This window comes from Numenius arquata, chromosome 9 (genome assembly GCF_964106895.1).
Source record: "Numenius arquata chromosome 9, bNumArq3.hap1.1, whole genome shotgun sequence".
In the NCBI taxonomy this organism is placed as follows: Eukaryota; Metazoa; Chordata; class Aves; order Charadriiformes; family Scolopacidae; genus Numenius; species Numenius arquata.
In genome coordinates, this window is record NC_133584.1 from 9172115 (window position 1) to 9453494 (window position 281380).

The 281380-nt window shown below is 43.5% G+C and overlaps 7 protein-coding genes across 15 annotated transcripts; 5 read left to right on the plus strand and 2 right to left on the minus strand.

Annotated features, from left to right (window-relative positions):
- The first annotated feature begins 795 nt into the window (after positions 1 to 795).
- Positions 796 to 5055, plus strand: SSR3 (signal sequence receptor subunit 3). 2 transcript variants are annotated; one of them, XM_074153511.1, is made up of 5 exons: positions 796 to 990; positions 1664 to 1790; positions 2212 to 2310; positions 2724 to 2855; positions 3539 to 5055. In XM_074153511.1, exons 1-5 carry the CDS (start codon positions 852 to 854, stop codon positions 3603 to 3605), a joined length of 564 nt encoding a protein of 187 aa, XP_074009612.1. In that variant the 5' UTR covers positions 796 to 851; the 3' UTR covers positions 3606 to 5055. The 2 variants fall into 2 exon arrangements, with proteins under 2 accessions (XP_074009612.1, XP_074009611.1); XM_074153510.1 differs by having other exon boundaries at positions 809 to 990; positions 2197 to 2310; positions 3539 to 4083.
- A 3038-nt stretch (positions 5056 to 8093) lies between these two features.
- On the minus strand, positions 8094 to 79206 carry KCNAB1 (potassium voltage-gated channel subfamily A regulatory beta subunit 1). 5 transcript variants are annotated; one of them, XM_074153009.1, is made up of 14 exons: positions 78935 to 79206; positions 32094 to 32137; positions 25917 to 25954; positions 24436 to 24515; positions 23618 to 23662; positions 22353 to 22397; positions 20978 to 21021; positions 17408 to 17494; positions 12542 to 12627; positions 11382 to 11502; positions 10773 to 10867; positions 9342 to 9462; positions 8868 to 8956; positions 8094 to 8183 (listed from the first exon to the last, which is right to left on the minus strand). In XM_074153009.1, the coding sequence occupies exons 1-14, from the start codon at positions 79204 to 79206 to the stop codon at positions 8094 to 8096; spliced, it is 1257 nt and encodes a 418-aa protein (XP_074009110.1). The 5 variants fall into 5 exon arrangements, with proteins under 5 accessions (XP_074009110.1, XP_074009111.1, XP_074009112.1 ...); XM_074153010.1 differs by lacking the exon at positions 78935 to 79206 and adding an exon at positions 75461 to 75702; XM_074153011.1 differs by lacking the exon at positions 78935 to 79206 and adding an exon at positions 57230 to 57450.
- Positions 79207 to 90796: 11590 nt separating this feature from the next.
- GMPS (guanine monophosphate synthase) lies at positions 90797 to 120910 on the minus strand. The gene is made up of 16 exons (XM_074153420.1): positions 120761 to 120910; positions 115322 to 115503; positions 111651 to 111765; positions 109956 to 110053; positions 108838 to 108941; positions 107216 to 107409; positions 106765 to 106930; positions 105099 to 105250; positions 104452 to 104625; positions 102804 to 102909; positions 101638 to 101753; positions 100588 to 100713; positions 99356 to 99471; positions 97519 to 97649; positions 95732 to 95904; positions 90797 to 94138 (listed from the first exon to the last, which is right to left on the minus strand). The coding sequence occupies exons 1-16, from the start codon at positions 120785 to 120787 to the stop codon at positions 94037 to 94039; spliced, it is 2082 nt and encodes a 693-aa protein (XP_074009521.1). The 5' UTR covers positions 120788 to 120910; the 3' UTR covers positions 90797 to 94036.
- A 130-nt stretch (positions 120911 to 121040) lies between these two features.
- SLC33A1 (solute carrier family 33 member 1) lies at positions 121041 to 134561 on the plus strand. Of its 2 annotated transcripts, XM_074153507.1 has the most exons (6): positions 121041 to 121923; positions 125606 to 125796; positions 126835 to 127019; positions 127939 to 128056; positions 128886 to 129101; positions 130681 to 134561. In XM_074153507.1, the coding sequence occupies exons 1-6, from the start codon at positions 121155 to 121157 to the stop codon at positions 130846 to 130848; spliced, it is 1647 nt and encodes a 548-aa protein (XP_074009608.1). In that variant the 5' UTR covers positions 121041 to 121154; the 3' UTR covers positions 130849 to 134561. The 2 variants fall into 2 exon arrangements, with proteins under 2 accessions (XP_074009608.1, XP_074009609.1); XM_074153508.1 differs by lacking the exons at positions 125606 to 125796; positions 127939 to 128056 and having other exon boundaries at positions 121155 to 121923; positions 130681 to 132085.
- Positions 134562 to 135772: 1211 nt separating this feature from the next.
- Positions 135773 to 141028, plus strand: C9H3orf33 (chromosome 9 C3orf33 homolog). Its single transcript, XM_074153839.1, has 5 exons — positions 135773 to 135866; positions 135965 to 136024; positions 138310 to 138463; positions 139213 to 139373; positions 139830 to 141028. The coding sequence occupies exons 1-5, from the start codon at positions 135786 to 135788 to the stop codon at positions 140094 to 140096; spliced, it is 723 nt and encodes a 240-aa protein (XP_074009940.1). The 5' UTR covers positions 135773 to 135785; the 3' UTR covers positions 140097 to 141028.
- A 17051-nt stretch (positions 141029 to 158079) lies between these two features.
- On the plus strand, positions 158080 to 226513 carry PLCH1 (phospholipase C eta 1). Of its 3 annotated transcripts, none has more exons than XM_074153059.1 (23): positions 158080 to 158194; positions 183195 to 183341; positions 184427 to 184670; positions 187039 to 187168; positions 189910 to 190080; positions 197305 to 197398; positions 200081 to 200284; positions 201874 to 201994; positions 203539 to 203710; positions 206568 to 206675; positions 207678 to 207839; positions 210479 to 210550; positions 212792 to 212886; positions 213577 to 213677; positions 215018 to 215197; positions 215283 to 215390; positions 216425 to 216549; positions 216985 to 217069; positions 217822 to 217968; positions 218378 to 218457; positions 220491 to 220550; positions 221031 to 221391; positions 224397 to 226513. In XM_074153059.1, the coding sequence occupies exons 1-23, from the start codon at positions 158116 to 158118 to the stop codon at positions 226511 to 226513; spliced, it is 5163 nt and encodes a 1720-aa protein (XP_074009160.1). In that variant the 5' UTR covers positions 158080 to 158115. The 3 variants fall into 3 exon arrangements, with proteins under 3 accessions (XP_074009160.1, XP_074009161.1, XP_074009162.1); XM_074153060.1 differs by having other exon boundaries at positions 213580 to 213677; XM_074153061.1 differs by lacking the exon at positions 220491 to 220550 and having other exon boundaries at positions 213580 to 213677.
- A 35704-nt stretch (positions 226514 to 262217) lies between these two features.
- Positions 262218 to 266798, plus strand: STRIT1 (small transmembrane regulator of ion transport 1). The gene is made up of 2 exons (XM_074154026.1): positions 262218 to 262230; positions 266704 to 266798. Exons 1-2 carry the CDS (start codon positions 262218 to 262220, stop codon positions 266796 to 266798), a joined length of 108 nt encoding a protein of 35 aa, XP_074010127.1.
- Positions 266799 to 281380: the final 14582 nt, after the last annotated feature.

Consider the following 281380-nt stretch of genomic DNA (forward strand, 5'->3'; position numbering starts at 1 on the left):
TACACACTTTGTTAAATGAAGTTTCCTCAAAAACATTAGAAATACTAAGGAAAAAGCGCTGTCCCAAGAGACAAGGAGTGCTACAGTCACCCCAGGACACTGGGGCAACCTCCCTAAACTGTACCACACCAGCAAGCCCTCAACACTCTCAAGCAAGACACTACTGTCAATCCCCAAAATTTCTGTGGGCTCCCACATGCTATTATCACTAACTGTGGGGGGACCTTCACAAAATCTCTGTTGACCACTGCCTGTGGCTCCCCAAACTGGTGTGCGTGGGGGAAAGACCAGAGAACACTTCCAAAAGTTAAAACAATAAATAAATGCTTTTTAGATGTACAGCTAGACTTGAACCTGTTAAAAAAAAAGAACATGCCAGCAATTGTACCACCCCTACGGGGGCTGCAGTTTAGGGTGGGTTTGGTTTTTTTTCCAGATAAGAAAAATACAGGGGGAAACGCGCCGGTTCCCTGCGGCGTTTCACTGCTTCCCCAAGTCAAGGCGTTACCGGCAGCCCCGGCAGGAGCGCGGCCTCCGCAGCCCCCCCGAGTACTCACTTGCCTCAGCCACCGGGGCCCGCAGGCCGCGGCCTCCCGGGCGCTGGGCCGCGCCGCCGCCCGGCCTCCCGCGGCAGCCCGGGGCGGGGAGCAGGCTGGCCGCGTACCGGGGCGGCCGCGGGGCCGGCGGAGGAGCAACGGCCATAACGGTTGCAACGGCCATAACGGCCGGGACAGGCGGCATCTTCCCGCCACCCGGAAGTGCTGTGGGACGGGCCCGCCCCCGCGCCGCTGGCGGGGCCCGACCCGGAAGCAGTCGTGGAGCGCTGACGGTGCCACGGTCCGCGTCCCGCCATGGCTCCCAAGGGCGGCCCCGGCGGGCGGCAGCAGTCGGAGGAGGATCTGCTCCTGCAGGACTTCAGCCGCAACCTCTCTGCCAAGTCCTCCGCGCTCTTCTTCGGCAACGCCTTCATCGTCTCCGCCATTCCCATCTGTGAGCGGCGGGGGAGTCCCGGGGGGGGGGGTGTTGGTGGTGTGATGAGGGTCCCTGAGGTGGGGGGGCGGCGGCGGCGGCGGCAGGCTCTGAGGGGAAGCTCAGGGCGGACAGCAGGCCCTGAGGGAGGCCAGGGGCTCCCTGCAGCCCGCCTCGGGCTCCTGGCCCGCTGTCGGGTGCGGGTGGGGGGTCCCCGGACTGCCGCCGCTCGCCTTGCCCCTCCACCCCCGGCCAGCTTTGAGGGGACCCCAGGCGGGATTATCTCGACTGTGTCCGTGCTGGGTGAGATCTGGCCTCGAAGCCGGTCCCGTTTGGAGCAGCGGGGAGGGTGGTCGGTCTGTGGTTTGTAAAGATGGTCGAGGGTGGAGCACTGACGTGTCAGCATCAGCGCCGGGTGAAGCTGGCGGGCTGTCTGCTCAGCAGGGTTTGACGTGGTCTCGTAAGGCCCGTTTCAGCCAAAAGGGAGGTTTCTCTGTTCGAAAGTATTTTTTAATGCAGTTCAGAAACCCCCAAGTGATTTTGCAGGAACTAGGATTGGTCTGGCAGAGCCTGTGCTGAATTACAGAGCTCGTAAGCTACGTAGGATTCCTGTGGGGGCATTTCTCTTGGGAAAAAAAAAAAAAAAACACCACTCAAAATGTCTTTTTTTTTTTTCTTTTTTTTCCCTTTTAAGGGCTTTACTGGAGGATATGGCATATGGATCTTGTTCAGTCCGCGGTCCTGTATAGCGTAATGACCCTCATCAGTACCTATCTAGTAGCTTTCGCATATAAGAATGTCAAGTTTGTTCTCAAACACAAGTAAGTTTGGTGGCTATTTGAAGTAGGACTTAGTATTAAATAATTTAATAAAACCAACATTTACAACTTCTTTTTAATGAGTAAGACTGTCTGAAATGTTTCTCCAAAAACTATTTTAGAAGTATAGATACAGAAGTATCTCCTAATTGTTTTCTGTCATCTTGCTTGTAATTATGGAATAGACTAGTCTTGTCAGCTAAAAGTACCATGAAATAGCAAAACTGCCTTCGTTCTCAGTGCGTGCTGCCACAAACTATATTTGACTAATGCTTTTAGTAATTTGATTACTACTTGTTGTCCCTTCAGTTTGGCAAAACTCTTCAGTGTCTAGGCTAAGTTTTATTCCTCACTGTAAATACAACTTCCTATAACCCTGGGGTTTTTTATTTTCGTTTTCCAACTTCAGTGGTGTTTCTTACAGAGTAGCCCAGAAAAGAGAAGACGCTGTTTCCAAAGAGGTTACTCGCAAGCTGTCCGAGGCAGACAACAGGAAGATGTCTCGTAAGGAAAAGGATGAAAGGTAATCCTCTTTATTCTCTTCTTTGTCTCTGTTGTAATACTGCCTGGTATCTTTACGGCTTTAGGCAGGATATTAGGGACTGTTGCTTGAATGTTGTTTTGTTTTCTGTACATGCATCTAACGGATACAAACTCACAAAAAGTGTGACTTATAAAGCACTAGGTTTGATGTGCCTGGTAGGAAAACAAGTGTAAGTCACTCAAGGGTACAAGTGCATAGTATATGCAGGGTTTTCTCTTTAACTAGTGAATTGACTGGTAGTTCTTGCTGCGCTCCTTTAGAAGCTGGCTATGACATGAGCAGCAGTATGTGATTTACTACACCGCTGGGTGTCAGTCACTTCATAATGGTGGGTGTGCCAGGATGTGCATTAATTTAAATATGTTTGAAATAATGTCTCTACTTGTTCCTAGAATTCTGTGGAAGAAAAATGAAGTGGCAGACTATGAAGCAACAACTTTCTCCATCTTCTACAACAATACTCTCTTTCTTGTCTTGGTCATTATTGCTTCATTTTTCGTGCTGAAGAACTTCAACCCCACTGTGTATCCTTTATTACCATGCTTGAAACAAACACAGTCCTTTTCCTACTTGTTGTCATTAGTAGCTGTATTTGTCATGTCGGTTGTGAGATTACTCTGTTGATACCTGCAGTTCGTTGTAGTACCTCAGCTTAGAAACATTTCAACAAAAAAATTGAGAATACAAAAAAAAATCTCCCAATCACACAAAAGCTTTACATCTGACACGAGATGTTTTAAGGATATTGCTTGGACAATATACAGAAATTCTTGTGGCTTTACCATTTCCATTCTAATTGTGAAATGAGGAGGCAGCTCATGTTCTTACAGAAACACTGTCAGTTTGAGTTGCCAGGTGCTTTTACCTTACAGGATTGTTTAATTTCAGTAACTTCAGAAGTAAAAAAGTACTGCCAATCAGGACCACATATGCTAATGGAAGTTCTGCAGTATTTAACAGTATTTATAACTACTTTTAAGAACAGGCTAAACTTTATGAATGTCATAATTTTGAAGATAAGTACATTTCAATAGCCTACTAAGAGTCTTGATTGTCAGCTGTATTTCAGGTTACGATGTTGCAATTTTAAAACTTTTACAGAGAAAGACCATTTCAGTTCCCTGTTTTTCATAAAATTTCTGCTAAATGTTCTGTACAAAAGTAGTGGTTTCTTTACAAGTATATGTCCTTAACCTTTTCTTTACAGCAATTATATTCTTTCTATAAGTGCTTCATCTGGACTGATTGCCCTGCTCTCTACAGGATCTAAGTAGACAAAAAACCCCCACCAACTTATTTCTGTGAGAGGGTTCAACTGCCATACAAAAGTTTAAAGGTGGAATTGGAATCCTTTTTTTTATAGTGTGACTGCTTGAGGGTATGTGGGGGGAGGGTTTGAATCCAAAACGACTGAATTATATTTACTTTTGGTATCTTTACAGGGTGTTATTCAATAACTGATCATTTATTTTTTTTTACTTAGCAATGAAAGGAAATGGTGTGCGAGCAGTTACCAAGCCACCTTTGGGAAGCACTGCTGGGTGTGATGGTACTGCAGGCTATTAGCCAAGCACACTGCAGTGGGCTGATACACAGCAGCACAAACGGTTGTACTTAAAACCTGTAACAGAATTCCCCTGTGAGTTTGGTGACTGGTATAAGAGCCGAACTCATTGATCATAAAAAGTGACAATCCACCATTTACCATTGTAACTTGAAAAGTTTTAATAAAAAGGAGGCTTTTTGTCATTTAATTAATTGTATTTCCTTTCTTAATTTAAAAAAAAAAAAAAGGAGGATATTTTCATGGGCAAGCAGCGTGTGTAGGTTTGTGGACTCTTTCTGCTTCCAGAAGAGAAGAGTCTTCTGGAAGTCACAACATATATATTGTTTTCATTGGAAATACTCCTCACTTTTCAGTAACTTGGGAGTTAGGACAAAACCTAAGCCTCTTAGAAAAATGCTTTTGAAGTGGTTTGAACGTAGTAGGTTGTTGGTTGTTTTTTGTTTTTTCATTCATCTCTAAAGTTGTAAATAAATATTAAAAAAACCCCACCTGCCAGTTTTCCTGGCACAGCTTAACAAAAATGCTGTAGCTGGCTTTTTATAATGGGTTTATCAGACAATCCTTTTCCTTTTTTTCATGCTATCAGTAAAGCAGCTGTTAAGTTAAATGCTAAACTCTACTACTGGTGATGGAATTGCATTGTGGAAGTTAGAGCTATTGCCATTACAGACTCGGAATCCTAAGCAGGGAAGAAAGAGAAAGCTTAGTCAGATTTAATGTAGCAATTACTTTGGTAATCTTTACTTCAATAAGATTTGTATTTATGTGAAATGAAGATTCTGAAGTGCAGGAAACTGTATCTGGCTTGCCATACAGTATGCTGAGTGTGTAATGACTCTGTTTCTGACAAACACAGTCAGGACAGTCTCACAAAACTGCTACCTAATTACCCAGTGCCTGCTGACTACTACAGTACTTCTCTCTCCAGCATCCTTTGGGATTGGGGCTTGGATGAGGGTCCTAAATCTCTACATGCCGCTGCGTAATTTACTTTTACTTCCCAGTAAAGGTAATAGCGTTCATGTGCTTGCATCATGAAAATTCCAGTGGGTTTGGTGTACTTTAGAGCTGCCATTGAAATTACTTTTCTGGTCGGTCATTTAACACTCTTCAAATTAACTTGATTGTTTTCCCTCAAAATACATGGAGTTTTCTTTATTGCTTCTGCCTGCTTATTGACTACTGAAGGGAGGCTTGCTCCTTTCAATATATTGCTGGTTCCTGCCTTTCATAATTTTACTTTCCTTGGCCTGTCACTTATTATAAAGGGTATAATTTGTATGCATTTAGTCTAAGTATTTAGCACATGTAAAACAAATTTCTAACAAACTTCTATAAATGGTCAGAATCAAACATGAGGCTAAGTTGACTGCTCTGTAAGCAATAGGACTTGAACGTTGCTGTTTTGCTGGTCACTGGAGATTTGCTCAGCTCCTACCAAAAACACACAGTACTTAAATTCAGGCCCATGAACAGACAACACTAATGTACTCATTTCACTTGTCAGCCTTGGTAGGGATAAGAGAGTGCCCTATCGGGTGTTTTAGAAGGTGGCAGGCGTATTTTCCAGGAACTCTGCCGTCTAGAGAAAAGTGATTTGAAGCAGCGCTTTCTTCTGCTATTACTGTCAGTTCGCTGAGTCTTTTATTAACAGCTTTTCGTCTTACCTTAGTTTTCTGCTGTTGACAGTTGCTGAGGCCTGGAGCATAGTGTGTGTCAGAATTTTCTGGGGAGAGAATGTTGCAGCATTGACAACCTGAAAGAAAAGCGGGTGGGTGGGGTGGGCTGTTTTCTACAGAAAGCCTAGTCTTTTCTGTGGACTTTTTCACAGAAAAGCACTGGGCTTTTTGTGTTTGTTTTTGCCTTTTTTTTTTTTAAATTATTATTATTTTTGTTTGCTATGAGGCTGGTTATTTTTTCTCTTGCACTCCCCACAGCCCCACCCAGTTTCTTCAGTATAATGCTGAAGCCTAAGGTAGGCTGCTGCTTGGCATCCCATTGCCCTCAGAGCATTAGCCAAGCTGACTTTTAAGCTTTTGCTCTACGTGAGGGACAATGCCATCTCATTTTCAAATTAAAAAAAAAAAAATTGGAATTAGTATATTTTTAATATGTTGCTGGATTCCCAGGTATCTGATAAAGGGAAGAGAAAACATTAAATTGTACACCCAGAGGTAAGAAAAGGAACTAGTCAACTACTGGGAAAAGAACTATACTGTTAAAATAATAAAGCTGTTAACTGTATATTGGTCAAAGCCTTTGTGCTACCCATGAAGCAGATTTTAAAATGCATAAATAGTTAATTTTTCACAGCTAATACTGCGGAGTTAGGGGATGTGGCCCAGGGCAGCGAAAGCAACACCAGGGAGGCGAGAGTACTTTGGTGGTGGTCTCCACCTCCACCAGCTGTGACTGACCAGGGTCATTTTGCAGAGGCTGGTGGCTGAACTGCAGTGGGATCTCAGTGAACTGTCCGGAGGATGTTCATGTTGGTTTATTTTGGGCCACAATGTCGCATACAACTGATGTCTGCCTTAGCAGACCAATTTCTAGAAGTACCTCCTCGGAGATGCGCAGCCAGACCAGCCCTTTGCTTCCCGGCTGTACCCACTCCTCTGCCCGAGGTCATTGTCCCTTGCCCAACCTGGGTACAGCTGAAGAGATTAGCGTTCCCCTGTGGAACGATACACATCCATTTTCAACATAAATCACTGCTGTTTCAAAAATCAGTCTCGCTATTAGTAACTGGTCTCTAAGTATAAAATTAGATGCACAAAATGCCTTTATTGTGTCCAAGCAGAAGTCAAAGTCAGACTGCATTTCTGGATATACAGCGGCTAAGTTCATTTACACGTACCATAGCTCATTGGATTAAATACAGGAGAAGACAACCCAAGTGCTGGTATCTGTCCACGTGGCCCACGGGAACGCTGCCCACGCTCTGCAGATACACTGGAGTTAAGGGGACTAGAATACAAGGGTCCTACAAATACTGTACATAGCCGTACCCCTAGGAAGTATGTGCCCAAAGTACACTGATTCAGTACGAGAGAGAACTATTTACTGAAATCATAAGGTGCCTTTTACAAAGCAAATTCCTGGTAAAATATGACGTGGTTCTTAAGATGGGCAAATTAACATAGAAGTGCTTACTTTCCACTCCTGTAGAGAGATGAAATACTCACAAAAAAAACCCTACCTGTTAAAATGTGTCTTAAAAATACTATGCATTTACTTATGCCCGATTCCAGAACAAGTTAAAGCAAATGTAGCCCTCCAAAGTACATACCTGATTTTTTTCTGGTATTTTTCAGCAGCTATATATTATATATATATAATATATATTTATAAGTATCTATATCCTTAAAAGCTCATAAATATTGAAATTTGCCATAGCTATGTCTACAAGCAGGCAAAAGTAGAGTCAGGTTTCTACAGATGCAAAACCCAATATTTTGTCATGGATTTCTTGGTTTAAGGTTGATGTAGAATTAGAATTTTGCAAACAGCTGTCGTTTTTATTCACCTGACATGCGTGTTTGGGTTTTCTAACTGTGCTCTTCTGGCTTGTACTCAGAAATACTTCCCAGGAGCACTCTGCAGCTGAAATAATTGTATAGTTAGGAGTTGAGCTATCTAATTTCTAACCAATTCTCTGTCTTACATTTTTTTTATTCAACTACAAACAAAATCTAAAGCATATATTCAGCATAAAAAAGAAAATGGAAAATTTGAGCTTGCCCCTTCTGTCTGTTAACCTGAAGAAACTTCGTAGTTGAGATTTCCCAAATGTGGTTTTATTAAAACCTTAAATTGTATCTGCCTTTTCTTCATTGAAAAAATAGATCTGTACATCCTTCTTTAATTACCAAGTACCTGAAGGTTATAAATTATTTTTTGCTTTACATGTGTTTTTTCACAGCACAAGCATGAGGTGCTAAGAGTAAAGTAAAAATTGATGAATTCAGTCGAAGGTAAGAAAATACAAGATTATTCTTGGTTAGAAGAGAGATCAACTGTGCTTTTAAATTTCACTGCAGATTAGTAGCAACAGCACACATCTCGAAGGATCCAGTGACAGTAGACACCGAGCAGCAAGCTGCTGAATGATTCTCATGACCGGATATTAATTCGGGGCTGTGCTTCTGTACAGAGCACTTTTAAACCATGCAGTCCAGGTAATTCATGCATTGCATTATGATCTGTAGTCCTTCTTGCTGTAGGGCTTATTTCCCAGAATATTATCTATTTCATTTACAATATGGGATGTCATCTTTGGAAGGACCTAGGGGTAAAAGAAAACCGATGTTTAATCAAGCTTCTATTAAAGGTTTTTCCAATTTTAAATCTAGATTTTATCAAATAACATTTCCTCTGGCTTTTTGTGTGACAGGTACTTAAACATTCACCTAATACTTTTTTCCTTTAAAGGAAAAACTACTGTAGTGTCTTTGCCCAGTGAGAGAATCACAGAAGTGCTCCTAAACTTCTTCTGCACAATATTGCTCAGCTGCAGTGGAAAGCAAGCTGGTGGCAAGAACAGAAGCAGCTCTTGTTGTGAAAAGCAACAGAGAATAATTAAGGTGGGTGCAGGTGACATGTGCCCTGCGGGAGACGTGGTGCAGAATTTATCACAACATGTCCTGGAATCAGGTCGCTTGCTTTTTCAAGTAGGCTTTTAGATAAATGGTAGAACAATACGTTGAGCCTGCTGATGCCACCCTCTTATTGCTGGATATGGCTATAGCTACCACAAATGGCAGTAAGTCATGGTGATGGACCATAGGTTTGCCTAATTAACATGCATAACTAGAGCTGGAAGATGTCAAAAACAAAATACAAAGTATTAAAAATATATTAAGAGAAGGAGGGCACTAGCATCAAGGTGTGCTGGTGTTACCCCCAAAGGGAACTGGTCAGTGGTGAACCCCCCCACCTCTGTTGAGGTGCCACCACCACTTGCACTTGCCTGTATGGCTCCGAGGTTCTCTATCAGCTGCTCTGGGTTGGAAGATCCTAGAAGAACAGAGCTCACTCCCTCATTTCTCAGGCACCATGCTGGGAATAAAGGCACAAGACAGTCAGGAACATGGGCTTCACGACACGGCATTACTCCAGATACTGAAGTTTGTCAGAGCTTCTATTTCTATTTGAAAAATAATGACAACATTATTTGTCAACCTTCACTTTACTCCTCCAGCACTACCAAGAAGATGCACAGGTCAGTTAACAATACTGATACTTAAACAAATGATGGGAGCACTAACAGAGTACCTGTAGCTTTAGGGGTTTGTACAAGGCTTCGCAAGGCACAAACTTTGGGTCTGCATTTCAGAGCGTTGCCCTTCGCACTACGAGGACGTGAGCCAGGTGATGCACATGTGGCACCAGCAACAGGCAAAGACACGGGGACAGCAGTCCCGTCCCCCACCCCGTCACCTACCGACGGCCAGCTGAGGCAGCGTGCACCCCAGGCGCTCAGCGATGGGCGACAGGTCTTTCAGCTTCACCTGCTGCTTTCTGCCTTCCTCGCTTATGATTTTCTCTTTCAGCCACTGGTAGCACTGCAGATGAATTACATTGCAATCGCCCGTTAGCTGTAATCTCCCGAAGTGGAACATTTAAGGCAATTATAAACAGCTCTTAAAGTCACAGCCAACCCAGGAGGTAATGGGGGCTGAATAACACAATGCTTTGCTATCCAAAGCAATTATAACAGGACCAGGATGTCTCCTGCGAGAGCCTACGTCTGTATCTCTCTGGCTTTACGCAACTGATGGGCTCCGTCCGGAACCTGGAAACTCCTCAGTTTTATTTTTGGACCACTGGATCCCATCACAGAGCGGAAAAAAGTGAAATATTAGTTAACTTGACAAGATTTTGACACACAGACTCCAAAAAACATTTTGAGAGAACATCTGATCTTGTTCAAGATTTACTGTTACCATTCAAGTTTAGAAAATTAATTTAACGAAGCTAAGATTTTAGTTCTCCCAGCTCCAGACTTGAAACTTGATGCTGCTTCACTCTCATCAATTTAATTTGGACACCTCTCTACAATGCTACCCACCTAGCTAGCTTTTACCAAATATTAATAATATATTTTATTTTGGAAAAAAAAAAACTCAAATGCAATGAAATACCACATTTGAAAATGCTGCCCTTTGTAAGCAAGTCAGTGTAGACTCCACCTGTCCTTCAAAAAGCAGCAAGATGAGCAAAAACCAGCAAGGGGACTTGTATCCGTCTGCTGGCAACTGTCAGCTGGCATTAGCTTTTGCCCATCAGCTGATATAGAGCCTCAAAAACTGTTTTGGTTGGGTTTTTCTCCAAATCCATGATGTTTTAATGCTCTGCTGTTTTTCAAACCATTAAATAATATGCCTGCCACAGGCACAACATGGGAAGAGACCCCGTAACACCCAGTAAGAGTAAAATCAGAATAATTGTGGGAGAAACCAAGCCCTGTGGTCACCACAATGCTGCGTATGGTGAAGAGGTTTTGAAGTTGCAGCAGCTGTATTGACCGGCCGGGAGCAAATGCAACTGAAACCCCAGGCTCGTGCCTTCTCATTGACAATGTCCAGGTGATGTAAGGTGGTGACAGCATCCTTCGTCAGAGCCTGGCTCTGGTGGCGTGCTCCCCCACTGCCAGCTCACAGCTGTCAGCTCCCTGCAGTGGGGAACCCAAACTATATCTATAACTCAGATGCTCCCGCTCTTTGGAGCATGGTTGCCAGAGAAACCGAGCTGATCCATCAATACAGCAGCACTCAGGCCAGCCTTCTGATGAGGGAACTGTTTTCCCTTTGTCATTTTCCTGCCGTCACAAAAGCAACACTACTTTTCTCAAACATGCAACAAAAAAATATACCTTTAGTGCAGCCCTTGAGCTTTCAGGGACCCCGTTGCCATATTTCCCTGAGATGATCCCACAGGCTAGTGGAGACCACGTCATTGCTCCAACCCCTGCAGAGAAAGAAGTGAAGGGGATTTTAGTGGACTGGGAGAAATCAGAGTTGTATCAGAAATAGGACTTTCAGTTAAAAAAATAAAAGCAAAACAATTGCTGCTCGTTTCTATTGCCACTGGCAGTGATGTTCACTTAATGATGCAGCAGCAGCATCTTCCTGGAAGACACTGACTACTTTATTCATCCAAAACCTTCTTGTGAGAGCCTCCAGCCCCCATCTGGCTCCTGCTGCATCAAAGTACCTGAACTCCTGCTTCTCAGCTCAGGCATCTCCTACACCCATGCTGCCTTGAGTCTCACAGAGTAAGAAGCAGCCATGGCAATTAGCACCTATTTCCATTAGGGGCACGGTAAGCTGGTTTTTCTTTTAGCTCATTAAATAGATACTTGTCTGTCCCCTTCCAATCCAGGGGAGGAGAGTGTTGTTCCCATCTAGAGCCCTGGGTCAGCCTGCTCTGTATTTCTTTCTGTAAATTAAATAGCCGAAAGGCACAGCAATCTCAGTCTCACCTATTTTATGATACAATTCTGGCAGCTGAACCTCCACTTTCTCTCTTTGAAAAAGATGGTATTCAGCTTGTTCGCACACAGGTGGTATCATGTTGAACTGCCTGGCTACAGAGTAGGCTTCCTGGAGAAAAGAAATTAGTAGATAAAATACTTCATGGAGTAAAACATAACCTACCAACCAACACTCCTTGAGTGTACAGGAGCCAACAAACTCAAGTTTCACTGTCCCTTAGCAAGGCCACACACATCCCCAGGAATGCCACCATGATGAGGCAGAAACACAGCCCCATCCCCGGCTGTGCTGCCCCTGCTGCAGCAGGGCACGTGCCCACCTTCTGCCTCCTCCAGCCCAAAGCTGCTTCAGCACCAGCGCAGCAACAAACAGCTTCCCAACTGGGATGGTTGGTGCTGAGCTTGTTAGTTGTGTTTTGACCCCACTGCAAGAAGCAGGGACCAGCAGGATGCTCCTGGCATCTCTTAGAATCATAGAATGGTTTGGGTGGGAAGGGACCTTTAAAGGCCATCTAGCCCAACTTCGCCTGCCGTGAGCAGGGACATCTTCCACTAGATCAGGTTGCTCAAAGCCCCATCCAACCTGGCCTTGAACACCTCCAGGAATGGGGCATTCACAGCTTCTCCGGGCAGCAGCAAGCACTTCTGACAAAGCATTAAGGATGAGCCATCAGGATGCTAGTTCCCCCGTCTGGGGTGTTTCAGGTAAAGCCAGTTAGGAGGTCCCTGCAACCAAGCAGGGGTATTTCCCATCTGCACCTCTAGACAGGACACACGCAGAGCAGCAGGGACTGTTCCTATGGGTCATGAAGCTGCTGCCAGGAGCCACGTCTTAAATGGGGGCATTAGTGGCCACAGGTAAGGACATCAAACAGGCACTTTGCTAGAAGTCTTAAAGTCAGCCAAATAAAGCCAAATTGAAAAAGACCCTCAAATAAATGAGCCAAGACACCCAAACCAACTAGATCAGCCCATCTTCTCCTACTTCACACTGGACATATGTGAAAATATGTTGGATGGAGTAAAACGCAAACATCCCCAGCCCAGACCCATGCTTGTGGTTCATCTCCCAGCGTGGCTTTCAGCAGACTCTGCAGCCTGGAAGCAGAATTACCAAGTGTAAATGCTTTCCTAAAAATTGACTTTACCATGATCTCCATAGCACTCCAGCGGGACGTTCCCCAATACATCGCCATGCCTTGATTTATGACGTGTGTCATTGCTCGGACAATTTCTAAAGGAGAAAAAAAACCCCAAATGTATGAGAACTGCAGAGAGGCCAACTTTTCAGCACCAAATCCTCCCAAAGACACTTATAAACATCAAGTACACTGACAAGCCTGAGCAGTTTTGCATTAAGCACTATTTCTGCTGTGTTCTCGTGCTCAAGCGTGGATGAAAAAGCGTTGGCAGTGTCAATGTAAAGACTTCTAACCTGCAGTTGTTTAAAAACTTCTTCTACTAGCTGGCTATTGCCTACCTCCGCCTTATAACATTTCTTTTAAAATTTAACACAAGAGGGCAGCACAGTCGAAAAATAAACTGAAAACAAATTTAAAAATACATTTAATTACTGAAAACACGTGTCTGCTTACTGTTTGCACCTCATTTTTAAGCCTGATTTCTCCCTGAGAGAAGCCTGCTGGGTACGCGGCATGCCAGGGGGGGCTGAGCAGCACCCACCACATCCCTGCTGCAGAGGAGCCAGGAACTGACTGGGGTCCCCAGAGCTGAGCAGGGTATGGGGACTGGCAGAGTCTGCAGCCCTGGGGTCACAGTCCCAATGAGATGATAAACAACTGCCCCGGTGGCGGTAGTAAATCGGAGGAACCAACAGTCTACATCTATATAACGAATTTCTGACCCATCAAACTATGGTGGAACAAAGCTCCAGTTGGAAGTAGGGCTGTGCAGAGAAAACCTGGGTATTTATTACGTCCCTTGGGGTGTCTGTCTGGACAATGACTCCAGGCATCACTGTCTCAAGACCAAGAGCCTTTTATATCATAAGGATTCTCAAATTGGGGGGGAAGAGCTTGGCAGAGAGGAGATTACACTGCCAATCTTGACGTTATTGTGAGATTCTTCTGCAGGCAGTGACAAGCAGCTAAAGATGATGAACCTCAGAGGGCTGTAGAAGAGAGACCCTGCCTCTTGCACTGGGCTTCTGCCCTACCACTGAAAAGAGATATTTCCCCACCAGGGAAATTTTGGCTTGAGGAGTTTTTTCCCCTGACAAAGGGTAGAGGTTTTGGCTTTGGTTTTGTTTTTTTCCTGCTTCGTTTTGGCCAAAGTCATGCTCTTCTCTGTTTCTAAGCACTTTATTCTCGGACATGTACTAGTCCGACAAACTGCCCCGTTACCAAGCAGCCATCCTGCTCCCCACGGGTGTGCGGTGTGTGGCGGGCAGCTGTACGGCAATCCCTCTCTCCCTCCTCGGCAGCACCGCCTTCTCACTGGGTCTAGTTTTCTATTTTTGCCACACTACCATTTAGGAATTTTGATAAGCGTTTCATCATACGCCTCTTACACATTTCGGTCCATGGTTGTTTTCATTTCTCCCACCTCTACTCCTTTGAAGAAAAACTGAAGTCAACTCAGGAAAAAAATAATATATATATATCTTCTTGTTTACCCAAGCCTGTTCCCATGGGTATGGTGATGGGATGGTTTGCAAAGAGCACATGCCTGGACCACTTGATCTGCCAGCTGGGTGGCACAAATGACATCACTGAAGAAGAAGATTTTTTTTTTTAAACATAAACAAGTGGTTCAAAACCCAGAAAAAAGCCTCCAGAAGCATAACAATAATTTTGAAGTAGCTTAAAGTTCCCTGATAGGAACCATGTCACCTTCCCTCCCTGCTTGCAAAGGCTGTGGATCAGGGCTGACCATGCAGCGGGCGCCTGGTCCCCTGGCACAGTGACAACAGGGAGTCTCACCAGGGGACCCTGGGGACCCTCCTTCCCCATAGACAGAGCTGCTCTGCTCGTCTGCTGGAAAAGCTGATCGAGATGAAAAAAAGCATTTGCTAGCACAGTTGGGGGATCACATCTCCAGCCTGACTAATGAGGCACAGAACTTGCAGAAATTCAGGAGAGAAGCACAGATCCCTCCCCATCACCTGTCTCCCAAGGTCCCCGTGCCAGTGCGGGGGGCGGGGGGGGAAGCACATGATGGCAGAGCCTCCCAGATGCCAGGGGCAGGATTGCCCCATGGATGGGTGACCCCAGCAAGGATGGCCGACCCTAGTGAGGACAACCCCTTGTCCTGCCTGCCCTGGCAGGGCCAGGACTGGGTCAGGGGCAAGGATGGACACAGCTGTCCTGGCCAGGGACCTGCCACACCTGACTGAAGACTTGTGCAAAGACCCTTCTGTGGGGTACCCATCTTCAGGCTTTTCTTGAAGCTAATATTGCACCGCATTATGATGACAGACTTTTAAAATTTGTTCTGAGGCTTTTAAGGAAGGTAAATACTTTTCTGATTTTCAGATCAAGCAAGCTTTTCCTGCCACTTTGGGGACCAGAGTCACCTACAATAAAGAAATCTGTATTAAATGCTCATCTCCTCCTATTAGATCTCCTCTATCCATGCCTCCAAAGGCAGCCTGAGCTGGGCCATGACCACCCGGGGGAGGGGGAAATGATTCTGCTCTGGCTGGGCTGGACCAGATGAGTATTTCTGGCTGATCTGTCACCTACTGATGCCCGGAGACACACACAGCACAGCAGGCAGAGGACCCCAAGCGAAAGCAGAGAAACCTCACCTGCCTGCATGCAGCGAGCGATGAAAAAAATGAACATTCAAAGTTTATCCTTTGATTTATTTGGTGGTGTCACACTCTTTGCTCATGCAGAGCCCCTCACATAGAATCACAGAATAGTTTGGGTTGGAAGGAAGATTTAAAGACCATAAAGTCCAAGCCCCCTGCCACGAGCAGGGACACGTTCAACTAGATCCGGTTTCTCAGAGCCTCATCCAACCTGGCCTGGAATTTTTCCAGGGATGGGGCATCCACTACCTCTCTGGGCAACCTGGGCCAGTGTCTCACCACCTTAATGCCACCCTCACGTTGGCATGAGTGGCACAAGCAGGGAATATTTAAGGTTACCTACAAATCTCTCTCATCAGGACAAAAGCTGCACCCTCCCAAGGTCACCCACACACAATTACAACAACTGTGGAGCAGCTCGTGGCATTCTGCCCTTCCCGAAAACACCTTGAGGCTTTCCAGCCATCTCCTTCCATCCACCCAAGTCCCCTGCAACTGCAACACGGGCAAGACACTACCTGCGCAGAGTTAAGAAGCAGCTATTTTCTCATGGGAAAAGCATAGGCACATAAAGGAGATAGAGCAGGGATTGTATGTCTTGTGGAGGTAGCTCAGCACTTACTGTGCATGCCAGATAGTGCAGAACCGACAGATGGTTCAACAGATGCTCTGGGATAGAAGTGGCTTAGTAGGTGAACCATAAAAAAAGCATGAAGTACATAGAAAGAATCAACACCACACCATTCATAATAAAAATGTCCCTTTTTTCACCCTGCTCAAAGTCTCACCAAGCACCACAGTTTATACCTTATTGCCAAGCTCCAGCGCTGCCAGCAGGATCTGTAGCATCTTAAAAGCTGCAAACGCCTGAGATCAGCTGCACGGGGCGGGCATGGGAAATATATTCTGCACTGCCTCATTAGATGACAACTGACTGAGCAGAGAGGTCATTTCTCCCTTCAAGATACAACATGTCATGTTCCTCAACCTCTTCAGCTACTACAAAACCTGCACTGGTCCTAAAATCCCGGGCCAGTTCCCTGAACCCACAGCTGCCAGCACTGGTTGGCTGGGGCAGCAATACTGCCACCCACCCACGGTTTGTGCCAGGTCACACAGCCCCACCACGTTCAGTAAGAAAATAGGCATCACAACCGCTGAAAGTCAAACCAGGAGCCTCAGAGGGGCCTGTCAAGCTCCAGGTTTGTTTGATTTACATGTGCTCATCCATGACAGCTTCTGCAGCCTGCGAGTCTTTCTTCTTGCTATTTTTTATTTAGCTGTGAAAGCTAATCTTCTGCCACAGTGTGAATGGTTGTGTTAACTCCGATGGGAAAAGAGAAAGGAATGGGAACTGGTGCCCATTAAATAGGGCACTGACACCAAAACACATTGATGAAGGTTCCTGGATAACTGGGCTATTTGGCCATGTGCCAAGCATGAATATATAGTTATCAGCAATGAAACATAATTAAAATGCACAGATAGTCACAGATCTCACAAGTTCCTACATTCGTTCCCCCCGGCTGCGTGTAACAAGGACTGTTCTCTCCAGGAGCGAGGGGCTAGGCTGTGACGCCAAGGCTGAGCCAGCCCTGGGCAGAGCATCGCTGCTTTCCGTGCCCAGGGGGGACAGGCTGTGACCCAGGGGGCCACATTCTTGCCCAGCCCCTCGGCCAAGGCCAACGGTGACTCAGCTTGTGCTGCTCGGGGCAGGGAACCCTAAAGCTTGCCAGTTGTTTCTTGTGTCTGACCACGCACTGGATGGCACCCCTGGTTTTAGCACCATGAGAAGCTCGTTCTATCCAGGCAGCCCAGGGGACAGGGACAAGGACAAGGATAGAGATGGCAGTGCTGGCACTCTCCTCTCTCTAGAGCTTGCCGCAGCAGAGGTAGGGATGTACAGGTTTCATTTGACAGAGACCTGCTTTAAACAAAAACACAAATTCACTTTATCTGAAGGAATCGGGAAAAGGAAATAAAGAAACAAACAATGTTAAAGCCACCACTGGGACATAAAGGAAACTTCAATTTCCTTTCAAGAGATACAAATTAATTTCATTGAAGTGTAACTATATAGGGCTCTGGGACATCACAAATGAGGTATTTCATATTTAAGCTGCCCCACCTGAATATTTAGGAAAAAAAATGCTTTTCATTTCCTACCATCATTGGTCTAAGCCTGTAAGCCAGGATCAGATCAATCACATTAAAACCTTTAATTCAAGATTCCACTAACCTTCCATGGGGGTATTATTGTCTGGACGGTTGGCGAAGACGACGTCCACGTACTCCAGCTGCAGCCTCTGGAGAGAAGCCTTTAGCCCTGGGAACAGCAAAGAAGAGAGAAGAACTTGCATGGTCAGGGCAAGGCAGGCCAGAGCTGACAGGTATAAGCCATATTAGGAAAAACAGAGCTCGTTATATTTATATAGATACCTACTATATATACACACAACCATATAGCATATGGGAAGGATATTGCATAAAGTTGTCCCACATCTGTGCAGCCGTATTAAGAAAACGCCAGTTTGCCACATGCAGAGTTCCCCCTCTCCTTCCACGAGAATTTTTTTTATTTTTGAATTAGGCTGAGATTTGGATTGGAACAGACACCGGTTACCAAGCGTGTCCGTGGCCAGCCCGTCAGGAGACAGCTGCCAGGGACCGGCTTCAGCCCTCCACTTCTGTTCAGAATTAATTTAATCAAAGCCACATCATGGAGCCTTTCTGTGCAAGCCTAGGGCTCCTGTCTCACCTGGGAGGAGACCTTCCAGCAATGCCAGCCCAGAGGGGAGGATGGTGGTACTTGGCTAGGTAAGTTACGATGAGCAGATAAAGCACCATGAAGGGCTTTACCCTCTCTGCAGAGTAAGGAAGCTGTGCCCACCAATGCATCGCAGAGGGCAGAAAGAGTTCTGCAGAGCAAGACAAGGCACCGTTTCGCAGCTACAGTCCAGGACTGCCCAGGCTTCAACAGCTTTCCCATGAAGGTCTGGTGGGAAATGGCATCAAAAGCCTACATACATATATATATATATATGTGCGTGAGAGAGAGAAGAGTATTTCTAACACTTATTTTCTACGAGTCTTCCCAGGAACAAAATGTTTTTATGAATGTTCATGAAGAATGAGCCAAAATAGAGCAGTCTGAAAATGTTCGCTGGATTTTGGGATGAAAAAAACGGCCACTTTTGCCAAATGTATTTATAGAAAATAGCTAACATTGACCTTAACATTATTCGCTATGTTTTCTTTGAGGATATTTCAACTGCTGCCGGTATTTTTCTATCATTTCATGAAGCAGTTCCACAAGAAATGGAAAATGGATGAGTTTGGACCTCCCGTGACATGGCTGCAACTTCCCCGAGCATCTCTGGGTCTAGTGCCACCAGCAGCCAGGACACCACCTGATGGGTTCAATGAATGAAAGTTCAAAAACATAGCTTAAAAAACAAAAAAAAACCTAATCAGACCCACATTTTCTCCAGCATTACCTTAACATGAAAGCCATATCCCAATGTAGCTGAACTCTGCAAGTACTAAATAATGAAAATTTTCCAGGACATACAAGCTGATTATTATGAGGCAACACCGACTGTGCTCCAGTGATGCTCGTTATCTCTCCTTCGAGATGTAGGATGATGGAGTCTGCGCCCCAAGGAAGAAGCTGCTGCTCACCGAGTCTCACCTCACCTCACCCGCTTGGGACAGTATTTGCCAGTGTATGGTGTGGGTGGCAATGACATCCCAGGCGAGGGGTGGATAATATAAATACAGTAATAATATTTTCCATATAATCTATGTTTTAATGTATACAGAACAAATCCTGGTTGTTGAAGGTTGTGACGAATGGGCCGTTGCAGATTCTGGTGATAAAACATGCAAATGGCGAAATGGAAGTTAAAGCTGCCGTTTCTGGCGGGCAAACGCGATTCGTTGCAGAGGGATGCTACCTTCTGATAAGCAAAGATCAAAGCATACCTCCGCCTGTTCTGCAGTGAGAACTGCGAACAGGCTGTTCCCCCCCCCACCCCCGGTGCCATCAAACTACTGACACCAGGGCACACTAGTAATATAGACGAGCCTGAATTTTTCTCCTCTAATTTGTCTTGGCAGCAAACGTTAGCTTAACCAACCACCACTGTAAACAATTAAGGTTTATCTCATAAATCAAAGAGGAGGCTAATTACCCCAGCATACACAGTGCAATAAGGAGAATCACTTTTCATTGCTGCAGCCGTTTTTGTGTGCTGGGTTATGAAAGGTGCTGCTCCCCAGGATCATCCAGGCTGGCATCAGCATTGCCCAGCGAGGAACAGCCGCTCCCCGGGGATCAGCACAAACTCCTGCCCTGGGTTCCTCTGAGGACTTTGTCACAGAGAGTATCATTCCCTAGGAACCCAAAGAACACGTTATGCACATCCCTCGGTGGCAGCAGACACAAGTGGGTCAAACAGCAACAAGATGCAGGCGGTGCAAAGCCCTCTGCAGAGATCTGAAGCACAGGTATCAAGCCTGATGCTCCTCCTCTGCCCTGAAGACTTCCCGCCACCCTGAGGGGCCAGGACACCCCCAGTAACTCTCTTCCACGGCTTTACACAGCTTTTCTCCAAACCTATGCTATTTTTATTCGGGATTTATGTAGAAGACAGACCCAAGCCCCCATGCTGCTGGCTGTTTTTCTGGGTCTGAAACCTGCTCAGGATCTGCTGTTGGCCCCAGGGTCCTCCTGGGGGGTTTCAGGGTCTGCTCCAGCCCCTGTCAGGAGCCAGCCCAGGCTGGCACCTCTCACTGGGACAAGGTTGTGGCTGACACTGCTGATCCTTAATATGACAGAAATGTATCTTTTTATGGGTGCTGCTCTATTTGTGTCCTGCATGTAAAATCCTGTGCAAATTATAATTATGCCCATGGTCACTAAGCCTGGGTGCCTGACCCGACACCCAACAGCCCTCTGGACAGAGATGGATCATATGAAACACAGCTGTCTGTATAGAAAGATGTACGCGCTCTCACTCCCTCTCCAACAGTAATGTATCCCAGAGAACAAAAAAAGCAACCAGAAGGAAGATAAGAGCATGTGTTAGACGCAGCAAAGACCTGGGTGAATAAATCCTGATGAATGAGTAAGGTAGTGCACGGCATCACTCAGCGGGATGCAGGAATGGATGCAAGGAGCCAGGCAAGGGAATATACACAAAAACAGAGCACCTGAGAAGAAGCAGCACCAAGAGCAAACAACAGCCCTTCCTAGCCAGTGGCTGGGACCTGGCATCCCTCCAGGGATTATTTCTGCCAGCTGACATCATCCCCCACATCCTCATCCCTTCCTGCTCCACCAAGGAGCTCACGCAGCCACAGCCACATCTGCCCACCACGTGCTGCTGCCCAGAAAGAGCCAGCGGGTGTATATGTATCCCCTCTGTATCATCAGAGCATCTCGAGACCAGCCAAGCCTTCCTGCCACAGGGACTGCAGCTGATCCCGCCGTGGCAGTTGGGATCGGAGCCATTCTTGAGGACAATGGTGCAAAGCTGCTGGGAACCCATGCGAGGCAACAGGAGATGAAACCCCAGCGTGGGAAACCCTGACTGCTGCGGAAAAGTGAGAAACCTGCAAGCAACGCACACACAGCTGGGCAAGGACAACAATCTTGCTTATTATAGCAAAAAAACCCCAAAAGGTTATTGCTGCATAGGGGTCTAGAGAAGTCTTTTTGTGTGCTGTGTGTTTTTTTGAGAAAAGACAGACTAACCCTTCAGTGCATTTTCAGCACAGCCAGACCACCCTGCCCTGCAACACGTACCTTCAATGATGTGCTTTCTTGAAAGCCCTCTTTCTGTTTCAGCTCTGCAAAGGAAAAACAGGTACACGGCTGTTAGAGGTCTGAAGTGCTAATGATTGGGGAACATTAATTCTGTATTCTGGTTTAAACATCTCAAAAATGAAGTTATACAACAGGGAGACCCTGCAGCTCTCTCAGGTGCCCAGCCTCAAAGACAACTAGCATCTGGGACGAGTACAATGAGTAAGTTAATGTGTTGCTGGGGCAAGTAAGACAAGTAAGTTAATGTGGTAACAGCCTTGCTATGGATATTGCCTTGCCCTAAAGCTACCAGCTGACATTTCTAAGCAGAAGGGTAAGGATGCTGGCAGGGCAGCCGGGGCCAGGCAGCGTGGTGATGTGGCTGTGCCCCAGCCGACTGCACACCACTGAGGCTCCACTGGCATCATCTGCCATTTCAGAGGAAGGCAGCATCCAACCTGTCCTCTCAGTGCAAAGCTGGCAGATAGCAAAGCCAACAAAGTGCTCCTCCCAGCACAGGCACAAAGGTACAGCCAAGGTTTCCCCCAAAATCATTAAACACCTTGTCTGCTGAGACCGGACCTCCTCCAGGCAGGTCACCTTGCCAAGACAAGGCAACAAGAAACACAACCCATGCAACCGTGGCCCATCATTCACATATAAACTAGATTCAGAGGCAACACATGGCTTTGTAATTTTTCTGACTGTTTAATTTTGCCCATATCTCTAACACACCAGGCAGATCCTGAGCCTGCTGCAAAGCAACGGCACAACGAAGTGGGACAGCCACTACACACCTGCCTTACCAACACAGTGACAGTGTCTTAATTATACCCCAGCTTTCCCAGAGAAGCAGAGGATAGTGTTGCACCTCAGCTTCAATACACCATGACTTAAGTGACTTCAGTGAAAGGGAAGAAAAAAAATAATTACAATCATTTCCACAACAGCTCCGATGAAAGTCTCCCAGAGACTATTTTGCAGCCACATTCATGGTTTGTTTGGGTTTCTCCTCAGACATTCCAGTAGATTCAAAAAATCCACATTGATATTTTGTTCTGGGGACAAAAACCAACCCATGATGGAAACAACCTAACGAAAGTTGCAGGGCTTGAAAAGCAGGACTGGTTACACCTCCGAGGGCCACAGCCCTGCTCAGGGCAGCAGCACAGCCGGCACAGCAACCCGGCCACTGCTGGGGGCTGCCACCTCTGCCAGGCTCCAGCTCCTTAAAAGAGTTGGCAAAATGAGGAGAAAGGAAACAACAGCAAGAAATTCCCCCCCTGCAATGCTTTAAATCTCCACCTGGTTGTACGGCTGTAAAAGGGAAAAGCACACAGCAGCAAACACCATGACAAGCAACTGTGAGACTTACTTTCCCCCCCAGTACAGTTTTGTTGTTATGACCAGGCTGGACCTCCTGCAAACAGAACAGAAAAATCACTATTGTTAAAAAAAAAAAAATTAAAAAAAATTGATAATATGAGTAACCAAGCAGGATGTTGCCCATCGAAAAGCAGCCATACTCTGGCTTCCCGCAGCAGCGGCCGTGCCTGGTTTCACTGGGCTCAGAGTAAGCATTTGCACATCATTATAATCCTTTTTACAACAGGTCTAGAGGCCGCTTCTCCTCCCACGCTCAGGTCTGCTGTGGGAAGGGAATGATCGTAGGCTGGTGTCTGGAAACAGAAGCTAATTCAAGTGAAGCCACCAAAAAAGAGACACATTTTTCATGATGGAGTAAGTAAGAAGTCTCCAGAGCCCTTAACCCAGGCTCTGGTGTTATTCCCTCCTGGTATCCAAGTCCAGTGCTTTTCATTACCACACAGTATTCCCAGAGTTATTAAAGCCCCAAGAGTGATACAGTCACTGAATTAATCTATAAATTCCAATGTGATATTAAATTAAAGATTTATCATTCACAAACTACCTTGCTGCATAACTGTATGTGTACAACGCGCAATTTCTCCAGCTTTTGCTACACTCAATTTTTTTCTTCTACAGTACCCAGAATATTTCTTATGGAATTATCATCCCCTTAACTCAAGCGATACTGATTTTGGTGAGAGTGCTGCTAGGACCTACTCTTCACTTGAAAGCTGGATATTACACACACAGGAGGTCTTTAAAGATTATGTAAATGCTCTTAAAACTACACAACATATGCTAATGTGCATCATTTAAATTAGGTATCATCTCCTACCAGGCTACCCAAGATGAAGGCCCATCACAGCTTTGCATTCTTAATACACAGTCTTATGTACACGGATAAGGATGCCAACACAGAAGTCATCTGTCTTGATACACCGTGCACGGAAAAGATGATGGATATGCTCAGAAGTTGTGCTAACTGTGCTGCACACAGAGACGACAGTCACATGCAAGGGTAGGGGCAGCACCGCAGGCTGATGATCGCAGCTGGTGTGCACTTTCAAAAGCCAGGAGAGCATTTTTATTTGGCATTTGAAAGGTCCGGCTGCTGCAGGAGCCCTGGCTGGCTGCTCCAGGCACAGCCCTCACACCTGCCAGCTCCCACTCCTGGGCCAGCATCACTTAACAAGCATCATTGTTAAAAACCAGAAGGTTTCTCATATGGCCAGGGTTCTTGCTCAGCTGGGGTGGCAGGGAGTGGTACAGTACCTCCAGCCCTTCTTCTTCAGGATGTTTCCCAGGATGACCTCAGCCCTGCATGAGAGAGAGAGAGCCCCACGTGAGGGGAGGCAGGAGGATGCTCTGCTCCAGGGGCACCGCCACAGCTGCCACCTCCCCCACCTTCTGTGGACGGGGCCACCCCGACACCAGCCTGCAGCCCCACTCTTGGCTGTGCAGCTCTCCCTTCCCCTCCCGGGGTGACAGTGACCCAGCACTGGCTGGAACAGGTCCCCTCCATCGCACCCTTGTGCCCTGCATCTGCTTAAACCCTCTCTGGGAAGGCAGAGCCGCTTTATCCTCACACCAGGGACGTGATGTCCCAGGCCACCTTTTACACTACATACAAAGCCGTATAAATCAGCCAAAGTCAAATATATTATGGATGGATCTTTTTTTTTCCCCCCAGTCCCGCAGCAACACTAAGAGCATTAGCTCTGCTGCAGCCAGAGCGGTTCCCCGCGCCGGGAGCTGTCACTGGCACAGGCCATTCATCACCATTAAGATGCGCACTGACTTTTCATTTATTCAGGACATTTTCCTCCTTATGCCAACAGCAAGTAGCATGAGTGATACATTTCAGGCTTCAGCTGGGTGCAAGGGAGTTTGGGTTAGATTTTTTAATTTTTTTTTTTAATTTTTTTTTGAAGACTCCTACAAAAATAAAGGTTTTTCTGTGCTCCCTCAGGGAGAAGGGGGATTCCCAGGCACCAGCAGAGCCCTAGCCATCATGAGGCAATCTGACCCAGGGAGGAACAGAGCCAAGTGGAGGGGCCCCAGGGAAGTGGAGTGGGACGCTGGGCACTCACTTGCCGGCCGCATACACCTCCGCCGTGTCGAACAGGTTGACGCCGCTCTCGTAGGCGATGGTCATCAGCTGCTCAGCCACCTCGAGGAAACAGAAATGGAGAGGTGAGGGGTGGCGGATCCAGCCCAAGCAGCCAGTGGATCCTCCCACACAGGAAAAAGCCCCTGAAGGGGCTTCAGTGGGGCTGAGAGGGGTGTCCACATCTCCTGCCCGGGGGTGAGACCCTTCAGCAAGGCATCCAGGGGGCCGTGCGCTGGCCCAAGCAGCACCAAAACACAGATTTACATCAACTTCCCTTTGACTCATCCTGGGAGGAATTAATCTCTTCTCATAGGAATGTCCTAGGCTTTCTAACAGGAAAGCAGCCAAGAATTTAATAGAGTTATAGAAGATACTCTGCAAATCTGTGGAGTTTAATACAGAAGGGATATTTCCATGGCAGGAGTTTAAATATTTTTGGCTACCGGACAGGCTGTCCTGCAGCTCTCCAGCAGAATTCATGGGGTATTTAAAGAGCTGAAGGTCATTTCTTGTGAATTCTGCATCCAGAGGAGGCTGGCAGTGCCAGGGGGTCAGGTGCCTGGCCACCATCCTTAGGGTGGGCAACCCCAAGGATGGAGCTGCGTTTCATGAACACTTGGCACTCACTTATTCTAAGCAAGGAGGGCGGAAGAACCAGGGAGAAAAATTATGACCAAAACAAGTGGTCTCACTTCAACCTGCAACGCCAAGAAACAGGAGCGAACTCAGTGCTCTGCCGTCAGCAGAAGCAACACCACCGAAGATCAAAAGAATTTAAAAAAGAAAAAAAAAAAATACAAACACCTTTTGAGTTCAGACTCCTGTGCCGTTTTCCTTCCGCAAAAGTTATTTTGGGGTTTGTCATGTACTAGAGGGATGGCTGCTGGGAGGTCGCTCTCCTTTTGACGGCTAGCATCCGCGGCGTACCTGAGACGGAGGGAAACCCATGTGCTGCCCAGCACTCGGGAGGATTATTAAAACCGAGATTAAGAGCCATCTGGTACGGGCAAAAGCGTGTAGGAAACGCAAGCTCATTTTCATTTGTTTCATCTTATTATGTAAAAAATAAATCATCTGGCAGCTCCTTATAAGCCCAGCCCCTGCCTGTATTTATGCCTGTTGCTGATTAGATACATGATGCAAAAATAGTTTCCAATTTCTGCTCCAGGAACAGTACCAGTGCCAACGGTAAGGAGGAAACATTGCTCCAAACAGCATGGAAAAGAAGATCACTTTAAGGGGTAAATGGGGTTTTTATTAAAGTTGATCTCTGGAAATGTCAGATTCATTAAGGTTTTTCTGTAGCATAAGCGCAAGCCTTGCGTTGCTTTGCATAGTGACTCTCTGCCATTTCCTCATACAGAAACAGGCTCCTCTGATTTTGGTAGCCATGGTTTCGTTTAAAAATATCTCATATTGGTTTTTACTTCACGCATTACACTTACACCGAGCATTACTTACCTCGTCTGAGATTTGACCTCCAAAAGTGACCCACGTCCCTAGAAAGAACAAAATCTGTAAACATGGGAGGTTTTTGCCAACAAAAATTCACTCTACCAAAATTCAGGCTCCTTGGGATTAAATGGGTTTAAAACGGGGTTAACTTTCTCAGAGGCTGCTGCGTCCCCAAGTGAGCAGGACCAGGACTGAGGCAGGCACTGGAGCCCCCTCTCCCTGGGCAGGGGGAGAGTGGGACTGGGCACGTGGACCCAAGGCTGGCCCTTGAACTCACTCAGAGAAGCCCCAGCAAGATCCTGTGCTGCCAAAATACAGAGTTTTATTGAAATCTGAAGCTCTTTGCAAAATGCAGTTCATTTTCCAAAGCTTCAATTTGACAAATTGGAAAAAAATTATGATGATGCTGAAACATGTCATTTGGGGAATGAAGCTCTTTCTAAGTTTATGCTTCAGCATTCAGGATCATACTAGTCAAAATTAGAAAAAAAAAAAAAAAACCCAACATATTTCTATCGAAACAAAGTATTTAAAACCCATCCAAAGTGCCTTTTCCCCAGGAACTTCTCCATCAAGCCCATGTCCGACACCAGCGCAGCCGATGAGCAGCACTTTTGCCAGCCGGCCCAAAGAGTAGCTGCAGTTTAGACTCAGCAGCAGACTCTGGTCTATTATTAGGAAAAACTTAGGCCACTATTTCTTTATGACTGCTGTTTCAAAAAAAAAAATTAAAAAAGTAAGAATATCCTGTAGTGGAAACAGTGTGTGGATTTCACTGGATATTCCTAAGCTATAGGAATATTACATCCTATATATATTTTCTATATGCCTACCTATAAGGAATACATATTTCCTAAGCTACTGAAAGAAAGACACAGCAGCGAGCTGGGAAAGCGCCAGGTCACATATGGGACACCGGTCAGACAGCATGTCCTCACCCTGGCAGACACCGCTCCTGCCCTACTTATCCGACCTTACAAAGCACCCCATGGAAAGCGATGCTGAGACGCGGAAGAAGAGGATGTGACATTACCCGTGCCTTTTGCCAGCTTGTCACGGCAGCACTTTGATTTACAGCACAACTTTTGCCCGTGCTTTTCAAGACCTACATACCAGCTACATGTAAAATTACGTGTTACTCAATGGATGGGTCAAAGCTCACGTGGCTCAAGGAAAACCCTCCAGAATTTAAAATTCTGCCTTATATTGTCCCTCCATAAGGAGGACAGAGGAGTTCAGCCCCTGAGCTGGAAAATTGAGTGTGTTTTGGGTAAGACAGAGGAGAGATCACCGTGCCAGGGAGGGGTTGGGCTCTGATGCTGTTAAGGGGTAAAAAATTAAGTGCTCCCTGCCTGCCTGCTTACACTTACAAAGGGCCTGGTGCAATAGATACATAAACGCTCCCACGTCTTCATTAAAAATGTATGGTTAGCTCATTTGCTCAGAGCGAGCGTGGAAGATGAACCTTGAGCAGGAGTCAGAAAGCGAGGAGCGTGCCTGCTGCTAACGCTCCAGCTGCTTTGATCAGTCCCTGGTTAAAAACAAAGCAAGAAGAGTCGGCTCCGTTAGGAGAATCTTGCTCTCTTTCCCTCAAAAAAAAAAAAAAGGTCAATTTGAATTATTTTTTTTTTTTTATACATCAGGTGCCTTTGAGTACAAATAAAGTTATTTTAAAAAATGCATATTTGCCCTGCGTTTAAACTGAAACGCTTGATTTCCTGTAGAATATCCCGAGCCCTGCAAAAGCCAAGTTCTCACAGATCAGAGGTGTGTAACACAGCTAATGCTACTGAAATAAAAAATGAGCGAAGAGCAACACACATTTTTAACTAACTGTGCATTTACTTCTGCTCTCTATAAGGGCAATAACTGGGTGACAGCAGCACCCTCTGAACCCAGAGTCACCCCACTGAGCAGCCACCCCTTACTGCCCCTGCTACACCTTGCTACCTCGAGACCTCAGGAATGGGACTTTCTCCTATCATTAAAATGCTCTAGTCCCGCACAATAGGGATAAAAATGAAAATAAGTTTCAGTTTATCATTAAGCTTCTTTATGCAGACGAAAAAAATCCAAATGAAACCCAATTTCCATGCTAAAGCTTCAGAAGTGTTATTTTTATAGGAGTACATTAAAATGCATTTCTACTGAAAAATGTGTTGAGACTGTTTATCCCAAAGTGATTTTTTGGCTTAAATGTGCATACAGGTCACCAGCGCAGGTGAGAAGAAAAGGTATTATTTCTGCACCCTGTTGATTACACATCCTCCCTCAAATTTGGGTGACTCCGACCCCGCACAACAGTTCATGTAAGAGCAAAAAGCACTTTATCTCTTTAAAAATAAGTAGTAAATATGTGCAATACCGTGTGTATCTGCCTGTCTCCCCCCTGTGCTCCCACATCCCAGCAGTGGTGGACCTGAGGGGCCTGGGACCCCTGAACAGCAAGCATCATTGGGACCACACAGGTGGGGAATCCTTGGGGTATTGTTTTTCCTTGATAATTGCAAAAACCAGTCAGGGAGGAGAGTTTTTTTTGCTCGGCAAGGTGATCTCTAACATGTCAGATGGGGTCAGGATGGTGAGATGCAGTGTAGAGTCCCAGGTGGCACCGAGCACAAAGAAGGCAGCAAGCAAGTCCACAGGCAGTGGGTGTGGGTGGTGGTGGGGGCACCCGCACCCAAAGCAGCAGGGCAGCTGCCAGGGCTGCAGCACAGCACAGCACCCGCTGCCCAGCCCCAATCACAAAATAAAAATAAAGAAAAAGAAAAATCACTCCAGAAAGCACAAGGCACACTTGGCATTTCAAAAAACAACTGAGGATGATTCACAACTTCAGCCAAGGAGAGTATTTTGGAAGAAAAATAAACTAGAGAAAGTTGGCTGTTTTTTTTAATCATTACTTTTCCCCTTACCAAGTCATCATCTTTCTGTTGCCTACCCCAATTCGCTGTTTATAAATGTGCCCTCCCACCCCCAACTCAACCTGGTAGTGGCAGGTAGACCTCCCACTCCTGCCCTTCGCCCATCACGTCTCGCAATGGAAAGCGATTTCCCAGCTGGATATCCTCACCTTCAACAGAGGCATTTCTGTATTAAAACTAGTTTTGGCTCCATTTCCATTGCATCGCAGAGCCTAGCAAGGTGTGATTACTGCTGGGTTATTTGCTGATGCAAAATTCACCACTTGATAATGTCATTGCCAGCAGATGTGTCACCTCTGCAGGAAAAAAAAAAAAAGGGTTCCTGGATGAAAGCCAAAGCTTTGCCTCCTGCCAGTACAATTTTATCCTGGCTTGCTGCTGGCGAGGATGATGCCACATGGAGATTTGGCACGTGGGTCTGGTCTGGCGCTCAAGCAACCAGCAAATGCTCAGCTCTGCGTGCTGCAAGTACCTGGGTGCAAATGGGACCCTTTCACCACCGTTCTGGGCCAGCCGACCTTTGGGTTGGGTTAATCTTACATGCCAGGTTTGCAAAAGCTTTTCCCCAGAGCACAGCACCAGGGGGTAATGGCAGAAGCTGAGCCCTTTCTCCTCAGAAAACATCTATTTTTGTACCCAATTGCGAGAGTGGGGTATCCCACCGGTGGCTGGAGGAACCGCTCATTTTGGAAGGTTTCTCCTGTGCTTTCGTACACTGAATTGTATTTGGGGGATTTGGGATGGCTGCTTTCACTCTGCTGCTCGTTTCCTTGGAATCGGGGCTAATGACCTTGTTGGAGGCTGTCTCAACATTTTCTAAAAATCAACAGGCAGCCTCTACAGGCAGAATCTGCTCTGAATTAACTACAAGAAAAATGTGACCTTATTTTTCTCCTACATCGCAATCGCATTTCGGAGCCAGCATCACAGAAAGGCTGTGTGTCTGCCCAGGGTTAGGCTATTAAGATGCCTCATCCAAAGCCTCGCCTGGCTTTAGCTCACCCAAAAGTGGAGGTGAAAGCCAAGCCTGGAGCTGGGCTCAGCACCTGGATGCTGCAGGATCTGGGTCGGGGGGGAGCTCAGCCCTGAGGAGCTGTTCCAGCTCCGGTGGGAGAAGAGGGAGGTTCTGCAACCCAGGAGTGATACCCAGCCCCTTCCCGAATCTCTCTGCTTGTGAAACACGCTGCTAACACAGCTGACCTCATCCGCTCACTCAACACTTCTCACACTGCAAGCAGCACCCAGCAAATTAATTTAATTAAAGTGTGAGCTGGGAGAAGCAGGACATAATTAAAGAGCACGCATTGCCTTACACTGCCTACCTTTGATTTCTGTCCCGCTTCACATTTTTCTCCACTTTTTCATACTAGAGGATGAAGCACACTCCCACCTTGCTGAGATTTCGGAAGGCTTTTAAGGAAGATCGCTGAGTCTTCAGAAACTTTAGTAAAGCTTAAATTAGATTTTCATGCTGCAGAGAGTTTAGGGAAACACATTTATCTTTTAGGGAACTGCAAAAGAGAAGCTATTTAGAAAAGTCACACAAGCCAGCGCTCGAAGCAGACACCTGATGGATCTGTGGTGGGAGGGGAGGATGAGCTGCGCCGTGGAAAAAAATACCTGTACCTTCAAGAGAAGGTGGCAACTGAATTTCAGGCTTTCAAGTTCTCCTCTCCCTAACTCCTGCACGCAGCCCAAGGGCTGTAGGGCTTGCTGCTTCTGGAACAGGCTGAGATGCCTGGCTCCGAATTGATGCCCGGCAGCTTTCCCTTGCCCGGAGCCGCCACTTGCTCCCTCCTTCAGCCCCCACTCATCCCGTGCAGCTGCAGTCACAAAGGCTCAATATATTTAGATGCTGCTGCAGTTCCACATGCTTGAAATTAAAGAAAAGCTCTGCAAAATGTTTTTTTCCTGCTGCTACTTCCTTCCCGTAGCTTTTCTCCACCACAACAACATTTGCTCTTGGTGATCTCTAAGGATGATAAATAAAAATCTCTGAACCAGATAAGAATACAACTCCTTTCAATGCCTGGATCTATTTTAACCAGAAGAGCTCTTCTTGGCGGAATAGGCCTTATTTATATGACTTGTGATACAGGGTGACTTTCACATTTCACTCTATTTTAAAACCAAATCTCAAAGCGTGTCAGAAAAAATGAGCTAACCGCTGGGGCACCTGCCCTATGAGCACAATCAGCACCAGCGGGGATGCCCATCACCACAGCAGGCACCAAATGCAGGCAGAGTCCAGGTCCTTGCCCACTCCTGCCTTTACCCACTTGTCCCCGAGGCAGCAGCACAGAAGGGAGCCCAGACCACCCAACCGCTGATGCCTCCACCTCTGACCCCAGGGGGACTCGGACCCCCCCTTTAACAGGAGGCTGGAGGGGCCCTGGCAGAGCAGAGCATCCATCCCGGGGGGGGTCTCTGCGCATCCCTGGGGCCTTTGCCCTCCCAATGCTCCAGCCTTGTACCACAGGAAGGGGCTTGCAGTGAGAAAAACAGTTTCTTCCTTTTTACAGTGTTTGGGTTTTTTTAATATACACATATGTACTTTTAAGCATTCTTCATGCAAGTGGTTCAACTGCCATCAAAGAAATTACTCGCATGAGTAAAGCCATCAGGAGCTGCCCAGTCCATCGCACACACTCCTCGCCGGCAGCTGACGGCCAGCAGCACCATACCGAAGCCAGCAGGAACCGCAGCATCCCTACAGGACCAGCACGTATGTGCTGCAGTGCTTATGGATGCTCTTTGTGATGAAACATTGATAAGATAAAATATTGATAAGATATTCTTTAGTTTTCAAACCAATATGGAACAGAAATAACAAGGGATACACACTGGATAAAATAAAATAAAAATCTGCCCTCGGCCCAAGCAGATTGCTGTCCCCCAAGACTGGAGCTGACACTTAAAGCTCTTGGGGACACTCACAGACATCTCAGATGCGGTCTCTGCGGGCTGTCCCTCATGGGGATCTGGCTGTATTAGAAGGACTCTACCCTCATACAGTTCCACTCGGGTGCTATGGGTGGAAAACATCTCCTCACGCTGCGGGCAAGCGCCTCGGCTGATGCACGGAGCTTGTTATTAACACACGTAAGGGCCTCTGCCGTGAGCCATCCTCAAGACTGAGCACAGGCTGGGGCTCTGAGGGAGCACAGGGTTTTTTTTATAGTGAAATACAAGAGCAGACACCACCACTTCAGGGCAGTGTGTAGCTGCAGTGAGTGCGGTGGCTGCAGAGGTTACTCACCCAGGCCCAGGCACGAGACTCTCAGTCCAGATTTTCCAAGGTTTCTAGAAAGAAAATAAAATAGTTAGAAAGTATTGTTAAACTTCAAGGGACACACAACTTAAATAAACCAGTGCAAAACCAGTAGCTGGAGAAAATGAGACTCTGCTTTTGTTCAAATCATCCATTCGTCTCCAAAAGGGGCATACTCTCCCGCACTGGGGATGCTGGCTGCCTGGTTCATAGAAGAGTGGATGCTCCGCCATCATCCTTTGCCTCACTAGGCTGTGAGAGAAGCTCTAAGCACTCACGGGGCTGGGAATAAACCCAAATACATTCAGATATATGTCACACCTGATGTCGTTTGGATTCCTTTCACTTTCGTCATCATTCAGTATTCATTGTAGTAACACCAATTAAGATATTCACCTTCATACTCGCCTTCACCCTTATTCACCTTCACACTTGCCAAAACATTCCCGTCCATCGCAGCAGACCCCTGGTCCAGTTACTGCCAGGGCTCCCAAGCTCGTGGATTCCCCTCAAACAAAACACCCCACGATTTCCCGGCCCGAGGGGAGGCAGTGGCTTGATCCCTAACACTCTCTGCTTTTCTACATCAGCGAGATAAAGTTATCACCCTTCTCCCCACCTCCCAGAGCCAGGCTGGAGACAAGATAATTAGCCCTGAGGCCATGAAATGTGCCATACATTAAACCTTTACCCTAACTTAAACCTATCGCTGCAGTACAAAATACCCTTTTAATTATACCCTCCTGCTTTAACCTTTATGTTACAGCTGGATCTGTGTAATTTTTTTGCCAGATCAAGGTATAATTTCAGGACCTTCTATCTACCTTCCACCGCAGAGCACCATGAACAACCACTACCCTTTTTGCTATGCCTAATGAATTATTTAAAGCCAAATAATAATTAAAAAAAAAAAAGCCCTGCTCACCTACAGTGAAAAGAGTCGGACAAAATACCCAACATCAGCACAGGTCCTGCCTTGCTCTTTCAGCTACTTCTTTTTTTACAGGCTTGATTTTTGTGTCCGTGTCAGGTATTTGCTCATACGGCACAATTTCCCACATGGGAGAGCAACCAAAGGCATTCCCAGGGGAGCGAGGGAAGATAGCCCCACTGGTGCAGGCTGCCCATGGGGCAGGGGTATCCACCCTCCTGCCCCTCCCCACGGCCCCCTAACAACACTGTTGCACCCAAAATTTAACACTGCTGATGGGAATTTAAAATTTTGGGAGACAGGAACCTGTCCTCCAGTAGCTGTTTGAAATGCTGCAGCTACATTTCCAGCACTGCGAGCCCCCGGGCTCACAGCACAGTCGGGGCAAGCACTGACCTGATATTTTTTTTTTCCCCCCTTTTTTTTTTTTTTCTCCTTTTTTGGGGTGGAAGCACAGCTGGACCCCTGCATAACAAAACCCATCCATGCACAGAATAGCACAAACGATGCCAATTGTCTCCTGCTCACCAGCACAAAGCACAACCCTCAGAAAGTTAAAAGGCAAACACCCAGCAGCTGCCTGCATGCTCCAGACAGAGCTGCAACCCTTCTGGCAGGGAAGAAGAGCCCAGGCTCATGGGATTGGGATTTCTTCCTTACTTCTGGAGACAGCCCACCCGCTGTATAACGCTCTTTGGAGAAGTGAAGTGCTCCTGGCTTGGGAGTCCTTAGCACAAGAAGGTCATGGACCTGTTGGAACAAGTCCAGAGGAGGCCATGAAGATGCTCAGAAGGTGTTGGAGCACCTCTGCTATGGGGACAGGCTGAGAGAGTTGGGGTTGTTCAGCCTGGAGAAGAGAAGGCTCCAGGGAGACCTTCTAGAGCCCCTTCCAGTCCCTAAAGGGGCTACAGGAAAAATGGGGAGGGACTCCTTATCAGGGAGTGGAGCGATAGGACAAGGGGTAATGGTTTCAAACTGGAAGAGGGGAGATTTAGATTAGATATTAGGAAGAAACTCTTTACTGTGAGAGTGGGGAGGCACAGGTTGTATCTCACCACCAGTTGCCCAGAGAAGCTGTGGATGCCCCATCCCTGGAGGTGTTCAAGGCCAGGTTGGATGGGGCTTTGAGCAACCTGGTTTAGTGGGAGGTGTCCCTGCCCATGGCAGGTGGTTGTAACTAGATGGTCTTTAAGGTCTCTTCCAACCTAAACCATTCTGTGATTCTACAATTTCCAAACAGTTTATGCTTATTTTGTAGAAGAGGTTTTTTAAGTCTTATTTCTCGCCAAGCTATTCTTTGCCTTTCAAAGTCTGGCTCTGTCTCTGTGCAGGCACACAGCTGTGAGGGCACAGCTTGGCCATGGAGCTGTACTCCTCCCCCTACATAGACATAAATATATATATATACACACATATATACCCTTTTTATATGTATATGCATATACATACCCTTTATATATACTCCTGTGTATATGCATATATAAATGCATACATATATACACGTGGTGCGAGTGAAACCCTCTGGTGTTTGCACGCATTTATTGGGCACATCGCTCCCCTCAGCAGTGGGGTCTGTCTCAGGGTCTTAGCCCATATAGCAAAAGCCACATCAGGGCTTGTCCCTCCACACGCTGGGGATTTCGAGGGGGTAAAACACACACACACGGGAGCCAGGCTTTGCTCCGGAGAGCGATAACCAGCTCTTTGCAGAGTCTGGTCCGCTAACAAACCCGGGCGGAAATATTGTGTTTGAATTTCCAAAGCTGCCTTTGCCATTTACTTAGCACATGTGACCTGGATACTTGGAAAGTTTTATGTCCATAGTAAAGAGCCGACACTGAAAATGCCAAGTCTTTGCAGTACAAGATCCTTCTTGTAAAATGAGCTCAGAAGCTGCTTGGCAGCTTGGGAGGAGGTTCCCAGCCTGGAGAGCATCGCAGCCCCCAGCTACTCCCATCGTTTCCAGACCTCCTTCGCCTGCGAGCAACACTCAACTGCACGCTCTAATTAACCGGCAGGCAACGTGAAAGCAAAGCGGCCACACCAACACATGGAGCCACAAAACAGCTAAAAAACTCAGTCCGCTTGGGATGGTTTGCCTCCCAGCACAGACCTCGTGCTGCTTATAAGGATGCAGCCACTGATTTGATTCCTGGTCCTAGGGCAGAGCAGTAATTTATCTGAAATAGCAACAGTTTGAGACCTAGTTCTCCTCCAGCTCCCTAAAAAAAACCAACAACAACAAAAAAAACACACAACAAAGCCCACCAAGCAAAACACATATATGTATACATTTACATCTATTTTGCAGCTTCCAGGTGTATGTATATTTGTAGATATGCTACACGCACACACACACACACACACATATATATATATATATATAGACAGACATGCCCAGAAGCTGCAAAATTGCCATGTAAAAATCAATGATTGGTTTCTAAGTAACCAGACAGTAAAAGCCCTTTGTGCTTCCATTGCACTAATTCCCAAATCTGAGACAATTAAATAGTTCAGTCCCCAGAGCTGAACCAGCAGCAGCCCAGGCAAACTCCCAAGAATGGCTGTGCTGGGACAGCGATGCGGACGGCAGGATGAGCAAACCCTGGCAAGGCCCAGGGTGCCCAGTGGGCACTGGCTGCCCTGGTCGCCCATCTCTATTTGGCACTTGCTAACACCAGGTGGGGAGAACACGGGTTTCCCCCACAAGCATCCACAAGCAGTGGTACCCACCATCCCGCTTGCGCAGCGGCACTATTCACTGCCATTAAAGTCCTGAGTGTTTCATTCCATTTCTGAGCCCCAACCAGGCAGCCCAGTCCACCACCAGATACTCGGTGGTGCTGCCGCTCCTGGGGGGCTATTTAAATCACTCTTTCAGGAGGAAAAAAAGCTCTTTTCAAATAGGAAGTCAGCGCTGCCAAGGACATTGCAGGAGCCTCCAGTCTCTCAGGATTGTTTTGCCTAACCTAGAAGCAGCTGATTTAAAAAAAATCAGCTCTCATACATGGTTTGGTTTTGGAGTGGGGTTTTTTTTTTTTGGTGGTGGTGGTGGTGGTTTGGGTTTGTTTTGTTTTGGTTTTTTTCCCCCTCATTAGCACAGCTGTCTTGCTTCTCCTCTTGCTGATATTCAGCTTCCCTTGCACTTTGCAGAACTGGAGCCATTGCACCGCTCCCCACAAATCACTGCCTGACCTCACCACACACAGAGAAGCACCAAGAGTTTTATCTGCTGCTGTACCCGGCTGCCTGGGAAACTTGCAGCTGCACATCCCAATCCAGGGCCCTGTCCCTGCAGCTCCAGCAGCACCTTCCAAACCGCTTCTAGATGCCAGTCTGAAGTTGTCTTCATTTTCTTTATCCCACATTTGCCCCACAGGCAAGACTCAAAGGTATTTAATGCCTCACTCCTGAATTATTTTAAAACCAAAGTCTGAAGCCAAGCACTACCATGCCAGCGTGCTGCCCAAACCCAGGATGTGGCAGAGCAGAGCTGAAGGCACTGGAGAAACCTCCCAAGGGGATGGGATGGGGAAAGGTGCACGGGAGTGGAGGCAGCCCCTGATGGATATGAGTTTTTTGTGGGGAACCCCGCTCACTGTGCCCACAGCAGGAGCCACCCAAACCTCACTGAAAGCACACGGGTCACCGCAACATTTAATAAAGGACACTCAATATATTGAAGAACATAGGGCCCTAACATTTTGTGAATGGAAGAGACTCACCACACTGTTTCCGCTCTTTGTTGGTTGGTCTAGGATAGATGTATTTAAAATTTAGTTTTAAATCTTTCCAGTTCCCTTCTCCAGGGAGCAGGTACTGCCCTGTTCCAGTGCCAGGTGCCAAACAGGGCAGGGGACAGCAAAAGGCATGGAGACAGAAAGCGCCTGAGAGCCCAGCCTTACACACTGGTTTAACAGAGCTCTTCTTTCCTGGCGTAAACCAAGGGTGACATTTTCCCTGCCTGCACAGCCGGGAGTTTGAGCTAACACAACCGTCCCCACAGCACCGGCAGCTTCGCCAGATTGCGCTGGGTTAACGAGTGCGGGAGATGAATGCCTGATTCATTCAAAACACAGCTTGCAACTCAGAGATGTTGTTAAAAATACACCGAGGTACCAAAACAGCGCAGGGGAGGGACGACATTTCCCTTGACTAGGCTTTTCCAAGCAGAGGGCACATCCATCTCCCAAGGAAGCGCGGGTGCTTGGCCATGCTTGATGGGCAGCGGTGTGGGAATGTCACTCTGAGATGCCAGCATCCATGGCAGCACCCATGTACCAGCAGCCTCCAGGACCAGCTGCTGCTGCTAAACACCAGCCAACACCACACAAATCACCGGGCAGCACGTGCTAACAGCCCTGGCAGGGAAAATGCTGGAAGGAGGCGTTAGCCAGGGAATGGCACCTTCACACTGGAAAGGAGTGACTCAAGCAATGCAACCCAAAGGGGCAGCACAGTCACAGGGCTGGTTACCAATCCAATCCCTCAGCCCCTTGGCAGGACTTCACCAAGAAAAGTCAAGTTCTCATTTTCTCTTGCTAATGGAGAGCATTGCACACACACCACACCTGCTCCTTCATCATCATCCTCAGGCTCAGAGCTGCAGTCCCCAGTGCTGTAAGGATTCTGGCCAGGATGAGCTTGGGTGTTTTGCCCAGTAGCCTGGCAGGCAGTGCCCTGGCTGATGAGGCATCAGGTCCACAGGTGAAGGGTTATTTCAGCTGCACAGAGACCTGGAAAAATTCTGTGCTCAACTGCTCACGCCTTTTCCCAGCCTGCAGCAAAGAGCAGAGCTTCTGCCTGGGCAGCAATTACCGGGTCCCTTCCCTCTGACTCGAGGGCACGAAGCGCTCTCAGATTCCCTTCGCTGAGTAATTCCCATTTCCCTTGTTTCCAGCAGACACACCGCTCCTTATCTGTGGCTCCAGCCTTGGCTGGATGCTGGGGAGCAAGTGGAGCTCCCTGTGTCCCACCACAGCTGCTCATTTATAAATGGATAGAAAAAACCACAACCATAACCCACCACACAGCTTGGCTTTTAAGCATGGGAGAAACTATACTCAGAAAAGATCCTTTGGTTGTGGGCTCAACTGCAATATTGAAGAAGCCTGAGTTAATTATGTTGCTAGAAACAAGTGGTTAAACAAGTCGGATGCTCACAGAGTGACACCAGTCCGTGCAGGAATGTGGAGATCAACCACCACAAGCACAGCCTGGATCCAGCCCCAGGTACACACTCAGGGCTGCAAAAGCCCTCAGTTCCCCAAGGATGGAGTGGGGGGAGGAAGGGGGAGGAAAAAAAAAAAGGCATTTTGCTTGTTAGCCACTTTGCTGTGAGCAAAGATACGGGCAACACCAAGGAAAATGCTAGATAGAGAGATGTATCAGATTTGAACGATGGGTAAGAAAAGCTTGTTGCCTGTCTGAGGAGGCAGGGTTTGACACGCATGAGAAAAGCCAAGGTGGCAACTTTTGACTTCAAGAGCTCTTTAGTTCAGCATCAGGAAGTCAAAAAGTGACACAAAGGAAAAAGAGGGGACTAAGGTGTTCTGCAGAAATACAGAGGGGTGATAAGAGCAGCGAGACACATCTGGGATAAAGCCTGACAGTAAAAATGCAGGGAAGAATTCACAGTTTGCCAAGTTTCAGGAACAAAGCAGGGTGAAACCAATTCCCAGGGGATTTTTCTTTGTAATGTGGCTGTGTAGGAAGATTAGATTGCGTCCAAAACATTAATTTTGGTTAAAAAGACAAGAATCCACAGTTCAAAACTGAGATTAATATTTGGCAGTGAAAGGTGAGAATTTGACTGTGCAGCAATTCTAAACCCATTTAACTCCTTCTCAGGAAAGGTATTTGATGGGTATAACATCCTACAGCTCTGTTGGCTACCTGCAATTCTGAAACAATTCTTCTAATGACGAAGAATGAAGACTTACAAGTCTGTTGAAAAGTTTTCACCTTGTTGCTAGTTTTGTTTTTAAAAGCCTTATTCAGGCTACCTTGCAACCTTCCAAACCATCCCATGCTGCAGCAGCGCCCCAGGGCATGCATGGGTATCACTTCATCAAAATAAATCTGCATATAATAGCATAATACAAGTAAGTGCTAATTGTACAGAATATCTCTATAAAAATAAACTTGGAACTTGCTGCAGATGGGGTTTCCCGGGCTCTCCCCGAGCTTCCAGAGACAGGCACTGGGTGGTTCAGGGTGAGCGTGAAAAGGGGCAGAATGGACAAAGCCACAACGGCCTAATGGCAGGGTTTATTCCAGTTTTCTAGCTCATAAGAGCTAGGCTCCTCTTGCGAAACCCAACCCAGCAGAGATTTGGGTGCCACCCAGGGTGCACGGTGCCATTCCTCTGCTGCAGGGACAGCCCTCTCTGGCCACCTGCAGCGATTGCCCTGCTCACCAGAGCCACCAGCTCCTCCTTTCAGACACACTCTGCTGTTTCCTCCTATTAGGAACTTTCTGCAGTATTTAACCAAAGCTTTTTATTTCCTCAATTCCACTCCATTACACCGTTAGCAAAGCCTTTTCACTGGAACTGAAAAAAAAAAAAGAAAACAGCTATTTGCAAGCCTCTTCCAGATCTCCTCTGGTTAAGCCAGCTTTTTAAGTATCACTGAACCATTTCTTGCTGAAAAACCAGTCTTTCCCTGTGATGCTGCTGTCCCAATTAGCTCACAGGGTATGTGGGGGGTGGCCAATTATAATCCCATGGTCCTTAAGTGCTCACCTCACCCAAGATGAGAAAAACCTTTTCAAGTGGAATTGCACATAGGTAAGAAGCGCACAGCCCTTGCCTTAAACCAGTGGTGCCCAGTCCAGACCCACCTAAACCTCATTTAACAGAGGTATAGCAGCGAGGACTGCAAAAGACCTGAAAAATTCCCAGGTCCTCATTTTGCCTTTTGCGCTCACCCAATGCCCCCTTCATGGCTTTTACGGTAACTTCTAGTTTAATTATTTCCTCAGAAGGGTAAGTGCTGACAGCGCAGCCAGAGCTGAACAAGACCAAAAGGAATATATAATTTTTATATGTATCTTGAGGGCAATGAGACCCGAGGGAACCTGCGAGAGTCCAAGCGGCCCTGCCCTGTGCCCTCCTGCAGCTCTTCCGAGCCGAGTTCCCACAGCATGGCAAGGCTGGAGGGCTGTCCCTGCAGCAAAGCCTCCCTATCCAGTCCGGGGAAAGGGGAGAGTTTTACAAGGGACTTGAACAGGGGGTGGGTGCGATGAGCCTGGAGCAGAGAGTTCCACAGGGATCCTGGGGAGCCGTGAGAAACAAGAGGGAATCCAGAGAGAAGCGTGCCATGAGGGCCCTGGGGAGGACGAGGCTTGGCTCTGGCAGAAGGTATCCTGAAAGGGGATTTGGGAGAAAAAAACCCACCAGGGTGAGATTTTTCTCAGGCTGAGAGAGTTGAGGTTGTTCAGCCTGGAGAAGAGAAGGCTCCGGGGAGACCTTAGAGCCCCCTCCAGTACCTAAAGGGCCTACAGGAGAGGTGGGGAGGGACTCTTTATCAGGGAGTGGAGCGATAGGACAAGCGGGAATGCTTTTAAACTGAAAGAGGGGAGATTTAGATTAGGCATTGGGAAGAAATTCTTTCCTGTGAGGGTGGTGAGACACTGGAACAGGTTGCCCAGAGAAGCTGTGGCTGCCCCATCCCTGGAGTTGTTCAAGGCCAGGCAAGATGGGGCTTTCAGCAGCCTGGTCTGGTGGGAGGTGTCCCTGCAGGGCGTTGTAACTAGATGGTCTTTAAGGTCCCTTCCAACCCAAACCATTCTATGATTCTATGATTTTTATGACTAGCCACTGATGAGGCAACATGCAACAACACAGCCCTTCACCCCTCATGACTTCCCCAGACCTCACACTCCTCCATTGAGGCACCGGGGTGTCAGTAGACGGGAAGGTCCCTGTTTCATGGCCCAGCACCTCGGTCTCTCCCAGGATGGGCAGTGGCTGAACCCATTCTGAGCCAGGCTCCATGCACCCAGGCAGCTGCAGGACAGGGCTTTAATTAGTGCCTAATGCAGCTCCTGCGTTTGAAGCCCCACATTTGTATGGGTGCCAGGTAGCTCCCACAGACATTGGGCTAGAGGGGCCCCCCAAAACCATGCACAGAGACACCCACATCCTTCCACACTCCTGACAGGGCTCCCATCCCCAGCAGCAAAGCATCACTGTGGACCACAGCCAGGCCTGCCCCAGGCACTGTGTGGGCAGCAGCATGGCACACTGGTGCCCAGTTGGGTCGGGGGGATTTTCAGAGCTGACATTCTCCTTAATTAAAAGAAAAGGGGGAGAAGGCGGGGGAGAAAACGTGCCTACAGAGCAGCCCATGCCATATGGCAGGGATGGTATTTGTCTCCTGTGGCACAGGACAGAAAGCAATTGTAATTATTCACTTTTAATTTATTCTAGTGTAGGAATCGGTAAGGGAGCCCATGAATGGCAGCAAATTCTGCAGCGCTGAAGGCAGCTGTAGCACCAGGCTGTAGGGAATCACATGCAGCCACCAAGCTTGGTCCCTGCACCCTGCCAGCACTGAACACTTCTCAGTCATCACTGGTAGGTTCTTTCCCCATCCCCCCAGAGCCACATCCATCAAGTGAAGCCCCCAAAACCACACAGACCCAGCTTCCCAGGTATTCTAACAGGAGACAGCACCTACCCCAGCACCCAGCCCAAGTGCAGAGCAAGGTCATTTCCCCTTGCACTTCAACAAGCAGTAAGGAAGAATAATTCCCTTCTTTAAAACAACCTTCATCATTAACCTTCCAGCCCTACCACAGGACACCATGCACAGCATCACCTGGGTACCAGAAGCTTCCCATCACACACAGCTGGAAGAGCAGCAGCTTGAGTCCCATCAAAGGCCTCATGCACAAGGGCTGAGCCAGCACCCTCCCGGTAGGGCTTTATGGTCTGAGCCACCTGTGCTGCTTAAGCAACTCGTTAACCTACAAGTGGTTCCTCCCATTGTCAAGGGACAAGCAATTATAAGAAAATCCATCCTGGTTATCCAGGTGGGAGATGTGCTTCATTGCTGCTTTTCATTGTTCAGAGTGGGGAGATTTTGGGTTTGGTCACTTCCATTAACACTTGCCCAAATCAGCCCAAACCTTCCCTTCCAGGGCAGGGCTGTCACATCAGGTGTCTGAACCTGCATTGGTCTCTGCCCCCGTAACTCCACCAGGTTCCCACTGGTTTGCAGAAGGGAGGAGGCTCCTGTTCAGTCCAAAACCATCTGCCTCCACGTATGGTGTAAACTTCACATGATGTCCAACACCAGGCTGAGCTTACCTGCTGCACCGTGTTTTAATGAAGCTAAAGCTGATCCCAGCTGGGACCAGCTCTGGGTGCTGCCAATTCCCCCCACCCTGCATCAGGCCAGACTGGAAATATCTCAAAAACAGCCTCCTGTTTGGTGGAGGCTAAAAACAAAGAGCTTAAGATTTTAAAGCAATAAGTGACGGTTGGGTTGCTTGCAAGATGAAGCTGCCGAGCAGCTTTGCTTTAGTCTGAGGTGTGCTGAGCAAACCCTGCTTTAAGCTTATCTACTTCCAGTATTCCCATCTGTACAATGGGATCAAGGTAATCATCCTATCTGCCCATCTATCCATCTATCTATCTATCTATCTATTCACCTGTCTATCCAGCCATCTATCTGTCAGTCTATCCGTATATCTATCTATCTGTCTGTCTATCTATCTATTAGGAATGAGAGAGAAAGAGTGAGAGTTTTTTCTAAGGAAAAACATAAGTTTTAAATAAAATCTCTGCAATAACACATACAATGACTAAAACATTTTCAACTCCACACCCACAGAGGAATCATCAGGCTTAGGAGAGCTCGACAGAAATCAGATAATGCTGTTTTTCGCTTGTTCCAACCCCAGTTTCATTGCTCTGTGTTGGTGTTTTTGCCCACAGAAGCCAACCTCTACCAGAAATACAAAACCCAGGGGATGGATCCCACGTGGGTCGATTGTACCAAAGCGGTCCCAGTGGCAGGTGACCCCCAGGGCCCCACTTCACAAACCCCCAAGAGCTGCCAGGGAGGGACAGTGGGTGAGGGTCCTGCGTCCATGGGGGCACTGCCAGCTCCCGTTGCCCACACCGTGGTACCCACGGCCATGCCAACAGCGTCAGCATGAAGGAGGTGTGTGGAGGAGGCAAAAACCCAGCACTCCTCAGGCATTTCTAAGTATCCCAGCATTCAAAAAACCATGCAGAGAGTAAAAGATGGGGGAAAGGAGGTGGGAGGGGAGAGAGGGGCTTTGAGCCGAGCAGGAGGAATTGGGAAGGGCACAAAGCCAGCTCCTGGGAGAGGCATCAGCATCTTCAAGTGCAAGACCCACCCGCGGGTGTCTTCATGGACATCCTCCACTTCCACCACCAGAAAGGAGGGGCTGGGGCACCCGGAGCATGGTGCAGCCCTGCTCGCACGCCTGGACGCACCCTCGTGGGTGTGGGGTGAACCCCAAGGCAGTGATACAGCCCCCCACCCATTCAATTAAGCAAAACTGGGGAAAACATGGCACGTTTTTTCCTGCATATAAACTGCAGACGGTGTGGCTTATTGCTACAAAAATGTGAAAGAAAAGTCACTGTTCTCAAAGCTGGTGGTGGGAAAACAACGTTGCTTAGAAACATCCCCATTAGTGCTCCAGAACCGTTCCTTTCTGCACAGAAAATGAATAAAATATGTAATTTGTTCCCTGAAAAAAAAAGAGTCTGTTTCGAATAACAACAAAAACCTGATGAAAGTAGAGACCCTTTCCAATTGCCCTCTCCTGCTGTAGCACATCTGACATCCTTTGCCTGCGACCTGCAGAGTGGGGAACAACAAAGTGTAATCCCAGGCTTTGGAGCTGTGATTGGCCTTAGCGCTTCTGCTTGCTTCATCCCATACAAAACCCTCACTGTTTCAGCTGCTTCCTATGATGAAGAACCCTCTTATCACACCCCACTTCTCTCCCCTATCAAATGCCAGTGAGAGATACTCTGCAACCCCTAAGCAAAGGGAGCTGGTGGCGATTGCAGACCCCCATCCAATCCCCTGCACCAAAATGGGTGATGAGGGGCAGCTATGACTCCCCAAATTTCCCTGGCTGTACCCTGGAAGGCGGGGTACATCCCCCCCATCCCTGTCCTGTGGGGAAATGCCTGATCCTCACCCCAGCAGAACATCTGTGGGGTCACCAGGGCATGGGGTGCCCTGTGGAAACCAGCACAGCATGGCAGGGAGGGGAAGGGAAGGGCCAGGCAGGAGAGGGTTCTTCCCCTCCTGCCCAGCTGAGCTCTCCTCTCCACTGTCACCCCGCCTTTCCTGAGCCTTCCAGGTGCAAAACCATTAGAAGTTTTGGGTGACATGTCTGTCAGGCGCTATGATGTTGGAAAGACCTACCCTTCCAGCACCGACCCCGTCTGCAGGGCTTTTGCTCCCCCGAATGCCTCCCAAGACACACAGACATCTCCTTAGCCTGGCAATGCCAAACCAGAGAGCAGCGAAGATACGGAGCAAAAACACTCTGTATTTCTGAGTGCTCCGGGAAAACACACCATCTCCACGTCTCCTCACAAGTTTCTAAGGTGACCTGTCAGCATCTGCTCAGGCTCTGGAGCTTCCCACCTCCACAGGGGAAGATGCAACCTCCTTCACTGAAGGGTGCTCAGCTCTTCCTTACATTTTGGAGCCCCGTAAATGTTATTTGTCACGATTCATCAGGCTGCAACAGCCCCCAGCATGGCTTAGTCTTGCTGTGAACCAAGGGTGAGGCAACATGGAGGTGTTAATTCTCTTCTTTAATTAACTTGGGTGGTTTCCTGCTTTGAAGGCTGGATTTCGTTTTGCTTCATCAGCTCAAAAAGACCTGCGGATTTTAGACAAGCAGTAGCTGCCCCTCAGCAAGCTCCGATGGCAGGAGGTTGTCTCTAAGTGGTGTGGGTGGGAAGAGAGAAAAATAATGGTTTCTATCTCCCATTTTGCGAACAAAACACTTCACAACATGCACAGCAGTTTCCACTAAATTACCGCCCGTATTAGCAGTAATTGCAGTGATGCAGAATCGCAGCTTTCCACTGTTTTATGTATTTTAAACCCGTTTACTTGTGCAGAGATAGCGAAGTGAGGGAGGTCTGTGTGCCGCTGGAACACCTGCACACCCTTGGCAAGCTTTGGTTATGGGCAGGTGCAAACCACTGTACCCCGCTTCGTTTTGGGTAACGCTACAAAAATCAATGCAATACCTCACCAGTCGTGTTCACTGCTTTCTGTTAATGCTTTCGACCGCCTGTCAAGTCAGCATCGCATTCTGCCTAGAAAATGGTTTATTACAGGATGGGGCATCTAATCTCAGATCTAAATTTTTAACTCTGTTTTCAAATGACAAGAAGCACAGATGAATATGCAAAGCTGTAGCAGAAGCTGGACCACCATAGATCATAGAATCATAGAATGGTTACAGTTGGAAGGGACCTTAAAGATCATCGAGTTCCAACCCCCCTGCCATGGGCAGGGACATCTCCCACTAGAGCAGGTTGCTCAAAGCCCCATCCAGCCTGGCCTTAAGCACTTCCCAACAGATACTTGAGTGAGCTGAAAACACGGATTTATTTCCTTGGTTAAGCACGTGCATTCTTAAATTTGCTTCAACGTTCAGTCTTGCAGTGTTTGACTGTGCTTTTGTTTGCTGCTTTGCAAACTGCTTTGTAATCTCTTCTACCTAAGATGTTACAGGAATAAAATAGAATTTGATTTTAATCATGCGTGTCTGCAGTAGCATGGTGAAGGTGCACCTGGAGCAAGGCTGCTTTTCTAAGCTATTTCAAAGTGGAAGTGGATGGACAACACGGTCCCAGGCGCTCCCCTGAGCATCTTCCTTCCCATCCACGTCTCTGCAGCAACGTGGCAGGCGGTGGCTGCCCTCTGGTCCCCGTCGCACTAAAACAAGCTTTGGGGGATTTGGTGACTCTCCTCACTGCTGTAGCAATGACGTTAAGTATTAGGTCAATGACACAAAATAGGGAAAAAAACCCCCGTTACTAGTGGAATAGCTGCAGAGGCAAAACGGAACAGTATTGATCGGCTGAAAAACAACAGCAGCAAAGCCAGGAGGTGGGTCCTGGGCAATGAAAGCCCTGTCTCGGCTGCAGGAGGGGCAGCCAGCCCAGGCACGGACAGCTTGAGGGGACAAGCAGGTGCCTAAATGGCATCCGGCCCCTGTTTCTTGGCTCTCCTCACACTTTCCAACTCATCTCCCATACTCTTAGGGCCACCGGGTGCGTAGGTGGTCGCTTCAGCTGAAATTCCCCAGGATATTTTTTTGGCTGCATCCTCAGAAAAGTTGCGGATGACGCATTAAAATGTAGATAAGGTAAAATAGATGGGCCGCAGCCAAGCGCAGGGGCTGCCGCGCGTGGCTCTGGCAGACGTGCCGGCGTGCTCAGCCTCCCCGCACGGGATCCGTGCCATCAGTGAGGCTCCCGCATGCGAGGCTCTTTCCTACCCTTTCCCGCCCGCCCCAGCTCCCGGCGAGCCCGGACGAGAGGCAGTTTGCCGGGCGGCTGGGTGCCGGCACCCCAGCAGAAATGGTTGTGCAAGATTGCTGCGATGGCAGCAGCTGCCATCTCTATTTCCAGCGTTGTCCCGGAGGGGAGTGCGGGGTGGGGATGCCGGAGCGGGGGCAGCACTGGCACTGGTGTTCCCAGGGGAATAGCTCTGCCAGGGACGGAGGGGAGGGGGGCTGATTCCAGCAACCACATCCTGGAACGGTTCACAGCCCACGGCTCTCCTGCCCCCACCGCGTTTCGTCAGCCGTGGGACCCAAGGATGAGAGGAAAAGGAAAAATATTTGTCATTCTGCAGTGATACTTTTAAAGTGCAGAATTTCAAATGTCTGAGGGAAGTATGTTATCCTTGTAAAAAAAAAAATACCTCACAGTTCCTAAAGGATTTGAATGAATCTAGTTATTTTCAGAAATAAGGGAGGATCAGGGAGCTCTCCATCCCACCTCTGCATGGATTAATCCCCAGCTTCCCCATCACCCTTCAGTGGTACCCGACCCCACGGTGCTACAGATCTCAGACATGGCAAGGACCTGGCAAACCTGGAACATGTGCCCAATCCTGTTACAATGCCCAGGTCGATTCCACTTTTTTCATGTAGGAAATTAGTAAGCAAATCATACCTGTGCGTAGGGTGCTGACTATGCTGTCACTATTCAACCCATCCCATAGGGCTGTAAATAATAGATGCCATTTTCTCTCATTTCAGTACTACTTCAGACTGAAAGAGGCAAAATAAAAAATTTAAAACCCCGTCACTGGTTTTTCCTTCCCCATCCGTTGACCCACCTTGGAAAGTATTAGTCACTAAGCTGAAGCGATTGAATAAGCTGAAACTGGAAAACACATATTTTCTCTACAGGCAGGAGAGGCTAACTCTGACAAAATCATAAGACTAATGAGCAGGAAGGAATCTGAGCAGCCCCGGCCAAACGCTGGGCACTCAGCATAGCCGTAAGCAGATCTGTCCCAGCTGCAGCCGGGAGCATCCACAGCAGGGTCAGCCCGAGAAGGGGAGCCTTTCGCTTTGGAGGGGCAATTTATTCTTACAAAAATATTTAGGTAGAAACTATTTGCATGAACTATTCTAAAAATAAGCAGGCTGAGGAAGGGAGACCACTGTGATAAATAACTGAATTTTTGTTTTAATTACTGTGCGGGACTTTGACCCTTTCAGAGAGAAAGGGCAGTTTTGACAGATTTTAAGTACTTCCGAGATCAGTTGCACCAGTTTCATAGTCGGTGCAGCTGAAGCTGTGACCAGGCAGTGCTTGGTTTTTCTGGCAAACATAAAGCCAACAGGAAAATATAGGTATGCCATGAAAGTTTTATAACTTCCTACCCCAAATATTTCTACAGCAGCTTGTTTGCCTACAGAGCACATGCTGTCTGATGACTTCCACAACCCCTTTGTGAGCAGCGTGCAAGCTGGGTGTACGTGCAGGCAGTCCTAAGAGCCTCAGCCCAGCCATCCCCTTTCTCATGCCCTTTCTGTGCAAGGAAGCCATCTCATTTATCAAACCTGAGGTTCTCCGGATGCTTTGCATCCAGCTGAATTTACACTGCCGGCAGGCCCTGCGATAGACTCTCACACTGCTGTTGCATGCTGTAAGCAAAAACTAGGCATCACACACCAGCTTTCCTCTTTGGGAGCTGTGAGAAACAAGACACCAGGACCTCGTTGGGGTGCCACGTACAAAGGGCTTCCAGGAGCTTCAGGACTTTATTTTTCTGTGTGCTGCTTCTGCTTCTCAAGCCCTGTGTCCCGTCAATTATTTCTATTTGTTCTCCAAGCAGAGCTTTGCCAGAAAATAGCTCCTGAAACTTTTTAGCATGGTGGCTGCAGAGCCCTGACGGAGCGCCCAACCACCCCAAGCAAGGTATCTTGGACACCAGGCACTGCTCTCCACTCCCACCCACCTGCCAGGAGGTTTTCTACTGCTACAAAAACAGTTTGAGAAACATTTCTAATATATTTGGATACCATGAGTAGCAAGTCTCAGTTTGCTGAAGGAACAGTGTTCCGTCTCCCACAGGGGATACTGCTGTGGGGAACAGAGGGGGCATTGTGGTGGCACAGCGGGGCTGTGTGTCCCAGCAGCCACCCATAGTGAGTCTAGCACAAAGCAGACAGGGCACAGCCTGCCCCAAAAGGCTCTGCCATCTCTCCTACCTGCCCAGGGCCACCACGCTGTCACAGGGGCTCCTTCATCCTCTCTGCCTCCTCCAGTGGGGTGTACAGCGAGCGCAACACTGGAGGACATGGAGAGAGAGCATCATCTGAGCAACTTCTAAAATGGGTTTGTTCAGAAGCAAACACCTTGAAACCCCTCCAGACGCTCCCACCAAACACTGCTCTCGCTCCTGCAGAGTGATGGGAAACATTGCCTGGAAACATTGCTAACGCACGAGCCAGCGCCGCTCCAACCAGCTGCGTATTTCTCCCTGAGCTAGACCTCACTGGAGGATATATAACTAAGCTGGTGGACAGATATTTCCACAGTCCAAAGTCCAAAACCCTGAAGAACAGGGCTGGGATAAGGGACACTGTAGCCAAATTCCACTTTGCATTAGCAAGATCTATCCTAATCATCCACTGACTTCACATCAGGTATCTACCCACCACTAAGTGCCACCAGACTTCAGATTGTTGGATATGTCCCAAATATTGAAAAGCATGGAAGCTTTGCTGTAGAAATAGCTTCATGGAGTCGTCTCTCTCCTGCCACAGTGCTCAGCACAGGCCAAACCCCGGGCAAAGGGGAGATGTCCCACTGACTTGTAGCAGGGAATATGTCACCCCAACTTTAACCTCTGGGCTCACACCAAGTCTCAGGCAAAGTGTTTTCTTTTCCTTACTGAGAATAAATTTCTTAACAAACGTGTTCTACAGATGGTGGTTTATAATGTTAGTCTAAAATAAAAATAAGCGTGCTCAAAATTCAAATTTGATTTTGCCAAAGCAGCCATGCTAAAATAATACATTTTAAATACCTTAAACTGTGCGCTTCACAAGTAATTAAATTAGCAGTGTTTCTGCATTACATCTTTTCTTCCATCCATTTAAACATTAGATTAATGTTGTCATGCAGATTTTAGATGGAAAATATCACGCTGCGGGGAAGGGTTTGGGATGAGCAGAGCAGAGCAGGATGGGGTTTGGCAGCTGGTCCATCAGGAACCTGCTTCAGCCACCGCCGTCAGTCAGGAGCTTCCCCCTGCTGCCATCCTACCAGGGGGACAGCCACCAGCCACCACTGCCCCAGGAGAGGGGACCCCCATGACAGGTGGCACAGGGAGCAGGAGTTCTGGGACAGCCACCCACTGGCGACGGGGACAGCTGCCCGGGCTGCTCCCATGCCCTTGCACTCCTGCCCTGTGCCCTGCACAGCTTCGAGAGGCTGCAAGAGCTCATCACCAGAATATGATTGCATTATCTGAAAGCTTCCTTAAAATACCATCATTTTGTTTCTGCTTAACAAACCCGACATGAAAAGAGTGCTCTTTAAAATACCGTTTGTCCTTGAATTCGATCTTGTTCTCCTTAGCTCATCACTCTCTCTTGGGATTAAAATGGGGGAGCTGGAATCAATGGCAGAACAAATCCTGGCTTGTTGCTGTGCCCCCCCAGTGCCACCAGCACCTCCGGACAGAATTCCTATCCCTGGTGGGACAAAGACCCCAGGACAGCAATCCAGCATCCCCAAACCTTGCTCCGTGGGGTCCAGGACACCACACTGGGGGATGAGAAACAGCTTGCATGCCACACTGGCTGAGGAATTGGGGACTATCAGGGCGTAGCTGGGCAGAGACGGTGTCAAACGCTGACACCTGTCCTCCGTACCACAGTCCCCACTCTGTGCTAACGCACGAGCCAGCACCTCTCCGACCGGCTGCGTATTCCTCCCTGAGCTAGACCTCACTGGAGGATATATAACTAAGCTGGTGGACAGATATTTCCAAAGTCCCTAATAAATTAGAAACATTTTTATGAAGAATATTACAATATGGGAGATAACACTAAAAATACATTTGTCAATTAACTAAAGTTGAGGTAGGAGGTTCTTGGCCTGGTTGGGTCTCCAGGGGAGAGAGGAGAAGGAGAAACCCTGAGCGAAAGAAATCCCTTTGCTGCATCCAGGGGAATGGGGCAGAGCCTGCAGAGCCCGGCAAGGCATCACTCCCCCGGCAGCAAAGCCACTCGTGGAGAGCTGGCAGCAGCCATGCTCAGCTGGGCAGGCACCACCAGGGCAGCCTGCTTTAAAAAAAAAAAGATGACTTTGTTTTATCTGAAACCTGGAAGAGGAGGTACGTTTTCGGTGCTTACACTCAGCCCAACCATCTGCAAAGCCTTCATTTACTGAAGACGCGAAAGCCAGGGAGCGAGTACACCTTTGATGAACTCCATGCACTATCATACCTTTAGAGTTTACACGGTAAGTAAATGTGTATTCAAATCTAAAGCTCAGCTTGTCTACGCTGGTTTTAACACTGCCATGTTAAACACGGCTTTTGCATCAATGTAATGAGATGAGAAAAATCCAGACCACACCGAACCCACAGCCTTACCTAGCAGCTACAGACTCCCGGAGAGCCAGTAGGAATTTAAGAGCAGCACAAATCCACACGGATTTTGTTTACCCAACTGGTTCCTTTTTCTCCTTCTTTGACTTATTCCTCCCTTCTTTGTAGCCATTATAAGCTACAGTCCTGGGGGAAAACGCATTGTGAATTCAGTCTAAATCCACTCTATTCTCTGGATTGGTCTTAATTTACGGCAATAAAATGAAGATCAGATGATGAGCCATAAAAATCAACCTGATGTGGAGAGCTACTGAAATAATATGTAATTTTATATCAAAATAATTGTGCCATTTCCATGTGAGCGCTTAAAACTACTCATAATTGCAGCAAGACTTAAATAAACCACGGATTCCTAAATATATACAGTAGTTATTATGGTTATGGTTAATGGTTGTAGTACGATGCAAGGAAAAAGAAGACACAAGTCCTGAAATACCGCTAAGAAATACCTGCTTTCACTTACACCGTTCGAAAAGCCTTTATCTTCTGTTTCCAAACTAGTTTTGCAGCCCAAACTGACCCGTGTGCGATTCCAAACCTGGCAGGTTAGAAGTTTGCTTTCGACTCCTGTAAACCCACGCTCACCCCTGCTGCACAGCCAGGCGCGGTGCGCGGCATCTGCATACAAAGCGTGCTCCACGGTGCAACTCTAGCGTTAATAATACCGCGCTTCTACAGAAGGAATTTGCACTTTAATAAAAGCATTGCAATTTTTGCTTCTAGCCCACGAGTCACCCAGGGTATGTTCAAAGGAGTGGAAGAAACTGCCAGCGGTCACGGAGGCGAAAGTCATTTTCCTGATGGTAATCACAGGTCTCAGACACGGCTCTGGGGCTTCGCAGGGCTCTGTCCCCCCACTGGCACCGGTTCCTCCTCCTCTCCAAGCGCTCAGCAGCTGCGCTGGGAACCTCTCAGGGGAGGGGGAATGGCTGTGGGATGTTTCCAGGAGAAGGTTTGATCTTCTCCTTGCTCCGATGACCCTGGGACGGAAAATGCTCTAGAGCATCACTCCCCTCCAGGCTGGGAGCTGCCAGCCCACAACACTGGAAAGGTTTGAGTTAACCATAGGATTGAGAGTTTTATACTTGTTATATACCTTAATTATGTTTGCCAGCGGATATTTATTTAGGCAGAAAAGCGGGATGAGGAATTCTTTGTGCTGTAGTATTTTTATTGTGCCTTTTAATGTGTGTAATTGGTGTGCAGAGCCAATGGAGCGCTGCTCTGACCCTGGCTAAGTCGAGCCCACAGCCGCCTTTCCAGGAGGGGGAAGAAAGACATCCCACCAGAGCAACACACCCACCGCTGCGATGCAGTGCATTTGCAGCTCTTTAGTAACGGCTTCGAGAGGAACCCACAATTTCAGGCACACAGTGAAGAAAAATGCCTTCAAACTGCTGAGGAATTTTCAGCCATCAGGATGTAATGACCTCTGTCGGAATGTGGCCGGGGCACTGCCTCGGTTCCACTGGGGACACTGGAAGGTCCCACAGCCTGCAGCCTGGCAAACAGCAGCACCCAGGCAATGGGCCAGAAAAAATCCCAAGTAAGAAGAGAATTGACCAGGCCACTCTGCACCAGGCTTGCTGTAAGCACAGACTGCCACGAGTCCGAGATGTACCCATTGCTCTGGGAGAAGGGAGCAGACAGGCAGCAGCAACTCCTGCCAGCTTGGTCTCCTCCAGACCCCTCATGCGTACCCGAGTTCATGCTGGAGTTTTGCCCTCCAGAGCCAGCGATGAGCGGGTGGCTGAGCACTGCGGCGCTGGTACTGGGGAGAGCTCGGCACCTCCTGGGTGGCCGGGAAAGGTCTTTGGTTGCTAAAGCTGCTCCAGACCTTGCAAAATGTGACACGCAATCCTTGCACATCCACTGCTCGGTGACTGCAAGAAGCACTATCACCCCTCCCGTGCCCGCAGCAGCAGGACAGGTTCCCTTGCAGACCTGACCAAGCAGGGACGAGGTTCCCAGGCTGGCATCCCCACACTTTAATTACCACTGCCCGTCCTCAGAGACCCCCGGAGTGCAGGTAGGAGCCCCAGCATGGTGGTGATATGGGCATGGTGGCCTAGAGTGGCTCATGAGACAGAGCTGGGCATCCCGCATCAGGCAGGAGGGATGAGTTTCCCCTCTGGAGGATGGTGCCCGACCTCTCTGCACCTTGCCCCAGGCTCTGCAGGATGAGCATGGACTATTAACTCCACCAGCTTGCCTTTGCAGTTAAAATTTTTTTGTTTAGGCTCACACTGGAGTTAATGGTCAAAGCTGCCACCATCAATTATTTATAAACACAAATAGAGAGTTGAGCTTCATAAATTGGGTCCCTCGTGCCCGTGTGCGGGCAGAGCTCTCATAAAGGGCTATTTTTGAACTGCTGACGGCCCCGAATTGGCAGCGCAGTGGCTGGAGCCGGAGCTGAGCCCCAAGCCCTGTGCGGCTGAGCTCCTTGACATGTCCTGGGCACAGACCAGGCTCATGGGGAGCCAGGGTGCTCTGGGGAGAGGCTTTGCCCTGCGGCATCTGTGATGGCAAGGCTGCCAGGACCAGCACAGGAAGCCTGGTACAAGTCTCAGTTTGAGAAGTTATTCTCTGTTGTAGTCGTGGATCAGAGCTGGATCCACCTTACTGACAGCTTGAATTGGGCTGACAATAAATTTTTAAAAAATACAGCAAGTTAGGAGGGAGAAGAACCGAGGCTGTGACCTTCTGATGGTCCAAAGCCTGCCAGCTCTCCTCCCACGCTGCGCATCGGAGGGAGGCAAAAATACATCCTTTGTTTTCAGCAGCGGTGCGGCAGACTGCAATTCTCCAAGCCAAGCACCACAACTACATCATTTTCAAGGAAATACTTGAAGTGATCCCAAATATTCTCCCTGAGCATCTGGGCAGACTCACTGGCGGGACTGAACTGGAGCATCAAAGAGGATAAAAGGGAATAGCCCCTTTCCCTGTTGCCTTCCACACACGGGAGGCAGCTGAGGCTGTCCCCGGTGGTGACAGCAGAGGTGATGGCTGGGGGCGTCCCATCCGCCTGATGCCACAATCCGACAGGGAGGCAGCAAAATGGGATTTAGCAAACGCAAAGCAGAGGTTTGCTCACACAAACGCCACGGGAGCACACCTGAGACCTAATATTTGCAGATGTTCCCCAGTGAACATATTTATTCCTGCAAACTTGGTCTTTTATATTCCAATTTGGGCTCTGAGCTGGAACAGGTCCAGAAACATGCCGTTTGATGAAAAGCCCCCCCGAGCTGGCTCCTCTCCCGCCCCCACCCCTGTCACAGGCGTAGTGGTTGTCTCTCCTTTTTACATAATCCCAGTGACACCAGGAGCGCCTGGCAGCCAGGGGAAGCAGCGCCGGGGACGGGCAGGATCCCAGGAGCGGTGCGGGAGCTGTGGGCAGCCCTGCCAGGGGGGCAGTAGCAGCACTTAGGGCTGAAGCAGGGGAGCAGCTATCCGTATGTTTAGCGTGAAACAAGGGGCAGCTTCGCTATCATGTCATTTTAAGCAGCACACACTGTATAGCTTAGCATCAGGGACATAATTCAAGCAGAAAATGAATTGGGAAGGACTTCAGCTTTGAATGTAAGGGAGCTGAGGACTTTACAGGATTATTATTGCAGCCATTGGGAAAAGCCTTTGGCTTCTCCAGCCTCTGGATTTCCCTCAGACTGAGGAATCTGGCACAGAGATGAACACGAAATACCAGCTCCATCACCGTTGGTAGGCGTCTTCCCTAACTAAAGGTTATCTCAATTCAGCAGCATCACAGCTGAGCCTGGAGGTTTAGTCAGCTCTTCCTCCAAATTCCCCTTCATTTCTTCTCTCGGGGAAGAAATCGGCTCTAGATATGGAGAGATTTGGGAGCAGAAACAGGGATTAGTCATAAAGATAAAATATCAGCCTTGTCACAAACGAGATGCTATTCCTGATGCAATTCCCCAGGTCTCAGGCAGCCAAAGCTGGAGGAGCCGTCAGGGCTGTGCTGAACACCAGCGGGAGAATTCAGCCCTCCTCATTGAAACCTTATCTAGAAATAAGCCAGAAAGGATTTACAAAGGCCCAACTTCGGAGGCTGCAGGAGCGTTTGTGTCATGTGGGCAGCAAAGAATTGCAATTACCCAGCGTGTCAGTACACTGATAGCACCAGGAGCCCGTGGGAAATCAGCAGAGATAACTTCTGACAATCAGTACACAGCATTCATAAGCCTAACAAGCAGAAGCCACGACTTGGTAACAGGTCATGTCTCTGAATGACATGATCAAAGACATGTTTCCCTCAGTTGTGTTGATGGGGGAAACTGAGACAGGGAGGTGCAATGGCTTGGACAGGGCTGCAGGAGGGGAGGGGGGTCACAGGGAGCTCCCGGCTGGCACCACTCCACCGGCCCCTTCTCCACCTCGGGGAGGCTGCGGGCATTGGATTAAAGGACAAGTTATATTTGAGAGTTGCCTCTCTTCGGGCAGGACTCCCCACTGTCCCCCAAATACTGCCCTCCCCACAGCTGGGGCCAGCCAGGAGTCAAGATTGTCACAACCTTGGGAGACCCCCAGAGCACTGAGCCTGCCCCAGCACCCCAGCTGGCTCTGAGAGATCCTAATCAGCGTTTCTGCTCTCACTGCAAGCGCTGCCCGGACTGCTTCCTCTGCCGACACCATGCTGGGGAGCAAGCAGCGGGAGCGTGCAATGCTCCTGCTAAAAGTTGGTCATGGCTGAACGGCAGGAACAAGCAGTCGGGAAGGCCGGGCTTCCACTCGGGCAAAGCTTCTGTGTTACTTATCAACCATTCAAGCAACTCACAGCAAATTGCATCTGAGCATCCCGTTCACTCTGCTTCCATACACCCTGCCTATGCGGTTCCTGGAGAGTTAATATTGAAATCTTCAGAACTACAAGATTGCCTGAACCAAGCCCTGCGCTGAGCTGCACACGCGCTTGAATTTCATGCAACAATGCTAAAGCCAGCTTGGCTTTGCATCAGCCCCGATGACTGTAAAACCAGTGTGACTGTAAAACCAGTGTAACTGCAACACTGCATCCCAGCCCCGCACCACTTCGCCAGAGTGGGTACAGCTGGCTCCACAGGACCCTCAGCCATTATTCCATGGGCTGGGAACAAGCACAGCTAAAGTTGCCTGGAGCCCTGCACCCTTCACCACCATTCCCACGCCCATGGTGACCCCCTCGCTCCGGCTGCCGGGCTGCTCTGCACAAGGCTGGCTGCTCATGGGGGCAGAGCATCCCCAGGCTGTTCCCTTCTCAAAGTCCCGATAACGTCACCCATTACTGGCTGAAAAGGGGCATCGTGAACAGGCAGAAGCCAGCTGCCAAAGTCACAGAAATCCTTCTCATTTTCAGCTGAAGGCATGACGGAGAAGCTTATCAGCTGCCTACACTGAGCGCTTCAGACTGGAGTCACAGCTGTTCATTATATTTCCTGCCTAGGTTAGGAGGAATAAAAATCTGTAAGATGTATGAGGCGTTTTACGAGAATGCCCATTATTTTCTTTTCTGCATTTCACCTAAAATTGGCTTTTAATCTCATCTTCATCATTTTAATCTCATCTTCACTAAGTGAACCAGGTAAAAAGTCAGTAAGCGATCCCCATGATAAAATGGTACCCAAGGCAGATCTTTTTTCACTTCATACAATATACTGCAAATGAACTTTTCCTGTCCAGCCTCAAACATGCTTTGTTAATTGATTTTTCTGCTCGTTAGTACCAATATAAGTTATATTGAGCACTTAATAGAAACCATTTTAACACCACTGTCGTAAATTCACAACGTTGTATATAATCTACCCAGGCAAGCGGGCTTTTGTATAAAATCACAAATATATATGCCTGAAAAAACATTGACACCCAAATGCTATTCAGTTACGCACAAGTTTCAAAATCTATTAATAACCTTAGTAGAGAGCTCCTCTGCAAAATCAGATGCATCCAGGCGGCAATTCTTTAGAGGCAAAGTAAAGAGCTATTACACTGCAATGTAACAAAGAACGATACCGTGACCATACCTATATTTCATGCCCGTTTGCTTTGCGGTGGATTCTTTTAATGAAATATGGTGCTGAGGGGTAAATGTCCCCAAACTGCGAGCAATAATAGCCACTGTCCGAAATTTTGCCCGGGCTGCATTGACTACGTTGGGGGTAGTGGTGTTCTGCTTGCTGATGAGTCTGTCTTCACCATTTCGACTCTTCAAGTTGTGGTCTGTGCAGGCGATGGACACTTGCATCGCGCCCTCGGTGCTCCTTCAGTCACCGTCCAGAGCCCCCGGCCGCCCCCCCAGCAGCGCGGGGTTCGCTCCCAAAGGCTTTGCCGAGGAAAACTGCCGACCTTCAACTCACAGAAGTAGCCGAGGCGGGGAGGGGGAGTGAGGGTGTCTCCGGGAGAGCCGAGCTGCCTCCCTGCGATGCCGGGAGGAGAGAAGCCCCGAACTTGACAAAGCGATCGCAAAAGCGCAGGTTTCGGCTCGCTCTCAGCTCTCCCCCGTGCGATATTTGCTGCTGCTTAGGCACAAGCATCCATCCAGTCAGGTGCGTTCAGAAACATCGAGCTGCTCCTTCATGGTGAGCCCTCCGGCAGCAGCCGCCGCTCTCTCTCGATGCAGCCTTGCTTCCGCCTGCCGGCTTTAAATCGATGCGGGCATGCTGCAAGCCCTGGCTCCCGCGCCCGCTGGCCCACGAACTGCTGAGCAGGCAGCCTCTGCCGGCTGAGGAACCATCCGCTCGCCAGCCGGTCTCTAAGGACCAGAGACATCCACGGGTTCTTCCTTTGCCCGGCTGCGGCAGCCCGCTACATCCCCCCCCCCGCCGGGGTTGGCTCTGCGGCGGCTTCCCGGGATGGCCCCCGCCGGGAGCTGCGGGGAGCCCGGGAACGGGCCTCCTTTGTGCTCAGGGGGAAGGCAGGCTCTTCAGGCAGATGCCTCCCGTAAACATAGCTGCCGGCATCGCTAAGCGAGGAGAAGATCTCTTATAGCGGGGAACAATGCGATGTTAAAATGGGTTAATTGTGGAAAAAAAAAAAAAAAAAAAAAAAAAAAAAACCAGAAAGAAAGAAGCGGGGAGCGGGGGGGAGGGAGAGAAAAATGGCTCTGCTACAGCGTGCCAGTGAGTTAACACGTTAATCCCGTGTTTCTGGCACCCGGAGCCGCCGCCTGCAGACCCACGCTGGCAGCAGTGCCAGGGTTAATCCCCTCTCCCCCCAGCATCGCCAGCTGAATAAACCGCAGCGCAAAGTCTGTGAAGCGAACCGTCCCTGTCCCTGGCTGCCGGGGGGGCTGCAGCCGGAACAGGGAGCCCGGCGCCGAGCCCCCGGTGCCCACCGCCGTGTGCCACCTCTCCCGGGGCACTGGCTTTGGGCACCGAGGGCAGGGGCAGCCCGGGGAGCCCTGGGCTGGTGAGGTGCTTCCCGGAGTGGTGGGGGGGTTAGGCAGGGATGGGGGTGGTTTGGAGTCAGCCCCGGGACCCCTGTCCCTCACTGCCACCCAGCAGAGCAGCCCTGGGGGAGGATGGGCGGTGAGCAGTGATTTGGGCACACCCTGGGTGCAGACCCACAGGACAGGGTGCCCACAGGGTGTGCATGGCAGTGCAGAGCAGGCAGGTGGGTGAGGGCTGGGGTCACCCGCTGTCCCTTCCCCAGCCCAGCACAGGCCAGTGGGAAATGTTCCACAGGGGTTCCCCACACCCTACTCCTAAATCTACCCTCGGACTCCCAGGAGTCTCCTCAGGCTCCCCACCCCAGGTGAGGGTGGTCATCTCGTCCACCCACTGCAGCCCAGGCTGCCCTGGACCCTGTCCCCTTGGGGTGCGTCTCCCAGGCTGGAGACCCCCCAGCCTCTCCAGTGACCTGCCAGGCACTCTTCTGCTCAAGGAGCAGGAGCGGTGGGCAAGAAGAGAGAAGCTGGAGGTGCTGGTGTGGCGATGACAACCTGTTTTGAACTCAGGATGACAAACCTCTGATTTCCTCCCCTGCAACAGGGGCACAGCACGGTTTTCTCCCCCCACACCCATCCTGCTGAGGAGGGGGAGTGCGAGAGCAGCTGGGTGGGCCACCGGCAGCCAGCCAAGGCCACCTACCACCCAGGGTGACAGGGTGAATAGCTTCTGACGATCTCTTTGCAGTTCGTTCATCTAATGGCTCATTAACGCTTACGCAGCACATTTCTTTAAGGCTGATCTGGGGGGGTAGAAGTCAGAAAGCTAAGTAATAAGTAGCTGAACTAACTGCTGCGAGGCTGTGTCTCAGACACAAGGATTTAGCTTTGAGAGAGTTTCCAGAAATCTAATCAGCGAGTTAGTATTACAGATCACAAATAAATGCTGTTAAATACGCAGAAAAGACTGTATCATCTTGGGGCACAAGCCGTGGGGTTGCTGACACCAAGGTGCCCCACGGTGGGACCTCATCCAGCACATCCTCCGTGTCTCCATGGGACTGAGAGATGCAGCTGGCGCATTGGTGGTGGCACCCGCGGGGCTCTGCCTTGACAGCGCAACCAGCCCAACACAGACTAAGCACCCACTCGGCTTTTGGAGCCTAGCTCTGCATTTCAGAGTCCAACGCAAGGTTGACAAGACTGGGATAATTTCTCTTTCTGATGGACATACAGCATCCTCTTGTTGGGCACGGATATTTCAAGAAATAAGATGTATTTTTACATCTTGCTCTATACACGTCTAAGGAGCTCCCGTCACAGCCAGCAGCTGGCTGTGCTGGTGCTGCCGAGCAGACTGACTTTGTCCTGGGGATGTGCCTGGGTACCATCACCCAGGTCCTGGTCACCGTCCCAAATGCCACTGCTGCCCACGCCCTTGGGTGTCCAGCCCAGGGAGGGACAGAAAGGGACAGTCACGTTCTGCACTGGCACATCCTGCAGAGCATATTAACTCAAGCCGCTTAGCTTCAGAGGGGTTACAGTCTCTGCCAAAGAAATATGTATTTAAATACGGGATTTATTTCATTTCTCTGAACAAGATAATCACTTCTAGACTAAAATGTTAGAATAACATCATTTTATATCATGAAAATCCCGAGCTTATAAAACAAGAGGTACGTGACAGCCTCGGCAGAGGAGGGTGCTGGGGTGCGGTGGCAGCTCGGGCTCAGCCACGGGCCTCTGGCCAGGCTCTCTGTGCTGCTTCAGTGCCACCAAACCGCCACAGACGCAGCTATTTGCCAAGACCTACGTATGCATTTCCCCCCTGAGGAAGATGACAATCGCTCATTAAACAATTTGCTCAAAATGCTTCATCAAGCAAATCTGGTTTAACACAGATGCTCACGACCATGCTGGCTTTGCCTTTCCTGTGATCCCTGTTAGCCCCCGCCCCAGGATCCATCCTGGGGTTCAAAATAAAGACAAGAGCCAAACACAGACAAGCAGGATGCTCTAGGCAAGCACAGAAGCCAGAAGGTGTTTTGCTCCTACACAAATACAGGTCTCAATGCCCTGGACAGTCTGTTTCTTTGCCCAGGACCTTGCAGGGGCAGGATGATGAGCATCGCTGCGGCGAGCAGAATGGAAACTTCCAAAAAGGAAAAAAAACCTATTTGATTCAGAGCCGGTCTGGTCCCTGCAGAGGCACAACAGGGAGCTGGGGCCGTGCAGCCCAGAGGGTGATGGAAAAGCCCTTCCCCAGTGCTCCCCACAGGCAGGGCTGGCAGCACTGAGGGCAGAGGGGCTCTCCGCTCCCGGGACCAGGCAGCAGCACGGCTCTGGCTGTAAGGAGAGGGGAAAAGATGCTTCTGCAGTCCAAAACATAAAAATAAACCAAGGTCCTTCAGTCTGGGTTGGATGAAACATTTCAAGCTGCTGCAGACACAGCCCTCTGGCACGGCTCAAGCTGAACGTACCGATTGCTTCTTTCTTTTTTTCTTTCTTTTCTTTTCTTTTTTTTTTTTTTTTTTTTTTTAAATTTCACCTTCTGGTAAAACAACTTTGAAACTTTATGCCTAGTCTGTCTTGAGACTTTGCTTCCTGATGGCTGCAGTCATAGGCTGTTTACACTAATTACTCTGCTGTGCCATTCTACCAAAGCAGAGCATTTCACTGGACAAATGTCAATTAACATCTTATTCATTTCATTAATTTTAAGCTGATTGCCAGCTATACCTGTATTTTCGGTAATACCAATATGCTGCGTATATATTCTGTCAGGCTCTGTCAATCTTTTAAGATGGCAGCTCTTAATTTCATGCCCTTCTTGTGCTCAAACCTCAGGCGTGGGTTGCACTTGCAATAGCCACAAATGTTAATTGAACAATACGCACTGCACAGGTAACGAGGCCAAGCCAACTAGTGAGCATGGGGTAAAAGGTAGAGCAGATGACCTCTGCCTCCATCCCTGAGCCGTTCATGTTTTACCAAGTAAAACCTCTTTATCAAAGAAAATGGGTTTTTTTTTCATCACCGGCTGCAAAGTTCATGTTTCTACCTAAAAAAGTGGAAACTTTCACTGATCTATATTCAATCTCATCTTCTATGGAAATAATCTGAATATTTCTCAATCTTAACCTTAATTTCCTAAAAAATTGTCTTAGAAATTTTGAGTGCTGATAAAACAAAGCTGAAGAGCTGATAAAACAAATCTGTCCCAGTTTTCTGCCTGGGATGAGGCACTGGGGCTCTGTTCCCGAGCGGGTGAGCACCCAGGAAAGCTGCCCCGCTCTCTGCACCCCCCTCACCGATGCAGGGACCTTGGCAGGTACCCAGCTCCCCTTTAATCCCACTTTTGCTTCGAAAGGGAGCGGGATTGGCACAGCTGCGAGGACACATGGGGACCATGAGCTGGGCAGCGACTCTGGGATGTTCTCAATGAATCACAACATAATTAGGGCACTTTTTAACCTTATTTCAGTCGGAGGTTTATGCACCGTGGAAAATGCTCCGTGGTGTTTGGCTGCAGGTTGAGGTACAGAGGAGAGCTGGACACCAACCACATACAGCCAGTTACATAAACCCACGTCCCTGCACACTTAACCAGCAATCCAGGTCACCAGTAATGATGCCATCTCAGCTGGTTTAAGCTCTTAAACTGAAATTATTCAAACTCGACAGAAGCCATCAACTTAATACAGCAGCGAACGTAGCACCCGTCAGCGCCAATGTCAGCTGAGCCCCTCGGCAAAGTTTCTTTGCTAGAAGCCTCCCTTTTTAGCAACGTGTCATGGTTTAACCCCAGCCAGCAAGCAGGACCATGCAGTCCTTGTGTCTGCATATACACCGTATGCTCATGGAGGGACTTTGCCAAGTACCATGGGTGGGCCAGTGTCCCTGCCAGATGCTGAGGACCTCGCGTGAGCTGGGGACAGCAGCTGCCCCTGAGCAAGGTGCCTGAGATGTGAATCTGGATGAGTTCTGGTGTGCTGAGCACCCCCACACCTGCCTGCCAGGGGCTGTGTGCCTGTACCCCGCAGCTGAAGTTTGTGCTGGCCCTAGGGCAGCGTTCCCACAGCAGGTAAAGGGCATTTACTCCGCGGCACAAAGCAGCCATGTGCTGTCCCCTCTTGGGGCTGCTGGTTGCCTGAGCCCCATCTCCTCTGGGGCGTCCCTTGGGCCAGCCCCATGGATGCTCCCTGAGGGCTGTGGGCAGGGACACAGAGCTCTTGGAGGGGGATGTAGCTCAAACTGCTTTTGTTCCCGATACCACCCCGATGCTATGCATAAGCAGAAGTTTGCAGTTATCTCTGCTTGCTATGGCAGTGCAAATGACCGGTGTTGCATCACCACTGCATAATTACACGCAACATTAAATGCAAAGTCTGAACCGTTTTCCCTGATGCCGCAGAAGCAGCTTCTCGCCTCCAGCAGCTTCCCGGGTCGGGCTGACAGCAGCTCTCCTTATGGGACCTCAGCCAGGTGACTTTAGAGGAGACCCCACCAGCATCCTGCACGCCAGCAAAACCAGTACTAAACTGGCTTTTGGGTGCAAAATGCAGCACAGTATCAGCCACTGCATCAGCCTGTAGAAACCTCTACCCTGGCAGCTTCCCCTCTTTACTCCCTACCAGAAAGGACCTGCCCTCTGCCCCCAGGGCCAGAACATCACCAGGGACCAGTGAGATGCAGCAGGACAGAAAAAGTCACCACTTCCAGCCTAGAGGCGCATTAAAAATATTATTTCAGTGTTTATGATAGAGTTTTAATCACATTGGACATTTTGACAGGTGCTCAGTGGGACTTTGCATGAGATGTAACTGGATCAGCCAAACTTCAGAAAGCCGCATGGAAGCACCAAAAATTCATCTGGCAGTGCCATGTTGGCAGGATTCTGCTCCAGAACCAGGGGCTCGGGAATGCAGAGTTCTGCCCACAGAGCTTTTCCACCCAAAAATTTATCTAACAGACCAGACCTTGCTACTGCAACCAGAGTCTGCCCACAGCTGCCTTTCCAAAACCCAGAGCAGGTGTTCTAGGTGGTAGATTCCAAGACTGGCTTTCATGAGAATTACGTTAACACACTGTCACAAATCCCTGATTTTCAGACTGCCACAGGATAACTCTTCCACGGCACAGCGGGACGCACTCAGGGAAATTTTGTGTTATGTCCCAATAAAAGTTTCATTGGGCCATAAAAGCTCTGATTATAAATACAGCCCATGCACATCTCAGTCATTTCACTCCATCTCAATAGCTGTTTGAAAACAGGTTTCCTGCTGGGCTAATTACTTATGATTGCAGCAGTTCCGTTACATCTCCGTAAATTGGGCTGATATGGACACTGGCGAGATAACGAGCGCTGCCACACAGGAAAGCGGGCAGAAAAGCCCAGGAGTGAGCTGGCGTTAGGATGCATCTCCCTAAAGGGCTTTTATGGTATTAATTTCAATTAACAGCCGAGGCCCTGCTGCAGTTGGATGCTCACCCGCTCAGCTGAGGAGTGGTCCTATCTGAAGCATCAGCGACGAACCCCGCAGCGATTTGTAGCTCTTTCAGGGCGTATCTAAACCCACAAGGAACATTTATTTTTGACAACAAAACTGGAAGCTTGGCAACGAAATGAGCTGCATAACAAAAGCACTGTGCTTATCTAGCAAACAGTCGTCTATTTTCACTGGTTTCACATGAAAAACTTAATTTGCATTTGTAATTGCACTTGAGGAAGACTGATCAAAATTCCCATTAAATGTTTTTTAGTTAAAATGCGTCATTCTGGCAGGTTTTCAGCCCAGCCTGGGCTGCCTCTGATAGCACACGAGATCTGAGCACACCAGCTCCAGCCCCATGCCCGCCGACTGGGCTCCGAGGGCTCCATCCTTCCAGAAGGGACCAAAACTGGGAGCGTACCAGCGTGGGCAAATGGAGCCAGGCTGCTGGCCCTGCTAACTCGTGCAATGTGTCAAGGCCGGGGTATAAATAAGGCAGCATCGTCCCAGTCCCGGGGAGACACGCCGTGCAAAACTGTAAATGCCACCATGCTCTTACACAAGGATAATCCCCACGTTCGCGTTCCAGATTCTACAGGATGTGATGAAATGATAACCGAATCAAAACTGGCATGAAAAATACACTAGCTTTCCTTAATTCTAATTAGAATTGAGCCAAATGCTGGCAGGGTAATAAATGTGTGAGACGGCTTCCCTGCGGGCAGGTGCTGCCGAGGGTTTCTGCTCTGCCAGAGCAGGAGCTGAGCCTACAGAGCAGAGACACTCAGCTACAGCCTCGCCACGGCTGCCCAGGACTCCCTGGAGAAGCAGGGCTTTAAAAATAAGAAGCATCGGAGGCGAAAACTCACCTGTTCCAACTTCCTAAACCCACCAGGTTTCAGAGCCCTCCTCTTTTTTTTTTTTCCTGCATGCATTTCTGTATGATACATGCAATCTGTACATGATATAGACATCCACTCACAAACTCCCACTTAATTTTCAAGCCCCCCGGGTGTCCAAGACACCCACTTGCCAGCCCTGTGGATGCTCATCGGCTGCAGCAGGAGCACCCACTGAGAGCCGACAGCACCTCTGGTACAGCCGCAGGGTACCGAGGAAGCTGCCTGCTACCGAAGAGCTTTGCAATAGTTATCCAGCTCTACACAATATTAAATAAACTGTCACTTAATATAACGTGAAAGAATCAATACTGAAGCTGAGATCCAGAGCTTTCTGTGTCTTACAAAGGGGATGTAACCTACTGGGCACCCAATTCAATTAATCAGTCACTTATCCCTGCAGATGGAAAGCATCCACCAGCTTATTGCCTTTCACCCTATTAGCTGCACTACTCCCCACTCCAAACCAGGTAATTTCATTTTTCCATGTTATCAATTTCATTTCTCAGATGACTGAAAGCCAGTGGCTTACAAGACGGGCTCCAGAAATCACCATTATATTAATGTATTGTAATACATTGAACATGATGAAAACACTTAGAGCTCTACTGCACAGTACAAGAGGTTTTCTTGCTTTTTTTTCCCCCTCTTGAGGTGAGAATGAAGGTCCTGACATGGGTATCCCACTTACTGAGCAACGTACCCCAGGCCCAGAGGAGAGGAGCATCCCCAACAGCAGCAGCGTGGTCCCAGGGACCCTGGCAATATCCTCAGACACGCAGGGTGGCTGTGCCAGGCTCAGGGACACCAGACAGCAAGCAGTGACAGGTCGCTCACCACTTTTCTCACTTCTGTTGTATTTCAGGGGTTTTCGAAGGAAGTGGATCGGGCCCCGCACATCCTCTCTCTCCCAGGGCAGTGAGGTGGGGCAGAGCCTGGTCCAGGGACACCGAAGGAAGCGATGTCAGCCCCACTGCTCACCTCGAGCACAGCCCGTAGCTGCCGGCCACAAACCTGCCTCCCCGCAGCAGCTGTTAAACAACAGCAGCTGGATTTTCTACTATAAAAATATAGAATAGTTAAAGGAAGGTGAAGAGTTCGAGAAATGCACTGAGGTCGGCAGCTTGTGGCAAACAAGTGGTTTTCCATTTTGCCATACTCATATTCTAGATCACACATACAGAAAATCCAGATCTTTCCCAGGCTAATCTGACTGATAAATTTATTCAGCCCAGGCTATGTTCTTCCAGCTTGTCTGTGCTTATTGAATAGTAGATTTTAGGCAATTATGTATACCATTCTGTTACCCATACACGTCAAATATCACCCAAGCATTACTTGTAACAGCTTAAAACTCTAAATTAGCAACATATTTCTTCATATAAGTTAAGATCTCGGTCTTGGATGCTGAATAATACACAACTCCATTCTGCCCTTTTCCGGGACACACTATAGCAGATGGATGACTAATTATCATGCAATAACTTCTGAATCTTTGAGATGAGCTGGCAGAGGGTCAGAATAAAGACGAGCTATGGGAGACTGCGTTTTTTTGCAAAACTTTCTTCCAATGAATACCCTTCCAGAAAACATCCCACTCGCCCGGGAACCCTCAGCTTTCACTTGAGCTACATCTTTCTCCAGACAATGTGGGGACCTGCGCTCTTTTGCAAGTAAACTAAATGAAAACAGTCTCCATCAGTGATTATCCTATATAAACCAATACTGAACAATAAGCACTATTGAAATATCACCTTCCCAAATAGCATTTTTTTTTTAAAAGGATTTTCATTCTTCTTCAAAGGTTCTCTCTTTCAGCTACAACATTTCTAATCATTAAAGTAGGTGGCACAGACTGAGAATCCCATCAGGTACATCCGGCAAAACTGGCACAAGACCTCTCACCCTGCATCAGGGAGAAGTCTCTCCACATTGACCAGCACTCCCAAAATAATGAGAGGCATCTGTTGGAATTAGTCATTGAGGAGAATTATCACATCACCCAGAACAATGTCATTTGCTGAAAAGCAGCAGATTACTAAGAAGTGATCTTCAGTCCAATTAATTTTATCATTGCCTTTTCACACTGCCGGGTTCCTCTTTGGGGAACGTGATACAGCAAGAAGTGTTGCGTCAGCACTTCCTCCGCGACTTAGTTACTAGCCTACATTGCTAGGTAAAAAAAAAAAATCATCGTTTCAGGTCTTCTAGAATCTGCTTTTTACCTGAACAGGGTGACTTGTCCCATGGGGAGGTCTTGTCAGAGCAGGCTTTGGGACCATGTTGTGTTGCCCAGGGGTGAGGGCAGAGCTGGGAAAAAAAACAGGGGCTGCAGGAACTCTTTATTTCCCTCCACTCTCTTTGGACTAAGGGGAAAAATATTGCTATTTTCACCTTCAGAACCCTCTGCAAAGACTTTTTAACTTTTATTTTTGCACCCGAGGCAGGAGCACAATGTACCTCAGAGCAGCATAATGTCATTTTAGTAAATTAAATACAAGGCACTGTCAGGTCTTCAGGTGATCTCCAAGCAATGCCAAGTACTTCCAAGCCAAGGATCCATTGCACTTCCCAGGGCCAGTGCTGGCCAGGCAAGTAGTCCCTGATCTCCAAGCACATCCCAAACGGTATCGAACAACCACTTTCATACTGGAATGGCGCCCATTTAATTAACAAAACGATTCGCAAGAGGATCGTTACTTATTGCCAAATGCATAAACACTCATTAGGTCCTCCGGGGAAAAGAACGATTACACTTTGCAATCTATGGGGTGTCTTTTTCGGCAGTGAAAAATGTGCATTTCTTCACCCCAGCTGGGATGGACAACCAAAGGCTGTTGGGGAAATCTGCTTACCCCACCTGCAGCTGGACAGCCAGGATAAGCAGTTCCCCCCAACAGCCACACCGTGCTGTATTTGGGCACACCAAGGACCCTCGTGCACTTCACAGACACCCCACAGGAAAAAATAGCAACCATGCTCCTGGAATTACAGAAACGCTGTGTTGTCTTCTGGAGTCTTTCTGGCACAGGATGAAGCCAAGTAACTATGAAAATGCAAACTGAAAACAAGAAGAAGAAGAAAAAAAAAGCTTATCAGGCAGTAGCAGGTCTGAAGGAGGCAGTTCAGCCATGGGAAAAGCTGTCTTTCAAGTCAGCCTCCCCGGGCAGCGGCACATGGCAGAGCCGGGGGGAGCCCAGCTGCCCACAGTCCCACCCAGGGGGCCTCTGCCTGGCGGGGAGATGCAGAAATAGAAAGGTGGTCACCTCAGGATGGGGAAAACCACAGAATAATAAAAATACATTTCAGTTGATCATTTTGGCTTGCTTAAACTGTAAAAAAAAAAAACCAACCCAACTTCTGATTCAAAGGCAGGTGCAGAGTCACCCGGCTGAGCTCCATCGCCCGCTGAGTGTGCAGGGCTGATGCTGGTACCCCCAGAGCACACCTAACCCATTCGTACTTGCACCAACACGACAAACTGCCCAGAGGAGAGGAGAGTTGATGACTGAAGGACCATCCTGAAATACTATAATTACACTTAGTATTTCATAGCAGACAGCACTAGAAATTATATCTACAAGTCCCCAAGAGCAGAATGCCCAGGAGTTCCCCCACCCCAGCGCTGCTGTAGGGCACATGCTCCAGCTCTGCCCCATGGGACATTTGTCACTCCCGTGTTATTTACTGGAGTTGGACCCAGGAAGCAGCCGCAGGCTGGGGCTGTGTCGTGGGGCAGCCCCACAGCGGCACCCCGGGAACCAGCACCCTCTCCTCCAGGGCTGGCATCAACCGTAACCTAAGTCTCCATCTGCTTCCCTGAGCTGGCAACTGTGTCCTGATGCTGGACAGGATGAGGAAGAGGAGAAAATTGCAATCCATTGATGAGGGGTCCCTGTGCCCGACAGCTCTGTATTAAAATTAAACTTGATTGGAATCACATTACAGCTTTGCCCCTTCTTGGACACTTACTCTTTGATTCCACTAAATTCTTCCCAATATCCCCAGATCTCAGAAGGGAATTTTTTATCCTAAATGTTTTGCCTTTGGAATCTCCTGGACTGGACAAACTATCACATTTCCAGAAAAGTTTCCTCTTTACATTACCCCAAGTTTGTATGCCCTGAAAATTCTGAATGCAATGAAACAAACCAGAAACAGCTGCTAGAGGAGGTTTAGCTGGGATTTTTCTAAACACCCCCCTTCAATCTACCATTCAGCAGTTTGTGTCAGCGCAACGTATGGCGAGGTCCCAACCTCAGCAGATCCCAAAGTCAGCCCAAAGAACGCCATATAAAACCTGTTTTAACCAAGACAACACAGACCGAGTTTCATCCCAGGGCACGCACACAGACTGAAGACTTCGAGCCTGTATATAAATACACCCATAAATATCGCAAACTTTCCAGTCAGCCCCCTGGAGAGATGCTGGATCCGCTCTGCAGCACCGACACCGCTGCAGGGGGCGGCGAGCGGGCTCAGCAGGCAGCACCCTGCCCACGGAGCTGGGGATTTATTCAGCATCTGGCAGCGCCGTCTTTCAAGCTGGAGTTTGACAGGAGCAGAAGGTGTGTGAAAAGCAGTAGCAAGCGTGCAAATTCCTGTTGGGCACCGTCAGGAGCTGCCGCTCTGCACGCACCTAAGGGTCAGCTGGGATTTATTGCTGGGGTGGTGAACTGGGAGGACAAAACTTGCTCTGTCTTCCATCTACGGCATGGGGACCTTCCTACGGGAAGGTGTGAGTAACCTTGGAAATACCGACGGGGTGATGCTGAGCTTTTACGCGGCTTTGTCACTGTTGGAAGCGTGTGTACGCATGTGTGTGTGCGTACACGTGTGTGCAGGCACACGTGTGTTCCTGGCTGGCAACGGCAGAAAGCAGCAGGATGAGGCGCCAGCACCGTTCGAGCAGCTAAAGAGCTCCTCCTGCTGAAACCCCACCGGGGAGATGGGGCTCACGCTACACGCAGGCGATAGGTACCATTCTTCTTCAAGGAGTAAAATGGGATTTTCTTACTTCAAGGAGGAAATTCCACGCTACAGACGCTGTATGCACATGAGGATACCTTGTCCACATCCTCACACGCATCCCCTGTTTGCATCCCATCCTTCCCCATTTGTGCATGGGGGAACCCTACAAAGAACCACAGCAAGAACCCTACAAAAGTTACGCAAACAACAAGAAGCAAGTGGAAACTGAAATAATTTGGAAAAAGGATGGACATGGGAATATCTGCCATCACACTGTACTAGATAGCAGGCACTATAGTTTGAACAGACTACAAAAGGGAAAAAAAAAAAAAACTTACAGAAAAATTACACTGACTGTTAGAAGAGGGACACAGCTGGATGCGGCTCTATAGATCAATCTGCACAGGAAAACATTAATGCTGTAAGCTATATCCCAATAAACATAATGCAACTGTGTTCTGAATTGAGCAGATTAGGACGGGATTACAGTGCACGATTATAGGACCACATCAAATGGTCTCATATATTTCACCATCTAAAGATTAGATATTTTAAAGCTTTGATGCATGAAATGAACCTGACCAAGGGAGCCTGGAAGAGCAGCTATGGCAAAGCGGTCATTCCCAAATTTACCTCTCTGTAGTAACACTGTGGGGGTATAAACACAACCCCCAAAGAAGGGACAAGGGTTGAAGAGTGCAACCTGCCTGCTCAGCCCCTGCACGTTGACCCATCTCCTCTTGCACGGCACAAGCAGAGCCGTACCGGCGCAGAGCAAAGCATCCCCGCGGACCAGCCAGACAGCCCAGACAATGCCCAGGAGCAGGTGCTGGGAAAGGATTATAAAGGAACTGAACAAAAATACAGTAATGCCGTTCCCAATATATCATCTCGGCTTTCTGCCATCTGCCATTTAAAAATTTGCTGCGCTAGAGGTTAACCGCCCCTTTTGTATTTAATAGCCTTGCCTTATACCCCATAACATTTTGAACACGCTCATACTTCCAGCATCCAAAACATCCCATGACAATGAGATCCCCAATTTCATTAGAAGATGCAGGGAAAGCATTTCCTATGTTTTAAGCCTGTTGTCCAGACATTTCATTTGCATTCCCCCTGGTTCTTGCGTTATAGGAGACAGTGAGTTACTTGCTACAGGCTGTTCCTGATTTTAAACACATCTGCTGTAATCCCTGTCAATCATCTTTTTCCTAAGCTAAAAGCCTGTTTAATCGCCTGGTGCAGGGACAATCCCATCACTCAGAGCCCTCTGTTTTCTGTAGCCCAGCTTACTGTATCAGTTTGGAATGGGATGGCCAGCACTGACCACAGGATTCGAATTGTCAGCTCCCAGAAATTTATTTTAAAAATTGGTATTTTGCTGTTACGCATGTTACATTTTCTAAAGCGGTGTTTGCCTTTGTGTCTACCAAGAGCTGACATAACTCAAGGATGGGGGGGGATGTTTCAGCAGTAGTTCTTCTGCAGGAATATTTGATCTTTTTGCCCCTGCTGGTCAGTGCCTTCAGTGGTCACCACAAAATCCTGGTGCCCACCAAAAGCCTTTTGCTATTTCAGGATTTGATCCTGTTACCTCAGTAAGGTTACCAAACTGGAGAGCCTTTCTAGTAAGTTTAACATCTTTGATCTCTAGTAATACTTAGTAAGTAATGATGTAGTTGAAGAACGACATTCATCCTGGCGCTGCAGACTGCGTATTTCACTCCCTTATTGCTTTTCCTGACACAAACTTGTACCACTGTAAGACACACACCAAATTAGATATGCAAATCACAGCCTTTTTGCCAGCAGTTTGTCCCTAGAGCTCTCTGACATTTTCCCCTGCTGTATTTAGCCACAGTAAGTATTCTCATTTTTCAGAATTAAGAGATATTGGTTATCTGGTCACGGCGTTATTTTTATTACCAGCACGAGCCACCTCCTTCTCCTCACACATCAAATGAGACTGCAAGCAATTTGGGGAAAAAGAAAAAGCTGAGTGTGAGTGGGTTTACCATCAGTTTGATGATTTGCAGGTGCCCTCTCCTCCCCGGTCACCATGCCCGGCTCGTTGCTGCACCAGCCGAGTGCTCGCTCGCAAGAAGGAAAGGGAAAGGGAAAGGGAAAGGGAAAGGGAAAGGGAAAGGGAAAGGGAAAGGGAAAGGGAAAGGGAAAGGGAAAGGGAAAGGGAAAGGGAAAGGGAAAGGGAAAGGGAAAGGGAAAGGGAAAGGGAAAGGGAAAGGAAGGGAAAAGCAGTCCATCCTGCAAGGGGCGACCTGCTGGCCAGTCTTCACACAAGAGCTTCAGCGTGACAATCCTAGATTTCAAGTTTTAATTAGCTCAACCAACAAAAGCAACATAAACTGGGTAAAGCATCGGAGCGCTTTCTCAGAACGCAGGAATTCCTGCAGGACAGCCTGGGGGGTTCGCTCCAAATGAAGTAAGTTTGCTGGGGGCCTGTGTGCTGCGGGAAGAATCCATCCTCCCTGAACAAAACCCCAACTAAATATAAAAAAAATAAAATACAAATAGGAAACTATAGCCCCAGCTCCAAAGGCTGCTGCACGGGTTAACCCAGCAGCGCCTCGGGAGTCCATGACCTCCATAAATACTTTCCACATATAACATTTGCCAATAGCGTGTTTTGCAAAAGTTGCCTGGGTGCTTTTGCAGACATATACATCTAACATTTCACCTCCAGGCTCTCAAACTGCAGCTGCCCAAGCACAGAGATGCTATTTTAACCATGCATGAGCAGAATATTGAGACATTTTACAGTCACAGCTTCCCAGGCGTGAGGACAGACCCAGCCCGCACAGTTCAGTTTTTAAGAGCTCAAACCCCAGCAAAGTGCATATGGAAGGAAGCTGTGCAACAAACACCCTGTTGGATAATAAGACGCCAAATTGGCTTTACAAATGGCGTTTCGTCTGAGAGAAATACTATTGTCATCAGAAACAAACTAAGCTCATGCACTGCTGCACTTTTGGTTATTCAGTAATAGGCTGAACTAAGCTGTATTTGCTAAAGCAATGAAAGGAAAGAGAACTAATCATCCTAAAACAGCTTATGAGTATTTAGTAAGTGTTTCTTGTTAACAATTCATTACTTCCCACACGTAATTAAATAGCTCTTAATAAAATAGGAGTTTTTTATTGGGCTGACTTTAGACTAGACCTATGGATATCTGAAGAAATATCTGGAAGGCAAAACAAGCCATGCTGGAAAATAAAACATTTAAGTTCACAGTAAGACTAGAAGTCTCTGTACTTCTAAAGCTAGAAGAGCAAAAATCTACAGAAAGCAGCAAGCGATGACTCCTGAAAATCCCTCCTGCCCTGCAGCAGAGTCCCCTGCACAGCCCCCTCTCCTGCAGAAGTCTTCCTTCCCCTGGATTTGATATAGGCGAAACGCGGTATGTTATAGCTGTTTCTGAATACTATGAAAAATGCACGTACTTAAAATGAAGCATATGCTTGAATCCATCAGCTTCAACAGAAACTAAGTGCATGCTTTATTTAACAATGACCAAAGGCTCTGATGAATGGAGACCACTCTGTTTCGTAAGCCAAGAAAGAGAGAGGTGTATGAAGCTATTTGCACAGAGCCCGTGCTAGAGCTGCTTGTGCAGCTCTTGGCACTGAGTAAAGCCTCGAGGCCAACATCAACTATCCCTCAAGCACAAGACAGTTCCAGAATAGCTCATTAATTACATTTTTCTGTGACTTAAAAACTGAGTCTCCAGCAGGTTTGGGGACTGGGTGTCCATCCCTACAGAAGTTTTCTCCCCAGCCTCTTGGCAGGTTGTCTCCTCCAGGCTGGGCACGCTTTCTGTGCAGCAGCAAGTAGAGATGAACATCGCTGTCGATTTGACCAATGCATTTTTGACTCAGTAGCAGCCAGGGTCAGTACCAGGGAGGAGCCTGTACATCGGGGCATCCTGCAGGATAGTCTCCTGTGCAGGAAACCTAAGACACCAGACCATCACTGCTTTAAGGAAACTATGGACATTACTTGTGCTCCTCAGCGAGGGCACAGTGAGTATTAAACTATGTCCGGAGTGGACCAACACCACAGAAAGTGCAGAAGTAGTAGAGAAATAAAATAAACAGGATTTTTTGTGTGTGTACTAACACCAACCATTTCAAACACAACTGCCACATGGGATTAGGATCATCAGAAGGGGAGCAAAAGAATTTTTCATTAGAAGGGAGGCAAGCTTCCAGATCTGAAAAACCCAATTAATCAGAGTATCTTGCTCAGGGACAGCATCGCTCCTGCTAACCCAGAGTGACGCCAGGGATTACTTCTGTCATTGCTCCTCTCAAAGCATGACATCCCTGGGATGCCTTTCCATTGCCTTTGGACATTTTTTCCCTTTTCATCACTCGAACACTGTGGGCTCAGTCCTCTACTTATTTATATCAGCTTTCAAGGCTGAGTAACCCCAACTTGCTCCAAGGATTCCCAGTTGGCGCAGGCAGAGCAGAGGTACGAAGCCCTTCACCGTTTCTTCCGATGCTGGCTCCAAAGCACTTTTTTCACACACTTGGTCTTTGCCAGACAGTGTCTCCAAACAACAACAAATTTCCCCAGCCAGCGGCTAAAGCTGTGGTGCAACTGTGCTGTTTCCATAAAAATAGTAAACTTATTTCAATTTTAAGTTCATACCAGCCACGGGCAAAAGTCAATCTCTAGGGAAAGTAAACATTTTAAAGAATTTTTTTTTTCTTTAACTAGAAGCACAGAGAATGCATCTGCTCTCCATAGGGGATGTCATCCTTTCAAATGAATCTCTTTTGAAGCAAAACAAAACGACTACTGATAGATTAAGCACACCGATGTCTTCTTCACCCGTCATCCCCCAGCCTACAGCCTCTTTCCCCAGAGTGTCCCAGCTCCCTGCATGGATGAGGCCCTCTCCCTTGGACACTCTTTCTAACACACAAGCCACGTATTTCACAGCCTGAACCCAGACAGACTCTGGTTCTTGGGCTTTCAGTCCAATTGCTCCGGTTTTAGGGCAGAGCAGGGACAGACATTATATCGAAGCACCAGCCACAGTCAGAACACCTCTATTCTCCACGTTTTCTGTTTCGCTGTTCAGCCATTATCCTTTTAACGCACGTAAATACATGAGTCTTCATTAAAACATCGGAAAGTGTAAATATTTCTACCTGAATTTGAAAGAGGCAGTTCAGTGAACAGACACAAACAACTAATGCTAAAAGAGGAAAAAACAAATTCACAGTTTTAAGAGAATAGGTCACGTGCATTTAGCTTTGCTCAGTTGTGCTAATTCTTAGGGTGCTCAGAAAACTTAGAGAAGAAAAGCTAGTAAAACAGACAACGCCTTCAGATTTTGTGAGCCTGCGTGAAGGTGTGCATGGACAGGTACAGTCTGACCATGGTGTCAGATGGTTGCTCGGTCAGGTTTCCTGTAGTTCTAGCTGTTTGTCGATGAACAGACAGCCACCAAGTAGCCCAGCAAGGGACATGCAGAAGTACCTGTACTTCATTCCCGTCTCGGCTCGGACAGTCTCTTGCAGCGACAACCCATGCAGGTGCAGGAACTTCTCCAGCTGCTTCAGCTCGGCCGCTCGGCTGAGCTTCCCCGGCCAGCCTGCGGCCGGGGGGCTGGCTCTGGGAACCACACTTTGCTTTTTACCTTTCAAGAGCACTTCACTCGGCTTCTGCAGGCTTGGCTTGTGGGGTGGGATGTCCGCACAGGCAGGCTTGTACAGATGCATGGTCCACACGTGGAGCTGCAGAGACTCTCAATGCCCAGCAGATACTGAAGTGTAGGGTCCTCAAGAGCTTACAGTCTGCTGAGAGGAGAGCCCAGTGCCATCACACTCCCGCCGGTACAAGAAGGCATGAGCTGGGCTGTGTTGCCCAAGAAGAACACAGGGCTATGGAGCAGTATTTTTCTCCCAGCCATTCTTTATATTATTGCAACTGGCTCATTTTAATTGATGCCCAGGATGGATTCCGGCCAAGACCAGCAATCTTGTTCATCTGCTGAAACCTATAATGGTCAAGTACTGCAAGGAGTAAGGACCGCCAGTGGGAATAGAGCACCGACCCTGTTTCCCAGGTCTTATATTTAGATAATGAGAAATATTTGTTTGGGATTCAATCCAAGGCCAATAAATGTAAAATAAATATTCTCACAGGGTTTATTCCAGGCCTTGGCCTGGGCAGATGAATGCTGCAAGCACCTCTTATGCAAGTCATTAAAACATTTCATTTTCTCATAGTCCATTGTGAACTCTCACAGCTCAGGTTACATGGTCTGTAAACATCCCCAGTATCTGCTGCCTCCTGGGGCTTTGACAATTAATTAGAAAACAAAGGCTATGAAGCAGTCAAACACCAAGAAGCAAAAAAAAAATAACCTAAAAACAAACAGACAAGGAAAATACTTGAGAATGGAACAAGCTACAAGCATCACAGCTGGAGTAGGGAATGAGCACCAGCTTTCAGGAGACTGTGTGCTCCCACAGGAGCCTGTGGATGGATGGTGAGGAGCTGTGGGAGGGGAGCTGGCAAAGCCCCTGAGATGCCACCAGCTGCTACAAAACTTCCAGCTCCACAGAACTGGCTGCTTCTTGGCACGGGGCAGCAGGTAAAAGCACAGGTACATAAACAAAAAATAAATGCATCAAATCAACAAACAGTTATTTCACCACTGCTAAATAGCAAACAAAAAGTCTCTGATTCTCAGGGTCTTCATCCCTGAGGAGTGATGGGAGAAACTGCACAGGTTTCACAGCATCACCAAAGCCAGCACCCAACGGCATCCAGCACCCCCCGGTCATGATAACATCCAGGAGGACCAGAGTAACCTTTTTCGGCCAACACCAGCCCAGAGCAAACAGACCGTGACAATGTCTGATACACACTGTGGAGGCAGATTTCTGAGACTCTCCTATTTTAAAAACTCAACCCATCTTCTGACTGTCATTTCAATCCCAAATACATAGGAAAAATAAGTTAAATAATCAAGTGATGGATATATCATGAACTCAACTAATCCTTAAGTCTTTCAAAGCAGATAAACAAGGACTGATCCCAAACCCAGAACATATTTTAAAAGATTATAATTCAATGTCACAGAGGGGAGTTTGGCATGGACATTTGGCTTACCCTGTTATTCTTTTTCTGCAACTGTTTTGTCAGGGCCCTGAGGGCACTAACGGACCTTGATGTCCCAGGCTGGGGCAGTGGGACGGGTCTTGCCCTGCCACCCCAGGTTCCCCCAGCCCCGTGGTACCCTGACACACTGCTGCCTGAAGACAGAGGATCCTGTTCTCGTGGTGCTCGCCAAGCCGAACCATCACTGGTGGGGTACAGGCGATGCTTCCAAGCTCTACTCTTTGCAAAACAAGTGCACTCAATGGAAGAAAATGTGCTGTTTGACTGCAGCCATGCCTGCCTCGTAGGAACTGCATTTTTCCCTCCCAGCAGTGTAACACCGGTGGCTGCAGCTGTGATCTCTCCTGCAACTGCCTTGCAGCAGGGCATGGACACGTCTGCAGCAACATGCTTTATCTGAGCACAGTTCATCCAGCTGGGACTCCTGACTTCACCCTTTATTACTCTTTATTGCACCTCTCTGTATCTCCTAAAATAAATCACCCTTTTGATTTACCTCCTGTCAGACCTGGCTCTCTCCTCATCTATAGTGCAAGGTGAACCAACAGCAAAGAAATATTTCCATAAGCTCTTCTGAATATTTAGACATAGGAGTTTCACTGGTTTGAAGTTTTAGGGGCTTGTGTAGATCAGCGTCAATAGAAACTTAGTTTTCCCAGAAGTTACTCCCCAGTGCTTTGCCTTTATAGCTCCGTTCAGCACCACAGGTGCCTGACCATGGGCACCGTGAGCACCGTGCCCAAGAAACTGCTCAGTCTTCGTCTGCAGACCCGCTTGTATTCCCTTCATTGGGCTCGTTAGACATTTCTGCACTTCGCTGCTTGCTCCATCTCTCATAGTTTTATCTTGTTTTCCCTGCAGTCAACCTGTTTCTAATTTTTATTCTGATGACATTTTTATTAAGTTTCAGTCCCAGCGCATCTGTAAGATCTTGGTTTGTGCCAGGCACTTCAGGCATCCCCCTTCGGGATTAGGGAAGGTCTCACCCGAGTTCTCAGCTGAAAACCCCGCTGTTACTGCTGCATTTGTATATTGCTGGGCAAAACACTGAACCTCCCTTTGGCAGCAGCCCTGTCCCTTGAGGTGAGTAAAACCCACGTCCTCCCTCTGCCAGTCCCCAAACCTGCCCTGAGTGAGGACAGCCGCCCTGTCCCCGCGATGCTGCTGTTCGGGGACGGCTGGGCTGAGACTGCAACGCCAGGCAATTCCTGTCTAGGTTCCTATTTCATTAAGGGTTTTATTCAGCACAGGAGATTAGAGAGTCACACGTCTAATTTCCACTAATACCAAGATCCCCTTATATTTTTTTTAAAGGAACAAGATCAGATTCTGGAGGCTGCGACATTTAAGATCGAGGGAATTAGAAATTCAGCAGCTGCGGGTCCCCCCTCCCGAGTGGCTTGTTCGCTGGGTCCGGGGAGGGAAGGGGAAGATGGGGACCCAGGGCCAGCAGCACCCAGGAAAGGCTTTCCTGCTCTTTTCTCCCATCACCCACACAGACCCCACACAGCAGCAGCAACTTCCCAACTAAATTCAAGCGAAACTACAGCACTTGGACAAAACAGCTGGCGAGAAATGCGGCTGAATAGCAACAGGCAGTTTTTGTCAAAGAAGTTATAGAAACTAAGAAATGAATTTGCAGAAGTTTCAGCTCTGTAACGCACATCCGTGGCAGTGCAGGGAAGGAAAAAAACCTGAATAATCAGAAAACTCAATTCATAAAGCCAAAAAGCTTCCTATTATTGTTACTATTATTATCATCATCATCACTATTATTCTTGGAGTGCAAATTGCTACTGCCTCAACAGCCAGCGGGGTACATACCTGTGGGGCATCCCGGTGGTGTAGGCGATGGTGTACTCGTGGGAGAGCTCGCAGACCCGCAGGTACCAGTTCATCTCCAGCTCCCGCAGCAGAGCCAGCCGCCGGGCACGCTGCTGCAGCTGCCCGCCCCGGCCCCGGCCCTCCTTCACGCTTTCCGAGGAGCTCTTCAGGGCTCGCTCCCTGCTCCCCAGGGAAAGCACCGACTGCTTCCTCAGCTTCAGTGCTTCCTCGGCATTTTTATTCCCCATGGTCCCCGTGCGTGCTGCCAGCATTTTGCCTCCTGCCTCGGCACGAAGGCAGCACCCCCGGCACTAAGTCGCTGCCCTCAAATCACGTAAACTGATTTTCAGCACGCACTTTCCTCCCTCTATAACCTTATGCCGGCCACAAAGCTGTAATTAGATATGTGTCTGCAGAGCTTAACCAGAAAGAAGAGCTGCAACCTTCTCATGGAAACATCTGTAGCAGCTTCCCGCTTGCCAGCGGGCTTCGTTTTGCAAGTAATAAGGAGGGCAGTTCTTAAAAAACAACATATAACCACGTTCAAAGCAGCGCACCTAAACTGGACTTGTCCAAAACAAGGTATGTAGATGGATAGTAGCGGGAAAAAAAAAAAAGTCCAGCTCAATAATGCTGTGAAGGTGGGAGGGCTCCAGCCAGCAGAGCTGAACTCAAGCGTGTGCTCCCCTCGATGGCAAACCTGCAGCCACGTGGGCTCATCCGAGCAAACCGCAGCGGGGTTCCTGCCGGATGCGGCCTCGGAGGATCGGTGTCCTCACTGCCCCAGCTGTGTCAGCCTCTCCATCCCTCCTCCTCCTCCTCCCACGTGCAGGGCTCCAGCTCCTCAGGTCGCCCTGTCCAGCAGGAACTTCCATTCTCCAAAGGATTTGTAGAAATTCAGCGATATGATCACCCTTAAAATGAGAAGGAGGTTATGACTTTTCCCAATTCATTTGCTTGTGGAGCAAATGGTGTCTCGGGAAAATATATGAAAGGAGCAGATACTAGAATTGAATTAATTTCCCTCTCTGGTTTGAAATGTAAAAGCTGATACGGAGATTACAGCACTAATCACAGCAGCCACTTTAAAGCACAAACATATCCATGTTTGCAGAGAGAGAGGCAGGCAAAGAGGAAGAAAAGCCCTCTAAATACCAGCAGGATTTTAAAGCCATTTCATTGAAAAGAGGAGTAAACACCCACCCGTGCGCTGTGCAAGGGGTGCGTGTGGCTCACAGGGAAAGCAGTGGCAGAGGGATCGGGCTGGCTGAAGAGCTCCATGTAATCAAGGAAAAGAGACCTCTGGAGGTCTCTGGCCCAAGTCTCCCACTAACAGCAGGTCTGTCACCAGCCCTAGATGGGGGTTCCCACCCGGGCCTTGCAGACCCTCAAGGCTGGATTCGTCCCCCAGCCCTCCAGGCAGCCTCTGCCTGCATTGCATTATCCTCTGCTGAAAAAGCTCATCCCAAGGTCCACCCCGAAGCTCCCAAGCTGTGGCCAGTGTCCCCTGCTTGACCGCCTGCCCTTTCCCAGAAGAGTTTGGATCCACCACTTTCCTCCCTCCCTCCCCTCCAGGCACTCCCAGACCACTGTTGGGTCCCCTCTCACCAGCCGGCACCAGCCTGGCTCTCATCACCCCTCCCGGACCTGGGTCCCTCCAGCCTCTGGTCACCTGGGTGGCCTCCGCTGGGTCTCCCCAGCCATTGGCAGCCTGGCATGGGGATCGTCCTGCTGGCAGCAGCAGGCCTCTGCTGCCTCACCATGTTTCAGGATGTGCCACAGTAAAAGCAAGCCCTTTTTAGGTGCTTTTTAAGAAAGCAGTTCCATTGCCTTTTGGAAGAAGTCCCATAAAATTTACCTGCCACAGAAACCGGTGTTATCCAGCCTTTTCAGCAGAGATGGCACTAAAACGTTCTCTGGAAATTTTGCAAAACTCTAGAAAAATTACTCAAAATTTGAGCTGTTAACAAATTCTAGTTCTGTGCCTCTTCTAAAGTGTTACCTTCAGTTGTCATTAAGTTTTCTAGCACTTCCCAAAAAGGAAAAGGTTTCCAGCAACTCCAGAAGCCTTTAAATCAACCCTGAGCAGCTGAAGTAATACATACTTATTTTACAGAGACATAACTTTCAGGGCTTATAAGATTCTTCAAGTTCTTTCACTTGGAAGTTGGCAAACAAAAACAAAATACGGTTCTTAAACAGTTGCGTAAAAGGCATATTGTGCTTACTCAGCCAGCCTATAAACTCAGCCGTGTTTGTAATTTCCTTAACCACAGAAACACCCTGTTGCTTCCAAAGACCTCAAAAGGTATCAGTCACCTTAAAATTAAACTAAATTAGAAGCAGATGCTGACAATTTGTTCCTCTCTAAATGGAGCATTGTTGGTTGTACGGCAGGCTATTGTGAGGGGACATGTTCCCGTAATGTCCCATTTAGGTAGGTAACGCTATCAGATATTGTCTCTTGGATGATTATATATTCTGGCAGGTAAGGAGACCCTGGCTCACCTTATAAAAAATGCAGAAAGATTGCTTTCCTGAAAGCAAAGCTAGTCAGCTGGCTTTAAATATTGATACTGCATTTCTGCGGCTGTATTGAAACACCGGGCAGCCCGCAGAGCAAGGTGACCCCGCCGAGCTGAAGCAGCACCAACATCCAGCCTGGCTCTCCGGGGGCATCTCCCGGCACAGATGAGCCCTCTGCCCCACCAGCATCTCCCCCAGCCCTCTGCAGCACCAGAAACCCCCTCCCACTTGGGTGCCAACAGACCAACACCCCACTCGTGAACATTGCCAGACCAAGACGAGTCAGCCCCTATATTATTTCCCAGATGAGGGCTGATGATTAACCACTAACCAGTTTTCCATGAGCTCTCCTGCCACAAGGAAAGGGGGGAGAAGGTAGCACCCACCATAGGGGCAGGCAGCCAGGGGCTGCAGGGTACGGGACAAGGGTATAGTGCCCTGGCCAGTGAAGCTTCAAACTGATCCCTGCTCGGGGCCAGAGCACCGCCTTCCTTTTGTATTGCTTTTTCTAGGCAAGTTAAAGCTATTGGTTAAGTAATTGTTGTAATTTTAATTTTGTAAAGTTATTCATTAAAGTAATAAGCCATTCTTATTACAATTATATATTATACTTATTTATACACTCTATAAATTTATAAAAACATGTTTATGAGCTCTGTACTTGCAACTTATTACAAGTTATAACTTATTATAAGGTCTGGGGAGACCCTATAGCCCCTTCCAGTCCCTAAAGGGGCTACAGCACAGGGCTAAAGAGGGACTCTTTATCAGTGAGTGGAGTGATAGAACAAGAGGGAATGGTTTTAAACTGAAAGAGGGGAGACTTAGATTAGAGATATTAGGAAGAAATTCTTGACTATAAGGGTGGTGAGACACTGGCCCAGGTTGCCCAGAGAAGCTGTGGCTGCCCCGTCCCTGGAAGTGTTCAAGGCCAGGTTGGATGGGGCTTTGGGCAACTTGGTCTAGTGGGAGGTGTCCCTGCCCATGGCAGGGGGGGTTGGAACTCGATGATCTTTAAGGTCCCTTCCAACTCTAACCATTCTATCATTCTATCATTCTATGATTATTAACAGTCTTTCTTCAGGCTTTGAAAATGGCTATAGTTCTTCCTAAAATGCTTTATAAAATTTGGTTTTTATTCCAGCTGCTGTCCCTACAGTTGGACACACGATATGGAAACCACCTCCTTGCCACTCCCCACAGAAGCATCCCCACCCACTGGTGGGATCCCCCCACATCCCCTGGCACGGCAGGTCCCAGCCGGTGGCCACAGGGCTGAGCTGGCCCCCACCGAGTCCCTGACTGCCCCAGCAGGGTGGGATAATCTCCCCACTGCCCAGCATAATGCCCTGCACTTATCTGTATTAAATGCACAATCCCGAGCTGTCTGGAGCGAAGGGAGGTTACAGCAACAACAAGAAGTGCGGAGGTACAGAGCAGCCATAAAAAAAAAAATCATGTCACCAGTTTTAAAGCAGAACATTCCTGTAACACCCACCTCACCACCGCCAGGATCGGAACATGGGTTTAATACGTTGTCCTCTGGCTCAGACACCCTTCAGTCACATCTCCCATTTTTCAGAGGTAAATAAGAGAAACATTTCTAAAACCTCCAGTAGATGTTTTCTGCTCAGAAAAGCATTAGGTGTCCATGAAGGATAAGTACACTTCACACAGTTCACATTTTAACATTTTTTTTAAAAAAATCTCTTAGGCAGTTTTCTATCAAGATGTGCCGTTTCAGTTAAATCCGTGTGCTGGTCCACAAGTGCTTCACAATATTAGGCACCTGTCTAATTTTTTTGTTTGTGATTTTCTTCTCAACAAATTTATTTTGCCTCTTTCACAGAATTAGAGAATGATACGGGGTTGGAAGGGATCTCTGGAGATTGTCTAGTCCAACCCCCCCTGCCAGAGCTAACCCCCCTTTCCAAACTAAAGGAATGTAGGATGCAAACTCAGATCCAGCAGTTCTACTAAAACTCATTTCAAATTCATCCTCTTTTAAAATTACCTTAAAATCCACCTTAGCTTCTCAGATTCCACACTAGCCTCTTAATAAGCGTTCCCCACATTTTTTCAGCTATGTATACAGACATCTAAAAATCTATTTGTATATACAGGTACAGCTCACCTCAAACAGGATAGATTAGCAGCAGTTAATAACCTGGAAGGTTATTTAGAGGTTTTTACGCAGAAAAATGCAAGCCTTCCACAGTTACATATTGAGTTGGAAAATATCTGTAAGTGATATCTAAGTAAACATATAGATTTCATCCCATAGGAGCAGAGTAATTTTCAAATGCATGATCCAGTTAGCAAGAGTCTAAACGATAGCCTTTAGGCTAACAGTACTCCTGCTCCATACTGGCTTCTACTTAAGGTAATTGAAACTCCATCAAGGAAAGATTCATTAGGGTACTTAATTGGTTTTAAGTGGTTCACCCTGCTCCGACAGCATTTAAACGTAGTGACTTATGCACAGCAGGATGAAGGAAGAACCTTAGCTCCCTCCTGCCCTGCTCCGGAATACTGCCTGCTCTGGGCATGGGATGCATGGGCACCCTCAGCAAACTAGCTTCCCCGCAGCACCCACAGAGACAGCCCGAGGGACACCTCCAGCTCCTCTCCTGATCCATCCTCATGTTTCTTAACTTCTGGAAGTGCCCTGGAGTGGCCCCTGTGCTGTGGTCAATACTGGCATCCCTGAATGTGAGGGGAAGGATCCCAAATCAGCCATTTCAGCGTGCTTCCAAATATAGGCAAGCTCTGTGAAAAATTCGGCGTAGCAGGTCAAGCATTCCCTGCTGTTTTCATCCTCTCTTGGAACAAGCTGGAAAGGGATCCAGCATCCCGTCAGCCCTCACGGGGCGGGGGAGTAGCCCTCCCTCTGTTTGTTCCTCTATTCACAGCAAGCAGGCATGACCTGGGAAACGAAGAACAGGTTCAAAAATTATGTTTAAAAACCTCTCTGTGTCTGCATTAGGTTTCATTTAGTCTTTAAAACTATTCCTTGGCTCCCCCCTCAGCGCTGTGGTTCCACAGCCACGCCAGCTCTGCATGTTGTCCTTCTTTGCAGGTCAGTGTCCCCCTACCTCAAAAAAACCCACAAAAAACCAAAACCCTAAAGAAGCAGCACACAGGGGCCAGGACCCTCGTGGCTGCCAGGGAGCAGAACCCAACAGTCATGTGAATTGCATTTATAATTCAACAGCGTTTCTTCCCCTGCAGCACAAGCTCCCCCTCCAGTCTTTTGCCCACAAGGGTATTTGGATGGGCACCACATCAACACGGCCCCCATAGGGCCAGGAGCCCGGCACGGTCATAGAAACACCATCTGAGGGGGCAGGGGAGGCGGGGGGGGGGGGGGGGGAAATGCAGGAAAATAGCTGCATCACAGGTATTACTAGATAACCAAAAATTAGATATATCTGTATACTTCAGGTTTTAAAGAGAAATCTCAACACCCAGTACACCAGAAACTGGTGTTAATGTATTCCCACATACCCAGCCCTCTCCTGACAGGAGCCACAAAGGCATTTCATCTCCTGGCTCACAGGAGAGTCCCGAGTTTTGATGCCCTGCTCCCATCCAGGAGCAGACCATTACGGGTGTTTCTCCAGGGGAAGGAGCGGCTGGTTTCTCTGTGTTTCCCAGACCTGCTGGTAAATCTTCCCTGGCACACAGCGGAACCAGAGAGGAACTGCCTCCCCTTGGATTTATAGGATGGGATAGAAACCCAGTGCCATTACAAGAGCCAGGGATGGGCACTCTCATGCGGGCAGAGCAAGTCCAGCTCATGCAATGAACCGTGTGCCTGTCGGTTGTGGGCTGCCCTCAGATTCCCTGCTGGAACAGCAGCCCCAGCCCCTGCACACAGATCTCCGATCAGCCATCACACACAAAACCAGCTGTGTTGCCTATTTCTGATCCATTTGCTGACCAGCACAGGAGGGAGAGCAGGACAGATTGCCCTGGCTGTCACCGTGCCCACTCACCCGGGGACGGCGTCTCAGCCAGCCCGTGGGCAATTACAGCCACTTGCAATTTGCTGCTGTATTGCTCTGTTCCTGTGCCAGCCAGATCTGTTACATCTGATTGAAACACCACTGCAATTAAAAGTGACAGACAGTAAAAAGCACTGTGTTTCTTCCTGAAACGGAGGTGGAGCACTTGCGTGTGGAAGTATACTCCATAAATCCCAAAGGCAGCCCCTTGGAAAGCTCCCAGCCGCCCCCTTGAAGGGCGAAAGGGAGCTGGGCAGCTCGGAGAGCACTGAATGATGTTCAGCTTCAAGTGAGTCAATTTGCTGAAATTAAAAAAAACTCAAGTGGAAGTAGGCTCCCTTCAGCCTTTTATCTTCTCAAATAATTTTTAGCTACAATCTTGGAGCCAAATACCAGTGCTATCACACCCAAGCAAAAAGAAAAATTCCGGGGTATGTTAATTAACTTTTTTTTTTTCCTCCTTGCTCCTCAACAAGATCACTGACAAGTGGCTTTTCTGCGTTTGCTCTGGGTTGCACCAAGAGCAACTAGTGACCAAGCAATCCGTGATTAGAAAGGGGAAGATTTTCCAAGGTCAAGGGGAATTCAGATGTTCAGGCCTTTCGGGAGGCGAGTGGCTACCCGGGGCGGGCAGGTGAGGGAGGTCATCCCTGGCTCTGCTCTTGGACACGTGCACCAGCCTTTGAAGCCTGACGATCCCCTGGGTGTTCAGCACCTGCTTTCAAACAGTGCGAAAAGGTGCAGAACCACCCACGTCGTTCTTCCCTCTTCTGCATAAATTTCAGACAAAAAGGCTGATCCGCTTTAGTCGACAAGGTTTTGAGCGCTTAATTCCCTGCTGAGCAGTTTAATGCTCCAAGGATGCATTAAAAATTCTTCCTGAACAGGTTTGTGAGCTTTGGAAGATTGCATTTGGTTTCCAGAGGTCGAGAGCCCCAGTTGGGGGTGGCACTGAGTCCCAGCTCTGACTGTAAGCCGAATCCCGTGGGATGGACCAGATGTGGGACCCTCAGCTGCCACCTCCTCCTCAAAAAACATGGCCAGGAGCCCTGTCTCCATGCCTGCTCCTCGTGGTCTGGTGCTTCCAGAGCAGAACAACCAGCACATCCATCGGAGAACCCGCGCGATGCCGTTGTGTTACCATGGCAATCAGCACTACAGAAGTGACTAAAAATAAACGTCAGCTCTGCAAAGCACAAAAGATCGTCCTGAATCCAAACCTTGACTCAGCCACCTTCAAACCCGGGCGTGCATGGTGCCGGGTCCCCGCTGGGCTGCCACACTCCCCTTTGCGCAGCGGGGACAGTCCCCCCTGTCCCCTGCACCGTGCAGCACAGAGCAGTGAGCTCCCTGCTGCGCAGGTACAGCATCTGCTTCAGTCCTGGTCCACCACTGAGCTCTGCCACCAAGACTGTCTGGACCTCCATGGGAGCAGGTGGACTACTCCCCAGAACTCTCATGGGGCTGTGGTCAGCAAGGAAGCCTCAGATTTTTTCTCCAAACCGCCCCAAAACGCGCTGATTCCCACTGCATTCCCCATGTCCTGTGCAGCATCCCACCTCCGCGCCAAGAAACCCAGACGGCTGGGCGAGTCCCAGGCAGATCAGACATGAAAAGATAAACCGGGCACTTATTTGTTGCACATCCCCTTGCCCAATCAATAACAAAAATAATAACCCATGGAGCAAACTGCAGTAGCAGCACTGAATCACCAGAGTACACCTTAAAGTGGACACAAAGCATAAAAGCTGCACAAGAATGTAAATCCCGGGCGTAAAACCCAACGTGTGAGCACTGCATGCACAAGAGCCCAAGCACCATCTCGGGCAGAGCCGCAAGACCAGGAGGCCACGGTGCAGAAACGCGCTGAGCTTCCCTTTCCCCTCTGGCATCGCAGGTTTTCACCGGGGAAATAACAGCGTAGGGACTCTGGTGTCCGTGGCCGGGTCATGGTCCCCACAAGCCCATGGTCGGATGGCAGCCCGCGTCAGAGCACACTAAATTATACATGGCGGCTTTGAATTATTTCTTCTTCATTAAGGAAAGTGCGCACACAAACACCTTGGCAAACACCCTTTTTTGCAGAGGGTGAGCCCGGTGCCCTCCCCCCGGGGGCAGCAGGGTCGGGGGCTCAGCCCAGGGCAGCCAGTGGGACAGTCCCCAACCCCACCTCAGGCACAGCCCTTCAGCTATGTCACCTGCTACCAGACCCTGTAAGAAGCAGAAAGTGTTCCTCTTTAATTAACACACGATTTAAACTCAGGCTGTCCAAAAAACTTAGACTTACCCCAGAACATTTTTCCATGGTTTTTCGCCCTAAAAAAAAACCCGAAGAAATCCTGTAAGCAGCTTTATATTGGCCTTTGTATCCCAAACCACTCTTGGGAACAATCAACAAGAAAAATATCCCGGCTCTAAGGGAGCTCTTGAACACATATTTAAACAAATCACACCATAGAAAAGGAACCTAACGGGCACGTAACAAGCCCGAAGCGAGGGCGTTCGCAGCGGCGGTGTGGGAAGCACTTACAGCATTGCCCTGCCTCCCCACGGCTACACCACCCCCTGCAAACGGAATTTTCTGTGTCATTCTTGTTCCTCTGTGATACTGACAGGAACAAAATCAACATTTCTGCACGGAGTTACGTACCCCGCTTTGGGGTGGGGGTTGGTTTGGGGCTTTTTTCATCTGCCTGACCTTCACGAGTCTGGGATGTCATCTTTAAGGACTGCCTTTGCTGTCTTCAAAACCGGCCCAAGCAGAACCGTGAAGGAATCAACAGTGCAAAAGCCAGTGAACACATTCAGATGTTAAAGCTATTCAATTTTATAATGAAGTAATTAAACTACAGCACTGGTTCAGTTTTCTGCAGTTCACGTTCAGGCAATTAAAGAAACAGAAATAATCCACTCCCCTTGAGATGCAATTCACCTCCCGGCGCTGCGCTTCCAGGGAAGTGGTTATCCTTGGGACAGCAGGAGCACTTTGTCTCAAGTTCTTATCTGTGATGAGACACGAGAAATTCAACAGGAAATTAAATTTTAGAAAGAAGAGTCACAAGGGACTCTTGATCTGATCTTTAGGCTGAGGCATGGAAATGGTCTAGCTCTGACACCGTGCTTCACAATCCCACTTCACTCCTTTATTTATGGCTTTCTTCGCGTGTACACGTTAGCCAAGTGGGTTAATGGCCTAAATCTCATTAAAAAGTCAGTTGCAAACAGCTATTACATCATCGCGCAATAGTCTCTTTGCAATCTGCTTCTAATTTGGCAAAGAAATCAGCCAGACAGGAGAGCAGCCCCGCAGCAAGCGCTGGGGACCGCGGGGGCCATCCAAGTGATGCCCTTACGGCCGAGCTGCAGCCAGCACCAACCTCCAGTTCCCAGTAAGAAACCTCGCTTCAGGGCTGCGCTCGCTATAAAACGTGGCAGAAACATTTTGAGAGAGAAGCTTTTTGTTCTGTTAGAAAGACTGGACTAAAGCAAACCAAGTGAGATAGAAGAATACGGTTTCCTTTAAATAAAGCCAGCACAGGGCACGAACAGCAGCCCCAGAAGTAGGTGCCCCGCTATTTAAAGTAACTTAACTGATCCAACGTCACCAGAAAACTAATTCAAGTATTTTTAACCGAGGAAATGAAACCAGGGGAAACTCCAACATAGCGGGTACCGCGCTGCAGCGTGCAAGATCGCAGGATGTGCTGAAAATGTAAACAAACTTCTTCCAAACCTACAACCAAAAAACCCAGTAATCCAAATTCCTTTTCATTTTGTGTATTTTCTGAAAAAGCTTTTGTGGAAAATTACAATTTTGTGAAAACCATTCTGGCTTCATTTCTACAACCATTTTTTCCCCAGTTGCTTTCATGCTGTAAGGGTTTGGTCCCATGGACTTGTTCATTCCTGTAACAGGGTCCCCAAGCACCTCCCTGCTCCCTGGGTGGATGCGGAGCTGCATCCAGAGCTGGCAGGATGTGCTGGTGGCACCACTGGCACTGCTACCAGGAACTGGGAGGAGAGACCCCAGGAGCATCCCTACTCCTGCCACCCAGACCCCCGCAACGATCCCGACTGCGCAGCCATTGCCTTGCTCAGAACCACCCCCTGCTGCATCCCCAGCTCCCAGAACACTTTGGGGTGATGCTCAGTCAAGACTTGCATGTTCTCCTTACCTCAGATCCTTCCCACTGCTTCCCCCTGAAATCCCTTAATGCTCTCCTGAAAGGCTGGAAGCTGCACAGAAGGTTTTACCCCAGAGTGTCCATTTCTACTGAGCTACGGAAGAAAAAACACACAAAACAAGGCATTTGTTTGGAAGACTCCTTGCAGGAAGACAATCCCTCCAAAAAAGCAAAGCCCTGAGAGGTACACGAGTCCAAGCTCCAGCTGCGGAAGCACAACAGGAGATGGAGCAGAGGGCTGCCAGCAGAGCCACTCAGAAATACTGCCAAGAGGTCTGGACGAGAACAACTTGCTGTTGCACTCTTTGGGGGATAAGGGTTCATTTACGTCACAAATCAGGGGGCAGATTGAAAGCAGTGGCTCAATCAAACCCCACTCCCACGGTGGCCTGGAGCCCCTGGCACAGCCCGAGCACAGGCACTGCCCACGGAGCCAGCACCGCCACGGCTCTGGAGGCCAAATCATTTACACCAAAACCACAGCCGTCACGTTTATTTACTCTGCTTATAGAGTGCAGCTCGTGCACTGCAAGAAAGGATCTTTAAACAAGATAAACGACCGCTGCCAACTCCCACTCACCACTGTGGGTGACGGCAACTCCTTACGACTGCACATGAAGGCTTTGTTCTTAACTAATCTCAGCTGCCTTTTTCTTTTTAAAGAGGAAATTTGCATGTGGACTTGAAACTGTGACCTGCTCCCAGAGGTCTGCCCCAAAACCAACTGCAACACCAGTGCAACAAGGTGCAGGAGTTTCCCAGTAGGATGCTGCAGACCCACCAGGAGCAGCCTGTCCCAGGCTGTGTGGCCATCACAGGTCAGGTTAATTAATGGGGCTGCTAAAACAGAGCCCCAGAAAAGGCTCTATACGCATTTTTAGGAATAAGTTACATTTGCCATGGGGTATCACAGTACAAAAACACGCATGGGGCAAGTACCACAGAGTACCTCTGCAGCGGCGTGTCCTGTGCTGTCACACAGCAAGGGACAGCCATGCCCCGGCAGGGATGTCCCCTTACCCCAGCATGGTCTGCAGCCAGAGAGCACAACTGTTACAAAATAGCTTTTTCAACCCAAAAACGGACAGTCCATTTATAATGTAGTTTCTACACGCAACTCCTAAAAAATAAGTCACACCACTGTTCAAACATAATATTTTTATTTGTGGATAAAAATTAAGGCTCACAGTACTTTATCATTTCACAAGCAGAAAAATGTTAAAAATTGAGAATGATGGGGAATACCCCCAATACAAATTCCTCTAACTGCTGACATGTTTTACTGAAGACTTGAGGTGAACAATTGTACAGGGCAGCTACAGTTATTAGTTTGTAAACTAGGTGCTAAATATAATTTTTTAAGAAATGTGAACAGAGTATTGTGTTTCTCTCCAATTCTGGCTGTCCGATATACATGGATTCCATAAAAACACGCAAGAACTGCTGGGATGATAACACCAACCTTCCTAAGAACAACCCACCACGTCTACAATGCATGGCACAGGTGTCAAACAGGGGGAAGAGCACTAAAGGTCACAAATTTCATTTCGATAAGACATTTTGATTATAGTGCAAAAGTTTATGCCTAAAATTTTCAATATTCAACTTTCCGGCTTAGGAAAAAAAAAAAAAAACACAAAACAACAAAGTATGTTCCTAAAGAGCACAGGAATTGCTGTCAAGCTCCATTTGCATTACAGACATGAAAGCAATCCAGGTGATTAAAAGATGGTAAAAGTGTATGTCAAACTTCAGTATACACATCGCATACAGGTATACATCATGCCTATAGTTAAGATGCAACTCCAAGAAGGACTTCCAAGTGTGCAACATGCAGTGAATAACAGATTTCTCTCCAGGTATGCTGCAGTTTTTGTGGTCCAGAGGTCTAACAGTTACCATAAGCCCCAACCCACCGGGCATCACCATCGCCACCCAAGTTCTCTTGCGAGTTACATCAGAACTATGGGACTATGCACTGCAGATTTATTTACACGGAGACCAACTTAATATCTCAGTCGAAACTGAGGAAGGTTTGGGTTTAAGAGGTGCTCTATATTCTTTGCATTACTTTTTAGTAATTCCTTCTGTTTTGCCTATTTTGCTGTCAAGGCAACACAAAGGGGTGGCAGCAGCAGCAAGAGCAAGCCTACTTACAATAAGCAACAACCGCTATAGCATTAAAAGGCTGAAGGATTTCTGCTTCACACCAAAAAGATTCATTTCTTGTCATTGCACCCTTTACGTCTGAGATGCCAGCACAGTAATGAAAACAACTATCCTCAGCTTTTTCTGACAAGTCAAAATGTATTCAGAGGCCGTAATTTCATTCGGGAGCTTTCTTTTGAGATAAGTTACAAGGATAATCTGTTTTCAACAGAACCCATGCTGTAACAGATTCTGCCACAACAAACACCAATTTACAATGTTTTTGACCAACAGCTCTTACAGATCACAATCCAGTAATAAAGGAACATTTGTATTGATAATACTCCACTTACATCGCAAAAAGCTCATCCGAAAGGCTCAAAAAGGTTATGATGGATGCGGGTGAGAATTATTACCCCCATTTTATAACAGAGGAAACTGAGATATCAATTAATATCAATTTGCCCAAGCTACAAAGCCTGCCAGGAGAAGGGCTGTGTGGGGGGAGGAAGTGTTCCTGACTCCAAATTACACCGGCCACTGTTCCGCTGGTCTCCTGCACGCCTGTGTCCCCAGAGGGTTTCAGAGAGCCCTTCGTAACATGCCACCTCCACCCCCAAGTGAAAAACCACCACTCAATGGCACAGGCAAAAAAAATAATTTACACAAGTTAGCCATTTCCTATGAGCAGAAATGAAACCAAATTTCCATAATGTGTAGGCAGTAAATGTAAGAACAACAGAAAAATGTGGGCAATCAAAAGAACATAGAACACTTTCAACCATTAATTCCAGTTCACAAATCTATGCAAGTGAAAATATAAGCCATGAAATACTCCATGTTATTGAACAGTTTAAAACAAGTGTTTTACTCCATAACACTATGGTAATCTTGCAGCTGAATGAAATGCAACCGCTTAAATTAAAAAAAAAAAAAAAAAAGATTAAGAGGGATGAGCCTGGACACACGGTTATGGTTCCACCAGTGGGGGTACCCAGCAGGCACCCAGCAAGCTGCTCACGTCAGAGCTTAACTGTTACTTTCACAGACAGCAATAGCAGGACATGCTCAAAATTCTCAGGTGGATGGAAATAGCTTTGCCTCAATACATCAGAAAAGCACAGGTGTCCAAAGTAACCATCTTCCAAATTATTGCTTACTTAACTACATAAACAGCAGAATACGAATGACGGAAGGGATCTATATGGATTGGGTAAGTCACCTCCGATACCATGACTCCACACTAACAACTATAATGATCTTAACGATCAAGCTAACTACAATACATACCAAAAAAAAAATTCCTGTAAAAGCAAATGCGTAGAAAATAAACTGTCATCAAGTATAAGGAAAGCACATCGGCAGCAGGCTGCGAAGGGACTGTTGCGCAAGCGTTGGGAGGACAGAAACAGAATTCACTGATCCAGTAGCTCGGGTGCAACAGCTTTCCAAAGCGCACTCCCATTTTTACGCTTCTGTCAGAGTCCCCAGAAGCACACAAAGATACTTCACTGTCTCGAATCTGACATACACGTATGTGCAGCAAGTGTATGCTAACGATTAGTCGGTGTACACACGTCTGTTCCCAACACGCACACCTACCGAGCGATGCGAGAGGGAGCAAGTACAGAAAGACAGACAGAGGTAACTTCATAACATTTTAGCATTGCTCTTTTGGAGCTCAACGTTATTGCCATGGGCTAATACGTCAAACAATACAGAACAGGCTAAACAGTACATAACAGATACATGGAAATTCCACAACTCAACAGTACCCACTACTCCATTTGGCAAAATATTTATTTATAATAAATCCGTTCAAAAGCAGTTGGTCACAAAGAATTCATTTTACATTTTTAGGCTGTAACAATGCTTTTGGTTGAAGTAAATAAACTGTCTCTTTTTACACAGTGTACAAAACCAAAAGAGACACTGAAATGACAATTAACAATAAAACACATGAAAACAGAAGAAGAATCGGTAAGACAAAGGCAAAAGCAAAAGGAATCTGTCTGCGCACCGGCAATGCTGCCACGATTATTTACCCGTACAAATCCTCAGCCCCACTCAGTTATTATCCCCAGCACAGCTCTTAAATGCAGGTTTATGCTCCAGGAGAGGAATCTGATGCGATGTAGCAGCTCCAGTCACTCTTTCACAGTACTGCATGTCAACACTGGGAATGGTTTCTGATATGATTTAGACTGCACACAGTACTTTAATAGAAAAAAAGTTAATTACTCCCACTCCGTCGTTCCTGGTGGCTTCGATGTCAAGTCATACATCACCCGAGAAATGCCTGGAATCTTCTTAATCTCTGCCACCATTTTTAACACAACCTATTGTGGAGAAAAGAAAAGTATCAGAAGAAAGCACGTAAGACAGATCTAATGAAAACTATCTGGGAAAAGCTTAAAAAAGGAAAACTTTGTTCACACTAGTTCTGTTATACATAAGAGAAAGAGCCTGTTAGTGGTGATTTTAGTATCTACCAATTAAGAAATAAAATCAACTTATACAAAGCCTCTAGCCTTTACGATATCTGCAGTTACATTTGGAACTTGCTCATTTTTGGCACTGATAATAAATCAGGGTGTTGATCACCACACACTTCCCTCAAGGCAGCGGGTCTTCACCTTCAAAACTATTTCTTGAAAGTTCAGCAGGAACTTATGCTGTTAGGTGTTACTATCAATCATTTTCAGACTTTGCTCAGACCATCATCTCCAGCTGAACTACCAAACACAAAGCAACAGCCTGAGTGAAACCCCTTTCAAAACAAAAAAGGGAGCTCTAAAGGCAAAAAAAAACCAACCCCAAACAAACAGGAAGAAGCATCCAAAGGAAAGAGTTTCCATTGAGAGTTATTCTCTGGAGCTCACTATTAATCCACGTTAGCAAAAGTATTCTAAATGAGAATTTGCTGACCCTTAGAAGTTCAGCTTCTTTAAAAAAATCCCACAGTTCACACTTGGCACTTAGATGACATGTCATCTTATAGTGCAAGCATAAATTAAACAATGCATAGCTCTCCATGGAAAAACACAGAAAAAATTTAATCAAATAGGATTTTTTTCCCCATAAATTCCACAAGCTTTATTTTGTTACCAAATTATTACCTAGCCTTAAAGTGACCATTTTACATTCTGAAGAACACAGGGGGTTTTTTTTGGCTATGGGTTCTGTGGCGTTTGGTTGTTTTGTTTGTGGGTTGTTGGGGTTTTTTTAAACACAAACTTCAAGGTCAAATGAATCCTCATTTTATATAATGAAATAGTTTACATGGTAACTTAACCTTGAACCATTTCTTTTTAAATGGATAGGCTTCCTTAAAGTAGAAGACTTCAGTTACATAAAATTACTAAACAATGTCTATACACTTTTAAAGTATGTTTAAAACAAAAGTAAATTCTGTTCTTCCTCTACACTGCATTCCCAGAGAAATGAAGTACTTGAAACTGGACATGAATAAAGCTTCCCAGAAAAATATGCCTGAACTTGACTCCTAAATCCTTTTAGTGACCTAAATAGAAAACAGCATACTTTGAGATATTAAACAGCAGGTTTTGGTAAAATCAGAAGTGGGGATCAAGGGCAATTGTGTAAGTCAGGTCATTTCCAATTACTAATGCAAAAAATTAATTTCAAAATCCCAGGAATAGTTGGAGTATTCTTTCTTTTCCATTGACTGTATTTTGGCTCAAGTCTGTTGGAAAGCCTTTAAGCCTATCACACCCATCTGCCAGCTCCCCATTTTGTTAGTTTTTTCCCCAAACCACCATCATATTCTTCCTAATGAATACTATGAAAGACCCAAAAAATTGCTATAAAGTCAAAGGCAAAGCAAGCAATCAAGAGAGAGGAAAGAAAGTCAAAATGAGCCATCTACAATACTAGCTCATGTTGAAAAGAAACTTCAAAACCCGTATTACCTCTTCTGGAACCTCATTACCAGGAGTTGCTGCGATACCAGTCATAAAATCACTTGTAATAAAAGTTCGAATAACCACAGATCTTTGACAGGAAGGTTGTTTCTGTAGGGGGTCCCGATCAAAATGCAACGGTGTCAGTATTATTGGCATCTGGCTAATTTTTCCAGCATAACCTTCAGAAAATAATAGTACAAAGTGCATTAATTTGGCTTAAAGACACCAACGTGATAGAAGTTTTACAGAACTTTCCAAGTGTACTTCAAACTATATACTAGGAGCTACATTTACATCTTCTGAGATCTTTTTGCTACTGCTACCACTCCTCAGAAGATCACACTCATTATACAATTATGTAATTAGTGGTGCATACACTAAAACTACTCAAATTGCCACTTGAAAGAATCTTCAGCATTTGCAGGCATGCAGAACAAAACCAGTTAACCTCCATTACCCCTGTAATTTGATGTGAATGCAATTTAAGATTTACTTTCCTTCCCACATAACATAACCACGGGGTTTTATCTAACCCCATATCAAGCCCAATAGTCTTTCAGAAGTATTGCTGCGTCTCTGACATATTTAAGAGAAAGCTCTTAAGTAGCCTTGTTGCTGGTGGTTGATGGGTAACTCCAGACAACCATCTCTCACAAGTGTTTTTTTTTTAAATATCTCCTTCTTAAAGCCAATACACAGACCTCCTAATTTTGCTGTTTAAATGATCTAAAAGTTGGAGATTCAGATGTGCGGCAGCCTGCAGAGCCAGTCTAATACTGATGCAGGCTCTCACCCTCCGCTAGCACCGGCCTGAGCTGCTGGTACAGGGAGTCTTTTTCACTAAATGATAACTCAAAGTCTTATTTTTGGGAGCGATTCATTCACACAAAGCCAAGCGTCACCAAAAGTCAGCGAAACACTTCTACAGTTTTACAAACACAATTGACAGTGTTATCCTCACCCTTCGGGGCTATTTTTGTACAAATTATGGTAAGACAGCCTTGCAAACAGAGTATATATTTTTAAAAAGAGGTATCTTCTATAACTTGATTTATACAAACTATAGGCGAGTTTGATGAACTGCTTCCCACACATATCGCATCTTCAAATGTAATTAAGTGGGGAAAAAAAAAAAAGCCCCGAGCCTCAGAATTACTATCTTCCCAGACTCTGCCTGGGTACTGTATCTCAGGGTATTGAATGCTCCCTGGATGTTAAGGGTTTGAAGTATTACCGTCTGCTGCTCTGAAGCAGCTGGGTTTACAACCACAGTTTTTATTTTAAGTTAAGAAATATGAAACCACCACAGGTAGTAAGCATCAACACTGTTAGAAACGTAGTATTTGGGCTCCCTTCTTTCCACAGAAACACCATGATTTAAAAACCATGTCAAGATTCTTTACACAGTTTATTTACTTCAGGTAAATACTGATGGCTGAGATTGTCAGAACAGAGAAGTTATTTGGTTGACTTTCAGCTGTGGCTAACTACTTTCTGCAGAAGTTTGCACTGTAGTGAAGCTACACCTCTGAGCTTCAGGACACATCAGAGGCAAGCCTCCATCTTCCAAAATCCCCTAAAATTAATTCTGCTAGCAGAAAGGCTAGCAATTCCTGTCCTTTAGCTATCACCTTCTACAATTTTCAGAGGCTTTTGCCTGTTATCCCATCAATTTATCACTGCTTTGGAGATATTCAAGAAGCTTTTGACAGTACTACTATAATTATACTCAGTTAGGTTTGCAGTTATCTTGAAACAAGAGTCTAATCCCTGGGATAAGGTGAAGTACCTACCAGACTCCCTGAGAATATTGTGAGCCTCAAAATCAGCTTGACGTAAAGTGCTGAGGACTCCTGTTGTCAGGAAAGTGGGGGTGACATCTGTAGGAGGTTCTTTAACTGGTGGACCAAACACATACACAACTCTGGAAAACAAACAGGATGGTAGAAAAATAACATTTTGCATGCACGGAATAAACCAGATTGCCTAAAAACTGCATCTTTAGTACTGCAGTGAGAAAATAAAACTAGGAAAAAGAGCATAATATTTGATTGCGCTCCTTAGTTAATTAACTAGAGCTTAATACAACTTCATGCATATATTCTATAAATGTGACATGCCTACTAGCTTTGGAAGTCAAACATACTAATTTATTTCGGTTTGCTAGAGACTAGCAATAGCCACAATATTATTTACTCAAGAGAATACTCCTTTGAAAAAAAAGAAATACTAACTCAGGGGCATCACAAAGAGTGCTTTTTCAATTTTACTTTGATGTCAGTAAACGGTAAGATTATTCTGAGAAAGCTACTTAATAAGTGCTTACAATTTCTATCTTCTCTCCTAATACAAAACCACCAAAAAATACCATTAAATAATAAACCTTACTGTTAACAAATAGATGTGTTTTCAGCACATGGCACTAACATTGCAATTTATAAATCCACATAACTACATCTATAACAAAATATCTTCCGAATTCAAAACCAGCCTTTTTTTTTTTAGATCTCATTCCTTGTGTTTTCTAAGTTGCAAAACAAAAAGCAAAGTATAATATTGTCTGACGGGTCTCATACAATGTTTTACTATGGCATATACACACGAGTTATTTGAGTTTGTAGACACAAACCAAGAATACTTGTCTAAAATCCAAAGTAGAAAAATATGCAAGCTTTACATTCTGTATTTTTGTTTGTAATATAAAGTCTGCAAGCATAGCTGGGCAGAAGACCAACTATTTCAGTGCACTCCTCAAACTGCCAGCTTCAGTGTCCCTGTAAACAGCAATGAAAGATTCTGAAAACATACCCTGGTACAGCAGAACTCCCAGAGATGTGGTATATTCAGGAGGGTAGTATTAAATCCAAAAGAGCTTAAAGAAGACAGCAATGCTGTAAATCCAGCACATACTTTGAAACTGTATACGCAATCCTGATTTTATACCTTCTTTTGTTCCCTCTGCATTTAAAGTATCAGCTTGCAATTCAAGATCTTGTCTTTAAGAATAACACCTCTTTCAGTAGGCGTCACTTACATGACAAAATTAAGTTTTGCTATACGCAATTATAAGCAGTTTCATCAGAAAGTCTCCAGCCAGGCAATGAGGATATGCATTCCCCAGAACTGATTTAATATCTAAGCAACTGCAGCTGCTAGAAAAGTTATAGACTCAAGTAGCTAGAAAAATGCTTATTCACAAAAAGAAGCTCAATTAGATTAAACTGCCCAGCTTTGGAGCTTTCCTATGGGCCATTAGAACTGACAGTCCCACGTAAATTCCCTTTTTGACACAAAGCAAAAAAAGCACTGCATGACATCACAACTCAACAACAGGCTTGGAATCTGTCAAAAAAGATTTTGCATAAGTTACATCACATAGACAGCAACACATGTTGTCTAATCAAGTGTTTAAAAAAAAAAAGCAGATAGGCTATTAATTTCTTTTTCAATCTAGAATTCCAGAAATAAACTTACTTTTTGATTTATTGTGTATTTGTAATCTCTGTATGCTAAATCTGTCCAACATACAAAAAAATTTCTACCATAGATTAAACCGGAGAATGCTTGTGCATGCTAAACTTCAATACATTAAGTAGATCATTAGAAATAAAGACAATTCAAAACACTTACCTGTTTATGTTGTGGCACATGCGTGGTATGAGCCTGGCAAGAAACATAAGAGATTCCCAGTGTGGAGCATCTTTACTAGAGATCCCACAAACATAGCTATATGAACGACAGTCACCCTATAAAAAAAAAAAAAAAAGAATTGAACGTGAAGTTTGTTGCCAAAATAGTTCACAATACCTTCCTGAGTTCATCCCGTGGGTTCCAGGACTATATTTTGTGTCCAGGACTATACTGCTATACATTTAGCAGTCAGTAAGCTGGTGAAATCAGTACACTAAGAGATACCAAGTGAAAGACAAAATACAGAATAAGACAGATAGCTTATAAGATAACAAGAGCATATAAAAGAAAAACTTTCAGAATGGGAAGATTCATATAAGGTGACCTAAGCGTAGCAATTGATTGTGTATCGTTATTTTGATAGCACCATCTGAAGAAAGCCTGTGATGAAGAGTAAAAATCTGCTGATGATATTGCTATTTAAAATAGTAAGAAAAGCTGACTGCACGCAGTTACAGAACAGACACACAAGATTAAGCAGCTGATAATAAAAGATGTAATTCAATACTGATAAAGCAAAGAAAGGTATTTTACAGCTATGACTACTCAGTAAAGAAATCTTCCAAGCTACTGCATGCAAATCAATGAGAATGCCAGCTCAGCATTTGGCAACAGAAACACAAACCAAATACGAAGGACAGCCCACAAAAATTCCAGTGGCATTAGCAAAGGAGTGAAAGGAAAGAAAACACTATGCCACTGCACAGTCAAGTGCTCCCATATCCTGAACAGCCTGCACTGCTCTGCTTTCTTCCTGACAAGGATATAGTACAATTCGAAAAAGTACAAGAAAGGGCAACAAGCACGTTCAAATGTAGGAAGTAGAGGGTTTTTGACCAACTTAGCATAGGACTCCTCAGCCTTAAACAAGTTACGAAGCCGTGAAGAAACTGCTTATAAGTGACCAGCATTATCCAATCTCAATGACATTCTCAAATACACTCAGGTGTATTTGCATTTACTCAAGTCTCTATTCCAATGTCTTGACACCTTTGCACTACACCAGCACTGACAAATGACAATAACAGAGGTATCACAGTCACTTGAAGCTTATGTTCTTGAGTCAAGCCCTTTATTTTCATTCAGTCTTAAAGCAGCAATTATTATGCTTCACTGCCTGCCACACTGCTAAGAAACAGCTTTCAGAACATCCGTGGCATGAATCCATTTACCTGCACTCCCACAGTTTTGATTGGTAACAAGAAGGCATTCAGTGAATGTAGGCTTGTAATCTGCATCAGCTTCTCCTGGTCTTCTTCGGTTGTACACGCTTTGACCCTTTGCAGCAAAGTATGTGGCTGTGCAATGATGCAGAGAAGTAATTTTTAATTAAAGTCCCCAAGCACACAAATAGAACTTATAAATAATAATTTTATTTGCACTGTAAGTAGCTGATTGCTTAAATGTAGTCCACATTTACCCCTTGGAACTATTTAAAAAGAAAAAAGACAACCTTCATTTAACAACTAAATTCTAGCAAAAGCAGTTTTACTTAATTTGGGCTGCATGTAGTTTAAGCTGAACCTCTCCAAAGGCAGAAGGTATGGCTCATTCTCTTTCACAAAGCTATGCTTTTCATTTTTGTTGTTTATTTCAGATACGGAACGAAGCAGTATCCTTTTACACTACACTGCCGTTCAAGTTTTCAAGGAACTACTCCCCTTTGGTGTTTTGGAAGTCGTTTTGAAGTTAAGACTTCAAGCAGGCCTCTGCTAACACCTTTCCAGCCGCCTGCAGTTTAATTCAAGTGAGCTTACAGTAATCGTGAAGGTTATAACAATTAAGAGATCAAGAACTTAAACATCATTGATTACAACTTCAGGTTTCTGTTCAGGACACCTGGTGAGCACTAGTTCCTCGCTCCTGCACTTAAATTTAGACATTAGTGACGTTAGGGCATGCAAATAGAAAGCTGCAATTATTTTAGGGAGTAAAGTCTCCAGAAATCCTCATCTGCACAAAGTTTAACTAAAACAAAATTTATTTACTATTGAGAGGTATATAAACTTCAATTTTCCATAAGTTAACACTTGCACCAGTCATGGCGAAAAAAATTCTACTGTACTATACTGAATGGCTTCAAGTGAATGCACTAGAATGCATTACTCCTTAAGGAGCACAAGTAAGTAGTTTTAAACATTTAGCAGCTTAAACCTCATTGCAGCCAACTACAGAATGCTCATACTACTTCTATGCATATTAAAATTTAGCAATTTTGTTACCTTCTTAACACTTGCTGAAAAATCTGCAACTATTTTCAAAATGTTGTTTGTTTCAGGAAAGTCTTTGCACACGTAAGGCTCTTCAGCACATATCACTCTAATTGCTAGACCAGGACCTGAAATGCAAAGTTGAAAAAACATTATACTAAATAACAGGAAAGCTGACTTTCATCTAAAAATGCGACAGCATCTGGAACAGCAGTCAATCACTGACTACGGCACGCTTTGCCATTGTACCTATACTTCAATTATCTTAACACCCTGCAAGACAAAAAACCAAATAATACACAAGCAGTTTACTCCAGAACTGTATTTCTGTTCGGTACATTTAAGCATTATTTACCTACACCTTAAATTGGATGGTTGTGTAAAGCAGCAGTTAGTGGTGATGAAGTGTGGTAGATGGTAAGCCGAAATGAACAGGAATCTCCTCCTTCCTTTCACTAGGCAACTGGGATGAAAGAGTTGGTTATAACACACAGTTGAGTCTCCCTTGATTTTAAAGACCCCTATCAGCTATTTGACCTTTTAGTTACTTAATACAAAAGCACACGCAATTTACTGGAAGTGCCTGAAGACAGCTTCTTGCATGTCATGCGATGCTGGTACATTAGCAGAACAGCCTAAGCGCTCTGCCAGAGACTACGACACACCCTGCAGGACAATTTTAAAACACATGGACAGAAAAACATAACCCCCTTAAAAGGATGTGGGCTTTGCTGTATTATATACTTTGACGGTTCCTGGTGGAGAACTGTCATTATTTTCCATGCAATCATTTTCAAAACAGCAAATGCTCCCTAGAATGACAGGTAGATATAGACCATTATTTCAAGTAAGATACATCTGACAGCTCAGGCAGCATTCAGCTCTCTTCACTGATAATTCTTGCTTTGGCTTATGCAACTAAAAAGAAACAAATACAGCTAAAAGCAAACTCAATTATAAAGCTTCTCCTTTAATCACTATACATGATAAAGCTCCTCTCCAATGTTCTTTTCCTGAAAAAGAGATCCTGCTTGACTAACAAATCCATCAATTTTTTTCCTGTTTAGAGGTTAAGTTTTAGGCTTCAACATAGATTTATTCTACAGGTTAAATATATTCTAAACAATATTGATGTGATCCATAGCCCTTCACTAAGTAGCACAGACCGACTCTCATACCTGGGAAGGGATGCCTTGAAACCAGTTCTTCAGGAAGACCAAGTTCTCTCCCTAGCACTCGCACTTCATCTTTGTGAAAGTCTTTCAGTGGTTCTATTACTTTACCCTTAAAAAAAAAAAAAGAGATGTAATTTAGAGTCCAGCTTACATATTCAAACAAAAAGCCTCAAATGTTTAGGTTACGGCAGTCAAATTGGCCTGCTTTTCACAGCATTGGCTGCCAACACTTGCATAAGCCCTGGAAAGAAAAGTACACATGAATGTGGGCTTTGTAAAACAGTTGCAGGACAGAGGCTAAGACAAGGAAGTTTAAGTTTGTGGCAGAAGTATCAATGGCTCAATCAGTGTAAATATAGCTGTAAGTCAAGCCTGCTCTGACTGTCTTCAGAAATTCAGACCTTTCTTCTCTTCCCGAGACGTTCAAACCAATCTAAAAGCCTTGAAAATACTTTGTACTGTATTAGAAGTGCAGGTCAGTAACAGTTATTTTCTATGGCTGGGCACTTACTAATAATGGAGCACTTTCCAACAGGGCTATTACATGATGTCTAATGTTAGAAAAGGCAAAACAAGGCAGTTTCTGACATTTGCTTCATATGCTAATAGTTAAGAGTTCTGCACAAGAAAGGTATTCAGAAAGCTTTTCTGGACTCTGGACTAAACAGACCGATCAGGAGTACAATCAAAGGGACAGGACTTGGGCTCTTCAGACAGTTCAACCTCCTGTGTTCATATCATCTTCAACCTCATCCATAGATGTCCACGTTGGGCCGTTTCAGAAAGATTTGTGGCTTCTTAAATTGACAACTGGCAAACAGATTGTGTGCCATCAGCATACTGCTGGCAGAGAGCCGATCAGGTTACTAGTGACATGATGCAGAAGCTGCATAAGAATAAAAACAACTCATCCCTGCAGGTACGCAAAGGAACTATCCCTAGATTTCAACCCATTTAAATGTATCGTTCTCACGCTCTTCTCAAGAGAGAGGAGAATACTATGCTTGCAGTGCTGAATGAACCTACTAGAGGTTCAAGAGAAGGAGAATTTTGGCCCTCTCTCTCAACAGGAGCTGATTATGTTTTCATTAAGGCATTGTCACCGCTCTTGCCTGAATCCATAATGTGCCAGATCTGGACTATCAGCACCTAAAGGTTACCCATTGACTGGTGCTCAGAACAAGATACAACAGAAGGAATAAGTGACCAATTACATCCAGCTGAACCAGAATAAAGTCACCTGAGAAGTCTTAAGCTACTCTCCTGCTACAGGCATTTGCTATTGCTCTGCTTCCTTACTAGGATGCAGGTTTGTTGAGGGTTAAAAAGTAAGAGTGAGGAAACAGCTTTCAGCTTGCAGTTGAGAACACCATTGTTCAACACTGAATAAATCCAGGTTCAGTCTGTTGACATCTGCCTCAGTATCCAATTCCAGACAATAAACAAACAATTTTGACTACTTTGGGAATGTAGTAACTAGAAAAAAGTGTAATAAATTGCAAAATATTACTAGCAGGTCTAAAGGGCCTCATCAGAATAGGGTCCCATCAACATGGGACACTTATACCAGCAATACACAGTTGTTCATTTTTGATACTCAGCTTCATATCTGTGAGAACCAGGACACACCACTATCCTCATTTTTCTTTACCTCTTCTCTTAACTTTCGAATCAGCTCTGTATCATTATGATGAGTTTTGATCACTTCAGCTTTGCCACTTGCAACAAGGGAAGCACTTTCAATGAGATCAGGTCTGAGGGTACCCTGAGCAAGAAAAACCTCTTCAGGTTTCAGATTCATTTCTCCAATAACTTCATTGGCAATCTGCAAGATGAGAAAAAAAAGAAAAAAGTGTTCCAATCTACTTTTCAGTTATCAAAGGTCTGCATCATCAACACTGAGAGCTGACACATGGAAAATGGTTCGTCTTCAGCAAAGCAACGGAAGCATGCCCCAACTCACGTTACCCATCAATTTGGTGGAAAAAAAAAAAACATTATATAGAAGTTTATGTAACGGGTATGAATGGCCAACCAATATATCCAACTGGCTGGCCAAATGAATGGCCAACTAATATCTAAACACAAAGGTGGATCTAGTACAATGCTTGTGAACCACGTTGTGGCCACTGAATGACTGCTGAAAATGTTAGGCTTAGGATAACATATCAAAGGCTTCTTAGGTCACCCGCAGCTTAAGATCACTGATGCCATTGAGTGCTTTAGAATGAAAGTCAGATTTATCTAGAAATCATAACATTTAAAAAAACGCAATCAACAAGTAATTATAAATATTACCTTAACAAAGGTGTCGCCAATAATTTTTCTCTTTTCTTCAGGACTTGTAGTCATATTTAAAGTCTTGCTAATTCTTTTACGTGGAGTTCTGTCTTCATCCGAGATGGGCAGAGTTGTTGTACCATTATAGAATGAATGAGCTGCATTCACCACTGTATGAAGTTACAGGAATTTGTTGTGTAAAAAAATCTTTACTGGCTTTGCCAAAGTTGCAAAAAATAAGTTTCACTTTACTGCTTTGAAAAAGAAAATAAAAGTCACTCCAGTCCTTTAACTATTAACTGCACTAGATAGGCCTGTTCAATCCCTCAAGAATTAATTGTAACAAAAGCATTTTATCTCTCTTATTAACCTACTCCAGAGGGCAATATTTTTCATATTATGAGGCTAGGCAACAGTGTGAAGGTTCAGTTCTTGATTCCCCTCTTAGATTATAATTTACTTGCTTTATTTAAATAGTTTACAGGATGGTATTTCCCCAAGGTCTTTCAGCAACCAAAATTAAATGATGCACTATTTACTCATGGTACGTTATATGCTGCTTAATTTAGAGAAGCTCTCAATGCAGAGATCAGCTAGCAGGCTCTTTGGCATCTTTTAGCAGCACTGAACTCCATGACCTACAGAACAAGCATTTGCAGCAAAGGGATTCCCTCAATTTGTTACTCTGGCAGCCTGGTTTACAGAGTGCAAGAATAAGAGATTTTCCACTTTAAAAAAAAAAAAAAGTGTGCAGAACAAAGCTCGGTCTTTGCTGCATCAGGATATTGCAGCCCAATCTGCAAGATGGTAACATGCCACCTCCCTGCACTGTTTCACGCTGTCAGGCTGGTGGAAAGCATTGCTCACCTAGTGCCACGCTTCCTGACCAGAACATAAGAGAATACCTGACAACAGCACTTATGCACAGCCCCAGGAATAGGCAGCTATTACTCATGAAATAAATCAGCCGGGCAGTATAAAGAAGCTCTCATTGTTTGCAGAACTCAGACACACAATTTGTCTTCTCTGACCTCCTCATACTTCAAGCACCAAAAAACTCTAAACCTTCTCATCAGCCATGACAAGGTACCTTCTGCTCTCTCATAACCTATTGCTTCTCAACAAGCTACTCCAAAAACAACTAAAATGCACCAATTTAGAAGCCAGGAGAGTGAAAAACATGCCTTGAAAAAGTAATTTTGGCTATAATAGAATTCAATCACCCAAATGAGCTTACAGTTTAAGAAGAAAGAGATCCAGGACAAGAAATAAAGTCCCAGTGGAGGACTGTTAAACAAGCTACTGAAGAAAACTGCAATCAAATTGAGTTTTGCAGCAGCTGAAAAGGATTACTTATCCATCAGCAAAAAAGTGACTAAGAACCAGTGAGCGAGGCAGATATCCACTGCTTTGTTGTGCCCCAATAGCAGATACCGTATCTCAACAACTTGAAGAATGGGTCAGTTCATTGTATGTTCCAATCAAATAAGTGAGGCTTAAAATTCAGGTTTGAAGTTTTGTGACTAGGCTTAGGTTGTTCCAAATGAGCAACCATGCTTTGGTATGTAAAGTCTGAGAACTGCAAAGATCATTTCAAATCACTGAAACAAAACACTAAGCATACATTTTAGAAGACTGGCCATATCATTAGTGGTATTAGGCATACTTAACAAAATTATGGTACCTTTAACTTGAATCCCAAGTTTTTTGAGTGCCTCCTCCACAGACTGACTCTCTCTCTTGCGCATAAATCCATTATCTATGTGTACTGCTATGACCTGATCTCGGTTTAAAGCTCGGTTCAGGAGAGCAGTACACACTGTTGAGTCCACACCGCCACTGAGTAAAACCTAAGGATAAAGAAAATAGAAAACCAAAATTTTGTCTACAGGGAAAGTGCTAAGAAATAATTCAGACAACTATGAAGAACAGACCAGACTATTGTCTTACAGTCAATGATTTGGAAGAAAACAAGTTATCAAATAACGTATCAACCCAAATTCTGCAAACTTTCTAAAACTTGTATTACACAAATCATGACAATTCTGCATTTTCCAAATTAACCTCAGTAACTGTGTCAGTGTTTCTATCAGGCTTTTGGAAATAATCTTTCAGCTTCAATTCAATCAACTTACCAGGACTTTGGATGAGCCCACTTTCTCTTTGATGTCTTGAATGCACTGAAGTTCTCTGTTTTCCACTGTAAAGGTACCACTGCATCCCGCAATATCATAAAGAAAATTCTTCAGGATCATTTTTCCATTCACTGTGAGGCTAACTTCAGGGTGGAACTGTGCTCCATAAAGTTTTTTAGATTCATTTGCTATGCCTTCATTGGTGCAAAAAAATGAGCGTAACCAAAAAAAAAAAAGGAAGTGAAATGCATAGCCAAGGAAGCCAAGCATACACTTTGAGAGATTTATTCTGCCACATTTTGGCACAAATCACCCATCAAAACTAAAGATTCTGTTTAAGATTAGGAACAAGGGTATTGTTACATATCTAGAACACACAATCCCACAGAAACCAAGGAAAACATGCAGACATCCTAGGAAAACCATTGTGAAAACAGGAAATCAATTACATTATTTTTTTCCTCACCACATGATACCTCATACAACCCTGCAACCAAGCCACACTGACACAGCTGTACCCACAGTTAAAAGGGCTGGGCAAGTATCCCTACAGGAGCCCACCTGTGAGCACCACTGCTCTCTTTTTAACAGCCTCTAGAGGGTTACTTTGAGCAGATCACAATACTGCACCTTGCACCAAGTGATAAGATCAGGATTTTAAAAAGCAGTAGGAAAACTGCCCCAATTCCACTGACCTGCATTAGACCCACAGGTACACAGTACCACTGTGCTTCATAGAATTGTCTAGGTTGGAAGGGACTTTCAGATCGAGTCCCAACCTCTGACCTAACACTGAATTTCTTTCGCTCCTGGAAGCCTGGCTACCACCCTACCAGCGTTTCTTTGCTTCCTTCAGCACAAGGAGCCACAGGCTTTTGTAAGAGCCCATGGGAAATGGCACAGGAAAGTGTTGTGGACAGGAAAGGTACAACTCTGTACCAGGTGAATACTTTGAGATCTTACTAAGAGGCTCAGCAAACTTAAGACCTTTCCAGGTCTCCCATCTCCTAGGAAAGAGACTCAAAGAGGCTGTTTGACTGGCATTCAATAATTTGAGTAGCTTTCAAAAACCAAATTCTAAGGTCCTATATTTTTCTGTGACAATCTGTGTGCAATGTTTAAAACACTGCTTTCAGTACCAACATTATTTTTGCCCAGTTGAACATTCATGCAATAATACTAAATACAATAAAAAGTTAATCAAGCTTTAATAATTAAACAGTGTTTGACTTGTACTGTTACGGTGCAAAAACCAAACACCGCTTACGCTACACACTACAGCACATCTTCCCCTCTCATGCCTTAATGGCACACAGTATTTTATTTCAAAGAGAAACAACACATACATACTTTAAAATAACAAACTGTAAAAGTAAAGTTAACTTTTCCTTTAACTATCAATTTAAAAACAGAACCATTCATTTTCATGTCTATTTCTTTCTTTATTATCACAACAGCACAAGGTTCAAGCAAATGCATACCAGAAATTGTTAAAAACAATTCACTTATTTGGCAACTAAATAACAGAGATATTCTGTTCCCATTTGGTTCCAACTACTGTCTGCCATATTCTTTCCTTTAGTGAATACTATCAAAAGACAACTTCAGTGTAAAATAAATACCTGCTATAATGTTTCCAGACTGTGCAACCACTTTGAATCCATCAGCTACTTTATCCACACTATCTCCGTGAGTGAGGAGCACAAGCTCTTCCTTCTGGAGGCCCCTAAACAACGATTAAAAACTAGAATCAATCAAAAAAAAAAAACAAAACAAAAAAAAAAACCACAAAAAAACCAAAGACCTAACTACCTGTGTTTCCAAGAGAAGCCCTTAGGGATCCCAATAAGGGAACATCTTGATTAAATAGGCCCATTTGAAATACATGCAGGATTTCCTTCCCAGAAATAGTCATCTCCAACTCCGAGATGCCTCTGTTGGAAACTGCTTAAGTTCTTGTACAACACATCCTTCATGCAAGACGTAATTTATGTTAATTCAGAAGGGTTTGTGTTTTTTTGATAAACCCACTGATACTGAAGTATCCCCTCTTTGACTTGTAGAGCCATCTAGAGTCAATCAGGATACTTGGAGCCCTGATTTTTATTTCAATGAAATGAAGTTTTCTTGCTCAAAACCAAATGTTTTCAGGACAATTTGGGCACCTCAGACTTTAGGCAGCATATAAAGCTCTGCAGTAGCCCTACAGGGGAATGTTACTGGAATGCCAGGTATAAGTAAACTGTTCAAATTATTACATGAAACTTGAGAGGTATTGACAGACTACTAAGAAATCTAATTCTGGTTTTATAAAACATCACAAAATAATTTTAAAGGAAGGTAGAAAACAAATTGTTTCAGATTTTCTATTACCTTTCAAAAATTGGAAGGGTGCCAACCAATACAAGAGTAACACACTGCACAGCAAAAGGATATAAGAGATCCTCATGTTGTGGTACACTTTATGGTGCCTCAAATAAGATGTTCTATTTTGAAACAAGGGGTTTACGCACTATTCCAAGCAAATATATACGTATTTCCAGAGTAGATTGAGAAGTTATGCCTAAGTGTTTATTCAAATGAGTTAATTGCTTACTCGTGAATACAGCTGTAAAAGTTTTATTAGAAATTATCAGACAAGCATGGGTGCAATTTTGCTATTTTCTTTAAAATAAGCTTCCTCTCATCAAGCCACTGATTTCCAGACTGGTATTTCCAATAACTTAAAATGTCTATGTACCTGAACAGTGAACATGTGTTATCCAGAGTAATGCTGAACACTCCGTCTTCTCTAACACTCTTCTTGTGCACCGTACCTCCAAATACCTTATTCATCATCTGTCAAAATAAAAACATTACATGAGAAAGCACCACACAATTAGTATCACTTTATACTCAGTCTGCCTATGAGTGACAACATCTCTAGCCCTCCAATACATAACAACCTAGGTTTTCATTATTATACTCATTTAATTTATCATCTTCCAAGATGGTAAGAATTCTCTTCAAAAATTAATCATTGTTCTGTACTGGGCTCATTCCCTTCTGCCGGTCTTCTGTCCGCATAGCTGGGCAACCAGTGCCATACACAACGAACAGCAGAAATCCACAACAGCAGTCAATAGGTTGAGATTTGCAAAATAATGCATATTCAATACTTGCACTTATAAATGCCTGCTCTACAAATCAGCTGAGTATCTGAGGCCAGTTATCATAAAACCAGTTAAACTCCAGAACAAAAATCTGATTTATTTATCCTTTAGTGGAGGGCCTCAGATAGACTTAAACTTCTCAAAATGAGGCTCCTCAGCTCTGAAGCAGCAGTCAAAAACTTAAGTTTATTCCTTTAGTGTTATTTTTGTGACTGTTAATAATCCTTGCTGTATCAGAGTAGTACAATTCTCAACCAAGTTTTTCTTTCTAAAACCTCACCTTGTCATTTGGAATTGGATATTTGCATTTTAGATTTCAGAGTTCTCAAAATAAAGACTTTTTTCCTTATAAACATGACTGGTAACTTAAAAAAAATTTTTAGAGTTTCACCTCCCAACTACTTTAATTTTCAGAGATTTAAGACTTTGTTTTAGGCCTAGTTTGATATTATACCTACTGCGCTTGACTGATTTCAATCTTTTACAATGAAGCAGTAGCGCGTTAACACACACACTTCATTCATTTCTGTAAATCCAGCCTTAAAGAACTCCCCTGCTTGAGGCAAACTAACATGGTTTTCAGTTTGCTTGGCATTTTAAGGCACATTTTAATAACCCACATTTCCCTTTAGAACAGGGAGTGCCACCACTGTTTCCGTAATTACCAGCCTTTCTAAAGGAGTTTTCCAGCCATTATTCAGCACCTCTGAAGGCCTAGTAAATCACTAACCCTGGAAAAAAACAAAATGCACAAGCAGAAGTCATGCATCTAATCCATCCCCCGTCTCCTTGGAAGTGTGTTTCTTCACTCAGCTTGGATATACTAGATCACTACAGCATCACCACTCAGTCTTAAGACAAGTAAGTGTTTTGTAAGGGGGGGTTTAAGCACTCATAAGAACTATGCTAGAAACACTGCATGCTTGAAAACCAAAGGGAAAAACTATTTCGCTTGTGTACACGAGGGGGTCATTTTCCAATACCAGCTAGACAGAATTAGTTAATGACTGCCAGGTTATATTGATTACGACAAAAGAAAAGGGCAGCATGGAACTCAATTCACAGCACTTAAGCAAAGAAAAACTACTTATGCTATTGACATGGCAGAGCCAAGAAAAGAATACACAGTATGCTCAGTTTACAAAATAGCACTTTAAGACTATCTTTTACACGTGGCATACTGCTTATATTTGAAAAGCAAGTCCTTTAGCAGCTCATCTTCAGTTAGTATCAGAAATGAGGCCTGGAAGATGGCTGTAGGCAAACATATCTCTCAGCAGCACCTGCATGCCATAGCAGATTCCAAGAACTGGTTTTCCTATTGTAAATATCGCTGGGTCGAACCATGGTGCATCTTCTGCATACACAGAGTTTGGTCCTCCAGATATAATGATAGCTCTGCAGACAAAAGATAAAGAGAAAATTAATTCAAATATATTGTTTACTTTAAAATCTCTTTATTTGCTTTAAACATTGACTCATAATACTCTTAGAACTCTATATATTCTAATATAAATTTTAATACAGACATCCTAACACATAGCTTAACTTTGCTATGATAAGCTGTCAAAACTGGCAGCTTACCAGAGAAGTATTTCATCAGTTTAAACAGAGTCAAACATAAATAATTTTAAAAAGTGACTCTATTTTAAATTCCTCATAGGAATCGTCAACTACGAGAAGCAAGATGGCTAGGATCAAATGCAGAGTATTAACATTAAGATATATATATTTCATGATGTCTGTGCTATCTGGAGGGGAGCTGCATTCACAAAACAGACTCCCAAACTTCTAGAGCTGCTAAGAAAATGCCCCTTAATCCACCCTGACTACAAAGTGAGATGGCATTAGCCACAGGTTTTGAATTAAAAGTCCAATACATGCAAGCATTTATGGTCTGAAGTTAATACTTCACACTATAACAGAAAATTAAATCTTTTCAAAGGGGAAGAGAGAGCTTTTGCAAACCACAATGATTTGCAAGATCATGAACTGCAAAAGGACCAGCCAGTTGAGAAATGCTTTTTGGCTTCAGCCCAGGATCAAACACGGGTGTACCAGACCTTGGACTCACGTACTGTTTATTTCACAGAGAACATCAAATCTGTTACTCAGAGTGAGAAATGCAAAATGGGAAGAGAGAGAAGCTGCATACACAGGATTAAGCGCATCTAATAAAGCTTTCTTCTAGCATTATTTAGTGTTTATCATGCAAGGACTGACAAAATAGAATTTTTCTATTTTTCATCAGCAGAAATGGGCAGTGTGCTTACTACATCTGTACCACTGGCAGAAATAATCATGTAGTTACAAGCCCACGTACCAAACGCCACCTCTCCACTGCAGTCACACAGGGTACCTCCTCCCACCGACGTAGGGCTGGATCTCCCCAGCAGCCCACCTCCATGTCCCCCAGCCTGGGCTCCTCATCCCTAAGCAGGGGACGAGGCAGAGGGCTGGATGGGGACACCCCTCAGAGCCAGAGCACTGCAGATCCGACATACAAGTGAGCTTTGGAATAAGCATACAGCTGACATAGGTGTAGTTTTACACTCAACAATCTTGATAACTAGTACCTGCTGTACACATACAGGCACTTCTGTTCAAGCTGGAGACGCGATGAACTTCCTAAACTCAGACACTGCTAGAAAGAGCCTGAAAACTCTTAATGTCTGGTGGTATTACTGCTTCTAATAGGCAAATGCTTCGGTATGTGGAGTTAAGTGGCATATGTACAGAACACTATTCAGTATTAATGAAAGGAAATACAGCCATACCTACAAACTGACCATTTTTATGGGAAGTCAAAATAGTTATACACTGTCCTTTTCAAAAAGTACAAGTCTTAAAATCTTTTTCCGTACCGATTAAAACCCCACAGAATACAGAAAGGTTATCCAATCTGCCCAAGTATTAAAGAAAAAGAAAAAAAAAATAATTAAGGGTGAGAGAGGAACCTGCATCTTCTCAACTGTCCAGGAGAAATTAAAACTAGCATGGGATGTAGATTTTGAAAGTTTTACTGCAACAACATGTGATTTCTTACATAGCTTCTCACATTGGTATGAATTTACCTTTTTTCGGTTTACCTTAAATCACTTCCAAAACAACCTGACCTAGCTTTGGAAAGCCTATTTGCAATGGATTAAAGGCACATCAGGAACCACGTAAAAGTAGCAAGAGTAAAATGCATGCATTGATACCCTGACCTCAGGACTCACGTCAGAGCTCAGACGGTGCCAGAACTCAGACTAACGCCAGCAGAACCCTCAACTGCGGCACCTCCTTGGACCAGTACCTTGTGGAAATCACTAATGTTCACGTCACATTTAGAAGAAACTTGCCACTAGAGGTTGATCTGAAACTATGAAAATTGAGGAGCTGGCTTTTTAAACACAACATGTAAATACAATTTAGCAAAATGTTCAATCTTTCTGCCTGTCTCAAACCATAGCACAGACCGAAGCGCAGCTCCTTAACCCGTTCAACGCATGAGCTGTAACGTGGAAACCTGACTATTCCCATGGCATGTGGAATATCTCTCTAAATCTTGCAGTTAAACCACAAACTCATTTTTTACAGCAGTCACTGAATAAAGGCACTCAACAGCTAGCACCAATGTTTGTTGAGCTTTCCTGAATGAGACTATGGACACACAGCTTATTGACCAAACTGGGTAACCGATAACGTGAAACCACTGTCTTAACCTTGAGAAGTGACCTTTTGAATGAAGAAGTTTTGCCACATTTTAGAAAGCAATTATTTGGAATAACAAGTCCAACAGGTCTAATCACAAGATTTTGAAGAACTTTCAGCTGTGAAAAGAAAGGGGGAAAAGGCCTTACCACTACAAACCTGCACCAATACAGCACAGGTTTGAGACAAAACATCATTAGTACTATGACCCACACCTGAAATCCAACACACAGGAGATGAAGGAATTCTTTTTAAACCACTAGTTAGGTATGTCCAACTTTTAAAGACTTGATTGTTGGAGAATTGCAAACAAGATCTGACAAGAGAAGGTAGAATACATTTTTCCAGAACATTTCTGAAAGAGAAATTCTTCACACAGCAGCTACCTGATAGACCAAACAGGTCCTGGGTTTTCTGGTCCGTGTTTTCAGAAGAGATCAATAAGCTCCTATTTGACTCACTAAAATACACTGTTTACTGGTTAACTAATTACCATTGATTAGAAAAATGCAATTCTGCAGCAAAGCACTGTCTTATCTGTCGTTGGGCACAACCGAGAAGTACACATGCACTGTATTTCTGGATTTGTACCCAACTGACAAGTAAGGTCTTTGATGGTTTGCAGACTTCAGGGTATCTGTTTTCCCCACACAAGAGAGGCATACCCTGGTCAGCCTAATAAAACAAGAAAAAGGAATGTACAAAGCACTAAATTTTGAGACCTTTCCTTGCCACAAACAATGTGTGGTAGTTTCAGCTGGTTTTTTTTAGTTGCTTCCCAGAAACAGTTTGGCATGATTTACCCCAATATCTTCAGTATCCAAGTTAGTTATTTAATTATTTTTATTTTTTTAATTAAACTAAGAAAAACATCTTTTGAAACTCACAAAACTTGTTTTCTTGATCAATAGCTACTCCAATTTAACAGGTAAAACAGCAAGATCATCTAAATTTTTGCAGATACATATTTAAAACGCAATCTCTTAAATTATGCTTACAAATGGAAATGATTAAAATGACATTAAGACATTAAGAAGCAATTATACAAAATCTATATTGCTGCACAAATTTCCCCAGCAAAACTCAGCCATTTCTGTGAATAAGCTAAAGATGCAATCATTAACATCATTACAATGAAAGCTATTGCACTTAAAAACCCAGACAATTACCACTGCTGCCAACATCCTCAGATACTGTCAGACAGAAAAGAGGGAACAAGCAGAACATACAGGCAGAGGCACTGCAGGGAAGGACCTACCGAAACCCTTGTTCTCTGATTGCGAAGGCTGGCGTTTCCAAGGGGAAGATCTCAGACTGGACGAACAGCTCACGCACCCGACGATCTATGACCTTCCCGTACTGCGCTCCGGCATCGAGTATGACGACGGCTCCCTCGTAGTGGTGCTGCCCATCCTTGAGGTCTCCTCCAGTGTTCTCCGGCTGCAAACATCACTCATGTCAGCACTTCATGGTGACACACTGCAGACCTCAGACTTTAAGCCAGATCTCTCAAATAACTAACACCCGCAAAGCTTGCTAAGGTTGCCTATACATTAATTTATGATTAAAATGATAAAGACTAGTGGAAAAACTTCTAAATGAAAAAATCCTCAAGTTTATATGGACCAATAAAATTGCCAGTAGATAAACTGGCAAGATAAAGGAACCATGCATTAACATGGCACATCCCTCCCAAGCAGCCACACAAACGTGACATTCCCATCCCCAAAAGCAAACATGGTACAAATTAAAGAAAAAAAAATGCAAATAAGCTAGTGAAGGCAGAGCTTTCCATAAATAAGAAGTCATATGCCCTGTTCGCCACTACAGCTTTTTCCATTTTACAATTCCATACAAAACCCAGCACACCCTATGATAATTAAGACCATGTGCCCTTTTCTCAAGCAAAACAGGACAGTGCAAAGTCAGAAGAAAAATGTTTTTCCCCATCATGCTGCCTCATACGCTGAACTTTCTCTTGACATTACCTCCTGGAGAGAAAAAAAAGGAGAAATTGAGAACAAATGTTTCTGCTAAAACTATTTTTCAGAAAAAAACTCAACAACTTCTGACTGCAGGATTCAAGCAGATTGCACATCAGAACAAAGCAATGGTTCTCTTTGACCCCATCACATTTGAATTGACTGGCCAACTTCAGCTAAATCTGAAAGAGAGCTAGAAAACACAAGGGCAAGTTTCTACTTTTTTTTTTTTTTTTTAAAGGAATTGTGAAAAGAGGCAGCTATTCCATGGAAGTGTTCTTATCAGAGGATCTTTAAGGAAGAATGTGAATTCAACTGCACTGTAAGACACCCAGGAATCCATGCAGAAAAAAATTCTACTGCCTAAAGAAATTACTTATTTTGGGGGTATTTTTCCCTTAACTTGAAGCTTACACTGTTTCCTTGCCAATGTAATTTAATGAAGGAAAAACACGGAAGAGTTTTACCCCAGCAAACACTGCCTCAAAACACATCTAGAAGCTTACAACCACCTCAAGTTTTAACTATGGCGTATTAGAGTTGTTTTGCATGTCTGTACCAGGCAACGCAGCCTTCGACCCAGGAATCACAGGAGGTTCCCACCATCACCACTCAGGCTCCAAAGGAAGCTGGGGCAGCCTGCAATGTGCCATGGTTTTTCCACGTGGGTCAGATAATCACCCCTGCATCAACCACAGGCCATTCTGGAGGAGAGCATCATCCTGCTGGGACACATTCTCCCCAACAAATACACAGCAAAGGCTGCCTTTGAGCTTTCTTCCTCAGCTACCAAGAGACACCTTAGGTAATTGTCTTCAAATTAGGCAAGGCAGGCAAGCACACTGGAAAATTCCAAAATTTACATTAGCTGGAAAAGGTTTTACCTAAATTAAAGGACATAAGCAGAAAAAATTGTGCTAAATCCCTCAAAAGCCTAAATCCAGGTTAGAGTCAGATACTTAATTTCTTTCCTTCAGCTGGTAGCTAAGTGTGCCTGATAGGGAGCTCTTAATGACTTTTTAGTCTTGGGTTACACAACAAAAAGGGCATGTGTTGGAGGAGAACAGGCTTCAGCAGCAAACGCCCCTTCAAACCCCCTGGTCAGATGGGAGAGAGGTCACCAGAATTGTCTTCCCTTCCAGTGGAAGGGAAGGAACCACTTTTAGAGTAATTCTGGGCATTTTCACCTAGCAATTTCCAAATTAACAGTTACTGCAAGAAATACCAACTTCCTTATTCTTCCCTGATCCCATCTTGTGGCAAACACTAATCCTTGCAGTGCTATTTCTAATTTAAATTATCTAATTGTTTTCAAAGGAGATGCTGTAGCTTGTAACATGAAGGGACAGAGCTCTGCAGCCCTCTTAGCTTGATTTCCAAGCCTGTCCACTTCCACCTGCAAGAGACCATGGTGGGACATAAGCAGTCCCCTCCAGAGCCCCAGGGAAGCCGGGGTGCATAGCTAGCCCTTGCACGGATGGGTCCCACCTGCCAGCACTGCTACCCCCACATCATACCATCCCAACCTGCTGACCAGCCCTAAGAACCTGCAGAACGAGTAAGAAGAAAGTAGCTGTGAAGGCAGCTTTCACATTTTACAATAAAAAATGCTAAACCCAAGTTATTGTTGGCATCACTTCAGCTGGACTGATGGCCAAGCTAGAACATAAATCGCATTTTCAGCGCCCTGCCCTGAAGGCACGGAGCTGCTTTGAGCAGTCAGGTGTAATTAGTTGGGCCCAAGCAACAGCTGGGGGGGGGGGCGACACACACAGGAAAACAAAAAGAGCTCAAAGGCATTTTGGTTAAAATCCAATAAAAGCACTACATCTACAGAGCAACGCAGATCTCCTTATGGGGAACATACAAGATGAGCAAGGCAACATGCACCTCACCAGAAAAAAATATCATTCAATTGGTGGCCTAAAAACTTGCTGCTCTCTTAGATGTGGGCTTGGAGTAAACTACAGGCTGAAATAATTTTCTCCTAGTACTACACAGAGCACTGCCTGCTCTCCTTTTTTCCTGTAGACAGCCTTGTAGCACATTCCCAGCATACATCCAAGCAAGCCCCATCCTGGGAGTCAGTGCAGGTGACTATCACCACACGGAGGAGTTTTGGCACTTCACTTTTGAGCTAAAGTATAACTGTAAGGAGATTCAGCTCTGAAAAGAGCCCAATAGAAACATTACTGTAAATCACATGGAAAGAGGAAGGAGAAAGGCGGTAAGTCAGTACAGGATCTGGCTTTATTTATTTGAAGGCACAGTTCCAAGGCTAGAGATTTTGAACTCAAATTTAACAAGGGAAACTTCATTTAATAAAATCAAAAAAGGAACAGATGCTGTTAACATGCAGCCAACATGGCAGTTTAGCACATGTTTGTATACCGTACGTGTGCCAGGAGAAAGACGAAGGGGATACCAGACAGCCCAGCTCCTGCAGAGACAGGATTTATGAAGCTTGCACCTCTTCCTAGTGGGGATTCTCCAGTTTCTAACAAAAGCTCTTTTTCCCTTCAGTAGGGGTATAACTAGAGTTCCTTGTCTTCTCCTGAAGACTAGTTTCACAAAAACCTGGAGAACTTGCTAATTTTGAAGACTTCTGTCAAAGGTGGTTTGACAGCTGCCCAAGGTGGTTCAGGTATGGGGCAGAGTAGACACAGGCACCAGCCTGATGTCCCGAGAGTGGGACTAAAAACAAAATTTGTGTACACCAGGAGAAAATTTGGGAGAAAAAGTCTATATCCAGTTGATTTAAATCACAAGTCACAGTGAAAAGTACATCATATGTAAAGGAATCCTACTTTCCTCTGCAACTGATAAACCAAATAAACCGATTACACCACCAAAATGCTGTATCTCCAGACTGCCATTTCCGTTTCACAGGCCCAAGACCTGGAACCGAGGTCCCAACTGTCACCTGAACCATATCGCCACCTCCAACTGCACCACAAGGTTCAGCTTCAATCCATCATTTCAGCTCTGCCACTTAGCAATGATGTAAGAAAAAAAATCTTTAATTGCTCTTGGGTTTTTTGTGTCAAAACCAATAATTAGCAGTTCTACAATGAGATGTGGTAGGAGACCTGCCATCAGGCTTGCATTACCAGCTAAGGACACGGCATATCTCATTCCTTGCTGTACCTACCTAGTGTTTTAAAGTAAGTTTTGCAGGTTTGTAACAGCCCACTTCTGCAGAATCACGGAAATTTTCAGCATTTCACACTCCCACACACTCGCAGGCTTTTCATTAATGCAATTTATAAGACATATTAGCATACAGAACAGAAATATTCTGGAGTGCCGACAAACACCTGGCAGAGCCTGGTCTGCAGCAGCGGCCCCTCTTGTCCGAGCCCTCAGCCCCGAGCTTTCACCCACACTAATAACTTCAGACAAGCTTAAACCAGGAGCCTTGAGCTGGCACTTTCAAGCCAGCACAGGTTTTACAAGAGTTTAATTGTTTCCCTGTGGTATTAAAATTAAGCAGTTAGAGGAACACTTACTCATATTTTTTTCAAAGTATAACAGGAAAGTAACGCCTTCAAACTCGGGCAATCCCCAAGACGGATACAAGAGCCCCCAACCCGTTATCCCAGACAAACTTTAATTTACATTAAGTCGCACGCAGATTTCCAACGGCTGCTGGGACCCGGCCCCCTGCGGAAGCCACTCTCGTTAGCTCTCGTTATCCGCTTCCTGCGAGTGCGCCACTCGTGTGAGATGAGCTTCGGGGCACATAGCTGGCTATGGGCACGAGCACCCCAGAGAAGAGAAGCCCTCAAGAGCAGCCCCGGCCAGGAAAGGAGATGGTGTCGATGGTCAGGGAAAAGCGCGTCAGAAAACTTAAGTAGGGACCGACTGAGCACTGAAAAAAAGCCACCCTCAGAGTCACATTTTCTTGCAAACTAGAGAAAAAGGTTTGCATGAGGCTTTTACCCTACTACAGAAGCGGCTTAAGACAACTTGCAGAGTTTTGGCTCAGAAGCTGCGTTATCAAGAAAAAACTTTCATTTCATATAGGCGTACAAGTCATTTTGTTACCCTGGTGCACACAAGCCACACCGACACGCAGCTTTTTCACCCCCGTCACTGCAAACGGGACCTGGGGCGATGCTGAGGGAGCAGCACGGTCCCGGGGGTCACCAGGACGGGGACGGCAGGCCCTGCACAAGCGAGCCCACAGCAACTAAGCAAAACCAACTTTTCTCTCAGGCTGGCTGAATGAGTTGTGGTTCTTATTAGGCTGTAATGCCCAAAAACCCAGGACGTGGCTAGCTGCGAGGGGTGGTGCTGCCCGTAGCCCCGTTTCGGTTTCAGCCCAGGCCGTGCGAGGCACCGGGCAGCCCCGGGCTGGGCCACACCGCGAGCCACCCTTTAAAGAAATCCTATCAAAACCCCGATTGTGAAATTAATTGATTTTCTCAAAGCAACGCCTGGTGCGACCGAGCGGGCAGAGCGGCGCAGGGGAGGCGGGCAGCTGCCGGCGGCAGGCAGGGAGGCACCGGCCCCCCGCAGCCGCCCGGCCCCGCTCCCCACCGCCGACCCTGGCCTACTCCCGGAGACGGCAGCGGGGGAAGGCCGGGCGCCGCCGCGCCGTGTGCGGCAACCAGGCCAGGCCAGGCCCCAACGGCACAAAGCGCCCGTCAGGCCCGGGCGGGCGGCGGGCAGCGTCCCGGGCCGCGGCGGGGGGGAAGTGCGGCGGCACTGACCTTGGCGTCTCCGTTGCAAAGGGCCATGAGGGCTGCCGGGGCGAGGAGCGGCGGGCGGACAGGCGGGCAGCCCCGAGGCGGGGAAGGGGAAGAAAGGGCGGCGAGGAGCCGCTGCCGCCGCGCCGCGATGAGCTAATGCCGCCCGGCTGCGCCGCCGCCGCCGCGGGGAGGAGGAGAAGAAGGAGGAGCCGGGGCGGCCGCCTGACGTAGGTGCGCGGCGCACCAATGAGGTGCAGCCACGCCTGCTGCCAGGCTCCGCGTGCCCGGAAGGGGTGGGGCGAAGGCCGTTGGCGGCGGTGGCGGCCGGGCCGGTGCGCGGTCTCTCCTCAGCGGCGGCGTCCGCTCCCGCCTCGGCCCGCAGCGCGCTCCCCGCGCTGCTGCTGCCGACGACGACATGTCGCCCACTATTGCGGCCAAGGAGGGCGGCCGGCAGCGCCGAGCTGGGAGCCACCACCACTGCCTGGACGTAAGGAGCGAGGCGCCGCCCGGCCTGGTGCTCTGCGCGGACGGGCTGCCGGGTGGTGAGGCCGAGGCGCTGCTGCCGCCGCCGTCACCGCCGCCGGAGACGAGTTCCCGGGGGGCGCGGGGGTGCCGGGCGGAACTGGGCAGTATCCTGCTGCTGTTGGTGCTGTACGTGCTGCAGGGCATCCCGCTGGGACTGGCGGGCAGCGTCCCCCTCATCCTGCAGAGCAAGAGTGCCAGCTACACCGACCAGGCCTTCTTCAGCTTTGTCTTCTGGCCCTTCAGCCTCAAGCTGCTCTGGGCTCCCTTGGTGGACGCCGTCTACCTGCGGAGCTTTGGCCGCCGCAAGTCCTGGCTGGTGCCCACACAATACATCCTGGGGCTCTTCATGATCTACATGTCCACCCAGGTAGACCTGCTGCTGGGTGACGGGGAAGGCCGGGGCCCCAACGTGGTGGCCCTTACTGGGACTTTCTTCTTCTTCGAGTTCCTGGCAGCGACTCAGGACATTGCAGTGGACGGCTGGGCCCTGACAATGTTGTCAAGGGAGAACGTGGGTTACGCCTCCACCTGCAACTCGGTGGGGCAGACAGCCGGCTACTTCCTGGGCAATGTCCTCTTCCTGGCCCTGGAGTCGGCCTCCTTCTGCAACAAGTACCTGCGGTTCCAGCCCCAGCCCCAAGGGATTGTTACCCTCTCAGGTACTGCCTGGGTACTGCTGGCCTGAACATACCGGTGCTGGGATGGGGATGATTTTCCCTGAGCCTAGACCAAAGCTCTGTTCAGAGAGAGCGGTGGTTTGGCCCTGTGAACGGAGCAGTTTTGGGTTGTCCCCTGCCCATGAGAAAGCACAGCCCGCTGGGAGGCTGACAGAGTCCGCTGCTGCATGCACTGAACTTCCAAGCCTCTCTGGGCTTACGAGTGTGGGAAACCTGCCTTGTCATTATCTTGGCTGACCTAAGCACTTTGGGAGACGTTTATTCCGCCACCTCCCACCCAGTTTCATGACCATGGAATAGAAATCCAAATAAGCCAAAAGCCTTGCCTCTTACTAAGGAGGCCTTTTAAGAACATCTCCTGAGAGGAAGGAAAAGGGAAATTAAAAAAAAATTTGACTGTCCCAAAACGCTATTGTTCACAGAAGTAGAAATGACAAGTGTTCAGGGCCGACTACATAGACAATTTCAGAAGGAAGGCCTTATTTTTGTAAATTAAGGGGGATTTTGTTTTCTCTTTAATGAATTAAATAAGTCTGGTAATTCAGCCATAACTAGCCATTACTGTAGGGATGTTTTCTGTTTGGTGTTTTTGGGGTTGGTTTGGGGTGGGGTTTTTGTTTGGTTTTGATTTTTTCAGAAAGGTTTTATGTGGTGGTTGATGTTCGGCGTATTGCCTGGAAGATGTTTAAAGTACATGTTTTGTTTGCAAGGTTGAATTTAGCCAGCTCAGCTTATGGGAGGACAAGAAAAACTGGCACCACTTCTGGCTGCAGTCTCAAAGTGACCATGGCTAGCAATGAAGAGTAAATTCTCATGGTTTTGGTTTCTTTTCTGTCTCTTACATTGATCGCTCTTCCTGTATCATGTAAGAGAAAAGGTATGCCAAAACTGAGTTGAATTGTTGTTTACAGGCTGGTTTTCGCTTTCTATCCTGTACCTATCTTATTGATAAATCAGGATATCAGTTTCTAAGACTGCTCTACTTATTTTGTCTGTGCAGCTATCACAGTTGCTAACTAGTTTTCCTCTTTCCTTCCTGTTGATAACCCTATGTCTGGTCTGTATATCAACAAGCATAGAGTAGCCCTCAAAGTAACCCTGCTGGTTTATTGCTTTCCTTTGTTTTCTCTTACTGTGTAGTTCATAAGTGCTGGCGTGTCTCTTCCCTCTTGCTCCAGTGGCAGACTGACGTCTTTCACTGCTGATGCAACCTGCAAATCACTGGTGTAGTTATGAGAGCTTGGTTTGTCTATTCTTACCTCCACTGTCCAGGTTTTTTGTTGTCTTGTTTTTTTCTCAGTACTGTTTGTGTAAATGGATTTGTACTATTACAAGAGTGCTGTCTTTTGGAGAAAAAAAAATAAATCCCAAAACCAAGAAGACATCAACACAACCTGTTTAACTTGTCCTGGAGTACTAACCTGGGTGGAGTAAGAAAAGCAAATAGCTCTGACACTGTAGTTGCAGGATATGTTTTTTTGGGTGGTAAAACTGGCTGCAAGAAATTTCTGTTCCCTTATTCATGTGACTGTGCCGCAATTTGCTGTGTCCACATTTCTTCTGAAGGAGCCAGAGAGTATTGTAAACCACCTCACTGAAATGAGGAGAGTGGCTCTCTGATTCTAGCGCTGGTTCTCATGGGGCTTGTGATGAGCCTGTTTGAGCAGTCAGAGCAGCAGAAAACAGTTGGAAAAGAAGTGTCTTTTGCCAGTTCAGATCTCTGAAGGCTTTTGTCCTAGGCTGAGTGCTGATGGGAGGGAAAGAACAAGTCAACACTTAGAGATCCCAAGTCAACTTCAAGTTGTGGAGCAGCAGCAGTGTTAGTTGTTTGCCATGCAGTCACATGAATTCCTGTCCCAGCGTGAAGGGAGAGAGAGGTAAAGCGTGAGTGCAGGAAGAAGGTGCCCCTTCAAGGCAGCCCAGACTTACCTGGGCCAGTGACTGTGGAGCGCCTGTTTTCCTGGGAAGAGATGTGTAGCTGTAGAATTAACTAATTGTGATAAAACATCTGTCACCCCACGCGTACCTCATTGATGGTTGTTTTCCAGCCTGGTCTGTCCCTAATCTAGTTCAAAATTTGCTTTGCCCCAACGTAATGGTTTATTTTGCTCATAATAGTATAGAGGCAGAGACAAAATAGGGATGGAGCTAGGCAGCACTGGTGACATCAGAAACTTTATGCTAGAAATTTCTTGTGTAAACTATAATTTTAAAGTTCTTTTGCTTCTAGCCTGTTAGGGGACTATATGGCTGCTATTTTTTTTTCTTTTTCCTTTTTACTAATCCAGCCATTGCTGTATTGCGGCTGACAGAGCTGACCTGATCAGGAGTATTCATACAATGATGCTCAAAGCTATTTCTATTCCTGTCCTTGCACTGTAAGTCTCTCACTGTGGTGATAATGCTTAGTGCTATTATTAGAGTACCTCTGCTGTATGTCTTTTGTAAACGGTAGCTGTGATTAGCACAACTCTCTCAAAATTCATCTTTTATTTAAAAATACATATTGAGGGTATCTTTTTTTTTAACAGAGAAGAGAGCAATCTTACAGCATTGGTTATGACATCTGCTTTACTTTAGAAAAGGGAGAAGTAGCTGGTGTGGAAGCAGCAGAAAATGGTTTGAAATGCCTTTTTTTCCTTTTATACTGAGAATGCTAGGATATAGCATATTTTCTTCCATGCTTGTGGTGCTTGTTCTCTTCCTGTGCATAAGAAGCAGCTAATAATTGACTAAACCTTTGCACTGTCTTTGCCCTTTCACCAGCCCTTGCTGCTTACTTTCAAGTCACCGTGAGGCTTCTAGAGTTGCTCGTGAACAGGAAGATAAAAGGCTACTTCTGTGTTACCCTCTGCGTGTTACCGAGCTCTTTTTTGCCTCTTTCGTAGAGGTAGAGGATAGCATTAACTTAGATTAATCTATTCACCAACTCAAAAAGTACTTGCCATAAAATATTGGTGTGTTTTTACTGTTGCTGCCTTCACATCTACAGTTTAGGAAATATTATGTCTGCGTAAGGGTTAGCGAGTACAATAGCTGCTTAAACAGACATATTTGAGTGACTCTTTATTTGATGACTGTGTAAGAACTTTCATCAGGCCATCTTTACGCTTGTAAGTATAAATCTTTGTTTCCTTCAGGTGGTAGATAGGCTTTATAGAGACATTATAGAATTGAGGCACAGAATAGTTACATGACTACACAGTATTTCAACTGGAGAGTTGTGAATGACTTCTTCCTCTGAAGTTTTTTCCCTGTCTTGTTACTATTTAACGTGTTTCTTCCTCTGTGATCAGCTTTTGGTGATGTTATCTGTAATCCTTCAACACTTCACTTCTGTTTCTCCTCCAACATGCTCCTAATGGTAACAATCACCAGGGAAGTGACACAGTTTGCTGCTGGCCTTCTGTCTCGGATCTCAAGCAAACCTGGTTATAGAGCGAGGGGCAGGGCAGAGCTGGGTCAGTTACTGTATGTAGCTATGTGTCTGTGGTTTGCTTTTGTTGCTTGTTTTTCGGAGGGTCAATGAGTAATGTTTTTATTCACTTTTTCATTATTAGGTTTATATTTTTGCAAAATAACCGCATTTTAGATACTCAGAAAATTGTTAATGAAGTGTTGATTATGGCTGCTAAAAAGATTTAGGGTTTTTTTCCCCCTTCAGATTTCCTGTTTTTCTGGGGAGCTGTCTTTTTAATTACCACTACACTGGTTGCCCTTTTGAAAAAGGAAAACAAGGAACTAACACCAACGAAAGAAGAAACAAAAGGCATCACTGATACATACAGGCTGCTATTCTCAATAATCAAGATGCCAGCGGTTCTTACTTTCTGTCTCTTGATTCTCACAGCAAAAGTAAGTAAATACATACATGAATTATTAGATGCTGATGATATCAGTCTGAAGGGTTCCTGAGTCCCTGTGATGTTTTGCTAGTGGTTGTCATCAGAGTTACGAATTTTTACATGAAATTTGAAACAGAATTGTTTATGTAATTGTACTAAGCAGGGTTGTACAACAGAAAACATTTGTTTGAGCTTTTGTAAGTGTTTACACAAGCGTTAAAGAGCGTTTGATTACAATCCAGTATTACGGTAATTTGTTTTAAAACATTTTTAAACAGCTAGATTGCTCATGTAGTCTGCAGTTAAAAGGACAGAAAATGTTTCTTTTAACCTAAATATTATTCCCAGAATCTGCAACTTCGTACAAACTAGGTTTCCACAGCTTCTTGTTGGCCATCGTGGATACCACCAGCATTTAAGGCACAAGCACAAATATCATTGCTACGTTTAATGTTCTTGGTATAGTTTTGGCAGTGATGACAAGAAGAGTGTGCAAGTGTAGAACGTGGTTCAGAATGGATTTGGAAATCCAATGGGACACACAATGAATTGTTGTTGTTCAGCCTGGAGAAGAGAAGGCTCTGGGGAGACCTCATAGCAGCCTTCCAATATCTGAAGGGAGCCTACAGGAGAGCCAGAGAGGGACTCTTTGTCAGGAGATGTAGTGACAGGACAAGGGGTAAGGGTTTTAAATTGGAAGAGGGGAGATTTAGACTAGATATTAGGAGGAAATTCTTTACTGTAAGGGTGGTGAAGCACTGGAACAGGTTGCCCAGGGAAGTTGTGGATGCCCCATCCCTGGAAGTGTTTAAGGCCAGGCTGGATGGGGTTTTGAGCAACCTGCTCTAGTGGGAGGTGTCCCTGCCCATGGCAGGAGGGTTGGAACTTGATGATCTTTAAGGTCCCTTCCAACTCTAACCATTCTATGATTCTGTGATTCTAATTGTACCCTCTCGCATTTCTCCATTTGCTTAATACTGAGTAAACTGAATTTCTAGCCAAACTATCACTGCTTTCCTCAGTTTATTTTCTCTAATTTGTATTGCAGGTTGGATTTTCAGCAGCAGATGCTGTAACAGGACTCAAATTGGTGGAAGAGGGAGTCCCGAAAGAGCACTTGGCTCTGCTAGCGGTTCCAATGGTTCCTTTACAGATAATACTGCCTCTGATTATCAGCAAATACACAGCAGGCCCCAAGCCACTGAACACGTTTTACAAAGCTATGCCTTTCAGGTAAAAACAAGCAAATCTTGTTTGACAGAAACCGTGGTAATTTGTGTATTCAGAGCAAGTATAGGATTTCGTGTGTAACTCTTAAACTTCCAGATACAAGAAAGCATATCAGAATTCTCACAGTAAGTAGAATTCTGTGTCTTGTGCCTTGATTCATGTAGTAGCACATGTAAGAAAGTGTTCATGAGATGTTTTTAAGATGCATATGCAACAACATTAGAGCAGTACTCTCCTGCTCATATTCAGTGTCGGTAGTTCCTTATTCATGAACCATTCTGACTAGATCCGGGGCCGTTTCTGTACAATTATTTGTGCTTCCCCATGTAAGAGCGGCAGAACGCATTGGTGCATCTACTGGATGTGTGCTTTACTGAAGTAATTGAGAGTAAAAGAAGCTGATTTAGGCTGATACGGACAAGGAGACATTTCATTTCTCTGTTAAGTGTTTTATGTAGGAGTTTGCTTATGGAATTCTAAAACCCGTGAATCCAGCAAATTACCTAATGCTGTTACTCAGTAAATCATGTAACATATCTGTAACAGGGAGCTATTGCTTTAATGTGTTCTTATGCAACTGTGTACGTTTTCAAAAAAAAAAAAGAGTGAGTTTTGAATTTGGTTAGATATCCTGTGTGTTGCTTTCTACAAGAAATAAATTTCTGTGTGAGGGGCAGAGGGGAAAGCTAGTACAGGACATGTGTTTATATTGACAACAGAATTGTTTAGGTATAAAGTGTTTACAGTTTCAGCGCTTGTCAAGTATTTAATTCTATCTAAGATAGAAGTAGCTTTAACTATTTACATATAAGCTGTGTTAATATTTTCTGTATGTGTAAATATTTGATAGTTGCTTTGTATCAAGGAAACACATGGGGAGGAGAATTACTCAAATTACATATTACCTTTCTTACTCCTCCAGGTTACTGCTTGGTCTGGAATTTGCTTTTTTGGTATGGTGGACTCCTAAAGTAAAACATGAAGGAGGATTTCCTGTCTACTACTACGTTGTAGTATTGTTGAGTTATGCTTTACATCAGGTAATGTGCGCTGGGTCAGGAGGGTATTTCATATCAATCGGCAAGAGGACTTAAATGCTGTTATCTGCTTTTCTCCTTAGTTGCCCTAGAATTCATCTAAGTCTGACCTGTTGCACTGTATGGCTATATTCAGTTCTTATGCTCTTGCCAATATCATTTCTACTTCTTCCATGGAGTACATTAGACATCTTCTATGAAGTTTTCTTTACCTGACCAGATCTGCTATTGTTTCGCAAATTATTCCCCCACACCCCCCAACCAGAAGCTCAAAAGTGTGGTGGAGTTGGAGAAATCCCAGCATTCTGACTTGAATTGCGTAGGCATGATGATTGATGATTGTGCTTATTGTCAGATGCGTAACGTTATGTGATCTTCATACTAGAAAAAACTACATTAGTGATTTTGAAGAAACATAATAATGGCCTGGAAAACAAACACCTGGTAAAAACTGGGCTTTGGATCAGAACTAAAATGTATACAATGCCTTGAGTGTTGATTTTAAATGCAAAAGTGTTATTTTTATATGCTATTTTAGCTGGCCTTGTCATACTTCATTTTGATAACCTGAATCATTCCAGTTCATGTGAGGCTGGGTCCCTTTGACTATGACTTGAGACAAATGGCGAGGCTACTTCTTGGTGTAAGAAGAGAGACAGACCGCTGAAGCAATTTCTCTCTTGTGCAATTTTAAGCTCTTGAGATTATTTTTCAGTCAGTGTTGCTAAATTCAAGTAATCTCTTAAAACAGTTTTTATATTAGGGTTTTTAGTTGTCATTGTCCATAACTGGGGAGACCTTACTGTCCTGTGGGTTTTCTTACATCTAATAGATCACGCTGTATAGCATGTACGTTGCAGTAATGGCGTTCAATGCCAAAGTCAGCGATCCGCTGATTGGAGGAACCTACATGACACTCCTAAATACTGTGTCAAATCTGGGAGGGAACTGGCCTTCCACCGTTGCTCTCTGGCTTGTGGACCCACTCACGGTGAAAGAGTGTGCGGGGGCCCAGGAACAGACCTGTGGAACTACAGTTGCTGCAGAAGTAAGTTTTGGAGGCTCTGAAGGTCTCTGTTCAATTATTTCTCTGATAAAATTAAGTCTGGTTTTATCTGTGCACTCTTAATAACTAATGTCTTAACAAAGATTTCCTGTTGCAAAGTAATTGACCATTTCTTTCTGGGCCTGCAAGAAAACCTGGTGGTGGAAGCACTAGATTGGTGCTGCATTCTCTGAAGTGTAAGGAGGCTGTGATTACGTTTTTGAGAGTAAACCTTGCTAAGTTCAGAGTTGTGTAGTTAAGAGCTCTGTTGTTGGCAGGCTGTCTGTTCCCTGGGTCCTTTAAATTTTGTGGTAGGTTTGTGTTCCTTCTATCTTTCTGGAGGCTTCCTATCTGAATACCTTGATACCTTCTGCTGTGATGTTACTTTGCTCTTTGTCTTTCATCTTCACTTTCCAGGTGAAATTGAGCGGTGTCACTGGCTGCCTTCCCAGTTCTGGGGAGCACTGTGGAAGAGAACAAAGAATGTGCTGTGCTGCTGTGCACAGATCAAACAACAGGACACAAAACTGCTTAGAAAGCAGGGCTTCAAATTCACCTCTTTATAAGCAAATGAGAAATTTTAACATGACTTTTTGGAAGGGTGGAAATGCTTTAGAGGTTCGGGGGATTTTTATTCTGTACTCATGACTGAGATTTATTTTACTCTTGAATGCCAGCACTCTTTGGGATGTGGAGGTTCTCTAAATAAAAAAAGTGTTCTAGGAATCAAACGTGACTTGTTTGAACTTGAGTTGTAATTTTTACTAGTTACAGAGGGGAAACTGCTTCTGCCCAATGTGTGCTTTTTCTGCTTGTCATTGGCTTGCCACTAATTAGGTTGCCTGTGCCCGGGCCTCTACTGAACTTAAGTCCTTCCTCCTTCACCTCACTCCCCTGATCTTTTTTTGCATCCTCCCAGTTAGTAACGTTCCACCACCACTCCCTTCTTATTCCTAATCTTGACACGTCTTAGAATAATGAAAATGCTGGCAAAACCTCAACTCAGAGGATTGATTTATCTTGGGATTATAGCAGTATTGAAAGCTGAACAGCAGCAGCAAGGATCAGGTGCTATACACGTACCTTTTAAATGCTGGAGTTTTTGTCTTCCGGTTCCACAATTAAAAAACATCCTGGGCATGTTTTCCCAGAAATACGCAGCGTTTTTTTGCTGTCCTTTTGTGGATTCACTGTGGTGAGATGCAAGGGTATAATTTCTAAAGAAGCCATTTGGATGGCTGGGGGGGGGGGAATATTTATGCGACTTAGAACAGTGCTTGTACCTCCAGGCCAGGACGAGACAGCTGGATGGCTTCTGTTTTCTGGAGTTAGCCCCTTGGGCCAATATGCTCCACTTATCAAATGTTTTATAACAGTTTTGTTACTTTTCATACCAATAGTACCCTTGCAAGCCTCGCTTACTAACTCCATAAGAAACAAGGAAGATTAAACAAATATATTTAGTCATAAACCAAGAACAAGTAAAAAAAAAGTGGATATTTAATGTCTACTTTCTAAAAGTCTGTGTTTCTGTATCTCCCAGAGAATACTTAGTGCATCAGCTTCTGCTTCTGTCTTTCAGCTCTGCACAAAAGCTGGTGGTTCCTGTGTTACTACCTTGGACGGTTACTACGTGGAATCTGTCATCTGTGTCATTCTGGGATTTGGCTGGTGGTTCCTACTTGGGCCAAAATTTAAAAAGCTGCAGGACGAAGGACAGTCTTCGTGGAAGTGCAAGAGGACCAATTGATGCAGTTTAAATATTGGATGGACTAGCAAGGTCATTTTAGTTTTATTACAAAGACATATCCCATAATCAATAAACAGGAATATAGGTATTTTTAAATGCCACATCACTGAAAAACTGGGTGGCTGAGACGGTGGTATGTTTGTATGTGATACCACTTGCCCTCCCAATATGAAAATGTAAGTTCAGAAAGTAATTGTTGAAAAACAGCACCTATGTACTACATACGTATCCCTGAGCTCTAGCTTCAGAGGCATGGCTGCTGGTATAACCACCGTCTGAATTTCCATATAGCAACTATGGAAAAGCTCATTGTGCCATGTCTGTCTAAACAGCAGCATTGTCAGCTAAGTTCCAGCTCGTTCTTTTCAAACAGAAATGATCTGATGCAGGGAGTTGACCTGGGGAAGGATGTCAAAGGCATTTTGACTTGTAGGTTAAGCGTGTTCTACTATGGAATTCCTTGTGGGAAGATAGATGTCTGTGGGCTTTGTTTCTTCTCACTTTCTGAACTGTAACCACATCTCAAAGGATGGAATGTTTCAGAGATTCTTTTAAATGTATTTTCTGGCTTTTATAAGCTTTAAAGATTTATAAGAAAATATTTTTATAAACAAATTACATTTGTTTAATTTATTTCTGCTGTTTCAAAGCATTTTGATTTACGTTCAAGGTACTTTCTTGATAAAAAATTGCTGTAAAGTAGGACTTAACAGTAACGCACAATACCCTAGGCCTTGAGTCCTGAAGATGTAAATTGGACAGAGCAGCAGCCAGCACACAAAGACAGGTTTCCAGGCCTTCGTGAGGCAATTGTTATTTTGAGGGAATGAATTGATAGTGTTGGTTCCTCTATGTCACTAAAATGTCTGAACATTCAGATTCAAGATCAGTGGAAAAAAATGTGATTATCCCCAGTTAGGGGTAAGAAAAGATGATTGGTGCCTTTGGAAGTGATTTGGTGATGACAAACTTGCCAAATTCCCAGTGAGTTGGTGTACAACTTGCTGTCACGTAAACAAGCGAAATCCTGTGGTGGAGCTGCTACAAAAACTTATTACTGATTCTCTGTAGTGGAAACATTCCCATTGCATTTGTCAAAAATGAATTCCCTCCTGAGTGCCTTAGTGATGTACAGCAAGCATACTGTACGCCAAGAGAGGGGGCACCTGGATAATGCTGGATGTATATGGTACATCGTTATTAAAAAAGAAAACTATTAAAAATACCTTTGAAAGGTAAATAATTTTCTTTTCCATTCTGTGTTTCTTGCCTTGTCAATATTTGAAGTATTGCCTCCTGAGTTTTGTGTTCCAAACTCCCAAAGGGGTTGCGCATCTTCTGTTGCTGTATGTTTTAGGAAAAAAGTAAATCAATACCAACTTTTGACTGGCTGGAGGGCATGTGAGTGTGTACAGAGTGTCTACATGACATGAGGAGTAAGAAGGTGACCAGAAGAGGACAGTGTGACCAAGTGCTTCCTTGGGCCCATTACTCTGTCTCTTCCCCTTCTGCCTTCTCAGAGGGACACCCTTGGCATTTGGTAGAAAGTCAGACCCTGAGCTGTAGATCTCCCCCGGCTGTGAGCTGTGGTCCAGCCGCACCACATTCTCGCCATTTGTTTCAAGTACAGCAAAATCAATCAAGCTAAATAAAAGCACATTGTTTTTATTCCCCAAACTAAAAGTCTTCCAATTTCACCTCTGCATCAGCACAAAGAATACAAGACTATTTCAGGGATTTGTAGTCGAAGGTGGACGTATCTTTCAGTCCGGGCCAGATCATCTCTGCTGGATTAACTGTGTATGAGGTGCTTCAGTTCTGTCTCTTTACTGGAACAATGAGCCACTTGCTTTCGTGGCATCTTGTCCACACCTAGAGATTTTTTAATTTTTTCTTTAATTTTTCTGAGTTTGAGGAAGAACTTCTCATCTGCAGAACGTGGGAAATTAAATTCATAGATGTTTTAGGGTTTGCTTTTACTTTGCAATTTTGTTTCACTATTTCCGAAGGTGCCAGTGATACTTGATATTAATAAAGATGGGTTGAGAATTGCTTATCAGTACATTAGATGAACTCCACAAAATCAAAATTAAACACACACTCCAAATCGGTAGTACTATATATGAAATGTGACCTAAATTAAATGTTTCCTCTTTCAAACTGGAAAAACAAGTGATGGAGTAGTTTTTTTAATCTATATTGCTATTTTGTAACACAAGTCAGAAATGTTACTGCTGTACCAGCTGATTAGCAGGTTGCTGAAAAGAACCAGTAAACTTTTGATCTTGCTACTTTTTTCTCCCAACCCTATTTTACAGCGAAATAATTTTTTTTTTTTTGAAAGATTAAAATAATTTTAGACTTAAACATATTTAATATTAAAAAACAAACAAACAACTTTTTCAAAAGACAGGAAGAAAGAAGCAACCCAACCTCTTCCTTGAGAGTCTGTTATGGAAATGGTAGCTGGAGAAAGTGAGTGGTACCAGTAGCTGCTGTAGACCCCTGAGTTACTGGGGGGGCTGTGTGCTCCTGCGTGACCCGAGAGGGCCCAGGGGGAGTCAGATGTGTGTTATCTCTAGCAAAAGGGAAATGGAAGAAATTAGATTTCTATAGGTAAAGGGTTCGTCCTGGTTTAAATTCCTGAGTGGGCTCATCGTGAAGTGAGACAGGTCCCAGGGGAGAGGATGGAGTGAAGGATCGGTGCAGCAGGGCATGGGGGGGAAAGGTAAAGAGCGGCTCTCCCCATCTTCAGTGCCCATTAGACACAGCTGTGTCATTATGGGGACTTGCTGTGTAGGAAAGTCATTGGCACCGGCGCTCGCCAGGGCAATTTGTTGTTGTTTCCCAAGACTTCCTTAAGATACAAATACTGGTGCTCCAAAATTCAATTCTGTAATTCCAGTGCTTGGAAAGAGTGTGTGTAAGGCAAAGTTTAAGGTCTGACAAGCTGCGTAAAATGAGATTGCACACCCACTGCTGCTCTGCCCGGCTCCTGCGGCGCCTCGAGGAATCGGCTGAGGATCGGACCCCCCAATCCTGCCAGCTCCGGTGCTGTCAGTGCGCCACCCGTCACAACGACTGGAGTTCTTGGCTTAAAATACCAACTCTACGTTTCGTCTTTGTTACGGACACTGGTGCTGATTGTCAACGGCTCTTCATTTTCTGTAATGTTGTTTTGTTTCATTGTCTTCTGGGTGTTCTCAGTGTAGGTCCACCTGATAAAAGCTGTTCTAAACTGGCTGATAAGAGAGGGTGTTCAGAACATTTTTGATCTGACAAAATGGGAAGGAGAGTTCTGTCTCAGAGTTCTGTAGAGTCCGCTGTGGGAAGGCAAAGCACCTCCCCGCGGCTGGGAATGGAGCAGCCGAGCTTTTGCAGGCAGCAATATTGTCTGACTCCTGTCCCCCCCCAAGGAGACAATGCTATTTATTTAGCATTTTACCCAACATCCAAATAGTAGCAGTCAGCACTACGTCTCCAAATTGTTGTTTGGATACAAGTTATGTTTTTCCTGAAAACAAGAGTTTGCACTATCTCTATATTTATTACTTAATCTTAAAACGTTCACACTTTGTAAATAAAGTAAAATTAAAAACTATACTGCTTTTTTTTTTTAAAAAATTGCAGGGGTAATATTTACTTGTCCAACTTACCTCATAGCCAGTAATTTAAGAAGTGTTTTAGTTTGAACCTTAAATAAAAAGTTTTGATTCAAGTATGAGTTTTGCTACTTTTGATTATAAATTCCCAACTAAAGCTGTGCTTTTCCTGAAATCCTGAGTTGTGACCGTTATCAGTATCATCTCATGTACTGCCTGTTCATGTGAAAACCTAGAATTGGGCTTTAATGGAAATGGAAGACTTGTGTAAACATAAATCCAGTTTTGTATCATTGATTATTTTCTTACAATGTATGTATTTCTTTAAAGACCATATAGGTGCATTGCGCAGGGGGGCATTTGATTCAGCTGAGGGAAACGGTTGGCTTGGGCCATTTGGTAATGAATTAGAAATATTTGTTAGTTTTGAACTAAGGGAAAAGAGGAAAAGAATAAACAGCAATGATGAATACAGGAATGTTCCAATTTTTTTTTCTCTTAAGATAGTGCCCCAAGGTGCAACAAGGGAGCTGTATCGTAGCGCATTTTGCAGGATCAGAGAAAGTAAGCGTATCACAGGTCTGAAGAGCTGAGGTCATCACCAGTTCTGTTATGAGATCCCCCCCCCCGGCAGTGCTGTGTCCAGCTCTGGGGCCCCCAACACAAGAAGGACATGGATCTCTTGGAGCGAGTCCAGAGGAGGCCACAAAGATGATGCAAGGGCTGGAGCGCTTCTACTGTGAGGACAGGCTGAGAGAGTTGGGGTTGTTCAGCCTGGAGGAGAGAAGGCTCCAGGGAGACCTTAGAGCCCCTTCCAGTCCCTAAAGGGGCTACAGGAAAGATGGGGAGGGGGGAACAGTTTTAAACTGAAAGAGGGAAGATTTAGATTAGACATTAGGAAGAAATTCTTGACTGTGAGGGCGGTGAGACACTGGCCCAGGTTGCCCAGAGAAGCTGTGGATGCCCCATCCCTGAAGGTGTTCAAGGCCAGGCTGGATGGGGCTTTGGGTAACCTGGTCTAGTGGGAGGTGTCCCTGCCCATGGCTGGGGGTTGGAACTTGATGATCTTTAAGGTCCCTTCGACCAGCCCAAGGTGGGCACTAACACCTGCGTCCTCACCAGCGATCGCCAGAGTCTTGCTTTGCAGCTGCCGGAGTGTCGGAGCGTTACCGCCGCTGGGGGCTGGCACTCGGCGCAGCCCGATGCGGGGCCCGGCCCTGGAATGCCCCGCCAACCGCCGGGCGTTCCCGCCCCCGCCCCCGCCCCGTGTCCCCGCCCCGGCGCTCCAGGCCGGCGGGCGGCGCTGCGGGCCCGGCGGGGAAGCGGCGGGCGGCCATGGCGGAGCGGCGGAGCGGGTCGGCCGAGGCCTTGTCCCGCCTCTCCGAGTGGGCGGACGCGCACCTCAGCCTGCTGCGGGTAACGGAGCCGGGGCGGGGGGAGCGACGGCGGGGAGCGGGTGCGGGGCCGGGGGGCGCGTTGCGGCCCGGCTGAGCCCCGCTCTTCTCTGCCCGCAGAGCCTGAGCACCGGGATGGCGGTGGCCGGGGTGCTGGTGCTGGCCCGCAGCGTCCGCATGGTGAGTGCGGGGGGCTCGGCCGGCGCGGGGGGGGGCTCGAGGTGTCCCGCGTGTCTTCTGTCGAGCGGCATCTCCACGGCCAGAACCCGGACACCTTCCCCGCCGTTCTTGTTTGTTTGTTTGTTTTCCTCGGTGCTGCCTCTGCCGCTGCAGCTTCCCGCGGTCCTTCCTACAGCTAACGAGCACACCACCAACTCTGGTGTGCAGCCCAAACAGAACCACGGGAAGGGACCTTCAGAGATCATCCAGTCCAACCCCCCTGCCAAAGCAAGGTCACCTAGAGCAGGTTGCACAGGATCGTGCCCAGGCGGGTTTTGAATATCTCCAGAGAAGGAGACTCCACCACCTCTCTGGGCAACCTATTCCAGTGCTCTGCCACCCTCAACGTAAAGAAGTTTTTCCTCGTGTTGAGGTGGAATTTCCCATGTTCCAGTTTGTGCCTGTTTGCCCCTTATCCTGTCTCTGGGCACCACTGAAGAGACTTGCCCCATCCTCTTGACACTCACCCTTTAGATATTGATAAATGTTCCCCTCTCAGTCTTCTCTTCTCCAGGCTAAATAGACCCAGGTCTCCCAGCCCTTCCTCATAAGAGAGATGCTCCAGTCCCCTTATCATCTTTGTAGCCCTCTGCTGGACCCTCTCCAGTAGTTCCTTGTCTTTCTTGAACTGGGGAGCCCAGAACTGGACACGGTGCTCCAGATGTGGTCTCAGCAGGGCCGAGTAGAGGGGGAGGATGACCTCCCTCGACCTGCTGGCCGCGCTCTTGGCACCCCAGGACACCATTGGCCTTCTTTGCCAAACTGTCTCATACCTCTAGTTCAAATAAAGCTGAAATAGTTTCCTTGCATCTGTTCTCTGTGCTCCCATGAACAGAACTGCTTTTTGAATATTTTTAAACATGACTCTAGATCTTCCTTCACTTCTTCAAATGACGGGTTCGTGGCATGTGTAATGCTACCTCGCCGGCTCCAGCCGCAGCTGTGCCCACGCAGCTAGGGACCAGCCGCTCTCCCGTGTCGTTCCAGCTCTTTATAAAATAACACTGACTCTGATCTTCCCTCTGCACAACTCCAAATGCAGTTTGTTATGAGAGAACATTTGTATATAAAGTTTTTACTTTAAAATATTACCAGAAAGCCTGAACTATAAAAGTTGCCAGAATTCCTTTTTTTTTTTTTTTTTTTTAAATTTTTCTGGTTGGCTTGTTTGTTGCCTTTTTTGTTTCTTTTAAACCCAGGATTCGTGAATGCGTTAACCAGGCTGCCGGAGATTCCGGTGCAAACGAGATCAGACTTGAACAAGTTCTGTTCGTAAAAGCATTCAGGCTTTTTGCCCACAAGGTCCTGAGTTTCTGTGTTCCTAGTGGGAGACCTTACGGAGCACAAATGGGAAGGTTTACTGAATAAATAACATACAGTAGAAAGATCTTTGAGCTTAGTCGTGGTGTTTTGTGTTTTTTATTCCCCCCAAGGGCTGGTGTATCACAGCAGTTGCACATAAGCAGGTTGGTACTTTTCACAGCTGTGGAGATGTAGGTCGGTGTTCTACAAAAGGCTTCTTGCCCCACAACCTCCAGACATTAGTGTCTGAAGTCCTGGGTGCTCCACCATTCCTAGCGCTGGCTCTTCTTCCTCCACCCCTAAACTGGTGGCGGCTTCACTCCTCTGCTGCTGGCCAAGTCTTTCCTGCTGCTAAGCTTGGTTTTCCTGTGTGATCACATAAACGTCCCTTTGAATCCTCCCGTTAATCGAGGGCTATGGTGTCAAATTTAATCTTTTGTGATCTTTTCAAAGGTGTACACCTGCTTTTGTCCCTCTCTTTTTTTACTCCCTTATCGAAGTCTCTGTTGTTTCTGTCCTCCCTGTTCAACCTGTGTTTTCAGTGTGTCTGTTCTGTGCACATCTTGGCTTCCATTCGCCTCTATTCTAGCACCCTTCAGGCCGCTTCTAAAAAACTCTTGTCATGGCGAATCAAGCGAACTTCAATACGCACTGCTCAAAAAATAGCCCATTTCTGTTCTTTCTCTAAACTTTGCCTTCATGCCCACCCTAGCACTGCAAGTCCTGTATGACAGGGAATGTCCCTAGGAGTCCTGAAAGGCTGGCACATAATGACTTCTGCAGCTCATTACTATTAAGAAATATATATATATATACACTTGCCCATGCTGTCTAATAATAGATCTGTAATTTGCCAAAATATTTTAAGAAGAAGTTGGATTTAATGTGATTGTTACTGCTCTACATTTTTTTCAAAAACTTTGTCTTACTCTTTCCATCAATAGACAACAAAGTTTACAAGTGCTTCAGATATTCCTGTGGGGTTTGTAGAAAAGAATGTGAAATTGCGAGGAAAATTACATCACATAACCGAGAAAGGCCTGGAAGTTGAACACATTCCCATTAGCGTTCCTTTCATTACGTCAATACAGAGAAAATGTGAGTAAAAGAACGTGGAGAACAAGGGTAGGGATGAAATGTTGTTCTTAATGCGGCTGCACAGAGAAGCAGTAGGGGGAAGCTTGAGAGGAAGGGCTGAGTTACAGTTCTGGCTTTGCCCTTTTTCCATACTTTCCAGGTGGGGAATAAACAACTGCAAGGAGACCTGTAAAAAGAGCTCGCTGATACAATATTTGTATTAATTGGCATAATTATCGTGATATTTTTCTGGCAGCAAAAGATAGCACGCAGGCAGTTCATTTGCATGCATAGCTCATCTCATTCCTGGCAAAAAGACTCTCTTGGAATTACGCTTTTATTTAGGGATGAAGGTCTGGCAGCCACATATACAAACCCATTCTCAGGGACAGTGACTTTGGCAGAAGTTGTCCATCAAGTCAGTGAGTCACACACTGGCTTTGGGAATACCTGCAGGGGCTGATGCTTCTTGCCTGTTGTTTCTGCCCCTTCAGATAAAGTAATAGCGGCTGATAATGAAAGCAGTTCTTCCTATTTGCATGCAAAATAAACCAAACTAGCTTAAACAAATTATGCAATCTTGAATTATTTTTTTTTTACTGAAGGAGAGATGAGACCAAATTCTTACTTGCAAATAAGTTGTGCTTTGGGGAACTAAAATGGATTTTCTTAAGTCCACGGGAATAAATTCACTACCAACAGCTGAGGGTCTGTTCAAAGCATGAAATTTCCCTTGCTGCATTCGCTAACAAAGTTCTCTCTATAATCAGGGCAATCAAAAGGTCTTCTGCTGGTGAAGCTTGCTGGGGTGGAGTTGGCTCCGAGTGGCATGGCCTGGTTACAGCAGGAGTTAAAACCCAAACAAACGATATGGTTCCAACTTCTTGGAAGGGAGGACTCGGCCCTTGAGTGCCTTGTTTTAGTAAATAAGGTAAATAGAGTGACAAAAATTGAATTTTATCTGCAGTTTTGACTGTACGTAGGTGATTCAGTTATCTCAGTACATTTAAGGAATGTTATTATTTGTAATTTATCTACCTTAATATGAATTTCAAATGTTGTATTTGTAAATCGGATTTCAAGAGCAGTATTTTTGCAGACTGATTCGTGACAGGAGTGTATTTCTCTGTCACATATTGCTAAGGTATATCGTGTAATTCTGATGCCCCTGATGTTTAGTCCATCAAATGTTCTCTCCCAAATGTCTTGCATTAGTATTATGTTTTAACAGTCAGCTGGATTCCTCTTGACTTAACTCTTTCTGCCAGCGGGTAGATTTAGCCAGAAGTAAAGCTCGTCTCTCAGAGGGAGTTCACATACACAAAAGAACCCCTCAAAACTGTTTTAAAGGTGAAGCGAATATCACATTTATCGTGCCTTTTCATAGGGTCGATTTCTCAGCGTGTGCTTAAATGAAGAGATCTTGAGACAAGGGCTTGGCAGAACAGCACGTATTGAAGGACTACACCATGATTCCCGCCTGTACTGGAAACTTCACAAAAGACTGCTTCGAGCAGAGTTAAAGGCCTTGAAGAAAAGTAAAGGGATATGGAAAGAAGAAAGCTACTCTGAAAGAATTAGAGATCGTATAAGCAACAATAAATTCCTACAGACGTTGAAACAATTTGCGAACTGGTTGAGAGGCTCTGTTTAAAGGTAAAAAGGGAGACCAGCCTGGAGGAATGCCAGTTACGAATGTAATGTGCTTTATGTAAAGTAGAAGTTTATGATAAAAAACAGGGCCATAATTTTGAGGGTCTTTGTCTTGAACAGAAAACTCATTGTTACTTACTGCCATATTCTAACCCAGATGGGATTGAAATTCAGTAGTAGTACGTAGGCCACAAATTAAAATGTTCTGAAGCTGAATTTTTCTACACTAATGTCCTAAATGAGTTGTCCACTTTTCCATCTGCTACATACCTACACAGCTGTGTTAACTGAGTAGTGAAAGGAGTCCACAGTCTAGTTTTTGACGTACAGGTTTAGTTCACAGTGTACAGCCTTAAATGCTTCTTTGTTACATGTCATCACTACGTAGCCCACATTGGTTAGAAAACTCCATTTCAGACCTTTACAAAGCTTGTGGTATGTGTTTACACACGAGCATTTTGTTTGAGTTCTATTCTTATACTACTTTTATGTAAAATTTGTGTTTTAAAAATCTTTTATCCTGAATAATGGGTTGCATTGTTACCAATATAAAAAGGTAATTTGTTATGGCTCATCTTAAAAAGCTGGTCATAACAATATTGACACATAAGGTGATAACAACTAAAGTTTCTCAGGAAAAAAAAAAATCACTTGGTGTGTCAAAGAATATAAATTAATATGTCAGGAATCCAAATTTCTAGAAGACAACATTCACTTGAAGAGGAAAAATCTATGCTGTTTTCTTCTGATGGTTCTCTAAATACCTAAAATTAGATCAAAATAGAAGTTTAACATGAAATTTTAAAAGGTGGACCATACTGTGTTAAGAACTTAAATTCTTGTTTTATTTTTGAAACAGGTGTTGAGTATATAAGAGTGTATTAATATTTATTTTGTAAATATTATCAGAATAAACATTGAATTTCTTATGTTCATTGTTATATGGTTTATATACCAAGCACTTGACCTTTGTTTAACCTCCCACAGTCCCAATATTTATTTAAAGTGAAGTGTTTTACAGATTTTCTTTCTTTCTGTGTGATTCCTTGCCAGTGAAGTCCTAGGGAGAAGAGTGTGGTACAGAAAAAATCTTAATAGCTGAGCATTGCCTGTCTGACAATTAGTTGCTATGTCATCATTTCCTCTGCTGAGGAAATTCACAAAATTGTGAATCCTGAGATCCTAAAAAAAAGCAGCTTTCCTTGAGTAAGAACAGATGTTAGTGTTTCCTTATAACTTTTGTTCTCAGGTGTAAGGCTGGTTTTTGCAAAGCCCAGTGAGCAGTTGGCCATGAAGTACCTGCAGCACAGGTCTCAGTGTTGGAAACCAGCATGGGGAAGGGGGAGCAGCTCTGTGGGCAGAGGCAGACCTCGATGGGAGCTGGAAACCTCTCCCTGTTTAAAAAAGAAAAAAAAAAAAAAAGTGAGGCATCTGGTTTTATGCATTATACAGTGAAAGGCTGGGCCAACCACTGCTGTGGTACTTGGACATAGAAGTCATACAGATGGTCAAGGATTTGGGATCCACTGTAGCATTCTCCAAAGTGAAATTCCAAGTTGACTTTTAACCCCAAACTATGAGTTTAGTCTCAACAATAGTCTACTACCCGTGAGTGATTATAGCTGTTCCTACATCTGGTAAGTAGAAAGAGCTTTTCCAAACTGGACATAATTGTACAGTTATAATTTTTTTTTTTTCTGTAATAATTAAATACAATTCTACTTGGACTTTGCACTTCTGTTTGTAAATGAATCTTAGGAGGATTTATCACAAAAATCCACAGTAAAGCTGAGAGAAAAATCTCAGGAAACTGCATGCTACATTTCTAGCAAGCAGAGGTGAGGTGTGGGTGAATATGAACCAAGTTTGTTCCCTCATAGTCTTGCCTCAGCCCTTTTTCCCCTTGATGAATTTCAGAAAAACCCTAGAGACTTTTCTAAATTACAGCAAACTGTTATATCCTTTCCATTAGGTTGTGGCTTTTGAAAAATTTTTAGGTGTCAATACAGCTGTTTTATCACTTATGTAGAGGAAGCCTCCCCTTAGTCTGAACTAAAGTTTTGAAGTTCCCTTCCCTGTATTTGTGGCCATGAGGTAGCCTAACAAATAATTTCAGAAGGAACTATGGAAAGGGATATCTAAAATCTTTGAATTAGGACCTCTGATCTCTTTTCATGTTTGTTGCACATAACAAGAAGTTTTGGTGATGTTCTCTTACTATAAGTTTTTGGTCAGAATACAAGCCCGGGGAAGGAGCTTGGTGTAAGGGATCAGTGCTGTAAGGGACAACACTAGTCTCACAGAGAGTAACCAGCGGAGTGGTGCGGGATTTGAGATTGCACTGACAACTGATTTCATGAGGGTCATCTCCTCTAATTGTTTGTTAATGTTGTTTTCCTTATCGTCCAGGGCTTATCTGTTTAAAAAAAAAAAAAAACACAAAACAAAAACAACAGCACCACACCCTCCCCCCTCAAAAAAGCACAACTCAGTTCAAAGCTGTGCTTTCCATCTGTGCAAGGCTTGAGACGTTGCAGATCTTGTCTCTGTGGGAGGCCGGTCTATTGAAAAACCGGTAACAGGAGTAGAAACAAATAGCTCTGCAGAACCAAGCTGAGGAACTGACTGGGAGGTCAGGGGGAGAAAAAGCACTTTTCTCCATTATATAAAAACACCCCACGCTGCCTCCGAGGAGCAGAGAAGCACTATCCCATTCCTCCAGCCACAGAAGCAACACACACAAGAGTATTTCCAAGCAGAGGATGCAGTTCTTGTGTGATTGAGAACAAGAATTAAACTGTTTAGCTCTTGTGCCTTCTCCCCTGTAACTCTGAATACGCTGTGAGCCATACATCTTAAAAAGATCATAGGGAGTGAAAGGAGAGGCCTCCAAATGGCCCACTAAGAAAAATACCTTCAGCATTGCACAGGCTTTTTATTGCTGGTGGGGCATGTAAGGCAAATGGTTGTCATAAACATCACCAGCTTTCCTGGGAGCCCGCCTGAAAGCACCCTTCCCCAACAGACTCACAAGGAAGCCTGGCCCTGCACACGGAGCGAGGCCTCACCGCCGTGCAGCCATGGGCACTGAGGGAATTCCCCCTGCCAGGGTCCCTGGGAGAGGAGAGATGGCAAAGTCACCTTCCTCGGGTCACCTCATTGCAACGTCCCCGCTCTCTTCCCAGTCTGTTGGGGCTCACACCTGCTGGTTCCCTATAAAAAGCTCCTCAGTCACCCACTGGACTTTCAGATATAAAAAGTTATACCTTCAAAGGAAGGGTTTTAACTCCTTCAGCAGAGATGTGCTTTCCTTCACGCCAAGCCTTTGGGTGGCTAAGGTCAGGGAAAACAGAGCCGTGCAAGTACTGGTTATCTCTTCCCTGCAGCTAATTTCCCTTACCCAACGCAGGTGAATTGCCCTCAGGGTTCATCGCAGATTTTTAAAGGTAAAAACCCCCAAAAGTCAGTCAAACCCGGTGATTTCCCTCCTCAGGGACAGGTCCCTCAGGCTCTCCCCGGGGCTGTGAGAAGAAGGGCGGGCGGTGCCGCCCCGCCCCGCCGCGCGGCAGGTGCGGCGGTTGCCGCCGTCCCGCGCGTCTCCATGGCACCCGCCGCCGGCGGGCCGAAGGTGAGCCTGAGGGGCCGCGCCTCAGGGGCCACTCCGCGCCCGCAGTCCCCGCCGGATGGCGGCTCGCTTCAGCCCGGACCGCTGCCGCCGGCTCGGCTCGGCGAACTCCGTGAGTCCCGCCGTAGGGAGCCCGTCCCGGGACGGTGAGGGAAAGGGCCCCTCGGCAGCCTTAGGGCGGGTCGGCGCTGAGGGGCAGCGCGGCGCCCCGCCGCCTCGCAGCGGACACACAATAGAGCAGGTTGAATGGGAGCGGGCGCGGGGCCGCCGCAACACCGGGGCTGGATCGCCGGCCTCAGCCGCTGCCGCCGGGGCTCAGCTGGCGGGCGGGAGCGCGCTCCGCTCCGGGCAGGGAGCAGCTCCGGGTTTCCCCTGCGCTCCGCGCCGGAGGGCGGGCTGGGCCGGGGCGGGGCGGGCGGCAGCGCCGTACGTTTGAACGGGAGAGCAGGTTGAGGTGGTGGCGGAGCGGGACGGGATCGAGTTGAGCTCAGCGGTCCGTGGTGAGTTGGGGACGGGACGGCCCCGGCCCCTGAGGCGCAGGCGGGTGGCGGCTGTGGTGCGGCCCCCGCGGGGAGCCCCCTGTGGTGGGGCCGGTCCGGGGCACCCTCGGCAGCATCGCGGGGTCCCTGAGGAAAAAGCCAGAGACCGCGGTGCTGCCGGTACCGAGGGCTTTTCCTTGAAGTGCCTGGTGTCGGACGGAGTCTCAAGGATCTGTTCCGGCGGTTGTGTTGGCCGTGTTTGTTCTGTCGGTTAAATAATGAATGGTGCCGGGTAAACTTTTAAGTCGTCTTTTGGGCTCTGTGCTCCCTCTCTTGGGGGTAAAACTCGCTTTTGCCGTGTGGCTCGGGAGGTTCTGCCGTGGGGTTGTGCCAGAAGTTGCAGCACCCGGTTTGGTGCTGAGCTAAAACCAGAGAAAACTGCTGCCGCTTGGTATGGTTTAGGCTTAGGGATAACCGTGTGAAATGAGGCTTAAAACATAAAATCCTGGCCCTGCTGCGAGGAGCAGAGGACATCACCCCAAAAGCGTTGTAGGGTGCGATGCTTTCAGAGCATGCTTGGTCCCCACCCTGTAAGATGCTGACATAGGTGGGGGTCGAGAAGAACCAAGCCTCTTGCTGGATTGACTCTTTCCAAAATATGCCTTGTTTGAGGGTTGATAATCTATGCCAGAAGCCATTTTTCAAGAAGAAAAAAACCCAGAAAGTACAATGAGCTGGGAATTATACTCAATGCATATTTTGTTGTAATTAAGCAACTGTGTAATTCTGGGAACTTCAACTCTAGCTGACCGAAGTGTTTTTAGAAGAAGTGTTATTAAATTACAGGGAGAAAGATATAAACCTTATCTGATGAACTAGTCATAGGCTCTTTGTTTAAAGTGTGCCTTAACTCCTGAGTTGTAAAGCACAATGTTTGCCTGTTTTCAGTGGACTCTCATGATTTACTTGTCCTTGGGACTTCTGGCCTGTAAGTTACAAAACTTAGAGGAAGCAAAAGAAAACTTTGGGTGTCTGTTGTTCTGAAATGTGAAAGAATACCTGCACATAACATTACTGACGTGATAGATAGGGGTCAACCCTGCAACAAGACACCTAAGTTAAATATAATGTGGTATATGGAAAGAAAATGCAGACTTTTTGAGAGGTGAGAGACAGCAGAGTGCATGCACAGTGTTAAAAATCTGCCTGTGTCTTCAAATGTTAGCTCCCTGGAATAAGTGTGAGAACACTACTTTCTTTTTTTTTCTCCTTCTTAAACTTTGAAGGACACTTTTTCTAGGTTTAAAAATGCCAGTAGGCTGTTGCAGAAAAAAATGTTACGTTTTATCAGTTGAAGATGCATGATTTATAGAAAATGATCTGACCGGTTGCAGACGCTTTCTGGTTTTATGCTACCTATTGTCTATAAAAATGGGGATCAGCTGGTGGTTTTGGATCAAGTGGTGCACAACTCATTATTTTAACAATACTGGCTCAGCTTGGGAGGTTGCCTAGGGAATTGATTTAATGCTTTTGTCCTTTCACCCTTTGAGGCGGGTGTCCCATGATGACTTTGATCAAAATCACCAGTATTTGTAAAGGAGAATAAAATTTTCACTCCATAAAAGCGAAGGAGAGGCCAACTGCTGTTAACAGATCCCAGTTTTGCATGAGTTGATCTGTAATTTAAAACACTGTCAAGAAATACCCATGGCAGTAAAATAGTTTTATGATGAGCAGCAGAATGTAGAATGAAAATTAGTCCTCCATTCAATATTTAGCTTCCCCTTATTTCTGGGAAAGGCTTTAATGCCGAAGCTGCGTATTTACTTTGTAGAGCAAACAGAATCTTCCTATAAATAGAATGATTTTCCTTTAATGAAATCTGAATAAAGATTTTCTTTTTTTAATGTGTCACCCAAGATCCAATTCAATTGAAATTGATAACCTAGATGGTAAAGCTGAGGCCACAGCTGCATGGGGTGGTGTGGTGGTGGCAGTGCATTTTTTTGTTTAGTTTGTTTGCTTTGGGGTTTGTTTTTTTTTAATAAGTAAAAGAAGTCTGAATGTTAAAAAAACATCACAAACACTTCTAATTATGAAAGCTGAGTTCTGTCTCCAGGTCTGTTAGAGACCTCCTGTATTGTCTTCAATTGGAAGTTTTTTCTGCCTGTGTCTTCGGAGGAGGTAACATTGCCATGCATAATTGCCTTGTGGGGTCCTACAGAAACTTCTATTGTTAGTGCTTCAGATTTACTTGAATGTGTTGTAGTGAAGGTGCTTTATGAACACAGTTATTACGATGTTTTCCTCTTGGCATAGTAGAATGCAGAGTATGTTCTGAGCTATCATCATGGTTATTGTACTGGAAGGGTGTTAAAGCCACTAACCAGCAAAGCGTGGTTCCCCCCGGGCAGTGGAGCAGGTCTGAGCAATCCACCAGAGATTAATTGCTTTGAACCACTGGGTCTGGATTGTGCTAGAGATAAATCTGTCTTTGCTTCCTAGTGTGTAGGCAGAAGGTGCTTCCACTGGAGAACTGCTGAGGTTGGCCAACGTTAGTGCAAACTGACGTAATGGGCAGGAGGGAGGTGTGTGTGCTCTGGTTTTGTTTTTTTAATTTCTTGTTTATTTTAGGAAACTGGAACTGTTTTCTGTAACAAAGGGGGCTTTTTTCTTCCAATCTCGATAGCCACTGAAGGCATTATCATTACTCAAGACATTTGAGCTTGTACTCTGCTTTCCTGACTTACAAAGCGTTTTGCTGGTCATCTGGCACTACAGAAGCACTATCTAGTTGTACCTGGGTGGCTGAAAGTGATGTGGAACATGTATTTGAGAGATGGAAAGGCAGGCTGGGAGATCCAGAAGGTGTGGGAACTTTAATAAAGTGCCTATCTGCAGTAGCAGATATTTCCTCAAGGGCAGCGGGAGTACAGAGGAGTGGAAGGGAGAGGTGGGCAGAGCTGCAGGCAGTGATTTGGAAGCAACCACCTGTTGCAGTGCTGGAAAAAGCCAGGGACACAATGCTGGGGATGCAACGTGAGCCTCTGCGGAGGCTCAGGTCCAGTGGTGAACAGTGCAAAACTGCTTCAAGGGCATTTGGCCACTTGTATTAAAGTGGTGTATCATTCTTGGTGAGAGGTGTCCATGCGAGTCTCTTCAGCTTGAAATTTGTTGAGGTTGCTTGCAAGAAGTTTCAAGTGTAGACAAGCTGTTGTATAGAGCAGTCCATGCTTCATTAGAGACTTGATTAATTGGAACTGACATAAAGTTCATGTACCCATGCACACTGAGCATGACCAAGCGTGTCACTGAGGTGAGTATGGGATGTCTCAACTGTAACTGTACAGGCCTAAATCAGGTGTTGCTGAGCCTCGTATCAATGTGCTTCCTATATTCTTTGCTTGGCCTTAGTTCTGGCCGCGGGTGACTGACATATTGGTTGGTAGTGTCCCCACAAGAAAAAACCAGAAGAACATTGGCAATTGCCAAATGTGTCAATTGACAAATGCAAAGGGTCTTGTGGTATGAACTATCTGCTCTTTGGGGGACTGTGCATCAGCTGATAAGTAGCCAAATATCATACAAGATGCAGATCATCCATGCATATGACTGGCTGTCTTGGCACAAGTCCTTTCTAGGCATCTTATTTTATCTTAAAATTTTATCACGTTATTTGAATTATTTGATGCTACAGCAGAGCAACATCCAGGGTTTCATAGGTTATAGCAAGAGTTAGAAGTTCGGCAATAGCTGTTTCAGCTATTGAAATGGCAGTGTTGCCCTTTTCAAAGATAAGGGTCTTGTGTATTAACAGTGTGTCTGAATATGACTTGTCTGAATTATTAATATTTACTCCTAGTGAGAGATGGATACGCTCAGGCATGATCTGATGTGCTGCATACCACCTGCTTTTTACAGGGCATGTTTCTGTTGATCTGGTGAGGAAGAAAAGGTCCTTCTTAAAGCTGTGAAATGACCTATGGGAGAGAAATGTTTATTTTAATTTCTAGAAATGGAATTAATGATAGGTAAGAACAAAGAAAGCTTGTATTTCACGTTCATTATCATGACTTCATGTCTTTTAAGCATCATTTTTCTGTTGAGAAAAGTTCTTAAAGTCTGTGCCAGGTATTTTCAGAATGTCTTAAAGGTGTGTTAGCATCTGCTCAGTGAGTTTCTTGCTGTGTTGAATCTCTGTGAGAACTTCTACTCTCTTCATTTGCCTTCTATGTTTCACACTCCAGGCAGAGATGTGCATAGCAAAGCAGTGCTAACCAGAGCTTCAGCTAAAATCAGTGTTGGATGTGTTCTTGGGAGACCAGTGGTCTCCTTTTGCTGATGCTTTCAATAGGTCACCCTAGTCAGCATCAGCACCACTAGCCCGAGTGCTGTGAATGGGAGTTTCTTTTCCTGACCCTGTGCACTAGTGAAATTCATTGGAGTCTGTGGAAATTTATCATCTCCAGTATGGAGTATAGTTGATTTTTTTTTTATTCTTTTTTTTCTTTTTTTCCCTTGTCCCAGTTTTTACCTGGAGAATTGAGACATAAGCCAGGAATCTCTGGGAGCTCATGAACTCTCTCTGACATTAATAAATTCCCCCGACTTTGGGGCTGTTCATATTGGGGTGGATGGCTCTTGGAGCTGACAGTTCTGGGCTTGCTGTGTGTTCCTCCACCTAGTTTGAAGTGAGGGATGATGTTTATAGAAGACATTGGGGAAAATAAAAAACAATCTCAAAGAGTATAACAGAGTCTGAGGATGTGTTGTTGATGGTGCATAAAAAAAATACCATTGCCAGTGTGGTGAAGTGAGTTCTCTCTCTGTAGATGATAATCTCTGGTGTAGAAAGGCTCTTATGTTCAACATCTACGTTTTGAAAGCCTTTGTGCAGCAAAACCAGAAAATGATTTGAAATAGTGACTTGGTGTACAGAGAGCTAGCAAAAGCAGCAGAAAGGTGTGCAGAGTACTGGGAAGCTGTGTGAGGAAAAGTCATGTACACTTATTTATCAGTTCCACGTCTGGTGGGATGACTTACGCTGAATGCAGAGCATATGAGATAGGTGTCTTCTGAAGTGGCACCCGCTGAGCAATAGAGGCAACAGTGTGCTGCAATCCTGGAAATAATTCCTTAAATAGAAGAAAAACAAATTCCATTTAGACTTCTTGAGGAATGGGGAGCAAATGCTAATTCCCTTTCAGGGTCTGTTGCCATGGGGAGTCAGTTCAAATCCTTTCTAATGCCTCCTCAGCAGCAAGTTGTGCTGACACATGCTTTTCATGAGTTCCCAGAAAGAGCAGAGAAATGACTTGAAACAAAAGCTCCATCAGAATTACCAGCTGCAGGAAGATTAATGTTTGCTGTTTGTTAGCTGTGGGTAGGACAGATAGGAAAGTTGTCCACTATACAGGCTAACACAGCTTGACTGGCTGCCTGCCTGCATTGGGTCAGCTACATGGCGGGGGGGGAAATGGGTTCCAGGTAACTTGTTTGCCAGATACCACATATGGTACCATGCAATGAAACCTACCCGCTCCCCTCCTGGAAAGTGAAAGGGCAGTTTATGGAGGAAATTTTGGGTATCAGTATTCTACCATGATCCAAGTTAGATGCTGTTTGGGTTAGGCTGAACCTCATATATCACTAGTGCCATTACGAGGGAGATGTGCAGCCGCTGCTGCCTGCTTTTTACGCCTTGGCGCTGGCCAAGGGAAGCTGGGTATAGTTTCCTGAGTATCCCCAGCAGAGTGTTGGTACTGGGACAAGAGACTGAAAAAGTTTAGGGAACAATGAAGAGAGCTGGGGTCTTATGTGGCAGTAGCAAGCTATGTCAGTGGTGATAACGCTATTTCTGGCTTGCTGATGTAGATTGTTAGTTGCTGTAAAATGAACAAAGATTTAGAAGCAGCTTTTTCAAACACTTAAACTGACATCAGAGTCTGTCTTCGTCTGGTGAATGATGTATGACTAAGATTAGTTTTTAATGCTCTAATGGGGGAATAGCCAAAATATCAGGTTTAAAAAAAAAATAATCTGCATTTTCAGGAAGCCTCATCTATCTAAAGAGCATGCAAGTGCAACATCTGTATCCCAAATCTGAATTCTCTTGTGTAACCTTTTCCCTTTGAATAGACAACTCTGACTTCTAAGAGTTTCCAATTGCTCCCAACAAAATCCACAGGAAGTTCTTCTTTGCTACCGTGCTGGCTTGCACACTCTGACACCTTTACAGCCGGTGTTGTGCCAGCACAGCTGTTCTTGTGGCCTCATGGCACATTAGATTAGGGAATTCATCTGGCAGAAAAATAAACCAAACAATAATTTCTTATTTCTCTAGACCAGTTCCTAGAGAAATAAGAAAAGGATCGGATACTGGATGTTTTTCCTTCCTATTACCAAGTATTACCAATAATCTTTTTTCATGCTGGTGGTATTTATGGATAAATAATTGCTGTTGAAAAGAGTGTAACTTAGGGGGTATTTTTTAAGCTTTTTGTGTATACAAGATACTTTAACTTCTGGAAAGTATCTGTACATTTATGAAATAGTTTACACCATAGGTAGGTGAAACTTTGTTTTTTAAGTTATGAGAGCAACATCAGTTTGAGGGCAAAGATGTAATTTTGTATCAACAGTATGGATCTTTAATCAGATGCAGCTGACGTGCCTTGCCTGAATAGGCAAAATTTATGCAAGTTATTTTGAGTGAATGTCAATATTTGATGCTGATTAAAGTGGAGATTTGCACAGATGATGTGTGAAACCCTTAGAGCCTGGGTTTGTATGACAGTTAAATCTAAATCTGCATAAATTCAGACCAGCTTAAATGCTTAGCAATATTTGGGCGACTGTTAGGTGCTTAGTGAAATAAGAATCCCAAGACTGCAGACGGGTGGATTCCCCATGAAATATTGTCATGTTAGGATTTTATAATCTCTTCAGATTTGGTTTTCAGGTCTAACTATGGCTAAGCTTTTCATTCCGTGGCTACTTCTTGTGGATACTGTTTTAAAAAAAATTAAATACAGCCCATGTTGTGCAGCAGCTGGTCTCTTGAAGGTTGTTCCACCAGAGGATTTGCTAATACTTTCTAAAGAAAGTAAAAACATGAACTGGAAACAGCAGCTCTTTTTCTAATGTATAAAGCCTGGAAAGAAGTTCCTGTTGATGGCTAGCCTAGGAGCAGCATATTTTAACATGCTCCAGGGAAAGAAAGTTGGTGAGAGCATAAATTTTCCTGGTTGCATGTTATGATGTAGACAGAATTGCAAATGACTTCACTCCCTCCCTTCACTATCTGTTATTTCATAATATTAGTATAATAAAGGGCTGAACCCTTGGACTATTGAGAGCATGTTCTAGTTTAGGTGTCTTGTCTTCTCTGATTTCCACTGCAATGTGTTTGCCAAGCTGCTGAGTGTCGATGGCACTTTTAGAAATGATGTAGAGCTTGATATGGAACCTATCTTTATAGGAATAAGAGATCGTACAGAAAGACCAATGATCCTGTTTGGGCAGCTCTCACTCTGTTCCCGAGGTGTGCAAATGAATCTTTTGCTTATTCTCAGACTTAAGGTAAATCAGTTAACCTATCTCGTTCTAGTAATACATATAGATCTGTTGTGAAGCAAAATTGCTTCGCTTTTGAATACTACCTCAGTATTCTCCAAGGAAAGTTCAAAGTAGTATTTCTACTATGATTTGGTATTTATTTTCAGTGTTTGCCATAACTGGAAGTGAACTGGATGCATGTGATTCTGGGTGCCCCCACCGCAATCACAGCTGCCAGATTAAAGACCAGTGTTTCTCTCTGGACAGTATATTCCTGCTACTTAGTGCCAGCCAGATGGTCTTCCACCTTCCTGTACAGATGTCTCTAATGCTTATAAGAGTGCTTTCTGGCCATATTGGAGCTAATACAGTATTATTTCCAATCATACACTTGATGTGTCCTTTATTTGACTCTGTATTGCTCTTCTCATTTCTAACCACTTTTTTTTCTATCTTTATTACACTTTTCCTTTATGTCACTTGTAGCATCCAGTATCTCTGAACTACTTTTCACTGTAAAATTTACCATTAACAGGTGCAAGCTTGCTAAATCTAGCAAAATCTAGAGCCCTTAGAATATTCAGTGTATTCTGGACCTCCTTTTCTGTTGAAAACAGAATTGCCTTTTTTTTGGTAAACATTGGTAGAACTTTTCACAAAATCTTTGGCTTTACCATACGCCGTTTTGTGCTAGGGAAAGGAATACATCTTTTATAAATCATACTTTTGAAATGTGTTCACTGGGTAGATACTGGAACAGTGAGCTCTGAAACGGGAGCTGTGATTTTGTCAGAGAGAAGTGCTGGTGAACTGCAGTATCTGTTCTGTTAGTAAGAACCATTCATACTATCTGATTGCCTTAATAATGTTATCTGTGGAAGTGCTTCAGAAACAAGAAGGGGAGAGGGCATCTGAGAAAAGGTGAGATTAGCAATCTCTCCACCCTGTATGTTTCTCACTTAACTACCAATTAATCTGAGTGTTTTCCAGAGCTGTGTGCAGGACTCAAGCACAGTTCCTGTCTGGTGCTAAATGGACATGTGCTTAATACCCTCTTCACATTCGGGACCTGCACAGTGTCCAGGTTAAATATTGCAGGTAAATATTTAGATTATGCTGCTACTTTCTAAAATAGTTTAGTGCTAACCATAACAATCAGCCTGAGCTGAGAACATGTTTTGCTCAAGTTGCTGCTAACCCTCCAGCTCTGATTGCCTGGAATGAGCGTTCTACTTCTCTGCACAACTCACCAAAGCATGAGGTTTTTTCCTGTGCAAGGGAGGAAACTGCAGAATACTGAGAAACCGGGAGGTGTCAAGTGTTATGCTCTTGGTGTTAAGCCTCTTGTAATAAGAAGCATCTGTCACAACATAGGCAGAGCATATGCATACTCTGCTAAATTCAGAGATATCTTATACATTCACCTCTACAACTTCTAAAATTAAATAATTTCATAAAGCATGCATATAACAAAACTTCTGTTATGAGGAGTTCACTCACTATCTTGATTAGAAAAAAAAAAAAAACCAAACCAAAACCCAAGCATATTCCTCTCATCCAGCTATACCTACACAGATACAAGTGTATGCATGGGCATACATAAGTTTAACTTTTTTTTTTTGTAACAGATTTCTTTGTGGAAAATCAGTTTACTTCCATTAATAAATCTTTTTTAAAGTACAGTTCAGTAGAACTAATCACAGCTCTTGCTCTTCTCTTTGGAAGGACATCTCTTATGGAACACAGTACTCGAAGTACTAAAATAACCCAGCTGACACGTGTTTAATGGAAATAAATCAGAAATGGAAGATACGGTTCCCTCAAGTTCCCGTATTTCTGTGACCACATAATGGACTCCCTTGCTTAACTTGCATATTAATACACTTTATCCAGATATAAAGTAAATAGATTCTTGACACACTGGAGTAACATCTCTTTGCTCAGGTAGTGAAGCCACTGATTGCTTTTCCTCTTGGGATGAATGTGCCAGGCTCAGGGCTGAACATGCAGGGATTTTGCTTGTTGTGAAAGAGTGATACCCCTTTGTTGAGACACCTGCAGAACGGAAAAGTTAGGAGTGTTTTCAACTCTCTCTCTGAAATGCAATATCAAGTAACTACACAAACTAGTTTTGAACTCAAATTTATATCTGTTCAGGACTTCAGTAACTCTTTGCCAAAATAGTTTTGGTGGTACAGTCCCTTCCTATTTAAACACAATTATATGCTTACTGGCATTTTTTACTCATATAGCTTATTCTACATGTATAAAATATAGCCTGTATAACATTCTGGTCTATGACATAAACAGGATGTTCTTTTTCTACTATGTCATCGTTGTTGAAATGGTCTGAATTTGCGTATGGTTAAGTTCCTAAGTGAACATTCACTTGAAATGATGGTATTTGGGCCAAAGCGTGTGGTTGGTTAGGTTTTTGTTTGGCTTTTTTTGGTACAATACAGTAAGGCATGATCCTGGCGGGGTTCTCCCAGAGCTCTGCAACAGAGAAAGCAAGTAACTTCGAGGCCCATCCAAGTAACTGCAGGTGTTTCTTAGGAAGGTTTTCTTACAGGATGCTTATGTCAGCTGATGCGGCCACTTTGGGATTCTGCCTTCATCCCTGATGTGCCAGGGAGAACCTTTGTTCCAAGGGGCCACCATGGTGTGGAAGAACCCTTTGTGCAAGAACAAAGGAGTATTGTATGGCATGAGCCATGAAAGGGAGGGGAGGGGGCTGAAGGGTTTCTTTTCAGAGACACTGCATATATATGTCAGTAGCAATATCTTCCCCATAAATCTCTCCCCACCCCGTGACATGAATTCTGTGTTGGCAGGAGATAAGATCTCTTTTAATTGTGTGTAAATTCGTAGTGATGAATATTTGATAGAATTTTCTTAATTAAAATATGGTGCCAATTGTATTATTCATAGCCTATAGCAAAAAGGCTGGCAGTAGGCTGGACCATGATAGTAGAACTATTCCTACACATTTAAAGTAACTAGCAGCTTGTACCTTACTAATTAATGCTAGAAGTATGGCCACATTTACGGCAAGCTATAATGAAAGCTCATGGCTGGCAAGGGCAAAAGTCCAAGAAATCTGGTAGAAGTCTGGCAAAAGTAACGGGTATTACTGCTTAGTATTCCAATTCTTAATAAAATAGGCCTTTAGTGTAAACAATACATGGGCTATACCCAAAACACATACTGTAATGGAGACTCTGATAGTTTTAAGATAGAGCAAAACAGAAACAGGCATTTTTGGTTCACACCTGCAGTGGATCTTTCAGACCACCTTTCTTCCCCACAGAGGCAACAGTGGAGAGGCAAATCCCACATCTGCGATGAACAGCCTCCTCACAAACCTGCAACAGACACATGACATATCAGATTAGTATTTGTCTATCAGTATCTAATACTTAGACTGATCAACAATGCAAGTAAACATAAACATTACTATACACTTTTTCGGCAAGCTATTGGCTTCAGCCCCATGCTAGCTGGTTCTCCTGCAGAAAAAAGCCTTGCCATCTTCCCTACTTGTGCAGTCCAGGCTGGCGTTGAGGTGTCCATGAGAATCCCATCTGATCCAACAGCTCACTGGTGGGAGAGGGGGAAGCTGGCTCCCCTCTACCTTGCCTTCAGGCAGGATACCTGCTACCCCTTCACAGTACCAATGTTGTTGAACTTTCTGAGCTCATTCAGCTTGAGAGTCCTCCAGGAACAGCCTGGTGCTCTTCCTGGGTTTGTGAGTTGAATCCATTGAGAGGTACCTGGTGACTGACAGAAGTGGCAGGGATGATGGCAGGGGGGAGGAGGTCTGCTCAGCCACTGAAGGTGACTGCAATAGAGATGGGATTGAGGTTGTTTCCAGGTGGCTCATAAAAAGCAGATGTTTCTGGGCTCTTCATGATCAGCTCTTTTACCTTGGCCACTGTGGGAGGCAGAATTCATTGCACTGATGCATGGAGACAGGGAAAAATTCCCCAAGTTCTTTTGTTCCCTTATAGATGAGTACAGTGGTTGGGTCTCAGGAAATGATTGCAGCTAAATTGGTCATGAAGGATAATATAGGTCCTGTTGGCTATGATTTAAGATGACTTGTTTTCCTTTTTGTTTTGAAACCACTTGAGTGAAGTGGACCTGTGTTCCTCAGCAGAGCTGCAGTCTGGGCATTTACAATGTGCTGTGGTATTTTGTCTGGGGGCACTCGTTCCTACTAGGCCCCTCTTCTGGCAGGGGTTTTACGAGGATGCTTGAACAGCAGTGTCCTTACATCCTGCTAGTGGTTTACTTGGATAAAGACAGTTGGCGTTGCTTGTGCCAAGTGTGGGCGAAAAAGTGTCTGGGTTCAGCAGAGCAAAGGTGGGAGGGAGATAAAATGTGAGACCAAAGCGAGCTTGTAACAGGAAAGGGTATCTGGATTACCGAAACGAGAGCCTTGAACTTGATACAATAGCAAAGGGAGGAGGATCCAGGATTTGATGTCAGAACAGGAGATCAAGGAGTCCATGGGCTTTTTGTTGTTTTTTTTTTTTTTTTTTTCTCTCCAGCAACAAATATCAAATAAATACAAGATGCTTGTTTATGGGGCTGTAACTGTGCATACTAAGTACTGCTGAGTGGGATGGATTTTTGCAAAGTCCAACTTGCAAAATAAAGGGCTGAAATGCTTTCAATGGAAGTTCAATGAAATGACTCAAACAAATACAGCCTTGTCTCGAGTTATAACCACCAGCTTATTAATGAGTTAACTTCTACTGTTTTGGTCTCTGACAATAACTGCTCTGATTGTTCCCATTGTCCCAGATTGCAGCAGTGGAACAGCAAGTGGCTGCGATGGAAATGGTCCTAGGGCTGAAGGGGGTTGTTTCTCACCCCATTGTCAGCGATTGGCTTCAGCCACTCGCCTTCCCTGCACTTTGGCTGGTCTTTGTTTTACGCTGGCTTGCTCTGCGTTTCCATTTTAACTGGTTTATAAACATTGTTGGCTGGACCCAAGAAGAATTGGTGGATGGGGGCTTTGCCTAGCAGAGCTCTGGGGCCTGTGTCCAAAAAGACTGTGCTCCCACTCCCAGCACTTACTGGTGACAGCATCTGTGGCAAATTACCCGTGAATACTTTGATGGGCTTATGCCTGATGCTGCTGGCGTCAGAGGTAAAACTCATCCTGTGACAGTGCTGGGGGCCTCAGCCCTGGCAGGCGAACAGGGAAGGCAGGGGCCAGCATGGACCCCTACGGTGAAGGGTTGCTGTGTTCTCCTGGGAAGTTCTCTGCAGTCTGCCTCTGAAAAGAGTGCAGTGGGTTAGAGAGGTATCTCAGGCTTCCTCCTGTGTAGCAATGTGGGGTTCTGCTCTCTGATAAAGATGCTTGGTTCAGGCAACCATCAAGGCTCCCACGTGCTCTGGGGTGTCCTCAGCTGGTGGCATTTCCCAGGAAGGGTGTTGCTCCTACTATTTGGTCCTGTTGGTGATTAGCTGTGGGATGGGGCTGCAAAGTAGGCGGGGGAACTGGAAAAGATGGTAGATTGATGATTTATCCTGTGCTTCAGCACAGGGTAGCATTGATGCTCTGAGTTGAGAGCATGTCTTCTTCCCTGTGCAAAGCCGGGACCCCGTGGGGCTGGAGGACACAAATTCTGCATGGCTGACATAATTGCGCCTCCTCAAAGGTGCTGCTTAAACTGCCTGTCCTCAGGAGAGTTCATCTTGAGCTCACATGGGTGAATGTCTGCCAGGGGTGCGCTGGTGCCGGTGGGAGTCCTGAGGGGGCTCTGCATCCACATAATGCTACTCGGTGGTCTCAAAATCAGGAGGTAATTACCTTGGATTCACCTTTTTTTGTGGTTTTTTTTTTTTTTTGGTAACCTTCACTGGGGAGAATTTATAGTTTTGTGCTGTTGTCTGTTGTGTCTGTAGTTTGTTAAATATGGGACAGCATCATTAAATGGATTAAATTGATCCTCTCTCCATGGCCCCGCAGTAGCCTGCAGGGGCAGTGGGGGTTGGCTGTCACAACAGCCACCCGTCGCGGGTGCTGTGGCTGCCGGGTAGGGTGGGCTCGCTCCAGCAGCCTTGACCTAGCTGGTTGTAAGCATCGCTGGCAGCTCATCCCTATCTCGGTCCGAGTGATCTACCCTTTGCCTCCTGTCCTGGCGATGGGCATCTTTGGAAAGTGGAGGACTACACTTTGTGTGAAGCTGATGAACTGTTTGGCATAAAGAGCTCCAATGAGAACTCTTATAGTGCCCACAGTTGTTATGCATTTCTTGTAAATTATCTTATACTTATCCATGCTCTGTTTCACTTTGTAGGGTCGCTGCCTTTGATGGTGATTGTAAGAAAGTCATCTTACAATGAGTTACTGGAGTCTGGATAAGAGAAACTGTCTGCAGTACTGCAGGCACTTCTTAGTGGACAATGGTGTATTTCATGGTAAGTTACAAGTTATCTTATATTTTCAGCTTCTTATGTTTCCCACTGTCGGACACAACTGAAGTTTCCGAGCAGTGTCTGTGGATCTTGTTGGTCACGCTCCTCCCAGGGCCGATTAGCAATGGATGCCGTGACAGCCCTTCGCTGTGGGGTGGCGGAGGCCGGGCTGGCTGTGGCCGCTCTGCGGGTGGGCTCCGGGGCCGCCGGCGGTGGCGGGGGGGGGCACGGACAGAGACCGGCTGGCTGCCGGCGGCGCCGCGCGGGCCCGCCAGGGGGCGCTCCGGCACCGCCGCCCCCGCCCAGTGCTGCCGGTGCTCGGGCGGGGGGGAGGAGGCGGTCGCGGGGTCCCGGCGCCGGGCGGGAGGGAGGTAGGGTGGGTGGATGTGTGGAGAGCCCTTCCCCGTCGGGTCTGGCCAGAGGCACGCAGGTGCTGCTGAGAGGGAAAGGGCTCCAGCTCCAACTAAGGCGTGAAAGGCTGGAAAAGAGAAGAGCAGCGGCTGGAGCATGGGCAGTCGGCACAGTTGCTCTGGGTGTAGTAGGCACTGATTGCATTATTTTGCAGTGAAATGGATTAATTGTGTTTGCACGGTCTGGCATTGCCATACACTTAAACATTTCCTCCTGAGGCGTTTCTAGAACCGCTCCAGCGAAATCTGCAGGTATGCATCCTTTGTGCTCCTGGCAAGGAGGAATTGGAAGTGTCAGGAAGAGCTTGACTTCTATGTATTGATCAGAAGTTTGTGAAAAATAAATGCCTAACAGTGATCCCTAATTAGTCCTCTCTCAACTCCCTCCATATTAGTCACTTGCCATTACAGATTACATGCTATGATCATTCAGTTGTTGACGTACCCTTTCAATACTCTGGAGATACTCTGAAGACATTTTGGTATATCACGGAATCATGGAATTGTCATAAAATACTTCCTTTTCAAGATCTCTTTTTGTATGTTTAAAACTTGTTTTATATATATAAAATCTTTAACTACAGAGCGTGTGCGTTGCCCACACAGGTTTTTCTCCCTTTGCTGCGTAGCTTCACCCTTGGGCACAGGGTAAGGAGCAGCGCTGAGCCCAGCCTGTGCTCCTGCAGTGGGTGAGCGACCACCAGGATTTGGGAGCCGTCCCTGCCTAGAATTGACCCCTGCAGGTCTAGTCTAACAGGACAGCTGGACCCCTACTTGTCCTATTGGGGGAGTGACTTCCTAGTGCTGTTTGAGAGGCCTCAATTTTGTATTCCTTATTGCCTTTGAAGTCAGTGATTAAGAACTATCACTTTAGGGCAGATTTATGGCACTATTAATAACAGCAGCATGGAATGCCTATAAATTAAAGATAGAAATACTCATCTTTTTCAAAAGCAAAGTTGTTTGTTTTTTTTCCCTAGAGAACCTCCATGTCCATTTTCACTGTGTTTGTCAGGAAGCTAGGGCAGTTTGCGGCTCACAGAACTATGATGCAATCCCCTGTAAACCAAATTATTTGCATTTTTGTCACTGTGGTTATGTGATTTAGTGGGAGAATTAATTGTTTGTCAATTTGTTCATCTTCTTAATGAAGGCCTATTGAGAGATAACAACACCATTTTCCCCTGTACTGCTTTTTTTTCTTGCCCATAGTCACTGAGAGTTCTATTTGGGACACCAGAAGAATGTTAATAACTTTTCTGTAAGTCAGTCTGACAGTGGCATTGTCATATTAATTCATCTCTGGGATACATTTGGGACATGCGTTAGAAGGAAGATGGTTCACAGGTCTGTCATTGGTGATCCTGTGTCATCTCCAAGCGCAACTGTTTTGCTTCTCAGATGAAACCGAGATTCATTCCTGGGATTCATCAGGCCAATCATGCAGTCCCACTGATTTTGGTGGGATCATATTCCTTCTGAGTTCTCTCTGATGTTGTGGAAGGAAAGAGTTGTCTCCCAGATGTCTTCACCCAGGTCTGCCTTTGCTGAGTCTGAGCACTCTTGGAGTGTTTTGGTCAATGCTCATTAATAACAATTCTCTCCAGGCAAGAGTCTGTTCTCTAGCATGAGTGTATAACTGGAGCAGCTACGATTTGGATGTGTATTTGCAGTTTTGCTATTCCAGATCGAGTGAAAGAAAAGTCTGGTCCATACTCTGGGACCTGAGGTGATATTTTATCATAGAGCAGCACGATGTCTTTATCCTGCTAATGGTGTAAAGGCTGGATAATGATCCATTAGTACAAAGTCCAATAATCCATGAACAGCTATTGAGTGATGAGTCTGAAAAGTGGTAATTGTCTAAAGTAGAAGACATAATTAGCAGGAATCCTAGACCAGAAAGATACTGTGGCTTAATTTATTTGTCTTTCATTCATGACCAGACAGGATTAATTATCTTTCCCTGACAGAATCCTTCAGGGCTTCCCGTTTGTCTCTTCAACTGAAGCAAGACACTGCAGTGACAGTTACGTTAAGTATATGAGGGAGCTGACATCCCTGCTGGACAGTTGCAGAGTGGCAGGTCCAAAGAGCATGATGTAAGGAGATCTGTGCGTGTCCCCAGGAATTAGCATGTTGCTCCTGACGCTTGAGAGAAGTTGGTTTCCTATGGGACTGTGCTGATATAGATGACAGGGTTGATGGAGCTTTTTAAGGATTTGCTTTTTGTTGATGAGTCTTCTGATCTTGTAGGTCCTGACAAAGGGCTGTGGGAAGGGTGGAGGTGAGTGGGCTGGGTGTTCACCCCCATTCCTGATGGCAGCATTGTGGTTAAGATTGACCCACCCTCCTTCTCTCTCAGAGAGACCAAGTGGGACTGAGCAGTGAACTCTGGGCTTTGCATGACTAAGCAAATGCCAGACAACTAAATTGGGACTTACCTGTGCCTGAGATCATATTTTCTGCAGCAGATGTAAGGAAATTGTGCTTGTTTAAAACTTTTTTTACACCACTGGGAAATTAGGAAAGAAAATCTAATGTGAACTCTACGTGGGAAAGGTACTGTCTGTCAGCAGGGAAGGTAATGATATCTAACCACTTGTGGTTTGCTGATGTTTCAGTGTTTGGGCTGTATGTGTCCAGCTCCAGTGTCTATTAATTCCAATTTGTGCACTGTCTTAATGATTTTTTTTTTTAATTATTACTATTATAGGTTCATGTTCCGACATTGAGAGCATGGCACTTCAGGGAGCAAGCACACAGAGCTGTTGATTAGCTTATTTTTCTACGTTTATGAATGCTAATATTCTGTAATTGTTAAACAGAAAGAAGCTGTGACATGTTTGGCAAATAGCTGATTTTGTCTCAGCAGCTCTGAGAGTGGCTGTTCATACTTATCTTATTAGAGTCAGTTACTTATGCCAATTATCTTCTTAAGCTCTCTCAGAAATACAAACCTTTTGTTTAAATTGCATTTCCATAATTGTAATTAGTTCTCTCTTAGTTTCTAATTTTATCTTCTGGCCTTTCCAGCTCTTTCCAGACCTGTGTCAATAGGGACTTGACCACTATTGGTAGGATGTCATGTTAATTTAGTCTTGCTCATATTATCTAAACGGCACTCTTCCCTTCAGAGCAATGGACTAATTCAGCTACATCAGGCTTGTCGGAAAGGTCACATTACAGTGGCACGGTTATTATCTGTAATTGAACCTGTAATCTGGAGGAACTGTTGCACCTCAGGTGCAAGCTAGCCAGATAAAAATATCCCACTGCATCAGTTGGTGTTCTTAAAAAGCATAGGAAAATCGTTTTCTGTAGAGATTTCAGGATGGGAAGCAACGACAGAAGCACACCACATGAACTTTGCTGCTTAACTGTGTTTATCTCTGCTGTTTCCTTCATACCTTCCTGTGACTTGTGTTGCTTTAAGAACCTGAACAGATGGTATTCCATTTGTTCATCTCCACCTGAGGTGTCTAAGTGCAAGAAACTCCTGTGGACTGCATAAATGAGAATGCTGAAGCTCTATGCCTGTTTGCAGTAGTTTAAATACCTTGTTTTGTGTGGGGGTGTAAATCAACCAAAAAACCCAACCAAAGGGAACCCCTCCCCGCAACTTAGAGCAGAATGACACCCAAATAAGACTGCAGCACTGCAGGTAAAACCTGTTGGAATTGTGTGGTGCCGCTGCGTGAATGTCAAAAAACTTCACTTGGAAGACTAGCGGTGAATGTTTCTGCTGCCATGTGGGAGACCATCAGCTGCAAGCAAGGAGGTGGTGGAGGACAAAGCGTATGATATATGACACCAGGAGGACAGCACATTGCTCATGTGATGCATTACTTGCAGGCAGATGTAATTTTGGGGGTTGTGGAGTAAGATGAAGGTGTTAGTGTTGTGAAGGCCAGCCTAATGCAGTTCTGGTCAGCAGTATTTGAGCAAGGGGAGTTGGGGAGCAGGCAGAGAAAAGAACTACAGAAGTGGAGACAAGATGACTCTGGTTTGTTTAGCTTGGCAAATTAAAGATTGAGAGGGGATGTGACTGCTGACGCATAAATGCATTGCAAAAGGAAAGCTCAGGGAAGAAAAGGCTTATTTGAACTGAAGGGGAAAGTTAGCACAAGAGCAAACTGAAAATTGTCCACAAGTGTATAGACAGACACAGGAGAAACTAATGTACTTTGAGTGGAGATTGGCAAGTTCTGCAAAAATTGTTAAAGCATCTTATCTGTGCTCTTGCTTTGAAGTAAATGTAATTAGTAACAAACAATATATTGACTAATGTGAATATAAGGCTGGAAAACTATTTAAGTGGTCCCCAGTTTAATTCCTGTGTACAGTGAACCGCAAATACAAACAGCGGTGTTTCCATTCCATTCTGGAAAATGCTGCTGTACACAGATCAGGCTGTGCTCTACCACGTTATAATGATGCTTTGAGACACTTGCATGTTGTTAGGCAAGGAAAAGTACTGATACACAACTGTGTGCCTTTCCACAGGGCTTTGGTGGGTTGTCTTTGAGTAATGACAGAACATTCATACATGCAATGCTGAGCTGCTATATGCATCAAAATTTCCTAATTATGATTTCTCATAATTTTGTAATTTTATTAGGAAAAGCTGCTAATAGCTGCATTTGCAGGATATTAAAATTCTTATCTGTTTATGTCTGAAATTTTTGGTTACAGAAGTGGAGGTTGCTGCTGTGTCTTGTACTCTAGAGAGTCTTATCTGCCTAGAAGCAAAAATGTCAGTTTTCTTCAGTAACAGCGAGATACAGCATTCTGTGCACACGGAGAATAGCAAACTAAAGACAGATCTGGGTTTAAGCTATTTTAGCAGTTTCTGTAGAATAGACCAGATAAGCAATTATAATGTTTGGAATAGCCTTGAGGACTCGATGAACCTACTTTCTTTTCCTTCCTGTTGCAAACAGTGCCAAAATACAAAGTACATCATGGCTCTAGGCTTGGAAGAAGATCTTTTTTTTTTTTTTCTCAGGGTTTTCAGGCTGTAAAAGTGGATCATATTTTGTTTGTTTGTTTGCTGATAATAACAATGTAGAAATGACTCTGTTGTCAGACTAAACATCCGTCTACTTTGCTAGCAGATGTTTGGAGCTAAAAGTATAAAGGGGGGAAAAAAGAAATAGTCACAACTCTTCTTGTGGCACACACTCCCAGCACGTGCTGGTCAGCAATGTAAACACTTCTCCAGCTAGAAGCTGATTCTAGATCATTGCAGTTATTAACTTTACATCTGATAAGCTTTTCTAAAGTCTCTTTTAATTCAGTCATACTTTTGACCATCTGTGGTTATTGACTCGGAAATTCCTGTTGGTTGGTGTAAACTTTCTGCTTGAAGGTAAACAGTGATTTCACGTAACTGTGCCACATCCAGACCGTAAGGGATGGAGCAAGTTTCATTGCTCAATTCCTTCACCTTTAAAAGACAGTTGACTGGATGTGCTGAACTGAGGGCCAAGCCTGTAAGGTAGATAGGTACTTAAATGTTAGGCGTTTTGGTAGCTTTGAATGCCTGCATTCTAATGTCTTACTGAGGAAATAAATAGAGAACGTTGTGGTAATACTTTCTTCTGCCCCTGGAAAAGGGAAAGTGGCAAGAACGGGAACTTCATTCTAGACTTCAATATTGAGATCCCGAGCCACTGCAGCGCAGCTTTGGTATGGATATCAATACTTTCATTTACTTCAAATGGCACTTTGAGATAGGCCACTCAAATATTTGTCTCATGCCTGGCACTAAGCAAGCAATATTTTTCAGGAATTATTTTGCTGTCTGACAATGTGCAGTGAGCAGTGAACTTGCAAGGGAAACCGCTGATCTGGATTCCTGCGTGTGTTCTCAGTCTCTTGTTTTGGGAATATCCAGCTCATCCTTCAAAAGGTTCTTCCAAATGGCCTACTTGTATACATCCCAAGTTGAGGGGGAGAGACTTAGTCCAAGGCAGTTGATTTTTTTTTTTTTTTTTTTGAGATATCATCTCAAAGATCTCCCAAATGTAATGGATCCAGTTGTGCACCACCTTTATTAGATAAACCCCTACTGCTGTTATGCAACCAGTTTTGGACAGCTTCAGAAGAAGTTGCTTACGGCAGATGTTATTTCACTGGTTTTCCATTCACTTCAGTCTGAGAAGCTGAGCTTTTGTGCAAGTTCTTGTATGATTTTTTTGCTTGATCTTGAACTTTTATGCCCAATGAAAGGGAACATAAAATGCATTATGTTTTACTTTGTATAGAGCAAAATGGTCTGTTTTGGTTATTAGAGCACAAGAGTTTTGGGGGAACAATATTAAATCTTTTCAGCATTGCACATATTTGTTAGGCTTGATGTTTGCTGATGGGCAATGCTTTATAATTAGCTCTGCTAAAGCCTCATGCAAGCCCTATGCTTGAGGCTACAGTGCTAAAGATGCCAGATGTAGACTCTAGAATTCAAGTTTATATCTTAATAGTCAGCTTCAATTTAAGTTTTATAATGATGCTTGGGAAAGCAGGACAAGTTAATAGTGCAGTAATTTATATTTTAGTTCATATTCTGATTTATGTAGAGAAATAATCCACAGTTCATTCCTTGACACAACCAGATGTAACTAAAAATATGTATGCAAGTAGGGCACTAAAGAATTTATTTACTACAGTTCATATAGATTAAAAAAGTGCTTAAAATGCCTGAAGAAACTGTCTCTCAGTGCTTTGCTGAATGTGTAAATACCTTTAAGAACCCCGTGTCTATCACTAGATTTGTCCTTTGGTGAAAGGAGGAGTTTCATGTGTGAGATCTGCCTCGAGCCAATGTATCAGGCTGTTGAGTTCTAATGGCAAGTGTTTTTCCCCTTCCATCTTTGTATATTTGTCAGCTTTCCAAAGAACCATATCTTCATTCATGACAAATGAGTAGAGTTGATAAAATCTTTAATCTGATAAAAATGACAAGTTTTTCATGCAGCTAATATAAAGTTTTATTCATTGCTAGCTAACTTTTCACGAGGAGGTTGTGTTACAGTTTAGGTCTAAGATTAAATTTGGATGATGAGTATGAAGATATTGTTATCTTCTACCTCTTACAATAAATAGATAATGAAGTAAGTTCTCTAATCAGCTTTTCTTGCTCTTTAGATAAATTAGTCTTTGTACCAGTTTCCAGCTATTTTGACAGTGAAAAAGAAAAAACGAATGAGCCAGAAAATTAATATTCTGATGCTGTAATTTTAAAACTATTATTTAAATCATATTCTCACTTATTGGAAAATGAGTATTTTGCAGTAGAACTCACACTGTTGTGGTTCTGTCCGGTAATCTAAGCCTTGTGAGGTGTCATAGAATGGTTTGGGCTGGAAGGGACCTTGAAGACCACAGCCCTGCCATGGGCAGGGACACCTCCCACCAGACCAGGTTGCTCAAAGCCCCATCCAACCTGGCCTTGAACACCTCCAGGGATGGGGCAGCTACAGCTTCTCTGGGCAACCTGTGCCAGTGTCTCACCACCCTCACAGGAAAGAATTTCTTTCTAATATCTAATCTAAATCTCCCATCTTTGAGTTTAAAACCGTTCCCCTCCGTCCTATCGCTCCACTCCCAGATTTAAGAGTCTTTCAGCTTTCTTGTAGGCCCTTTAGGGACTGGAAGGGGCTCTAGACGTCTCCCTGGAGCCTCTTCTTCTCCAGGCTGAACAACCCCAACTCTCTCAGCCTGTCCTCACAGCAGAGGTGCTGCTGCCCTCTGATCACCTTCATTGCCCTTTGTGACATATGGTTTTTAGTGTTCAAAAACTAGGCTTCTATGTTTTGGCAGCTTGGCAAAGGCTGATGCTTTTGGTAATAAGTTTTCTTTAAGTGTGAATGGTGGCTGCCTGGTGCCACGGGCAGGTTAGGATGCTGCCAGGCTGTGGGGAGAGAAGGCAATTTCCTGTGTCTTGGGGCACAGGCAGGGCTGCACTGCAGCTGGTTCCCCAGCAGATAGATACCTTGGAGTGTGGGCACTCAGCCCTGCCAGTGCAGGACTGTCAGCTCTTCAAGGGGACCTCTGTGTGAGCTTGTGTGCATACAGCCCTGCATGATCTCTCTGCATCCCCTCCAACTTGTAGCAGAAAACGTGAGGCAGGACTTTTACCCTGGAATTACTGGTTCAGGTTTACATGGCATACGTGTATCTTCTGTGCTTTTCGAGGGAGTTTTTAGCTGGTTTTGCAGCCCAAACAGACTTAAGCTGCCTGTGGAGGAGAGAGGCCTGAGCATAGCGATTCCCACAGCTGTCTGTCTGTCTTGTTGGTCATTCATTTTGCTGTGGGAGTATTTACTGGTTATTCTGTGGGTTACTCCCTCGCACAGATGAGCTGGGAGTGCCTCAATGGTAGGTTTAATGTCTCTTTTCTTCCAGGGAGCTAAAAATATTCGCATTGGTTTGGCAACTATAGCCCAAGACAAGCCAGCATGGTTTCATCCCTCTGGCATTGCTTTCAGCACAAAACAGGCCACATTTCCCTCATCTCAGCTAGAAGCTGTCAGCTGAACTACAGTGTATTTTATATTAAATCATATCTGTAACTATGTGTATAGGAGAGAAGAATTACAGTTTGCATCTATTACAAGGAAGCTTTAAATCCCCTTTTTTTAATGACATGGCATGGATAGTGCTTTGACACTGACTGCTTTGTACCTGGAGGTACTTGCTGTCTTATCTCAAAATAATTCCAATGGTTTAATGACAGAATTTTTTTTGAATGGCAAATTCGGAAGACTGGAAAATAATATTAGCCTGGGGGAGATGGATTTTAAGTGAATGGACATATTTTTAATAAATTTTAGTGCTTTTATAGCTGAGATTTGTCAAAATCTATCAATGAGATGAGGCTTGGAGGATAGTTCATGTGTTTCTTGAAACCAGCTTGATAAGTTGAAAAAAAACCCCAGACTTCTAAGCATGCAAGGCATTGGCAAAGGTCTCCCAAGGAAGGGCTTATGGGGCAGAAAACGTAAGTGAGAAAAACAGGCATACAAGTGAGTCTGTTACCTTCCCTGCCAAACCTTATCTTGGGTTTGTGCAATACCCATGAAGCATTGTAGTTAATCAAATATAGGTAAGAGAATTAACAACTTTATGTTCGAAAAGCTTGCTTGTCACCATCGCCTCTGAGACTTTGGTAGAACTTTGCATGCTATGGCTTTTGAGGGCACTCCCAGCAGGAGTATTGTGACCCCCCTGAGAACAGAGCATATATGTGAAAGTGAAGCAAACTGGAAAGATGCGAGGGTTACTCAGCCACTGCTTAAATAAGACGCACTGTCAGGTGGTATAAAGTGAACTAGTTGCCTTTTGACTTTTCCCTTTGTAGACAGTCAAACTCTAATGTAGTGGGTCTTCAAGGACACGCCAGTTTCAGATTTGACTCTGACAGTGCTAGGGGTTGGATACAAAACCTGGCTTGTCAGTGAAGAGTTGTCACGGTGATTTTTTTTTCTTTTTGGAAGTTGAATAAACCTTCAAGTATTTTCATACCATTTGGCATATGTCTCCTGAGTTACACAGAAGTCTTCATTTGTTTGCTGTAGTGTTCTTGCTAACCTATATAGCATGCTGTAATTTCTAAAGCCATATAGCATTTAAGCACTTCTGTTTTCAAATTGAACTTTATTTTGAAGACAAAATAGTAAGAAATGTATTAATGATTGGGCAAAATTTCTTACAGAGCAGTTTTGGTGCCAAAGATGCTTGTGTATAGCTCCTCTCATAATTAATAGAGTGATAGGAGTGTGGAGTAATTTGCACTTAATGCATTATCACGAGCAATCTGATATATCAATAATTAAACTGTAGAGTGGTGACACTTTATTGTTTGTTGTTGAATTGCAACTACAACACATAAATTAATTTGAACATAAGTGTATTGAAAACTTTCTAAAGGCTTCAGAGTGATGACTTCATCCATTAATCTCGTGAACTGAGGTGTGAACCAGTGGTGGGGCAATGATGTAGCTGTTTCATTTCCCTCGTCATAACTCAGAGCGAGTGACATGTCCCTTGGCAGAACATGATTTCTGCTGTGTCCTGCCATCCTCAGCTGAAACCATGGTTAGAAGCACAAACTTTGGGTGCAGCCAAGAATGATCTTACAGTGGGTTTGGGGGATTGTGTCTTCTTATAGGTTGCTAAATATAGACAACATACATCTTGTGGTGTGCTGTGACCTATCGTGACGTGGTGACTGGGGGAACTCTTACTATTTATGTTAGCAATAACTAAGAAATGATGATTTCCTACTAAATAAAACATGTCACTTCCACTTGTATCTTGTCTCCCATCTCAAGTTCTACACGCATGTAGAACTGTGGTGGTTTTTTGGTTTTGCTTTTTTCCCTCCTCCTCTTCTCAGTCACACTGTCTATTGTGTAACTTTTTCCTAGCATGTACTAGACAAATTCTGTCCTCTTTTACTGATGTCACAGTCTTTGAGAATACAGCTGGGAGTTCTTTTGGTGCACTGATGTAAATGTTGCTGTGTAAAAGCCAGCTGAATAGTGAAACAATTAGGAAATGCAATAAATCAAAGATGCGAAGCATTATGTGTAGAGCCTACTTCAGTCTTGCCATGCTTTCCAGCACTGTGTCCCTTTGGGCTCCGTCATAAGTAAGTGCAATTCATGCAAGTCTGAATGTTTCTGCCCATTGTTCCACACTGACTATAACCCTACTGAGTTCAGTAGCATTGAGTTGCCTTAAACAATCATGATATTTAGCCAGTAGCATGGTAATCTTTTATAGCTACTGGGAGAGTTAGTGCTCAGCATCTCACAGGAGGCTACTTGTTCTTAAGAAATCAAATGCTCAGTGATGCACAGACTAAACCATTTGCATGCTTTGTGCTCTAACTGGCCTGATTCTGCAGAATGGCTATTCCCCTTCAAGTTAATGACAGAGATGGGAGGAGGGGGCACAAAACCTGGGGAAAAGGAGTGCGGTCCACAGAGGTTCTCTCCTTCCACCTCACAGAATCCCCTGGCTGCAGACGCTGGGAGTTACTTTGGAGTGAGGGTGGTTTTTCTCTTCTGCATTCAGCCTGCGTCACTCTCCCATTCTTTAACTGAAGTATGGTAATCCATTCCTGACTGGCCTCCCTAGGTGCCAGCAGGATTTCCTTGTGCTTGCCTATAGTGCTGCTCTTCGCAGGCGTTACGCGCACTTAATGCCTGGAGCGTCTTAATCGCTGTGCTATGCATGCATGTCTCATACCAAAAGTAGTCGCTGCTCCTGCATTCCCGCAGCAGCAGCACAGAGCAGATGCTTCCAGCTGCCCTCTCAGGCTGTGCTTTTCGGTTTTGAAGAAAGTTGCCTAGTATTGTCTCTGGATTTGTGCTTTCCTGTCTTCGTGTTATGGATCATGAAGATTTTGTCGTTCATCGTAAAGAGCAGTGCTGGCAATGTTCTGTATTTCAAAGGATTGCTTTCCAAATGTTTTAGCTCTGGAGACATGAAGATTAAATTGAGGCTTTCCTGCAGTGAGAATTTCCATTCTACTTGCCAATAATGCACGAGTTACAAATTTAATGGCAGACCTTGAAGTATATAAAAATTTAAGTCCAGAAAAAGGTAAGGATGTTTGAGTTTGGAATTACTGTAGGAAGAGCTCATAACATTTCTGGAAGTGCTTATAGAAAAATCAGGTAACTTGATGCTTATAATTTATAAGTCCCATACAATATTTATGTGGACATTATTAGTATGAAAAATGTATGTGTCTATATATTCCTGAATATTTAAGAAGGAAATTTAATATTTTCATATTGGCTTGAAAGTACATTTCTCCATGAAAACATGTGGATTGTGAGATACTGCTCCTATGATATGGACAAACTGCATTTATATGTTATCTTAAATTATTACAAATGTATTTGCCTTTAAAAAAAACATTATTGACCTTTTCATCTATTGGTCACTTTGCTGTGGCATAGCTTTCTATGGAAAAGAGTTTCTGTTGTTGTTTTTTTTTCTAGTAGCAGTTATAAATACTATAACACATGCAAATTTGTAGAATTCTGATCAAACAGGATTGAATGAGAAAGATAGGTCTCTTCAAGAGTTGTAGGAGGGTGATACAAACAAGGAAGACATCTTGAATAACTTTGTTCAGTAACTTGTAGTTTGGAATGTCTGATTTTGTTCAATTTAAGTCAGCGCTGAATGGAAAGTGGTAATTAGTTTAAGCCTCTAAGTGGATATAGAGTAAATATTATAAAGAGAAGGAGAAATCATGGTAGATAAAGTTTATTTTTGTATTTACTCATTCTTAATGATGTTGGGTTATGTGCTTTTAAATAAAAAAAACTTACAAAATACATTTAGCAAAGAGCTGGCTTGCCAAAATTGAGTAGTTCAGAAGATGTTTTCTAACAAGATTATCTATAATTATAAGACAAACTAATCTAAAGTAAAGCCACCAGAAGTCATGTCTTATACTTTGAAATACTATTTTGCCCACTGTGAAGCATGTGAAAAATTTAAGAGCAGTGTTAGGAGTTGATACATACTGATTTTTTTTTTTTCTTTGCATTTAGCATGGATGATTTTATTTGGTATTTCTAACTAGGGAAAGTTACTGGAAATAGACACGGCTATTGTATGAGAAATTTAAACTATTTTAAGAAAAGGTCAGTTATTTGTATATTCTCTCAGGGAAGGGCCTCCTGTGTTGGAGATGGTTTGCTACAGTTCCAAATGCTGTATTTTTATTTTGGAGGTTTTGGTTACACAGACTCTACATTAAGCTTTGATGCGTATGGTTAGGTAAAGGAGACCAGGTGTTACTCCATCTGCTTTCTGAGATGCACAAGGTAACGGATAGGTCCTCATTTAATAATTTACAAGAGCTAGCTTATTTGAAGGAGGTTTTTGGCACAGTCCTAGAAGAAAAGCATCAGGTTTAATTTTTAAAGCTCATGTAAATGTGTGCGTATGTAGGTACCCACATTTCAGACTGAAGTACTCGGCTGATGGTGAAATTATGTTTGAGGTAATTTTGCAGGTATCTTTTCCTTAGCCAGATATAATAGCAACCGCCACATTTCTGTTAATCTCTTTCAGTTAGTAGCACTACCACTTCTCTGTCTGGTGGAGGCGGTTAAAGGATGCAGAAGCAATGAGTACAATTCGGTGTCCCTTGCATTCAGGTTTGGCTGCTCCTGTGGCATTGCAGCAGTGCAGGTGGGGTCATGCTGGGCTCCCAGGGTGAGATGGCACTACACAAGCACAGTCTCTGGATATTGTGCTTTGTAGGCATGAGTATATTCATATGCTTGGATGGTGGAAGAAGGCAGAGTGCCTGATCTCCCCCTTATTCAGGCTGGTAGTTACTTTAGCCCGCTGGCGCTGATACTGATAACAGCAAGATCACACCCCTCGCACAATTTATGCATGTAAGAGCACTTGTATGATAGTGCCTGGATGAAGGGATAACTAAACAAGCGGGTGCTGTCGCTGTCTGACTCGGCTCCTCAATGAGTGCTTGCAGCAAGCAGCAGCTCCATGCCTGCCAGCGGTTTGGCCGTAAGTTTGTACGCAACTGCTAACCACTGAATGGGAAACACTCTTGTGCTCAAAGAGGTATTGGCAGTGGGATGTTAGCGGGCATGGCATAGGAAGAGTGGTACAGACTTCACTTGGTTATGGGTCTGGGTCTTTGGCTGATGGGTGGTGGTACTTCGTAGTTACCTTGTTGTTACTGCTTTAGCAGAACACCAGGGTTGCATTTGGTATGGCTAAGCAGAGACACAGCAGTGAATTACATTGTGTTTCATTCGCAGGAACTATATCAGCCGCCTTTCTAAAGGCTATTATTAGCGCTTATTTGGGACTGTTGTATCTTGAAATCTAAGCACCTATAAAACAAGTACTAAGTCCCCAATATCAGAAGGACATGGACCTGTTAGAGTGGGTCCAGAGGAGGCCACAAAGATAATCAGAGGGTTGGAGCACATCTGCTATGAGGACAGGCTGAGAGAGTTGGGGTTGTTCAGCCTGGAGAAGAAAAGGCTCCAGGGAGATCTTTATAGCTCCTTCCAGTCCCTAAAGGGGCTACAGGAAAGATGGGGAGGGACTCTTTATCAGGGAGTGTAGTGGTAGGACGAGGGGTAATGGTTTTAAACTGGAAGAGGGGAGATTTAGAGTAGACATTAGGAAGAAATTCTTGACTGGGAGGGAGGTGGGACACTGGCCCAGGTTGCCCAGAGAAACTGTGGCTACCCCATCTCTGGAGGTGTTCAAGACCGGGCTGGATGGGGCTTTGAGCAACCTGGTCTGGTGGGAGGTGTCCCTGCCCCCGGCAGAGCTGTGGGAACTAGATGATCTTCAAAATCCCTTCTAACCCAAACCATTCTGATTCTATGGAATATAGACTTTAGCATAGTAAGTGATATATGAAGGAATTAGCTCAGAACAGCATACTGTTCTGCGTGAATATTGAAGATGTTAACGTCCTCCTGGGAAGAACTTTGTCTTCCACAGATTTAATTCCAATAATAGCTTAAATCTATTACAGCGTTATATGTCCTCGCAATAAAATAGTATCTGCACATGGGAGCTTTGAAAGGTTTAAAGCCTCTGGGTTTTTGGTATGTTCTGAGGCTGTTACCCTGTATGAAGAGAAATGCCTCCCCTGTCAGCCTGAAAGGAGTGTTGCTGTGGAGTGCCAGGTCCCTTCCGTGGCACTGGTGAAGTTTCAGGGAATGTTGGAGCTGGATGCTGAACGCTGCTTGTCTCCATGAGGGGTATCTAATCTGCTTTAGCAGAGCCAAGGGCAAGGGAGGCCAACTAGTAACTAGGTTATGTGCTTGTTAGCTATTCTGTATTTTTTTTTTTTTGGCCTATGAATTATATATAGTCTTGTTTGAGAAAATCTATGGAATTTTTACAGTGGTATAAACTTTAACAGTTTTAAGTAACTCTTTCACTGCTTTGATGAAGACTGAAATGGCCAAATGCTATATTGGGATCAACATTAATGGTGTCCTAGCATGCAGTAGCTTGGTGAAATCGGGGGCTGGTGAAGGGAACTTGCCACAAGAAAAGTTCACAGCTTTTTGCAGCACTGAGCTTACCTGCAAGAGGAAATACGTGCTTGTTATTCCTCTACCATACATTTTGTGGTAGTCCCTTAAGAAGCTCATGTCTTGGAGGACAGCCTGTTAGTATGCAGGCAGCACTTCATGCCGGTGTGTGTGCTTCTTGAATGACTGAAATTAAAGTTATGGGAAACCATAAACTGGCTTTTTTTAATACAAGTGACAGGAAACCCAGCTGTAGGTGGGGAAGTTTGTGCCTGTTCTATGTCAGGTTATTGGTATCTGCAGCAGTATAACAGATAACTGGTTTGGAGGCATTTTCACATGTTACCAATAGAAACATTGACCAGCTTGAAACTCGGATGCACAAAACATCGTTATTTTCAGTAATAAAATTACTTTGATGTTTGAGACTGTCAATTCATTGTTTGTCCACAGATGACTCACTGTCAGTTACTTGCACCAAGGTAATTTGAGAATAGAATAGATAAACACGTTTCTTTAGCAAAATGACTGTTTCTGAGGAGTGTGAATAAATTAGTTCATATCATCAGTTGTGCTGTAGTCTTCATTCATTACTTTTAAAGGTTAATTAACTCCACCTTCAGTTCTACTCTGCTTTTCCCCCTCCTACTCTCTAATCAAGCCCCAGATGCAGATTTATTTGGCAGCCTGAAGGGGAAGCAATGCTCCCTCCAGCCCAGCTGCTGTCACAGCCTAGCATGGTGAGTGTGTTCCAGGTCCTGAGGACTGGATCCCTCCTCCACCCACTTCATCCTGCAGCTACAGCTGCTCTTGTGTCTTGTGATGTATTGCCCTCACCAGGCTGTGATGCTGTACAGGTGCCAAGGTTGCTGTGACATATTGCTATTTGCTGATAAATTTGCAGACATCAGAATTCACTGTGCTGAAGCTGAGACACTTTATTCTCTGCACATCTCCTATGTGGAGACAGGAGTAAGCTTTATGAAGGGTATTCTGGTGGGATTTTTCTATTTCTGTTTTGTTGGAGAAGTTAAGGGTGGGGTAAGATGTAACGGAATGGCATATTTTTGGGGGGAGGCTGAGGGGACCTGACCCAGATCAATATGTTGCAGTGGGAATTATATTTCATAGAGGTCCTGGATAATACATAAAGGATCGGGGAACAGGGATTACATTTAATGCTGTACAACAAAGGCAGACTTAGAACAACACATCCTTGGTTCTTGTGTGTATGATTCTTCTTTAGGTACTTATTGATTTTTAGAGGGCAGACATGCGCTTCTGGAAGAGAAAGTTTGTGGATTACTTTTTTACACTGACCTCTGCATTCAGAGGCGTAGCTCCTAGGATGCCTTTCAGACTGTTCTGTGAGGCTGCACAGGAGCTTCTGTCTTAGCACCCCTGAGGAACAAGCACAGGTAACTCAGCTGAGCTCCTTTGAGTGAATTATTGACATCCTTTCTGGTACCTGACCAAAAGCTTGCCTAGCTAAGGGGAGACCCGGGGAGACTCTAAGGTTTCCTTTGCAGACACGGCCACAGACCTACAGAACAATGTCTCGTTCTCCTTGTGAATGGTTATGGCAATGTGAGGATGCTGCCCAAGAAGCCAAGTGCTGCTCTGCCCTTTGCTTGTCCCGAAACCTGCTGCTGAGGTTGTCACAGCAGCACATGCAGACCTGCCCACTCATCCTCCTTGTTGGCAGGTGTAGTGGAAACTATCCTCCTCTGTTTCCTTCTGCCTGCCGTTTCTTCCACTTGCTCTATAGTGTTGTAATCAATTGCTGTGCCCTCCCTGCTGAGGGATCCTCAAGCAATAATGAGGATTAGGATGTGCAAACTTGTTAACCGTGTTTGCTTAATAAATCCATGTTCCCTGTTCACTCTATTGATGTGACAATGTGTTTTGGCAGTTGGCCATATCTGTGGTTAAATGATTGTGCTTTTCAGTGTTGATACAGGAGTACTTCCATAGTCTTAATGGAAGACTTATAGTCCTCAGTCGTGCTGGGTTGCAGTGGCACCAGAGCTCTCAAAATGAACAGCTTTCCAGTCTCTTTCTGAAGAAAAAAGATGTCAGAGATACTTACTGTATTTCAGGAATCAGTAGCAGTAATATCCCCCCTTAAGCTGTCACACAGTCAGTCTCTTGGCTCTGTGTTGGTGGGTGGTGGCCTGTCAAAGGTGCTGCTTTTTGGACAAGATTTACAGCTGGGGTCCTGAAGCCTTGTGACTGCTCAGGCCCTCAAGATGTTTCAACAGTGTAAGTGTCCAGCAGGACTGCAGAGAAGCTGTACCTGCTGAATTATCTGTTCATTGGCTGCTTTCCAAAGTGCTTCTTGAATGAAACATGGGCTAATTTCCTGAAGATAATAATTAGAAGTCTGCTGAGCTAGCAGAAGGAAGGTATCCTCGAGCAGAGGTGGAAAACATGCATTATTCATTGTATCTGGGAACTGCTCTCAGACTTCATTGCTATACTGAAGCCCAGGTCTCAAAAAGGGGATTGTAGGCCCTGTAAATAAAGCACTGTCCTAGCAAGTCTTTTTCTCCGTTGCACAGTACTGTGTAAAAGATAATCATAAGTTTTGTTACTACAACGAGACTAAGAATCATTAAAACTCTTTTGGGATTATATTGTAGTGCTAGGTCTTTGTTTTGATGCTTCTGGTTCCTTTCTGATCTCTAACTGCGAAAGAGGAGGGGGCTCAGCCTAAAAGGACTCTGGGTGCTCCCATGGTAAGAATAACTAATTATTGTCAAGGATCAGTGGTGGACAAGATAGATAAAAACCCTTTTCACTTGTCGTATGCAAATAAGCTGAGTTAAATTGATCATCCTAGAAGCATTAAGCTAACAGCCTCACTGTGACAGCACTTACTATGAAATATGTATTACTCTAACAGTTTCTGGGAGCTACTACTCCCAAGTTCTTGATTTTTGGTTTCTTGTTGTTTTTTGTTGTTTTGTGGTTTGGTGTTTTGTTTTGTGGGTTTTTTGTTTTGTTTTGGTTTTTTTTTGTTTGCATATTATTTAGTGAATTTACAAACATGAGTAGTTTTTCAGATTTTCATTGGCTGTAAATCATTCACAGTTGTTTTGAGCAGTCACAGTTTGTGTTTGGCTGCTTACTCTGCTTGTCTTGATTCTCTACCTTCTCCAGGGCTGAAGTGAAATACCTGCATGCTTTTCAGCTGGGCCTTGCAAGGACTAGCCCCAGCCTTTGGTGTCTCTGCTGGTTGTGTGTGACTTCCTTGAAGATTTCTTGAGATTTTCAGAAGTGTGAGAGATTGTCCATCTCATGTTTGTGGACTTCACAGAGATTATGATTAAATCCACCGTTAGAAGTTTAATGTAAAATTCTGTGAGGGGCTGGAAGAGTTGCTGCAGACTCTGCGGAGTTGCAGAGCAAATTAAAATCTGGCATAAAATATGAGATGTGACTATTAAAAATGGTCCTGGCTGGGGCCGTGGATTCCCCCAGACCTGCAGCTGTGGTCTCTGCTCTCCTGGGCTCTTTGGCTGTTGCATAACAAAATGGCAATCAACAATGTGCTGGCATTAGTGGTAAGCTGCATGGTGTGCTGGATCTTAGTGCTGTTCTATGGGATTTAGTTAAAATGTGCTCTCTGGGGGATGGAGGTAGGGAGTAAATGGCTTTTAATGGCATTAGCGTAAAAGCAAACTTATAGCTTACTCATGATGAATAAATGATGCAAAACGGTGATAAGAGTTCAGACAACTGAGAATGGTGGGTTTGGTGGGGTTTTTTAGGGTTTTGGGGTTGGCGTTTTGTGGTTTTTGGGGGGTTTTTTTTGTGTGTTTTTTTTTTTGTGATTGCATCCAGAATATCTTCACTACTTGGATCATGATAGTTTAGTTGCATACTGTTCTCTAGTTCAGGGAGGTGTGTGCTTTTTTTCTTTGCACATTTCTTCAGTGCTTGCTTCTGGGAATGTGCATCTACCTCAGTAAAAAGCGGACTCCAGGCTGGATCCAGGCACGGTTCCAGTGATGAGAGCATGCTCTGACTCCTTTGTCAACCACCAACCACCTACTTCTGGTATAACAGCCTCCCTTAGAGTTGAGTTTCTGGAGTTTTGGGGGTTTAAAATCTGAAAACTTGAGAGAAGTACTATGGTGGTATTTGGGGGTTTAAATAAAGTAAGATAAACAATACTTTCCACAGCGTAAGAGAAGTGACCCTAAGGTGAAGTGTAGGATCCTGTTCTGGTTCTTGGAATGTGGCAGCACAATGAATCACAGGAGGTGTCTGGAATCATGTGGGTGGGAACAGCACATGTGATGATGCTGGGGGGTCTTTTGGTTCTTCCTTCTCTTCAGAGAGAGAACAAACAATATAACTGCAAAGTATATAGTAAAACCAAAAATACTGAATGTAGGGGAGAAGAGCTGATGTTGCAGTTGAAAAAGTAACTTCTGCGTTTTATGGGTTTCTTTTATCTCCTCAAGCTTGATGTTGGCTTAATGCAGTTTGCTGCATATAATTTAGAAACACAGTTTATATCCTCTTTCGTAATTACACTTCTCATTGTTTGGTAATGCTCTTTATACGTTATTTAATCTTTTTGTTTTGTCAGATGGCTGTAACATTAAGTCCATAAAAGCAAGACATGAGACCAAACCTTTTTTCTTTTGTTGCACTTTGAAATACTAACTTCTTAACATGTAGTATTATATCAGGAAAGAATAAGAAAGAAGTTTATAAGGTCAACATCTTGATCTTTGTTCAAAAAAAAAAAAATTGTCTCAGAACTTCAGTGGTGTAATTTTAATACTCAGTTGTAGGACACTGTTCCTAAAGCTATTAAATATGTTCACGTTGTACTGTGTGTGTCTTGATAAGGGACAACTGCTTTAATTTACTAAAGGTTTGCTGTGAACACTTGAGCTGTTTGCATGTAGGAGTTGCGCACGCTGCCTCTTTCAAAAATAGGTTTTACTGGCTGTCCTAAAATTGAATGAATAATTGATTGTTTAAAGACCTCCGTACATTGTCTAATGGCTTTCTTGTGGTATCTCACAGAAGTTGATGGAAATGCGGATGAGATTGTGCTCAGAGTGAGCTGAGTGCCATGGAGGGCACAGCAAGATCAAGAGTTCAGGAGCTGGGGTAACCTGCAAAGCCTCGGTTCAGCATTGCCTGTTGCCTGCGGGCGATGGGGCAGCTGGTGCTCACCACATCCCAGCCAGCATCCTCGGGGTGCCAGCACTGCTTCGGCTCAGTGCCTGCCTCTTGGCTCCAGTTGCCAAGTGACCAGCATATTTGTTTAATCTTGGATGAACATGTTTTAAGAGGAGTGGATGTTTGTTTCACTGCTGTGACGTGCCTTATACATCAAAGTGCATTTCTCTTACTGAAAGTGCTACCAGGGATAATGTTTTAATTCCCTAAATATTTTCTTTCTAGTATCAACTAAGGGGTCCTGCATGCCTTAGAAGCTTTGTGGTAAGGCACAACAGCAGGCAGATGTGCATGTCATGACTATCACTATTGATAATTAAACCGAATTAATTGCAAACTATTGAAAAACAGGGCTCGTACAGGGAGCGGCTGTTAGACCTGTGAATATAGCTGTAACTTTCTGTGACAGATTCTTGCAGGGCACAGTGCTAAGCTATTCCCTGGTTATTAAAGACCTGATTGCACATGGGGATAGATTAGAGCAGAGTTGGACGGAAGGTAGCGTTGGCTGATTCGGGGCGGATTAGAGTGCTTTTAAACGTAAGGCCACGTATGGTTAGTGGTCAGAGTTCCAGCTTAGTGTTTGCTCCCAGGCAGCAGCTTGATTTATTCAGCAGCGAGGAGCAGTGTTGTCAGGTAGAATAAATAGCATCTGCTTAACGTGCAAGATTTCAAGTAACGTCTGGACTTACCCGGGGCTCAGATGGCTTTCCTCCTGGCTTCAGAGGTCTACCATGTGCTAGGGAGTGTGGCCACTTCAGAAAAAGTCCAGCTGGCACAGATGGGTTTGTATCCAGTTTACCATTTGATAGAGAAGCAGCTCCTTCTGAAAAGGAGATGTGTGTTCTACTAAGAATGAATATCATTGTCAGAACTAAAAATTAGAAAATGCTCTTTGAATTCAGATCTGGTTTGCTTTAAATGGTTATTTTGGGAGCTAAAAGATAGACTGGTATTTCAGGATTATTAAAACACATTAAACTACAGGATGTCTGTTAGGATGATTTTAGATTGTCAAGAATAAGTTTATATAAGTTTGGAAACAGAAGTGACTTTGTAGTTTTCAGATTTGAAAGTAAAGCTTTAAATATGCAATGCATAAACATAATATTTTATTTGACTTTCTGTGATTCATTAATATTCTTTGTTCTTGTAACACACAAACTACATTGTATTCTAGTTTAACTTAATTCATTTTCAGACTTTGGGCAAAAAAGGCACAGCTAGTTCTTTTGATAGAAAAATACCATATAATGGAAATGATGTTTTGCTTTCTCAAATTTGAATATATGTCTGCATTGAGGAGCTGCTTCATTTACTCAGTATTTGTGGTTTATCTAGAGGATTAAATGTTTTTCTGGAACCAATTTTCCTATTCCTTAGTGAAAGCATTCTTGATTTGCCCTTCTGGAGCTTTATCCTGAATTGCCTGTGTTCAATAACTTCAACTCATTCAGATGCTAATGTGTGGTGTCTATCTCTTGTGAATGTCTGGCTAGAGACTGAAATTAGCATATTTGGGATAGATTTGAAAAAGACTTTGTTTCTTCGTGTGCTTATATTTTATAAATAGCATAAAGGAGAGGATGGTGTATTTTGTAAATGGTTTCCAGAGTGGAAATCCAATGGGCCTTTGAATGGTGTGGCATTTCTATTACCATAGTCTGTTCTTTAAAGTGGATTCTCTCTGTTATTAACACCTACACAGTAGGGAGGATGCAATGAACTTTCTTACACATTTACTATTCTTATCTAAATGTTTGCATTCTGATGGTATTTTCTTAGAACTGGAAAAGTGCAAGCAGAAAAGATGATGCTCACTTGGGTGCTAGACTTATTGCAGATAAGAGCATTTGAGAAATTGCAAATGCTGAGATATTTGGCAGTAAATGGATTTCTTCCACTCTTCTCTACTTGTGAAAAATATGTTTTAAAATCTATTCCATATAACTTCGATTCTGAAGTCTACCTGAAAACATGTATGTGAAATGCATCTATGACGATTACAAAAGTGATGTAGAAATGTTTAGGCAACTGAAACAGTGAAGAAGAAACTGGATCACCTTTTATGATATTTTTTTCTTTCCCCCCATGGTTTTGTTTGGCTGTAATTACTGGCTGTGGCCCGTTTTCTGCTTTTCTTATATTAAAAAAGTCTAGTCATCTTTCTTCTGCTTTTGCTAGTAGCCCTCAACAATATTGTAGTGAAAACAGGGTGGGGTTTTTTTCTATGAGAGCTGAGCTGATGATAATAGAAAGACTTACGTGAGAATTAGTTATTTTTGTAAGGCTTTTATTAATAACTGATAGGCTTAGGTACAAAGAAGCAGATTTTCTGTGTTGAGTTAGCTTGTTGCTAAACCTCTTCCTGAGCTAAAACCCCCTTGCAGTAGATCACTCTAATAGTGAAATAAAAATGTACATGCGGTTTGTATACCAGGCCAATGTAGCAGTTCAGATTTGCATATCCACATATGCTGGTACAACCTTCTCCAGCACAGAAATAAGGCTCTCCATAGGAAGACAATTCTTGTCTGTTAGATATGAATCCAAGGCAAACTTGCTCTAAACTCAGTTCCAAAGTGAAAGGCTCAGTCTCCCAAGAGAAGGGGTGTGTGTGTGTATATATGTGTAGTAAGTTTTAGAGACTTATTTTTGCTTCAGTTAATCTTTCTTCTTTAAGGTTCTGAGTTTTCCATCCCTGGTGGTGTAAAGGCTTGTCTTCCTGATATTTTGTGCATCATCAGATATAAGTTAAAACTGCCGCAGTCAACATGTGGATACTATATAACATCTGGCTTGATTTATGTCACTCTCCTGGCTCATCTTAAGCGCTTCCAAACCCACCTATTCATTTGATACGTGTGATGATTCAGGGAAGGCCATGTATTTATGGACATAATAACAGGCAAATTTATTGCACTTATGCACATCTGTGGTGCTTTCAGAAGTTTTGGTTCTGTTCAGCTCAACTTGAGTCTTCTCATTCCTTCAAAAAAGATGACAACTCAGCAAAAACACTGCTTCTGATGCAGTTACTTGATGTGGAGTTTGCCTTGCCAACAACAAGGGCTTTGTGCGAGGGAGCTGGGGGAAGTGGTTCCAGCGACACCGGCTGTTCATCCCTTGTTTGACTAATGTTTATGGTGCTGCTTGACCACATCTGACCCAGAGGCGCTTTGGAAGGAGCAATGGGCTTGTTATGCTTCATTGATGGCCTCAGGATTGTGTGGGCCTGCTGGAAGATGTGTTGTGACCACGCTTCTGCTGTGGAGACGAACTGAGCAGGGCCACAATGACATGCACTGTGGGCTTTCAGCTGATGCCGAGTCCACAGCTGCTTGTGCTGCTTGCTGTGGGAGCTAAGGAGGTGTCAGGAGCCGAGAAAATAAATCCTGGCTCTGGCAGAGAGGAGTGGGAGGGTGCATTAGTCTTTGTTGTGATACTGTGAGAGGAGTACTGAAGAGAGAGGTGGTGAAGAGAAGGGTGATAAGAAGAAATAAAGACAGACCTAGATAGTATTTGGGAGCCAGCCGGAGTGTAAACAAATCATCTGGGAGGTAAATTTGGAGTGATATCAAGTGAGGAGAGGCTGTGAATGGATAAAAACAGGAGAAGGTAATTTCAGAGCATGGATATACACCGAGATCAAGAGGAAATGTTATCTTGATTCTAGTGTTTGGAAAACTGTAGGAGGGAAGATGTGAGATGAAATGGAAGAGATGAGTGTATTTTAGTCAAAACATAGAGAAACAAAGCCTTATCCTCCCGGATGGGATGGGTGGATAAAAGGAAGTCATCACAGTATGTGCTTGAAATTTGGTAGCAGGATGAAGAGGGTGTAAATGTGTGTGGTAGGGAGGAGGGATTGTATATTTATAATTCTCTGAGCAGTTCTAACAGTGTCAAAATATGGTGTCAAGCACAAGATATGAGATAAAGGGTTACTGAGCCCAAAGGAAAGTGGAGTTTGAATGATAATCTCGCCATTCAAAATTTGTGGAGTGCTGGGATTTAAAACTACAGTATTGTGTAAAATAATATAAAAATATTTAAGTGAGGTAAGCACTGAAAAATAGAAAATATTTTCCTTCAACATACGGTAAAGTTTTCTTTGCCTCCTTTGTTGTGAAGGTGTTTTGACAGACGATTTATTTTCCTATGTGGAGATGCTAGTAGTGACAAAGAAGAAATAGTATGTCCTACACAGCAATAACTAGTTTCTATCACTAAAAGTGCAAGTAAAAAAATTTATATACTTGGCAGATGTTGGAAAGCCAGAAAGTAATTTATTTGAATTTATTTTGTTCTGCTTTGCAGTTGAAAGATGCATGAGTGTTATGCAGTCTGGGACTCAGATGGTTAAGCTGAAGAGTGGAACCAAGGGGCTAGTTCGTCTCTTCTACCTGGATGAGCATAGGACCTGCATCCGATGGAGACCATCCAGAAAAAGCGAAAAGGCAAAAAGTAAACTTTTCATATTTCTTTTAATTTCTTGGGCAGTTCAGTATTAGAATGTGAATTACAGAGGGAAAACTAAACAATATTTTTTGGATTGATTAAATAAATGCTTTTTGATGCTTATTTAAAATGTGATGTGATACTAACACAAAGGTTTTCAAGAGCATGCATAGAGTTTACCCACCTACTAAAAGTTCAGGATTACGCAAGGAAGCGGAATGTAGTTGTCAGATGTCAACACTTTCCATAGGCTTATATCAATTATGAGCACACTGAAGAGTGAGTGACTTGATAACGAACTGTGCTGAACTCTTTTCAATGCATACATCACAAATTTAAATACAGGACCTAGAAAAGCTTAGACTGAGGTTTCTTGATCTTAACTGTGATAATTTTCTTTAGGCATTATTACATTTTGAAGTTATTGTGTAGCATTATTTCTCATTGAAACTGACCCTGCTGCACTGTTTAAAATTGGAAATTCACATTATTGGTAAAACAAAGACTAGAAATTCACAGAACTGTCATGGAGTCTTGAGATCCAAAAACAAGCAGTTGGGAAGGCTATGGATAGTAACAGTTGATGGTTTTGAGCCAGTGTGTGGTGGCTAAGAGCTGCTGCATTGGACAACGTAGCTGTTTGGAGCCATGGCATTGGGAGTCATATTACCCTAGTGATGGGTTTCCCTCTCTTCCTGCTATAGAAAGTACGGCTGTGGCAGGAGAAGTCCCTTTGGGGACTGCAGTGTCCCCAGTGTTTTACTGATTGATGGAAGACATTTGGCATCTGTCTCCTCATGCTCCCCTTTGGGTAATCTACAGTCTTCTCATGTAGCAGGGAGCACTCGGAGAGCTTTGCTGTAACCTGCCTGTACCTGCACTGACCTGCCTTCCAGATAGCTGTACTGTGCGCATGGCATGGCCAAAGCAAGGATCAACCTAGAAATCAAAAAGCCCTTTTGGATGTGAAGATGTAACATTAAAAAACATTTAGTGACTTCTAGCCTGAATAATTCAGAATTGCTCAAAAGCAGAAAGAAATGGGGTGGATATCCAAGCATGTCAATTTTTGGTTTCCCTTTTCCCCACAGTTATCATTGATTCCATTTACAAAGTCACTGAAGGCCGGCAGTCTGAAATCTTCCATCGCCATGCAGAGGGGAACTTTGACCCAAGCTGTTGCTTTACCATTTACCATGGCAACCATATGGAGTCACTGGATCTGATTACATCTAACCCAGAGGAAGCTCGCACCTGGATCACAGGACTGAAATATTTGATGGCTGGAATAAGTGATGAGGACTCACTCGCTAAACGACAGAGAACACACGATCAGTATCCTTTTATAAGCCTGAGCTCCAGCTTGATTCGGTATTTCTGGCTTGTTTTTTAGTGACATCAATACAGGGTGTCCTTTCACCTCTGGTTAAGTGACCAAAACCCTTGCCATTGATTGCAATGGAAACTTGAGTTACGGGTTTGACGTGGACACTTATCTGTGCAATAAAACATCAGCCATGCCTTAGGGACTGGATTAAACTCCGTTGAAGTCGGGGGATAATCTTGTATTTTGTTAGTGAAAATCTTATTGAAGGGTCAAAACAGTAACTTCTAGTTATCTCAATAAGTACTAACCCCAGGATGATTTCAAGACTTCTGTCATCTTCTCTTTGCCCAACTGTGCTTTTATTCTGCGGCTGCAAATTGCAAGGTGTGTTAGAAGGCATGTTTTCAAGACATACTAATGGAAAACCTAAATTTGTTAGCCTCTGCACAGGTGAAACCCTAACAATTTTGGGAGTCTTTCAGTAAACTAACTTAAAACTCCTGGCCATCTCCTTTTCTCTTGGTTGATATATGTCAGATATCTGTGTACTGCTCAGCCTCCATTGATTGTCAGGAGCACAAATCTTTAAAGCTCCTTAAACGTTCATTGTAGCCTAGTAACCAAAATGAACCTCTTGTAAAGATCATGTCCATTGAATATTTTCTTGATGTGCTTTCTTTCACAACAGTGCTGACTGGTTTGTTAAATGCAAAGAAAACACTTTCCCCTAAGCAAAGAGAAAAAAAAGATCAAAACCCAAATCCATCTTGATTAAAATTGTAGCCTGTCTCTTTTGCCGTGTGGAAAGCTACAGTGGTCACTCGTAAATGGTCCCCCTGGAGAAAGAACACAGTTTAGGTATTTTTAATTTATATTTTCAGTGTTTAATTCTGATATAAGATAGGCATAGATCCACTTGGGGGATATATTGCATGCTCTGTTGCACACATACTCAGCTTGCTATATTTATCCATGACTTTTCTGAGCTGCACATTTCTGTTGTATGTTCTCTACTGGTGAAACATCACTTCAAGTCTTGTTTGTGTTATCAAATGTGGCAGCTGGGAGACTGCAGACAAAATGACCCTGTACCAATTCCAGCTAACGTAAGAACTTAGCAAAAGCTGCAAAGGGATATATGTGCAAAGAAGGGGTAAAAAGTACTGGTTAAGAAAGTCAAGAGGTTCAAGCAGAATGAAGGGAAAAGTGGAAGAAGATATCGGAGCAAGCCCAGCCATGTTTGAAAACTTAAGAGTATGTTCTTAGAGGAGAAGTTAGTAGCAGAAATGAGAATGCAAAGCGGCTGGTATTGTGAACCTAGCTGTAAATAATTGTCATAAACCAGTACCAGTTTTAAGCATTTGAATGAAACTGCAGCAAAGGCAGGGGAAAAAGAGTGGTTCGGTGTCCCCTCAAACCCATGTAAACCTGCAGAACATCCCAAAAAAGGTTATGTTAGAGCTGAGCTATATATCATGTGAAGAGTCGCTTCTTGTTTTCTGACTTTGACGGCTGCTAGCTTTATTTGATGCCATTTTGCCCTTGTAAGGGGAGAAACAGCAAATGTTTGAACACTATCCACTTTCTCTGTGCAATTTATGATTCTATGGAGTTGTTGCCACCCTGTGGAAGGTGTGGCACAAGGTGAGGGCGGAGATATTGGAGAGAAAATGGTGGACAAAGAAGTTGTCCAGAGATGGGAGAGTTACAAATATATATGTGTGTGTGGCGGTCTTGGAGGAGAAAGCATGGAAAAAAGAGTGGTTAATTTTTAATTAAGTTCTTATGGAAACCACAGGCTGATAATGTACGTGGGCTGGTTTCAGAGTCTTCCTTATTCCATTCTCTTGCACTAGATTAACATCATCCCCGATACGCATGGCTATTGAGCCTGATTTCTTTCAGTGGAGTCACAAAACCAGTAGTCCTCAGAAATAACTCCATGGAGGTCAACAGTCTTAGTTGCACCAGGTAGGAGGTACAACAGCAAACTGTACCAGAAGGTGTATAGTAGTAAAAATGCTTTGGTTTGGCATCAGCATGGGGAGAACCATGTAGATAGCACCAGATCTTTGCCAGCAATGATTTTATTTCACAGTGTATCCCAGTAATTCTAATGAAGGATATGGGAAGTCTCAATTCAAATGTTTTGCGCAGATGTGCTGACTTGAAAAAGACATGTTTTTGAAAGTTGGATTGAATAATGCTCAGTTCTTCTTGGAAGATGCTAAGATCCTCTGCAAGGAGGATTATCCCCCTGCCCAGAAGAGCATTGTCATCAAGGTTGTCATCTCCTGAGTTTGAGTCTTGTCCCTTACCTGCCCAACTGCTCTGTCTTCTTCCTCCATGATGTACCTTTCCTTGACATGTTTGTAGCTGGGTCAAACAGACCTTTGAGGAGGCTGACAAGAATGGAGATGGCCTGCTGAATATTGAAGAAATCCACCAGCTGATGCATAAACTAAATGTTAACCTGCCTCGCAGGAAGGTCCGGCAGATGTTTCAGGTTGGTGGTCTCTAACACACAGCTCTGTTGTGGTAAGACAGTGCCAGTTACCGTCTGTTTCTGGACAGATCCAGAATAGGGTCTGTAAGCTGGGACTTAAAACTCTATCCCTTCCAACACTTTATACACATTTTCCAAGTCTTACCTCTTTATAGACAAAGGTCTATCAGAACATTGTTTTAACATCATGAACTGTGTAGAAGACAATTTAATATTACTTTTTCAGATGTGTTACTCTTTTCATCTCTGTGAACTGAATTGTTCTATGCTGGCATTGATGGGCAATGAAGTTACTCTGTTTCTATTGAAATCTTTTTTTTTAATTTCCTTTATGGAAAATTAGAAACTAGCTTTATGAAAGTAATTAGTTTTTTTAACAACTTCCTCTTACTTAGCCAAAATCAATTTTTTAGTTTGGCTGTCTGAAAAGAGTTACCATTTTCCACCAGCCCTAGTGTTTACTGTAGGAAAGGAAAGATAGCCAAGTATGTAATGGAGAGCAAAATAAAATTTTTTTAACTCTTCAAAAACAGTACCAGGCAGAAGCTGGTTTGCTATAAAACAGGGGGAAGTTGAAAAATCTTCTGTGGTCAAAAGTGTTTTGTATGTCTGGCATAAAATCTGCATTAGAGGTACTTGTATGGGGTATAAGTAACTCCCCAAAGACTTGAGAAGTGTGGAAACTGGTGGGGTTGTGTTGCGGAGGTGAATTTGGGTTGTATTTTTTCCCACGAATTAGAAGTGTCGTTTAAGATACGTAGTAGATATAACATGATTTAAAATCCCATTTGACACCAGATAGCTAGGAATTTTCTTAGCTTAATTGCTGTGATCTGACTTTATGGCTCAGATGACAGTAGCACTAACACGGTGTAATGAAATGCAGTTCCCTGAGATCCTTGGTTTTTGCTGACTGCTGCAGGAGAGGCAGAGAGTTGTGAAGCTATGTACCAAGAGGGGGAAAAAAAAAAAATGTATTTCACTCCGCACTCGTAAACTGTCTAGGAATGAAGTAGGGCACTCTAGCAACCACCAGCCTTTGTGCAATGAGAGGCAACTTTTGGTTAAAAATAAGCTGCTTCGCTTCATTTTATTTTGCTACAGTTGCTGCCAGACTATACCTGTGTTAATATCCTAGACCTCACAGGCATGGTTAAAGTTAATTAAGGTTGGATATAAAAGGACTGTTGAAGTTTTGCTTACTGTTAGTCATTCAGGGCTCAATCCTAAAGGCCTTACCCCACAAGCAACGCTTCAACGCTTTGTGCCAGCAGACCTATGGACTTCCAGGATTTAACGCAGGGTAAAGGGAATGGCAAAGCAACTCTGGGACAAATCCTCACCTTACATCTGCACTGTTCTTGCGCTTGATCTGCTCAGGTGGTTCTGTTTGTGTGACGTGGCACAAGCAGCCCCCAGCCTTGGGGAGCAGCTGTGGCTCCATTGGGGTGTCCAGGCTTATGAAGCAGTCCAGGTCCTGCATCTGGAAATGGAGTATGGGGCTGGTACTTTAGTTGTGTGTGGTGTAAAGATTGGTTCCTGTTCTGAGAGACCCTTCAAAGTTAAATGGAGTGGGTTTTGTGAAGGGAAAGTAAAACTGTATCGTCGGAAAGTGAAGCAGGCCAGAGATGTGTTTGTTGTATCTGCTATTAGACAAGCTCCTCTTCTATAGAAGTGAGGTTGTCCACCAACTGGAAGAGCTTTCTTGAGAAGGAAGAAGTGATAGCAAGATGGGGATATCCCGCCTCTGGAGAAGAACTTGTATTTGATGTACCAGTGTAGAGACAGGCCAACAGGTTCAAAGCTAAGGACTCTGCACAGAAGATGTTCTGACCTGAAGAGAAGGAAGTACCATTTTTAACACAATGTGACATGGGAAAGGCAAAGGGGTTTATAACTATAGAGAAAATACATTATATACAGCTACAAAAAAAGGACATTATTTATGGGAACAGCAGCACATTTATCACACTTTGTCTCCGTTGTCTGCTTACAGCCTCAAACTTAGCAAGAACTGTAGCTTCCCTAAAGTTCATTTTTCATGGAGACCTACATAATGTTTGACAGCAGTTCTCCAGAATATATTCTTTGTTTTGTAAATCCAAAGCAATCCTCTTAGGCAGATGTTCACAGTAAAAAGCTTGCATTAACATGGGTTAAGTACTGTTTTCTTCTCTTCCTACCTCTGAGGATAAACAAAAGCTGTCATCAAGACTCAGGATAATGGGCATATATTTTGGTGTGGAGTATTATTGCTGCTGCAGACTTGTCACCCCTACAGAGTGCTGACAGGGGGCTGCATGCTGCAGTTTGCATTAGCGTAAATTTAAGACTGTGATATTGTCCTGAATGTTTTAAAATGTCAGACTTGTTGTTAGTGGAAGCCACGGGGTGAAATTATGTTCCTTGCTATGTTTTAATCCAGGATAACTGCAGGGCATACAGGAGAGTAACAGAGATCAGAATAAAGCCCAGGGTGAGCCCCTTTACATGGGAAACAAATTCAAAACTAAAGATAGAATTGAGACTTTCATAGGAAACCTGTGGCTTTAGTGTTTTCATCAAAAAACCCAATAGATGATATAATTTTGCATTTATTTTAGCCTACTAGGATTTGAGTCTGAACAGGATCTTGAAGACTAGAATTTATTAAATTTCTGTTTGTGTATATAAATCCTGTTCTGATTTGTTCCCAGAATTCACCTATGTTTAGCATGCTTACCTGAGTCTCTATCTCTTAGGAAGCAGACACGGATGAGAATCAAGGAACCCTAAATTTTGAAGAATTTTCAGTGTTTTACAAGATGATGTCCTTGCGTCGAGATCTCTACTTATTGCTCTTAAGCTATAGTGACAAGAAGGATCACCTCACTGTTGAAGAACTTGCTCAGTTTCTAAAGGTGGAACAAAAGGTATGGGAATACTATGCACCCATATATATGTACATATAAATACATTAAAGTATATGGAAATAATTTTATGGAAAAGTTTAGCTTGGGGCAGGGGGCTGTCCTGGTTTCAGCTGGGAAAAAATTAATTTTCTTTCTAGTGATTGCTGTGAAAGGAATGTCAATAGTACCTGTTCTTTTTAGTTGTTGTTAAGTGATGTTTACGGTATTCAAGGATTTTTTTTCACCTTCCCATAGAAACAATGATGGAATGGCTGAGGAATATTCCATACCATAAGTGTCATGCTCAGTATGTAAATAAGGGTTAGCTGAGGGGCAGGAACCTGGGATCACTGCTCTTGATGGTGCCAATTCACAGGGTGGTTAGTGACCTGTGTTGTTGTTATCGTTTTTTCTTTTCTTTTTTTCCTTTCTTTTCCTTTTTTTTTTTTCCTTCTTCTCTCTTCACCCCACCCTTCTTGGGGGGGTGGAAAGGTGGGAGGTGAGGCATGAGCAAGCAATTGCATGGTTGTAGTTGCTGACTGGGATTAAACCACAACAGGGAGAAAGAACAGATGTAATAAAAAAGAAATCTAAAGGCTCTATTGTTTTTTTTTAAATGCTTCTAGAAAGAGTTTGAATTTTTTCAGTCTCTTGTGGAGGAAAGGCAATAGGGTTAATGCTTGTTAGTTTATAATGGCATTCAGGTAACCTTCACACCTCTTCCTTACAGCTGATTATCTTGTGTCTTGGCATTGTAGCTTTCTCTTGCATAGCTTGTCTGGATTCTTTATTGGTGCTGTGGGGAGACATTTATATTTCCAGGAAATGCCTTTCATGAATAAAGGCCTTTGCAGATATTGCGTATCATCCTAATTTAGATTATATGTTTTAAAGCTGGAAACACATAACAAAAGAAGAGCAAGCTATTTCTGATAATCTACAAGGTTTGCCTGGGCGTGGTTTAAGGCAGTAGCATGTTAATATGAATCTTTGTGTTCGCTTATCCTTTCCTGTAAGCAAAGTTGGATCCTACAATGCTGTTATATATCCCAGGAGTTCCCAAGTATCAGTAGTAGCAATGACTGTAAGGGCAGCTGCTTTTATTATTAAGACAGCAGTTTAAATATGGGTAAAGAACAGCCCCTTAAATGTGGACTAAATCTTTATTAAAATTTTAAGGGAAGATTACACTTCTGTGATGTAATACAAAGATGGATATCACATCAATTTGGCCAAGGAAAGATGTCCAGAATTCTATCCTTTTTTTCCCTTCTACCTTCTTTCCCAATTTTTCTTCAGGAAAGTCTGTTTTCCAGGCATTCCTCACAGATGTGTGGGACTTGTGCAAAGAAAATTTCACATCTGGAGGTTGCACTTCTATCTGAAGCTTCTCAGAGAGAAGCAATTGAGAGAGGTGAGTTTCAGGGAACCCCAGGAACAGATACACTGATAAGGAATTTAAGAAAAAATAAAAATGGAAAGAAGTATAAGTAGCAAGAAGCAAAGTTGGGTCAAAATCAGAGATTTTCCCACAATATGCTTATGAACAAACTTGCTGAACAAAAAAATCTCTAGCTATTCCTATATATGTTTTTCTAATGGAGATTTTCATGCCTGTCTTGAAAGATTCAAAATTACTACAAAAGTTGTCTGTGGAAGCTGTCTGCTTCTGGCAATTGATCCTGGATTCTTTGCCCACCCTGTGGGTCATTGCAGAGCATTTTTCCAAAGCAACCTCACAAAAAAAAAAATGTTAACATCCAAACCTACTTGAGCTTCCTGGGTATAGATGCTGTGTTTTGCCTGCAATCATTGGATAATCTCCTGTGCCATTTTGGGACCCTGTCTGTGATGACTGCTTTTTCTGAGTTATTCCTAGCATAAGATATCAACAGTCTGTGCTGGTTTGTTGCTGAGTTTCCCCTGTTGGCCGTTGTGGCAATTCCCTGGCATGTACGACTCCCCACTTCTTCCTTCCTTCCCCCTTGAAACACGGAGCACTGTCACGTCGCTGATCTCGCTGTGATAGCCTCAACATACAGGACACAAAACGCTTTTTATCTTTTTCCCTTTATGCTAATGCCCTAGGTCTTCTGAGCTCACTGCTTTTTCCTTTGTTTCCTTTTAATCACTGCCTTCTACTTGGGTGCTCTTCAGTGGAGCACCCTTGACAGCAGCAGTAGCAAGGTTGACGCTGATGAGAAAGCAAAGAAATGCTCCAGGGAGGACGTGGTCATGGAGATGCTGAAGTGCCCAGGAACAGCTGAAGAGTAGTGGTATGAGAGGGCACTCAGGGACCTGCAGCAGGAAGAAAAACATGCAAAAGAGGCAGAAGAGCTGTCTTTGTGGGTGCACAGGGACATTAAGAAATTATTGATGCAGCAGAAAAAACAAGTTGACTGTCAAGTTTGGCATACTGCACCCTCTGTCTACACACTACTCAAAACGCTGAATGTGGACAGGGCTATCAGCTATAAATGCTCTGCTTAATGTTATTCCAAAAACAAACAATAAAAAGAGTAAAAACGTGATCTCCTGTAGATTAACCTTCTGGCAGTGTAGTTTAGAAGCACCTTGCACTTTCTTTGCCTCTTCCCTCTGGTCTTCTCACTTCCCAGTATTAATAGTGTTAGAACAGATTTACCCTTTAGTGTTTTCAGAATAGAGATGTGATTACAATGTCCTCGGGTAAGGCAAGATTGCCTTCAAAAGCTGATAATGGTTCAAATCATAATGCAGCTCTGAAGTGCCTTCAACCAAACAGCATTTTGCTTTTGCTTGTCTGGCTGCTTGGAAATCTGTGGCCAGTCTGTCCAGCTCCATCTGCTACTCTTTTGGCAAGACTCTTAAATATTCTACAGCTTGAGGATAGAACAAAAGGGGTTTGGTTTTTTTGTGAACTTGCTAAGTTGGCTTCTTTTTTTTAAGAGAGCTCCCTGTTGCCTTCACCCCAGAGCTTGTGAAACAGATTATTTCCACTTAGGGGCAGTTAAACTCAGACCATTGCTATTGAAATTGCAATTATATGGCTTCAAATATCAGAACAGCAGAAAACAGGCTGGTTTCCCATAATGACTGCTGGTCCTGCAGTGCTCTTAGCACAAGTGGCTGTGAGGGAGGAACATCCCTGGATGTCCAGTCGTGTCTGCATGCCTGAGTGTTGTCCCTTTGGAAGTGCCCTCTCCTAATAAATCAGAGTTGGTCCTCCCCAGAAACTGATCTCCTGCTAAATGGCAGATTACTTCCACAGTAGATTCTCCAGGCTCTTTTGGCTGACAGATCTTGTCTCATACTTGTCTTTGAGTAGTGAGGATTGGGTGAAATAGGCTTTATGGATGTCATCTTCCCTGTCAAGGAGCAGCTTTGTGGTTGCTGGCTATTCTGGACCTGCTTTATAGAGTGAATGGCCTCCTTCTGTCCTGGTCTTGGGAGCCCCCCCCGTAGTGATGCTGCCCTGTGTTCTGGGGTCAGCCAGCCAGTGGCTGTTGTCTGATTGCTGTCGGTCCTTCCCTTCTCCTTTCTGCTGTATCCACATCACATCAAGTGCTTTTATTTCTGTCATGGCAGAGACCTCTCTGACACAGTTACGAGACTGCTTTGGTGTTACAAACCTGAAATGTTTAGTTTTGGTTTTCTGAGAGAGAGGTTTTCCATGTGCCTGCTTGCCACCTGCTGCCTTACCATGGATTGGTTACTTTGCATTACAGTTTTCATCTGTCCTGAGAAAAAGGGACAGCCTGCTGAGATTAGGCCTCCAGCAGTGTTCTCTGTGTGCTCCAGGAAGGTGCTGCATGTTATATGATGCTCCCCGTCGTACTCCCGAGTGACAGGAGCCAGGTGGAAAAGTTAATACTACACTATCATATTGGTACCAAACCAGTATCTTCTAAAAGGTCTGCTTTCTTTTGCAGCCCAAATGAAACTGGTGGAAAAATTAAAGCCCCTGTTTATTTTAATTGAACTGAAGAGAAAGTACTTTTATAACAATTACACCCTTGGAACATGCACATATAATTATATAAAGCTTTTCCTTAATTGTTCAATATGGGCTAGTGCGTTTTGAGTTAAGCCTCTTTGAGGGGGTAAGTTTATTCTTATTACTTATCTACACTAATTATATAGTGTCACAGGAATAACTAGTGATGCGATGAATAGTGAAAATGTGACAAAAAGTGGTAAATGGGGATTAAGTACGCTTCTAGAAAATTAATGTTTTGAAACAACTATACCTGCTCTCTTGGAAGAAATTTTAAAGGAATATAATGAGGTAGTATATGCCAGGGGATGTCGGTATCTGTTAGGCTATGACCTGAAACAGGGTGTATTGAAAGATACCAGGAATTAGTATCCCAAAAGGAATAGGAAACTATAAGAATATCAATGTTGGTGCATGAATTTTGAAAAGAGGAGAGATTGTGGAGATTGATGATATCAGACAAGGAAGACAATACCAGATCGTCATGCCTGGTCAATCCTTGCTGCTTTCTGCAAAAAACCCTTGTTGTGGCAACAGAAACTGTTAATTGGAAAGCAAGTTGTTGCCTTCCTCCCTCGCTCATGCTTACGCAAAAGGATAATCAGTATAACTGATTTATGTGGTGGCTCGATATGTCATGACATTTTGCATTGACATCTTGCAATGAAATTGGAAGAATGTCTTTGATTATTTATATTTTGATTTTTCTTATAGAATGGTTAACTGTGAACATCTAAAGCCTAAACCATCAGAGCATTGTTGACATGCTGGTGGGTTGGCATCCTGTCTAGGAACACCTGTCATTAGCATTGCACTTCTTTTCTAACTTCTCCTTGCTTTATTTCCCCCCCCCCCCCCCCTAACTTCTCTTCTACTTTACATTCCTTTCTCTTATTTCCTTTCCCATGAGAATGGGAAATGAGAACAATTCCCATTCTTGGCTCATAGGCCTTTACAGAAGAGAGCTCTCCCATTACCTGGCACTGCAGGACCCTGCAGCTTCAGATGACGTTAGATTTTTGGCAATAGATTTGTCTGACCCGCCTCCAAGGATATAGGTGAAATCAAAAGTGATTTCTCCCTTCTTTCTCCTAACCCTTCACTGAAGATTAGGGCTAATGTTGCTTTTTTGTAGTTTTGTAGGATCTTATTTTGGCAAAATTAATTGCTATTTAATTTACTTAAAAACCAAGAACTTATCAGTCATTCAAAAGCTGATACTCTTCTAAAGAACATATCTGCATAAAAATTAAAGCTTTTAACCCAGAATACAGAAAGTAACCTTGTATATAAGAGATTCTGTAAGCTTCACTATTGCTCATCTTTAGTAATCCATGTATCTAAATATTCAGCCATCAACAATGTTCATTACTATTTGATATTATTTCTAGTGGAATACTTTAAAACTTAATGAAAACAAATTTAAATTAATAGCTTAAGTCATCATATCTCTTAAGCTACAGTTAAAAGCACAAATTGGTGGACTTTTCCCTTGCAGATGCAGCTTTGGACTAGATCAGACCTTTTTGTTCCTAGACCGCACAAGTACTCTGCCACTCAGCCATCAAGGAGCCATGTGGCATAATGAAAAAGCTGATTCTAGCCATCTTGTGCTGAAGAAGGGCCTGCTATGAATAGTGTTTGCAATCACACAGCAACATCTACTTGAGCTAGGATAATCAGTTATTTTTCTCTGCTGAATTGTTCTCATTCCTGCAGGCATCTCATATTGTTGGCTTAGCTAGGAGGTATAAATAAAATGCTTGGAGAAGGAAATGGGCTGAGCCATGCTTTCCTCCTTGAGGAGAAAAAACAGAGGGAAGCGTGAAGGGCAGAAAGGCTGCAAAGTATCTCTGAATTTTTTAGCTTGAGTCACCATATGAGTTGAGTTTTGCTGCTCACTTGCCTTCTGTTACTGTACTTCTAATGTTGACATGTCTATTTTTTCCCCTACTGTGTTAATTTTTCATACTTAGACTGTAGCAGTTTAGGTGTTACAAGATATGGTTAGTCATGGCACCCACATTTCTTAGGAGGAACTCAGCACTTGGCAGGATTAGCCCTTTAGAGAAGATCAAGAGAGTCAACCTACTTCTAGATTTCCATACAGCTGAATATGCTGATGCTGGGAGTACTGAGCTACAGCAAATAATGGAAAGCACAAATTCATCAAAGGCTACGGACAGAGCAGAGTAAATGGAATTGGTTTTGTCATCTGAAAGAGAATTCCATTAGTAAAAGAACAGTTCACACAGACACCATTTTTTGATTTAAACAATAAATATTATGTAATCTGCAGAATGACTAACCTCCCTCCCGCATTTGCCTGAAGCAATCATGTTAACAGAGATGACACACTAAGAGAGGGGACTGCATGTTCCTTTGCTTCCAGACTGCTCAACATGTCAGGGTGTTTGAGCTGAGTTTGGCAAAGGATGCAGAGTACAAACAGTAAACAGGATAATAGTACAGATAAGCTGCCAAAGGTTTTAGAGTCGTCATTGCCATCCTGTGATATTATTAGCGGAGGAAATGAAGCACACCCAATCTTAGTTCTCACTTTGGTTCCCTACAACTTAAGAGGGACAGGGGCATGAGAAAAGATGCAATGAGTGACGGAAGCTACTTCTTTCCTTTAATTTTAGAGGAAATATAAGTGTATGGTGATACTCTGACCCCACTAGTCAGGTAGGACTTCAATTATGGGCTAGTTGAAGCTGATGACAAAACTCTTATTTGTTTCAGAAGAACTGCTGGTTTTCATTTCAGAATCTAATTATTTATCTCATAGCCTGTATATTACCGTGAGCTCTCTTGGAAGTAATGAAATCACAGAACTGGAAAATGCATGAAAATGAAATCAAACCCTGCCAAATCTTTTTGCATGTTTAAGTAAATTATATTAAAGAATATAACTTCATAATTCTCATTTCACCACTATTCCCCAGTACAACCATTATTAAGTGTGCTTAACAGCTGATTTTAATCTTTAAACTATATGACACAGCTTTTAAGTTATTGTTACCTCTCACTCCTATTTTTCTCCTCAAAGGAAAGAGCCTTGGGGATTGTGCAGTACTGAGAAAAATCAAATCAAAATCTTAAAGTCCTTTTATGGTAGTGTTACTGATCATCCTGTTCATATTTGTCTGAACTCAATGTTTGATCATAAGGTTTTTCAACTGGACCCAGAAGCCTAAAGTAGATTTTGACATGCTGGTAACATGGTAGCAAAAAATATGTGCGCCAACACTGTTGTTTTTGCACAGATGAATAATGTGACCCCAGAATATTGTCTTGACATCATACAGAAGTTTGAAGTATCAGAAGAAAACAAGAAGCAAAATGTTCTTGGGATTGAAGGTAAAGTTTTTCATTTTGATATTAGTTTTGTCTTGATATACTGTAGGGGAGTAGAAAAGCTATAATGGTGTTTTGTTGTAGCTCTATAATATTTGACTGCAACAGAAAGTTACATAGATCAGCAGTCAGTAGCGTAGGTGCATTTTTGCGAGACATGGGAGAGATGAGAGTAGGTGGGATGAATTAGCAGCTGGTGTTATACAGCAATACATCATAGCCATCATACACTAATGTGAATGCCTTTAGGCTTGCATGAATTTCTTGCTAACTGTATTTGTAAAACATAGAACAGGCTATAGGATAAAATACAGGGCATAGAGTGTTTTAACTGAAGTAATAAAAGCAAAGTTTTCATTCTGTTCTGTCTCTGTAGATCTGGAATTGCTCCTGTACAATCCTTTGATTTATGTGTATGTGAAATAAAATACGGATAGTTACATTTTCTTTGGGTTTTAATACCTTATTCACCTTGCTTGCTAAAGTAATTGTAGAGGGTATATTTATCCAGAATCCAGTTTAGTATGAAATCAAAATCTGAATTGGAATAAAATAGATTAAATGCTGTGGTGTGTTAATTTGCCCAGAAGATAGCTTTCATGAAGCAGCATAATTTACATGGTGATTTTGTGGGGGAGGAAGGAGAAATCTTCCTTGTTATACTTAAATCCTGAGTACAGCCTTCCAGATCTTAAACAAGCTTCTGGTGTGACCCTGGGCACTGCACTTAAACTGAAATAGGGAAAGCAAAATGAACAAGTGATGACATTTTAAAAAATACTTCTGAAAGCATTTCTGTTCCTTTTAATCTTACTGCTGCTTCTTTTATGTTTGAGTTGCTTTCAGGGTTGGTGTTGTTTGCACTATCCTTTGGAAATATTTTACATTTCTCATTCTCAAAGGAGATATTTTTAAAATTTTCTGTTAGATGCTGATCTGATTTACAGGGATACAAATCACATACCACCTTCTCATATAAACTTGCAGCATAGAGAAAACTAAGCTAGAGTGAATAGGCTGGATTAATGAATTGGCTAGCGTGGGCCCCCGTGCCCTGTGTGGCCCTTTGGGTGGCTGCTACCTTGTCTACCTGGTATCTACTGTGACGATAGTGCTTATTTACAGCAAGAGAGTGGCATTGGGACAGCCTAAGTGTCAGCAATAAATTTGGGGAAAGAAAGCATTTACTTCCAGGTCAGGATGTCCCTTTGGCTCCTGTTTCTGTCCTGCCATCTGTATAAATGGCCAGATCTATCTTTAACTTTGATAGGAGTATGTTCTTTTGTTTTGTACTGCTCCACTTGGGACCCATGAGGCACCAACAGCAGCACGATCTGCAGAACACCAAACCTATACTCTTGCAGGTGTCATACGCTACCTCTCTTCTGCTGCCCCGTATTTGAGGGATTTCCTCTGCTGCCTCTTATTTACAAGATGTCACACTTGTGATGAAGCAGAACAGGATAGCTTTTACCTGTTACCATTACAAGGGTCCACCGAGGGAAACGTGGTGCACATCTCAGATCCTTTGCACCTTGCTGAACGTGAGGCTGATGTTCCCTCCCAGTTATCCAGCTTTATTCCTCTAAGCGGGTCATTCACCGTCCAAGGCACAATTCGGCATCCCAGGAAATGCAGACTGATGCTGCCTAAGTATTTGACCCAATTTCACCCTCATGCTGATGCTTTAACAAGAATCAAGAAGGGGTGGGGGATACCAGTTTAAGGAGGACGACAAAAAGACATTTTTTTCTAACAGTAATGACTCATGGTTTAGCTGCATGCTGTCTATTTGCAGTAGCATCTAGATGAGGAGATCACTTTTATCTCACTGAATACTTGTGAGGGAGGATATTTTCTTCCACTAATTCTAACAAAACCAGTAACACCTCCTTTTGTTCTGTTTAATGGAGTTGTTTTGTCTGAACTGTAGAAGGCAGTTTGTTACACTTGTTGTAGGTAGTCTGCACACTGGGTTTGGTGTAGGGAGCTTCTCCAGGGTTTCAAAGAATTTTTACAAGTGCATTGTTGCCCTCTGCCCCTTTTGAGGGTCTGAAACATTGGATCTGAAACTACTTTGGGCAGTGGCCACATTGACCTGTGGGGTTTTTCAGTCTTCTCGTATAGCTACTATTAGTTACTTTTATTTACTTTGCTTAAAGTCCTACTTTCTTTTTTTACTATTGGTTGTTAATTTTTTTCTGAAGAGGCTTAGCTCAATGCCATGCTTTGCAAATGCTTATTGTTTTGGTTTTTGTTGTTTTGTGGGGTTTTTTTTTTTTTCAGTCATAAATGTGTCTTTCTAGTTTATATTTATTTGCTTTTCTAGTTCAAAGCTGTTTGAAAATCGTCTGGGGACAAGGGTTGGATTTTGGGAGTATACTCGTCTCAAAGGTGTCAGAACTTCCATAGGCTTCAAAAAGAAATACCTCTGTGTGTGCCAGCAGTGCACGGAGTCTCTGCAGCCTCTTCAGTTTGCAGAGAATCAGGCAAGCCGCAGGCAGCAGTTAATATGCTGAGAACATGGGGTACAGGATGATTAATCCTGCTATGTGATTCAGTGGTTTTGGAGACATGAGTTAGCACCGATGAGCATAACCAGAAAAAAACAAATGTTAGAGTGCAAATAATTTGCTTGGTGATGTGTACTGCATCCATGGCAAAACTGTTTCTCTTTCTGCAAAGGTTTCACCAACTTCATGCGCAGTCCTGCTTGTGATATATTTAATCCACTGCATTGTGAAGTGCATCAGGATATGGATCAACCCCTTTGTAACTACTTTATTGCTTCATCTCACAACACATACCTGACAGGAGACCAACTGCTCTCCCAGTCCAGAGTGGAGATGTATGCACGAGTGCTGCAAGATGGTTGTCGATGTATTGAAGGTATAGTTTTAGTGTAACTTGCTGATTGTGGAAGTATTAGGGATATTTCTTTTAAGTGCAAAGTCAGAGGGGAAACTCAAAGCATTAATGCCTCACTGTCTGATTAACTTCAGTGGTAAACTCCTGTTTTCTAGCAATCTGAACAGCAATTTTCCTGTTGGGAATGACCTCAAAGTTCATGGACACCACTGTTTTCTCCTGCCTGCTGCTGTGTTGTTATGCTTTTCTCAGTCGGTGCAAGTTTTCCATTGTCCCTTGTTTTATGTGAAGCACTCTTTTTGTTGCACAAGCTCCAGTAAAAAAATGGACAGGCATCTGTTTTGGGGCCCTGCAGTTCCAGCAGAGCATCCCCTGTTGTTCTGCTCTGTGGTTCCCCCCCATGCTGGAGGTAACTTCTTCACAGGAGTGCTTCCTACTCCACATTGTTCAGAGGGAGCTGAGCCAGCAAAGACCTTTTTCTTTCGTAAACTGAATGGGAAAGTGGGTGTTTGGATATGCAGTTCCTTCTGCGGATGCAAAAGGAAGATGAAAAGTGCCTGTAGGAGGAGGACAGGTGAGCGAATAGTACCTTCTGTCAGCACAGCTGTGTATCTATTTCTGTCACTGTTTTAGAGTTGGAAAACTTGGTTTTGGTCTGCCACGATAGAGAGGTACGATGCCGTTTCGTTGGCTGGATACTGGTGGAAGAAAACAAAGTGCTGTTTGTCTGATAGTCTGAAGATCATGTTGGATTCTTGTTTAGGTTCTGCATGATTTAAATAATAGCAAATCATTAGTATTTTTCTTTTCAAGATTCTGGGTGGAATAAAGTCTTTTGACAAATTTAAACTCAATATTATTTTTTTATGATTACTATTACAAAACTCATCTCTGGAAAAAAAAAGTTAATCTGAATTTAAAAATTAATTAGAGAAAGTGAACCTGAGAAAATAGGGTGGTCTACCACTGCACTTTCCCTTCTGTAGGAAAGTTCACTAGAACACACAGTAGTGTGTTATTTTGCTTGATCTCCAAACTCCTGTAGATACTGTACAGCCTAGGTAATAGCTCTGTAACTTTCTCTTTGTGAAGTTTTTCACTTCCTGTGGAGGCAACAGTAGTGACAAGTTTAGTGTAAATCCAGGGTACAGTAATTCATTAGGAAAAGTATTACCATCCTAGTCCATTCTACATGTGATGGATTTGGTGCTACTCTTACTATAGTCAGTCATACAAATGCAAGTTTAATTGGGAGTGGAAGAAAACTGTTTCTAAATAGTTTGTCTTCAGAAGCAGAAGTTGCTTTCCCAAGAGATAGCTGTAAATGTTATTTGACCTATTATACCTTTGTAATTTTATATATGAGGAAAAAAAACCCTCAGTTTAATATTAGAGGAGAAAACTAGGTTTAGGTTGTGGATTTCTCAATTGATATAAGAAAAGACTGTCTTGTTAGTCTTAACTCAATTGGTAGGTCATAATAGATTGAATGAAACATGTTGACAGCTGCATGATTGAGTAGTGTACATGAGTTCTGCTGGCGAGCAAGATCAGCAGGAATGTATAAGATCATGGGCATCTCTTAATGCATAGCTTTGTTGTCTTAATAGTGGATTGCTGGGATGGTCCAGATGGAGAGCCAGTTGTGCACCATGGCTATACTCTTACTTCTAAAATACTCTTCCGTGATGTGGCAGAAACTATCAATAAATACGCCTTCATCAAAAATGAGTAAGTGTGCAGTCAGTTTTGAAGCTACACCCATTTGTTTTGTGTAGTTAATCCCATGTCAAAATCAACACTCAACATCGGGAAGTATGTATATGCTTTTAAACAGATTGAAAAATTTTAAAGTTGATTCTGTCCCTGTTTATTATCTGTGTCATATTTATTGTTGAACTGCATGAGCTCTTTCCATCAATCAAGTTAAAAGTTCATCCGAAGTTAGAAAGACCTTTCATGCATTGTGAACTCAGTAATATTTTGAACGGTCTGAGACTATTGAATATCTACAGATTATTTTGGCCCTTTCATCAGAACTTTCCATTCAGATCCACAGGGAAATTGTCCTTGAAAATCAATACCGTACTATTCTCTACCTAAGTAAAATACTTTATTTCAGTAGGAAAATTGAAAAGCTATTGAAGAGCTCATATGTAGTATGAGGAAATACGGAGATGTGTGGTAATGTTAAGATTCTATTTCATTTGCCATGGTATTATAACAGTTTGTTATGAAAAACATGGAGTTTAACCATATATATATACACAAGAGTCTCAAATCATGATTGTATAGAATTTTGAGTGGTTTAGAGATAATAAAGGGGAAATGCTTAATTTATGAAAAAAATAGGAAAAAAAAACCCCAAGAGTGACCCAACAATGGGCATGTGAAAATCAAAACAAGAAACCCCACAAAACATCCCGAGCCTGAAAGTTTGGTGTTATCAATTAGAAATAGGAGGTGATGATTTCAGAACTGAAGGAGGTGGCTCTTCATTTGGCGTGTAGTTGGCATGTGGGGTTCCTTGCCATAGGATTCTGAGGCTGCCAAGAAATTAGAAAACAATGGGGCAACATAGAAGAATTAGACTGTTATATAAAGAAGCAATGTCTTTAGCTCAGGAAACTTAAACTGCAAATTCCTGGAGTCTGGGAGAGTATTCTAGAAAGTATTGCCAAATGTTTCTCCTTCTCCAGAGTCTGGGTGTCTTCAGAGATTTGGTCTCACTCGCTGTAGCTGCACTTATTAAGGCAAAGGCAAATAGTTAATGCAGCTACCAGTCTTTGGAAGATGAACAGAGAAGAGTTACCAGTTCCTTTGAATCTGTTGATTTCAAAATGCTTTTCTCCAGGAGCAGCTTGCTGATCACTTGCAGCTTATGAAGACTTTGTATGTGGCTTGCAAAGGAATAACATACCTTCTGCTTGGTTATATAGGATAGAAAGGAATTGTGTTGTTCTGAGCTTTATTGCAAGTTTCTCTGTGCCTTGTGCTTGGTTTCAAACTTTGTCATTGGTTTCAAACTTTGTCACCCTGTGCACTAGTGGGTAGGGTGGGAGGGAGAGGGCAGAAACGCCTGCAGGGACTATCTGAGGGATTCTGACAGAGCAGGGATTTGGGAGTTAATGTGCAAAGTCCTTCCTCCCAAAGTGAGTTTGCTTCCAGACTACTGACAATGCAAAAGCAAATTGCTTAAACCAGTTTGTGGTAAGCTGTGCAGGTCTTCTCTCTTAAAACAGAGTTATGACAATATCTTGGAATTTTGTTTCTAGGTTTCCAGTGATACTGTCTATTGAAAACCACTGCAGTATTCAACAGCAAAAGAAGATCGCTCAGTACTTGAAAGAGATATTTGGTGACAAACTGGACTTGTCATCTGTAATCACTGGAGATTCCAGACAGCTTCCCAGCCCTCAAAATTTGAAAGGGAAAATCTTAGTGAAGGTAACTTGCTACTAGCGGCATGTTCAAAATGCAGCAAAAGTCAGCATGTGATATTTATCATAGATTTTCTTTGGCTTTGGAGAACCAGTTCAGCAGTACCATGTGGAATAGCATAGCGAGTTAGAATTCTGAGCTTTTCAGAGACATTGAAAAGCATGGATTTACCTTGGACTTGGTGAGTGTCCCAGGGTACTTCTGTAAGTGTTTCAACAGGGAGGTGATATCAACAGTGGAAAGAGAATTCTTTCTGCTTCTTATCTGCAAGTCTTAGTCAGAGGTGTTTATTTTTAAGCCCTAGCACCAAGTCAGGAGCCCAGAAAAATGATATAAAATGCATCATTATGAATAGAAGGAATTGCAACACAGTTACCTGAACCTGATATTTTATCTTTTTTTGAAATTTGTTTTGTTACTAGTGGATATTGTTCTGTATAGTCCATATGCCTAGAGTATCTAAAAGTTATCCTACAGTCCCTCCTTGGACAAAGTATTTTGGAACAACATAAAAGTGTCTGAAAAATTCTTGCATTTTCTTGCATTTCCCCCTCGCCTTGCTATGCGTAGTAGTTCATGAAATGAAACTATTTTCATGGTTCATCAGCTGTGTTTATGAAAGAAGAGCACTTCAGAAGGTGGCTATAAGGAGCAGCGAGGGAGGAGGCCCTGGAGCACTGAAGTTACTGTTGTATGCAAGATTAATTGCTTGAGCCTCTCAGTATAAATGGATTTGCTCTGAAAAGGATTTCAAAGACCAAGATGGCTATAATAAAGAAATGCAAGGCAGATCTTTGAGAGAATGATTAATAGAGCTGTGGCTTATTAGATTGTCTAATTTACTTTGACACATGGGGGAAATTACTTTGCTGTGAGCTCTTGAGATACTGTTTCCCCCCCCCTCTATCCTCTGTATCAAGCTGGCTACAAGGATTCAAAATTTTGGTTTGATGTTAGTTTGAACAGATTTTAATGCACAGTACAGAGCTGACTCTGAATTAGAAAGCCTTTGAGTGCTCAACTGTGCTTTTTGAATTTCACTGAATCAGTTTGTGTACCTGCTAGTTAATGAACTATGCGAGCATGTAGTGGTGGTATTTTAGGGAGTCGAAGTAGTATGTAATGTCAATCATGCGACAAAACCCAGCAAACCTGGCTTGAAATACTATGTCAATGCAGAAAGGCGAAAGAGGTTTGCTACTGTGCTGTTCTTACATGAACTTTTGAGCTGGTCTTCTTGGCACATTTGAGTTTGTAACTTTAGTTTGATTCTTCAGCGAACAGTGCTGAAACCCTGTGAGTAGTTACAGAATGGTGTGGAGCTGAGCTGATGTCTTTAGAATGAGGAATACTATTTTCAGCATCACAGTATCTTTCCACAAAGCCCTATCTCCCATCTCCTGCTCAATTTAAGCAGCCCAGTTGCAAAAGACAAAATCATATTTAGGAATCAGCATCTTGTTCAGAAGTAAACTAGTTTCTCATCTTTTTGCTATTATTTTTGCTCTGTTTTATATATTTTTGTTTGAAAGGAAATATTGATTCATTAGCTAAACAATTTCAAGTAATTGGCATAATTTTTATCTTGCTAGTGTCTATAAAGAGTAATTCTAATAATACTCATGGGTTTAAGGCAGTATAAAAGTGCAAGTGTGAAGTGAACTTGACCCACTCATTAGTAGAGCAGCATTATTAATTTCAAAATGCAGTCTGTAAATCAATCCTCTGTTTCTGCAGTAATCTGAATGTAATTCTTACCTATCTCTGTCATTGATGAAACAGGTAGACTGCGAACATTTCTGCAATCAGTGAGGAAGACACAGAAGTAATAACACAGAAGTTTAATAGGTGATTTATTAAGTAGTAGATGGTAAAGCAAGAGGCACAAGTTACAGCTTGGGAGGTGCAGATTGGATAGCAGGAAAAACTTTCAGCCGTGGGAAGTGTAGCATGGAAAGAGGCTGTCCAGAAAGCTGGGGGACTCTCCAGTCTTGAAAACTTGCAAGACTTGGCTAAGCAAAGGTCATCTAGAGCTGGTGATGATCCTCCTTTAGTGCGATATTGGACCCATTGCCAACATTTATAAGGTTCTGTGATTGGGCTTCACTATAAGAGATCGTACAAGAGAATTAAAGATGAATGCTCTAAAAAGGATAATTTATCTGTTGGAGCCCCCTGTTTTTTGTTTTTCTGTTTTTTGTTTTTTGTTTTTTTTTTTTTTTTTTCCAGAAGTAGCCAATAACCTCTGTTTGATGCTCACCACACTAATCAGATGTTGGAACTAGACATGGAATTAAAGTATTTTGTTTCTAATATAGGTATATGACATTCACAGTACTGGATTAGCAACTAATTTTGGATTGCTGACTACACTTGCATGAGCGTGCAATATTAAAATAGGCTTTGCTCCCTTCATACTGATGGCTGCTTGCAGTGAGTTCTTTTGTGTCTGCATTTTCCATTCTGATGCAGAGCCTATAACAAAATCTCAGCTTCTGATTTTTAGAGTTTTATTTTAAGTACAAAATAGTCGGCTTGCTAGGGCTAATCCTGAAGTATCTGAGAGTCAATTCAAAAAAATCTTTTGGACACTTGCTGGCTTGCTCCAGAGATAGGAGATGGTATGCTTTTTTTGAAGGAGCTTGAAAAGATCTTTCAGTAACAAACTCTTCCAGAAATACTTAAATTATCACGTGATAATCTGGGTCCTTGAACCAGTTTGCATGAGACCCTCTGAAAATGAATTCTAAACTCTGGTGATATTCTACGTACAGAATAGTTGAGGAATGGGCTATTTTGGTCTTTGCACTAAATAACACTGACCGTGTGTGCATTTATTGTGAATATTTTTTCCTCATTTTAGGGTAAAAAGTTGCCACGCAGTCTTGGAGAAGATGCTGAGGAAGGAGAAGTTTCAGATGAGGATAGCGCCGATGAAATTGAAGATGACTGCAAATTAAAGCCCTGCTATGTATGTGCATATGCACAGTTCCCAGAACTCCTACATCTCTAGATTTCTTACGTGCTTATTCCATAATCCTACTTAAAGTTGTTAGCAGATTAGAGTTTTCAATTTTGATTTCTAAGTCAGGTCCTTAAGATACAGAAGTTGTATAATTCCACAGTTAAGTATGGAGTGACATTGTTCAGAAATGCACACTTTTTCATTCAAATCATATAAATGCCAGATTTAAGTACTTTGGTATACTAGACTGAAAACACTACAAGCATGCTAGGCTTTTTTCAGATACAGATGTATAGTACTCAAAGCAATAGCATGATGGAATTGCTACACAATTTCTATATGAAAATTAAGGAAGACATACAAATGAAAAGAATTTGATATGGGAAACATTTATTTTCAGTCCTGTTAGGACAGAACAGTTGCTTTCCTCTTGTGTCTCAGGAGAGGCCTCACACCCCATGGACAGAGGGATGCCAGGTGCACGCTATTCTGTAGGATCTGTTTTTATTTTAAGCACATTATGTATGAGACTGGTTTGTGTCTGTGTAGTCCATATGACTATTGTTAACTGTAACTGCTTCTTCTTTCTTACTGTTTGGAGCAGGAATCTAATGATGCTTAGGTTGTCTGATATTTTGGAGGAAGTGTGTGCATTAGCTTGAGGATTCATTCCATCATCTGAAAGAGGTGGTCAGACTTGTGACAGTTTTCAATCAAAGAAATAACACTAGGGCCAGATTCTGGGGTGATCTGCGTGGTGGACTGTGCTTTGGTGAGGTAGGGTAAATTATGTGTCAGGAGGACTAAAGAGGAAAAACGAATGTGGAAGTGGCAGTAAAGTCCACCTGCCTGCTTTTGCCAGGATTATGCAAGAAACATTTTCTTGCACAGAGAGAGGAAATGGTGGGAGCCCTGTGTGGCCTGAAGCGTGTGTAATGCTCCCTTAGGCTGTCCCAGAAGTGATGGACATAATAATCTACTTCAACTGGATTTCTTAATGTCTTTCAGAGTAATGGTGCAACTGAGCACCAGGTGGAATCTTTTATAAGAACAAAACTGGAATCTCTGATAAAAGAATCCCAAATCAGGGACAAAGAAGACCCTGACAGCTTCACTGTGAGAGCCCTGCTAAAGGCAACTCATGAGGGCTTAAATGTTAACCTGAAACAGGTATGTAGGGTTTCCCCTTTGCATGCTCTGTTGAATATAGACAATGCAATGTGTATTGCACATTTTTCAGATGAGAAAGCTGATAAATTATGACCAACTTCTGAGAGTTTGTTTTAGCCAAAATAAAAACTTGGAACTATTTCAGGAAGATACCTAACGAGAGATTTGAATGGTGAACTGTGAAGAGTATGTTGTTTCAATATGTTCTGATCCAGTTTATTCCTTGTAAGACTTGTAAGCGACTTATTCAGTAAGTACCAATATTGCAAGTGTTTCTGCCTGCAATGTCGATGGCTGTTTTATACAGCACTAAAACACAGGATTGTGCTTTTATTGCCCTAAACAAGGTTTCTAGTTTTTCATGCCCAGACTGTTTTATATCAAGAATGGCACGGTGGTTTTTTTTCCTTTTTACATCAAACTATTTATGTAAAACAGCTAAATGTATTGGAATTTTGAGTACATCAATAGGCAATTAGTACCTTGAATCCCCAGTTACCGTACTTTCACCTCAACAGGATGCAAACCCCAGTTATATTAAATATAGAGCGAGTTGTTCTATGGGGGATGTGCCTACTCTGTAACCGGTGTAGTCTTAAAGGTCAAGTACGTGTAGCTCTTTCTGCACGTCTTCCCACTCTGTAGGGTTTACATAGTTCTTGTCAATCTCTGAGGCCGGAGCTATGAGACTTTTCCCTGAAGCCAGGCTTGGCTACAGAAAACATACTCGGCTTGTGCTGATGCCCGAGACCTCTGGTCGAAGCTGTGTTGTGGTGGGAAGAGGCTGCAAGAATGCACAGGACGAAGCCATCTGACCCGACAGATAAGGATTATTTTTAGACTGTGGCTTTGTAGTATGAGAAGGGAGTCAGCTTGCCTGTTCCCTTTGGCCTTCAGGAGGTCAGAGAAGTGGGATTTCAGAGAGCAGACTCCCCCTGTTAGTAAATACAATCAGATATGAGCCATTTCAATATTATCTTGAGTTAGAGTTATTACACTTGCTATGTTCTCTGGAAAAACGATTGGCCCCTAGCTAGCATTTGAGGGGGGCAGGAAGTTTTGTTTCAAGAATGCAAATTTTCCTAAGGTGTTTGTGTTGGATATGATGCCTGAGATTACCCGTTACATGGCTTTGACATGACCAGAATACTAAAAATGCTTCAGTACTGCAACTGCATTATTCAAATATCTGTCAGGTAATAATATAGTGATTATTTTTTTTTCTAATTGACCTATTTTAAATTATTAAGGTATACTTAGAGGTCTCTTCCCTTGCTGCAACAGTCCTGTATGAAGGCTGATTGCATGAGTGTTGTTTTCCAGGGTCTTAAAGTAATACAGAGCTGAACAGTTAGTAATAATACGTTAAAACAACTGGAAGATTAATTTATATCAACTGTTGACACAGCTGGGAGAAAACTAAATGGTTAAGTATTGTGATGGTTTGGTAATTCTGTAACTCATAAGCCAGCTTTGTTTGGTGGTGCTGTAAAGCTCTTCTCTAGTAGTTACTGTGTAATTGATGTACCAGAAGGGGATCTGTTGGGAAATATTTCTACATTTTTGCTGATCAAATCTCATTTTCCTTTACTTAGTCACTAATGTGACTTTCATTTTCCCAAAGACTTGCTATTATTTTTTTAAAAAACCCAAGCATTCATAGTACAAGTTTATGTACTGATCTTAAGTAATTATCAATTGGGTTTTTGAGGGGGGGGAAGGCAATTTGTATGATACTGACAGGCCTCATACCAGTTTGGATTTGCTGTTGAAACTGTCAACTTTCACTCTTACTTGAGACAAGTACTTTATCTGCTAAGGTTTCCTTCTGTGTATTACAGAGACTTTGAGTTTGAGCTAGGAACAAATCTTTGAATGTAGATACAGAGGTTATTGACTTTCTTCTTGGATCTGAAGAAACCATCTAATGCCATTACTGATATGATAGCCAGAAGTGAAATCCAACTCAGCACTGAACAGGGAATAACTGGAGTTCGTAGGGCTTGCTGGGGGACTATTTTTCAGCACCTTTTTGTTTTGCTCTTTAGAAGATGAAGGGATGTGCTTTTCTGACAGAAAAAACCAAATACTGCCAGAAATTATCAAACAGATGTCTAGGGGCATGGCTATAAATGTGCAACTTGGACTTCAGGCTGTCTATGAAAAGTCCACTTTTATCTGTTAGGAAATATTTTTTCCCCCCTTTTCCTTTGTTGTGAAACAAGAACATTTTCAAATGTTCTTGTGTTTTGTTGTTGCTTGCCTGGTTTTGCTAGACTGTTGTGTGTGGGTTTTTTTTTTTTTTACATGGTTGGTTGTTGTCTTGAGTGTTAATTTTAGTACTTTTCCTTACTGTTAGAGGATTGCTAAGCTATCAAGCGTATAAAGAAATTAGAAAAGTCCTGTAGTGAGGTTCTGGATTTCAATTTGTGTTCATAGATCAGTATGTTGTGTTTAGACTTTAACTTGGTTTTAGATTTTTTTTCTCATCTCTGTACTTTTCTAATAGTGAATCAGGGTGACATACAAAAACTTATATTATTGGGTTGAAACTGTATCTTTTAGAGACTGCAGCAGACTTCTTAAAGATACTTCTGAAGGTCTCTAGTTACACTTTTTATTGCATTCTCTCTGCACAGAACCTGGATGCAAAAGAAGGTGGGAAAAAGTCTCATAGTCGATCATTAATGGGCAACTTCGGTAAACACAAAGTAAGTAAAATGAGAGACTCAGTTTGCTGTCTTTGGTCTGATAGCATTCTAGAGACACCAGGTATGTTTTATTGCTCGAGACAAGCGTGGTGTGTATGGGAGTAGTAAGGAAAGACTGTATGCGATTACATTTGGTGTATTTATTGCTGGTCAGAAGAATATAGCAGCTAGCAGGGTAGAGAACCCTTTAAAAATGATCACACAAACTCAAAATATCTTGCCTGACCAAAACGATCATCTTTACTAGTGATGTGGAAGTGCTTATTTTTCTGATCAAACTTGCAGCAGCAGAAGAGCAATGTAGATAAATGTCTTGGCGTATTCTTGTTTTCCAGACCTCTGTCCATATGGCTGACAATGTATGTTTGGTTCAAGGCCCAGTTTTATACTCTTTCATACCCTGAGCAGTGCCATGCAGACACGCTGTTACTGTCTTTCCCGTTGCTTTAAGGGACTGCTGTCGCTGAATACTGGCTCTAGGCTTCTGCTTTGTAAAAATGTGGTTTATTTCTGATCTCTTCATGGTTTTGCATGTAGTATTCATATGTTTGTGTAGCTGCTTGGTCAAATTGTCTGCTTCACTGGATCTTCACTGTGGCAACTCTATTGAACCAAGCAAGAGCTAATAAAATTCAAATGAGTGTGAGGTTTCATTTTACAGCTGGACAGGTCGCAGCCACCAAAAGGGACAGTGTGCCCCATTCCCATAGCCTGACAAATGTGTTCCTGTCATCCACCTCCCCTATTCCCACACTCTCTTGGTACCTCGAGGCTTTGGTTTATTGAACATGTAGCCTCTGCATGAGCTGATTCAACTGAAAGCTTCCTTCCTTACAGAGTCAATTAGCAGATACCAAGTCGTTAAATCAGCAGATAGGCTCGTCGTGAGAGAGGCATATGGCAAGTCTGCAGCCAAGTCGCTGTGCCACTGGTGGTACCTCTGCCAGTATTGTAGACTAAGGCAATAGGGACATCCAGTAACTTCCCCGTTATGCCTTTCCAGCTAAAGGGGTACATAGGAAGGGTGGTTACCGTTGATATTTTTGAAGGTACAGAATTATTCACCCAGGGTTATTGACTTGTGATGTTTTCACCCAGCTCTTGTGCCAAATATATCCAAGTATAAACTCTTTAAAAACCATCCATGGAGGGACAAAGACAGTAAGGCTTGTAATTCCTGCAAGTTAACTGCAGGAAACATCCCCAGTCCAGACCTTTGGATTCCAAAACTGAACCACACAAATGATTTCCAATATAGTCAACTTTATTTCATCACTAAACACAGCAAACTAAATTATGTGCATTATTGGTGCACAGCAGGAGAAAAGAAAGCTGTGCTCAATTAGCCATATGAGCAAAAGGATAAGGAGGCCTCAGTTATATTGTTAATTGCCTCTTGATGAGAAGGGAATTAAAGAAACTCTGACTTGAAGTTATAGTTAGCGTTACAAAAGATGTAATGTTGGAATTGGAAACTGTAATAAATAATAGGTGCTTAACAAAAAAAAGCACTTTGAGCTTTTAATTTTTTTATCATAGCTATTTTCTTTAGGGTGTACTGTAATAATTTAGAATAACTTGAATGCTTGTATGTGTGGCTCAAAAGGCAGCAGAGAGATGATGTTTGAAAATTTTTCCCAGATGCTGTTCTCAACTTCACAAATGAATTTGTTAAATTTTCTAAACTGGGGGGAAAGCGTAGGTAGGTGTAAGCAATGCACTCTACGTTTAGATCCTGCTGTGTGCTCCTGTTTGTTAAATATGATACGATCCACTAGAATTTCAGCAGCACCAGTGCCAATGTACTAGTGGCAGTGGAGCAAAGTTATCCTCTAGGGTCAGGAGGGAGCAGGGAAGGGAAGCTGCAGAATATGCAGTGACCTGCAGTGGGCTGGCCAGTTTGCAGAAATAATTTTCTTCAGGCTTGGATTTGTCTGCTCACCATCAAATAAACCTGCTCCATGGCTGCAGGGTTGGATCCTTGCAGTCAGATGGAGTGAGATCAGGGCACAGATGCTTTGTGTTGACTTTCCTCCTCTGCATGTATGGAAACACTTGACGTACAACCTGGGTTTATCTGCTGTCAAACCCCCAAGGGTCATTCTGCATCCTTGTAGGACACTGTTCCTGTGCTGTAAACCTGTTGTAGCTCACCCACCCACCTGACATTAATTACAGTAACGTGAATTTATAGAACTACCCCATAAACTGACACAGCTCTGCTTGATTCTTTCCCAACAGAAAGCTGTGAAGGCAGCATCCAAATATCATAGTGCATCAGATGATGAAGAATGCCAGCAAAACTCTTCGGGAAAGGAAACAGGACAGCTCCACAGGTGAGCTATGAATCACCATAGTTTTACAGCTTAGTTAAAGCTAGAGACATGTTACTACTATCAGTATGTATGTGTCACTGCCTCAGGGAAGTCTGTTCTTAAGAGCAGGTCATTTATGACACTACTGTTGGGGTATATTTTGCTGTGACTGCTATAGCCTGATATTTTGATTGTGTAGGTTTTCACAGGTTGCAAATAGCAATTACCCTTAAACTGAAAAGAAATGCGGTAGTAATACTCTTCTAATGGAAAAATGCCAATCTACATTTTGCATGCTGTAAATAGTGCTCAAAGAAAACTGCGTAAGATAAATAAGGGTACATCAGAGCCCAGCCAACTTTATTACATCTGAGAATGTAAAGAAAAAGCAATCAAAAAAGTGCCATTGAGAATGCATTTGTTGTCGCTGATACATTCTGTTTTCAGACAGCTCAAAACTGTCTGCCTCGTTTTTGCTGAGAAGAGCCATGGTGCAGTTATTCCATTATGTGTTAAATGAAAAATTTTGTTTGTGTGGTGTGACAAGGGGAACAGTCAACTTGGAGCCCTCTCTAAGGAGGTTTGCCACATGCGGTTCCCTGTTCACAGTTGTTTATTTCCTTATTGGTGAAAAGAACAGAAGGGGGGATTGAAATAGGCTTGAAATATTGAAATATTCCCATTTTGTTTTGAATATTAAATATAACTCAGCAGACTGGGTCGTCGAAGAAAAACAGTGAAGCTGTGCCGAGCTCTGTCTGACCTCGTGGTGTACACGAACTCTGTGGCAGCCCAGGATATAGTAGATGATGGTAAGGCTGCTGGCACAAGACTTTACACATGCGTTTTCCACTTTTATCTTTGGATAGGAAACATGTCTGTGTTCTCAAGGTTTCCCTTGTATTTAAAAACAGCGTAGTTAGTTACCTGTCCCATTTACTTAAATATGGAGAAAGAGTGAAGCACCACCCTTTCCTTCTCTAAGAAATACCCTTTCCCAAGTAGCATTTAATAACATGATAGGTTTGAATTGTGATAAATAGATGTGATCCCTGTTCAGAAAATGTGCAGTTGTTTCACTAAACGTGTTAGAGGCAAAATGGAAATCAAGGAGGTTGCAGAGGAATTTGTGGGAAACATCACCAAATGTACATGAACAAGCTGTGTATGAAATTCTGTAACTATTATAAAATTAATTCCTAACTTAATAGAATTTAATGGGAGAGCACTGTGGAGAAACAAGGTCCAAGAAATCCTACAAGAACATAGTCTTGTAGAGCTTTAGTCTCGTTGGTCTGAGCTGAGAGGCAGCTCAGCTCTTTGCCCAGGTCCAGCTGCAGTCAGGTGGTACTGCTGAACACACCTGATGGCTTGTGGCCCTCTGGACAGGAAGGCCTGCTCAGAGGCCAGTACAGAGGACAGTACTGGCCATCAGAGAACAGTACTGCAGCTGCCTTGCATCTAGATCTTGTGTTTTCCTCACCCTAGCTGAGGAGATGGGCAGGGAGAGATGGTACAGTTGATTTGGTCTCACTACACCCTCGAAGCTGGGCACTCTCACCTAGGAAACTTTTCTGGTCAGACCTTTCCAGAAGGCAGACATGATCAAAGGGGGTCTGCCTAAGGGGATAAAATGCTCAGAGGGAAAACTTATGAATTAAAAAAGATTGTTTGGATTATCTAGAGAAAGGATGAGTTTGTAGAAACCTCTGTGAGAAAGAATTGGGTTGAGTGCAGCTATTAATGTGCTACAAAGTCAAGAGCAAACTCACAGCCATCCTGAGCCCATCTTTCCCCCAGCTGTAAGCTCTTCACTAAGATAGTTTTGATCATGCTGCCATTAGTAGATTTCTCTGTAGATTCTTCATAGCAATCATGTCTGGGGTTCTGCAGGAGAAAAATGCCCTAGTAATTAGCATAAGTTCTTGCTTGGCTTTCCTTGTAAGTCTGGAAACTTGAGGGTAGAAGACCCTCCCCTGGAAGGAGATTTGCATGTGACAAGACAACCTGTGTTGTCAATAATCAGTGTAACTTTGCACTAAATCTAATGTTCCCCTTGATTAATACCAGTGCAACTGAGGTCTGAGTTCAGGCTTGCCCCGTCTCCTGGGATTGCTTTGTAACTTGTTTGTTGGTTTAACAATACGCACAGGATCAACAGGGAACGTGCTGTCATTCAGTGAAACAAGAGCCCACCAAGCAGTGCAGCAGAAGGCTGAACAGTTTATGCTTTACAACCAGAAACAGCTTACAAGGGTCTATCCATCAGCCTATAGGATTGACTCCAGCAATTTCAATCCTTTACCTTACTGGAATGTTGGTTGCCAGTTAGGTAGGTGTTGCATGAATAACTTGCTTTCCACTTCTTGTATATGTGCTAAGTAAATATCTTACACCTGAGTCTTCTCTTTCAACAGTGGCGCTAAACTACCAATCTGACGGACGCGTGATGCAATTAAATAATGCAAAATTTAGGGTAAATGGCAACTGTGGCTATGTCCTCAAACCTCAGCAGATGTGCAAAGGTAATGTCTCACTATACGTTTATTACTGTAAATGTCAAGCTTTTCAGAAAATGTCTTCATGGTGAGGTTGCCAAGACACAAGAAAGAAAAATAAGAACATATGTACAATCTTTCATATTTCCATAAATTCCTAAGCTTCTTTTACTTCAGATTTCATATATATTTTTTTTATCCTCAAAAAATGGTGTCTAACTCTCAGACTGTGTAAGTAGCAGCATAGGATCTCTTGCTGTTATTTTAGATATATTTTGAGGGCTTCATTTTAATACGTGTTTAAAAAAAGAAAAGGGCATCCTAGGATAGCCAACTGCAAGCAAGAAGAACACAGTATGCAGTGGTGCCCAGGACCAAATATCCAGGATTTCATCCAGCTATCAAGCAAGTCAGTGCAATTTTGTTCTCTTTAAAAAGAATTGGTTGAATCCTCAGAATGCTACTAGAACAGGAGCCAGTGGTTTTCAGTGTTGTGCGATGACAGCACTTCCATATTTTGAGGACTTGGGATCTGATTGTGCCTCTATATCTTTTAAGTTATTTTCATAATGTGGCCATTAGAAGCAGTGGCGTTGATTGAAAGGTACTTGAGAAATGGTAGAGGGAGTTTGGGTACTTGAAGCAGGCACTGCTGCTGCAGAAAGCAGCTTACTAGATGCTGCTTCTCATTAATATCTGTGCAAGAAACATGATCAGATTGCTGATCTGGGTTAAAACTATCGGAGTTTTTTCGAAGCTGCTACTTTACAGAAGAAAGATCTGTTTTGGTTTGTGTTTTTTTTTTTTCAAGGGAGTCTTATTAATCTTGCAAAGCCCTACTATTAAAGGGGTCCTTTCTGTCTTGTAATCATGTAAACAAGGACTGCTCAGCTCAGTAAAGGTTTTAAGAAAGTAGAATAGAATTTTTAAATTCACTAACAGCTGCTCCGTACTAAGTTACTTGCTTATGACTGAATTTTGCCTATATGTATGCATCTTGGGGGGTGATATTTATTCTGTGTATTTTTTCCTTACACCTCATATTCCTTGCCATCTTTTAGGCACATTCAACCCCTACTCTGCTGATCCACTCCCCGCCAGTCCTAAAAAGCAGCTTATTCTGAAAATCATTAGTGGACAGCAGCTACCTAAGCCTCCTGACTCAATGTTAGGAGACAGAGGAGAGGTAAGATGCTGTGATACCAACAAATGGAGTGACATGGCAGCATGTGACTCAAAGAAACTTCATCCTTCTTTAAATACACCGATAAATTTCAGCTATTGTCAATCTTTTGGTCACTAAATACTACATTTTCCTACAGAGTCTATGTCCTACACATGATATTCGGGAGCTGATTTGTTGTGTATTTTGAGGGTGAATTAACTTTTTTGACGATTAGCCATAGCTGGCCATAGCTCTTAAGACTACAAACCGTACATCAACCTATATTTCATGAAGCCATTTCTCATGATTGTGCTGCTTGAAAATTCATGTGAATCAAAGGGTTTTGAATTCTCATGTGAATTTAAATTAACTCTCTGCATGATGTTTTTTTTTTTAAATTGACTGGTACTTGTATCACTGGCTTGCTTTTAAAATACTTTGTTTTTAAAAAAATAGATAATAGATCCCTTTGTTGAGGTGGAAATTATTGGGTTACCTGTTGACTGCTGTAAAGATCAGACCAGGGTGGTTGACGACAATGGTAAGATAATCCAGCTGATTTACTTATCTTAGAATAAAATATTAAGTAATTATAAATGATTTGGTATCTGTTATTACTTCGAAATTGCAAAGCTTCTTACCTGATGAAATCAAATGATTGTGTTTTAACAAATTAATTCTGCTTTCTAGACAGAACTTCTGGTGTGTGGGGACAGACAAGCTAGAGATGAAGGACAAGAACTGTTCACCACAATATCATTCTCCTGGGTTGTTCTTAAATCTCCTTTATGCAGAAGTTCCAAATACATATATATATATATATATATATGTTTTAATGTATACAAAATACTTGTATAACTTCAAATTCAATGAAAGCAAATCACGTTCTTTACGGGGAGGAGATGAATAACAGAGTGAGATAGCCTGTTGGAGCAGGAGAGGTGCCCATCAGTTCTCAAAGGCAGTTGCAAAATCATGGGGAGAAAAGGAAGTTCCTGGTGATTTTGGTCTATCTTTAGCGTACCATAGTTCTGCAAAACAACAACTTGCCTTGGTATCCCTGCCATCTACCTAGCCAGAACCATTGTGTTTGTAAAAGCAGTCCAAGAGACAGATCTCTCACTTCTAATTACTTGTATAAAGGAGATTGAGGGCGCCTAGATCTAGATGAGCAATGACTATTCATTTGCACATTTAGTCTGCTTGTTTCGTATGCCTCTTACTTTGTATCATGAAAATTGAGCCCAGTGCTTGCTATGGACTTGTTTCCAAAAATTTCTGTTTGTGTTACAGGGTTTAATCCCGTCTGGGAGGAAACGCTCACTTTTACCATCCACATGCCTGAAATAGCTTTGGTGCGATTTCTTGTTTGGGACCATGATCCTATTGGGAGAGACTTTGTTGGACAAAGAACTCTGCCCTTCAGCAGTCTTGTGCCTGGTTAGTCCCACTTGTTTTCCCTTGACTTAGAAATCTAGCTGAAGCACAAACAGCTTTGAACATACAATTTAAACTGAGGTTATCAGCGTAAAGTATATGCTTATGTGTCTGAGACTTCATGTATGTGCTTGGACAATTCTCCTGGTTATCTTAGGGTGGTATATTCACCATTGCTTGAAGTAGTTTGGGTGTCTGTGCCTTTAGAAACTACTGCTGGTGTCTTATTTGTTACTAGGAGGCAATTTGTACTGGGGGGCTTGGAAAACCTGTGAGAACATAAGGTAAGAAGTTTTACTAAAGGCTTAAGGTGGTTTACCATATATATTTCACTTTTATAGACAGTCATTGCCATTTGTGCATAAGATGCAAATTGTTGATTATTTATGGTGCAATATTTTTGTTTTACTAGGCTATCGTCATGTGTATTTAGAAGGACTGACCGAAGCATCCATATTTGTTCATATAACCATTAATGAGATCTACGGAAAGGTAGGATATCTGGCATTTTACATCTTTTATGACTTTTCTGTTGTTGTTTTAATTCTTCTGATAAAAATGGATTTAAATATACCACAGAACCTCACAGGATTTGTGTGACTTCTTAAATGATTCTTACAGTTTAATTTCATGGCATTTTGTACATTGGATTAGCAGTACCTAGCTCTCTCTGGCACTAATCGGTAATAAAGTTTAAACAAATTTTCATTGCTGTATGATCTGAATAAGCACAATGTCTGAATCTCTGTTGCCCTCAGCTTGATGTCTTCATTTATATTTGTACCAGCTATAGGTATCTACATACACTGCTAAGGAATTAGTGTGCTCAAGGAAGCAAACCACAATTCCTTATTCTGAGTGTTTTCTCTGAGGAGCACTGAGCCAGGGCACCCGCTCACAGCACACCCATGTCCAGTAAAACAGTTGGCTCTCTCCAGCTGGGACACCCCAAGAACAGCCCAGACACACTCCTGTCGGAGCGCTCAGGAAGCAGAGGGATGTAGCTCATAGTGTGCGTGGGGGGTTCCTTGCAGGTGATCAGCAGGAGAAGAATAACGTACTGTTACTCCAGTCTTAGCGTGCATGCACTTATGTTCTTACTTATGTTAGCACCTAAAAATTATCATGTCTAGATACACTAAGTACATTTATTCAGTGTGTTTAATTTTATTTTAGAAGTAAATGTTGAGAACTGTAACTGCACCAGAACACAGTATTTGCTAAGCTATTTTTAGGAGCTAATTTAAGCTTTAAATCTTTTAGGTTTTAGTGCATACATCTTGCTTTTCTGCAAGATAACTAATTTTAAAACATTTTAAAAATTAAAGTACAGTGCTTTTTCTATGCATTTCTGCTTCAGCTGTCTTCAAGAGCAGTTTTCAGAAGGCCATTGCAGATAGCTAGCACAAAGAAATTAAGGCCTTATTCAACAGCATGCTAAAATAAAATAGCTCTTTGTAGTGATTTGAAAAAAAAAAAAAGAAAAACACGCAAAAACTCCCAACAGCTCCCCTCCCCCTCCTCTTTTATGGAGGGTAGAGGTTGAAAAGCACAGTTAGTCCTCAGTCTTTCTCCTTTTTGAGAGTGGCTGCAGAGAACGTCATGTCAAATATGTAAGCTCACAGTTCTACAAGCATCCAAGGAAAGCTCAGTGGAACAGAGACAGAAAATAACATAGATAAGGCCTAGGGGCTGAGATGTGGTAAGTCCAGATTCCTCACTTAATTCCACTACCTTTATCCTCACTGATTCCATTAGTTCACCAAAAGGTCTGATGATGGCTCTGCAAACCACTTAGATGTCTGTCTCATTCTCGGCATCCTTGTCTCAGCGTGGGGACCAGTGTTTCAATGTTCTCATCTTCTCTTGCCTCCGCAAGTGTTTCTTCTGCCACGGAGGACAGCAGCAAGGTGGTGGTGGAGGGAATGGCACTGACCGTATCAGACCTGTGTATGCTCAGTGCACAAAGAGAAGCTTTTAGCATTCAAGGTAGATTTTGTTACTCCTAAATCAATGTAAAAAGAAAAGCAGTAGTAAACAGCTTGGAATACATCTGCAATGTATACCTAGATCTGTACACATCTGGGTACACTTGTGAAATTTGGGTTTTGTAACCGAGGAGCCTATTTGGCTAATGTTCTTGGCTCACGTGCTCTTCAAAGAAGAAATATACTCAATAAAAATAGTAAAGAGTAGTTTCATAGGGAAGTCAAAAGAAGGGAGGGGGAAAGACCCATTGAGATTTGATCTCTGTATCACTTAGTCTATTCATCTAATGCTTGCCTTAATGATGTGTTGTATTATTGTTTCTAATGTAGAAACAAAGGCTGAATGCACATTTGCATTCTTGTAAGTGAGGATATCTGGCCAATTTTCTGAGAGAGACTGACATTAGACTAATAAATAGTTTTAAATTATTTGCTGTAGAGGGATTATATTTACAGCTGATGTACTATTATCTTATTTGCTTGTATCACAGTCTTGAAAACGTTAGCCAAATGTATTTGCATTTTTTTGCCTTTCAGTGGAGCCCTTTAATCCTCAATCCCAGTTACACAATATTGCACTTTCTAGGAGCCACAAAGGTAGACTTCATTAGCATGCACTTTGCACTTGCTGGGCACAGATTTTTCAAATGGTTCCCAATCGCATGATCTGCAGCTACCAAACTTACATCATTCCTCATTCAGACTCTGAAACATTTGAATATTGCTTTGATGAAGCCCATGCATAAAACTCCAAGTTAATGTGTAGCCTGTCACTGCAGTACACTTCTTACAGTCTTGTCATCTCTGATTAGGAGATTTTGAGCAAAGCTCTCTTGTAATTGTGGCAGGCTGCCATCCTAATGAGGAGAAATAGAGACATGCATGAATTCATGGAGATCTATGCTGATAGTTCCTTGGTCAGAGTAGATGCGAATTGCTTGGTGTGAATTTTTGCTTTGCTGCATTTTTAACTTTGTCTTCATCATTCATAAATTCTCTGAAAGCAGCCCTTTTCACTGTGCTCATTATATAATAATATGAACTCACTCAAAACTGTGGTTATTCTTATCCTTTCAGAATAAGCAGCTGATAGGACTCAGAGGGTTGTTTAACAAGAACCCTAAGCACAATTCTGCCGAAACCAGCGGGCACTATGTACGGAAGCGATCTATTGGTGATCGAATTCTCCGGCGCACAGCCAGTGCACCAGCAAAAGGTAGAAAGAAAAGTAAAATGGGTTTTCTGGAAGCTACTGAAATTAAAGACAGTGCATCTGAACCAGTAGACTTGAAAGACAAAGAAGGAGTTGTAAGGCGTACAAGCCGGAGTTTGCAAGCACGTCCTGCTTCTATGCCCGTGGACAAATATCTTCTTGTAGGACTGCCATGCCCAGAAGATGAAACTACCCAAGATGCCAAAGGAAAAGAAAACGCATCCGGTAAGATGCCTCCAAAATTACTTTTCATGTAGTAACTTGAAATAGTCTATTAAAAGGCTTAGTTCTGCAGTCTCTGCAAGTAGTTTTCTTTGACTGAAATAAGAGCTACTGGGCAAAATTACACATGCTTAAGATTGTAGTATTTTAACAGCTCCTTAAATCTTTGATAAATGACACCCTGGAAAGCTGTCTACTCTGCAAACTAGGCAAATGAATTACAATAATTTCTGGAAGTGCTCTTAAAAGGACATTTGTGAAATTTCTTTTCATAATTTAAGAACCAGCCTTCAATTGTGCTTCATCAATTTCTGGTTTGCTACTGTCCCTTTACATATAGAAACAGAGCTGCTGGCATGGTGGATTTTTTCTCTCCATTTGCAAGGAGGAAGAACAGCATGCAGTGTGTGTAAAGACTAATGCAAACTCAAATAGATGCCAAATAGGTCAAACTTTGTATCTGTCAGTCTTGATATTCTCCTCCTAAATTGATCAAGTAGCTTAGGTTATATGGAAAACATGTGTTAGGATAAAATCTTGGTCTTATTTTATTGATACACAATACAATTTAATTCTTAAAATAGCTTTTTTCTAAGTGTCTTCAGCAATAATAGTCCTGGTTTTGAAATCCAGTTATTCCCATGACAACAATGAAGTTAGTGTGTTTGACCTGTCTAATATTAGATTTACTTGAATATTTAAATAAGTATAGGAAGCTTTGAATACAATGGCTGTAATTCATTAGACCTGCTGTCTCCACCCTGAGCTTGACCCTAATCTAGGGCATTTATGCTGCTTTTTGGGGCTATTTTTTGTTTGTTTGGGAAGAGTGTGAGCACTCATACAGGCTGTCCCCATAAGTCTGCAGGGCCAGCCAGATCCTCAGCTTCTGGTGAGTTCTGACAGTGCAGCGTTTCTGCAGTTAGTCCCGGAGGGCTCTTCCTTAGCTGGCCAGAAGCACCATCTGTCGTCTTTGGTAAGATGCAGAGAGCACAGAGAGAACCTCTCTTGGCTGGGGGGTGATGGCAGTGGTGCTCTGCTTTGGATATACTCAGCTGCAGAGGAGCAGCTTCCACCAGCTACAGGAGCCACCCTAGGAGAACCACCGGGCATGGATGAGAACGTGTTGTTAAGCCACCTTTGTTCTACTTGCTTCGAAGGAACAGACAATCTGGCCATCATCTTGTAAAAGAAGTTACTTAGGAGAAACAGCAAGCAAAATCAAACTAATTCTTTTTCTACTACCCTGAGAAGAAACTGTAGACAGGAAAAAGGATATTCCTAGTAAAGGAAGTAACTCTGAAATGCTGTATTTTAAATTGAAAGATCCTCTAGGTAAGCCTGTGGAATGATACAGCTCAGCCATTCTTTGCAACAGATGTAATTATTTCATAGGTATTTGTTTATAAGGATGCTACAGAAAAAGACACAAAATTATTTTAGAAGAATCTGCCACACTTTTTGGAGGTCACAGTTGTTCACATACAGCAAAATAACCTTTACAGAAAACACGAGACCTGGTGAGATGACTTAAAAAGTTGTCATGGGGAATGAATGCTGCCCCTTCTAACTATGAAAAGAGTACATCCTGTCCATTGAAGTTTCTATAGGTTGGTCTTTGTAACCCCTACGGAGCAGGACTGGCCACCTTAGACAGAAAGAAATGAGACACAGAAGATGAAATTCCAGATGGAGTCCTCTTCTGTCCCCAAGGGACCTTTTCCCTTCTATGCTTAGTGGTGGACATAGAGGAAAGCAACTTGGGCTCCTTTTTTTGTGGAAGCCTTGAATCATGGTAAGAAGAGGTACAACACATCCTCGTGCACATACAGGCATAGGCTTGGGTGTTCTCAGAAAGTAAGTTCAGCACAAATATTTCAGACTGGGAGGTGACTTCACCCTCAGGGACATACTAGTCAGATGAAGTGTTCGTTATTGCAGGATGCTGTGAAGAATGGAAAAGACTGACTGTCCAACAGAGATCTTTCTTGCTAAAATACTACGGCTGAACATCTCTACTATCTCAATTGGAATTATGCCAAATGGACAGTGTGCTGTCCGTTTTCTCCCCTGGTCTTTATAGAAAAAAAAAAAACCAAACCTACAAATCAAAGAAGTGTGCGTCTCTTCCATCCTCATGTGGGAGCACTAGAAAGCTTGAGGAACTTTTCAGATTTTGGAGATCAGCCTTTAATGCCATGTTCATTAAAAATAGCTCTTACTATACCGGGGGGTGGGTTTAATCACTCATATGGAATGCTCAGGGCTTCTCTTGTTTTTTCCTAGGGTACCTGATTTCAAGCAAATGTTAGAAACAGTATATATCATGCCGAGCTTACTTCTGTAGTCCCTGCTTTTTTAAAAGCTCCAAAAGAGTGAGTCATGCAGCTCGGATTTGGCATATAAAGACAAATAACAAGATTTGGTGGAGGAAATATCTAATCTGTATTTTTCATGGAATTCAAATTCTTGAGCTCATGAGGGCAGTATGCTTGTAGAAGATTAAAAATTAAATCCTTAAATTGTAACATTTTACAATAACTACATGTAAAATGCAGTCTGGAGTCCATCTACTTGATGCTTTTTACTCAGCTCTTTTAAGCATGCATCTTGTTTCAAAGTATTGTTTTTTAACAGAGCTGTTTTGTTCTGTCTTTATTGCCATGCTTCTTTATAGTAGAAATCTGAATAGGAACACAGCTGAAGGTAATACTATGTGCAAGCTACAATATGGTACCTCATTAACATTATTTGCAACAAATATTACATCACGTGCTTGATGTAATAAACATTCAAAGGAAGTTTCAATGAAGTGCTTGCAGTTGTATTTTTTCCATTTATTCATATCACACAGATAATTTGTACTAAACCTGCACAACTCCATAATTAAGTTCTGTCACAACTGTACCTAATTTTGCATTCTCCATTTGTCTGTCTAAGGACAAAATAGCTGTTAATAAACAGATGACAATAATGTATGCAACTAATATGTTTCTTATTTAATTTAGCCAACAGTGATGACATTACAAATGAGGAGGAAACAAACTTGAAAGAATCTGTTTTCACATGTTCTGAGAAAATGGCAAATACTTCAAATTTGGCATCTCAATTTAAGAAGAATGACGAGGACAAGAGTACAGTTGACTCTTTAGTACCACCTCTGCAGGAGCAACCTGAAAATTTAGGTTTGGCAAGTGGTGTAGCTGAAACAAATAACCTCATAGGCTATCAGGAAAATAACCTTTCTGATGAAACTGTCCCTCTAATGCAGGACTCTGATTTTGAAATTTCCACAGAAAAAACAAACGGCAAAAACTGTGCAGACAGTAAAAAAGATGATGATACAAAAGGGTCTAAGGAGGAAAAAATAACTTTTATGGGGACTTCCCTTTCTCAAAAAGTAGAGGTGGAAAATCACAGATATGACATCATTGAGAAAAGCACTGGAGCACCTCTTTCTTTGACAGATATTTCTTCTACCATTTGCCATGATGTTCCTGATTTGTACTCCACTTTAACCATGCAAGACAGTGACATTTCTCGCCTTATAGATGAAGTTTCTTTAGCAAATGAGAGCGAGATGGATAGTGCTGTCTCAGCTCTGATCGGACAGTTTGATGTCACCGATGACCAAGCTAATCTTACCGCGGTCTCAAGCTTCCATGGCGCTAACAGCCAGACCTTCAGTGTGATGGCTACACACCCACATGTGCTTAATGCAGATCTTAACAGTCCCTGTAAGCACAACTTTACTGCCACAAAATCTGTCAAATCCCCTTTATTCTCAACTCCAGATACTACCATGTTCTCTAGCCCTGAAACTGCAGAGTATTCTGTGTACACAATTATCCATGAGGCAACTCTTACACCGGCTTCTGAATGTAAGACCCACAGTGAATTAGTTTGCAAGAAAAAGTTAAATAGTGTAGAAAACGACTTGCCTCGCTCTCCTTGTCCTTCATCTCTCTCTTTGCTAAATGCAGATCCCGAAAGGAAATGTGGAACAAAATCTGGAACAAGCTGGGAAGCCCCTGAATCTGCTAGTTCTTTTACTCCCAATAGCCTTATCTTTGAGGAGACACTTGTTGACCCTCCCACTGGTGAAAATTCAGAAAGTAGCAGTCTTGTGGAAGTAGATGGGGATTATCAAGATCTCTTGGTAACTGCATGTGAGTACAAAAGGGAAGACATGAGCCAGGTGGCTTCCCCTTTGAAACTGAGGCAAAAGCAGGACACTGGGCATGGTGGTGAGAGAGCCTCTGGGAGCAGTGCGACTGTTGAGCTCTGTGCTGCTGCCTTGGACTGCTCGGGTAACTTCAGGACCGCCGGGACTCAACTCCCTTTTCCAATGTGTGAAAATGTTGGCTTTTTATATCATCATCATTATTCAGATAAGCAGAAAGAGGTAATGTGTACCTCTGAGAGATCCCAGTTCAACATACACTCACCGGTGCTCAAAAATGCTTTGGCTTTCCCACCTCATTCAACCATCAAGCAGACTAGCCCTTGCAAATCCAAGAGTCTCGGAGACTTGACATCAGAGGATATTTCCTGCAATTTTGAAAGTAAGTATCAATACATAAGTAAGAGCTTTATCTCATCAGGCATGAGAGACAAGAAGCTTGCTGCTATGAAGAATATGAGACCACATTCTACGGATGCTCTGACAGAACAGCTGAGGAAGCTGGTGTCCCTGGACCAGGAGGACAGCTGTCAAACTCTGTACTCCAGGCAGCTTGATGAAGACTGCCCGAAGGCGCTGGTCAGAAAACTCTCATCCAGAAGCCAGAGCAGGGTGCGGAATATCGCCAGCCGTGCCAAGGAGAGGCAGGAGGCTGCCAGCAAGCAAAAATCTTCTAACACAAGTAGCATAGCCGGGGTCGTTCTTCGGAACAAGCCTTCGGCATCTCCTCACGTCGTCAACAGGCATTCGACGGGCTCGTACATAGCCAGGTACCTGAATGGCTTCCCTGGGGAGGACGTGGAGGGCCGAGGAATTCCGGAGGGTGCATGCGCCGCTTTGCACTACGGCTGTAGCGACCAGTTGTATACACATGATTCTGTTCTGCAGCTGGAACCCAGTAATGATGATAGGCCTGAAATTTATTTTCTGCTGAGACTGTAGATTGTATAAATGTACATCTTCAATGTTTACAAACTACTTCATTGAAATGAAGGATTTTTAGTGAGAAACACTGGAGTGAGGGTTTAAATTATTTAGAAATGCAATTTCATGCTAGTGATTCAGTCATGATTTAATGTGCCCTTTCCTGTCAAAGCTTATGTAAATAGAAACCATGTTCCATCCTTACGTATGTATTACTTTGATGTAGAAATTATGAAGTGGTCTGGGGACTATTTGCATGCAGTAAGCATTTGTAGCATTTTGTATTTGTAATGCATGTCATTTTTATGTCAAGCACATCTGTGCTCAAAAGCCTAACGTTGCAATGAATACAATAATATTCTGTTTTCCTGGTGTCCTGTCCTGCTGTTTGGAAGAACATTTTTAGTGATCACTTTTGGCTTTTTGTGCAAATTCTGCTAAGCGTAGTGCTTTCTGTTATTAGGATTAGACTGCTGAACTGGGACTCATTCTGCCCAACAAGCAGCAGTCTCTGAATGAGACCCTTCATTAGCATCACTGTTTTCAATCTGACTTGTACTTAATTGGTAATACTAATTTTACATGTGTCCATGTATGAACCTATGATTCTACAGCAAACAGTTTGTAGAATTAGGGTTAGTCTAAATTTGTGAGTAATGTGTAGATTTGTCTTCTGCTTACTCTATGAAGTATAGTAACAGTTGTCTTCCTTTTTGTCACTGTGTGGAGTGCTCATTTCAGGACAGAGTGGAATGTGGGAGTAATTCTGCATTTATGAATGGAAAACACTTAATTTTTGCATATTTTGTTGTGTATTTTCATTATTGATTTTGTATGTAGCTTCAGTACAGTAGCAGATCGGTTTTCTGTATATTTGTAATTTTATTGCTAAGTTGTTGAAAGTCAGTGGAATATTTAAAGCTGACATGGTAGAGTAACTATTTTGACTGTCCTTCTTCATCTTTTTCTATGAATACTGAAAGTGAAACACCTGAAGCTTCCCTGTAGGGAACAACATAGCTTTATTTCGGTTTTAAGATATTCTTTGCCTTTGCTGTAAGTTTTTTCTTATATGTAAAAGACGTACCTTTTACCTCTTTCTTTTGTAATGCAGAGTATTATTCTTGAAAACATCATTAAAATAGATTTTTAAGCACTTTGGTTACATGTTTACTGAAACTGTAGCAAATACAATTATGATTAGATTAACACTAGGTAGTGAGTGCAGACTTCTGTCTTGTTAGGAGCTTGCAATAAGGTATTAGAAAAGGAAAAAATTCCATCATTTCATATGACGGTAATGGTTCTTAGCTAGAAATCTGCAGCTGAGCTCTTTCTCTTTTCTGAATAGAAAGCCATGTTATTGTGTATGTCTAACTGCCTGCATATTCCCATTTTGATCCATTAAGAGTCTACCAGATGCAAATGGCTGTTGTTTTGATCCCTTGGGAGAGAACGGTGTATTTTCTAAATAAAAAGCATTTTTCCATGGAGGAACAGAACCAGATACTGGATTATTCCCTTCAGGTTTGGACCTGAATTTATATGTCAGTACTTGTGATAAAATTCAGAAGGCACAATTGAGCCATCTCTAACTTCAGGGAAGTTCAGAAGCTCTCTCTGTACCTTGGAGTGTCGGAACTTGGGCCAGTACTTCCTGAGAGAGATGGTTTCAGCTTTCGACTTGCCGGTAGTTTGTCTGCTGTGGTAGTTTAGAGGCTGTTTCCAAGTGAAAGAGTGGGTGTGTGCAGGCTGTGACCAGCTCCGCTGAATGCTGCGTGCCACAGATGCCCACACACCATATCCCAATACATTTATTTGTATTAGTAGAACCTATACATTCTTTAGAAATAACTGCCATTAAAAGTGCTTTGTAATTAAGCAAATGATACAATCTCCATTGCAGGAGATGAAAAAAACTAATCTTGACTTGAAGGTTGTTTCTAACTTTAATGGAAATTAATTTAGAAAAATTGAATGGTGTGTGCAGGAGGTCAGAATAGTTTATTACAGTGGTCTCTCATGACTTAATCTCTTATGCTTTCCTCTTAATTTAGAAGTTATTCAGAGGGGGACAGTTCTTTGTGTGAAATTTGAGTAGTGAAACAGGGCAGGATTTCTACAGTGTAGACTCAAGCCAAGGGAAGATCTGGCTCAGTAGTTTTTCCTGTCTCACTGGGCTTAGTATTGTTTTTTTCTGTCTCACCGAGATACAAATTATGTTTTGTTTATGCAAGTTTCTTTTTGGTGGTGTAGCATTGGGGTGTGCCAAAACCTTCTAAATTCTCAGTGTCGGAATACTCTGAGTCTTGAAGAACTTGAGTTGGAGTATTCAGGATGTTCAAAGGTTTTTGCTGTGATCTGGCACAGCTGAGAAGGTAGGGAGAGCTTATGTCAACTGCCATTAACTTCTGTTCTTGAGTAATCTGTAGGGCAGGTTGTGGGCCTGGATGTGGAAAACTGATAAAAAGACTATTTTTATGTCTGTTTGCAAATGTGATATTGTAAGAGGGAAGTTTTCAGTCTGCAGAACTTTAATTTTGATAGGTTGTATTCAGAAATTGATTTGGTTCTTAAATGTATGTCTTCAGTGCATAAAGAATGCATGAAATCACAAGTGGTGAGTATGGGAGTATAAAGATACCTCTGAGAAGCTTGAGGATGTGATGAAGTGTTTTGAATATTGGAAGCAAGCATTCTATATAGAATGTTTGAATTGGAGAGAGGCCTAAGCCAAAGTCAGATACATTATGTCTTGCTTTTATGTTCATAATTATAAAAGGGAAAAAAAAGATTAGTAGTAAACATAAAGTACTAAAAAGTCAATGATATTGTTTTGTGCATAAAATACATTTTGATTAAACCTAGTGTTTTGTATTAAAGCATGTGCACCGGGTATCTTTGCAAGATAACGATTTGACCATCTCTCTCTTAATTTACTAGAAATGGAGAGCATGCAGACTCTGGAAGGAAGAGCTTGAGATCCAGAGGAGCAAGTCCATACTAGCCTTGCAGAATAGGCAGATGAAGAATTCTCCCCAGGACTGACCTGCCTTCTGTTTGCCTGCCATCTGGTGTAGGGTCCAGTCCAAGTGCAGCCATGTTTCTCTTTGTGTGCCAGGTCAGAAAGTACACCTAATCCTCAGTGCCACTCAGGCTATTCCTATGCTTACTGTTGTGTCTGTTTAACTTCTTCACAGAATTAGGAACCGTTCTATAAGCAGATGTCAAAGATGCTTGAAACCTCAAGTTAAATTTCTCTTTCTTTTCCAGATGAGAGTTCTTATAAACAACAATTTATCCTTTACTTGAAGTTGTCCGTATTGCTCCTGAATCTGGAACTTACAAATAGTAATGTAGGGCAAGGACAAAAGATGGAACAGAAAGTTAAAGACAACATCTATCTGAAACTATAAGCTAGTACTTTTGTGTACTAAGTGGGAGGTTAAGAGGAATTGGAGATGGGCAGACATCACTCTTCAGTGAAGTTACGTGGTGTAAACCCATTATTTTAAAGATGTACTGCATTCTGTAGCAGGTTATATTCTCACTTCCAATGGATTTAATATCTATTCAAGATTTCTATTATTTCTTCAGTTTCTAGTTTAACTGAGTAAGCTTCATGGAAGGGATATAAACAAAAGTACACTCCTGTGGTGATAGGAACTGTAATTAGTGCATTATACCAGCCTGTTGCAGGCAGTGTCTCATTTCTAAGTACTGGGCCAAACACATCTCTGGTATAAGATCTCATCAGGGGAGCTACACTAGGGATAAATTTGCTTTATTAGATATACTTTTTTTGGCATGTTAAAGCATTGTGTTTTGGTTGGATACTACCTGCTTTTTCTGGGAAATGCTGATCCTTGGCATAAAGTTGAAAATATGGCACACTTGGTCCATGCATGCCTCTGGGAATTGCTGCTGCTGCTGTGTGTGCCTCAATGCAGCTGTGTGAGTGTGTACGGGTGAACTGATGATGATGCTGGGCTCACCAACTGCTGCACGACAGTCTGGGGATCAGACTAATTCTGTAACTGCCAATTTCCAGAAGGAAACAGCAGCCTCGTTGAGATTCTTTTATGACCCCGGAAGCATGCTCCCAATCTAGCTGCTCCAGTGGATGTTCCCATCGTGAAGATGGCTGGCACTTCTGAAAACTGCTCATCATCCCGTATCTGGGGGATGATGTGGTCTCACTGGTGGCTGTTAGTAATACGAGCCCAGAACTGGTGTGATGTGACATAGTTGTGGTCTAATGTGGAGATACTCTCAAAATTATAGAAAGCAGTTTGTCTCATTGAGAATTTGTGCTGCAGAAATGATTGCAGTGACAGAGAAAATCTAAGCCGGAGGTAATATGCTTTATACAGTGATGCTGAAACATGATGCTGAATAACAGTAGGAATGGTACAATTTTGGAAAACTAAAAAGGCTGGCTTCAGTAGCCTTGTGTATTGCATAATAAAATGAAGGGACACTGTATCAAGAAACCTAAGCGCTTTCTGAACTCATCTCAGTCTTTAAATCTCTATGAGCATCTGGTACATAGATTACGAGAAGCATCATATAGAGCCAGGATTTTTAGATATATGGATAGAACAGACCAGCAGTCTGCAATTCAGACACTGATAAGGCCATTCATTTTTCAGTCTTTCCCCAAAATTAATTAAACTGTGTATGAACAAGGCTGCAGCTTTTTGAAAATCCATCTAGTGAAGCCTTTTTGGGGTGTGCAATATGTTGCGAACTTCAGCTTATTCCAATACTGATTACTCTCAGTGCTGAAAAACAAATATTTCTGGTTGATGTTTGTCTAGCTTTACTTCCCAGCAAGAAATTATGTTTTATCTGATTGCTCACTTGAAAGGGCTCTTATCACACAAGTTTCTCTCTGATAAACATGAAGTCACAGCCTTCTGGACTTCTACTAAATGTGTAGTCACATTCTATGTGGATCAAACCCCTGAAGGCTCTCTCTTTAAAATATTTAATTAATTCCTGGAGGTCTCCTGTAAAGGATGTAAAGTTTCCAGCACTGATCAAGAACTGTAGGCACCAGAAAAATTTGCAGGCTGTCAGGGGCAGTTATATCAGTGGAAAGCATGGAGAGAACATGATTTGTACCAGATTGTGTTTATACGTATAATGTGAGGGCATTTAGTCTTTCCGGCTGCAATATTGCAGTTGAAGCATCTGTTCAGTGAGTCAAATCTCCCAACTATTTTTTTTTTTAAATTCTTTAGAGGGTGGAGTTCCACTTTTGTAAATACAATCCGCATTTTTCTCCTTCTGAGATCCACTGAGGTGTGTATTGTATTTTTCCTTCCTACCATCTTACCTTGCTCTCCAGCTCAGAAGTATGCTGTTTATTATTTTGCATTCCTTGAACTTTTGTGTCTTCTGCAAACCTTAATCATTACCAATTTAACACTTTCTTTTTTCAGGTCATTGATACAGCACAGGGCCAATGTCTAAGTCTTGCAGGACTCCAATACAAATGCTTTTTCTCACCACCCATTCCCTGTCTGTAGTTCCATTTGGAGGTCTGGCTGCTTTGTGCTCTTCTAGCAAGTGTCATAATGATACATGATCATTAACGTCTCATGATGAAAATATCATGAAGCATCTGATTAAATGCTTTATGGAAGACTATAAACACACATCATATTCATCACTCTTACCTGTATGGACTGAACTGTTATAATTCATAAAAAAAAAGATGTCCAGTAAATCTGTTTTGTTTAATCACATTGTGTTTGGTTTTAATTACATTACTCTCCTTTAACTCTCTCTAAATAAATATTTCCTTTTTTTTTTTTTAAATTACTTTCATTACTCTGCCCAATTTTTATATTAGTTTCTTAGGCAAGATTTATCTCTCTTGTTGCATTTACTCTTTTAAATATTGGTAGATTTTAGTTTTATTTCAGCCCTGTGCAACTACCTCAACAGTTGAAAATTCAAAAATTAACTACTGGAGTGTGTCCCTCAGCCAGTTGGGTTTTTTTGTTTTGTTTTGTTTTTTTAAACTCTTGGATGCAAGTGCCTGTTGATTTGAATAGGTTTTCATTTGCAATTTTTTTTGGTCATTTTCCCTAATTCAGAATAATTGATTGCTGGGAACTCTTGCAAATAAGGACAAAGGTTTTTTTGTGTATGTGTGCTCCTAAACAATCAGTCAAATGGCCAGGGCCATTTTACACAGTGAAGGAGGGGATGATAAATAAATTGCATGAATGGTTTGGTGCTGCTGGAAACGTTGTGTTAGGATTATGCGTTTGCTGAAAGGGGTGATACTTATATCTTTTGCAAAAGAGTAAATGACCTTTATGAAAATGAAAAGCCAGTGCACTGAGAATGATACAAATGATAACTCTTGATTATTTCATACTCTTATTTCAGAAGCTTGGTTGTAAGTAATAACACAAAATTAAAAAAAAAAAAGTTATTATTCAGTTCAAATTCTTTCTCTTGAAAGAAAAAAAAAAAAGCAACATTTTAGCAGATTCCTAACTTCTGTAGTATTTTGTTTCCTATACTTTCAAGCTGTCTTCCATCCTAACTGTATGTTGGTATAATTTTGCTGGAAGAAGCAATTTGTTTTCTTCACTAAGGATCTGTACTATTCTAGTATGTCTTGCAAGAATATGTTATGAATGCTGAAGGTGTTTTTACCCTTTCTCATCTAATGCATACCTTTATTGCCTAGGAGGAAAAATCAGAAGAAGGGAATAAGCAATTATTTTCACCTTGTAAAGGCTAGTGGTTCACATCCTAGGGTTAGCAGGCCTAAATTACTTTTCTAGTTTATGAAAGAATGCAGGAAACAATCTGTTCAAGAATTTGCAGAGAACAGTTAATAGCAGCGAAAATAAGATTGGAATATTACTTTTAACAAATTATATTTTTTTAATTCTAAAGCAAAAAGAGTCTCTAGTTACCTTTATATAACTTTTTTTTAACCAGAATATCTATTGCCCCTGCTTTTAAGAGCAGTAGAAAATACTCCTAATCTTAGGGATCCCATTTCACATGCTTCACTCTTGTCAGAGGAGCCCATGTTCTGATAGAAATGCACTGCAAAGAGATGAAAAGATCTGCTAGGAAGTTTTTCTGTTTTTTTATTTATCCTAACAGGCAGAGGAGGGATTTATTGCCCAGCCAGATTCACCACAGGTGTATCAGACAAGAAGTGAAGCAGTAGACAGAGGAGTGATCTATGTGTGGACAATGTGATGGGGAAGGCATGCACTTTAGGCATTAGAACAGGTGAGAAACAGAAGTAAATATGTTGAACAGCATTTTTTAAAGCATTTGTTTTATTTTGGCATTTCAGCAATGCTGAGGTGGTGTGATGTGACTAGTGTGGTTGATCAGATGAGGTGGTAAATCACATTCATTGTTCAGGAGTAACATTTTAATTCTGTATTTTCAAGATCTTGTTTTGTAAAGTCTGCCTGTGCAGCTCTGAGCGGATGGCAAAGCTGCCCAGTGCTCCAGGTGGCATTATTGCTGGCCAGAGAAGCCTCGGATTGTCCAACATAGTTTAAAAAAAAACCAAAACAACCCAAAACAAAAAACAACCCCAAAACAAACAACAAACCCATAACAGCACTTCTGGGCACCCACTTCCCTGAGCGTGCCCGTGGCTCTGGGGCACAGCACCAGTGTGTGATGGGGTAAAAGCAGGCACATGGGGGCACACCAGCAGCCAAGGAGGTCTCCTTATGTCCCAGGTGCTGCCGTGTGCCAGAGCCTGGCTTGGGGCAGACCAGGGCCAAATGGCAGATCAGATCCCTTGGCTCGGTACCTACTTTATCCTTGAGTTTCTCTTTCTGATCTCACTCTGAACAGGCATCTATGCAAACTTTACTACTTACAGGATCATAAGTCCTCCTACTAAGAAGCATATTTTGTATCCTAAAATGTTTTCGTTGGAGAGCTTTCTTCATTAGTTTCCCATTCTCATCTAAAATAAGATTAAATTGTAAAAGAGTGAAACATTTCATTTTAAAAATGTGAAAGACATAGAAATAACAGAATTTCCCCCAGAAGTATGTTGGGTCAGTTTTATTCTTGGACTGATGCTCATTTGGATTTGGTTTGATAAGATTTTAATGCACTTCCTATTTGCAACAGAGAAAACAATGTCCCAGACCCTCAGTCCAAACGTATGAGACAGTGTGGCAAAGTGATTACACAGATTACAGATCTGCTCAGACATGCAGAAGGAGAAATAAATTGAATTTCTATCAGAGATTATCTTTTAAAGTCCCATGTTGATTGAGACAGAAATAAATGAAAGTGGGGGGTGCCTGCATTGGCCTAGTTGAGCATGGGTGGGTGGTTGGTTTGTTTGTTTGTTTTTTCATTGTAAAGAAACATGGGAGTTGAAATGTGTTCTTTAGTATGTGAGTTTAGTGTCTGGTATAGCTGTGGACCAAATGGGAGAATTGGCAGTCCAGGTACAGCTTACAACTGAATTACCTCGCCTTCTTTTCCTGTCTGTTTGCAAATAATTTCATGTCAAGTATGTATTTTTACGTCTAAGAAGGGGTCATGGAAGAGAGGGGAGGGAGGCAGCTGTAGGTATATATTAGTCCTTTGCTTAAGGAACAGTTGCTTTTTAATATGTAAACCCTTTGCAGCAGAGACTTGTCTTTATGTCTGACTTGACTCAATCCCTGCTGTAGCTCTAACAGTATTACTAGGGTCCACATCCAGCCTGAGGAGTACGGTCAGACTCTTCCGCAAGTGGATTATGTTGATTGAATGTCTGCCTTTGCTGCTTTGCTTCGTGTGTGTGTGTGTGTGTGTACAGCAAAGACACAGGGGTAAGGAATGGTGAAAATGGTCCATGCAATATCCTGCCATGGCATTAGTTGGATGGTTAATTTAGGTACATCTGGATATAGACTTAAGTTTGTCAGTAAAGTCAGACAGTATTTATGTGATCCCATTTTAAGAAATAATAGTCTTAAGGAAGCACGTTTTTAAGGGAAACAGATGTCTTGAAGCAGATGATTAATTCACGCTTAGCTTTTCAAGCACTCATCTGACTTGCAGGCTTTTAAAAGTGGATTCTTTCTTTTAATTTAGTGCTTCACATCTTAAACATTTATAGCCAAAAATCTTATTTCAGTTCAAGAAGTATTAGTCTAAAGTGACACTTTTAAATTCAGTGGAGCAGTTCTGCTGAAAAGTCACAGTTGCTGAGAAAACAAAATATAGAGAGGTGCAGAGTATCTGCAACTGATGTTAATTTGACTTTTTATTTTCAGCACTACTAATATTTTTTTCAGTAAAATGAAAATTTAGTAGTATCCAAGTGGATCCTCTTCCAGGGCAGAGTTCATCAGAAAAAGGGGATGCAATCAAGTGCTAAATTTGGGTTCTTTAAGTCAGTGCGGATCCAGGGTGTAACTGCTGAAGCTGATAGAGTTTCCTCGGATGTGTGGTAGGATGGGAGTCAGCTTCTTGATTACTTACTCAGAGTCAGTCCATTTAAAGATGTTTGAAAGGCTAACACTGGAGATGCAAGTTTGATTTAAAATATGTTTGAGGTTGCTTGTACTCCTCCATATCTGATCTTCAAATTGAGGTGATGCCGAGTAAAGATGATGGCGGTTAATACCCTTGTATTATTTTGTCTTGGGACTTGGATGTTAAATATTTAAAAAATATGCTTAGCCTTCTTAGGGGTGAAGGCACATGTTTTGAATTCATTTAAATAAATAGTAGCTATCTTGACCTGTACTCCCACTTTTTTCCTATAGCTTGAGTGAGAATGTAGTTATGCATAGCATTTGCATAAAATTAGGCTTTCACATTAATCAGCTGCATTCCTACTTCTTGAAGATAATAATTATGATTTTCTGGTTTGATCTGTGTAGTCGGTGGGCAAAGGTTCAGCCCACTTGAATGTGTATTGTCCTATGGCAGAGGCTTCAGTCTCTGGCTGTATGTGCAGGGTGCATAAGGTTCCTGTTTTTAATTGGGTGCTCATTAGCTTTCTAAAGGTGGATTGCAGAGCCAATAGTCACAGTGCTGTCTCTGAGTCCTACACGCGTGCGCACACACACACACACATACAGTGCACAGTGTTTGAGGGTATTTATGAAGCACAACCAGAGAGAAGCTGTTTGTTGTATTACCTCATCAGATGAAGAAATGTAATGCCAGCAGAAAGTGTCTGCTGTTCTCCAGAGATCTTGTCCTCAACTAGAGAGGCTGAAGCGACCACAGGGGATCTGTTAATGGAATAAAAAAACCCAAACCTCTAAGCAGTTTGAGATAAGGCTGCCACTGTCCTTTATGGGGTAAAGGGGACAAAGACAAAAATATCTTGGGGCCCTGTAAGTAAAGCGTGGCCCTCATGCAGGCGACTGAGAGTTAAAACTGCTGCTTTGATTTACCTCGTGTTTGAGTTGGGGGAACACTGGAGCCATGAGACCTTTGTTGCAGTGGAATCCTTCCCCATCCACAACAGTGTGAGAGAAGGTTGCGGAAGAATTCATATTTCTGCATTTCTGTGAAGCCAATATGTGCATTCATGAGATAAAACAAGATTTACTCATTAATATGTTTTTTAATTTGAAAGATAAATCCTCAGCAGGATCTCCTTTGCCTCTAGTCTCCATGCTCAGTCCCTCTGTGCCAAGCACAGTACTGAGCCAGCTTTGCAGCAGGAATACTGCTAGACTTGACAGCAGGAGTGAAGGGAAAAGACCTTATGCACACATGTCCAGTAAATTGTCCCTTTTATTTCCTTGCTGAAAAGCACTTCTTTCTTTACTCAAAGGATGTGAAAGTGTGTGTTTCTTTTGCCAGTAATTCAAGTTCATACGTTATCAGGCCAGTAGGATGCAAGCCCTTCTCTGCTGTAGGTCTTTGCTAGGAATCGTGCAGAGGGATTCAGCCCAGTGCCAAACGAAATGGTTTCTGTCTCTTCGATGGTTTTGGCAGCACCTTCTGTTGCACTTAATAGAGATGCTAAATGCTTAGCAGAATGAATAAATACAAGCAACGGCTGACTTCTGCTTCTGAATGCAAAGCTTTAATCAAGGAATAACTTCATGTATTTTGTTTGAGCTATATAACAGTGTAAATTAAACCAAAATCCTTAGTCATTGATCATACACATCAAATGTATTTTCATTTGTTTTAAAGCGAAAGAGTTGTGGGAAAAGTGCTGGTGTGACTTGTAGAAAACAATGCTGTAAGCATGGCACTTCTGGGTTTCTCATTTGTTAAAGCCTTGCCAGGCTCAACAGTCCAGAGACTGCAGTTGCTGAATGGATATATGTTCTAGAAACACTTATAGTTTTCGCACAAAAACAAAACTTTGCTAATTCTGAGTAGTTCAGGAGCTAACGTGCAGGGAAAAGCCTTTGTCAAGAGGGTTGTATCAGTCTGGCAGCCCCAGGATCCAGCAGCCTCCAAGGTTCCTCGTGGTATTCTAGATAGGTGTTGATGAGGTCTCCCACAATCTCTTCTTCCATTATGGCAGCAGGTGTTTGTTCTTGTTAGGTGAATAAAAAGAGACTAGTAAAAGGAATGCATCCAATCACCTGTGCAGCAGAAATATAATCCTATCTTTTTGCCTTCCAGAGCCAAGGCACCAAACAAGTGCAGTGGTACGTGGTCAGGATGTTGGTAATACAAACTAGTATCGTATAATTCTGAATGGTATGAATTTCTGCTCCAGTTATTGTTAAAGGGGGAGATAAGCATGGAGAGAAAGTTTATTAGATGACATGAATGTCTTTTTCCAGGAGCTGAACCCTGGTGAGGAGGAGGCAGATCCTTCCAGCTCTGCCCTCTAACACCAGCTTGGCTCCGACTCACACGCGTTCACTGTGAGGTCCCTGAAACGCAGGCCCTATGTTTTGGAATTTTATCATTTCCAGAGATGGAGCAGTGTGGAAAGGCCTGGGGGAGCTCATCTGTGTCTTCCCATACTCTCAGGGTGTTGAGAGAAGGAAATTTGCTTCTTGCCTGTATTTCTTAAGATGCACATTGGTTTAGAGCAGCTGGTTTTTATCATTACAAGAGTACAACAGACTGGTACTTGGACATAAAAAAAAAAAAATCCTAACAGAAAGCACACTTGATATTTTTATCACATTACACTGAACTAAGCAGGATTACTCACTGTGTAAGTCCATTAAATCCTTTCTGGCTTCCTCTAAATGTGAACTGAACTTTTAAAGCTGGAATTGAAACTCGTAAGGGCAGGAGTTAACTGCTGCAACACTTGTGCACAGAGTGCCAAAGAACAGGTTACATCCTCGTCTTCATTCTTTTGTGACAATATATTGTCTCAGTGTTCTTCTAATACTCCAATATCGTTAAATTACAAAGAAAATTTCCTATTTTGCAGCCACAGCTCTACTGCATTCAGATAAGTGACTGTTCTTACACCTGCATTTTGTGTGTATGATAATGACTGCTTGAGTGGTGGGTCTGGAGGAAGGGAGAGGCTGGGATATTCTTACATGGGTAGTAACAGAAAAAGGATAGTGAGGTTCAGCCTACACCCAGAACCACTAAGGAATGAAAACGGATTTGTGTTCACTTATGCCATTCTGGTAAATGACCGGGGAGAATATTCCAAAGTGTTGTTTTAAAACTCCTTTTGGACTACCTTGGACACAATTACTCCAAAGAACAGAGGAGGCACAAGTTGGGAGGAACACCTTCAGCTGTGTTTATCGGGTTCTAGGCCCTCTAAATCCCTCTATTTTTGGACTTGGCATTGCTATTCTTTTTTAAGTAGAAGTCTGGTCTCCTCTTGAAAACAAACACATACTAAAACAGTTGATACTTTTCTCCCTAAAAAAAAAAAAAAAAAAGTTAAGCTGGTTTTTCAGTTCTGAGAGATTGATTGGTCTTGTGATTTTGCTCTAAATTACTTCTCCGTATATATTTGATTCCAAATACTGATCAATGGCAATTGAAGTATTTTAAAAAAATAATAAGTCAGACTACCTCTAGAAAATCTTACTGTTTCTTTTTTCTTCTTTCTTTAAGCCTAAGAAAAAGCAGTTGCCAATACATTCAGTGACTGGCAAGTAAAGCACTGTCAGTAAGTCTGACTTGCTGTGAAATATTAGTAAACAAGCAGTTATGTTAACGGTAGCCAAGTTTAACAAGATCTCCACTTATTATCCTGTCATTTTTGTGGAAGAATATGCCATTGCTGTCAGATCCATCTGTTCAATTGCACAGCCTGTGCATGCAAATCACCTAGTCTCACACATGGGGAAAGATTTTGGGGAAATCTGAAACTGAGAACTGAAAGATGAATAGAAGATCTGTTAATAAATAGTTAGAACTCAATTTAGATAATTGACCGTCTGGCCGAGAGCAGCCAGATTTTGTTATGTTGTGTGTAGTGGTGAAAAATCTGGCTATCTGGCCCAATGCAAACATGCTTTGTTGTAGTCTGCATAGATCAAATGTTACTGCAGCTTTCTTCATCACAAAATGATACGGAGAGGAGGCAGAAGAGAGAACACTGCTGGGAAAAGCCATGAAAGAAAGGCATGTAAGAAGCTATTGATTTAAATTTTTTTTTTTTTTCAAAATAGACAAATTAACCTGATCAATTGCCATGACAATCACTGCTGGTGGAGTGGGAATACCTTTCTTGGAAGCACTGGTATGGAAAAATTAACAAATGCTAGAGAAAATTCAAGGGATAAATATATATCCCTAATAATACTTTATGATTGCTTATCCTAGCCCATCAGGGAGGTTGAAGAAAAGTTGCTGGGCAAGAGAATGGTTGATTGAATGGTCTCTTCCGCAAAACCAAAAGATCTCCATTGGATTCTGTTGGAGTGTGTGAAAACTGAGAGCTGGTAGGAGCTTGTGTTCCCATTCCTCCTGTGGAGGAGAGACCTTCTCTGGAAAAATAATTTGGAAATCCAGACTGGTTGTTATAATATTTCTGTCATCAATAAATAAATAAATAATGGTTTGACTAATTCTAAAACCAATTCGGTAAAAAATGAGTCCTGTTACTGCTCTCTTCCATAGTGGTGAAGCCATCTCCCATCAATGTCAAACCTGTCTGCTTGCTGCTTGGATACAAATGAGCTTAACAGGTATTCAAAGGCCCTGCTGAAAGGACGGGCAGTGGAATGGGATGAAGCGACAGCAGAAGCGTGGTAGGAAGCTGTTTGGGGTTCTAACCTGGCTTCCTGAGCAGTGCTAACGCCTTTATGGAACTTTATGGGCAGAATAACTAAATAGCTGCCAAACATACTAAACTTTAATGAATGTAAGTTGTTTGCTTACACATTAAGGATAGATCCAGCTTTGTGACTCTTCCACAGCAAATTTATGTCACTTGTCAAATGTCTTTGCCGCAGACACTGGCAAGAACTATCACATGTTTGCAGAACAGACACCTCGGTCAGCAACTATGTCGTTCTGGTGCCTTTTGCAGTTTGGGATTTTTAGTTGCCTGTCAGTGCATGCCTGAATAATATTCTCAGCTACTTTAAACTGAAACGGATCCTTTCATTTCCATGGGACTGCTTCAAACCTGGCTGTATTTAATAGATCTATTTGGAGATACCTGCAGGTGTCAGGTTTGGAAGATTTAGCAAAGTCACATATTCTCTGGTGTCAAAATTGGTTTAGAATTTCTCCTGCATCGTCTATCATCCATGGTTCCTCTCCTTTTTGCTGTTCTACACCATAGAGCGGAAGTTGTAGAAAGTGTTTTGTAATACTTTTGTTGTGAAACAGACTATTGAGCTGAAAAAAACCAGAACAAAGCCAACAGTTATTCAATAACTCCTATTTGATTTTAGAAAAATAATACAGCAAGCTGTTTTCCAGTCAAATTTCCCATTCAGCCAGTAAACATCCTGCTGGAAAAGACCATGTCTGAGGACTTCTTTTTTTTTTTTTTTTTTTCTTTTGATGCTGGCCTATCCATATGGCCTTTCCATGTGGCAGCCCTGATGTGTGTTACTTTGCACTGGTGGATTTATTGTGTTGTCAAGACTTAATATACCTGTTCATCAGCACCTAGTGTTGCCAGTAGGAAACAAAAATGATCTGCCAAAGCATTCAGGTAGCATCTTTAAGAGCCAGAGAACAAATGTATTCTACTTAGTGGTACATGTGAAGCTTCTGTCAGGAGACTTCTGGTGGTGATTCCTCCTCCACCCCTCCACAACCAAGTACATGTCTCTTGATTGTCTTTGCACCCCGGGCTGCAGACAGGAAGAGCCAAAGAGGGGTTGAACACACGATAGTGCAGATGAGCCTTGTGTCAAACTGGGTGTGTGTAGTCAGCCCTTCCCGTGGTGGGTGTCTCCTCTGTGTTTCATCTCTGCTCTCACTGCTCCAGGATAGCTGGGAGAGCAAGAGGTTGTGGGGCACAACTGGTGTCTCTCTGAAAGTTTGGGGTGATTTGGGGCTTTTTCTTTTGTTTTGTGTGGGGTTTTTTTGGTTGGGATTTTTTTTGTGGGGTTTTTTGGTGATTATTTTTTTTCATTTGTTATTTTGTTTGGGTTTTTTTAGTCTGAGTCAGAGACTTTGTTCTTCGACCTTTTATAAATGAAAACAAAATTTCATCTGTTTTGGAGCAAGCTGTAGGGTGGCTTTAGCTTTCCTTGTCATGTATTTTACCTTCTGTTTGATTAGCTTGATAACAGATCACAGCCTCCAGTTCTGGTTTTGACAGAGGGCTTTATTGGAGCTTTGAAACTGGTCCCTGAACTTATGTCACTTTTTGCCCCTCAGAGAGGTGTGAATTGTCTGGGCTTTTTACTCCACTCAAGCACAGAAAGAGTGTGTGGCCGTCCCAGGTTTTGGGGGTGCCTGGAAAGGCTAAAGCTCTTAGGGTAGGTGTGAAGTCAGAGCTGCCAGCTGTGTGCTTTGAGGCAGCCAAAGGAAGTGAGTGATGTCTATTAAATCCAAATAAGATCAGCACATGCATGGGAATGTGATCTGCATCCTGGGCTGCAACGGAGATGTGTTGGATCCTGGCTCTGCCCAGAGCAAGGTGGGGAGTGTCCAGCATCACCTAATCCAGAGAGGGATGGACTCAGCCCACAGGAGCGGAAAGAAGCGGAGTCATGCTCCAGTGGGCTGTCAGACCGGGAGTTTCTGAACAATTTTATTTTTTCATTCTGGATGGGAGCATTTAAGGTAAAACTTGATCATTATTTTTCAACTTTTGTGTAACTATGGAGACAGGAGCTTTGTAAAGCAAAGCAGAAGCTCTCTATGTGCAGTTGGAACCATGTCAGACATTTCTGTCTCTTTTTGGCCCCTTGTCAAATCTTTTAACTTTCTAGAAACTGGAAAAAAGAATCAGTGGCATATGCAGAATATTACACTTCAGATTAAAATTCAGTGGACATAAACATGAATGGATCTGCATTTGCAAACAAAGGTTAATTCTCAGGAGCCTCTCTCCAACAGCCGCTGCTCTGAATGTGAAAGGTATGTGCCAATAAAAGCAGCAGGTTCGGCAGCTCTTTTGTCAGACAGGCACCCGCTTCTTTTTGAAACAAAAGCGGGAGGACCTGTACCTGGAAATGACAGTAACTGAGGGGGTGGAAAAAGATGGTGGAAAATGTCTTGTCTGTCATAGATATGTTTGAATCCGTGAATTCTTGAATAGATGATACAGGCTTTTCTATCCCTAACTTCCCATGATTAAACACTACTATTGTGATAGGATTGCAGTGTGCCAGGCCCTTTTTGAAGGCAAGAGCTTTGCTGGATAAATGCAGTGAAGCCTAACTTTGTTAAGCATTCATGCATCTTGAGTTAAGAATTTTGCCAAACATACTATGTACAGCCCTGCTTTAGTTTTGTTATATGATCAGCAACTTCGTTACAGTCCTTGATTCCCTACCTACACATTCAAGTATTACTGAATTGGAGAGGATAATTTATTTCCTCAGCATTTGCTTTAGGGAGCTGTAATGTGTTTAATCTTGAGATATGGCAGCAGAGAAAAATGTTTGGTGTTTTTTTCCTAATTCAAACTAAAAGCTCAGTTTCAATCCTGTCCTTGTGAAAATGTTTGGTGTTTTTTTCCTAACTCAAACTAAAAGCTCAGTTTCAATCCTGTCCTTGTGAAACAGGCAAGGCAGTCGCTGAAGAGCCGTCTCAAGAGCAGGGGATTTGTGCAGTCAGTAATTTTAGTCTCCAGGGTAAGTCCTTGAGGGAGCAGAACTGCTCTGACCAGAGGTCCCAGGAAGAGCGCTGATCTCTGGCTGTCCTGGGCTTCCCTTTCCTGAGGAAAGCTGCGGCAGGAGCCTGGCAGGTTGCTGAGGTGGCTGTGGGGAAAGCAGAGTGAAGAGAAAATACTTCCTGGATGTGGAGCAAAATAGTGTCTGTGAAACAACAGTGGAATGAATCTGTCCTGTAAGGAGAGCCTATAGGAGGTTTCCTGCTCCTAGTCCTTAGTTTAATTTGTCCAGCAACTGGCTCGCTCCTCAGACTGTGCTTCATTGGAAATGTGGCAGCACCTTTCCCCTGTGCCAGCCAGGAAATGAGAGATTATGTAGCAAAGCATATTTTATATGTATTCATTCTATATGAATTTGTATTAGTAAATGTATTTTTTTTCTTGAGAAGGTGATTTGATGGTGCATAAAAAACAGAGAATGTGCAAGTCTGACTTGTGCGAAGAAAGAGTGTTTACAACACCTTGTTTGTGGCATCGGTCCTTAACTAGCTGGGAGGAATAAGGGATCAGTTCCTTGCTGTAGCGATGTACGCAAAGATGCTCCAGACATGCACTGGGGGAAATGTGTTTGTGGCAATAAAAATCCATTAAGTTGTGATGCAGTGAGTTTTCACATATCAGGAGATTAAAAAAAAAAAAAAGAATGTGATGAATATGGATGAATTTGAATAGGATTTTTAAAGTTCTTTGGAAATGATCATCGGTACCGCTGTAGTGCTATGGTTAAGATTTCAGCCTACACAATAATCATCTAGTTCTGAAAACTGTTAGATATCAAGTTTTAGTAGTTATGGGAGAATTGTTCTGTTTTTCTCTGTATTATACAGAATACTGAATTTTATGGCAGCATAATAGGAATAAATAAATGACTATTGTAGCAGTAGTGCTAGTGCCATAAAACATAAGTTATAAATGACAACTGTTTAGACAGACTTGATCCACGCTTACTCTACAAGCATTTTAATTGCAGAGGGGAGGGTTTTATGAATGCTTTTTTTTTTTTATAAAGCCAAGGAACCACTGGCAGTACTTTAAAATAAGGCAGGATACTGCACTGGAAGTAGCCAGATTGTACAGTTTCAAGTATGGTTTGTTACAATTGAACAAAGATATGAGGTGCTACCCCCCCTTTTCTTCTCTGTAGGGACCTATCTGCTTCACTTCAGCAGTCTTGTCCCAAGTCAGCTCTGCTGTTTAAGATTTTTGATAGAGCTACTAAAACCTTTCTTTTGCTAGCTTGAGGTATTTTGTATTTTTTTTCTGCCTGACATAACCTTGGTGTGGGAATCAAGCCTCCTGTCATTGATGAGAAGACACAAACTGTGTGGAAGAATTCTTCTCACCCTGTCCTGCGAAGAGGCCAGGCGTTGGTTGGTGCTGTCTCACTCCTGCTTGGGACAGTAATATCTCCTTTCTGAGCTAGGTAGGTAGCCAAAACTGGTGGAAGCAGGTTTAGCAGGCTGTTACCCTAAAAAATAAAAGTCAATGATGGTATTGGGTTATATTGATGCATCTTTGGTGCAATGCCATTTCTCTGTTAACCAGAATGCACAGTGGCAAACAATTCTTACTCATCACTCTTTCATCCAGCCCTTCTCCTGCAGAGTCCTCTCCCACCAGGCCAAGCACGGCTGTTCCTCTGGCTGCTTCATGTCTCTGCATCTGCCTCTGTCCCCTGCTCAGCTTTGTTTGTCTTTCCTCCCGCAGAACTCAGCCCAAAGCAGTATGTACCCAGAACCCCTTTGATTCTGAACAGTCTTGTCTTTCCTTCTGCTTTGGGTAGAAATGTACTTTCAGGTGGTTTCTGTAGCAGAGCAGCTCAATCTCTGCTTTCCCTTAAAATGTGACACTGCGGTAACTTCCTTTTCGTGCCCCTGACACCAGGGCCCTGGGCTTGCTTGTTGGAGCTTTTGAGAGAAGACATGAAAATTAGCTGGAGCGATGCTGTCAGCTTTCATACACCAGGGTTTATGGTGTTCAGCATCTTCTTACCTCATTAGATAATATGAGAAAATGTGGTACGTTCTGTAATACATTCCACTGCCTACTGGAACCAGGAATGACAGTGTTCCAGATTTTATATGCTTCCATTATTTTTTTACATTAGTTGATCAGCCTTGCAGCGTACTGAAAAAAAATGTCCTGTTTTTCTCCTTAAAAAAAGCAATGCTACAAATGCTGTGGGGGAACATTCACAGGTGCAGGATATATCAAAATCAAAATGTGCAGGGGGATCATTCAAAAATAGGCTGTTAAGAATAATTCAGAAGACAAGTTGGGAAACGGATTTAATATGGAAGGAAATGATCTGGTTTTTATTTGGTTTGGTTTTTTGTTTTTTTTTTCTTAGGTCAGCTACTGTTTATGAAATCAATAGGCATAACACTATGTAACAACACAAAGATAAAATGGCATAGTAAGGGATAGTTCAGAAACATTAGTTGTTTATATTCTGTGTAACTCCTTATGCTGTTACATACTCTGATTTGTATTTAAGATACTCTGTGTGAGGGAGTATGAATCAGACATATAGAAGACTTTCCTTTTGTAAGTGGTCCAGCTGGATTTCTTTTTCCTTTGCAGGAAACGAGAGGTCCAGCTGGATTTATAGATGGATTTATAGATTTTATCTGTGCGCAATGAGACCCTGCATTTTGTCCAAGGATCCTGGCATGCAAAAGCTGGCTTGTGGCCAGTGTGTTCAGCCCCACAGCATAATGCAGTGGAGTACGAAGAGCCACCCCAGGCAACTGATCCTGCTTCTGGCTTTTTACAGCATTAATCGTTTTTAAGTGTCTCCTAAAGTAGTGAAACTAATGGATATATACATATGAGAACACAAATGTCAGCTACAAATACAGTTTGGGCATATATTGTTCGGTGAAAGACAGTCCCATAATTTAATATCTGTATTTAATTTAAGATCCATGTAATTATGATGATATTTTCCCCCAAAGAGAAAAAAAATAGAGAAGCACCAATATGCTGATTGATTTCAACAACTAACATGGCTTATGAGACATTCTTTGAAATATGTTAAAATTGGCAGTGGAGAGTCAAAGAGACTCTGTAGTTCTGGTTTCTCCTTCAATGAACTTGGAAACAACTGTTAACAAATTAGTTAACAGCACTAATTAAACTAGAAAAATAATACGGAGCGGATTAATACAGGCCAGGAAGTAGCTGAGCAGTGTAATAGCATCAGACAAACTAAATCTGTCCAAACAAGCAGCCCACTAATACAGTTCACGGGCGGCATTGGTATCATGCGTTAAGAGAAGGATGAGACTGGAAATTAATGGATTTAATGGGTTTCTTGAGGACTGGCCCTGAGTTGGCAGGGGAAATTAGCAGTCTGACTTTCTGCGTGCTTTGTGGTGCAAAGGAGATGTTGATAGAGAGTGAAAAGGCAACTCTGTTCCTCAGATTGCTGGAAGGAAGCCTGTTTTGCTCCAGAGATCTATTCTCTTTTTTTAATGAACTTTGAGAACCGTACATCCGCCTGACAGTCAGACTTCAATGCCTTGCCTGGAGACGAGGCCGGTACCAGCAAACCTTCAATCCTGTTGCGTGTAAGATCTTGCTGTGCATCCCTTCTTTGCTTTTTCTGTTGCTCCTTCACCTGAAAATGTCTTTACATTGTGTGATCTCAGCTGAAGCTCTTGCACTTGGTGGCAAGAGCAGGAGCTGCCAGGCTGCTGATGCCCTCCTCTTGTATCTGTGCAATCCCAGCCACGTTTTGTCCCATGGTTTGTCCTAACAAACTGCACATACAGAGGTTGAAAAGGAGCAAAAGAACTGATAAAATATGCACCCAATATAAATTCATGAGCAAGGTAATGCAATAGGATCATTCCAACACAAGGGTTATTTTCTACTTGCCTTTTTAATTTGAGATATTCAGAACAGTTCGAGAGTTTTGACGTGTAATAAAATCCTGACCTGTTTTCCACTAAATTGCAATTGTACAGCCTTGGCTTAATAATATATTGCCATCTGGAATCAGGTCAAAGCAAATCCACGTACATTATATAACTTGAATTGGTTTATACAAGGAGAAGGGGGTATAATATCTTAAGCCTTTTAAATAAGGGATAAGTGCAATACTGGGAATTTATTAATATTATCTCACGCTAAATTTTAAAATGCATTTAAAGATGAGGCTGTTTATTTGATGGGATCGTTTGCTTTCATGTGTCTGGGAGCTGTAATTGGTAGGGATGCCAATAGACTGTTATCCTGTGGCTGGATATTACTGTGGTCAGCTGCTGTTGTGATGAGCTTGGTGCATATACTCGGATGAACAGGGGGAGAGCTCTTCCTCCCAGCCAGAAAAGGATCCAAATACATGATTTGCCAGAGTGGATAGAAATAGTTATGGTTTAAAGCCTAGGCTCTCCTATACTGTTCATGAAAGTTAGTCAAGAACTCCAAAAATAGCTCCTTCTATCAGTATTATTTACTACTCCAGAGCAAATTGTCTAAGCTTTTTTACTTTTAATGGGAGAAAGTTCCCTCTAGCCTCCCTAAAGTAGTTGGTATGCTTCAAAATGTCAATAAATGAACTACATGGGCTGTCAGTGCAGTGCCAGGGCTCATGTTTCTTGGGTGCGCTCCAGAGAGTTGCCATTCAGCTCAGATGATCTCACACTTTATTCTGTGATCTCGGTGCAATGGAAGCCTTGGTTGCCGCCTCCCAAGGTTTTCACCCTCTATGGAATGAGGCTGGGATGTCTTACAAATGTACAGCTTTGTAAGACATATTTTTGTAAATCATATCTTGCATTGACATTTCAACAGTGCTTCAAGAAGAGGAACTGGGCGTTTCTGGAGCCCTGTGGAGCTGCTCGTGGTGTCATGGGGTGGACGGGAACACAGATGTGCCATGCCATTACCGTTCACATTCCAACTACTCCAGCTACCGAGCCTGAGCTGCCAGTGCAGCCGGTGTGACATTTTCTGGGATAATATTTTTAGGTGTCTCAGTTGTAAAGGTTTTCTTATGTCATTGCTCCAATTTTAGAGCCCAGGATGTAGCATAAAGAGACCAAAACCCTGATCTTAGTGACTTATACATATATACATAACTTCATGCTTTTAGAGTAGTACCACTGGGGTGCAGGGTGCCAGTACTGCAGTGGGGAATGAAATTCAGGGATTTTGCAATAAGTAAGTTCAATATAGAAGTCAGATAAAAATAGGTCAACTAAAAATATACTGCACGTCAACAAGTCTTGTGTATGAGCCTGAAACATGACATGATGTCAGTCATTAGCTCCCAAAATTAGTCAAGAGGCCTTGTGCCACAGCAGCACTGACAATGAGTAAAAGGAATAGAGCTTCTCACCTGTCGCTGCCATAAATGTGGTCCAGGCAAATAGTGACTGGGAGTTGTTTCTGCGTGATGACACATGGCCAGTTTGGTATGAACTGGTGTCACAAAAGCCCCCTCTCTCTATAGTTGGCATGTAGATAGTTGTTGGACACAGGACAAAGAGTTCTTGAGACCACTTTATTTTACGTAGGTCTTCTGTGCTGTCACTGCCATATGTATTGCCACGCTTAAGTGTCATGAAGTGGTTTGGCTAAAATCTGAACGTTACGGTTTGTGCTGCTCCTGTTCTTTCCCCAAGGAGACGATTGCATCTGCAGCATATGGGCTTTTCAGACAGAATTGTTCTTTCCCAGGTACTGCCGCTGCAGAGTTGTGTTAGCAAGGACAAGAGGGTGGCATGGTTTGTGACTGTTCTTAGCTCCTGGAAGAGTCCCAGAAGTGATCATCCAAAGATTAATTTCAGCTCTGTGTGAAGGACACTGCTTTAGTGGGAAGTCTCTGGGATCATATTTAATTCACCTGAGGTTATTTTTTAAAATATCTAGACCCATATTACCAAATCCTGCACTGACATGCAAACTCTTCCTACCCTATTTATTACTGTACAATGCAATATTATGGGATGTGGCTTAGGTGCAGGAGAACCTGGTGCCACAGTCAGTAGCTCAGGGGCAAAGGAGCTGCAGGAAGAGTGATCAAGGAAATAGGTGCATTGTAGATCCTTAATGTAATGACTTTGCACAATTAAGAAATACATGGTAATACATCAATACAGAAAAAAGTGTAACGTGATACTGAATATTAATTGTCTTGGTGTAGATCTCACATAATATATACAGAATTTAAAATCAGTGTAATTACCTATGCTAGTAATTTAATTACCATTCATTTAGAAAAAAAAAAATCCATTGATATTTGACAGCATTTAAACTTCAAGTTGCTTGTTCAGAAATAGCTACCAGGAAAAAAGAAAAAAATCAAGTCCACTTAGTTTAATTTCAAAGTATTTTTGAAGTTTTCAGACATTTCCTATTTCCTCTATTTCCTTCCCATGCATATGCTCATATGAAAATAAGCATTGGGCCTTTACAATTATTAGTATTTTTTACAAATATTTACAAATATTAGTATTCAAGGAACAAGGAGTCAATTAGTATTCAAGGAACTGAGTCAATACTTGACTCAGTTATCAGCAGCATCAGTTCCTCTGGAGAGAAAAAGGAAGTGAATTTGTGCTGCTTCTGGGGTTTTAGTATGTTCTAAACTATTTCTGGCAGTTGGTGATGCTTCTAATTGTTCTTGTAACACATGAAATATTTTAACTTCAGTGTGTTTGGTGATTTTGTAATCTAGAATAATTTATGGCCAGTTCAGAGCAACTGCTGAACTAGAAAAGTCATTGGTGCTCAGATAAAAATACAGTCACAAACCATGAGCTTCTTGTTATCTGCCAATAATATAATCTAGTATAGATTAGTATACCCCCGGAAGAGTTGTTTCTTACACACATTAAATACAGCCCATATGCAATCTCTCCATTGATTTTGCTTTAAATTTAAACTTCAGGATAACTTATTAAAAGCAAATTTTTAGAGATTCTTCCCCTTTAAAAATCTTCAAAAGTATCTTTTTTCCTTTTTGTCCTAGGCTTTGAAATTATCTATGTGCACTTTTACTTGCAGCATTAATTTTAATGGACTTAAACCATTATAAAAGATAACATGCTCTTTATGAGGTTTAAAGATAGCTTATTTCAGTTTAGTATAAATGACACAAGAATAAACTGAAACTGAACTTTTACTGAACTAAGAATGTCTGCATTTCGCAGCAATTAACTTAAACCAGAGTATTAAAGTGATGAGTTTCTGTGTGTGAGTAAGGCCTTGCAATAATGACCATTGGCCTTTTATATTTTGGATGAGGATTTTATAAACCCATCTGCCTTCACTGGCAAAGTAAAGCCAAATTTCCCTCCTTCCCTAGTCTGTGCCACCACTTTCATTAGCATCATATTTACTTGATTGTATACAAATGTATAGAACAAAGAAGAATAACCTACTTTTAAAAAATGTGATTTTTATTTTTTTTTTTTTTTAGTAGGAGAAGCGTATTCAAATCTAGTTCCCTTACCAAATGTGTAGCCTTCTGCAGGATGTCTCTGCCCGTGGGCCATGCTGTAGAACGGGTGAGCAGAGCAGGATGCTGGACCAAAGGCTGTGGAAGAGCTGCCGGAGCAGGCTGGCCAGGGAGAGGAGCCCCAGGTTGCTGCTGGCTGGCCTGGAGCTCAGAGAGCAGAAGGTCTGCGGTCCCTGCTCAGCGCAGTGAGTGTCTTAAGCCTCTGTTGTTTGAGGCGACTACTAACTTGTTATCTTAATAAAACTAAAATGTTGGCATTGCAATGAGAGCGTGCAAAATGCTATCGTTGTGTGTATGCCATATGTATGACCATTCACTCTGAATGTGATAGTAGAAAATCATATGTAAGTGGATTAAAAATAGCAAAAAAAAAAAAAAAAAAAAAGCCACTTTTGGCAAAATTTTACTTGTGACATCCTTTGTCATTTGGGGTGTGTTACAAAACATACTGATTCTTTGAGGAAAGACAGGTGACTTCTGTCATTTATTCTTTGCTCCATAAAAATAGAGGAGGGGTTAAGAGAAGTGGCGTAACAGAAACTTAGATCACGGAAACATTTTCCAGGGCAGGGCTGTTGCAGAAAGAGCTGTCTTCCAAATGTTGATTAAATTGGGATCTTTTCTTGTATGGCAATTATTTTAAACCATACCTGTGATTATGATACCTCATTGAGACAATAGAAGAGGAACCATTCCTAAAGTGTTTAAGAAAAAAAACCTTGCTAAGAGTGTATATATCTGTGTGTATAGGTGGGTGAGAGAAGGGAATGTGGCTCTTTATTTTCCTTCTGTAGGCTCTGTATCCTAAGAGGAGAGGTTTCTGTCCAAATATCCGGGACAAAATAATACTTCTCCTATGTAAATAATATATAATATAATTCATTATACAAATAATTAATTTTTAATTTTTTTTTTTTTAATCATTCAGATCTATTTTTTTCAAACACTGTATGGCTGAGACTCGGCTGGCCTGGCCGCCAGGACTGCAGGAAGGGGTTGCCATCTGCTGGCAACCACCCACCCCAGCCCGGAGCAGGAGCGTGCAGGCTGATGCAGCCGTCCCAGGAGGGACGGAGAGAAGATTTTGGGTAGTGAGACTTGACTCCTGAAGTCCTGGAGAAGTCAAAAGACTTACCGTGATTGCAGCAGTTCAGTCTAATGTGTGAAATAACAAATATCATGAATTTCAGGTACCATGGATAAAGTGAAGTAAGATTATGTAGGCGGGTGTGTGGTTTCAGCCCAAACCTGTTGCAGAGGCCAGATTAGCTAGTTCAACAGCAGCCAAAATGCTGGTGCTCACTCATTTTTGAGCATCCTTGGCTTGCGCATGCAGGTGCCCCAGGCTGAGGACTGTGAGGTTCAGGTGCCCTGCTTGGTTTCCTGTAACTAGCAGGATTGATTTGAACAGGGGAAAAGATACCCCAGCATGAGGAAACGCTCAGCTTTTTCAAAGCCCTCAAATGGTAAGTATATACTTCCTGAGAAAAGTTTTAAGTACACCATATTTAGTTTCTTAAAAAAAAAGCCCCACACTTTTTTGTGCATATAGTTCCAGTGCCTCAGTTGACTGATGCAGTAGAGCATCCTCTGGGTTCCCTCTAAATCTGAAGTTGCCCCGTCTGTCGCAAGAGGGTACTGCAGCACAAGAGTAGGAGCTGCTCTGCTTCACGCTATCTTTTCTTTAAAGAGTTGGTTTACAGTACCTATCTAGCTTGTAAAGCTGGCTGTGTTCTTACAAATAGGATACTTTTTAAAAATCTTTGCACAGAAGTGTCAATTTTTTGATGTTTTTGAGAACTTTATTTCTGTTTGGGTAAAACTTGGTAACATTTTATTGGCTTTTCAAGGCTCGCAAAGCTTTTTTGAAGTATGTGATTTGTTCTGGTATTTTTTAAAATGTGTGTTTTCCCCAGCGCAGAGGATTCATTTAAAAAGAAAAATATAAGCTATAGACAAGGAAAGGAAAAAAGATCCATCTCATGCTCTCGCACAAGCAGACTGATTGCAAAAGGAGGGGTCATCTCCACAGGCATATAGAATCCAGGCAAACTTCGCCAGAGTTACCTGGAGAAGGAGGGAGAAAATTGCTTGACTGGTTGTCTACAAAAACGCAGTGGAACGAGGAACCAGTCCCACCCAGGAGGACGGGGCCAAATCTGGCATCGAGATCACACAGATTCAGCTCGCATTCGAAGTGGTGAGTTCGCAGTGTGCAGAGCTTTCTACCCCTCATATAAATGCTGTTCCCTTACAGCTGAGTCTCAGCTGGTACCGTTTGGTGTATCTTTGCTGACTTTAGTATGTTTTTGCTTTATCACAAGTTGTTTTTATTCTCGTCTTGAATTTTGTCGCCTTTCATTAACTGCCAACCTTATTTGGGCTTGCTTTCTCCAGTTTTTAAGAAAAGGGAGTCCTCATATGTTTGAGGTTGAGCAAGATATCTGTGGGTATTTCTGCTGGGGAAGGTGCAGTTTAGGATGGGTGACTTTAGGGCACAAATTCCAGGGCTGGCTTATGCTCATTTGTGTTGTAGTTTTCTAATACGTGGGAAAATGTAGAATAAAAGATTCTGAATAAATCCTTCGTTTTCCTCTAAAGAGGACATTGAAATAATCTTGCTCCGTTTTATCCAGTTTTTATGGTTAACTGGAATGATCAGATCAAGAAATAAATTATTTAAATCTTAGATAAACAAAGCATTTTAGAAAGTCTTTCACAATTTATGTTAATGAATATATCCTTTTTTCTTTAGCCAGTTTGTGTTTTGCCATTGTATTCCGTGCTGGCATGATCTAATGTTTTTTCAGAGGACACAGTAAGATCAAGTAAAAATGTTTTCAGCCTGTGTATGACTTTGCTTAGCACATGAGCTGAAATCATACAAGCCAGCATTTGTTTTTGAATGCAGTATCTTTACTCTAGTAGGTTGTTTTCAACCAGGAAATTCAGGGCCGAACCAAGAACTGGAACACGCATCCCAGCTAAGCAGTTCCGTTGTTTGTTTTTCAGGAGTTAGAACAAGGGAACAACCAAAAGTGTAATTTAATATCCAGCTGTTCCCATCTGTTTGTCTGGGTACGGCCAGGGCATCATGGCAAAACCCAAGCGCTTGAGAATAATGATCACCTTAGGTACCCCTTGTTGGAGCGTTGAGCAGGTCAGACATGGAGTTCCTAATTTCTGCTCTGTTCTTGCAACCATCAATTAATTGCTAGTCTTAAAGATGAGAATTGCAAAGAATTTCCAAGAAATAGTACTAATGGCTTTGTGTGCCTGGTTTTCTTTATGTCTAGTACCCTACCTCCAGCAGATCTACAGCCAGAGGAAGCTTCTCAGGCCAATGTCAGTGGAAGGCTGTGAGATGTAGGATTTTGAACACAGATAGAATCATAGAATGGTTAAAGCTGGAAGGGACCTTAAGGTCCACCTAGTTTCAACCCCCCTGCCAGTGGCAGGGACACCTCCCACTAGACCAGGTTGCTCAAAGCCCCATCCAGCCTGGCCTTGAACACCTCCAGGGATGGGGTATGCACAGCTTCTCTGGGCAACCTGGGCCAGTGTCTCAGCACCTTCACAGTCAAGAATTTCTTCTTAATATCTACTCTAAATCTCCCCTCTTCCAATTTAAAACTGTTCCCCCCCTGTCCTATCGCTCCACTCCCTGATAAAGAGTCCCTCCCCATCTTTCCTGTAGCCCCTTTAGGGACTAGAAGGGGCTCTAAGGTCTCCCCGGAATCTTCTCTTCTCCAGGCTGAACAACCCCAACTCTCTCAGCCTGTCCTTGTAGCAGAGGTGCTCCAGCCCTTGGATCATCTTTGTGGCCTTCTCTGGACCCACTCCAACACATCCATGTCCTTCTGATGTTGGGTGCCCCAGAGCTGGACACAGCACTGCAGGGGGATCCCACCAGAGTAGAGAGGCAGAAGCTGGCCACGCTGCTGGGGATGTAGCCCAGAATGTGGTGCTAATCTAAGCAACACATTAAATGCCTTTATATTATGAGGAAAATGCCAATTTTTCTTCAGCTGTCACAGTGAAAGCCACACCAACAAGTTACACTAATGTATAAATCATAAAATTCATCTTCCAGAAAGCTGACATTTCCCAAGTCATAAATCCCATGAGGATTTACGGTGTATGATGGGTTGGGTTTCCTTCCTGAATAATCACACTGGAGAGGAAGAAATTCAGTGAAGTTTTATATGAAGTATCTGAAACTTGTCCTATTGCTGACCCTGATCTGGGCAGCTTTGGTTGCTGAGCTATTCCTGGGAGGTGTTCAGTATCCTGCATGCCCTTCCGTTCAGCAGCAGACAAAGGTGCCGGGGCACTTGGTCAGAGAGGGCTCCAGAGCTGCTTTCTGTCTCCAAATATCTGCGGTTAAGTATGCTCGGCTCTTCGTTCATGTGCTACCATCCCTGTGGGGTGCCCGTGATCTCTGCAGACTGTGCAGAACAGGCTGGAAACCCTGGTCAGCTTGTGGTGCTCGTTGTGACTTTGTTCACTAAAGCGGCAGCTTTGAAATCTGGCATTGCCTTGCAAGCCATGGTTTTGTCATGCAGCTCATCTTCCAGTCGTCTAAAGCTCAGTGCTAAGAAATCCAGCTGAGATGGTCTCTCATAAATTATGTGTCAGGCAGATTTATTCACAGCAATTATCGCTGTGCCAGCTAGAAAGGTATTTACCAATCACTCAACAGCCATTGAAATGAAACTATACAAAGACAAAACCCACATCGTTATCAACATTATTTTTAGACACCAGTGGGGAACTAATCCAGAAATGACATGGCACATGTAGATGTCTACACTGAACTGCTGTTTCTCCATTATATTTACACCTTTTTTAATCAGATATCTCAGCATTTAGCTGAAGTGCTCTGCCAAGAGAAATGACGTGTATAGCCCAAGCCCTAGGAAGCAGTGTGTGGAATTAAATATTTAGTAGCTTAATAAATGGAATTTTTCAGGTCTTCAGTTGCATATTTATCAAATAAATCAACAATCAGTCTTTATTTTCGTGATGTAAATGTGAGTGGAAGTAATCTCTACCCATTTTTAAGGGAGCTTTCAAATGCTAAGATTGATGTGACTAATAAAATGCATCTCATTAGACAAGTTTTCCACATATATCTATTTTGTGAATGCAATAATCTTATACTTTCTCTCATGTTAGCCTGCAGGTCACAAGACAATATGGCAAAGTAATGGCTTTTGGTTTGCTAGTAAATCAGGGTGGGTTTTTTTAAAGGAAAAAGCTTAACTGAAAGAAAGGAATATGATTTTTTAAAATTAGTGTCAATATGACAATGCTATAAGTATTTGGAGCATTTGGCACTGGTGAGGCCCTACCTCGAGTACTGTGTTCAGTTTTGGGCCCCTCACTACAAGAAAGACATTGAGGTGCTGGAGCGTGTCCAGAGAAGGGCAGTGAAGCTGGTGAGGGGTCTGGAGCACAAGTCTCATGAGGAGCAGCTGAGGGAGCTGGGGTTGTTCAGTCTGGAGAAAAGGAGGCTGAGGGGAGACCTTCTCGCTCTCTCTACAACTACCTGAAAGGAGGGTGTAGTGGTGGGGAAGTCAGTCTCTTCTCCCAAATAACAGGTGATAGGACAAGAGGAAAGGGCCTCAGGTTGTGCCATGGGAGGTTTAGGATGGACATTAGGAAAAACTTCTTCACTTAAAGTGTTGCTGAGCACTGGAACAGGCTGGACAGGGAAGTGGTAGAATCGCCAATTGTGGAGGTATTTAAATGTGGTGCTGAGGGACGTGGATTAGCGGTGGGTTTTGTCAGGGTTAGGTTAATGGTTGGACTCGATCTCAAAGGTCCCTTCCAACCTAAATGATTCTACGATTCTAATATTTGATATCTAGTACTGGTGAAATTATGAAGATAAGAATGTACCCTAAACATATTAGCTATTTAAACAATAAATATCACCAATTTTCTTTGCAAAATGGGTGGTATTTTAATGAGGTGTTCTGACAGTTGCTTCCCAAACATCAGACACTAAATCACTCAAATTCAGCAGAAGTAGCATAGCAAACGCTTCCATGTTCTTGTTACCCAGCAGTTGATACTTGCTTTCTCAATTTATTCCCAGCATTCCTCAGAGGGGACTGTGCTATGAAGAAATCATGTCTCTGGTACAAAAGGGGAAGAGGTTGCCTCTTACTGAGGTGATACATGATTGTTTATAGCTAAATCTTTCTGTAACATATTATCTAAGAAAGCAGCACCAACTCGGGGAGAGGAAACCCAAAGGTCATGAAGCTGAGAGTCTGTGACTCTGAGCTCCGAACTAGCACAGCCTGTATTTCTGCTCCGAACAAGCACAGCCTGTATTTCTGCTGACTGTAGTACCCCCTGCCTACAAATGCAGGGCTGCAGGTGGGCTGAGGGATGCAGAGATGCTGTAGTTTCTGATGTTAAATCTACGCCCATCATTGTTACAAGAAAACAAATTACCAGCACCATGGTGTGGCAATGTATCTGTCAGCCTTGTGGCCGCAGTGTTATGTTAGCCACCTGGAAAGCTCCTATATGACCAGTCTACCTGTTAAAGAGCTGTAAAAATACGTTTTTACTAGTGTTGGCTTGATTTTTCTTGTTTTCTTTAGGATTGGACTCTGGCTTTAATTGCTCCCTTGCCCGTTAATTTTCCATCAGCTGTCAGCCCCTTCTGGGCAGTTGCTGCGAGTCCTGTGTTTTGTGTGGCAAAGGTGTCCCCTGACACAGCAGCAACAACAGCTCCCCAGGTCTTCTCTGGCAATTTTAGCACAGAAGCAGTTAAATGGCTTGGATGAGGATGGCATCGGGTCTTTCAAACCATGGCAGGCTCACACAACTCCTTTGTATAACTGAAGGAATAGCCAAAAGATAGCCATCAGTGGAATAATGCACTTTGTAATATGAGGTGGGATACTTTTGAACACAGCTAGGGCCATTGTTCCTTGCAGCCCTTCACCAAAGCTTTGGCACCAAAACAACCCATCAGCCTGCAGAGGGTTCTCGCTGCTCCCCGCAGCCAGCGGCATGTGCGGCCACGCTGGGGAACAGCAGGAGCTGGTGAACGGCGGCATTCATAACTGCCAGCCAGCCACTGAATCCAACAGCAGCCTCTGCTGCTTTTTTTTTTTTCTTTTGCCAAGGTCCACGTGGATCTGAAGAAGAAAATTTAATATTTTCTAAAACATCAGTACTTTTTTTTTCCCCCCTTAAAATTGCTTTCTCTTCCGGAAAGACTTGCAGCCCTGCTGGCTTACTCAGTTCCTCCTCCTAATTTTGGCCCTAATTCACTTAAAGTACCGAAGGCATTTAAAGCATTTAAAGTGCATTCCTAGCTTTGAGCAGTTACCGGGACTGAAGTCAAAGAGGCTGCTCAAAAGACCGCTTTAAGTGAGACAAATCTGTTTGAGTACCTCAGTGAACTGAAGGCTAAAAAAGAGATCTCATTTCAGCCCACAACTAACAGTCCAAGTCTAACTCTGGGTATTGACTGCTTAATCATCCCAGCACAAACACAGAGGGAGAAACATACACAAATTATAATGTAATTTGAAACACAGTTAAAAATGAGGTAATTGTTTTTCTTGTATATTGTTCTTCAGCAGGCAAAAAAAGTAGATGTTTTTTGCCACGAATCATTCTCTTGATTTTTTTTTTTTTTTTTCTTAAGCATTGTGTACTGTCCTTGTGTTTTATATTTTGAAACTGTCCCCCTGCTTTTTTTTTTTTTGGCTGTTGGACTGAGATCTATTGTAGATTTATGTCTGCACTTCATTCCTCTCTTCCAAACAGAAGATGTGTTGTTTAAAATAATGTCTATATTGTTACGCTATTTTTTGCTGCAATTACAACTTTTATATCCTTAACCTCATGCTTTAGGCTTGCAGAACAATACTTACTATGCTTGCAGCTAAATTAGGGGAGTAGTTAGCTAAACTGTTGTGAACAGCAATGACTGTCTGTCCTTGCTTAAGGCAACTACCCCTGGAAGGATCCCAATTTGTGAAGGTCAGATTGTCTTGTTAGGAATACATGGTTCCTGGTAGAAATTATTTCCATTAGATCAGATGTATATATATAATTAGCAGAACCAAAACAGATAGGATTATTATGGGAACAGCTATGCAGCCAATGAAGTTATTGTATCAGAGAGGTGTGGGGTTTTTTTTCAATAAATCTATTGCACAGAGAACAGAATCGTATTTCTTTTTACAGCAAATTGGATCCTATCCCAAAAAGTCTGCTCTATAGCAAAGCTAGACAAAGAATGTAAAGCTTGCATTTTATTCTTGTGTCTGAAAATGACATGAAGCACTGAATTGTAGATGGCATGATAAAATGTTATATAGTCCTGAGTTTTCTTTTATGAGTATACCCATTTTGGATAAGCAGTAATGAAATCACTTTCCTTACATGGTTCTTGGGGAAAAGCAAGCATTTTTTAAGGAGAACTGTCTTGCTCAAGAATGCAGAGGACTGGCAAAAGCCAGCAGTGGAGACATAGTAGGCATATCCAGTACCAGAAAACTTTAGTACTTGGAGAACTTGCCATTTCAGTTATTATATTAGCCATACCTGTTTGGTCAAACCAATCTCTACAAACCAGTGGAAGTCCTTTGACTAGTTTCTGTGGGCAGATGAATATGATCCTTTGAGGGGACTCATTGAACCTTTATTGTGAAATACGTGCAGGTATACGTGCAGAGTCCCTGCTGTCAGCAGAGACTTATTGGTATGGACCTGGTGTTAGTGGGCAGACAATACAGCTTGATGTTTCTGTTGTATCTGCAGAACTGGAAAGAATGTCTCAAAGTACCTGCTTTGAAGTATCTCATTGTACAGAAACACAAGAACCTAACAGACAGTGAGCACAAACTGACTGAGGAACAAGTGGGTCAAGATATTGATTGTAGAAATTGATGAAAACTTCCTTAGGTGACATGACTTGGCTTCGGTTATTTTTCTGTAATCGTCATCTTAGAATTCATGTCAAACTCAAAAGACCAAAAAAAATGGGAACTGTTTAGAGTATGCAATGAAACCAATCTATACAAAGTAAATTCATCACTGATGTAAAACAACTGTCTTCAGTAAAGTTTTGCCAGCATTGAATGCTGCGCAATCACACGTTTTGTAGGTTAGCATGGTTTCTAAGTTACTGATCACAGCAATACAATAATTGTATTTAAAATATTCTACTGCCATTCTTTTTTTTTTTTTTTTGTTCATTCCAGATGAAAGTACTTTGCAGATGGACATAAGCCGTGTAGCCTGGGGCTCATAGTTTCCATTCTTGCATCTAGGGCAAAAAATATTATTCCTGTAAAAATAACCAGACATTTAATTGCATTTCCTATGGGTATTTTGAAGGCTGTCTCTCACATCTGTTTTGTAGGTGTAGCACTGGACATGTATCTGCACCCTCCTGCTCTGCCTCTGCAGTCACAGGGCCCAGGGAGCAGGCAGGGAACTGAGAAGGGATCCCTGGAAAGCAGCTCCTGTGCTCAGGGATAGACCCTTCCTTGGGAGCAACTGGGATTGCAGTTCCATTATAACCACTTCTAGTCCTTTTGAAATTAAATACTTGAGTTATGAACCTGCTTTAGAACAAGTTAGATCGTGTTGGTATGAAAAGCCAGTACTTTTTCTGCCTGGTGCTCTAGAATCTAACTTTGGCTTAATTCCTTTCCTTCAGGCTGTCTGATATGATAGCTCCAACGAAGATGCGATCTCCACAGTCACTGGAAGAGAGGAAGCAATTCTGAAGAAAGGTGATAATTAAAATTTATTTTTGTATATAAAGTATTTAGTCTTTAATCAATGAGCACATAAAAAAGGAATAATATCTTTTAGAAGATCTGCATAATATGTTTCGAAGCACTGTCTTCTCTTCTGGGAGCCCCGACCAATTCCTCTGAACCACACAAACATCCAGATTAGATCACTTCAAAACATCCTGTGCACCTGCTATGTGGAATGGCTTTTGAACAGCAATTTGTGTCTTTTTCCATTTGAGAAACACATGGGAAGAATCCCTGTTTCATTTAGCATCTGAAATGGGATTATGTATAAGCTTGCTGAACGTTAGCTAAAATGTCCTCCCGTGCCTGAAAAAAAAACATTTGGTTAGGGGCTTCTTGCACCTGTGTGTTCCTCTGAATGTTCTGTACAGGACTTCATTTCCCTAATAAACTTTGAGTGGGTTTCTTATGCTAATTGGTCAAAAACTGTGGCCAGGATCACTCCAAGGGATCTTTACATGGACCTCCCCTTTTATGTAATACAAGCTACTGTGCAGTTTGTCCTTTTGGCTCAGATTTGGCACTCATCTCCATGTTTTTTCTCTTCTGAATTTGTCCTGTTTAGGACAAAATCATTCTCAGATTATTTTAGGAATGTTCCTCCCTTGAATTTTGTTACCCACTACCCTCAGGAGTAATGAAAACCTGTGACTGTACACAGTAACCCTTCAGAGGGAAGACACTAAACATAACCTCTGTGCTTTGTGTAGTACAAGATACCTGGTCATGCTTAGCAAGTAACTAATAACTATAGAAATACATATACAAGTATTACTGAAGAGGACTTGGCTTGGTTTTTTGATAGGAGAGGGGCGAGAGAAGATGTGGGATACTAAGAACGAACTGGATCCCTGTCATGCTCTAAATATGTGGATGCACGTAAATATTACATTAACTTACCAGGTGGTGTTTCATGACTGTAAAGAGACCATACAGCAGTTTTCGCCCTTGTTTCTCTCCCTCTTCAAAAAGTGACCCCTCTTTATTGGTTTTCTCTGAAACAGATGTGCAGCTGCACAAAGAGGTAACCTTGAATCCCTTGAACTCCTGCCTTTTTAGACAATTGAATGCATATAGTCAAGAACTGGCATCAGTGAGCAAGGCAGCTGCAGCACATTCCAAATATTGCTCTATTTAAAGCATCCCAAGGCTCACGAGAACAACTGCAGAGGCAAACCTTAAAACTTGCCAATAAAACCAGCAGAGGGAGAAATGGCAGAACCAGGTAAGATGCACAGTTAAATATGAACGTAACATGTACTCTTAAAATTCATAGATCTGAACAATGTTATGTGAAAATACTCAGCTATTTGTGTTCTTGTATGATACGCTATATGTTTTACTTCCTAGGAAAAAAGCTAATTCTATTAACAGCAATGAATTTAAAGTAGCTTGGGTTCCTCCCGTATTTCTGAATCTTACCAGTTTTGTTTTCTTTAGTTTCTTTTGTAGTTGTCATTTTAAGTTGACAAACATAACTCATTTTACATGGTTCCTTTTAATTACATTTTGCAGTGTTTTAAATACACTGTCTGTGTAGCTGAAATCTGAGTGTAATGCTAGGTGAACATATAATAATTTAGATTTTAACCCCACAAACCCAAGTGGCAGAGCAAAATGAAATTTTAATAATGACCTTTTCATTACAAGCACATTTCCACTTTCTCCAAGGAGAACAGGCATTTTATAAATATGCATTTTATATTCATTGTAATTTTCTATTTACTTCACTGTAAGAAGTGAAATGGATGGTGAAATCACTATAATTTTAAATACGATGTTAGCTGTGTACATGGTTATTCAGGTAGTACATTTCCTTGTAGAATAAATTCTTTATAAATCTTCATAACTATATTAAAAGTTTTTAAGGACTTTTATCTCCCTTCTTTTTCACCATTACCACTGGTATTTAAGGAGGATACTGGAATTCTACTAAACTCAGATACAACAGGACACTGAATGCTGTTTCTTAGTTTTAGTTTTCATTTATATCCACAGATATTATACTGATACTGGTATTCTACTAGGAAATAGTACTTAACCATATTTTGCATTGTTAGAATGTGTGTTGTTATTTGTGTTTAAAGTTGGGTGTGGTTTGTTTTTTGTTTGGGTTTTTTTTTTTAAAAAAAAAAAAAAAAAAGCAATGTGGCTGTAATCACTCAGATGGACCAGGCTGGCGCCAGCACCAGCCCGGAGCAGCAGCAGGAGTCGCAGTGTTGGGCTTGACTGCCTCCCGCCTGCACATGTCTCCAGCCCCAGCCCGACCCCAGATTAGAAATGGCTGGGCAACCTCACTGAAATGAGTAACTGAAGGGTTCACAGGATTTTTAAATATGAAGCTGGCAAATTCCATCAACACCAAAGCCTCGTCCGCATCAGTTCTGTGGTGAAATTAAATCTTGGAGCACCACAGCCTCTATTGGCAGCGCCTAAGGAACATGGAAAAACTTGTCCGTTGGGGCTGGTAGCTGGGAGGCACGCAGGAGACATGGTCCTCTCTCCATGCTCGCTCACACATTCCCTCTTAGTCTGCTGACCAGTGTGGTGTTCAAACTGCCATCCCAGTGACAGGTTAGTGGTTTGGCTGTGTGTGTGCATGTGTTGCCTATATAAAATAAAATGAAATAAAATAAAAATTTACGTGAAATTCTGAGGCATTTTGGAGTAGGGAACATAAGACTGTGAGTTCAAGCTTGACAGGCTCGGGCAGGGAAACGTTCCCTTCTTTACCTGCCAAGCTTCTGCCTGTTTAAAGTCAGTGGGAGTTTTTCCGTCTGGTATCTTGTGCCACCTTTGTCAGTGTTGGATATTTCAGACATGAAGGCAACTCAGTGAGACCACAGGCATCATTTTGCTCGTGATAGCTGGTAGGACTTTTGACCAACTACAGACGGCAAAACTAAGTCAACTTATGGTTCTGGATAAAAGCTAAACCCCCGAAAAACGGATGATAGAGATCAGATTAACTTTATTGGTATTTCAGCTTGGAAGCCTGTGCTGCTGTATCCCGTAGCTGAGGGATCCTTGGCTTCACTGTGGTACCTTGGCATCCCATGGTGGGCAGTTCCCAGAGTTTCTGACTTGGAGAAGCGCAGAGCTTGGGAGTCTGTTTATCACATGTGGAGGAGCCCTGCTGTAGCACAGCAAAAATACTGTGTGTTTGCTGCTTTGACTAGTCTCTCTCTGTTTATTTTGAGATAAATTCATGTTTGAAGTACAGAAAAATCACTATAATGGGGGAAAAAGAAAGTAATTTGTAGCTAGAACACCAGCTTACATACATAGGTCACAGTAAGACTCCTTTCTTTATTCTCGCTGCCTTCCAGAATTGGCCTTTTTATTACAGCAGGCTCTGGCTCCAACCCCAGGAGCCGGGCTTTGTTTCCTTGGTCTGTTTGAAAGCAGTACTTGTGACTGCAATAACCCACTGCATAACCATTCTGCTTTTGTGTGCATTCATTTAAATGGTGATTATAGTGAAACCTTATGTTTTAGGATTTGAGCTGGTTACCTGCAGGGGCCAGTAAAGAGTTTTCTTCCCAAAACACATTCGTTTAAAAGTACTTTGTTCCTCTGCTGCTCGTCCCTCTGCACCCCATCTCCACCTGGGGCTGGAAAGCAGACAATGCAGATGCTCTCCTTCTGGCTGTTGGTGCGCACAGCCTTGCTCCATGGCGAGGGTAATACTGATTCTCAGATTTAGACTCGGGGTAGTTTTCCTTGGACCAAATATCGGGACCCTGGAGTTTGTCACATTCTTCTGAGGTCTTACGAAGGGGTTACCTGCTCATATGTCACACCCAGCCAAGCCCGAGCCTTGTGCGTATCTCACACTTCAGTCTCTCATGCTAGTGGCATAAAATATAGTCTTCCAAGCAGTTGCTCTGCTCTAACTCAAGTCTTGGGGTATCTGTCCTGTGACATAGGAGATCAGAGCAAATGATCTCATGGTCGTTTCTGTTCTTAAACTATGAAACACAAGTACTCCCAATGGCTCCCATGAAACTCTATCCCTTGGAGCCAGCTGCGTGCTGCTTCATGACAAATGCTGGGCACAGCATTCCTGCTGACCCATCAGGACTTGCCTCTCTTGTCGTACTGCATTTAAACTGTAACAAAACACCATATTCAGTAGACACAACAGCAACTCAGCAGAGCTCTGACAAAACTCTTCCATGTACCCCAGTTGGGATCCAGCCCTTTATTTGTAATAGGAACCTTAGAAAAAATGCCAGCTAAAGAGAAATTGTTCCCAACAGAAGTAGCTTTACCTTACAAAGTGTCAAAGGAAAAACAGTCTTTAAATGAAACAGGTTAGGGACTCCCCTGTGGCAAAAGGACACCCAGTTTCGGAGCAGGATTTTATCTTTTTGCTGTGTGGTTGCTTATCTGTTTAATATTTTTAGGGCAGCACATGCAGATTTTCTATATATCTGTTCTCTCTTTCCCTCTTGGTAGATACACCTTGCAATATCATGGTGAGACATGTTTGTGTTCTGCATAGCTTTAAAAGAGCAATGTGGAAAGCCTTGAATTATTAAGCATCCCTCTGAAGTCTGTCTGCTTGATCTAAACTGTGCAAGGTGTTGTGAATAGTTCTACATTATTTATTAATCCCTTCAAAAACCTGGTAATCTTTTAACTGCAGAAAGATGTGCTTTAAAATGTTGTAATATATGGGTAAGTAATACGATCTCAAAGGTTGATATGCTGCTTTCTGGGGAGCTTCTGTTATTTGCAGGAAACTGATAGAAGGGTCTTTGAAATTCTGATGCTGTATAGAAATGTATTTATATAAAGTGCTAGTCCTGCTTTCTGCATGTTCCTTGAAGAACCATCGCCGGCTTTGGACTCCACATCTCCATGTAATTTTTTAGCTTCTTCTGGTACTAGTGGGAAACACATGCAAGACGTCACGTGTTTGTGACTGGCCCAACTCAGCCAGGCAGGTGGTACATTCACATTGGAAACTCTTGTTATTTTCTTACTTGAAAGTGTGGAACACCGTTGCAGTGGATAACTACATCAACCTCAACTACCCCATACGGCTGTATGGCAAGACAGGAGAAGGCTGAGTCAGGCACTGTGTACAGAAAGCACGGAGATGAACTGTGAATCCCTGATGCACAGCTGCTGGCAAACATCCCGTTGGGAGGTGGGAACTCATACAGCATCTCCTCATCGCAGCCCCAGCACACTGATCTTAAATGGGTGCAATGTTAAATTATCACTCTATTTTTGATTTACTGTTGCCAACCTAATGAGACTTGTAGAAGGTGCTGTATGTGTCAGGGATTGAATCCTGAATCTGCTGGGACAGCTGCTGTCAATAAAGTCCAGTACAGATGTTCTCCTGATGACCTATGGAGACCAAGGACAGAACCGTGCCCACCTCCTCCCTGTACCCTGCTGCTTTTGGAAGTGCTAAGCCTGGTACCTATCTGATTGCAGAGACCATAGCAGGAAAATCTCGTTGGGCTTTTGCTATGTATTCTCCTTGGAAGGCCTGCCAAGATGTGGTGACTCCATGCTAAAAATAGCAATCATAGATAATGAAGCCTAAGCTCACAGGTATCTTTTTGCTCTGTGGTAATCGTGGTTTTGATGTGTTTAATTTAGTGAATTCAGTGTCCTTTCTGAAAAAGAAATGGCCTTAATGTGGCCTTTCTGAAAAAGACCATGTCTTCTCTTTCAGCCCAAGTCCCACTTTCACGTCTCGTTGTACCTATACTCCTTGGAGTTGGATGGATAGTGGGTTGTGCGCTCATGGTTTACATTGTCTTCTCTTGAGGGAAGTAAGTGACTTGTACAGTATCATATTCCATCCATGCTTTCTTTGGTTTGCACTGCCACCTTTTTAAACGTGATTTTCTTTGTCTTACAGGACAGAAGAATTTACAATGACGTTGATCAGAACAACCTGGAAGTTAAATTGAAATTTCTAATTACTAAAATATATATGTTCTTTTTAATATCAACACTGTAAACATGGTGTACACTTTTTATCCGCAACAAAAGTTTGAAATGCTAATTTAGAGCATGAGGCTGAATCGTCAAACCAATTTCCCAGTTTTCAAATGGTTTGTAATTGAGTGAGTAGTTTTTGGAGTCCAGTGGTAGGTCAGATACCTCCCTGTTCTGCAAGCCCGCCTGTTGTCACCTTGAATTTAAGCAGTTTTGGAAACAGTGTTCCCAGAGTTAGTGATGCAATGGTGGACAAAAAAAGTGAGTTAAGCTCATTTGTGAGATGTGCTGAGCTGGGGAAGAAGTATCTCGATGTATTTGGGAAAGTTTTAAGTGAGATAGGACAAGTTTTTTAAAGTTTTGTAGTAAAAAAATAAATGATTAAATGTAAAAAATTGTGGTGGTCCACTCTCCTTGTCCCAAGATCTGAAGTGTTAGTGACTAAATAAAATTTCTGAAACTACATTAACTTCCTTTTTTAAAAAAGCAAGCAATCAATCCTACAAGCATACTAATACATAAATCAAAAAATGTCCTTTAGAAAATGAACGGCAGACAGGGAAATAGTTACCTGGAAGCAATGAATCCTAAAATGTATGACTTAGACTTTAAATCCTACAACATTTGGTTTTTATTTAATAGTTTGTAGATAAATACCAAATGAACTGCTGATCCCTTCTGTTTACATGATGTTCAGGGCCCAATTTTGTATTTTTCCATTGGCAACCAAACTAGTTCTCATCAAATTAAATGCTGCTGGACTTGACGGGCACTGAACTGGATCGAGACCATGTGGAATTCCAGCCCTGTTTTCTGGCATGCCGGCAGCCTCCCCCCCTCTACTGGCACCTGCCAGAGTGCAATCCAGGGAGACAGGAGAACAAAGGTAGAATTCAAAACGAAATTAAACATCTAGTCTGGAAAAAATGGAATGCAATAGGTGAAAATTCAATTTCTGTACCTTGCAGGAACTGTTTAGAAGCACAAATACAGGACAGGGAACTGCTGGCTGGATAGCAATTTTCAGAAAAAAGCCTGGGAATTGCCATGTATCACGACCTGAATTCAGGTCAGCAATGTCATAATGTTGGTGTGAGAAGTGAAACATTGTCCTGGGACGAATACCAGAAAAATGGCCTGAGAGATGCATGAAATCACCTTCCTGCTCTACCAGCAACGCTGAGGCCTCCCCAGCCTACTGCAGGCTTGGGCACCACAGGAACCAGTTGTGAGCCAATGGGAAGGAACTCAGGGGAGAGCAGCAAGAGGGAACTGAGGTTTGTAACGTTTAACCAGTGAGAAAATTGTCTTAAATATTATCAGACTTTTTGAAAGAGGAAATGAATAATCTCTTATTAGTGATACACAGGACAAGAAGTAATGAAGAACTAGCAAGTAAGATTCAAGCTGTCCTTATGGGAAAAAGGCACAGAAGTACTGGAAGAAATTTTTAGGCTTAATAATCAATATTATTGTTTATTGGAGGCCTTTGAGAACAGATGGAGAAACATCCCTCAGGCATGCAGCAGGAGTACAGGTGATCCTGGCTTGGTGCCTGAGGGCAACTATTTGACATCCCCTCGTGCACGAGTCTCCGTGACTGTAAGTACTCCCATGAGATTCTGTGGGACTGTTTGCAGAGACAGAACCGAGTGATGGTAACCGCAGGCAAGTACTACTTCCAACGTTAGGCTTTTTGGCTACAAGGAAAACATTTTAATACTGGTTGCAGCATTAGGAAAAGTCTGTATAGCACAGAATAGGAGGTGAGCTGCAGATCCCACATGCAGTGTGTAGGTAAAGCCACGTGAAGAAAGGCAGCAATGCTATCAGAGCAATGCGACTGACCATGGAGGCTAATGTTCACATGAACGTGTTGCACGTCTGTCCTCTCCATCTAACTGTGGGCTATGTAGCAGAAAGGGCTGAGCCTTCCGTCACATGTTTAATGCTCTAACTTTATACGCTCTGTAAACTGCCTAGATGTTTCCTGAGTCATTAAGAGGAGGAAGAGGCACAAGAGAAGCGTTTCTGTAGTTTGACCCAAGCGGTGGTTGGGCCGATTCTCTGCATTTCCAAGTTTTCATGCTCTACTGTCAGTGTGCTCCCATGCAGCTACCGAAGCAGTTCAAACTCAACTATCAAACAAGGGCAGAAGTGGAGAGGATTAAAGGTGAGATTGGGGAGACTGGTTGGATACGCAAGCGCCAGCAGGTATTGCATGACATACCAAAACCTGGTATACAAAACTTTGCCTTGCCATCATCCAAAGATACTACAGCATTGCCTGAATCAGCCTTGGTGTGGTAGAGTTAATTCCTTGTGAGGCCTGGGGAAGTATTTTTAGCCTTATTATGGGGGAAATTCATTGGAATCTATTGTTATGAAACAGAAACATGTTATGTCCTTCAAAAAGAAAACATCAGCCTTCTTTAAGGTTGTGTGGTCTGTTGTACAGCATAGCGTGTCTAGAATTGTGGCTCAGACTCACCATGGCCTCCTGATTACCTTGTTCTAGGGTACCCTTGTACTAGGGTTTTGCTTCTTTTAATTATAATTGGAGATAATTATATTCACACACTAGATAATGTGCCTTGAGACCTTCCATTGACCTGGTCATTTAAATCAGAAATGATCATCAGATAATCTGAGACACTGTGTTTTCACAGACAGCTTTGAGCTTTTGGGCTTGAAGATTTTTCTACTAAAAAGTTTCAGTTCTCAGAAGACTAAATCATTAATAATTCAGTCCTGAGTTAAAGTAGAGAACTGATTGTGGGAGGTGTGTCTTGAAGATCTTAGCAAGATGCATGTTTAAGGGAATGTGAAAAAAATCTTAATGACCCTTGATGGGGTTAGAGAAAGAAACTATTTTTTTTGACTCCTCACGCAATTTGTATAACTGAGAACATGAGGAAGGCACATCAATCCGACATCCTGTCTCCATCTGTGGTCAGTGTCTGTTATCCTTTAAGAAGGGAAAAGAACAAGAAATATATTTGGCCATAGCGTAACCATGAAAATACCCTTTAGGAAAGGAAAAAATCCAGAAATATATTTGGCCATAGTGCAACCCTGAAAATTCCTTTGCAACTCCAGCAGCAGAAGCACTGAAGCCTGACATTCAGGTTTGGTAATTGTCTTAACACCAAGTTACTTTGCCCGTGAATGAACCTAGGGCAAAGGGGAAATCCTGTTTCATCAAATGTCCTGAAAGAGAGGGGATAAATGGTGCTGTCTCTTGGAGAGCTGGAGATTCCCAATCTCTGCAGAAGCTGCTGCTTCCATGTGAGGACCTCCAGCATTCATTCCAGTCTTCTAGTCATTTCCAGATGAGAACATCCATTCTAACTCACTCATACACATAGACTATGTATGCTTAAACCAGCCTCTTGGCTTATACTTCAAGTAGATACCTCAATATCTCATTTTAAGGACCAATGTCTCATTTTCTAACGCTGAGACCATCCAGACTGATACTAGCTCTGACTGTCCGAACTCCAGACAACAGGGAGGCTCCTTGAAGACAGAGGTAGATGCACATGTAATTCATTTCTCTGGTGTTTTTTACAATCTCCCAGAAAACTTTGTGCTGAGAAATTAAGTGATTGCCATTGTACAAAATCCCAGGCTATGTCTTGTCTTATGAGATCATTCTTCCTTTTGCGAGCGGACAAAGCAAATAGTGAGTTTCTTACCCTGTGCAACTTGTCAGCAGTGTCTGGTTTGTGTTACACCAGCAGCTCTCCTGCAGCTGCCTCCCGGCATTGATCCGGGCCTTGACCCACAGTTGGCATCGCTGGGCTGGGCGTGCGACCTGCCTGCTCCCTGCCGGGCCATTGCCACAGCCAGGGGTCGGAGGCACAGAGTGACTTCATCGTGACCACGTATGTATTTTTCACATTTCAGTTTATTTACCAGGTATTGATGAAAATAGTTCTAAAAAATCCAGTTGACCCAAGTGGCTTTTTCAGGTGTCTGACAACTTTTGGAATGAAATGTTTCAAATTAAAATGTTACAGAACTCAAGTATAAACATTACAGTATGTTCTAGCTTTACCTGATTTTTTGAGAGCAGAAAGATCTGATTTGGCGCAGAGCAAAACAAAATAACGTTCCAGGTTGGCTTCAATATTGTCAAGCTGACTTGCTATGTACAAGGGAAAAGAAGTTCCTGCCAGTTTTGAAGAGCAATAAAAAGAGTATTATCCAAGAAAATATCCATCCCACACACTGTTTAAAGTGCACTGACCACTCTGCGAAGTGGCCTTTTGCAACCACCTTCAGGACAACCCACTTGGGCGTCTTTGCATAATGAAACGTACAATGCACTGCTGAAGCTTCCCACGCTGGCAGGGAGCGTGTTGGGTAATAAAAGGTTTGGGTTTTTTTCTTCTTGAAAAAATAAAACTAGTGTCTGGATGTTAAGTTTCTTCCCTCACATGGAGAAATGGTAGTGATTTAGGAGAAGAAGAAAACATACACATTCAGATTTCTTCCAAAGTTCAGGTGCATCGCTATTAAAGCGTGGCGATAGCTTCAGTTTTTCTGTCACCGTGCCAGTACGTAGAACACTTGCGCTGCTGCGACGCTGGAGAGGACCCTGGCTTTGTTCCGGCGTAATGCCGTTGAGGTCTCAAGAGCTGTATCGCAGCACCTGGGATCCAGTTCTTGGTGAGCAAAGGCAGCCTGCACACGTTGAAGGTGGACATCTTTTTCAACCCTCCTTTTCATTTTTATCGTTTTCCTTCCAGATAAGATGATGTTTTCTGTGCTCTAAGATGATTTTTTACTGATTAATTTATTGTTCATCTTCTTATTTACAAAAGCTAAGTGGGAACATTTGGGTTCCTATGGCTCTAGAGAACAGTTGCCAAGTTTGCAGCACGGCCTCTGCTCGGCTTTTGCTGTTAGCCACTGAACAGCTACTTCAGTACGTTGATTAGGGATGAGTCTCTGTCCTGGGATGGTGCCTGTGGCTTCCCGGACACTGTCCCAGTCTCTTGTTTATATTTGTTTAATGCTCGTAATCCAATTTAAGGATATTAGTATACACAAGAGTGTAACTGTGTTCCTCTCCACGGCGTATGGAGTGGAGCTGTTGTGAGAGCGCCTGCCTGGAGACCAAAGTTTATCTTAAGGAGACCTTCCTGCTCCAGACCTACACGCAAAGGAAACGCTGACCACCACCTCTTGTGCCTCTTCTGCCCTGGAGGCCAACACCAGCCACATCAACCTGCTCTTACTCCTGCTCTCTCCAGGCCTGGTCCAGGATCTCCTCAGGTCTGTCCAGCTGCAACCCTGCTGGGCATGTGCAGCCTTCCATGCTCGCCATGAACAGTGTCCCTCCTCGCTGCTGGACGGGCATGGCCACCTGCTCAGCCTGGCATGGCGGCTGTGCTGCCGGGGCTGGGCCCGTGGGCCCTCCCTGCCCCACAGGGAGACAGCGGCCAGGAGAGCCTTGGCCAGGACTGGGGCAGGCTGCGGCTCCCAGAACCTTCTGGAAAGGGTGGAGCTATGGGGGAACTGAAGGGCAGGGCCTGGGGAACCTTCTGGAAGGGGAGGAGCTACAGGGGGCACTGAGGGAAGGGGGCCTGGGGAATCTCCTGGAAGGGGAGGAGCTACAGGGGGCACTGAGGGTGGGGCCTGGGGAACCTTCTGGAAGGGGAGGAGCTACAGGGGGCACTGAGGGTGGGGCCTGGGGAACCTTCTGGAAGGGGAGGAGCTACAGGGGGCACTGAGGGTGGGGCCTGGCAGAGTGTCCTGTGGCCCCAGGTGTGAGCAGGACTGGCTGGGGAGGGGTTCCATGGCGGGGCTGAGGTGGGGCCTCTGCCCCACAGCCCAGGCGTTGCAGGAGCAGCCCGGAAGGCAGCTGTAGCACCTTGCCCTGGGGCAGGAGCTCGCCCAGGCTGGCCTTAAAGCTACTTCTGGGAGGTGTTGGAGCATGGGTTGGCCTAGGGGGCAGCCCTGAGCCCATCCCAGGGCCGTGGTGCGTTAGCTCAGACCCCCGAAAGCCTCCTTTCACCTGAAAACCGTGACAGAGATGGGGCTGCCACAGGTAGGAGCAATTTTTGTTCTGTGTTAAAGCTGGATGTAGCTGACTGGCTCAGAAACATTCTCTTGTACCAGGAGTGCATCAGACCTGCGGGGCACGAAACTCTAATACTTGGAAGCACAACTGCAATGGTATTTCTGCCTGTGAGTAGAAATCGAGGCCTAACTCAGATCCTGCCTGAACTTGCAGACCTTTTCCTGGCTCCCGGCTGAGAGTGCGGCGGAGGCTTTGCAGCCTTGTACCTTTAGTGCACTCAGTAGCATATGATTAATTACATTTGCTTTTAAAAATACTTTTCTTATACAACGCTGCAGAGGACGTTGATTTCTGTATGAAAGTTGAGACTTGCAAGTTTTTCCCGTTTCGTGAGAGGCTTGTTTCTGTTTAAAGCAAATACTTCAAGTTATGTAGGGAGATTGCATTTTGTTTGTTGCAGTTTTTGTTTACTGACATTTTAGAAATTGACCTTGGGGAACTGGTGGCCTGTTTAGGTCTGTCGATTTGCAGGATGTTACTGTGCTTCGCCAACTGTAAGAGCTGGGGATGAATCCATCCTCGCACTCATCTAGGTCAAAGGGGCTGACCTCTGAGTGCAGCTGCATGGGCATTTCCCAGACTGGGTGCTTCACATTCCTGGTAGCCATCAGCAGGTCAGGCTTAACAGAGGTCCCTTGCTTTTGATGTTCCTGCAGGAGCTGGGCGCAAGCAGCACTTACCAGAGAGCAGGACGAAGGATCCCTCTGAGGGCTGGGGCCCATCTTTCACCTCCAGCCATCTCTCCAAAATGCATACTCTGTTTGTTCCCTTTGTATAGAAAGAGGGTTGCGGCTCCGCAGTCATTTGCAGAGAGGTTAGCTTGTACCTGTTTGCAGTCACAGCGAGTTCAGTAAAATACATTACTATTTAACATGTTTACAGCAGTGCTGCTAGGAGGCCCTACAGATTGCAGCCTCTTGAGCATGGTGCTTTGCAAGCAAATAGTAACCATTCCAGTGCCAGTGATTCATGAGTTGAGGTGTGATGGCAGGCTTGGAGGCTAATAGGGTTCACGCTTAACGGTAGCCTTTTCTGTTGTTACTTATGAAGTTGTACGGTTTAATTAATGATTGTAACCCCTTGTATATCAAGGTAGCTGTGGTCATTGCAGACAGTCTTAAAAAGATGAAGTAACTCCGCCAATATTATATGCCTCAAGCTGAAGTATTTAAAACTGATTTAATAGCTTATTGATTTAATAATCAAATAGTAGCTATTAGTGCTCTGTATAAGTATGTTATCCTGGCCATTAAGGGAGTGAGAAGATCACCAGAGAAGCTCAGTACTTGGGTGAGATGCTGTCCTGGAGAGCAACAGTGAACTAGAATTAGGAATGTAGGGCTGACAAAGACAGCTGGGTTTATTGAGTCCAGTCCTGAAAGCTGTCCTCAACTGAAGCAGGAAGTGTTTCTTGCAAACAGGTGAAAACATTTTGGTGAGTCTGTAGCCTTCTGTAGTTGCATCTGGTTGAAGATGCACTGGACAACTGGTTTATTTAGGAAAGAGCCTAGGAGTTACTGTTGGCTTCCGCAGTGACACAAGCTCTTCCATTACAGCAGTTGTGAGTTACGCTTTCTGCCATCTGTTTTGTCTAGGTTACTATACCTCATCATGGTGATTAATGGCTTTGCCTCACTTCATCGCCTCGTAGCTGGACTACAGGTACGTAACTCACGTAGGCAAGAAGCCCAGTCTGTAAGAAAGGCCAGCCTAGTGTAGGAGGTCTCATTATCTTCTCATAAAATATGAAATAAAGATGCTGGTGTTGGCCTTTATGTTCAAGGCTCTAGCTGAAACAGTAGCAAAAGATATAAACAATTCTGGATGAAGAATATAATTGACAAATGTATGTTTTAAGCACTATGTAACTACCAGAAGGTGACCTGTGCAGCAGGACGATCTTCCTCAGAACCTGGTTCAACTCTGGAATGAATTCTGTCTTCTAAGGTCCAACAGAAACCATAGCATACAGTTTTCCATGTGTACCATACTTGCATCTTTGAACATGTCTTCTCGACATGAATGTATATAGCAGTGCTTGTGTATAACTAAATGAAAGTGGATGCTGTATTGCATGTCTGCTGTTGTAGTGAGCAGAACATAGCAAGCTTATTCTCATTTAGTATTCTGCTGTTCTATCGTGGTTGAGATACAAGGCTTGGAATAGATAGGGACATTTGATAGCACTCAAGTGGAAATAGATCAGAGTCTTCTCAGATAATGTAAAAACTTCAGTGAAATCGCCATATAAGAAAGGAAACCCTAGAATGGTCTACTTAGTAGCCTTAAATGCGTAATCTCACAAAGGATTATTCCAAATTATTTTCTTGATTTCTGTTGTTCCCGTTAGTGTAACATCTAACTGGCATGTGAGGGTCTGCATGGACAGTGGAGAGCACACTGAATGATACTGCTGTCGCCAGGAGATCGGTATAAAACAGAAGCTGTGAGTGGCAAGTCTGAATAGTGTCAGCATGAGAAATTTAGTCCCATGCGTATGATTGATAGATTCTGCTACGTTTGTAAGATTTTGAATGGAACCTGTAAAGGCTGTAAGGGGGTTGTATTGTATGGAAGTCAGTGCACATACTTCTTGCCTGGACACAGGAAACGGTTCCCTTACCGGAGGTAATCATGTTTGCTGCGAAGCGTACTAAACATTTGTCATTACACAGTGGAGACCCAGGCAACACAACAGCCAGCCGAACCTGCATGAAGGAATGAATGTAATTTCATAAAAGAGGAGGTGAGTAGGACTCCAGGGCACAGATCCAGCTTTCTGCTCGTTAGTGAGTCTGAGAGGCCAGTCTGAACTCATTAGGACTCACTTCTATTGATTTTATGAGGAATTTTTTTTTTTTCTGTCTTGAGTCACCACTATCACTTCCTCACATATTTGGTTCTGGTATCTTGATGTGACAAGAACAGCTTCAGTTGATGCAGACCAAAGGAGACATCGAGACATGTAGAATCTGAATAATATGGGAAAAATCTGCCTGCTGTCAAAACTCAGTATATTTTTTTTTTTAATGATCACTGTTGCCACTTTCATTTGTTTTCTGAACTGACTGCTTTCTGTTCTGTGGAATATTGCTCCAGTAGTATAAAGTTAATTGTATTATATAAAGTAATTCCAAGTTCTGCTTTGTTCACTCACAGTGTGACTGACTCAGTATGTGCATCTTTGATTGTTCTGGAGGAGAATCTATTTCAGTGCCTCCCAATATAATAATTTTTGGACTTTTTTTAGGTTAGTGGGAGGATTTAATTCTCAGATAACTTTGAGAAACTTAACCACCTTCTATGAATATTACAGCTTCAGAATTTATTTTAAAAATCTTTGGTTTTCTGTACTTCTTTAGTGCTGTAGACACTGTATGTAGGCTGTGTTCTTCTAGCAGTCTTCTTCATGGCCTTTCTTACAAAGACAGTAGGACCTGTGTAAGTGTGACAGAACAATAAAATGACCCACTGATTTTAGTGAAGCACTAGTAATGAGCCACCTGCACTGAGCTCATGTGCGTGTCTTTGTGAAATACAATTGTCTGTTTCTGTGTGGATGTAAAGTAATAACAATTGGTGTATGGAGGGGCTTCACTTGGAGAGAACACATCCCAAAGCAGCTGAGAAGACTTTTGCCTTGTTGTGGAGTAAGAATTCCTTGATGGTTTAGCTAAGAAAATGAATTCTGGCCTTAGCAGTCTTTGTCAGCAGCTGATCGAGTAAGAAAAGCACTGGGGCATATCCAGAGGAAGATTAGCAAATACCGTAATATCAAAATCAGTAATATCAAAACTTTCCTGGTGTTAAGTTAAAAGGTATGAAGTCCTGGAGACGGGGAAAAGAAGAACAAGGAATTTGGACTCTGAATAAATCCCAGAGAAGGAGCTCATCGGTGCTAGGCTGTTCCTGGGGGGGCAGTCCGGCAGTGCAAAGGTTGCAGTTGTGCAGGGGAGGCTGAAGCATCAGGTCAGTAGCTGAACTAAGCAGTGGGGAAAAAGTTAATCTCAGTTCTGTGACAGCCTAGCCTTAGTTTCATTGCTGGACATCTGTGACTGATAAACCTTTCATCCTATGTCCTATGGGTTTTTTTTCGTCACTTCCTTGCTTTCACTTGAATTTGTCGTGAGTGAAGGGTGATTTTTAAGGTAAAGAACTACCATGAAGATATTCCATCCCTGTGAGAATTGAAACGAGGGCATGGTAGCCTTTGAATCCGAATATGTCCTCACATAAACTGTGAACTAGTTTAAGATGTGATAGTGCTGAAGTCTGGAAGGAATAAAATACTTCACCAACCACAGTTAACCAGTAATGCTCGTTGAGGAAAGGAACTAAGGTACCAGGGTTGGGCTCCAACTGCGTGTTGCTGCCTTCGTGCCTTGTTTTGCGTTGGAAGGGAACCTTGGGGTGCAGTGCAGAGCCTGCTCTGAATGACCAAGAGGCAGGACTGAATGCCTGAGTATCTCCGACTTCAGGTCCAACACAGTCTCTAGGTTGTGGGGTTGAATCGCTTCAGTTTTCCATTGAAGTCTGTTGATACTTTTCTTTATGTTTAAGCACAATGTTGGGGAAAATCCTTTCTTGGGCAATTATTACTTAATACCCATTTGCGTAAGAAGCTCTCCTAGCAGCATTATAGAAGATATGTGAATCCATTATGGCTCTTTTGGACACAGTATGTGCTATATCTTACTTATTTCTTGCTGTATTGTGATTTTCCACTGGGCATTACAAGAGAATGTGAAAACTCGTGTCTTTCATATTTTGGAGTTAATTTAAACACCCATGATTCAATAGCTAAAACTCATATGTTCAAAAAGGAAGAAAAAAAAAGTAAATGTAGAATATGTAGGAAAATTAAGTAACACGTGGTTAAGAAGCAGTAGTGGTAAGGAGTGTCCCAGTTTGAAGTAAAACCGAACCAATTTTCTGTTCTGTAACTTTACATCCTAGCTAGGCCTCCTCTAACTCTCTGAAATTAACGGCATATTGTGGAGAAAACTGCTCGTTCTCAGAGTGATAAGACCAATGTTTGTGCTCCATGCCAAGGAACGATATGCAGGGAGGCCCTTGCTTATACTTATTGCTATAACAACCAAGGGCAGCCAATTTCGTTATTTGCCCCCTTAGAGGGTCGGAAACGGAAAAAACGTAGAGGGGTCACATCGGTGGGGAGGAGTGGACAGGACAGGTGACCCAAACCTGACCAACTGGGGTATTCCATCCCATCTGCCCCATGCTCAGTATAAAGGCTGAGGGATCAAAGGGTCAGCCCCCTTTCTGCGATGGCCGACGTCCAGAGAGGACTCTGTCTGTTCATCTGCCTTTGATCCCGATCCGTGTGTTCCTGACTCTAGAGCTGGAATCCAGTTCCCATTCGTCACTGAGTCCAGTCTGGGACTTCCCCAGTGCCTGCCGGTGATGTGACTGTCATCCTGGGAGCTTGATACGATTTTGTATATATTGTATCTATTTCATTATTTTTCTTCTTTATTTTTATTTTAATATTAATTCTTCATTAAAGTAGTTTAGTTCATTCTAAACTTCTGAATCTCCTTATCTCTTTCTCCTCCTCTCTCCTCTTTTAGGGGGGGGAAGTGGGGGAAGGGCCATCTGCCGGTCTGGTTTTGGTAAATTCAGCCGAAACCACGACAGGAGTCACTTGTCTAGAAGAAAAAGCCCCTAAGGGTCGTTATCAGCAACATCTTCACTGTTGGAGCTTTTCTATGTGTTCTGAGTCCAGACACTGGTGAGTGGCTCGAGGGTCGCCTGGCACCTCTCAGGGTGGCACAGTCCTGCCTGCAGAGCCTCGCAGGAGATCTGCTGTGGCCTTAGTGAGTGTGTGGCCCGAGTCCCTGGGCAGCAGAAATGAAGCTGCTTGACTGTGAATCACAGCGTCTCAGCGCTGCTGAGAGAAATCATTTAGTGATGGTTGCATATTATGTGTGTTTGGTAGCAGTGTCATTAATGCATTGTTAATTAATTGACCAGTGTCAATATTCATGTGTATTTCACGTGTATTCCCTGAAGTTCTGTCAGCCTGCCGCAATGGATAGTCAAGTCACCTGAAACAATCAAAATACATCTGTAGAACTATAGTGACTGACTCGTAGATGTTACGGAAGCTGACAGAGATACTGTTAAGTTGTTTAAGGGAGTCCCCTTCTTTGGAGATTTTCAAGAGCCGCCTGGATGCAGTCCAGAGTAACATGCTCTACCATGCTCTGGGCAATCCTGCTTGGGCGGGGGAGTTGGACTAGATGATCTCTATGGTCCCTTTCAACTCTAAAAATTCAGTGAAATTCAGTGAAATATTTTTTTAGGTAAAATTGAGTGGGGTTTTTTTCCCTGAAGTATGAACAAATGCAGCTGTTTGCCCACTGGATCCTGCTGTGTCTCAGTCACGCTGCTTATTAAACTTATTTTTGAGTTTAACTCTGTCCTTTCTTGCACTGAAGTAGATCAGAGAAAGTTATTAAAAAATACTTTGTTCATACCTGTAAATGTTTTGGGGGTTTTTTTGTACAGTTCATTGATCTTAACAAGGGTAAAGCAAAAAGCTGAGCTGACATTTTAGCCAAAATGAAAAAATGTGAAATGTACCAGGAGAAAAGAGATCATGCTCCCTCCAGCTTTTCCCTTCATGTTTTCATGCTTTCCCCAGAACTTTTAGAAGAAGCTCTCCCCAGAGCTTTTAGAAGTGTAGGCAGGATTTGACAGCAGCAGCCTGACCAGGCTTTCGGGGCAAGGAACTGTAGTACTCCTGAGGTGACCTCTTCTGTCCCCAAGACCAACAAGTGTAAAATCCCTACTTGCAGCAGCCTTCATGCAGACAGATGCTGGAAATGGCTTTGTAAAGCCGGCTCGCAAGTGAACAGCAGTTATTTTATATAATTGATTTAGATATTTGTTTTCATCCCCTTTTTTTCGTGATGGTTAGGAAATGAAGGTGGTAGATGTAACCGATATTTGGGCAGTGTTAACTGTTCACACGAGCAGTGTTTGTACCCTCGTACCTTGGCTTTTGCTTGGCTACTGCTTGCTCAGGTATTTGTAACTGCAGGTCAGTCTGCCAGTAATAGGAGATGTTCCTGCTATATTATAACTCATAAGATGTTGAATTTAAGAGTAGACCTACACAGTGGCAGGCTCCAAAACTGCTTTTTGTATGGAAGAAAATAGTGCCAAAATTTGTATGAATGTATGTAAAGGAAAATTCAGCAGAGGGAGAAGTTGGAGATTAAATGGGCAGGAAATGAGTAAAACACGACAGATGGACTATGTGGTTGTGTAGTTATTTGCAAGGAACTGATTTTTCTGAGAAAACACAGAAGGAAGGTGACTTAAGTGGCTGGAAAACAAAACCCAAGAATAAAACTATCAAGGGTGAGCGAATCGGAGGAATCTAACAAGGAGGAGATACCCCATATTCATCCACAAATCAGGATCAATTTAAATACTCATCAGTTATTAACATAATGTTTCTTTCTTTTAGGTATGGAATACTTTTCCCTTCCAGAAATTCCTTCCCTTGCATTGAGGTAATACTGATGGGTTTTTGCTCTTTTTTTTTTTTTTTTTTTTTTTTGCTTTATTTGACTCTGCTTCTGAAGATTAAGAAACACACACAGTGTGTCAAGATTTTTCAGCATATTGTCATAAATTCCTCATATCTCTGGTGTTTCATGCCAACTTGATTCTAAGCATCTTTTCTGTAAAACAGAAGCATTTTCTTAGGCAATGTAGCTAAGGCAGGTAGAACTTACAGAAAGTGCAAACACTTTAGCAACGCAGTGGTTGTGTTAGTGATACCATGTTTACTGTTATTATATATACTGTTAGTGATACCATGTGTACTGTTATTACTGTATAACTTTCAGTAATAAAACTGGCAATTTACTGGTGCCTCACACCAAGCTCATGGGAACGCTAGAATGAACCAGTGTATTTGCACACAACTTGAACTCCTACAGTGAAATATGTTAGAGAGTTTAAATGCGGAACCGAAGAAGTGCATTGAGTGACACGGCCTTCACTCACGCGTTGGTTTTGAGGCCTTTGGTAAACGCTCTCCATGGCATGTCTATAAATACTTTCCTGACATATTAACGCTCTTAGAAGGAAAATCCGCGCTGGCACTAATTAGTTTGCAAGCTGTGATGAAAGATACATTCTGATTGTCACTGCTTGCTTGATGTCAGATTTCTCACTCTGTTTCTTTTATGAAGACCTGAATTTTGTTTGTGCATGAGCGAGGAAATCATAATTGTCACTGGTTACAGCCTGGTTTCCAAGATATGTATTTTACATTTTA

Bases quoted from the DNA above. Each gene is read 5' to 3' on its own strand.
- SSR3 (XM_074153510.1), top strand. From the start codon at position 852: ATGGCTCCCAAGGGCGGCCCCGGCGGGCGGCAGCAGTCGGAGGAGGAT. The intron at 1,791-2,196 runs GTAAGTTTGGTG...TTCCAACTTCAG, and splicing joins AAGTTTGTTCTCAAACACAA to TGGTGTTTCTTACAGAGTAG. The intron at 2,856-3,538 runs GTATCCTTTATT...TTTTCTTTACAG, and splicing joins AAGAACTTCAACCCCACTGT to CAATTATATTCTTTCTATAA.
- KCNAB1 (XM_074153009.1), bottom strand. From the start codon at position 79,206: ATGCTGGCAGCACGCACGGGGACCATGGGGAATAAAAATGCCGAGGAA. The intron at 22,398-23,617 runs GTACTGTACCAC...TTCTGTTTGCAG, and splicing joins CTGAAGAAGAAGGGCTGGAG to GAGGTCCAGCCTGGTCATAA. The intron at 12,628-17,407 runs GTTAGTGGAATC...TTTCTCCTTTAG, and splicing joins CAATAATACCCCCATGGAAG to AAATTGTCCGAGCAATGACA.
- GMPS (XM_074153420.1), bottom strand. From the start codon at position 120,787: ATGGCCCTTTGCAACGGAGACGCCAAG. The intron at 107,410-108,837 runs GTATTTATTTTA...GCACCAATGAAG, and splicing joins GTCTGGAAACATTATAGCAG to GCATAGCAAATGAATCTAAA. The intron at 104,626-105,098 runs GTAATATTTATA...CTCATCTTGCAG, and splicing joins TTGGCGACACCTTTGTTAAG to ATTGCCAATGAAGTTATTGG.
- SLC33A1 (XM_074153507.1), top strand. From the start codon at position 121,155: ATGTCGCCCACTATTGCGGCCAAGGAGGGCGGCCGGCAGCGCCGAGCT. The intron at 125,797-126,834 runs GTAAGTAAATAC...TTTGTATTGCAG, and splicing joins TCTTGATTCTCACAGCAAAA to GTTGGATTTTCAGCAGCAGA. The intron at 127,020-127,938 runs GTAAAAACAAGC...TTACTCCTCCAG, and splicing joins TACAAAGCTATGCCTTTCAG to GTTACTGCTTGGTCTGGAAT.
- C9H3orf33 (XM_074153839.1), top strand. From the start codon at position 135,786: ATGGCGGAGCGGCGGAGCGGGTCGGCCGAGGCCTTGTCCCGCCTCTCC. The intron at 135,867-135,964 runs GTAACGGAGCCG...CTCTGCCCGCAG, and splicing joins CGCACCTCAGCCTGCTGCGG to AGCCTGAGCACCGGGATGGC. The intron at 136,025-138,309 runs GTGAGTGCGGGG...TTCCATCAATAG, and splicing joins TGGCCCGCAGCGTCCGCATG to ACAACAAAGTTTACAAGTGC.
- PLCH1 (XM_074153059.1), top strand. From the start codon at position 158,116: ATGAGTTACTGGAGTCTGGATAAGAGAAACTGTCTGCAGTACTGCAGG. The intron at 217,070-217,821 runs GTAAGATAATCC...TTTGTGTTACAG, and splicing joins CAGGGTGGTTGACGACAATG to GGTTTAATCCCGTCTGGGAG. The intron at 220,551-221,030 runs GTAGACTTCATT...TTATCCTTTCAG, and splicing joins ACTTTCTAGGAGCCACAAAG to AATAAGCAGCTGATAGGACT.